The sequence below is a fragment of the Lithobates pipiens genome, unplaced genomic scaffold, assembly GCF_037356315.1.
Source record: "Lithobates pipiens isolate NorthernLeopardFrog02 unplaced genomic scaffold, aLitPip1_a1.2 Scaffold_23, whole genome shotgun sequence".
In the NCBI taxonomy this organism is placed as follows: domain Eukaryota; kingdom Metazoa; phylum Chordata; class Amphibia; order Anura; family Ranidae; genus Lithobates; species Lithobates pipiens.
The window spans coordinates 214496586-214748987 of record NW_027507785.1 but is presented as its reverse complement, the minus strand read 5'-3'; the positions used below and the strand labels follow the sequence as shown (position 1 = coordinate 214748987).

Genomic DNA, 252402 nt, shown 5'->3' with positions numbered 1-252402 from the left:
ACATCAAAGTCTCATGACAAAATTGCACCCGTTCAAATCGGTGTGACTTTGAAAGGTGCCTGCACTAATTTGGTATGACTTAGATCCATAGAATGTAAAGTAGGATTAAAATTGTACCAAAAGTCACACTGGAAATCAGCGCTATTGTGAATGAAACCTAATGGTTGTTCTGCCACTGGGCCTGGATAGAACCACACCTTGCTCAAGCATAAAGGCAACCCTATACCCTAATTCAACATTCCTTAATTAGCTGAGCAAAGGAACATTGGGTGGGAAACTTTAAGCTGAGACGAGGGAACAGCAGGAAAGAAATTGTGATGAGTATGAAACTTCCTTATCCCGATTCCTTCATAGTCAGTATACCAGTGAATAAATAAAAATGCAAAAAGGCATTTATTTCAGATAAGGCTGAAGTGCCAACAACTCTAGCATTTTCTGAAAAACATCAACTTTATAGTGGTGGAAAAATAGGATTTACTTACCTGTAAATCCTTTTCTTTACTTAAGGCATGTGTCTCATGATGTACGCAATTACTTAATTGGTTATGGGCCACCTTTTGGGTGTTGACACTGGCTTACCATATACAGGAAGTTCACTCCCCTACATAACCCCTCCTCCTTCCAGGAGTACCTCAGTTTTTGTAGCCAAGCAATATACCTAAACCCCAAAAGAGGGGTGGGACCGCTGTGTCCCATGATGTACTACAATAAAAGGATTTTTTACAGGTAAGCTTTTATAAAAATCCTATTTTCTTTATAGTACATCATGGGACACAGAGCCTTAACTAATTAATGGAATGTCCCCTAGCAATGCTACTTGAGGGGAGGGAGAAACAATCCATAGGGCACCCCCAGACCTGAGCACTTGTACTGCTGCCTGCAGCATACTGCGCCCGAAGGAGATATCCTCATACCTCCTTACACCACTTGATAAAATTTTCTGCACTGAAGACCAAGTTGCGGCCTTGCAGATCTGAGCCATGGAGGCCTGGTGACGCACTGCTTAAGAAGCACTAACAGACCTGGTAGAGTGTGCCTTAACTTAAAACGGGGGAATTTTACCCTTTAAATAATAAGCTTGAATTATCACTTGTCGAATCCACTGAGCAGTTGCCTTTTAAATAGATTTTCACTGCTCTCACCACATCAAGACAATGTTGTGACTTTTCTTCCCTGGGACACAGTTTTGGAAAAAACTATGGCAGAACAATATCTTGGTTCAGGTGAAAACCTGAAACCACTTTTGGCAAAAAGCCTGGGTGAGGGCGTAACACCATTCTGTCCTCATGAATTATCAAATATGGCTCTTTACAAGAGCAGCCAATTCCGAAACCCTCCTTGCTGAGGATATAGCAACCAAAAATGTCTGTTTTTGTAACACTGACAACTAAATACAAGTCCCAAGGGGTCAAGGGTGATTTAACTGGCAGATTAATCCGCATTACCCCTTGCATAAAATCCCAGACTAAAGAATGTCTAGCAAGTGGTCTTTGAAATAAAATCGATAAGGTTGAGACTTGACCCTTAATAGTACTCAGGGCTAACTTCATCTCTACGCCTAATTGTAGAAAGGCAAGAATTCTGCCTATGATATATCTCTGAGGGTTGGCTTCACACTAGAAAACATAAGCCTTTCAAACTCTATAATAGTTCTGGAAGCTGGTTTCCTTAAATTAATCAAAGTAGAGATAACTGACCCAGAAAGCCCACGTTCCTTCAGAATGTGGGTTTCAATAGACAGGCTGTTAAATTTAGCGTTCGTAAAGTAGGTTGGAATATATGCCCCTGTGAAAGCAGGTTTGGCCTTAGTGGGAGGGGCTATGGACCCCACTCCACTGACATCTTTATGATTTCTGCATACCATGACCTTCTGGTGCTACCAGAATTACCAGATTTCTTTCCAGCTTGATCCTGCAAAGTCGTCGTGGCAGCAACTGAATAGGGAGGAATGCATAGATCAGTGAGAACTGATCCCACGGGGTTACCAGTGAATCTGTTCGGCATGCGAGTGGATCCTTTATCCTGGACACAAAATTGACCAAGTTCATGTTGAATCTGGATGCTAGAAGATCCATGTCTGGAGTCCTCCATCTTTGGCAAACAGCCAGAAAAATGTTGTGAAGAGACCATTCCCCCGTGAATAATTGCTGGTGACTTAAGTAGTCCGCCTGCCAATTCTCTACTCTTGGAATGAAGACTGCTGATAGGTATGGGACATTCTTTTCTTCCTAAATTAGAATATATTGTTCACCTCTCTGAGCATTAGACTCTTGGTGCCTCCTTGGTGATTGATATAGCCCACAGCTGTTGCATTTTCAGATTAGAGCCTGACCGAATCTCTTAAGATGTTGATGGGCAGGGCTCTTTTGGACCTTGACCACTGTCCCTGTACAGTTTTCGCTAGTGCTGCTCCCCAGCCTGAGAGGCTGGTATCTGTCATTACTCCTTTCCAGGTAATTGGTCTGAAGGATTTTCCTTTCAGGGGATTCTGGGTTAATAACCACCAACTGAGGCTTTGGGAAAAGCTGCATTGGCAAGTCCAAAGCTCAGATCGTTTTGTTCCAAGCATACAGGATAGTTTTGCAACAGTCTTGATTGGAACTGGGCATAGGGGACTGCTTCGAACGATCGATCAGGGGTTCTTAGCAGTTTGAGGCTTACTGTCAAAACTGATAAAGATGTAATGTGCTTTCACTGTATACCAGCCCCTCAGCTTAACCGTGGGGGGGGGGGGGGGGCGTGGTGTTGGTGTATAGAGGGAAATAATGAACCCCCTCGCTGTTGTGGCTGGACATGGAGCTGCTTAAAGGAAGGCCATGTGTATTCTTACTCCCTCTAGAGGAGACTTAAAGGCATTACAGTGTTAATATGGAATAAAAGGCATAGGTGGGCTTTGCAGTTTTTAAGCTTTTCTTTGACCCTTTCCTCGCTGTAGTATACTGCTGAAAACTGACAGAACCAAACTTCACCTATCACGGCGGCCAGCGTTAGTTATGCCGTCAAAGACCGTGTCCCTTTTAAGAGGGGTTGCATCCCTCAGGACTTTAGGTAATGTAGCAAGACCAAAAAGAGTCCTAGTTCCTAAGGTCCACTTCTCAAAGAGAAGCATTACAGGCAAAACCTTGTTCTATACGAGGCCCAGGTACTATCCTGTGGCCAAAGTGGCATGGATGAAACCGGTTGTGGAGGGTTTTTAAAACCAGCATGAATCCCTACTGGAGCTCCTTAGCGAACATCTTCACTTGTGACCAACACCTTAGACACTGGTGTAAAAACTGAGGTACTCCTGGAAGGAGGAGTGAACTTTGTGTATTGGGTATACTGGTGTCAACACCAGAAGGTAACCCATTAAGTAAGGCTCTGTGTCCCATTATATACGATAAAGAAATGTACTTTGCATCTGACATCAGCCAGAACCTTGGCATAGGAAGCCCAGGATGTAAGTCATTAATTGCATCGAGTGAGTGCTTTCTTCTGAAGGGCCCATATCCAAAACTGACTGTTACACAAGGTTTGTCTGCTTGTCATTCTTTTTCTGAAGCTATCTGTAGGTGCCTTGACTAGACCTTCATTATAGGTTGATTTTGGAGAAAGTATAGCATTTATTACTGCAGCAGACAGGTCTACGCATTAAAGCCTCTCCCCTTCAAATTCTATGCTATTAACCTCTTCCCGCCAAGGGTACACGTATGCGCACACTTGGTTTTTGGGGTTTATACTGGGATGATGCCCACAGCTGCAGGCATCATCCTGGTACCATTGTTTACAGCAGGCGATTTGCTTTCTGGGTATAGCACCCCCTCCCCCCCCCCACTGCTCTTCCCGGAAGGCCCGAGTGAAGATCTGCCACTCCCGGCGGTTAGTGGCAGACTGGAATTAAGCCTCTGGGATGGAAGCGACATCACTTCCTGTTTACTTGGCTTCCAGTGGCGCTGGTTTTTAAAAAGTATTCAGAATCACTGTTTTCGTGATCTGAATACTTTGTGATTTCTTCTGGTAGTACTTCTGCTTTGTGCATTAGGCTATGGTCAGAAGGTGCAGAGGGAGGGGTGTGTGTGTGTGTGTGTTTAAATACCCCCCAAAAGGGCTCTCTCTCTCAAGCTCTGGAAAGACAAATGGGGCATTCTCCCCTGAGAGGGGGTGGCTGGTCAGACTGAGGATCTGGGCCATGAAATATCAGCAACTGTTTATTTAAAAAAAAAAAAAAATAATTTGACAGGTTCTCTTGCATTACCCAGGACCCTCAAAGTGAGGAACTAGGGGCAGGAGATGACTAATTCCCTCAGGGGACCATGGTGGGTGATAACGCCTCTTCTGAGGTGTCACATGCAGAAGAATCAGCTGTTCCAATCTTAAGATGGAGCTGGTAAAGCTTTTTTTTGTATGTGAGAGGATCACCCAGATAAGTTTTTTTTTTTTTTGGTTTTTTTCCCCTCCTAAAGTTTTCACACTTTATCCTATTCACTAAGTATACCAGCACTTAATTCTGACGTATCTGCTGTGAATAAGTTTGACTTGTCCAGCAGACAATGCTTAGGGATCCAACTGATGAAAAGGTGATTGCTATTGCAGAAAAAAAGGCTATTGACTTCAATAGCTCCTAGGTACAAACTGGACTTCCTGTCTCCTAGTTTTCTCAGAAACATTTGATCTAAGGATACGGGGGGGGGGGGGGGGGTAGGTAGAGAGAGAGAGAGAGAGGAAAGTCCCGCTTCGACCAGAGTATGGTTACCAAATTCTACGACCTGGAATATCGAGTTCTGCTTCTCAACCTAGGATAAATCTTTAAAACCATGAAGGTGGCTAAAATACTTGGGTCTGATCATAGGTACACCTAGAAAAGGCTATTCTTACCCCAGGCAAAGATCAGCACCATGAAGGAACTGATTTAGGTGGGTGACGCAAGATTAATTTCTTCTATTCAACATTGCATAAGGTTGTTGGCAAAGATGGTAGCTTCATTTGAGGCCATTCCTTATGCTTAGTTTCATTTGAGACTGTTCTAAGCTGCTAGGATACTGTTTTGCAGCAAAGGGTTCAAGCGCTACATTCCCAATGTGTCAGACTCCAAAGTCTACAGCCACATCACCCTGATAGCATCTGATCTTGGAGGCCAAGCAGTGTTAGGTCTGGTTAGTACCCAGCTGAGAGACCACCTGCAAATACCAGGTGCTGTAGGCTGGGAGCCTCAGTTCATGGTTAAAATCCAAAAATTTACGAAGGGGAAACTCCTTCCTTCAGTTACCTGGGAAGTGATAACACATGCAAACCTTTTTTGTTTAGGTTGGGGAACAGTCCTGGAAGAAGCAATTGTCTAAGAGAGATTGCCCAGATCAGAAATGGCCTTTGCCATTAACATTTTAGAAATTCAGGCAGACCTCTTGGTCCTGAGGGCCCTAAACATTCAGTTTACGGTATTGTCCTGCCAGGATTCAATCCAACAATGCCACAGCAATGGCCTATATTAATCACCAAGGGGACACGAGAAGTTGTGCAGCCCAGAAAAAGGTGAATCATATCCTATCTTAGCCAGAAAACAATGTCGACAGTCTTCATTCTAGGAATAGAAAATTGGAAGGCGGACTAATTGAGTCACCAGCAGTTCCCAGGAGAATGGTTCCTTCACCCCAATATCTTCCTGTTAATGACAAAAAAAAATGGCGGATCCCAGACATAGATTCATTTGCACTTAGGTTCAAGAAATCAACAACTTTGTGTCAAGAACAAGAGGATCCACTAGCATGCAGAACAGATGCCTTGCTATTCCTGTGGAATCTGTTCTCAATGATTTATGCATTCCCTCCTATTCTGCCTGCGTCCACAACTACTTTGCAGGATCAAGAAGGAAGGGAAGTTGTTGATTCTTGTCGCCCAGGAAAACTTGGTATGCAGAAATCATAAAGATGGCAGTAGGGGACCCACGGACCCTACCATCACAGCCTTCTCTCGCAAGGTCCGGTGTTCTATCCTACTTTACAAACGCTAACTTTAACGGTCTAGTTATAGAGACCCACTCTGAAGAAGCGTGGGCTGTCAGGTTCAGTAGTTTCTACCTCGGTTAATGCAAGGGAGCCAGCCTCCATAATTATATATTATGGAGTCTTGGAAACCTATGTGTCCTGGTGTGAAACCAGGAGTTACACCCCAGGAAATAGGTCAAAGGTAGAATCCTTGACTTTCTGAAGATGGTGTGAGAAATAAGGCTGGCCTTGAGTGCTTTCTAAGGACAGATCAGTATTATTTCAACGACCACTTGCTTTGCATTCTTTGGTTCGTAACTTTATTCAGGGGGTAACACATGGCTTAATCTCCAGTTAGGTAACCCCTGAACCCTTGGGACTTGAATTTAGTTATGTCAGCATTACCAAACAACTTTTTGGGCCGATGCAACATATTCCCTTAGTCCTTTTTTGATGAAGAAACTATTTTTCTCTGGTAACCATATATGCTGCAAGAAGGGTATCAGAACTGGCTGCTCTTTGTAAAGAGCCATATTTTTTTTTTTTATTATTCAAGGATAAAGGTAGTATTGCACCCTCTTAACTTTTTTTTTTAATCTAAACCAGGATATTGTTCTACCTTAATATTTCCTGAACCCTGTTCTATGGAAGAAAAAACACTACAGTCTCTTGATGTGTGTAAGTGATTTTCACAGTGCTTAAACAATTGTGCAAAAGAAAACCACTTTTAAATATATTATTTATTGAGATCAAGGTTAAAATTGATTCACACATAAAAACTGCAAAAGGTTTTACATAGAAACCTGTATTTGAGGTCAGAAGTGGATTTAACAGGAAAATTCATTGCACATTATCCCGACATGTTTCACTGATGCGCTTCCTCAGGGGATGTGCAAGCTATCATGAAAACACTAAAAATAATATCACAGAAAAACAGACACTAAAAACAAAATTAATATTCTGTTATGGTTTGAATATGAAAGCACATCAAATGACCAACATCACAAAAGTACATAGGCAGTGCTTACCCCTGACCAATACCAACTATTAAGAACCTCTGCCTGATATAGCACACCAAAACAAAATGTCTCAAATTTCTTTGAGATGCACAACGCATCCTCCGTCTTTCTGCTAGTTTTTATTTGAGCAGAACTCATGTCTCTATAATATATAGTTATATTATATTTCACTTGTGTCCTAACTTGGCTTTCCCTGCCCTCTATGACTGCTTTTGGGCGCACAAACTCTTTCGAGGTCTTGTTGGCAGGTGGGCTACATCAGGCAGAGGTTCTTAATAGTTAGTATTGGTCGGGGGGTAAGCACTGCCTATGTACTTTTGTGAGGTTGGTCATTTGATGTGCTTTCATATTCAAACCATAACAGAATATTCATTTTGTTTGTGTTTCTTTATTTTTCTATATAGTGTTTTCATGATAGCTAGCGCATCAGCAAAACATGTTGGGATAATGTGCAATTAATTTTCCTGTTAAATCCACTTCTGACCTCAAATACCAATTTCTATGTAAAACCTTTGCAGTTTTTTATGTGTGAATCGATTTTAACCTTGATCTCAATAAATATATTTAAAAGTGGTTATATTTTCTTTTCCGCAATTGTTTAAGCATTGTAAAAATCCTGTTTTCTTCTCCCTTACACACAGAATTGCTTTATTCTGGGATGTGGTGCTAATTTTGGATGGGTGTTCTTCTGGAGTCTGACCAACACACCATCTACATTCTCTTGATGTGGTGAGAGCAGTCAAACTCTACTTAAGGCGACTGCTCAGATTTGGAAAACGCATGTTTTGTTCGTATTGCCTGAAGGTTCTAAAAAAAAAAAAAAAAAAAAGCATAGGCAGCATCGAAATCTACCATTTCTAAATAGATTCTACAAGTAATCATTCAAGCTTATGGTTTAAAGAGGTAGTTTCTACCCTCTCAAATCAAAGCGCACTCCTCTAGTGCTGTTAGTGCTTCGTGGGCAGTGCATCACCAAGCCTCCACGGCTCAATTCTGCAAGGCCGCAACTTGGTATTCAATCCATACATTTATCAGATTCTATCTGGTGGATGTAAAAAGAAATGAGGATGTCACCTTTGGGAGCAGTGTACTGCAGGCAACCATATAAATCCTCTGATCTCATGGTGCCCTACTTTGGTTGCGTCTCCCTCCCCTCGGTTTGCATTGCTCTGGGACATCCCACATAGTAATCACTATGGCTGTGTGTCCCATGATGTACGATTAAAGAAAATAAGGACATTTATAACATCTTACCTGTAAAATCCTTTTCTTTTGAAGTACATCATGGGACACAAAGGTCCCACCTCTCTTTCTAGTATACACGTGCATTGCTTTGCTACAAAACAGGGAAACTCCCAGTAGTGGGAGGGGTTATACAGGGATGCATCTTCCGGTTTAGGGTGTGCCAGTGTCCAGAACCTGAAGGTGGACAATTACTATGGCTCTGTGTCCCATTATTTACTTCAAACGAAAAGTATTTTACAGGTAAGCGGTTATAAAAATCAAATTTTTTTTCTGCACTGGAAGAACATCGGGCACTTAGAAAATACATTTTCCATGGGCCCTGTTCACACTGCAACACAGGTTGGTGCTGCAGTGAGTTGTGATAATATGCAGACATGTTGCATTTTATCACAGCAGAACAGTGACATGAGAGAAGCGTCACTGTGATGCACTAAAAAATGCATCACTATGCTCCCTCACCACAACCGAATCTTAACAGCTGCTTGTATACTAAACCACCCCTAGTTTATTGTGCAGGCAGTGTGAATGAGCTCTAACTCAATCTGAAGAATGAAAAATCTAGGGGGGGGGGGGGGGGGATTATACAAAAACTTGCATAAAAACCCATTCCTAACTGTTTTATCCACATGAATGCCACAAACCCTGAAAAGATGTTTAAAAGCAGATAAGTATAATTAAAACAATCTCCAGTCTGAAATGGAAGACCTGCCAGATGGCATTTAATATGAGAATATTACATTCAGAATTAGGACGATCTCTGATTTAGATATTAACAGTTACACACTCCAGTAGCACACAAAATATTTGCAATAAAAAAAAAATCAGGAGGTAGAATGTTAATTTCTTTGGACAAAATGACAGTTAAATGCAATTGATCGCATAATGTGCAAAATACAGTATTAAATGTACTACTCCAGTCAGATCATATAGTGCATTTTAGGAGCTTGGAAGCGGGCCAACTGTTAACAAACAATACTCAGCTTTAATATTAATAAAAAGGAAAAACAAACGTATTTATCCATTTTTGTTAAAACTCTGAGCATTGATGCATATATTTTATGTTACTTTGGAAGCAGAAGGTAAGCGAGATACTATTGCACATTTGTGATATATGATCTCATAGGGCCATCAGTGTGATAAGTGCATTTACTTCACTTTATCAGCAAGAGTCATTCTGAAAACAAAACCACCGCATTTGAGTCTGATGTCAGTTCTCGTTTATCCACAAGCCTGATCTTTTAGCTCCAAAACCATAAGAAGGGATCACCATGTTTCAATCCATCATGAAGAGGATACTTGTCCAGGAAAGTAAGCAGACTGAATAGGAAGAGGAACGGTCTTTGCTTGTGTCAGTGTACGCAATGTTTTCTGTGGTTCTAATTAATAAAGAAAGATCACATCTGTTTATTTTATGTGTAAGTGGAACATTAAAGACTAGTATTTTGACTTCTCATAGCAAAAATTCAATTGTGAGAAACAAACAAGTTAATGCCAGTCTGTTAAAAGAAACATCTCTATGCAATGAAAAGATACAGAAATAAAGTGGTTCTAAAAGCAGAAAGTATTTTACCTTAATGCACTAAGGTTATAAAAAAAAAAAAGCTACACCTTCTTTATGCTTACCTGAGCCCAGTGTTTGTCCAGTGAGGAGGAAGAGAGCCACTGTTCTCAGGCACAAGATGCAGCAGGAGCCACTGGTTCCTGCTGTTGATCAAATCCTGTGAGCAGAGAGCAACCCTGAGTGTCATGCTGTGTATCAACAGATGCACACAGCCTGGTGCTGGAGCGAGCCCACAGATGTGCCCTTAGAGAGCAAACAGATTGTCAAGGGGGCAAAGTACAGGAGCCCAGAGCACCAGCAGGGAACTCCAGAAGAGGTTTGGAGCTGCTCTTTACAAAACCATTAAAACACAGCAGGTAGGACATATTTTGTTATTAAAAAAAAAAAAAAAAAAATCCTTTGTACACATCCTATAGAGGTAAAGTTGTTGCAAAGTTTTATTTACATCAGACTAGGTAAGGTAGAATGCAAGCCTGTTTTCTAGGTTTTGGTACAGTGCGGAAGGGTTACAACTTGTCAGATTTAATTCGATTTGCATCACTTGCGGGAGTTTACAAAATAACAGGGAAGGAAATATTATTGGGAGCACAAACTTAAGAGATTCCATCACATTTCCACTTTACTACAATGCTTCACTGTCCCCACTGTAAAGATTTCCTGCCTAGTGATTTAACCACTTCAGCCCAGGACCATTTGGCTGGCCAAAGACCAGAGCACTTTTTGCGATTCGGCACTGCGTCGCTTTAACTGACAATTGTGTGGCCGTGCGACGTGGCTCCCAAACAAAACTGATGTCTTTCCCCCCCCCCCCCCCCACAAATGGAGCTTTTTGGTGGTATTTGATCACCTCTGCGGTTATTTTTTGCGCTATAAACAAAAAAAGCGACAATTTTGAAAACAAAACGCATTTTTTTTTACTTTTTGCTATAATATCCCTAAAAATATTTTTTTCCTCCCTCAGTTTAGGCCGATACGTATTCTACATATTTTTGGCAAAAAAGAAAAAAATATTGCAATAAGCGTTTGGTTTTTGCGCAAAAGTTATAGCGTCTACAAAATAGTGTATAGTTTTATGCCATTTTTATTAAATTTTTTTTTACTAGTAATGGCAATCAGCGATTTTTATCATGACTGCGACATTATGGCGGACAGATATGACACTTTTGGGACCATTCACATTTATACAGTGATCAGTGCTATTAAAAATGCATGGATTACTGTGTAAATGTGACTGGCAGTGAAGGTGTTAAGTGTGTCCTAGGGAGCGATTCTAACTGTTGGGGGGAGGGGCTACGTGTGACACATCACTGATCACTGCTCCCAATTATCAGTGACAGTGTCACTAGGCAGTATGGGGAAATGCTTGTTTACAATAAAAAAACAAAAATACTCAAGCGCAAAAATGGATATTAGATGCAAATAAAATATCAAATTAAACCAAATGGGGAAAAGGAAAAGGTAAACAGCTGCAAACACTCCGAATAGGCCCGCCACCCAAAGAAATGGAAATACAATAGTGGTTTGATTACTGAAGATAGCGCAACACTAACAAAGTGCCTAACTATCACAGATTAATATTAGATTAACCAAATACTACAGTGCCTTGCGAAAGTATTCGGCCCCCTTGAACTTTTCAACCTTTTGCACATTTCAGGCTTCAAACAAAGATATAAAATTAAAAAATTTTGTGACCAACAAGTGGGACACAATTGTGAAGTGGAACGAAATCTATTGGATATTTTAAACTTTTTTAGCAAATAAAAAAAACTGAAAAGTGGTGCGTGCAAAATTATTCGGCACCTTTACTTTCAGTGTAGCAAACTCACTCCAGAAGTTCAGCGAGGATCTCTGAATGATCCAATGTTGTCCTAAATGACTGATGGTGATAAATAGAATCCACCTGTGTGTAATCAAGTCTCTGTATAAATGCACCTGCTCTGTGATAGTCTCAGGGTTCTGTTGAAAGCGCAGAGAGCATCATGAAGACCAAGGAACACACCAGGCAGGTCCGTATTACTGTTGTGGAGAAGTTTAAAGCTGGATTTGGATACAGAAAGATTTCCCAAGCTTTAAACATCCCAAGGAGCACTGTGCAAGCGATCATTTTGAAATGGAAGGAGTATCAGACCACTGCAAATCTACCAAGACCTGGCCGTCCCTCTAAACTTTCAGCTCAGACAAGGAGAAGACTGATCAGAGATGCAGCCAAGAGGCCCATGATCACTCTGGATGAACTGCAGAGAACTACAGCTGCGGTGGGAGAGTATGTCCATAGGACAACAATCAGTCGTACACTGCACAAATCTGGCCTTTATGGAAGAGTGGCAAGAAGAAAGCCATTTCTCAAAGATATCCATAAAAAGTCTCGTCTAAAGTTTGCCACAAGCCACCTGGGAGACACACCAAACATGTGGAAGAAGGTGCTCTGGTCAGATGAAACCAAAATCCAACTTTTTGCCCACAATGCAAAACGATATGTTTGGCGTAAAAGCAACACAGCTTATCACCCTCAACACACCATCCCCGCTGTCAAACATGGTGGTGGCAGCATCATGGTTTGGGCCTGCTTTTCATCAGCAGGGACAGGGAAGATGGTTAAAATTGAGGGGAAGATGGATGCAGCCAAATACAGGACCATTCTGGATGAAAACCTGTTGGAGACTGCAAAAGACCTGAAACTGGAATGGAGATTTATCTTCCAACAAGACAATGATCCCAAACATACAGCAAAATCTATAAAGGAATGGTTCACAAATAAAACGTATCCAGGTGTTAGAATGACCAAGTCAAAGTCCAGACCTGAATCCAATCGAGAATCTGTGGAAAGAGCTGAAAACTGCTGTTCACAAACGCTCTCCCATCCAACCTCACTGAGCTTGAGCTGTTTTGCAAGGAAGAATGGGCAAGAATTTCAGTCTCTCGATGTGCAAAACTGATAGAGACATACCCCAAGTGACTTATAACTGTAATCGCAGCAAAAGGTGGCTCTACAAAGTATTAACGCAAGGGGGCCGAATAATTTTGCACGCCCCACTTTTCATTTTTTAATTAGTTAAAAAAAGTTTCAAAAATACAATAGATTTCGTTCCACTTCACAATTGTGTCCCACTTGTTGGTGATTCTTCACAAAAAATAAAAATTTTATATCTTTGTTTGAAGCCTGAAATGTGGCAAAAGGTTGAAAAGTTCAAGGGGGCCGAATACTTTCGCAAGGCACTGTATATATAACAAATAATCGAATAAATGATATGATATATTGGGCTGTCTTAAATATAACCACTAAAATTAAAAATGTGCTAAGTGCTGAATATAAAGTGAAAGTGCCAAGTGCTAGAAAAACCCTAATATTATATTCTAAATATTAAGGGATGACAAGGAGGAAACACGTCTCCCTGAAATATTCCACTCTTCTGATAAATGTGATTAACTAATATTCATGAGAATTTTTTCTTCTTTTTTTTTTTTATATACCATGTGTTAATATATAAAAAACAGCACCCTACTAACAACGTAAATTCATAAATAATATTAACCAAAAATAAATAGGGGTGGTAGGAAAATACCAAGAAAATAAATGAAATAAAAGAAACACCAAATAGGTAATTAATCAGATGATATAAATAGGATAAATGAATTAATGGTGCAAACGCCACACAGCCAGTGTGCCAAATAAATAAATGCAGCTAAATTAATGTGCCAAATAAATAATCAATGTGGCTAAATTAAAATAATTATAATAGGTACTAATCATCCAGAAAAAGGCCCACATTAATAAAAAGGATAATATGTGTATGAATAAAGTATTGCATAGAATGTACTTATCCAAAGAGGTCCACACTAAAGGGGGGTGACTCTTCCTGGGCACATCAAAGGCTTCAAATTAATGAGAATACCCCAGGAAAGGTTGCCACACTTTTCTTCCTTCAGTAAGGTTGGACCAAACAAACAAAGGGGAGAATATTCCTGCTTTTTCCACTCCAGAAAAGATATTTCATATAAAAAGGAAGAAAGAAAACATTGTGCAGTATTGCTAGAACACAGCAGGATCAGCATAAACAGAGCCACTCACATGTAGAGTAATCTCAGAGCGCATTGAATGGTCAGATCACCGAACGAGTGTGCAGCCGCTGCGCTGCAAACCTCACTCGTGTGCTGTCAGTCTCATCTCCCTCACGTGTTGCGTTACAGTCACATGACTTTCTCAAAGGGAGAAAGTCTTTGAGAAAGTCACGTGACTGACAACACGTGAGGGAGATGAGACTGACATCACACGAGTGAGGTTTGCAGCGCAGCAGCTGCACACTCGTTCGGTGATCTGACCATTCAATGCGCTCTGAGATTACTCTACATGTGAGTGGCTCTGTTTATGCTGATCCTGCTGTGTTCTAGCAATACTGCACAATGTTTTCTTTCTTCCTTTTTATATGAAATATCTTTTCTGGAGTGGAAAAAGCAGGAATATTCTCCCCTTTGTTTGTTTGGTCCAACCTTACTGAAGGAAGAAAAGTGTGGCAACCTTTCCTGGGGTATTCTCATTAATTTGAAGCCTTTGATGTGCCCAGGAAGAGTCACCCCCCTTTAGTGTGGCCCTCTTTGGATAAGTACATTCTATGCAATACTTTATTCATACACATATCCTTTTTATTAATGTGGACCTTTTTCTGGATGATTAGTACCTATTATAATTATTTTAATTTAGCCACATTGATTTGGCACATTAATTTAGCTGCATTTATTTATCTGGCACACTGGCTGTGTGGCGTTTGCACCATTAATTCATTTATCCTATTTATATCATATGATTAATTACCCATTTGGTGTTTCTTTTATTTCATTTATTTTCTTGGTATTTTCCTACCACCCCTATTTATTTTTGGTTAATCTTATTTATGAATTTACGTTGTTAGTAGGGTGCTGTTTTTTTAATATAATTTTTATATATTAACACATGATATAAAAAAAAATTCTCATGAATATTAATCACATTTATCTGAGGAGTGGAATATTTCAGGGAGACGCGTTTCCTCCTTATCACCCCTTAATATTTAGAATATAATATTAGGGTTTGTCTAGCACTTTCACTTTATATTCAGCACTTTTTTCATTTTAGCGATTATATTTAAGGAAGCCCAATATATCATACTTTATAGTATTTGGTTAATCTAATCTCAATCTGTGATAATTAGGCACTTGATTAGTGGTTTGATTACTGAAGATAGCGAAACGCTATTTATTGTATTATTTCTTGTTTACAATACCCTTGTCTGTGAGACCTGCGATCCTACTCACAGAGCTTGCGGCAGGCAAATGCAATGGCACAGCAGCAAATTCAAAGGGACGTACAGGTACGCCCATTTGCGCAACTGTGCCATTCTGTCGACGTATATCTACATGCGGCAGTCCGCAAGCGATTAATGTAAATATTCCGCTTTTGCTCGACATGCTTTTCCCATGAACAATGAAAAGTTAGCACTGGGGAAGAAAGGCCCCCCCCGCCCCCCCCTTTTTTTTTTTTATAATAATCCTGATTATATATTATATTTATTAACCCAAGCATTTGTTCAATTACTGCTGAAGGAAGGCTGCAGCAGACTGGATCCTAACGTCCCCCCCTTAGGAAAAAGTACATAACTTGTTTATACAAAAGCAGGTTAGAGGCCAGTGGCATCCCTTGCAGCAGAAATCATTATCCATTGTGATAGCCAGAAGTGAAAAAATATAATTTTTGTACTCACCGTAAAAACAATTTCTCTGCTGTTCATTGACGGACAGCTCTTTAATGTTGACCTTAGGGTTATATCTCCACCTTTAGCAGAGTACTAGGCAGAACACAAACAGCACCGCCCAGGGGCGGTCCTACTGGCTATAACCCCTCCTCTGCTTTCAGCAGCTCAGGTCGTCAAAAAGCAGTACAAACAGGAGGGGTAGGTGCTGTGTCTGTCGAACATCAGATAAAAGGATTTTTGTACTCACCGTAAAATCCTATTTTCTCTTTCGTTCATTGACGGACAACACTTTAATCTTGACCTTAGGGACATCCCCAAGCGGTGTCAAAAACAAGGGGTGGAAACAGAAAGAAAATAAACTCCACCCATGGTGGAAGTATGGGCGGACGACCAGGTCGCCGCCTTACACACCTGGGAAACAGACACTTGACGTCATAAAGCCCAAGATGCACCAATTGCCCTGGTAGAATGTGCCGTGACAGGAAAGGGAGGTGCCCGCCCCCTTATGGCATAAGCCTGAACCATGATCTGTCTGATCTGAGAAATGGTGGCCGGCAAAACCCGCGGGGCCCTTCTTCGGACCCGCTACCAATACGAACAGAGTCCAACCTCTGAAAAGGAGCCGTAGCAGACAGATACACCCGCAGAGCCCGACCACATCCAAACAATGTAAAGCAACCTCCTTGGGATGCCATGGCCGAGGACATTAAGATGGGAGCACAGTGTCCTCATTTAGATGAAAGGCTGAAGAAAACCTTCGGAAGAAAACCTTCGGAAGAAAAGAAGGCTGCGGACGCAGCACCGCCTTATCCTTATGAAGTACCAAGTAGGGAGACTTGCCTGACAAGGCTGCCGATTCAGAAACCCGCCTTGCAGATGTAATCGCTACTAGAAAGAGTACTTTCTGAGAGTGTCACTAAGGGGATTTCCCTAATGTTTTCAAAACTGCGGTTTCTGAAGTACCAGATTCAAATGCCACGGGGCAGTGGTGGTCGTAACGGAAGGGCCACATGCTGAACCCCCTGAACAAACATACACACCAATTAGTGAATCGCCAACGGTTGCTGGAAAAAAAAAAAAAAAAAAAAAAAAAAAGACAGCCAAAGCCGATAACTGCCCCTTAATGGTGCTCTATGCAAGTTTCTGATCCACTCCTCGCTGCAAAAACAGCAGGATCCTGGAAACTGAATATGTACGCAGACGCTACCCCATCTCCTCACACATGGAGATGTAGGCCTTCCACGTGCGATGGTAAATCTTCCAGGAAGAAGAGTTCAGCGCCCTCAGCAAAGTGGTAGCAGACAGTCCTCGGTCCCCTCAGCAAAGTGGTAGCAGACAGTCCTCGGTCCCTTTAGCACCTGGCTTTCAACAGCCATGCTGTTAAAACCAGCGACGGTAAAGCAGGATGAAGTATCGGACCTTAGGACAGTAAGTCCTCACGCATCAGCAGTCGCCAAGGAACATCTACTACCATTCCTACTATGTCAGTGTACCAAGGGCATAGAGGCCAATCTGGGGCAATCACAATCACCGGAATCCCCTCGGCCTCCACTCTACGTAGAAGACTAGGGAGGAGCCCGAGCAGGGGAAGGCATAAATCTGCCGATAATGCCCCCATGGAGCCACTAACACGTCTGCCCATAGATCTTTTGACCTGGCCACAAACCTCTGTACCTTCCGATTTAGCCGAGAGGCTAAGAGACCCACATCCGGCATGCCCTACCATAGGCAAATGAGCCGAAACACTTTCAGATGCAGTGACCATTCCCCCTGGTCCAGCAACTGACAACTGAGGTAGTCCACCGGACAGTTTTCTACACCCGGAATGTATACGGTTGACAGAGCTGGCACGCGCTTCTCTGCCCACTGTAGGATGTGAGAGGGCTCAGCAGCTGAGCTCCTTGTCCCTCCTTGATTGACATATGCTACTGCCATGGCGTTGTCAGACTGGATCCTGACCGGACACCCCTGCAGCCTCTGCGACCATGTGAGAGGCACCGCCTGATCGCCCGAAGCTCCAACACATTGATTGGCAGGCAGGATTCTTCCTGCGTCCAGCGACCCTGGGCCAACTGGATGCCTCAAACTCCCCCCACCAGCCAATTAGGCTGGCGTCCGGCGTGATCACTGTCCAGTGAAGAGGAAGGCACGACTTCACAGGCCAAAGACCTCAGCCACCAGAGAAGCAAAGCCCTGACTAGCTGGCTCACCCGAATTTGACAATCAAGGGATGTCGGAGATTTGTCCCATTTGGACAGTATCTTTCTGCAAGACTCGAGTGTGGAATTAAGCATACGTTACTGCCACGAAAGTGGCTACCATGAGACCAAGAACTCTCATGGCAGCGAAACGCAGGGACAACCACATGCAGGACATCAATAACTGCACCGCCGATTGAAGAGTCTGCAGCTTGTCTGAAGGGAAAAAAAGACTCTTGCCTCTGAGGAGTCCAGAATCAACCCCAAGTACTCCAGGCGTTGCAGCACCAACACCGACTTCTGGAGGTTCAGCACCCAACCAAGCTCCCGGAGAGTTTGTATGGCAATCCCCAAATCCTCCCTTAATTCTGAGGCAGAAGCTGCTCTCAGGAGGAATTGGGGCCAGCACTTTGGTGAAGACCCTGGGCACCATCGCTAGGCCAAAGGGAAAAACTACAAATTGTTAGTGCTTGTGCCCGACCATGAATCGCAGAAACCTCTGGTGTCTGATGCATATGAGAACATGCAAGTATGCGTCCTTTATGTCCAAAGACTCCAAGAAATCCCCTTGATGAAGTGCAGCGACCACAGAACAAACAGATCCCATCCTGAACCTTTGCACCTTCACGAAGCAATTGAGGGCCTTGAGATCCAGGACCGAACGGACACCTTCCTTCTTCAGGACTACAAACAGATTGGAGTAGAATCCTGAAACCTTTGCTATGTCGGGACGGGTATCACACCCCCCCCCCGGCAGTAGGTCCTGTACTGCTCCAAACAGGGCCTCCCGATGAGCCGGAAGATGATGAAGGTTGGAGGGAAAAAAGAAAAAAAAAATCCGTTTAGCGGACAAGAAACAAACTAACTATCTTGTAGCCTGAAACCAGTTCACAGACCCACTGGTCGAAAAGGGAAGAGGTCCACTGGACTGCAAACTCTCAAAGGCAATCCCCCACCCGAGAGTCAGGTGGGGGCAAACCTTCATGCGGCAACAGATTTGCTCACAGGTTTGTTCGGCTTGCGAAACCAGGGGCGCTTTTTTCCCTCAGCGGGCTCCTTACCCTTTCTGGACTGTGGGAGCAAAGTACTGTTTCCCCCAGTAACATTCTTAATGTCATATAGCGAGGCTCCAAATAGCCTCTCACCTTGGAAGGGCAAATCCGCCAGCGCTTTCTTGGATGCCTGGTAAACGGACCAGCATTTAAGCCAAATCAAGCGACACAGCACCACTGCTGATACTGATGCTTTAGAAAGCAAAGGGGCCTTATCACAGACATACTTAAAGCGGTTCTTCACCCTAAAGGGGAAGTTCCGCTAGTATTATCCCTCCCCCCCTCCGGTGCCACAATCGGCACCTTTCGGGGGGGGAGGGGGGTGCAGTTACCTGGATAATCCAGGTATCTGCACCCACTTCCGGCCAGACCGCCGCATGGCTCCGCCCACCCCCGCATGGCTCCCCCCCCCCCCCGTTGTGTTCTGGGAAACACACAGTTCCCAGAGACACAGCGGGGGACCATAAGAGAAGCGCAGCGCAACTCGCGCATGCGCAGTAGGGAACCGGGCAGTGAAGCCCTCATGCTTCACTTCCCGATTCCCTGACAGAGGATGGCGGCGGTGGCTGCAGCGAGACGAGCGATCGCTCGTTATCTGCCGCCGACATCGCTGGAACAGGTAAGTGTGATATTATTAAAAGTCAGCAGCTGCAATATTAGTAGCTGCTGACTTTTAATATTTTTTTTTTAGGTGCAGCTCCTCTTTAAGGCCATGCACCAACTGGTCTGCCAGTTCCACACAGACTGGGGAAACCGATTACTTCCAACTTGTGGTGCAACAACTTCGCCCATTCAGTAAGCGTCTGACACCAGGGCCATGGCTAACACTGGCCGCAATGCTGACCCCACCACCATAAACATGGACCGGCAACCGCCTTGGCCCTTCTGTCGGCTGGGTCCTTGAAAGAGGGGGACCCTTCCACCAGAATTGTGGTCACCTTATTACGGGATAAGTGCTCCTACAAGCGCTTTTTCCTGCGCTGACAGACGCAGAGTCTTCCTCCTCACTGTCCGATGGTCCGGGTCCGCATCCTCTGAAACATCAGGACAGGGGCTGCCTGCCAGAGCAAGACCCGAGTCTGAATCGGAGCTCTTTCCCTGGCAACAAGGGATTCCAGGACCGCCGACATAGCGTCCATAGGCACTTCAGGTGTAGGGGAACCGGTTGCTATAACAGGGGTGTCTGGAAAAGAAGCGACAGCCTCTGATGCCATGCTGAACCCACGCTCGTCTGTCACCCTTAGGGACCTAAGGCAAGCAAACACAAATGTAAATACTAAGGTGGTAGCTATGGCGCTCTCCTGTGACAGTACATAAAATACATACTACATGTGAATTACAAATGGTGAAATTAATAAACAGGTGCTAGTGCTACGTAAACTCCTATGTGACTATTACAATGCAAATTGCAGGTGGTAAATAAAAAAATAAAAAAAGATAAAAAATACTGAAAAAAATATTGAAAAAATATACTCTATATTTCACAGCTATGTGCAATCGAAAGTGCTTATGGTGCAAAATACGTGCATATAAAGCTCATGAAACTTATATAATCTTCACACAATAAAGTCCATTACAAAAGAATAAAGTCCATTTAAAAATATAAATGAAAAAAAAAAAACAACTAAAAATGACTTCAAAAAATTCCACAAAAATTCAATAAAAGTGACTTCTGCTCAGTGCCAGGTGTATCCTGAATTACAACCGGTGCGTTTTCTGTGCATAGGACAAATTGCCGCACTCACCAACTCCCCTGCCCCTGCAGGGGTTAATTCGCATCCACAGTGTGAGCCCGTGTCGCTGTGTAAAGCTGGTCCGGTTAATATTCAGTTACTCCTCATTTCCTCGTGTTACATAAGAAAATAAACCATCCATAGTGTAGTACTGTTTAAGACCATTGCCTTTATTACAATTCAAAAGTGGCTACTCGCATAGATCAGAGGTAAAAAACGCTTGTAAAATACAATCACTGCCGCCGCCTTATGAGAGTGTGTGTACATGTTAGGCCACGCCCGAAGCGTTTTGTCATTGGACAACGCGTAGGGCGTGGCCTAACATGTACACACTCTCTCTCATAAGGCGGCGGCGATTGTATTTTACAAGCGTTTTTTACCTCTGATCTATGCGAGTAGCCACTTTTGAATTGTAATAAAGGCAATAGTCTTAAACAGTACTACACTATGGATGTTTTAATTTCTTATGTAACATGAGGAAATGAGGAGTAACTGAATATTAACCGGACCAGCTTTACACAGCGACACAGGGGCTCACACTGTGGAGGCGAGTTAACCCCTGCAAGGGCAGGGGAGCTTGTGTGTGCGGCAATTTGTCCTATGCACGGAAAACGCACCGGTTGTAATTCAGGATACACCTGGCACTGAGCACAAGTCACTTTGATTGAATTTTTGTGGAATTTTTTTAAGTCATTTTTTTTTTTCTTAATATTTCTAAATGGACTTTATTGTGTGAAGATGATATACGTTTCATAAGCTTTATATGCACTTATTTTGCACCAAAACCACATAAGCACTTTCGATTGCACATAGCTGTGAAATAGAGTATATTTTTTTCAATATTTTTTTTTCAGTACTTTTTCAGTATTTAACTTTTTTTTTGTTTTTATTTACCACCTGCAATTTGCATTGTAATAATTACATAGGAGTTTACGTAGCACTAGCACCTTAAGAAGGCTGTTTATTAATTTCAGCATTTGTAATTCAAATGTAGTATGTATTTTATGTGCTGTCACAGGAGAGCACCATAGCTACCACCTTAGTATTTCCATTTCTATCCAACCTATTAGGCTGGTATTATCTGGTAGTGGCAGCCTCCCTTCTTTACATACGTGATTTAATTTTTTTGGCTCTTCATTTTCTAAAAAGTTTTTTTTCTGTCCCCATAGCGCAAACCTTACCCCCCCTTTTTTAAGCAAACACAAATGTCCACCCTCCTAGCTGCCACAGACTGAGGGGGGCCCCCGCAAGACCCTGACCCAGGTGCTGTCGCTGTCTGCTCTCCTCTCTGCCTGCCACGAGGTGGCCTGTGTCCTTTTTCGCGCTGTACAAGTCTAAAGCAGCCGCCCAGACCTAAAGCACAACCAACCTGAGGCTACCAGAAAATGGCTGCCACAGCAAAAAAACATCTGAAAACACTGGGAAAATGGCCGCAGCGGTCAGTCCCCCCACATGGCAGCACACAGACAATGAACGGCACCAAAAAAATAAACAAGCAGCCCCCTGCCAGGTACGCGCTCCACACCCCCTATGCCCAGTCACACAGCGGCCCCTAGAATGGGGAGGAGGGGAAGATGCAGGGAGAGAAGAGGGGGAGAGAGAGAGAAAGAGAGAGACACCCCCTAGTCGACCTCCCAGGGAATGCCCAGCTGCTCCATCCTGCCGAGACAGGCGGAACCATACTTACCCCTCCTGCAGGGACTGGACACACTCCATAGGCAGACACATCACCCAAGCAGTATGGCTGTTGGCCTCGGCACACTGACTCAGACAGCAGTAGCCTGATAATATGCGTACCCCAGAGCATATAGCTCACCGGCCGCCCCTGGACCAGAACAGGGCATGCTGTGGCCGACCTAGCGTGTAGTCAAGGTCTGCACACGCTCGATGGCCAGGCTGGGGAGACAACCAGGATCTATATTATCCAGCCTGGCAGTCAATTGTAGATAACAGGAACCAAAAACAAAAAAATTCCAAGGACCATTGGTCCCCTCAGGGAGCCAGGTCCTTCTAGACTAGGCAGAAAAAAAACTGAGCTGCTGGAAGCAGAATGAGGGGTCATAGCCAGTAGGACTGCCCCTGGGCGGTGCTGTGTTTTTTTTTGTGTGTTCTGCCTAGTACTCTCCTAAAGGTGGCGATATAACCCTAAGGTCAAGATTAAAGTGCTATGTCCATCAATGAACGAAGGAGAAAAAGAAACTGTCCTCATTTGGGATTTAAGCCTATGGCTGGGGGAAGCACTTTAGAGGGACCCATGTGCAATTTCAATCCCTGAATAACTGCATCTTTAATCTGGACTTGAAATATACTCTTATGGGACAGGGACTATGCACACCAATAGGCAAAAGTCTGGAGATAATCTGCACTTGTATGAGCACCATAACCCTCCCGGGGTGCAAACGCTGTTAAAGTATAGTTAGTGAGCACAAGTTTAAAAGTGCCTACCGGAAGCAGTGTTCTGGTTAAGGCCATGCAAAGGGAGGCCCACTTCTTGCTTCTTTAAATATTTCAAATCCAGGCCTGCAGATTCTCCACTGAAACAGAAAACAGCTTTAACATACTGATCTAGGTTGGTCAAGCTTTGGCAGTCAGAATGGAAGCTCTGATGAAGTCAGGAGGGAAGCAGTGACATGAGAAGGTACTTACTTTTCTTTGTTTGGCCCAGAAAGGCTTTGCGGCCGATTTAATTTTGTAAGTGGATTATTGTGGTGAACCTTGGGGAGGGGGGGAGAAAAAAAAAAAAAAAAAAGACTGACTATAACACTTTTAGAAACATAAAACTGAGCACTTGTATGCAAGATGGCAAATATTTAGTCTCTCTCTGCCTTTCCAGTTTCCTCACCCTTTGGCCTGCACGGTTTATGTCCAGAGGTTGATGGGAAGATGCAGGGACTGGAAGAAAGGATGTAACTGGGTAGGAAGGTAGAGGGTAGTTTACTTGAGTGCTGTGACGAGGTATTCGGTTATCTGGCTGTGGGAAAAAAAAAAAAAAAGTTCAGTAAAATTACTGAGGTATTGGGATGCAGGCAGTATAAGTAGCAGATAAAAAAATGACTCACCATTTGGTTGGGTGACACTGTGGCACGGAAGGGAGCATTGCTCTGATTGGAGCCCACAAAATGAGTCTCGTTCAGTTGCTTATTTAACCATGAAATAACTGCATAAAGACAGCAAGACAAATTGTTTAACCTTCAGCAACTTAGAAATCAGCTCCCGAGTTTCATGCAGATTAGCTAACAAAGTGGGCAGTGATTGGTTGCTGGATCCAACCACACCTCAGTAAAAAGTAGCCGCAAGTGCAATGTAAATATTGGGGTTAGAGCAAGACAGACAACTCTGATTTAGGACCTTAATTAAATGCTGTATTTTAACCCATCTACCAAGGTACATTTATAAAAACAGCATGGTAAACATGAGGTTAAAAGCAAGCTTACGGCTGCTGCTGCAGTTGTGCGCATGGTAGCAAAAGCCGGCGTGGGACATGTAGATAAACATGATTCCAGCATCTCTTGAACCTGATCACTTCTATGAGGCTTTTTCAACTGTGCACCAGCCACCCATCCTTGGCAGCACCTGCAGTGGTTCCCAGAACCTCCAATTGGTTCTGCCTCCTGGGAGCCCAGTACATCAAAAAAAAAAAAAAAAAAAAAAATGTTAAAAGCAACCTCACACACTTCAAAATACGCAGAGTAGCACATACACCTGTATGTACACAAATTGCACCACACATTGGGTGTCGCCACAATCTGAGTGAGCAACCATTCTAGGGCCATAATCCATGGTTGACTCTAAGCAGATAATCTGTCACCCAACGAGAGTTGAGGTGAGAGGGTGTCTTGACATTTGCACCAACCTAGTTCAAAAGATATCATGGACCTCTGGATCCAATTTGCCATTTCCAGGTACTACAAATTATATAGTTTTTATCCCTGCCACCTCAATTTCTACCCTCCAAAGCTCCAGCCTCAACTAAAGGACAGTCTGATTTGTGGACCACCTTAAAGCGATTGTAAAGGCTCCTAAAAAAAAACCACAAAAACAAACATGTTATACTTAACTCCTTTGTGCAGTTGGTTTCGCACAGAGCAGCCCCAGAGCAGAGCAGCATACTCTTCTTCTCGGGTCCCTCTTTGCTGCTCCTAGTTCCTTCCCCCTCCTTTTGACTGCCCCTTAGCTAGCAGCTTGCTACAGGGGTCACTCAAGCTGAATCAAAGCTCCGTGTAGCAATTCAGACACGGAGCCCCAACACCTCACTCCCCTGATTGGCTGACAGACTTCTATTGACAGCCACGGGTGCCAATAAGCTCCACTGCTGTCTCAGGCAATCAGAGGAGTGTACTGGATGGCTGAGGGGATCGTGGACAACTCTGGAGAGAGAAGGAGCTAAACAGATATCTGTGTCCACAAATTCTGCACAGAATCTGCAAAATCTGTCATCACTTCTCTCAGATTAGGGGAATTTCTGACATCGGTGAACATCCAAGATGCCCATGTTCACACCAACTCTTTGTATGCTTTGCTGTGAGAGATCAACACTTTCAATTTGTCACTCCGCCATTCGGGGTCTCCCCTGCTCCAAGAATCTTCACAAGAGTGCTTGCTCCGCTTCTGGCCTGGCTTAGATAGTGGAGCAGGGTTACCAAAACGATCTTCTCCTAAAAGATTATTCAGTCATAGTCCTGTGTTCCAACATCCAAAAGACAATGCAGTTCCTTCAAATAGCTGATCAACATCAAGAAGTCTGCCCTCCAGCCTTACCCTCATCTGGAGTATTGGCAGCAGATTATGAATATGGCCCAGTAAAAGATTGTTTCTTTAAAGTCTACCTGTCAGACTCCAGGGTCAACCAGGCATTCCTCCAACTCACTTCTGTATTAAGGGCCCTGGGCCTCATGGTGGTCTACTTTGAGGCCTTTCACCTTGAGCAGTTCCATTCTAGGCCATTGCAGCTCAGCATGATGTGGGGACAAGCAAATCCCTTTTCTGGATCGCCCGCTACTGCTGTCCAGCCAATTGAAAATCTCCCCCATCATGGTGGATTTCCAACTCTGCCTTAGAATCCAGGAACTCATTCCTTCTCCACCTGGAAGGTGGTAATGAAGGACAAGCCTGTGGGGCTGGGGCAGGGTCTAAAATCCCCGGATTATTCAATGAACCTGGTCCCCACAGAAATTGATGCTCTTCAACATTCTGGAACAGAATGATAGGGAAGACTCTCCTATGTGGTCACCCAGCCAGGGTGCAGTTGGACAATATCTAGGCTGTGGCCTACCTAAAACTACCAAGAGGGTACCATAAAGTCAGGCAGCCCTGAAAGAAGCAATGCTTTTTTTTCTCTCCTGGACAGAGAACCACATTCCAACTCTCTCTACTATCTATCGATATACATACCAAAGAGTGCAAAACTGGCAAGCAGACTGCCTAAGTTGCTAACGCCCAGATCTCCTTAATGCACAGTCAGAAATGGGAAATATAAGATGTGGGATATAATGGCCTCCAGATTCACTAAGAAACTGGTCAGGTTTGTGGCCAGGTCCAGTGATCCCATGGCTTTTGCAGTGAATGCCCTGGTGGTTTCCTTGGATCCCATTTCCTGGTTTGTTTATTCCCTCCAGTGAAGCTTCCCGCTTGACCGCTTCGCAAGATAGAAGGGGAATGGAGTCTGGTCTCTCCAAAATTAGACATTGGAAAACTTGGTACATGGGCATGTATAGACTCCTGAAGCACAAGCTTTGTTCTCTTCCAAAACAGGCCAGACCTCCAATCACATACTGCTTGTTAGACACTGGCTTTAATGGCATGGCTGTTGAAACCAGGTCTTAACAAAATATGAGGCATTAACTGACACTGTCAATCCCTTCTTGCTCAAGGTTGGAAAATCTACTTCTCAAAGGATCTAATATTGCACCTGGAAGACCTACCTTGGTTGGTGTGACAGCAGACACCTCAACCCTCTGGAATATTCTATTCCTCACATCCTGGCCTTCCTCCAGTCTAGTGTGGACCAGCATTTGGCTCTAGGTACCCAAAAGGTCAGGTCTCTGCATTTTCTATTCCAAAAACCTCTGGCATTGCACTGTCATCAAGACCTTTATGGCTTTAGGTCTAATGGTAAATCCCCACTTTGACCTCCTGTGTCTACCATAGACTTGAATCTGGTTGTTTCAGTTCCTTAAAAAACACTTTGAATAGATTCAGCATATTCCATTGGGGATCACACCAGTAGGGTGGCCACTACCTGTCAGGCGTCTTGTGTTGGTGGCTATTTCTTGTAAGGAGCCTTTTCTCATTTCACACAGAAACAAGGAGGTCCTGAGACAGACCGTCTTTCCTCCCCAAGGTGGTCTCTTCATTTCACCTTGATATTGCCCTTCCTCCCCTGTCCTGCCCTGAAACACACCAAAGATATTTGGTAAGGATGTGGTTAAAGAAATTAGGGTCCACCTAGCTGCTACATCTTCCTTCAGAGTCCCTTTAGGTCATCCTTGTAGGTCCCAAGGCGGCTTCCCACTTCTTCCCCCATTGCTAGGTGGCCCAAGCAGCTAATGGCTAGGACTTTTAAGGAAGTGTGTCTGTATTTCTTTGGCCTTTCAGTCCCAAGAGAAGCCGATGATGAAACTTCCAGTGTCTCGTTAGCCCGGATGTGTAGTGAGGAGCGCTGCCCCAATGCCAAACTGATCGTTCAATGCAATTTTATTTCTGCTCAAATGTGAGTGCATATGATGTTATTAATTAAAAGAAAGTATTTTAAACAATCTTGCACAATGATTAGGTGTTTTATTTCCTTTGAGAAATTGAATTTAGAGAAAGAAATTGTTTATGGAGACATCCTGGTATTCCTGGAGCCATTAGCTGAAAACCTGTGTATGATTGATCTGATCCTTTTGTGGATTATCACTAAAAGTGAATAAACCAAGGGAAAACGGAATACCCCGCGCTTAGGACTAAAATTAAAAAATGTGATACTATTTAAACTGCTCCCCTCAAAGTGCAAAGCCTACCTTCGTGGAATATGGGTAAGTAATAAGGGGGCGCCATTATAATAAGCCTTAGTTGATAACAATAGTGCTCTAGTGCTTAATACCGCATGTATCTTACTAGTCAATACATGCTGCAATATACATTAAGTAAATCAATCAACTCAGGACGTGACCATATACATAAAAACTATCCATATAAAGAACATGACACTGAAGCGAAGTAAATTTTGTGTCCCGTCACCGCTTAGGAGAAATGCACAAACACGTCACCCGGTGAATTATGGCAAGTAGCCTACTCACCATGATCCCTTTATTTAAAAAGAAAGGTCAGGTGAAGCTTTGGCAGGTTTAAGGAACTGCCGACCTCGATGGAGAAACTCTGCTTAGATGTACCAGGAGTAAGGTTTCAATTCACGTTTGCTCAAGAAAGAAAATAGAGAGAGAACGGGACCATGGCATAATATCGTTTTATTTAAAAGAACATAAACCAAAATGGCCTCTTACTTTAAAAGTGCCTTGCCTCGGCACTAGAGGGAACGGACATATCAGACCGGGTGGGTTGGAACCTAGCCGTGCCACTTCCGCTGCTTGAATTGGCGTGCATTCCACCCCCTGCATTCTTGACAACGTCATTACGATGAAATGTACATCGAGGCTTGTTCCGGTCACATCCCTTGGGCCGAACTTTTGGTTCCCGAGATCCAGGGGGTGGAACGCACGGCAATTCAAGCAGCGGTAGCGGGACAGCTAGGTTCCAGCTCACCCGGTCTGATATGTCCGTTCCCTCTAGTGCCAAGGGAAGGCATTTTTAAAGTAAGAAGCCATTTGGCTATTTTTGTTTTTTATGTTATTTTAAATAAAACGATATTATGCCAAGGTCCCGTTCTCTCTCTATTTTTTTCTTGAGGAAACATGGATTGAAACGTTACTCCTGGTACACCTAAGCAGAGTTTCTCTATCAAGGTCGGCAGTTCCTTAAACCTGCCAAAGCTTCACCTAACCTTTCTTTTTAAATAAACGGGTCATGGTGAGTCGGTGAGTAGGCTACTTACCATAATTCACCGGGTGACGCGTTTGTGCATTTCTCCTAAGCGGTCACAGGACACAGGATTTACTTCACCTCAGTGTCACGTTCTTTATGTATAAGGACATTTATGTATATGGTCACTCTGAGTTGATTGATTTATTTAATGTACATTGCAGCATGTATTGACTAGTAAGATACCTGCGGTATTATAGAGCACTTTATTGTTATCGCCTAAGGTTTATTATATTAGCGCCCCCTTATTACTTACAACCCACATTATCACTAAAAGTGCCAATACACCCAAGGGGGGTCTTTGAGATGAGCAGGCATTGCACACGGAGGTGGTGTTGGATTACCTGTCAGCACTTATTTTTTGCAGAGACTGTCACAGAGCACGTATTGAATTTATCCACATCTTCAGAAATCAAGAGTTTTATTTATATTATATGCAAAAAGTCCACATGCACAATATTTAAGATCACATTTTGTCACTTACCAGAACACATTTTAAATAGCTGCAGCTGTTTTTCATTAATATAATTAGTCACATTATTTATAGTTTTTCGGTTGTTTGTTATATACTATCAGCACTTTAATAATATATTTAAAATTTTTGCCCACAGGGTAGTTAAAGCTGTCATCTGAGTGTTTGGCATTCGTTAACCCTTGTTTTTTTTGTGGGCCTGTTGCTGGTGTTTGCCATTTTGTTGCCCATTCCTTATTACCTGGGGATGTGCCATGGTCTATGACCACCTGTCCTGTACAATTAAAGTGGTTTTAAAGGCAAAAAGAGTTATCACACTTCTTGATCCAGCGCTGTGCTAGGCTGCTGCAGTTATTCTCTCCTCTTCCTGGTCTCACTGGAGGGTCTGACAGTAGTGGGGGGGCATTGGCTCCTGCTGCTGACCATTAAGAGCGGGTCAGCGAGGCCACACACAGCCTGGCTCTGGACTGCGCCCACACAAGTGCCCCATAGCAAACGGCTTGCTATGGGGGGAACTTGCAAAAGAGGAGCAACAGAGTGCCGTCAGGGGATCCCAGAAGATGAGGTTCAGGGACACTTGGTGCAATACCACAGCATAGAGCAGGCTAGTATAAACTTATTTTTTATTTTAGGAAAAAAAAAATAATAGGGTTTGCAACCACTTTAAGATGACAGCAATTTCGAGTTACCAGTAAATTCCACATAATGTAGTACAATAGAGGACCCTCCCCTCTGTCCTCCATTTCTTGCTACAAAACTGGAGTCCCACGGAGTGGGTGGAGTTATACAGGGATGCACTGGGGACATTCGCAGCACAGCTTTTACCAGTATCCAATCACTTAAAAAGGTAGTGGCATATAATCCATACTTTAGGGCTACATGTCTTTTAGGTTTTTCAAATCAGTTTAGTTACTGCGGGTGATACCGTAGATGCACCTTTTATGGAAAATATTGCTAAATGATCATTGTTCTAGTTACAGGAACCAAATAAAGATACACATGATGAAAAGGTGTCTATTAAGCTTTTCACTGCCAAGTCCGTACGCCGTACGGACCTACAGGAGTGCCCACAGGTGGCCAAGTCAGTATGGCGTACAGACCTCCTTTGTCCCTCTCCTGTTAACTTATGGTCACTTCAATGACCATAAGCTTATATCAGAATTGTTCACTCTGCTGAACAATCCTATAACGCTGATCAGCAGATTACAGCCTGCTGATTAGAGTTATTAACCCCTAATGTGACCACCCTCCACCCCTGCCACACCCATCTATTTGAAATTGACACCCCCCCCCCCCCCATTATTCACCACCTGCAAACCTGCTCCCTGCAGCCATCATCATTGGCCGGCATCCCTCGTCTTCCAGATGTGTCTTCCAGATGTGTCTCCCCCCCCCCGCCCACCAGTCAGATCACACGCGCCCCCCGATCCATGGGCGCTCCGAGTGGCATCTCTTCTTCCCCTCCTGCACAGATCTCTGATCTAAAAAATCAGTAGCACCTTTTTATTCTAGGTCATATGCTTTCAGAAAATATATGGTTTCGGGAGTCTTTCACAAATTCTGAAAGCTGTAAGGGAAAGGTGCAAATCTTCAGATATTTAGAGAAATGTGAATATTTACACTTTTGCGTCTGTTTAATTTTCACAAAAAGGCGCAATGTAAAAGTTAAATATTTGTTATTTATTAACTCAATACAGGTTAAGCTTTTATATTTAGTAGAAATGTTTTATCTGCTAATAATGGTTTTATTGTATTTTATGCAAATATACTGGTTTGATAACCATTTGCACAAATACCGCAGGGTCTTTAAAAATTTTTTTAAAAAATACGAATCAGTAGCACCTTTTTTATTCTACCGATCATGTGCTTTCAGAAAATATATGGTTTGGATGGGTCCTTCACAAATTCTGAAAGCTATACGTGAAAAATAAAAAATGAAAAACTGCAAAAATGGTCTGGCTACCTGAGTGTACAAAATGGAGGACAGGGCCTGGCAGCGAAAGTGTTAACAGCAGCCAAACATATACATATTAGATCATTTTTAACTCACCGTTCTCGTTTGTTTTAAGAAGTTCTTTGCTCTCTTCCAGCTTTTGCTCTGTTTCTTGAAGTCTTTCATGCAACTTTCCTACCTTAAGAAAAAAATATATATATATATATAAAAAAAACCTAGCTTGGTTTCACAAAATTATTGCCAACAACGTTAACTACTTTGAATTTCAGTTCCCCTATAAAGCAGTCTTATATACTTAAGGGGGAAAAAATTTTTTTTGATTTTGTACTTCCTTTTCACTGTGTTCATTGAAGGACACAGCTAACTTCATCATGGATGGGTTTAATTCTGCCACCTTTAGGAACAGAATGCTAGGTGCAAAATAAAAGCATCCCTAACGGCGGCCCTCTAGTGGTGGCCAGACCCCCCCCATCTGCAAGACAGGATTCAGTTGGTAGCCAGATGACCAAGCAGCTGCCTTGCAAATCTGCGAAGCAGAACGAAAAACTGTCCAGAATGCACAAGCACCCGGGCAGAGTGCATAGTAGCTGGGAAAGGAGCTTCTCGGCTGGATAGGGTATAGGTCTAGATCACAGAGCAACAAATTAAGCTAGAAATAGTGGAAGAGGAAGCAGCCTGTCCTGCCTAGGACCAACCAGAAAGATGGAGAGTCAGACAGCCGACCAAAGGCTGCAGCTGAAAGGTAAAACCTAATGGCCCTGACCACCATCCAGGGAAGAGCTTCCTCTAGCAGATGAGAGGGAAACAGGCACAGGAAACGTAAAATTATATAAAAGAGGGAGACCAATAGGCTCCGACGCTCTACAAGCAGAAGCAACAGCCACCAGAAGCCACTGTGTGCTAGGTCAAAAATGGAAGCTCTCTGATATTAACAATTAAAAAAAAAAAAAAAAAAAAAAAAAGGATTTTTTGTATTCACCGTAAAATCCCTTTCTCTGTAATTCACCGACCGGCACAGCTCCTCTAACAAATGGGTTGTTAGCCCTATCACTAGGATAATACTAAGCATAGTTGTAATACAACACTCAGAACTCTTAGTTCCGCCCAGGGGGGTGGTCCCTCAGGCTACAAACCCCCACCCTGCAAAGCAGCATTAGTACGCCAACGAGCAGTATAACGCAAAGATAAAAAGGAGGGGCGGGTGCTGTGTCGGTCGGTGAATTACAGAGAAATGGATTTTACGGTGAGTACAAAAAATTCTCCTATTTTCTCTTATATTCACCGACCGACACAGCTCCTCTCTGTAACAATTGAAACATCTCCAAGCAGTGCCAAAACGAGGGGTGGGAAAAACGGCATAAAAACTTCATCCACCATGGCAAGTGGGAACCAGTGAAACTAAACCCACAAAAAAAACAGCAGTGCGTGGAAAACCAAACACAAAAAAACAGGGTATCCTCAACAGGAGTGATTCCCAAGTAATGCAGCCGTGCATTAACATAACAGTACTGCTTTTTTATCGAAAAAACAGGAAAAAATATCTATTGGATATTCAATTGCAACTACACGGCCGTCTGCAAAACTTTGCGGCCAAAGGAGGCATCAGCCGATGCACTGATGTCTACCTTTTAGAACTTGGTAAACGCGTGGACAGACTACTAGGTCGCCGCCTTATACACCTGAGCAACCGACGCTTGGTGCCGGAAGGTCCAAGATGTTCCGATTGCCCTTGTGGAGTGGGCCATGACCAGAAAGGGGGCCACCTGCCCCTTCAAGGCATAGGCTTGTACTACAATCTGTCTGTTCCACCTGGAAATGGTGGCCGACGAGACCGCCATGCCTTTCTTTGGACCAGCCACCAAAACAGTCACTGAGTCTGACTTTCGAAGGGGAGCCGTGGCAGACAAATACACCTTCAGAGCCCTAACCACGTCAAGAGCGTGAAGGGCCACCTCCTTAGGGTGCTTCGGCTTAGGACACAGAGATGGTAATACAATGTCCTCATTGATATGAAAAGCCAAAACCACTTTCGGTAGAAAGGACGGTTGCGGACGCGCCACCTTATCCCTGTGGATAACCAGAGATAGTGCGACTTGCAGGACAAGGCTGCCAGTTCCGAAACCCTCCTGGCCAATGTGATGGCCACTAGATAGACCACTTTCTGGGAAAGAGTCAATAGGTGAATCTCCCTGATATTTTCAAACGGCGGTTTTTGAAGTGCCAACACCAGGTTCAAATCCCATGGGGGTATCGGTGGACGCACCGGAGGGACTACGTTTCATAACCCCTGAACGAAGGTACTCACTAAGGAGTGTGATGCCAGGGGTTGTTGAAAAAAAGACAGCTAATGCTGAGAATTGCCCTTTGATGGTGCTTAATGCCAATCTCTGCTCAACTGCTTGCTGGAGAAACAGCAGGATCCTGGATATGGAAAAGGAGCGCGGATGCCATCCTTTCTCCTCACACATGGAGATTTAGGCCTTCCAGGTACGATGGTATATCTTCAGAGAAGAAGATTTCCATGCTCTCAACATAGTTGGAATCACCGAGTCCGACAGACTCCAGTTACTCAACACCTAGCTCTCAATAGCCATGCCGTTAAAGCCAGCGATGGTAAAGCAGGATGGAGAATTGGACCTTGAGACAGGAGGTTCTCTCGCAATGGCAGTCGCCAGGGAGCGTCTGCCACCAGACGTACCGGGTCTGCGTACCAAGGACCCTGAGGCCAATCTGGGGCAACCAGTATTACTGGGATCCCTTTGGCTTCCACTCTGCGAATCAGACGTGGCAAGTTTCAGTGGAGGAAAGGCGTAGATCAGCTGGTACTGATCCCACGAAGCCACCAGCACATCTGACGCGTCAGCCCACAGATCTCTTGTCACCTTCTGATTGAGACGGGAGGCCAGTAGATCCACATCTGGTGTGACCCACTTCAGGCACAGCAACCTGAATATCTCTGGATGCAATGCCCAATCTCCTGGGTCCAGCATCTGTCGACTCAGATAGTCTGCCTGCCAGTTCTCCAATTGAGAGTCCTCAGGGACACACACACCACTCAGTACCAAATGAAGCAGCCCCCCCCACCCCCCCAAGGGAGGTGAGGGACCCCCAGGGAATGCCCAGTTGCTCAGTCGGCTCGGAGCAGTGAGAGGTGTACTTACCAGTCCTGAAGAGCTGGGAGACATTCCACTGTAGACCTACTCCCGATCAGTACAGGGTAGGCTACTGGCCTCGGCATACTGTGACGCAGACATCAGTAGCCTGGTCATATGTACGCCCCGGAGCATAAAAGCTCATCGACCACCTCTGGAGCTGAGGTATGTCGTGGCCTGCCGAGACGTAGCTGCGACCTGCACACGCTCGATGGCCGAACTGGGGAGACTACAAGGATAAGGGTATCCAGCCTGTCACCCAGCCGGCTGTTAATAGTAGATCACAGGATAAAATTATCTTGTGCAAAAACCCAAGCTTCTGTGTAAAAAACACGGACCGATTGGCCTGCAGGGTTCCTAGGTCATTCTCCTTCACTAGGCAAAATAAAACTGATGTTGCTTTGCAGAGTGGGGGTTTGTAGCCTGAGGGACCGCCCCCCTGGGCAGAACTAAGAGTTCTGAGTGTTTTATTACAACTATGCCTAGTATTCTCCTAGTGATAGGGCTAACAACTCATTTGTTACAGAGAGGAGCTGTGTCGGTCGGTGAATATAAGAGAAAAAAAAAAAAAAAACTTTCGTAAGGCCGACAGAACAAGATTCACAGCCCATGGTGGCAGAAGGCCTAGAAAAGAAGGAGAAACTCTCCAAAAGACACCCTCCCTGAAACAGTAAAAGTTTTGATTTGTATGCAATCAGGCAGTGCCTTGCACTACACGGTTTTGGTAAATCTGAAGACAATGTGCACAAAATCTAATAGTGTGTATGGGGCTTTATACTGGTTCCATCAGAGACACCAAACAAGGAGTCACCATGAAGACCGTAATGTTCCCTAGGGATCCTCAAGCTTTTGAAAGTGCGGAAGGGAGGACTAGCTCAAGGCATTTTGCCTTACTTATTTCCTCTGTGTGTCTTGTAAAGCACAGAAGCGCAATTACAAAATATTAACACAATGGTATTACTGCTCAAGTAAATGCTTTCATACTTTTTTTAAATACTTGCTGACCGTGCCATGGACACGAGGGCACCTACATCCATATTTGGTGGAGTTGTCTGCCCCCTAAACTATGGGACACAATTTTTAACTTGTATAACTCCTATCTTACAAATTATAGAAACACCCCACAAATAGCATTACTGTCCATAATCCCAGGTAAAATGAAAATCGGTGAAACGTTCTGCCCCAAGACTTTTTCTGATCATCACAAGGCAAATCATACCCCAAAACTTGAAGTCACAAGTTATCTCTACGTTGGCAGTGTGGTTTGAGGTCCTGAGTGAGTTTACAGTATTATGAATGTAACGTACGATTGCACAAGACAATGATAAGTCAGAACAATTTAGTACAGTGTGGATGTCTTGTTGGGGTTTTTTTTGTGTGACCCCGATTTTAAGAAAATACTAAACTTCCAAGCTGGACCTCACATACACCCCTTCCCCTCTTTTTTTCCCCTTTTTGCTTTCTCTAGTTTTTCTCCGTTCTTTCCATCCTATTTTTCTTTGTATCAATTAAGTATGGCTTGAAAATTGTGGCAGTACTCCAAGGCAGTGATCTGTTTTTTTCTTTTTCTTTTATACAACTGTTACTATCCTTTGCCATGCCATTTATAAAAAGCACCTCCGACCTTATGATGATCTGGGTGTCGTTAGGCGATATGCAGAGAAGTGACAGAAGAACCCAATCCAACTATTGTATACTTCCACTAAGCCTTTCAGCCACCCTGCAGACCAGAGTCTTTGCGGCTGATCCTCCTACAGTGAGGACGATAGGAGGTTGTTGGCGATGCTGCTGGACTACCCAGATCTACGATACCTGGCCTTCCATCCAGCACCGTGGCTGATTGAAGACAAAACGATCCTTGATCTGTCCACAGGAACAGAATCCATCAACTGAAAACAGCAAAGCATTGAGACTAGTCAACTGGCCGCCAGAATGACATGAACATACTGGAGAATTTATCCACTTCACGATTGTCTACCCTGGGGGTCACTGCCTTTGAAAGCCATCAGAAGAATTGTGGGAACACCTGACTTCCAAGCCAGAGGTCACTAACACTGATGCCTTCATCTTTTGGTGTACTTCACCACAAGCTTTGTTGACTCATCAGGCGTACGTCCTTCCGGTAAGTCTTCATCCAATTGGTGGTGGATATTCTACTCGCAACTTTCTTTACACCTCTCTCCATCTTTGATGCCAGGAGGATGCTATGAGAATTCAGTTTGTGTGTTTGGATTTATCACACGTTTGGTTTCCTTATCTGTGTACTTCACGTTAATTTAATGTACACATTATTATTGTGGACTTATTCAATCATGTTTTTTTCACATATTTACGAAATTCACATGATCACTATATGGTCTCAGTTTATCCAGAGACTGTTTCTTTAGCACTGCACTTCCATTTTGTTATTTTTGTTTGCAATTGTCTGTTTGCTGTGCTGGCTGCTGTTCATTGCCTAAAAGGACAGCGTGGTATTTTTTCACGTTTAACAAAAAAGCATCGACTGCAACAAAATCCATCAACAGGAACAACAAAAGGGAGTTTAAAAAGAAAAAAAGCTTTGCACACTAACTCCTAGGATGCTAGGCAGAAACTGAATCCTGTATTGCAGATAGGGGGTTTGGCCACCACCAGAGGGCTTGCCCTTAGGCATGATTCTAGTTTTGAAAAAATACTCAGATCTAACAGATCCCAGGCCGCGCTGCAGAGGCTATAATGAGATACAGGCGTAGATGGAAGGACACGCAACCAGTGTCGCCACCCCTAAAAATCTCAGCCCCTAAGGGTGCGATCAGTATCAAAAAGGTTTTTATTTTTATAAGGGGTCCGGCGCCACTGTTAATTGGCTCCAGTGGAGTGTGTACATAAAATGAGAGTACACGCACGCCACTGGCCTACACAAACGCACAGTGATTGTCAGGTAGATATCAAATCCTATTCAAAGGAGTGTATATATAAGTTACAGAGGAGAAGGAAAAAGAGGGGGGTGTATACAAACCAACCCCCAAGCTAACCTCTACTATTATAAGGAGATTAACTCTACCACCAATAATTTGCACCCGTCCCTATAGCCAGCCAGTAGAGTACCACAAATGCTAACTATGTGTACACTCTCTGGACACATGCATGAGCATCAGAAGTTACTACTAAAGTACATAACTTACAGTGATATGCATAACGTGCAAAAGTGATAAAAATTATATATAATAGACCACTAAATTAGTAAGTATGTTGTGAAGTTAACCTGGTAGAATGAATTAAACTTCAATTACAATAAACATATAGAGCACTAAGTCCTCAAATTAATTAATAAGTGAATAATTATATAATAAAAAGTGAAAATATGAAAAATTGTAAAAATATGTGACAGGCAAACGATTATATATGGATAATAAAGATAATAATGTATAATAAGCAGTGCACAGAAAAAAATTCATATAAACCCCAAAAATAGCAATAACCTATACAGTGCAGTCCAAAAAAATGAATAAAAATTATTATTAATAATTAATTGAAGTAATTGAAGTTTAATTCATTCTACCAGGTTAACTTCACAACATACTTACTAATTTAGTGGTCTATTATCATATATAATTTTTACCACTTTTGCACGTTATGCATATCACTGTAAGTTATGTACTTTAGTAGTAACTTCTGATGCTCATGCATGTGTCCAGAGAGTGTACACATAGCTAGCATTTGTGGTACTCTACTGGCTGGCTATAGGGACGGGTGCAAATTATTGGTGGTAGAGTTAATCTCCTTATAATAGTAGAGGTTAGCTTGAGGGTTGGTTTGTATACACCCCCCTCTTTTTCCTTCTCCTCTGTAACTTATATATACACTCCTTTGAATAGGATTTGATATCTACCTGACAATCACTGTGGGTTTGTGTAGGCCAGTGGCGTGCGTGTACTCATTTTATGTACACACTCCACTGGAGCCAATTAACAGTGGCGCCGGACCCCTTATAAAAATAAAAACCTTTATGATTCTAGTTTTAAATTGCACTTTGTATCCTGCTCCTGAAGGTGGTGGCATCAAACCCATCCATCGTGAAGTATCCAAGGAACGATACACCCCACATGTTTCAGTTACTTATTACTGTTGCTCAAAATGCAAGTTACAAAACCTGTGACTACCCTTTCACTGCTGATAGGGGACACCATCTCCTGCTTCGCCCTCCCTTTCCCACAGGACACTTGCAAGCTGAGCTGAACCAGATTTGACAATCTCGAGCAGGAGTCAGCAACCAGTAGATCGCAGACGGGTGACTAAGAGTTCGGTCTGGACTTGCTGACCTGCTATTCCACAGCATCAAAGAGTGCAATGCAGATGGACTACTTGTAAAGTTGGAGTTGCAGTAGGGAGCAAGAGCCACATAAGCTGATGCTTCCTCTGTAGTGCTGGCTCTGGTCCCATGTGAAGTGATACCAAATGCACCCCACCTCTTATCCCGGTTAGCTGTCTCCAGAGTGGTGCCAGCAGCAGGAAATAAGATCTTCAGGTCAGTGTGAAGCAATATACTGGGTACAATAGTATAGGGCTGCTTTCACACTGATGTGCTGCAAATTATGCACACTGTGGATGCAGTGCACGTGCAGCTTTCCTGCGTGTTTGCTGAGCTTAGCCATAGACTTCTAATATATCCTCTGGGTTTGGTGCACTTTTTGAATGTAGGGGTTATGGTGTGCTTTCAGAAAGTTCACCACACCAGCAGGATATAATAGAAGTCTATGGCAAAGCACAGCTAACCCAGGAAAGTCAGATACACTTCACTGCACTGTGGTACAGGTAAACCGTGGCACAATAGTGTGATAGCAGCCTTATAGGGGGTCAGAACAATAAAGGTTCATTTACAGTTTGGGGGGGAGGGGGTAAAACCCCAGAGTTGAGACGTTTCATCAGGCACGCTAGTTGCAGTGATCAGGGGTGTACACATGTCACAACCACAGCAGGAGTTATACGCCCGATCATGAATGGTGGTTGTAGCACCTGCCAAGCATACAAGTGAATGAGGCTACTCTGCAAGTGCCCTACAACCTGTTGCAGTAACGCAAACAAAGGGTTAAAGCAGGCAGAGTTGTGTTGCTTTTTCACCACCTGCTTTAACCCCTTGGACCCTGCAGAAGTATGCAGTTGCAGGGTACTTGTAGAGTGGCTCCCTTTACTTCAATGGGTTGCGATTGGCAGGCAGTAGTGCCCACCAAAAACAGGGTGTTTAATTCCTGCTGCGGCATGTGTATTATTACTATTATAGTACAGGACTTGTATAGTGTCAACAGTTTGCACAGCACTTTACACTGTGGGGGGGGGGGGGGGGGGACCAGCATAATTACAATACAGTTCAATACAGAAGAGACAGGAGGGCCTTGCTTGTGGAGCTTACATTCTAAAAAGGGAGAGGGGAGGGGATACGAAAGGTAGTAGCTGCGGGTGATTGTCTCACGGGTACAGTTCTTAGGTGGGTGTGGGATAGGCCTCCCTGAGAAAATTGGTCTTTGGGATCTCCTAAAGGTGGATAGGGTAGGGGCTGACTGGACAGACCGGGGCAGGGAGTTCCAGAGAATGGGAGAGGCTCTAGAGAAGTTCTGGAGTCGAGCCTGGGGAGGAGGTGACAAGGGAGCTAGAGAGCAGAAGGTCTTGGGGCGGAGAAGATTTGAAAGATATCTGCAGATGAGTTTGGCTATGTAGCTGGGGGCGATGTTGTGGATGATCTTGTATGTTATGGTTAGCATTTTGAATTTTATACGGTGGGGTAGTGAAAGCCAGTGAAAGGATTGGCAGAGAGGAGCAGCAGTCACATATCGGTTAGTAAGGTGTAGGAGTGTAGCCGCAGCATTCATAATAGACTAAAGGGGATAGCTTGTGTAAGGGTAAGTCATTGAGGAGAGAGTTGCAGTAGTTGAGGCAGGAAATAACCAAGGAGTGAATAAGTTGTTTTGTGGTGTCAGTAAGGAAGGGGCGAATTCTGGAGATGTTGCGGAGGTTAAGGCTGCAAGATTTAGCCAGTGATTGGATGTGGGAGCTGAAGGAGAAATCAGAGTCTAGGATTACTCAGCCCCCTGGCATGTGTGGAGGGACCAATGGTTGTGACATTGATCTTAATGGTAAAGTCATGTGGAGGGGATTGGGGAGAAGGAAATATTACAAGCTCAGTTTTAGAAAGATTGAGTTTAAGAAAGTGGTGTGACATCCATACTGATTGAGGGGGCGAGTTGAGGAGTGGAGAGATAGATCTGGGTGTCATCGGCATAGAAGTGGCATTGGAAGCCATGGGAGGTTATCAACTGGCCCAGGGAAGAGGTATAGAGAGAGACAGAGAGAGAGAATTGGAGGGGCCAAGGACAGAGCCTTGGGGTACCCCAACAGAAAGAGGAGTGGAGGAGATGGTTTTGCATGCGACACTGAAAGTGTGCTGAGATAGGTATGAGAAGCAGGATAGAGCAGAATCATGGAGGCCAAGGGATTGGTGTTTGTTAAAGAGGTTGTAAAGGTTTTTTATTTTCTAAATGGGTTCCTTTAAGCTAGTGCATTGTTGGTTCACTTACCTTTTCCTTCGATTTCCCTTCTAAATGTTTTTTTTCTTTGTTTACTTTGTCTGAATGTCTCACTTCCTGTTCCTCCTCAGTAAGCTGTTCTGGTTGACTGAATACCGCTCGGATGATGGTATGAAGTTTACCGAGAGGAAAAACAGGAAGCGAGACATTCAGACAAAAGAAAAAAAAAAAAAAACATTTAGAAGGGAAATCGAAGGAAAAGATAAGTGAACCAACAATGCACTAGCATAAAGGAACCCATTTAGAAAATAAAAAACAAAGCTTTACAACCCTTTAAAAGGAGCAGCAGGTGGTCAGCTGCATCGAAGGCAGCACAGAGATCCAAAAGTATGCGTTTGGAGTACTGAGGGTTTGTTTTAGGCGTTAATAGGCCGTTAGTGAGTTTTAGCAGGCTCGTTTCAGTGGAATGTTGTAGAGCGGAATCCGGACTGTAGGGGGATCGAGAAAATTGTCAGTGAGGTAGAAACTCGAGGAGCTTGGAGGCAAATGGGAGCAGGGAGGTGGGTCTTACTTTATTCAAACAGGTGGGGTCCAGTGAGTTTTTTTTATTATTTTTTTTTTTTTTTTTAAGTATTTGGGTAACCAGTGCATGTTTGAGTGGGGAGGGAAAGGTGCCAGAGGAGAGGGAGAGGTTGAAGATGTGGCTTAGAGAATTCAGGATAGAGCGGGAAGGTTGTCGAATTGTGAGGGGATATGGTCCAGGGGACAGGTGGTGGGTGGGACACAGAAAGGAGTTTGGCAACTTCCTCGGTGGTAACAGGGCTGAAGGAAGAATGTACTGAGTGCGGTGTTGGACCTGATGTGTTGAATTGGGGGGGGGGGGGGGTTGGAATTGTGTCGATTTTTCTTTTGAAATGGTTGGCAATCCCCTGTGCGGTAAGCAAGTTGGTGAGTGGAATTAAAAAGGTAGAAAAAAGTTAAACAAGGTTTGGATGAGTGGGTTTTTCTGAGTGTTGTAGTAGGTTTGTTTAGCAGTGTGGAGGCAGGAGTCATTTTTGATAAGGGCAGATTTGTTGAGGGTAAAGTCTTGCACGGATTTACGTCACGCTCGCTCAAGAGCATGGCTGCATCTCGAGACTTCATGTTCATCTGTTTGCCAGGGTTGTAGCCCACTAGGCCTGGTTCTGCATGTAAAAAGAGGAGCGAGTGCGTCCAGGGAGGAAGACAGTGTGTTGTTGTAGATGGAAGTGGTCAGATCTTGGCAGGACAGGGGTTCGATTTTATCGTAAAAGCCATCAGTAGCAGAATGAAGAAGGGAGGAGTTGAGGTGGCGAAGGTTCATGCTGGTAGCGGTTTGCAGGTTGGCAGCATGGGAGGAAGGAGATAGGGAGAGTGTGAAACAGATAAGGTTGTGATCAGAGAGGAAAGGGGGTGTTAAAGAGGAGTGCAGAGATGGGAGAATACAAGGTCAAGAGTGTTGACATTGGAGTGAGTGGTGGTTTGTGTCCATTGCATTAGGTTAAGAGGAGGTTAATATGAGTAGTTGTTGCTATGTGAACATTGCTTGGAATATTTAAGTCACCAAGGACGATGGCAGGTACTTCAGAGGAGAGAAAGTAGGGTAGCCATGGGGAGAAGTCGTCCAGAAAGCGTGACACTGGATCAGGCAAACTGGAGAGAAAAGACAAATGCAGTGTACTTCAAAAGAGCAGAGGGAAAGAGAGGGAGGTGTAGGAAGAACCTGTAAGGTGCATTGTGGGGAGGGGAGAAGTCTGACACTGCCTGCTTCTCATCCACTGGGTCTGGGGGAGTCCAGAGGAGGCCACTGTGGGAGAAGGCAACTGGAGAGGTAGTGTCTGATTCCTGAATCCAGGTTTCGGTAATAGCAAATAGATTAAGGGAGTTGGAGAGGAAAAAGGTAATTGAAAGAGGCAAGTTTGTTGAAGACTGAGTGGGCATTCCAGAGGGCACATGGGGGGGGGGGGGGGGGGGGGGGGAGACTCATGGAATCAGGGGAATTGAGATGAGTGGAAGTTACGGCTACTGTCAGAGGAGGTAGACTGACAATCTTGGGGGTGAGAATTGGCTGGAGGAGGCCCAGGGTTTGGTGCGATGTTCCCAGACATTAGTAGTAGAAGGGTCAGGGTAGTAAGGTGGGAGTGGGATTTATATGGAGGGCAGATGATGTAGCGGAGTGGAAGTGTAGGAAGTGATAAGCGCAGTAATATTGAGTGGGCAGAAGTGATAGAGATATGTACAGGCTGTGGGCTGGAGAGGAGGGGGTAAAGAAATGAGAGTTTGAGGAGAGAGGAAGTTATGGCAAAGATGATTAGTATAAGCATGTTGGAGGGTGGAGAAAGGGGGAAAGAAAGAAGGCTGAGGAAAGGGAGAAGATGAAAGGGAACTTCCCGACAACTTGGTGTGGACCACTAGTGCCTGTACTTGCTTTTTGTAGAAGTGCCTTAGTCACAGTGCTGTGTACAAGTGCCAACCACTTATCGCCGAAGTGGCACTTTGCACAAGGAGCAGCCAGCCCTCCCAAAAGTTGAACTAAATTTATACTGGAATGGTGTAGGGGAAGGTTGACAATTATCCAATTAGGAGCTGATAAAAACACACTCATGGGGAGGGTGGGGGTTTACAACTGGCTTGGACAGAGTGCAAAGCAAGAGGAGGAAACAGGATGAGGTTAAAAGTTTGATCTAGTCCAAGGCAGCATAATAGAAAGTGTCACTTTCAAAAAATAAACAAACAAGTATAGACAGCAGTTTCAAATTCTTAGCAAGGCAGGAGTTTTAGTTCAGTCAGGCAGTGCAGCCCAGTGTTTAAGAGAAGAGTGGAGTCTAAGCCGTGTACACCTTTGGCTACTGCCTCAGCGACTAAAGAGGGTAGTGATTGGGGGCAGTAAAACTACCATTCACTCGCAGGGTTTTACCCCCCCCCCACCCCAAATTTAAGTGTGAACAAGCATTAAGGGTGCTGCTGCGAAATGCAACTAAGGGTTCATTCACAAGTGCAGCAGGCACAGCTGCTCCCATGAAAAGCGATCTGAGAGTATTTGACAAGTGGTGAGGAAGTGATATGTTGCCTCCTCACCACCTGATTTAAATCCACAATTGCAATGCATGCAATTGCGAGATGGTAGTAAGGCAACTGGAGTTTTAAATCAGGTGTGAGGAGGGGACACTGTGCCTGGTGATCTTTGGCTTCTCTCATGTTGTTCAGGCAGATCTCCACCTCTTAAAGGTTACCTATCCCTGGTCTACAGTGTTTCAACATCTCAAATATAAAACACATCTTACCAGTTTGACTTTAATTATATCTATCACCCTTTAACTTACCTCCTCTTCTTTCACATGAAGACTATGCTGGACATCAGTCATTTTCTTCTCCCTTTCCTGAATCAGCTTCTCCTTTTCAGACAAAAGTTTTTCCTGCTGCACAGTCACAGAATTTTTTAGCTTTAGTTTGCCCATTAAAGTCTTCAGGTCTCCTTGAAGCTTCTTAATAATAGTATTGGCCTTTGGTAAACAAATTAGTAAGTAAAAGTAAAAAAGAAAACATGATTATTTGAACCCCACACCTTAATTCAGCTACATTCTAGAGCACATGACAAATTGCAATAAAATGACTTGCATTCTTATATACGTGGGAACCTGAACTCAAGCATTTAGAAAAGATCTTGCTGTGGGTAGATGCTAAAATGTCCTAAATTATCACACTAACAGAAAAGGTTAAAGGCAGCTTTAAAGTGATTGGAAAGCTTGATTTTTTTATTAATATAACAAACATGTTATACTTATTTGCTCTGTACTATGGTTTTGCACAGAGCAGCCCAGATCCTCTTCTGGGTTCCCCCACCGGACACTCCTGGCTCCTCCTCTTCCAATGGCTCCTGCTGCTATCAAGCTGCCCAGTGAGGAAGGAGAGAGCAGAGAGCCACTGTCGCTCACTCTGGAAGAAGCAGGATGAAATGGAGTGTCTTCAGGGGACAACACCATATGGGTAAGTGTTGCAGCAAAAATGCCATTTTGTTTAATTTTAAAACCGCTGGGCTATTTTTATATTTGAAGTTGGGGGCTTTAAGGCAAAGCAATCAGAGGATCAGCATGCACATTAATGTAAACAGTTTTGCTGAAATTCATCACCTATAAATTTAAACACACACACATATATATATATATATATATATATATATATATATATATACACACACACACACACAGTATCTCACAAAAGTGAGTACACCCATAACATTTTTGTAAATATTTTATTATATCTTTTCCTGTGACAACGCTGAAGAAATTACACTTTGCTACAATGTAAAGTAGTGAGTGTACAGCTTGTATAACAGCCCCCTCAAAATAACACAGCTCTTAATGTCTGAACCGCTGGCAACAAAAGTATACCCCTAACTGAAAATGTCCAAAATGGGCCCAATTATCCATTTTCCCTCCCCGGTGTTATGCGACTTGTTAGTGTTACAAGGTCTCAGGTGTGAAGATGCGTTCAATTTGGTGTCATCGCTCTCACTCGCTCATACTGGTCACTGGAAGTTCAACATGGCACCTCATGGCAAAGAACTGAGGATCTGAAAAGAATTGTTGCTCTACATAAAGATGGCCTAGGCTATAAGAAGATTGCCAAGACCCTGAAACTGAGCTTCAGCACGGTGGCCAAGACCATACAGCGGTTTGACAGGACAGGTTCCACTCAGGACAGGCCTCGCCATGGTCAACCAAAGAAGTTGAGTGCACATGCTCAGCGTCATATTCAGAGGTTGTCTTTGGGAAATAGATGTATGAGTGCTGCCAGCATTGCTAGAGGTTGAAGGGGTTACGGGGGTCAGCCTGTCAGTGCTCAGACTATACACCGCATCAAATTGGTCTGCATAGCTGTTACCCCAGAAGGAAGCCTCTAAAGATGATGCACAAGAAAACCCGCAAACAGTTTGCTGAAGACAAGCAGACTAAGGACATGGATTACTGGAACTATGTCCTGTGGTCTGATGAGACCAAAATAAACTTATTTGGTTCAGATGATGTCAAGCGTGTGGCGTCAACCAGGTGAGGAGTACAAAAAAGTGCATCTTGCCTACAGTCAAGCACGGTGGTGGGAGTGTCATGGTCTGGGGATGCATGAGTGCTGGGTCTTTAAAGAGGAAGTAAACCCTGATGGGTTTAGTTCCCCCGTTTCCCTGCAAATGTAAAGCATAATGGGCTACCATTATGTGTCACTTACCTGACACAGGAGCCAGTGATGTCACCGCTGTCCCCTCTTCCACGAAGTGCCCATCTTCTTTCTGGGTATTGCGTCTCAGATGCTGCGATTGGCCGGAGCGGCGATGACCTCACTCCCACACATGTGCACGGGAGCCGTCACTAATAGCATATGGCCGTTAGTGTGCCCGCACGCCTCTGTCTACGTCGCATGCACCGTAGACAGCAGTGCCAGTCATTTTTCAAATATCTCCTAAACCATGTAGGTTTAGCAGATATTTCTTGGACCTACAGGTAAGCCTTAAAGCGGTATTGTACCCAAATATTTCAGTCAATCTGAGCCCATTCATTTACTTTCATTGATGCTCAAATGCCCCTTTAAAAAATTAATCTCGCCGTAATTAACTATTTATTTATTTGGTGTACTTCCGGTCTCTCCTCCCGTGGGAGTAGGCGTGTTTTTCGCCTTTCCCCTGCTCCGCGAAGTACCCTGGGAGCTTCTTCTGAGTCTTCCCAAGATTCTGTGCGGATCATTGTCCGGCCGAAATCTCGTGAGAGCTCGTTTGTATATGTTTGGTTGCCATCACAACGTGGCGGGAACTTCCGACGACGCCAGCCATTGTGATGGCAACCCGGAATTTTACAGCACTGCTCCCTGTTATACAATGAGCATGCGCAGGATCGAGCAGGGAATCCTGGGAGCACAGCATTCACTCCTGGAAATAAATGATTGTGGGCTTCAAATGCCCACAAGCAAAATGAAAACCGCCAGGATACATTTATATAACATCATATTGCTGACGAAATCGGAAAGCAGGGGAAAGATTTAACACAGCAAGTGAGTACTCTCTGTGCATTACTAAAGTAGTTCAATGACCCAGGAAAAAAAAAAAAACGGATCGGTCAATGGAATCCTGCTTTAATCTAGGCTTACCTGTAGGTCAAATAGGTCTGTAAGGGTTTACAACCACTTTAAAGTGGTTGTGAACCCATGGGGAGAAGAAAAAAAAAACCTGAACGATAAAGGCATAACGAGCTAGTATGCATAGCATACTAGTTTATTATGATATACTTACCTTAGATTGAAGTCCCGCAGCGGTCCTGGCACACCGCTTTGGCCGGCGATATGTCTCCTGGAGTTACTTCCGGGTATCGCGGGCTTCGGCGCTGTAATTGGCCGGAGCCGCGATAAGGTTACTCCTGCGCATGCACGCGAGAGCCGCTGGTAATGGTACGTCACCTGAACCAACGTCAGTGTACATGCACACAATGACGTTGGCACATGCGGATACAGGGGATATTTCTTAAACCGTGCAGGTTTAAGAGATGTCCATGGTAACTACAGGTAAGCCTTACCTGTAGCAAAAAGGGTTTGTAAAGGGTTTACAACCACTTTAATATTCACCGTTCTTTTGCTAGTATTGAAAAACAAAAAGCAGTTAAAGTGGATGTAAACCCGATTTGTGAAATTTGAGCTGGGCACATATCGGCTATAAATAGATTAGCAGAAAAATGCTTTACTCACAGGACAGCTTGGAAAGTCTCTGCCTATATGGAGGGGAGTATGTGCCTATCTGGAGGGGAGTATGTGCCTATCCTTCAATCAGCTGTCTCCCAGTGTAATCCAAGATGTCTCTCAGTGCAGAATGAGGAAGTGAAAATTTCAACAAGATGTTCACTTTCTAAAAACAGTATTTAAAGCTGAAGACAGCCGATATACATGTAAAACGTGTAGGGAGATTTGTTTCATCTCTTTGTATCTGAGGCTGTTGACTTCACTGGGTATGAGGGTTTACATCCACTTTAATATAATAAATGTGGGAACAAACATGAATCTCATACACAGAAAACATGAACAAGCATGCCACAAATTGGCTCTTACCTTGAGGAGCTCTGCAGATAATGATTGTATTGTTGCTTCCAACTTTCCTATCTGTGCCTGCTTCTTCTCAGTGCTAACCTCTAATCCAGTCTGTAAAAAAAACACACTAATCATGAACCCTGTTTATAAGCAGTGTAATTTATACACATTTTGTAGCGTTTAGGTACACAAACCTTCTGCTGCTGGGTGGCCAAGAGAATCTCATTACTTCTCTGCACTATCTGATCCTTGTCTTTCAGCTCTTGCTCCAGAACAGCAAGGCGAGTCTGAAGACGATTTATCTCTTTTTCTTTATCATGACACTCCCCATCCAGTGCAGTATTCTCTCTGCCTAAGGAAGACACCTTTTGTTGTGTTCTTTGTAATTCCTGAAAAGCAAAAACGGATATAGCAGAAAATCTAGTTATTTAAAGTAATATTCAACTTTTTCTTCCCCCCATTTAAAATAACAAACATGTCATACTCACCTGCCCAATCCTCCTCTTCTGGGGTCCTGCACCGGCGCTCCAGGCTCCTCCTCTTCAGCAAGTGCCCCATGGATTGTTGCTTTCCATGGGAGCACCTGTGCAGGTTCGCTTTCAAGCCACCTTGTCTGTTAATTGAGACAGAGCAAGTGGCTTGGCCCTGCCCTTCCCCCTTCTGTTGCTGTCAATGAAATGCAATGAAGGCAATGGCTCCTGCTGCTATCAAACTGACTAGTGAGGAGGGAGACAGTGTAAAAGCCACTGCTTTCGAGCACATCACTGGATTGGGATCGGGCTAAGGTAAGAAAAGGGGAGGTGCATAGAAAGCATTAAGGTAAAAAAAAAACCTTAAGGCCCCTTTCACACTAACGTCCCGTTCAGGCCCGCCTGTCAGTTTTTCAGGCGGACCTGAACGGGTGCTCCATAGAGCTCTATGGAGCGTCGGATGTCAGCGGTGACATGTCCGCTGACATCCGACCCGCTCCGATCCGAAAAAGTGTGACGGAGGAAAAAGCTATTTTTCCATCCGTCTGCGGATCGGATCGGATGACGACGGGCACTGCGGTCCGTCGTCATCCGATCTCCCATAGGGGAGAGCGGCGCTGTGACAGGTCCGTCCCTGCACAGTGTGCGGAGACAGACCTGTCATCTCCCTGCTCAGCGGGGATCGGCGGAGTGATCCCCGCTGAGCAAACGGACATCCACGGGGCGGATCAGAACTGATCCGCCCCGTGTGAAAGGACCCTAAGGCTTTAGAACCACTAAGGTTTAAAGCAGACAGGTTGCCTACATGCATATCACAAAATCATGCATCAATGCATGTATAGTTTATGTCATATGCATTGCAACTTTTTCCATAAATACACTTTAGCTCAACATCAAGTTTCCACATTGTAGGCCATGACTAATTATGCAAAAAGGACCTGAAAGTATTAAACAAATGAGCGAGTTGAGAAAAAAAATAAAAATAAAATTTTTAATACAGCTTATCTGTAAAATCCTTTTCTTGGAGTACATCACAGGACACAGAGCAGCCATACTAATTACTATGTGGGTTACACGCCACCTATAGGTGAATGGACACTGGTACACCCAAAAGACAGGAAGTCCCCCTCTATATAACCCCTCCCATACAGGAAGTACCTCAGTTTTGTAGCAAAGCAATGTATATCCCAACAAGAGGGGAGGGACCTCTGTGTCCCGTGATGTACTCCAAAAAAAGCATTTTACAGGTAAGCTGTATTAAAAATCCTATTTTCTTTATCATACATCACAGGACACAGAGCAACCATGGTAATTACTATGTGGGATGTCCCAAAGCAATGCCCCTGAGGGGAGGGAGACACATCAAAGCAGGCCGCCATCAGACGTGAGGACCTATACACTGCTGTCTGCAGTACACTGTGCCTAAAAGCAGCATCTTCCAAATTTCAATCCATCCAAATTTAGTAAATGTATGTACTGACGACCAAGTTTCAGCCTTGCAAATCTGAGCCATAGAGGCCTGGTGACGCAATGCCCATGAAGTACTCACTCCTCTAGTAGAGTGCACTCTAATTTGAAAAGGTGGAACCCTTCTTTTCAATCCATAAGCCTGAATTATAACCTGACAAATCCACTGTGAAATAGTCGACTGACACCGCCTGCCCTTTTCTGGGCCCTCTGGCAGCACAAAGCATCAGTCTTCTGCATCTGAGCAGTCACCTTCAGATATATCCAGACAGCTCTCAACAACATTGAGGGAATGCAACAATTTTTCTTCCACAGAGCGAGGTTCTGGGAAAAAGGCAGGCAAGGAGAAATCTTGGTTCAAGTGAAAACTAGACACTACCTTAGACAGAAAGGTTGGGTGAGGACGCAACACCACCTTGTCTTTATGAATAATTACGTATGGCTCTTTACAGGCAAAAGCTGACAATTCTCTTTGCCGAGGTTATTGTAACCAAAAAAAAAAAAAAAAAAACACACAACTTCCTTGTCAAAAGGATCAAGGGAATATGGCGCATAGGCTCAAAGGGTTGTCCTTTGCAAGACCGATAACCCTTGTATAAAGGCCTGGATCAACGAATGCGAAGCAAGCGGTCTTTGAAAAAACACTGACAAGGCTGAGATCTGACCCTTGATGGTACTCAAGGCTAGCTTTATTTCCACCCCCAACTGTAGGAAGGCAAGAATTCTTCCTATGACTTACATTCGAGGATGCTAGCTTTTGGCTTCACACCAGGAGATATAGGACCTCCAGATCCTATAATAAATGGACCTAGAAGCTGGCTTCCTTGCATTAAATCAGGGCAGTCACCACTGAGCCTGAAAGCCGCCGATCCTTAAAAATTTCAGCTTCAATAGCCAAACCGTTAAAGCAATTGTAGGACAGGATGGGATACCAGTCCTTACGAAAGCAAGTCTGGACAGGATAGAAGACTCCACGGTTCCCCTACTGCCATCCTTATGATCTCTGCATACCAGGATCTTCTGGTCCACACCGGCTTCCCTTCCTCCTTGATCCTGCGTAGAAGCCACGGTAGCAAATGAAATGGGGGGGGATGCATAAATGTGTGAAAACTGATCGCAAGGGGTCACTAGCGCATCTGTCCCGAGTGCGAGCGGATCCCTTGTCCTTGACGCAAAGCTGTAGAACTTCTTGTTGAACCTGGACGCCAACAGATCTATGTCCGGGGGTATTCCCACTTCTGGCATATGGCTGAAAAAAAAAACAAAAAAAAAAAAAAAAACCTCGGGATGCAGGGACCATTCCCCCGGGACAATTGTTGGCGGCTCAAGAAGTCCGCCTGCCAATTCTCCACTCCCGGAATGAAGACTGCTGACAGAAAAGGCACATGCTTCTCTGCCCATGTCAGAATATGGTCCACCTCCTCCTGGGCCACCTGACTCCTGGTACCCCCTTGATTGTATCCTGACAGGACAACCCTGCAACCAGAAAGTCCAGGATATTAGAGCCAAACGCTCTGTCTGAATCTCTAGAATGTTGATCGCAAAGGCTTTTTCCGTCTCTGACCACTTCTCCTGGACAGTGGCCTCCTCCAGAACCGCCCCCCAGCCCAATAGGCTGGCATATGTTGTTCCTACCTTCCAGGCTACTGGCATGAAAGATTTCCCCTCCTGCAAATTTAGATTCTGGTGCACCTTTTGGGACAGATAGATTGAGTGGTTCAAGGCTTGGATCCTCTTGTTCCAAGCACAAGGAATACTGTGTTTTTCAACAGTCTCAAATGAATTGGGCATAGGGAATAGCTTCAAAACAAAGCCACCATTTTCCCTAGCAATCTCATGAAAAGGCAAATGGAGGGACACTTCTTTCCCTTGACCACACGGGCCAGATCTCTTATAGCCCTGACCTTTATCTGAGGTAAAAAGACCTTTTCTTGGACTGTCTCTATGACCAGACCCAAATATTCTAGCCTTCCTACTGTCTGTAAGGCCGACTTCTCTAAGTTGAGAATCCAACCCAGGTGTTCCAAATACTTGGAAAGTGACCATGCTGGACACACTCAGGTTTAGCCGTGCAACAGACTGATCTACAAGCAGCAGGTTGTCTAGGTATGCCATTACTGATATACGCTGGACCCTTAATCTTGCTAATACAGGGGCCAGAACTTTTGTGAACACCCGGGGGGTGGTGGCTAACCCGAAGGGCAAGGCCACGAACTGAAAATTGAGCTGTTCTCCTTTGAATCTCAGAAACTTCTGGTGAGCGGGGGCAAATCGGCACATGCAGATATGCATCTTTGATGGCTATTGATGCTAGAAATTCTCCTCCACTCAGAGTGGAAATGACTAACTGGATTGACTCCATGGGAAAGGAGCGGCTGGTTAGATTCAAATAAACCCTGCCCTGCTCCTCTGTTGGAATTTCTATAATTACACCCTGTGATGTCAACCGGTCCAGTGCTTAAAATAAAGACCTTTCTAAGGGGTCTCTGGGAACATTGGATCTTCGAAAACAAAATGGTGGAAACTCCCGAAACTCTAGCTTGCAGCCTGGAAATACTGTGGAGATGACCCATCTGTCCTGGATCTCTTCCTGCCAGGCTCCTGAAAACTGCAGAGGCCTTCCCCCCACTCAACTGAGTGGGGGCACCCCTTCATAAGGAGGCCTGAGGACTCTGTTTTGCATGCTTCTGCCCCCAGGCCTTTAGGTTAACCTCTTGACCCAGGCGGTGGAGGCCATCAAAACTGCCTGGAGGTTGTAGCACCTGGTGATGAGGAAGAAGAACGTTTAAATGAAGGATGCCTACTCCTCCTTTTAACCAGTAAAAAAGGCACTCTTACCCTCGAACAATCATTCCCCATGAAAAGGAAAACTTGCCAATAGCTTTTTGCACTGCAATTCAGCTGACCAATGCTTCAACCAGTGAGTATTCTGCGCATATGCACAGATAAGAGGGCACTGACACGTGTTGAATAGAATCTTTAAGAGCATCATCCGCAAAACATAAGGCCCTTGGCAGCTCCGCTAACTTACGGGCCACTTCTCCTTGAGTAGGGAAACCTTTAATAACCTGCTTGAGCTGGTCTTTTAAGGACTGACAAACCCCTATCACTGCTACTGCAGGCTGTGCTGCTGAACCAGCTATAGAAAAGGAGGCTTTAAGTAAAGATTCCAGCTTCTTTTTGGCTGGATCTTTGAAAACCTGGACATTGTCTACTGGACAAGTTATGCCGCGTACACACAACCGGACTTTCCGGCAGACTGGTCCGACAGACAATCCGATCTTGTGTGGGCTAATCTGATAGTTTTTCGTTTAAAAAAATAAAAATCAGACGGACCTAGAAATAGAACAGGTTTCAAATCTGTCCGACGGACTCAAATCCTAATCGGGAAAACCGTTTGTATGCTGGTCCGACTGACCAAATACGATGGAAGGGAAGCTATTGGCTACTGACTATTGAACTTCCTTTAGTCCCGTCTTACGTCATCACGTTCAAAAAGGAGTGGACTTAGTGCGTTTGTGTGGGGCCAAGTCCGTTCGGAAAGACCGTCGGAAAGACCGTCTTTCGGAAAGACCGTCGGACCTAGTCTGCTGGAGAGTCCGGTCGTGTGTACGTAGCATAAGACTCCTATTTGCTGGCAAACTCCAATTCTTAGTGAACTTTTCCTCCATGGGATAAAAGAGGAGAAAATCTTCCAGGAGGAACAAAAATACCTATATGGGTGATCCCAGTCTGCATATATTAGTTGCTACAGCAGTGTGTGTAAAGGCAAAGCATGTGGGCCCTGCGAAGGCATTAAAAGAACCCAAAGAAGAAAAGGGGGCCTCAGCCACCTCCGTTGGAGTGTAACTTGTATGCAGAACCGACTAATTCCGTAAGGGATTGGACTAGCAGTTTTTGTGACTGCGAGGCTGAGAAGGGCTCCTCTGAGGTTGACTCCTCAGAAGCAGACTCATCTGCCTGCCCTTTTTCCCAGTCACCCAATGGCCCCTCCATGTCACCTGCCCATTCCTGTTCCAATACTGAAAGGTCAGGAGGGGGAGAAGGGGACCCTTTGCATTTTGTCCCAATTATGTTGGCTATTTTTCCTTCCAAACCAGCTAATGCTGAAGCTAAATCATCCTTGGTGACTTATGCAGAGACTGAAATGTTGGATGTAGCCACTATGCCCAACCGCCTCAATGGCTCAAACTGGCTAGTTGCCTCTGGCCTTTCAGGGGAAGATAGTACTGTGAAAGCGTGACTAGGATCCTCAGCTCCTGATAACCTGGCACCTTTGCACTCCTCCCTGCTGTATTCCCCCAATCTTTGTGTCGGGAAGACATTCTAAGCACAAAATGCAGAGGTACTCAGAATATGCATCCACTGGGTGGGACCGAGGACACTCATGTAAGGGGGGGGGAAGAAATCGAGGACACTCATGTAAAGGGGGGGGAACCAAGGACACTGATGTAGGGGGAGGGGGGCTGTAATGTAAAGGGTGGCTGTAATGTAAAGGGGCATATACAATAAGAAAGGGGAATACCGCGATGATACTTTAAGTATTGAAAAAAGCAGGCAGCACAACCAAGGACAAAATTGTGTAGCAAAATTATAAAATGTGTGCAGCGCTAAAGAGAAAAAATATATATAATTTGTTTGGTCACACTTACCTGTAAAATCCTTTTGAGTACATCACGGAACACAGAGCGAGGTTAAGATTCATTACCTACTGGGTAATACTTCATCTCTAGGTGGACACTGGTAGACCGAAGGTCTTTAGACAGGAAGTGATCCCCTATATAACCCCTCCCATACAGGAAGTACTTCAGTTTTATAGCAAGCACTTAATCCTCAAAAAGAGGGGAAGGACCTCAGTGTCCCGAGATGTACTCAAAGAAAGGATTTTACATTTAAGTATGATGAGAAAATCCAATTTTCTTTATCGTACATCACGGGACAGAGTGAGGCCAATATTCATTACCTACTGGGACAATCCAGAGCAATAGCCTTGAGGGGAGGGAGACACCCTGCCAAACAGTAGCCATCAGACCTTATACAGCAGCCCGCAGTACACTGCGGCTGAAAGCAGACTCCTTGGCTGCTCGAATATCCACTTGACAAAATTTTGTGAACATATGCACTGAAGACCAGGTAACCGCCTTACAAATCTGAGCCACAAATACCCGCTGTCGAAATGCCCAGGAGCTTCCTACACCCCTGCTAGAATTAACTGTCACCCTTAAGGGAGGAGCTTTACGTTTCAGACCATAGGCCTGAATGACCAATTGACGGACCAAATGGGTAATGGAAGTCTTGGAAGCTGCCTGCCTCTTCTAGGGTCCTTCTGGTAAAACACAAAAGGAGTATGATCCTCGGATCTCCGCAGGTCTACACAAACTGACTGCTCACACTACATCTAAGGAGTGCAGTAGTTTCTATTCCGCCGAACAAGGTTGAGAGAAAAAAGGAAGGCAATACAATGTCCCGATTCAAATAAAAGGCAGACACTACCTCAAGCAAGAAGGATGGAGCAGGTCGTAACTCAACCCTGTCATGGTAAAAGATCAAGTATTGTTCCCTGCTTGAAAGGGCCAACTCAGACATCCTTCTAGCCAAAAAGTGATGGCCATCAGGTAGGCTAGCTTGCATGCCAGCAAGACTAATGGATTTTTTTTTTTTTGGTAGGCTTAAGCGGTTGTTTCTGTAATACAGACAGTACCAGGTTTAAGTCCCAAGGACACATAGGTGACCTAATGAGGGGATGCAAACGAGTTACCCCCTGCATAAAGGTTTGGATCAGTGAATGGGAGACTAAGGGCCTTTGTAAGAATACGGACAAGGCTGAAATCTGACCCCTGATTGTACTCAAAGCCAATCTTATTTCCACAGCCGACTGTAGAAATGAGAATTCTCGTAATCGTATATTTCCGAGGATGCTATTTTCCGGCTTCACACCAGGCAATATAAAAGTCTTCAAGATTTTATAATAGATCTTTCTAGTGACAGTTTTTCTTGCATTCACTAGGACAGACACCACTGGTTCAGAGATGCCACAATCCTTTAACACCCTAGCTTCAATCGCCATGCCATCAAATTTAGATTATTATATAAATTGGGATGGAATATAGGCCCTTGAGACAGTAGATTGGGGCGATGGGGAAGCGTCCATGGCCCGCCTACTGCCAATCTTACGATCTCTGGGAAACAGGTGCCACCAAGATGACTGGAACCCCCTCTCTTTGAAACCTGTGCAACAAGTGTGGAAGGAGAGGAATCGGGGGAAAGCATAAACCAGGGAGAACTGGTTCCATGGAACTACTAGAGCATCTGCTCCGGTTGCCAGGGGATCCCTTGTTCCGGATATAAACTGCTGTAGCTTATTGTTAAACCTGGATGCTAATAGATCGACCTCTGACCATCCCAAACGCTGGAAGATTTCCCGAAACATATTTAGGTGTAGGGACCATTCCCCGGGCAGATCTGTTGGCGGCTGAGATTATCTGCCTTTCAGTTCTCTACTCCCAAGATATGGACTGCCGATAGAACAGGCACATGTCCCTCTGCCCAGGTTAATATGTGGTTCACCTCCTTCTGAGTTGAACGGCTCCTGGTACCACCCTGGTGCTCAATATAGGTCACTGCAGTGGCATTGTCAGAATGAACCCTAATGGGGCAATCCTGAAGCTCCACCATCCAGTATCGTAGAGCCAGACCTCCCTCCCGCAACCCCAGGATGTTGATGGGCAGGCTCCGCCCTTGACCATCTCCCCTGACACAATATAGAAACAGGTGACATAGATCATTAAATTGCAATTGAATGATCTATATCACCTGTTGCTATATTGAATAGGTTTCTAGAAGGAGAACAATGCTGACTTATCTTTGTGATGAATAAGCGCACCTGTTAGTGTGTGAAACACGTCTACCATTTGAACACTTGGGATGTTCATTATTAAAGCGGGAGTCCGCAGTTTAAAAAAAAAAAAAAAAAAAAAAAAAAAAGCCAGCAGCTACAAATACTGCAGCTGCTGACTTTTAATGACACTTACCCGCACAGCGCGCCCGCGATGTCGGCACCCGAAGCCGATCTCTCAATCGTCTCTCGGGTGCTGCCACCGCCATCTTGGCTATGGGAATCAGGAAGTGGAGCCTTGCGGCTTCATTTCCCGGTTCCCTACTGCGCATGCGCGAGTCGCGCTGCGCAATAAGGATGGTCCGCTGGATGTCTGCTGGGAAACACACGGATCCCAGAGACAGCGGGGGACCTTCGGAAAGGGGCGTAGATATCTGCGGAAAGGGGCGTATATTCTGCAGATATCCATGCCGGAAGTGGGTGCAGATACCTGTACTGTACAGGTACCTGCACCCCCCTCCCCCCTGAAAGGTGCCAATTGTGGCGCCGGAGGGGGGGGGGGGTTCCAATGAGCGGAAGCTCCACTTTAGGGTGGACCTCCGCTTTAAATAAGAATTTTGATGGATCTTGGAGTGCAGCATTTCTTCAGTGTTGATCGTATGTGGAGGCAAGCCAAGGCGGGCACCATTAGGCTTCCTGTGTCACCTGGAGCAGCGAGTTCTTTTGTTTGGACACGCAGGGTCCAGCACCGGGAGATCGCATTACAAGCAAAACCTTGCAGGATCCTTGAGTCTTCTTTGCAAGGCTCGGGTACCATTTATCTTAGCATATAAGTTTGTTTCAAATGGATCCAATCGTTCAAACCCTTGATTCATTTTAGAACCATGCTCGGACTTCAAGACCTGGAGCACGAGAGAGCTCAAACAAAATGTACCCATCTACCTTACAGACACTGGTAAAAAACAAAACAAAAAAAAGAAGTACTTCCTGTATGGGAGGGATTATATAGGGGATCACTTCCTGTCTAAAAACCTTTGGTCTACCAGTGTCCATTCACCTGGAGATGAAGTATAACCCAGTAGGTAGAGGCAGAGCCTGCCTGGTGGATAAAGCACCCTCTCCGTCACTGAAGCAGAAAGTCAGCTGATGAGCCCGTAAAGTGCAGGGGTGGAACTCGAGAAGACCAGACATCAGGAGAGGCATCACTGGAGGCACCGGAAGGGAGAAGAGAGCCAGAGACACGGAGCATGGAGGAGGGGGAATCGACTGATACAGAACAGGCGAGTGCCAGTGTCACTGCTCACAATCCTCCCACCACCATGCCTCTGCCTGATCCCATCCATCCCGCCACCATGCCTCTGCCTGATCCCATCCATCCCGCCACCATGCCTCTGCCTGATCCCATCCATCCCGCCACCATGGCTCTGCCTGATCCCATCCATCCCGCCACCATGGCTCTGCCTGATCCCATCCATCCCGCCACCATGCCTCTGCCTGATCCCATCCATCCCACCACCATCCCTCTGCCCCCCCATCCCATCCATCCCTCTACCAATGATCCCATCCATCCCTCTACCACTGATCCCATGTGCATTTAGGACAGGAATGCATTTCAGTTCAAACAATCTACTGAGCAGCCCAAAATAAAGTGAGTCAGTCTATTCCACATTTTTACATCACTTATGGCAAAGAAGCCTTTGTTTTTACTATAGATAAAAAGAATGCCCCTCTTATCTGTAATGAACTGAAAGTGAATAACTTGTAGCCCTCTTTTGAGATTGTTATAAGAATTACCCTCCCCAAATATAGTGCACTAAGAGCAAATGGAAAAAAAAAATGGAGTTCTGACTGCTTGAATTTTTGGATAAAAACCTACGCGTAGTAATCGTGATGCATTGCGGAATCGAATCGTGGACAGGATAATCATAATTGAATCGCGAGACCAGTGAAGATGTGCACCCCTACTGTGCAGCTCAAAAAGGTTCCAGTAGGCAATGGAAGTTTGACATTTTCCAGATCCATTCCTATGACTAAAATGCTCAGATGAGTGGTACCCCGGCCCGATAGTGGTGGAAGAGGTGGTCAACCTGGGGGAATGCCTGCAACAGGGAAGAAAAGAAAAGAAAAAAAAAAAAAAAAAGACCAGCAGTCCTCCCCTACATAACCCTTCACATACAGGATGTACACCCCTAAAGAGGGGAGGGATCTCTGTTCCATGATGTACTCCAAGAAATGGATTTTACAGTTAAGTACAAAAATCCTATTTTATTTTTCATAAATCATGGGACACAGAGTAGGTTATAGATCATGATTACCAGAGGATGTCCCAAAGCAATGCATATGAGGGGAAGGGGACACAGTAGCCACTGTCAGGCCCACAAAATAAAAACACTCCTCAACCTGCAAAACACTGCAGGCAAAAGCCGTATTCTCGGCAAATGCGTTCACATGGTAAAAACCTTAAAAAAAAAAAAAAAAAAAGTTTACCAGAGCCCAGGTCACATTCTTGCAAACCTGCGCCACTGAAGCCTGATGACAGATAGCCACAGAGGTTCCAACGCTTTATCGTTCAAGCCATAGGCTTGTTAAATAAGCTGACAAATTCACTGTTAAATTGTCGACTTCGTAACCACTAGAGGTCGACCGATATATATTTAGGCGTTTCTTAATCGTCATTGGCCGATTGTGCTGTTAAAAAAAAGGCCAATTATATCTTCAGCGTGACTTGCAAATGACTTCTGTAATAGAAATCAATGAAAGTTGCCTGAAGACTTCAGTGGAAGGACTTGTCTCCTCTCTGGGCAGTTTGTCAAGAAAAGAGCAAAGAGATACAATGTTTATAATCATCAATGAACTAAACTGTGTAGGAGTTCTCAGTTTAACCATTTAAAGACAATCTTTTCTGACACTTGATGCTTACAAGTAAAAATCCTGAGAGATGCGAGGCCGAGAGAGCGAGAGATGCGAGAGAGCTATACACACACACACACACACATTATATACACTGTATATGTAAATCTTCAATAGGCACACAAACAAAATGAAAATAAATTGAAAATAGTGATGATGATGCTCAGTACAATACAATAAATCCTGTGTTTTGTGTACTAAATACTAGGACATAAAGAACAGCGCCAAATTAGGAGATCTAATGAGACCCGCAAAAACTAAAAATATCCACAATTGCTTGATAAATCTATGAGACGATTAGCCTGTCCAGAAAATGACTTGTAAATAGACAGTACAATGGTTCAGCGGCAGATTAATCCAAACAGCTCCAGTCAGTAGGAGCTGTTTAGTTTTAGATATCCTAATTTGGTGCTGTTCTATATGTCCTAGTATTTGTTACACAAAACACAGGATTTATTGTATTGCACTGAGCATCATCAGCACTAATTATTTTAATTTATTTTCATTTATAGTATATATATATATATATATATATATATATATATATATATATATATATATATATATATATATATATATATATATTCACTTTTGTTTGTGTGCATATAGAGTTGACTATAGCACGCTACTGTTGCACATAGATCCGATGCTGGCCTTGGATAGGATCAAGTGACAGATTTTGGCCTTGACTATTTTCAAAGCCAAACTTCTTCTCTTTTGGTGCATACTTCTGTTCAAGGCGTCACACACTCAGTGCCTCTAGTCAGGTCAACTTTGTCCCCATGAGACTTTCGTTTGGTGGTCTCAGTTTGTTAGAGATCCCTTTTTTGAGCCGTTTCAGGGCCTTCTGTTATTTAGTTCTTCTTAGAAATTTTTGTTCTTTGTACTGGTACTTTTGGGGGGGGGGGGGGGGGGGGGAAAGTGTCAGGCTGGGCATTCTTTCAAATAACAGTTTTTTTTTTTTTATTACTGTCTGTGGTGGTTGTTCGACCTCAGCCGTGATTTTTGCCTAAGGTTGTTTTTTAGGGCTGCAACTATTATTTTCATAATCGATTAGTTGGCCGATTAATCGGTTAATAACCTTTAAAAAAATAAAAAAATTAAAAAAAAAAGTGGGTCAAATTGACGTTCACTTTCAACCACAGTGCCGGGAAAATTTGGAACTAGAAAACTTCTTGGTCAAAGGAATTTTCAGACAGTGTATGTGGTTTTTGTTCAGAAATTAAGTGAAAATTTCAAACATTCTTTCTTTCAGCGAATGTACAAAGATTTTTCACCTGAATATTCTCACCTGAAAATTGATCCGTGTGGCCAGCGTAAGGCTTGGTACCTGTGCAGTTTTTGCTTTTGATCTGTTTCTGCAGTGCTTTTTGCTGTGCGTTTTGATTTTTGTGCACGTGATTTTACTGCAATTTGCGTTTTTTGCATTTTTAAAAATTTTTTGGGCAGATTAAAAAACACAAATTGCTGCAAAAACGCATTGCATTCTTTTCTGCAGCTTCTCCAATGGAGTATATGGAACCAAATAAGCACCGTTTTGCATTAAAAGTCCCTGACCCTTTCCAAATATTCAGCGGCTGAAAAGAGCACAGATATTAACGTATCCCATAGGAAACCATGTAAATGAACTGCAGTGCGTTTCTGCAAAAATCACCAATAAACATAGATGTGAACCAGGCCTAAGACGTTTAGTAACATAATGGGGTTAAAAATACTAAAATTAGCCCTTTATAGTACAAAAAAACAGATAATCACTACTAGAAGGGGTTAATTTTTTTTTACTGTAGAACAGTGAAAGTAATATTTACAGTAGTGATTATATTTTTGTACTATAAAGGGCTCATTTTAGTTTATTTTTAACCCCATTATGTTACTGGCCGATTAATCGATTATGAAAATAGTAATCGATTAATTTCATAATAGATTAGTTGTCGATTAATCGATTTGGTTGTTTCAGCCCTATTGTTTTTAGGTTTTCATGTTAAATCAGGACATTGTTTTGCCTCTTTCTCCCAGGCCTCAGTTGCCGGGAGAAAAAGCCCTTCACCCAATAGATGCGATTCGGGCAGTCAAAATGTATTTGAAAGTATCTGCTGCAGTCAGCTTGATTCATTGCTCCTCCTTCCTGAGGGTCCGTTCACACAGGGGCAACTCAGATCTGACTTCAGGTCGCCCCTAGTCGGACAACATTTAAAAATAAATGTAAGTGAATGAGAGCCGTCTTAATGCACACTACTGAAGTCGCTCCAACTTCAGAAAAGGTTCCTGTACTACTTGAATCCGACTTGTAGGCGACCGGTACCAATTGATTTCAATGGAGGTCGCCTCCAAGTCGGATCTCCGTCTATACGGAGGAGACTGACAGAATTATCAGCTCTCAAGAGGGAGCTGCACGCCAAATTTATGAAAAAGAATTGGCGTGGGTTCCCCCTCCGAGAGCATACCAGGCCCTTAGGTCTGGTATGGATATTAAGGGGAACCTCCTACACCGAAAAAACAGCGTGGGGGTCGCCCCCCAGATCCATACCAGACCCTTATCCGAGCACGCTACCCGGCCGGCCAGGAAAAGGGGTGGGGACGAGCGTGCGCCCCCCCACCCCAAAGCACCTTGTCCCCATGTTGATGAGGACAAGGGCCTCTTCCCGACAACCCTGACCGTTGGTTGTCGGGGTCTGCGGGCGGGGGGGCTTATCGGAATCCGGGAGCCCCCTTTAATAAGGGGGCCCCCGGATATCGCCCCCCCACCCTATGTGAATGAGTATGGGGTACAACGTACCCCTACCCATTCACCTGTGAAAAAAAAAATGTAAAAAAAAATAAATAAATAAAAACACAACACAGGGTTAAAATAGTTTATTGCACAGCTCCGGGGGGTCTTCCGTCTTCGGGGGTCTTCTCGCCGGACTCCTCCGCTATCTTCTGCTAGCTCTTTTGCTAGCGGAGGAGCCCGGCTTTCTTCTTCGTCGCCGTCCTCTTCTTCAGACTTCGGGGTCTTGTCCCCCTCTTCGGTTCTTCTTGCTGGGCCACTGCTTCTTCTTTCAGCTCTTTTACCAGCGGTGGCCCGGTCTTCTGACGCCGCCGCCCTCCGTTCTTCTTCTCCTGGAGATGTTGACTCGACGCTCTCTCCGGCTGCAATGCCAGGGACGCGGTGCGCGGCGACTTATATTAGGGACAAGGGGCGGAGTCGCCGGTTGATGTCACATGGAGTCACAGTTCTGGAGGATGCTGGGACTGTGACATCATAAGGGGGCGGGGTCACCATGTGACATCAACCGGCGACCCCAGCCCTTGTCCCTATACAAGTCGCCGTGCACCGCGTCCCTGGCATTGTGGCAGAAGAACGGAATGCGGCGGCGGCGTCAGAAGACCGGGCCACCGCTAGTAAGCGCTGAAAGAAGAAGCGGTGGCCCGGCAAGAAGAACCGAAGAGGGGGACAAGACCCCCGAAGTCGGAAGAAGAGGACGACGACGAAGAAGAAAGCCGGGCTCCTCCGCTAGCAAAAGAGCTAGCAGAAGAAAGGAGGAGTTCGGCGAGAAGACCCCCGAAGACGGAAGACCCCCGGAGCTGTGCAATAAACTATTTTAACCCAGTGTTGTGTTTTTTTTTTTTTTTACAGGTGAATGGGTAGGGGTACGTTGTACCCCATACTCATTCATATAGGTGGGGGGCCGGGATCTGGGGGCCCCCTTATTAAAGACCCCGACAACCAACGGCCAGGGTTGTTGGGAAGAGGCCCTTGTCCTCATCAACATGGGGACAAGGTGCTTTGGGGTGGGGCACCCCCCCCCCACGTTGAGGGCACGCTGCCTGGTACGGCTCAGGAGGGGGGGGCGCACGCTCGTTCCCACCCCCTTTCCTGGCCGGCCGGGTAGCGTGCTCAGATAAGGAGCTGGTATGGATCTGGGGGAGACCCCCCACACCGTTTTCTCGGCGTAGGGGGTTCCCCTTAATATCCATACCAGACCTAAGGGCCTGGTATGCTCTCGGAGGGGGAACCCACGCCAAATTTTTTGCAGAAATTTGGCGTAGAGTTCCCTCTTGAGAGCTTATTCTCTGATTGGCCGCGGCAAAAGTCGCCTGGCCTGGGGCGACTTAAAGTCGTGTTGTAAGTCGCCCCAAGTCGTGTTCAGGTCGTGTCCAAGTTGCCTCCAAAAGTCGTGTTGAACGGACCCTGAAGGTCCTAGAAAGAGTCAGGTGGTGACTAGAGGTCGACAAATATGGGTTTTTCTCTGGCCAATGCCGATATTTAGAAATTACGGTGGCCGATGTATAATGCAATCTTTTTGGGCCGATATGTTAGGCCGATTCCCCCCCCCCCTCATCTCTAAGACCCCTTTCACACCAGGGCGTTTTGTAGGCGCTATAGCGTTAGAAATAGCGCCTGCAATCCGCACTAAAAAAGCTGCACCATTGTTTGTAATGTGAAAGCCCGAAGGCTTTCACACTACAGCGGTGCGCTGGCAGGACGTCAGGGAAAAGTCCCGCCAGCAGCTTCTTTGGAGTGGTGAAAGAGCGGTGTGTTTACCGCTCCTCCATCGCTGCTCCCCATTGAAATCAATGGGGCATTGCTGTAATACCCCTGGCAAAACGCCGATATTGCGGCGTATTGCCTGGCCGTTTTAACCCTTTCTCGGCTGCTAGCGGAGGTAAAAGCGTCCCGCTAGCGGCCGAAATGCGCCGCAAATCTGGCGGTAAAACGCCGCTAAAAATAGCATGGGTGGTAAAACGCTGCTATGGGCGGTATGGTGTGAAAGGGGTCTAACAGACACCTTTCACACTGGGGAGTTTTTCAGGCACTTTTGGGCTAAAAATGGCACCTGTAAACTGCCTGCAAAATGGCTCCCCTGCAGTCTGTGGAAGCCTGAGTGCTTTCACACTAAAGCCCCATACACACCATCAGATTATATGCTGAGTTTTTCCTTCAGATTTACCAAAACCATATAATATGAGGACAAACCTTAGGAGTTTCAATGTGTATGCAATCAGGCAGGCCCTTCTACTACATGGTTTTGGTAAATCTGAAGGAAAAACTCAGCAGATAATCTGAGAGTGTGTGTGTGGGGCTTTAAGCCCCATACACACTATCAGATTTTCTGCTGATTTTTTCCTTCAGATTTACCAAAACCATGTAGTAGAAGGGCCTGCCTGATTGCATACACATTGAAACTCCTAAGGTTTGTCCTCATATTATATGGTTTTGGTAAATCTGAAGGAAAAAAAAATCAGCAGAAAATCTGATAGTGTGTATGGGGCTTTAAGAGATGCGCTGGCAGGACGTTAAAAAAAAAAAAAAAAGTCCTGCAAGCAGCATCTTTGGAGTGGTGTATACCGCTCCTCCACTACTCCTGCCCATTGAAATGAATGGGCACCACTGCCGAAGTGCCTGCAATGCGATTTGGCATTGGCGCTTCACAGGCACATTTAACTCCTTCCTCGGGCGCTAGCTGAATTATAAGTGCTCCGCTAGCAGCCGAATAGCGCTGCTAAAATGACGGTAAAGCGCCGCTAAAACTAACAGCGTTTTACCATCAACGCCTGCCAACTCCAGTGTGAAAGCAGCCTTAAGTAATACAGAAATTTTCTTACACTTAAACATTAAACAAAACAAACCTCCAATCAGTTCACATGTATAAATTTAGATTAAAAAACAAACGAATATACAAAAACGGGTAATCAAAACTTTTGGATGAAAAAAAAAAATGGGCTAACTACCGTTTTTTGTTTTTTAAAGTCATTTGTGTATTTTTTCCCAAAAAATTGCATTTGAAAGACCTCTGCGCAAATACCGTGTGACATAAAATACTGCAACAACCGCTATTTTATTTCCTAGGGTCTCTGCTAAAAATATATATATTATATATATATTATATATATATATATATATATATATATATATATATATATATATATATAATTTTTGGGGGTTCCAAATGATTTTCTAGCAGAATTTTTTTATATATATATATATATATATATATATATATATATATATATATATATATATATATATATATATATATATATATATATATATATAATTATCACAGTGTCAGGACACCATAGAATGGTTGCAGCTTAACCATTTGGTTATCCTTTATTTAAATATTCATATCAGCGCTTTAGTACTATTTTTCACCAGCATCAGATCTACTCCAGAGTAGAGGAAAGCCAAATACCAGCGCACAACATACTTGCATGAATGCAGGTTCCTAGCCTCACATCATGCTATGTAATATTTCCAGGCCCCAAGGTAAATCTTCCTTGAAGTAAATTTCATGGCCCTCAAGACTGTGGGAATGTCTGCTTCTGGACACTCCCCTATCCCTCAGGAATCTGGCCTCAATAGCCAAGCCTTTAAAGCAAGCAACTGTAAAAACAGGATTTTTGTACTCGCCGTAAAATCCTTTTCTCTGAAGTTCATTGACAGACACAGCTCCAGTAATCTTGACCGTAGGGTTATTACGCCACCTTCAGGAGAGTACTAGGCAGAACATGTAATACATGTGAAAACAACAGAACTTTACAGTTCCGCCCAGGGGGGCAATCCCTCTGGTAATAACCCATCAGCCTGCTTCCTGCAGCTCAGTACGTCAACAAGCAGTATAACGTAAACCAACAGGAGGGGAGGGTGCTGTGTCAGTCAATGAACTTCAGAGAAAAGGATTTTACGGTGAGTACAAAAATCCTATTTTCTCTGAAGTTCATTGACTGACACAGCTTCAGTAAACTTGACCGTAGGGATGTCCCCAAACAGTGTCATAACGAGGGGTGGGAACAACAATATAACTTCACCCACAACCAGAGGTGCTCCATAATAGCATCACCATCTGAACCAGCCGCATCACAACTTGCGGTCAATATATGCATTAGAGTGCATTAACATTCAAAAAGGTAACTTCTCTTAACAGAAGAAAGAGTAAAATTACACATCCGCCTGCAAAACTTTGCGGCCAAAGCACGCATCAGAAGATGCGCTTACATCAACTTTGCTAAAGTGTGAACGGACGACCAAGTCGCCGCCTTACAAACTTGAGTGAGGATTCTGGAAACAGAATAAGTGCGCGGACGCCACCCCATCTTCTCACACATGGAGATATAAGCCTTCCACGTACAATGGTATATCTTCCGAGAAGAAGATTTTCGTGCCCTCAGTTGAAATCACCGACTCAGACAGGCCTCGGTCCCTTAGCATTTGGCTTTCAACAGCCATGGCGTTAAAACCAGCGACGGTAAAGCAGGATGGAGAATCGGACCTTGAGACAGAGAGTCTTCTCGCATCAGTAACCACCAGGGAGCGTCTGCCACCAGGCATACTAGGTCGGCGTACCAAGGCCCCCGAGGCCATCCTAGGGCAATAAGTATCACTCGAATCCCCTCGGCCTCCACTCTGCAAAGCAGACGTGGTAACAGTTTTAGCTGAGAAAAGGCGTAGATCAGTCGGTACTGTTCCCACAAAGCCACCAACGAGTCTAACACGTCTGCCCAAGGATCTCTGGTCCTGGATACGAACCTCTGCACCTTTCGATTCAGCTGAGAGGCCAGGAGATCCACATCTGGTGTGCCCCACCGCAGGCAAAGAAACCTGAACACCTCTGGATGCAACGACCACTCTCCTGGGTCCAGCATCTGGTAGCTTAGATAGTCCGCCTGCCAGTTTTCTACTCCTGTGATGTAAATAGCCGACAGGGCCGGTACATGCCGCTCTGTCCATGGAAGGATGTGAGCGACCTCCCAAGCTGCAGCCGAGCTTCTTGTGCCTCCTTGATGGTTGACATATGCCACAGCCGTGGAGTTGTCTGACTGGATTCTGATCGGACGCCCTTGAAATCTCATCGACCATGTGCAACAGACAACATGGATTCATGAAAGACAGAAGTTGTCAGACAAATCGGATTTCTTTTTATGAGGAGGTAAGTAAAACCTTGGACAGAGGTGTGGCGGTGGACATGGTATAATTGGATTTTACAAAAGCGTTCGATACAGTTCCCCACACACGGCTCATGTGTAAGGTAAAGTCCACAGGTTTGGATATATCAGTTTGTAAATGGATAGAAAATTGGCTAAAAAAGACAGAATTCAGAGAGTAGTGATTAATGATTCTTACTCTGAATGGTCTAAGGTTATCAGTGGTGTACCCCAAGGTTCAGTGCTGGGACCCTTACTTTTTATCTTAATAAATGATATTGGGTCTGGGATCAAAAGTAACATTTCTGTCTTTGCAAATGACACCAAGATATGCAGTGGAATAACGTCCTTACAGGATGTCTCCAATTTACAAGCCGACCTCAATACACTGTCTAATTGGGCGACTATGTGGCAGATGAGGTTTAATGTTGATAAATGTAAAGTTATGTACTTGGGGGCTAAGAATATGCATGCATCATACATGCTAGGGGGAGTACAACTGGGGGAATCCATAGTGGAGAAGAATCAGGGGGTTTTGGTAGATCATAAGCTCAATAACACGCAATGCCAAGCTGCTGTTTCCAAAGCGAGCAAAGTCCTTTTTTGTATTAAGAGGTATGGACTCCAGCGAGATATAATTTTGCCCCTGTTCAAATCATTAGTAAGACCTCACCTGGAATATGCAGTTCAGTTTTGGGCACCAGTTCTCAAAAAGGATATCGGGGAACTGGAGAAAGTGCAGAGAAGGGCAACCAAACTGATAAGAGGCATGGAGGAGCTCAGCTATGAGGAGAGATTAGCGGAACCAAATTTATTCACTCTTGAGAAGAGGAGAATAAGGGGGGATATGATCAACATGTTCAAATATTTTAGGGGTCCATATAGTGAACTTGGTGTGGAGTTATTCTCTGTACCGTCAACCCAGAGGACACGGGGGCACGCTTTACCTCTAGAGAAAAAGAGATTTCATCTTCAAGTACGGAAAGTTTTCTTCACAGTTAGAGCTGTGAAAATGTGGAATAGACTCCCGCCAAAGGTGGTTCTGGCCAGCTCAGTAGATTGCTTTAAGAAAGGCCTAGATACTTTCCTGAATGTACATAATATAACTGGGTACTAACATAGGTAAAGTTGATACAGGGAAAATCCGTTTGCCTCATGGGGGATCAGGAAGGAATTTTTTTCCCCTGCTGCAGCAAATTGGAGCATGCTCTGCTGAGGGTTTTTTCGCCTTCCTCTGGATCAATTGTGGGCATAAAATTGGGTATTTGCATTGTACAATTATTTATTATTTTATTTATTTGTTTTTAAGGTTGAACTGGATGGACTTGTGTCTTTTTTCAACCTGACTAACTATGTAACTATGTGGAGAGGCATAGCCTGATTGTTCAAAGTTAAAGCACATTGATCGGCAACTTGGATTCCCCCCTCAACCAGAGGCCCTGGGTCAACTGTACTCCCAGTACTCCACCCCAGCCAGTCAGGCTGGCGTCCGTTGTGATCACTGTCCAATGCAGGGGTAGGAGCGACTTCCCGGACCGAAGGGCTGGAGATCTCAGCCACCAGAGAAGGGAATCCCTGACTAAGTGGCTCATCTGAATCTGTCGATCCAGGGATAACAGATTTGTCCCATTTTGTCAATATCTCCTTCTGCAAGATTCTGGTGTGAAATTGGCCATACGGTACCACCTCAAAAAAGGAGGCCACCACGAGGCCCAGGACTCACATGCAGAAGCGCAGCAACGACCACCTGTGGTTCATCAACAGCTTCACTGCGGCTCTGAGAGTCTGCAGTTTGTCTGACGGGAAAAAACACTCGCTTCCACCGAGTCCAGCAGTAAACCTAGGTACTCCAGGCGCTAAGTCAGCACAAAAAACGACTTTGAGGTTCACCCACCCAAATTCCTGCAGGGTCTGCATGGTGAGCACCACATCCTCTAATTCCGAGGCGGAAGCTGCTCCCAGCAGATGATCGTCTAGGTAACCCACGATTACGATCCCACGTTGTCGCAACAATGCCAAAATTGGAGCCAATACCTTGATAAAGACTCGGAGTTCTGAAGCCAAGCCAAAAGGGGAGAGCCACAAACTGGTAGTGGGCTTCCCCTACTGCAAATCGCAGAAACCTCTGATGCCTGAGGCATATGGGTATGTGCAAGTACCCGTCCTGGATGTCCAAAGACGCCAGGGAATCCCCCTGACGGAATGCAGTGACTGCGGAGCGAACTGATTCCATTCTGAACCTCTGTACTTTCACAAAGCAATTGAGGGCTTTCAGGTCCAAGATTGGACGTACCCCTTCCTTTTTGGGGACTACAAACAGATTAGAATAGAACTCCTGAAAACTTTCCATCACCCCATGGCTTAGCAGGTCCCTTACTGCCCCAAACAGGGCCTCCCGGCGAGCCGGTAGTAAGGGCATGCTGGAGGGGAAAAGTCTGTTTGGTGGCCAAGAGAAACTATCTTGTAGTCCGATGAAATCAGTTCGCAGACCCATTGGTCGGACAGCAGAGAGGCCCACCGGGCTGCTGTCCCTCAGTAGTCGCCCTGTCGAACTGGGAGCGTTTTGCTGAAGTCCTGGGTGGACGAAAAAGCCTCGAGCGGAAAATGAGGGCCCTTGCCTGCAGTGTGGCTCCTTACTCTTCCTGGACTGTGGGAGCAAGGTGCTCTTCCCAGCAAGGTGCTTTTTTTTTTATTATTTATTTTTTAGATGCCTGGTCCACAGACCAGCATTTCAGCAAAAAAAGCGCCACAGCACCACTGCTGACACTGATGCTCTGGAGAGCAAGGGAAGCGTATTCAGGGCCACGTCACAGGCGTACTTAAGGCCATGCACTAACTGGTCTGCCAGTTTCACGCAGACAGGAGAGCCCTACTGCTTCTCCAATTCACGGTGCAATAGTTTTGCCCACTCACGAAGTGTGTGCGACACTAATGCTGTGGCCAGTACTGGTCATATGGCGGACCCCACCACCATAAACAGGGAACGGGCCACTGCCTCGACCTTCCTGTCAGTAGGGTCCCTAAATGCAGGAGTCCCTTCTATCGGGATTGTGGTTACTTTGTTTAACTTGGATACCGGGGGGTCCAAGACCGGGGGAGCCGACCATTTCTTAAGAAGGTTCTCATAGAAGGGGTAACGCACGGCCATTCTTTTTGGGACCGAAAAGGTCCGGTGTGGTTTTCCTCATTCAGAAACGGAAACACCTTTAGGTGGCTTATGGGACCCAAAAGGGACTGCTACTTCAGCAGAGGATGCTGCTGTATTCTGAATTTTCAGGGTATCACGCACAGCTGTGATAAGTGCTCCAACTAGCGCTTTGTCTTGCACGGACCCGGACGGAGAATCATCCTCACTGTCCGATCGGTCCTGGTCAGCGTCCTCTGACACATCAGGGGCCGCCAGTCACTGCGGGGCCTGAGTCTGAGTCAGAACTCTCCCCGAAGGACGGGGGGGGGGGGGCAGGGGACATTTTTTTTACCACCTTTGCACCCGCATACCGCCTCTACAAACATTTCAAGGGCCACATACGAAGCGTCCAAAGGCACTGCACTGTTTGCAGAAGAGCCTCTTGCAATTGCAGGGAGATCTGGGGAAGAAACACCAGTTTCTGATGCCATGCTGACCCACCCTGTCTGCCACCCTTGGGGACTTAGGACAAGGTGCTCAATCCCACCCTCCTAGCTGTTGCAGACTGAGAGGCCCCCACCGCAGGACTCACCACCCTGACCGAGTGCTGCACCGTGCTGTTACAGGTGCCTGTGTCAGCTCCCAGGTGTCCTGAGCAAAAAAAAACAATAAAAAAAACGCACCCGTTCTGAGGTACAGGAACCAGCGCAGGGGAGAAAAACTGCGCTGAGACTACAAAAAAAATGTCCGCCGGGCGCCCTGTATAAAAGGGACAATCACAGGGAAAATGGCCGCCGACCAGGCTTTCCACAGACTCACAGAAAATGGCTGACAAGTAACTGTACACAGAGAATGAACAGGGATAATGGCGGCAGCACATACAGAGCCCACTTACACCAGCAGAGAGATGTCAGCCCAGGGACACAGACAGCCAGCACAGCCCCCAATCCAGGATCAGAGCCCCCTGGAGGACCCCTGGCTAAGGTACACACACCGCTCAGCAGCCCAGTCATGCAGCATCCCCCACGGGGGGAGGGGGGGAAAAATAGGGACAGTTAGAGAAGAGAGGGAGGAGAGGGCCCCCCTAAATCGACCTCCCAGGGATTACCCTGCTGCTCAATCCCGCCAGGAAGAGCTGTACTTACCCTCCGAATGAGCTGGGGACATCGCACCACAGACCCATACCCGAGCAGTACGGGGTGGCTACTGGCCACGGCACACTGTGACAAAGACATCGGTAGTCCGGTCATGTGTGCCCCGGAGCAATGCACTCACCGGCCTCCCCTGGAGCCTGAGGGGCATGTCGTGGTCAATCTGGGGAGACTAAAAGGATCTATATTATCCAGCCTGTCACCCAGAAGGCTGTTGATAGCAAATTACAGGATCTTAAAATCTTGCGCAAAAGGCAGAAAACCCCAGGACTGGTGGTCCCAGCAAGAAGCCTAGGTCCTTCAATAGGCAGAAAAAAAAACTGAGCTGCAGGAAGCAGGCTGAGGGGTTATTACCAGAGGGGCCGCCCCCTGGGCGGAACTGTAAAGTTCTCTTTCCACATGTATTATATGTTCTGCCTAGTCCTCTAATGAAGGCGGCGTATTAACCCTACAGTCAAGATTACTGGAGCTGTGTCAAAGAACGAAAGAGGAAAAAGGATGGAGCAATTGAACCCTGGCCTGATGGTCTGGTTAAGCAGAACCAGAAGAGGCCAGGGATCACCCTGACATGTTTACTATGTCTACAGACCATATTATCCTGTGCCAGAGTGTTGCTACTAGAATCACTGATATACCACCTTTTAACCAAATTCTGCTAACAGGTATGGCATAAGCTGTAAAGAAAAAGGCCTAAATCAGAGAGAACTGGCCCCCCAGTGTTACCGGGGCTTCTACTGCAATGCCTAAGGATCCCTGGTCCTGGAGACAAACTTATCCAGCTGTATACTCTCTGAATCACATCGGGTGTGCCCTTTGTCAACAAAATGCTTGAACACCTCCAGATGGAGGAACCATTCAACTAGAGACAATTGGAATGTGAGCTGTGGGTAGAGTGGAGTGAATATCACTCATTAGTAGATGGTACTCGGCTCGCACATGGAATAAGATTCCTCATGGTGTAGTGTTAATGAAAAATTATTAAAACAATGTTGAAACTTACAGTTTAAAATTCTGCTATACATCTAGCAGTTGTAACCATGGGGTCACACAGAACGCTAACGAATCCAAACTTCCGGTCTCGGACGCTACTGGAAGTGATGTCACCTGGCTCCTCCCAATGCATTGCATCACTGCCACGTGACTTTCTCAAAGGTTGGCGGCTGGGTGACTAGTGCCGGTGTTCTATCAGATAGCTGCTACCCGGCCTACTGCGCATGTGCAGCCGAAGTGATGTTGCGCCTTACAGCCATCTTGGTACACCTGCACTCGTCCAGAGTAAGCCTGGAGTTAGAAGTCGGCAAGCGGACATCCTTATACACCCACCGGGGGTCTTACTTTTCACAGGTATTTTTAACAGTAAACTCAGCTTATATAGTGGAATGCAGCATTTAGAAGTCCGTAATACTGTTCTGATGTTTCATTTTATAAGCAGTGGTGTTCAGTCACATCAGCAAACCTGTTAAATCAGCAGGCTTGCCGCTGCTCATAAGATTCAATATGAAAACAGTGTTACTATATAAGCTAAGTTTACTGTTAAAAATAACTATGAAAAGCAAGACTCCAGTGGGTGTATAAAGATGTCCCCTTGCCGACTTCTAACTTTGGGCTTACTGCGGATGAATGCATGTGTATCAAGATGGCCACGGGGCAACATCACTTCGGCTGCACATGTGCAGTAGGCCGGGTAGCGGCTATCTGATAGAACACTGGAATTTAAGTTAATCTGGTTACCATAGGAAGCGCATATTGACATAAACCACATTTCCTTTACTCAAAACAATTGCCAATACATCTGAATGCACTCTGAACATATCCTAGAAGGAAATAGGTCAGATGGCATACAGGAAGTCCCCGAGTTACGAACACAATAGGGACTGTATTGTTCGTAAGTCGAAGTTGTTCGTAAGTCGCAACACTGCATTTGTAAGTGTAACTTCCGGTCGGAACACTGCATCCGTAAGTGTAACTGCCCCCTGTGCATGGATGTGGGATGTTGCGGGCGCTTGTTAGGTTATCTGGGGCGTAGTACGGCAGTGTGAGATGTGTCCGGAGGTGCTCGAAAAGGTATCCAGGATCAGCGTGGAGCACAAGTGGCCGGCATTTGAGGCTGTTCGTAAGTAGGAGTCGTTCGTAACTCGGGGACTGCCTGTACTTTCAATGGTAAATATAAAATGGCAATCTGGAGTTCGTCCGGTTACCAAGGAAGTACTTTCTGTATGGGAGGGGTTAAGTAGGAGAGGACTTCCTGCCCGTTTCTGCCAGTGTACATTCACCCATGGGTAGCAAATAACCCAGGTAGTCATGATTTATAACCTGCCCTGTGTCCTGCGATGTACAAAAAATAAATAAAATATCTGCTTTTGGGTTTAACATTTTTTAAATTAAACATAAACGACTGCCCTATTTATTCTTCTACCTCTGGTGTCCATGTGCCATGCAAAAGGGTATTATGCCATGTACACGTGTCCTAAACATAGGTGTATTTAGTGGAGGTCTATTTTTTTTTTTCTTAGTTGATGTAACAGTACATAGGAAGTAACAAGTGCTCCTTACAAAGAACAGTGAGGTTTAGTAGTAGTTTACTGTATTCTGATCTCCTGGGAGGATTTCTCCACAGAAGAGTAAAAGGTAATCTTTCCAAAGAAGACAAAACACAATCAAATGCTTTTAGTAATAAAGAAAAGGTACAGTATATCACCTCATTTCTATACTTCAAATAAGGTTATATGCAGAGAACAAAAAGCAGTTTTCTTAAATAATAGAGTTTAAAGTCTGCACTTGTTACCTCTTCCAGTCCTTGGACCTTTGAACGAAGCTCTCGGACAGTGGATTCTGCTTTGTATCTCCTTTCAAGAAGTTCCTTGTTGGATAGTTCCAACTCACTCACTCGGCTCTGTATCTGCTGTGTGCTCTTCTGAAGCGAGCAATCAAACTCTCTCCTTTGTTGTTCATACTGTTGAAGTAGCTGAGTATATGCCTGAAAGAATGACACCCCCCCCCCCCCCCAAAATAAATAAAAAAAACTGTACCTATGGCTTACTTGCACACATCTAAATTTATACACACCAACAAAAAAGTGTGCCCATTTGTATACACCAATAGTTGGTGTGTAAACCTGACATGCACACACAAGGAATGTAACTGTAAAGTCCACACAGTTATTTATGTATTCATATTTTAGCATTTCATTTTAGATCTAGAACATGGCAAAAATACTACAATATACAAAAATAAGACAACATTCCAAGGTAACTTATACAGATGGCTGCTACTCCTAAATTGCTGGATGTCTGCCCATTAGTTTAGTTCAACAGATTCAATAGTTTGAGACACTTCCTAAAAACACAGATCAGGAGTTTTGCATACTAATTCAAGGTTAGTCATCTTAGAATTAAAGCAAGAGACAGCCAAGAAACTTGCACTTTGCAGAATAAATTCTACATATTGGGGTTTTTACTGGCAAAGCTGCAACTCTGATATATCCCAGTTGAACACGACATGCACGCCTCAATAAAAGGGTACAACAAAACGTAAGCAGACTTAAGTCCTCATGCACACGAGACACCGATGCAAACTCTGCTGGACACATGTTTTTAAAAGCGGAAACCGACGTTTAGAAACACAGTTTTGCCATGATTTTTACCGCGTTTGCGTCTAGAAGCGTTTAGTTAAGCTAACATCATAGACCCCCCCCCCCCCCCCCAGCTCGAAAAAACCGTATTATTAACAATTACAGCCATTTTGCGAGACCAGAGTGAGTAGCAGCAGCTGTGAGAGCAGCAGTGTACTTTTATTTAGCGTGTCACTTGCCACAAGTTGTGGATTGTCCACCTGCCACAAGTTGTGGATTGTCCACTTGCCACGTCACCTGCTACGTCGCCTGCCACAAGTTGTGGATTGTCCACTTGCCACGTCACCTGCTACGTCGCCTGCCACAAGTTGTGGATTGTCCACTTATCACTTCACCGGCCACAAGTTATGGATTGTCCACTTGCCACGTCACCTACCACAAGCTGTGGATTGTCCACTTGCCACTTCACCTACCATAAGTTATGGACTGTCACTTGCCATGTCACTTGCCACAAGTTGTGGATTGTCCACTTGCAATTGCAATTGTTTAAAATATTTTTTTAATGGTTTTTCATCATTTGCCATAATTTGAGATTTTTAATGTAAAAAAATAGGTCACCTTTAAAAACGCTTATAAACGAAAACGTGGCAAAGCGCAGTACCGGCGTTTTGCGTCTGAAACGTGGAAAACTTTTGCGTCTGAACCCATTTTTTTGCTTATGAAAAAATGAGATTAAAACGCATCTGCATAAAAACGGCAAAAAACGAGACTGTGTACATGGACACATAGGATAACGTTGAATAAGTTCAGGGGCAATTGAGGAAAAAAAAAAAAAAAAAAAGTGTCCAACTGCCTCTGAACATGTGTTTAACAGTGTCTCGTGTGCATGAGGCCCAACTCTGGTGCTTGTTAAAACTCCCAGCACTGGAGATAAAGGCTGAAGTTACAAGTTGTACAGAAATCCACAATGAACTAAAAGCTGAATTAGAAATTTTACTGTCCCTTTAACTAGTTTCTATTGTTTTACACTAGGTGTGCTGTATATAATGTATGCATCCTCAGCTGCATACAGTATACAGCCTGGTGTTTTAGCAGTGAAACTAGAACTTCTCAACTCACACCCAGAACAAAAGCAGCACTCAGCCATTCGTAGGCCACTTTGCATTCTACGAATTAATACAAAGCTTCCTCTGGTGGGCCGAGTCATATTGAGACATCTGCCCACCTTCGTCAAAGAAAGCTTGGTTTTCATTCAAAGAAAACGAAGCTGCCTATGAATGGCTGAACGAAGCTCAGCCTGACTCTATTTAGTTCCAGGTGCGAGACAAAGTTCTAGGCTCACTGCCGATACACCAGGCATGTAAACTGTATGTAGCTAAACAATACTTCCACTGGAATATTTTGTAACCAGAATGCATGAAGGTAAAAAAAAAAAAATTCTGTCTTTAGAACAACTTTAGGAACTGTACTCAAATGTTATTGCCTTCTCTTCAGCTGTTCAAAAAACTACAAGACTATAACCTCCAGCTTTTTTAAATAAGTCTGTGACCTTCTATTCTACTTTAAAAGTGTCAGTAGATTTTTATTTTTTTAAAGTAAAACTGCTCTTAAAGTTTTAATTTAGTACCAGTCTCAGAAGATTATTGAAAAATGCCAAAATTATAGTTTACCCTTACGGAACATAATCCTATTTCCAGTAGCATAGCATGGCTATGTGTTGTTGTATGCATCGGTCTTTGCTGTATATAAGTGCTTCCTGCGATTTAATAATGGGAGACCAGCACCGCGTTGAGTTTAATGAGCAACTCGTATCTTAGAAGCTTTTTCTGATCACAGCAGGAAGTAGTCTATGGCACTAGACTGCCTAATGGATAGCAGGGGACATGGAGGGCCTGGAAAATAGGTGTAATTACACTAGAAGCGGAGTTACACATTAAGTCCATTAAAACTTAGAGAAAAAAAAAAAAGGACGTATAGAAAACCAACCTGACCTGCTTTAAGAAGCAGTCAAGCCCAAAAGAGATTCTAACACTTCCAAATTCTATGGAAACAGAACACTGCTATGCTCAGGTCATTGATGACAATAGGGCTAGGGCTGCCCCTAGAGCAAACCCAAACAACCTAGCCCACTCCATTAGTTTTTTTTTCTTTTTAGCAAGCAACAAGTGATCAAGACAGAGGGGTCAAATTACTTTCCTGTACTGTAATCCAAGATCGGATTTTTGACTTTTGTTCTCATAGATTGCGAGACATACCCAGCATAGCAACATAGAACAGCAACAACTTAAGTGGATGTAAACCCTCATATATACCCAGTGAGGTGAACAGCCTCAGATGATACACATAGATGAAACAAATCTCCCTACATAAGTTTTACATGTATATCTCCCGTTTTCAGCTTTCTATGTTCTTTAGAAAGTGCACATTGTGTTAGAGATTTTTCTTCCTGTGTTAGTAGTGGGAGGGCAGTCTGGGCATACACTGTGTGAGCTGATTGGAGGAAAGGCATCCCCCCCCCCCCCCCCCGAAAAAGTATTCACACTCAACATTTTTCACATTACAACCAAAAACGTAAATGTATTTTATGTGATTGACCAACACAAAGTGGCACGTAATTGTGAAGTGGAAGGAAAATGATAAATGGTTTTCCAATTTTTTTTACAAATAAATGTGAAAAGTGTGGCGTGCATTTGTATTCAGTCAGTATTGAGTCAATACTTTGTAGAACCACTTTTCACTGCAATTACAGCTGCAATTTTTTGGGGATGTGTCTACCAGCTTTGCACATCTAGAGTGACATTTTTGCCCATTCTTTTTTCAAATTAGCTCAAGCTCTGTCAGAGCGTCTGAACAGCAATTTTCAAGTTTTGCCACAGATTCTCAATTGGATTTAGGTCTGGACTTTGACTAGGCCATTCTAACACATGAATATGCTTTGATCTAAACCATTCCATTGTAGCTGTGGCTGTATGTTTAGGGTCATTGTCCTGCTAGAAGGTGAACCTCCGCCCCAGTCTCAAGTCTTTTACAGACTAACAGGTTTTCTTCTAAGATTTGCCTGTATTTGGCTCAATCCATCTTCCCATCAACTCAAACCAGTTTCCCTGTCCCTGCTGAAGAAAAGGATCCCCACAACAGGATTCTGCCACCAGCAAGTTTCGTGGTGGGGGGAAGGCGTGTTCAGGGATGTACATTGTTAAGTTTGCTCCACACATAGTATTTTGCTTTTAGACCAAAGAGTTACATTTTGGGTTCCTCTGACTAAAGCACCTTCTTCCACATATTTGCCACGTCATCCACATGGCTTTTTGCAAACTGGACTTCTTATGGATTTTTTTCAAGGATGGACTTTCTTCTTGCCAGTCTTCCATAAAACGGTTAGATTTGTGGGGTGCGTGACGAATAGTTGTCCTCTGGACAGATTCTTCCACCGAGCTGTGGATCTCTGCAGCTCCTCCAGAATTACCATGGGCCTCTTGGCTGCTTCTCTGATTAACGTTCTCCTTTCCCGGCCTTTCAGTTTAGGTGGACGGTCATGTCTTGGCAGGTTTGCAGTTGTGCCATATACTTTCCATTTTCAGATGGATTGTACAGTACTCCGTGGGGTGTTCAAAGCTTGGGATTTTTTTTTTTTTTTAAATAACCTAACCCTGCTTTAAAACTTCACAACTTTATCCCTGACCTGTCTAGGGTGTACAAATTTACACGTGCCACTGATACTGAAACAGATCCTATAGTTCTGAAGTCCAAGTCGTCAGTGGGCTGCTATGCAGCCTAAAAATAGTCTATTGATTCAGGGCCAGCCAAGATACACAAGAAAAAACAAATGCAGGCACCTCAGAGTTAAACTGTAAAGTGTGTATTAATAAAAACACATAGTAACTTACATCTAGGTAAATGCTCTGTGGGGCATCCGTTACACTGGTCAGTAGAAAGTATGCTGTCTTAGCTGTTCTGTGGGCTCTCGCGGCCAGCAGGAAGATGGTATGATGGTGGAGAGCTGGAGAAAGGCTTGGAACACTTCCTGGATCGCAGAGTTAAAGAGGATGACCACACAGGCTTAATCCTGACATGTTTCTGGGCATGGGAGGAATGCACCTTTTTCAAGCTAGTTCAGATGAGCTGGATGTACTAGTATTTATATATACCTCGTGCTGCCATCTAGTGGAAAGTTCGTATTGCTACAGGCAGCATTTTTAGTACCGTATATACTCGAGTATAAGCCGAGATTTTCAGCCTCTTTTTTGAGGCTGAAAGTGCCCCTCTCGGCTTATACTCGAGTCATCGCTGTCTGCCTGCTCGATCAGCGTGTCGAGCAGACAGACAGCGGCCATTCTATAATTCAAAAGCCGCGCCTCCGGCTCCGCCTTCGCCTGTGATAGGCGGAACACTGAATTTCCCAGCAGCCTGTGTTCCGCCTATCACGGACATCGTCTCATCTTCGTACTACGGACGAGGATGAGACGATGTCCGTGATAGGCGGAACACAGGCTGCTGGGAAATTGTGTTCCGCCTATCACAGACAGGGAGGCGCAGCATTTGAACAGGGGAATGGGCGCCGACGAAGAGCGGTGATCCTGGGACGGGACCGGACGGAGGCTCGGCTCGGGACCGGACGGAGTCTCGGGACGGGACGGGACCGGACGGAGGCTCGGGACGGGACGGGACCGGACGGAGGCTCGGGACGGGACGGGACCGGACGGAGGCTCGGGACGGGACGGGACCGGACGGAGGCTCGGGACCGGACGGACGCTCGGGACACAGGTAGGCTGGACACACAAGGCCACACACACACACACACACACACACACACACACACACAGGGATGGATGGATGGATGGACACACACACACACAGGGATGGATGGATGGATGGATGGACGGACACACACACAGGGATGGATGGATGGATGGACACACACACAGGGATGGATGGATGGACACACACACACACAGGGATGGATGGATGGATGGACACACACACACACAGGGATGGATGGATGGATGGACACACACACAGGGATGGACAGGCATATCTCACCCTCGGCTTATACACGAGTCAATAGGTTTCCCAGTTTTTTGGGGGTAAATTGGGGGCCTCGGCTTATACTCGGGTCGGCCTATACTCGAGTATATACGGTAAACATTAATAAATGGATAGAGGCAAAATACAGTCTTTGGATAGAAAAAAAAATACACATGTATATTCCATATGTGCATTCAAAAAAGGCAATGGCAATATGCACTGGAAATTATATCGCACTAGCGATATGTAGTAAATATTAGGAAAATAAGGGGGGGGGGGGGGGCTTTTAGATTGTAATTAGGTATATCTGAAATACCATTATATACAGTATTGATATGACATTACTGGTTGTGTTTATGTAACCTTTATTATGTAAATGGGATATAACCAGATATTGCCTGATAAAATTAGAAAATTTTATATAAAAATTAATTAAAATTGTGGATAGTATTCCAAAGGATAGGAGTAGGGGTCTCATTAATAGTAGTAAAATGGCAGCATGTATGATATAAAAAGGGGGAAAAAAAACAATGATATGTTAGATTATACAAGATGTGTATATAGCATCTCATAGATGCAGAACACGGGATGGTGTTCCGCAGTGTATAATTAGATTATATACACCTATTATTGTGAGTGATTAGATAGGTCTTAAAACACATGCATCATGGTACGAATGTCAGATACATGAACTTACTGATCTGGGAGTCCCATCATCCCTGATATGTGTCATGCTCATGGATCGCATGACTGTCATGCGATCCATGAGCATGGGCATAATCGGGGGTGGTGGGATTAATGTTTACAAAAAATTCTGCCTGTAGCAATACATAATTTCCACTAGATGGCAGCACTATGTATATATAAATACTAGTACATCCAGCTCATCTGAACTAGCTTGAAAAAAAGGAGCACGCATTCCCCCCACCACCAGGGTGCGCTAGCCCAGAAACATGTCACGATCAAGCCTGTGAGGTCATCCCCTTTAGCAATGATCCAGGAAGTGTTCCAAGCTCTCCACCATCTTCCTGCCAGTGGTGAGAGTCCACAGAGGGGCTGAGACAGCATACTTCTACTGACCAGTGTGATGGATGCCCCATAGAGCGTTTACCCACAGATGTACCCTTCCTTGTTCACCTAGATGCAAGTTGCTATATGTGTTTTTATTAATACACACTTTACAGTCTAACTCAGAGGCACCTGCATTTGTTTTTTCTTGCATGTCTGGCGTGTTCCTTGGTCTTTAAGTTGTCATTAAGTTGTTTGTTCACGAAGGTTCAACTAAGCTCTTAGAAACTTCTGAGGGCTTCACAGAACAGCTGAATTTATACTTTGATTAAATTACACACAGGTGGACTCACAAATGCATGCCACACTTTTCAAATATTTGTAAAAAGATTGGACAACCATTTATCGTTTTCCTTCCACTTCACAATTATGTGCCACTTTGTGTTAGTCTATCACATTAAATCCCTATAATATACATTTACTTTTTTTGCTGCAACATGACTATATCTCATATTTCTGGAGTTTCACTCCTGGTTGATGCAGACAGGTGGCCTTTGGAATGTAACAAGCTGCACATCAAATCTTTGTAGAATCTCAGATTATTCATCTGAAAGAAGCAAGGCTGAACAAAAATTTGGCTTCTGTCTGATGTGATGTGATAACATGGGAATCCTTGATTAGCCCTCTGCAAGCAAGCTTGAAAAGGACCATAGCTGACAAGATGATTGATGAATGTCCTGCTACAAAAGATCATAGGAGCAAAAGGCATTGACGATACATAGACAATGCTGCCCCTTAGAGGCCAATACAGCAGGACGAACAGAAATATAATATATTGAGGAAGGCTGCCCCATAAATACTGTGATTCGTCAAAACTCTAGATGGGATGGCAATGGGGTTGGGTCTGGATGGTGTATGAGTCAGAGAGCTCCCCCTCTACCATTTTTGAGCCTCATGGCTTTCTATCATCTTGAACCCAGCCAAAGAGACTGTGCGAGAAGTATCTTTGATGTTCTTGTATTATATGTTCTGTTATATGCTTTGTAATATCCTTTAGTATTTTCATATCAAAATATGGCAAATAAATAAGACGTTGTTTTATTAAGCAGTGTGCTCGTTTCATAGCCAACCTTATATTACTGCGATAAACAGTAACGTGATCAGTGTTTTAATAGACTACCTCATTATAGGAATAGACAAATACATTCATGGAATAGAGGGAATCCATGACCACCCTCGGATAATATTTTGTTTAGAATTTATTCCAATTTCAGGATTTCAATGGGTATGAATACTTTTTCAAGGCACTGTAGGCAGAGGAACAAAGAAACTTGCAGAGCTGTGCTGTGAATAGACAATCTCTTTGCTAATTTATAGCACCCTACCCAACATAAATTTTCAGCTGCTTTTATCTCCTGTGTCGGAGAACTTGTCAGAAGTTTTAATGCTGATAAAGGAATGGAGCAGCAGAAAGACACAGGACTTAGGAGAGACATTAGTAACTACAGATATATGTGCCCAGGTCAGATTTCATGAATGGGGTTTACATCCACTTTAACATAGAACAGCCAACAGGCCCAAAAGAGAAACAATAGTTTAAGGCACCAAAAAAAAAAAAAAAAATACTCTCTGATAACAGCTTGAAGCCAAAGGGCATATCTGCTGAGGCCTGAAAATCCACCTGGTAGAACTTGTAAAAATAAAATAAAAAAATAAAACCACCATGGGAACGGTGGAGCAGGTGGCCACCTCGGAAAGCTGCAATACAGATGTTTAATGCTGAAAAGCCCAAGACACCAACAGTCCCTGGTTGAATGGACTTAGACTGAAAATAAACCTTTTCTTTAAGGCGTAGGCCCTGGAAAGGATTTATGTGATCTAAAGTGACAAGAAATGGCACCAACCAGTGACTAAAAAATAGATGAGAGAAGCTGCCCCTTTAAAAAGCGAGTGAACCACTTTGAAATAAGGGTGTATGCATAAAAGGTATGGCACTACCTCATATATGGGCAATTAGTGTGCACACCTACTATAATAAATTATACATTTGGATCTTAATGGTTCATATCTTTCAACCAATAATTCAAAAAAAGGTTACAATTATAATCAATCTTACACAAACCAAGAAATTCCAATCACTGTGATAAAGAAAATGCTACTAATCTATTGATCCACTGCCAAACCGTGCATGGGAAAGTTCAAACCTACCACTCATCGACTGGAACCCCTAAGTAGCAGCAATATAGGAGAAGTTGGTTTCTTATTCTCAGAAAACTTTTAGGCAATCATACTCAGCAAAATAGCAGAGATATAAGCTGGTAGATGTAACGGTGCCTGCTCACATTATAAAGTGCTAAATGCTAGCACCAACATAGTCAGCCTAGGTACCGCTGCATGCCGTCCTGATAACCATGGCGTGCGTTCCAAAGCCTGGGGATGTGGAAACCAATAGGACCGTAAATCACGCCAGCATGGGACGTAAAAGCAGCCTCTAAGCATTTTGTGTTGTACACGTCATCAGGAAGCTTCTTCCCCCCCCCCCCCCCCCCCCCGCCGAGTACGATTGCCTAATAGTTTTGACAATTGTCCTATATTACTGGCTATAGGGAAGCCAATTGCTCCTTAGGGGTTCCAGTTGATGAGTTTGAACTTACCACGCATAGTTTGGAGGTGGATTAATTTCTACCATTATCTCAATAGATTGGTAGTATTTTCTTTATCAGGGTGATTGCCCTTTTCTTGGTTTGTGTAAGATTTATTATCCCTGGAAAGGATTTGTCTGATTCACTTGGCAATGGAGGAGCAGGAAACAGTGTCCTCTACAAGTCCTCCGGGTAGCGCATAAAAGGGACTCATGAAAAACGTTGTCGCTGTCAAGCAGACTCAGAGTCCTACACACATCTCAACAATAGAAGGTAATTTCTTTGTCATGTTTTGCGACTGAACTTTGTCCTCGTTGAGGTGGAAAGAAGGTTTTGGTCTTCTGAAATCCAGGCATCTGGTAACAGGTGAGGGTTAGATCCCTGGAAAAGGGACCAAAGTCACTGTAGGCACAGTTCGAAGATTAAAATTTCATGAAGTTTAATGCAAGAATGAGCAGCAGTGGAAAGATTTTTTTTTCACTGTATGGTGGTAGTGTGCTCACGCAACACTCCACTGGATGGATAACATTAGCAGCTAGTCCCCCTTTTCTGCAAAAAGCTGAGAATGGAGAATAAAAAGGAGCAATAGGCAGCAGAAGCACCCAAAGGTTAAAGAATCAACCTCACCTACTGTAATTCCCCTGCCCTTCAGTACACGAGAAAAAAAAAAATGCTGTGGCATCTAAAGATGAGGAATCCATACTCAGAAAATGGGAGAAGGGGCTACTTCTGAGATGGTGACAGGATTGGATTTTAATGTAGTGACTTCCATAGCAGGGGTGCAGAGAGAAGCATTGAAGGGATGGGATTTCCAATGCAGTGCTTGCAGCTCTGTGCTATTGCATTATAGAAGTCAATTCTCAGGGCTTTAAGGACTAGCTGGTGTGCCTGGAGGCAATAAGGCTAGAATTACTTAGGGCACTCCTTCCCCACACAAGGGTTTAAGGCATGAAGGGCATAGGAATGGAAGGAGTTCTGGGTCCTGTTAGCTAGTAGAAATTGTAGGGAAGAGCTGTAGTTGGGGGGGGGGCGTCACCGGATGTGTAAGGTGGAGTGAGGGATGTAAGACGCCGTGTGTTACCTCCTCTTGGGCCCCATGGGGAGAGCGTGGCGTGCCTGATGTTGTGGCTGGATGCACTGTGAGGAGGGTCGGAGCCACTTGCTGAAGCCGGACGGGAGGAGAGGCGACGATACACGTCCGCATTACGGTGCCGAGCCCTCGGGGAACAGCGTCTACTTCCGGGTTCCGAGTCCCTGACGAAAACGGCCGAGGACACACGAGCACCCCCCAGCGCCGACTGTTTCAGAGCCACCGAACCTCGCTGAACCTCGCCAAACAACTCTACATACAGCTGGCAACAAGAGGCTCTCCCCGCCCGCCCGTAAGCCGCGACAAGAGGAGGGAGGTAAGCGGTGGCGTGCGGGGGGGAGATGAAGATAGAGGAGTGAGGTGTGGCTAAATAATACTGCGGACATAGTGGTGTCTGAAAACAGTCAAAAACAGTCAAAAAGTCAACAGGAGAGTGCTGGTTGGGGGTGAGGAGGTCTTTGAGCGTCTTTTATTTTTCTTTCCCCTCCCCTCTCTGGAGTGCATTGCTCTGTATCGCTTTGTATGGCTCACCAAGATGTATTGCCTATCAAGATGAATGAATGGTATCAAGCGGTGTATGCAATTAATTACCTGCTGTAAAGGCAGGAGTTTGTGGCTAGTGAAGCCAGGAAAACTGTGACGCTTGAGTTGAATATTGCAATGGCTATAAGGCAAGACCGCTGGTGCACTAAGTGATTTATCAAGGGATTGTGGCAGTCCTGAAAAAACTAATTGATTTTCTGAATTTGTGCATGTGAACAAGCATCGGCTGTGAAGTAAAAAAGTAGGGAGTTAAATGCGATTCATGAAGTGTATACTGGAGGGCTGGGCTAACACTGTATTAAACCTCTGAAGGAGCGGCGGTGGAGGACGGCTGTGTCACAATGTTAAGAAAGTGTTAAATATAATATCCAGGACTGATTTGAAGATCGGATGGGAATAAGATAGACAGAGAAGGAAATACCCAAAGAGAAGGGGGAGGAAAGTGGCGAGAAAAGGGAAAAAGAAAGAAAGATGCAGCATCTGCGCTCGGCCAAGGAGAGGGGGGGAAAAAAGCACGCAACAGTCTGCCACAGCAGCCAAACTAGAACAATTCGCTCACAATCCAGCACAAACATCTCAGACCCCTCCAAAAAAGGGGCAGACAAAGGGACAACAAGGGATACTGCCTGAAAGGAAAAGTACGGGACATTTAAATACTAATATTAATATGCAGGCTGGCGCAGTGGCAAAAGGTTTAGCTAATAAGAATCCGGGTGCAGGGGAATTGAACTTAGAGAATTTAGAGACTATAACAGGTGATCCTCTTCCGTTGGAAAAAGAGCCTACTATCAAGGATGTGCTAATAGCCGTAAATGCATGTAACATCTCATTGAAGGAACTGTGTACCCAAATGAAGGGAGTAAAGGAGGACCTGCTGGTGGTAAAGCAAGACTTACAGAAAGTGGTGGAGAGGACGGTAGAACTTGAGACAAGGACCAGTAGGTTAGAAGATGATACAACCTTCCTAACTAAAGAGCTAGAAGCTTTGAAGGAGCAGTTTACAGGATACACAATAAAAATGGACGAAATGGAAAATAGACTTCGGAGGGACAATGTGCGTGTAGTGGGTCTCCCTGAAAAAAGCGAGGGAGTAAATCCCGCTGAGTTCATGGAACATTAATTGATATGTTTGGAAGGGACTCATTTTCAACAATGTTTTCTATAGAAAGGGCGCATAGAGTGCCCTTTAGAGCTCCACCTGAGGGAAGTCGCCCTAGGCCATTATTGATGAAATTACTAAATTATAAAAGATAAAGTGGTGTTGTTACGGAAAGCAAGGGAAATGGGGAATATGTTGTATAAGGGGGTTAGAATCTCATTATATGCCGATTTTTCCCCAGAACTTCAGAGAAAAAAGGGCAGAGTTCTTTCAGGTGAAGCGCAGGCTGCAGAAACTTAGATTGACGTACGCTCTTCTTTATCCTGCAAAGTTACGGATTAATGCATTAGGGTATACTCAGGTTTTCAGCTCTCCAACGGAGGTGGAAAAGTGGATAGAAGAAAATAGAGAAAAATTTTAGTATCTACGGTTCCCGGTTAGGAGTGTGAGGCTGGTTGGAAGGCAGAAGGGGGGGGGTGAGTTTTGAATGGGGTTTTTTTTTTGGGGGGGGAAGTGTGGTAATACACGGCGGGAAGGAGTGGAGAAGGGATATGTGGTATATATGTTGTGAAAATAGTGGAATAAGGTCACTAAGAAGCCCCCTGAATATCACCTGGGTAGGTGGGGGGAGGGTTGGTGGGAGGGGGGGAGGGGAGGGAGGGGAAAATGGGGGGAAGGTTGGGGGGAAAAAAAAATGTGTGTATTATTGAATGGGGCTCAGGAGCTAACTCAAATAAAGAAAAAATATAAAACACTGAGAGGCAAAAAACAAGTAAAACTGATTGGTAATACGGGGAAAAACTGTGATAAACAAGTAGATCGCACAATTCACGTTAGGAGACACATAATAGATGAAATAGCGGTGTTGGTTAATAAATATGGCATCTTAGTGGGGATTAAGGTCTTGGAAGCCAGGTTTAATTTAATAAAGAAGATAGCGAAGAGTTGGAAGGTGTTGGGATATGGGAAGATCTCTCTCTCTCTGCATTCTCCAGAAATACACTCTGCCCTCTTATATCCTTTTTTCTCCTCGATTTCCTCTCTTTCTCCTTTTCTGTTTGTTTACTTTGCGGATGCAGGACGGGAAAATTAAGATAGGCTCCTGGAATGTGAGGGGCCTGGGGACACCGGTGAAACAAAAAGCGGTGCTTTCTATGATGGAGGGATACGGAGTTGGGCTGGTCTGTCTGCAGGAGACGCACCTGATTAAAGATACAGTGCATCGGCTGCAGAACAGAAAATATCAATATCAATACCACTCCGTATACTCGTCATACAGTAGAGGGGTGAGCGTTATGGTAAGAACAGGGGTGAACTTTGATAGATGAAAAGGGTAAATATATATTTTTACATTGTTTAATTGAAAATAGAGAATGTGTACTGGCAAATATCTATATTCCTCCACCATTTAGAATGGAAGTGTTGTTTGAATTATATGAATTTTTATTGGGGATAGATGGAATCCCTATCATAATAGTAGGGGATTTCAATACAGTTTTAGATACCAAACTGGATAGATTCCCAGAAAAGATACTGGTGGAATCTGCTGGGCATGGGAGGCTGGGTCAATACATGGAAGAAGTAGGACTACTGGATCTATGGAGAACGGGGAATCCGGGAGCCCGGCAGTATAGCTGCCGCTCGGCATCGCATTCCACGTTGTCCAGAATGGATATGACATTGGGGAATGACCTGGCCCTACAGCTGGTGGAAAAGATAGAATATCAGCCCAGGGGTATATCAGATCATTCCCCAATGATAGCAACCTTAAAAATGAGGGAACGGAGGGGACAGAAGGTATGGAAATTGAACCCTCTTTGGTTAGAACTAATAAAAAAAAAGAGTCAGGAGAAGGTCTAGAGAAAATCCAGATGGAACTAAAAGAATTTTTAAAAAACAACCAAGGTACAGTAGGTCCAGGGATATTATGGGATGCTTTGAAAGCATTTTTGAGGGGACTCCTGATTCAATCCATCGCAAAAATCAATAGAAAGTCAAGAGAGCAGGAGGCAAGTATAGGGAGAGAAGTGCTAGCGGCTGAAAGGAATTATATCAGTGATCCCACCCTGGAAAAAGAAAAATTGTGGCTAGATAAACAAGAAGAATTTAGGTTAATAGCTTTGAAAAAAGCAGAGATACAACGCATGTTCTATCGTCAAGTCTCCTTTGCAGAAGGGGAAAGTATGGGAAAAGTGTTAGCACAACTAGTGAAGAGCAATTCTGGTCCATCCTCAATTCCGGGGATTAGAACAACGGAGGGGGTGGTCACAACGGAAACTGGGAGTATAGGTCAAGCATTCAGAGAATATTATAAAAAATTATACACTGCACAGAAAATAGGGATGGATAAGCAGATGGAGTCATTTCTGGGTCATCTAGAGGTACCTTGTTTGAAACAAGAAGAAAGAAGAGTTGGAAGCCCCAATCACTTTGAAAGAACTTCAGGAAGCAGTTGCAAGCATGTCAAATCAAAAATCGCCTGGGCCAGACGGTCTCCCGATTGAAGTATATAAAAATTTTGGCGAGATACTGCTCCCTGAATTGTTGGAGACATTAAGAGGAGTAAGTGGGGAGGGCAAATTGCCTCTATCAATGATGGAGGCAATTATAATTTTGCTGTATAAGGAAGGTAAAGATCCATTAAATGTAGCAGCGTACAGACCAATTTCTCTTCTGTGCACTGATGCAAAGATACTGGCCAAAGTATTAGCAATTAGACTCAACCGAGTTATAGTAAGATTAGTGCACATGGATCAAACAGGATTTATAGCCAATAGGTCAACCAGCATGAATATTAGGAGAGCCTTCTTGAACTTACAGATTCCAACAGATAACGATTCCCCGGGAGCAGTAGTGGCACTAGATGTAACAAAAGCATTTGACAGTGTAGAATGGGGTTACATATGGAAAGTATTGGAGAAATTCGGTTTAGGCCCATCCTTTATTGGTTGGATTAGGATGCTATATGATAAACCCAGTGCAAGATTAAAAATCAATAATGAGCTTTCCGATAAAATAGAGCTAGGGAGAGGAACGAGGCAGGGGTGCCCATTGTCACCCCTACTCTTCGCCCTCGCTATAGAGCCCTTGGCCCGTGCAATTAGGGCAAACCGGGAGATAGTTGGTTTTCTAAGAAAATCTGGGGAGGAAAAAAATAGCGCTCTACGCAGATGATATTTTGCTATTTTTGGGAGATATGGGACATTCCTTGACAAAAGCAATAGGAATAGTGCAGGAGTTTGGTGGTTTTACTGGGTTGGAGATTAACTGGGAAAAGTCGGAATGTCTCCCTATGGACTGAGTTGACCAACAAACAGCCTTAGGAGTACCCCAAATGGTGATAGTGGACAAATTGAAATATCTCGGAATTACTCTGACTAAGGATCCCAAGCAATTTATAATTTAGAACCTTTATTAGCGAAGTTTAAACAAAAAACTGTTATATGGAGGCGACTCCCTCTGTCGGTAGCTGGCAGATGTAATTTGATAAAAATGATTTGGATGCCCCAACTTCTTTATATATTGCATAACACCCCGATATGGATTAACAGAAGCTGGTTTGGTAAGATCGAGATGTTGTTCAGGGAATTGATATGGAAGGGGGGACAGGCCAGATTGCGTCTGCGGGTACTCCAGCTACCGGTAGAGGAGGGGGGCTTCGCAGTCCCATATCCAGAGTGTTATTTTTGGTCAGCACAACTTCAACAGTTAGGGGGAATTGAGGTCGTGAATGGAGGAAGCCCAAATGGGAGACTGGTGTTAACAGGTTCGCCACATAGGACGCTGATCGAGACATTAGAAGCAGATTCATTTCAGTATAGATGTCCTACAGTAAAAATGATGTTAAAGATATGGCATATGGTTAAAAAAAAAAAAATGGGATACAGGGAAATAACTAAGTACACCCCTCTATGGAATAACAAGAAGCTATAAGAATTATGGCGAGTCGGTAAAATCTTAGAATGGGAAAAATGTGGTATTGTAAGGTTGAACCATTTATATAGAGGTATGGGTATTAAAACCTTTGAGGAATTACAAACAGAATTTAAGATCTCACAAAATTCACTATATGCATATATACAAGTGAGGCACGCTATAAAAGGCACAGGTTGGAAACCAGTTATTAGTGTGGGAAGAGCTGCCGTTGATACAACTGGTAGCGCAAGCAGGATCCACTAAAGGACTAATATCAAAACTCTATTCCCAATTAGATAAACAGATTAATGGTGAGAGGAAGAGTAGGGTCGAGAAGGAGAAATGGGAGCAAGATGTAGGCAATATAACTCAGGCACAATGGAAAACGATACTGGAGTTATGTCCAAAGGTTTCGGTCTCTCCCCCTCATAAGATATCACACCTGATGGTGATTAACAGAGCGTACTATACTCCCCAGAGGCTATTTAGATTCGGTAAAAGAGTAGATGACAGCTGTCCTAGGTGTGGGGGGTTGGGAAACTTAATACATATGCTCTGGAAGTGTCCTAAACTATTCCGATATTGGAAAGGAGTAGTGGAGACACTAAGTAGAATTTTCGAGACGGTAATAGAACTAAATGCGGTGGTGTGTATTCTAGGGTACAGAAATGAGAGAGCAGAGAAAAGGGGAGTTACCATTGTAATTTTAAGATGTTTATTTCATGCTAGGAGGATGATTACTAGAAGATGGCAATCAAACTTAGCCCCCACAGTAGAAGACTGGGTGAGAGCTGTAAATGAGTATTTATGTAAGGAGAGGGCAGTATACGCAAAACGAAATAATTTAAAGGAGTTTAATAAGAACTGGCAAGACTGGTTAGAGGAGATGCATACCCCAATATAAGGTATAAGAACTATAAGAAGTTGAGGTGGGAGGGTGTAGGGAAGAGAAGAACAGGGGAGTTGGTACCACTAAAAACAATTAGATTTAAAGAGAATGGTGAAAAGGAAAGAAGAGAGAAACATAGGAGGGTAGAAGTATAAATATAGCACTAGTGGGGAGGGGAAGGGGGGAGGGAGGAATAGAGGGGGAGAAAAGGAGGGAGGGTTAATTTAATAGGAAAAATGAAAGTAGTGGAAATATAGTTGAGGGGGGATGTGGGGGTGTTATGGTATTGTTTAAATGTAGTTCTTATGTTATTTAATTTTTTTTCTTTTGGAGTATGGAAACATAAACCCCCCCATCTTTCTAAAACCCCAGACTCTGGAATGGAAGGAACCTGTATTGGATTATTGGTAACATTGGGTTATTGTTAAAATGTTTTAAAAGGATGTCTGTATAATATATGAAAATTTTTTCTAAGATTAATATAAAAAAAAAAAAAAAAAAAAAATTGTAGGGAAAAAAGCCAAGGATCTCAATGAGTGAAGAGGAAATGTGAAGGGATCTGGCACATGTCTGGTGTATCCGGCTGAATCCCACACACATCCAAACATACGATGATCCCCAATAATACAAACAGAAATGGTCTTATGAAAAAAGCAGGAGGCCTAGCAGTGATCTTTAAAGGTCACCTGGATCTCACTAAACCATCATCTCAGAACCCAGTGCCTTTTATGGAAACCCTGACGCTACATCTTCAACCAACACCCCATGACACCACTCATATTCTACTGTGCTACAGACCATCGGGACCAAAGTCCAATCTTCTTTCACCCCTCACGGAATCCTTTGCAATGCACACCCTAAAATTCCCTGGCACTCGGAGATTTCAACCTTTGGGCAAACGAGCCCAAAGACCCCATAGCGACTGCCTGCATCAATCAACTAGAAGAACTGGGTCTACAGCAACTGATAAAGACTCCCACGCATGGGTCAGGACACACCCTGGACCTCATTTTCAAACAGAGTATTGACGTCAACATACTCGATAACATTGCCATGGACGGATCACCACGCCATCAAATTCAAAATCGCTACCAACATCACCAACAAAAAACAGAATCCTGTAACAACGCACTGGACCAGATCGCATAAAAAAAAAAAAAAAAACTGTACTCCGAATCCTTCAAATCCACTCTGTCCAACAAGATAACTACAATAACCTTAAACCACTCTACGGAGGAAACACTCAACTCCCTGAACAGGGCATTGCTGCAATCAACAGACTCGGTAGCACCAAAACGCAGGGCTCTCATCAGGAAGAAATTCTGGATGGTTTAATAGCTCCCTCACCGTACTAAAGCAAGAACGCAGAAGAGCGGAAAGAAAATGGAGAAGAAATACCACCGAGGAAAACCACTTAACTACAAAGGTCTCACAGAGAATTAAATCGGAAAGCAATCTTCAAAGCCAAAAAGGACCACTTCTCATATACAATCTCAACGGCCACAAACCAACCACGGGAACTGTTTAAACTGGTTAATCAATCAATGAATCCGGTGTGCCTAGAACCCCCAGAAAGTGAATCCCAGGATTACTGTGAAACTGTCAGATTTTTTCATCGATAAAGTCAAAATAATCAGGGAAACAATCTGTCAGAAGAAAACATCCGACCTCAGCCAGCAAATACATAAAGAGGATGTCTGCACCAACATACCGCAACCAACAAAATTTTCACTATCCCCAATTACCGTAGACACCGCAAAAAACATCATTAATAAACTGCGTGACAGTACCTCACCTATTGACATCATCCCCACAAAACTACTGAAAGAATGCTCAGACATCGTGGCTCAAACCATAACCCACCTCATAAACCGATCATTCCACGAAGGGATTGTTCCCAGCATCCTCAAACAAGGCATCGTCAAACCTCTACTCAAGAAACCAAACCTGGACCCTCAGGATCCAAACAACCGTAGGCCAATTACAAGCCTCAACACCATTTCTAAGATCATGGAGAAAGCTGTAGTACATCAGCTAAAACTCCACCTGGATACTCACAAACTCCTGGACCCGCTGCAATCAGGCTTCCGCCCGGGTCATGGAACAGAAACAGCTCTCCTCAAGATTTGGGACGACGCCCTTGAAGCAGCAGAGGACAGAGAGCCGTGTCTCCTCGTACTGCTAGACCTAAGTGCAGCGTTTGATACAGTAGATCACAATACTCTACTAGTCCGCCTCACAGAAGTAACCGGAGTCCAAGACATCGATCTCCAAAGGTTCGCGTCCTTCCTAGGAAAATTCTTCTCCGAAACTCAGGTAGTCACCTGCGGAGTCCCTCAAGGCTGTCCTTTGTCACCCGTTCTCTTCAACATTTACATTCGCCCACTCCTTCAAATCATCAGATGCTCTGGACTACGCAAATTCGCTATACATAGGATTACCACAATATCAACTTGCGCGATAACAACTGATCCAAAACACGGCGGCAAGGCTGATAACAGGAAAAAAACCTGGGAATCCATCTCTCCTTCTCTGAGGAGCTTACATTGGCTAACCGTAAAAAAATCGGATCACGTTCAAGACCCTTTGCCTCACCCACAAATGCGTGCATAGAGAAGCTCCGCAATACCTAATGGAGAAAATAAATCATTACACACCAAACCGCAGTCTTCGATCAGCCAACAAAAACCTCCTCCTCGTGCCCAAAGCCCGGTATAAATCCAAGGGGGATCGGAGATTCGCTGTCCAAGGGCCTCGGCTATGGAATGCTCTACCAATCAACATCCCCCTGGAAGAAAATCACCTGGCTTTTAGGAAAAAAACTCAAGACCTTCCTCTTTTAGCAGATGATCAAAGCTCGTCACAGTGCCTAGAGGCAATTCAGTTTGCATTGTGCGCTATACAAGTATTTCATTCATTCATTCATTATGGGACTTGATTTTTTTTTTACCTGATGAGCTTTTTCTTTCTCACTTGTAATCTCTGTTGTATGCTGGCTGTGTAGTTCAGAAATCTTGTGAGAAGAGTCACTTTTTAATTTTTCCAGTTCACTGATTTTATCAGACAAAGCCTGCATAAAATACAAAACAAAAGAAAAATTAATGCGCTTAGAGTAAATACACAAGAATATATGTTTCAACAGCAAAACTGTTACACAGTAGACCAGCAGCTTTCCAAACCAACCAAGTTCTAAGAGCTTCCAAAAACAATAAAAGGATTGTGCATGGTCTACCAAAGGTGTAGAAATTGTACATTACTACTGATTTATCTAATGTTTGTCATCATAGGGAGCAGAGCTTGGAAATAATTGGCTTCCATAACGGTGTTGGTGGCAATTTAGGTGTGCAGTCGACAGTGTGTAGAGACTGTATGAGTGTTATGTCTAGTTGGTGGAACAGTATGCCCATTCCCTGCCTAACTCCGCCCGCCCACAACAACCTGCCCAACACTGGGAAAGTCACATAACGCTGATAGGGCCAAGTCTGTTTTGCATATTACACACCCCAGCTGTCAATCAAGACTTTGTTATGCAAAAAGAGTCTGCCCGATCGGAGGTATTGGCCAGAGGAATCCTGTGAACTGCTATACTCCTCCAACCATAATAATCAGCATTAAGTGGCAGAGCCACAAAAATAGGGGAGGCGACAGATCAATTATGTGTGTTAATCAGGTAATAATTTAGTGATGCTTACAACGTATGTGTGAATAATTTTAAAAAACTGCCTTTGGTGGTTTATAGCCCAACCACAACAAATCTCACTGAGTCTATGAGAAAGGAAAATAAAGTAAAAATAGAAGCTTCCTGAACCTTTCCCATTCTACTCCAAACTAAAATACATGTTGACTGATGATTCACTTATAACTACATATTTACAGTGGAACCTAAATTGGGAAAAAAATAGCTAGCAGGAAGACTAAACTAAAATCATTAATACACATTGAACCAGAATGCTGCGGCCATTTTCCTTATACACATTAGGAAGTTACAGATCAGCTATAACATTAAGAAGCCCACTGATTACTTGACTGTTTTGTTTTATTCTAGCAGTATTGTATGAGCATAATTCCAGGGTTCTGCAACATTCACATACACTCATCGCAAATATTCTTTTTTTTATTTTTATACATGATGCCTTTAAGTAATATAACCACCTGCTGAGCACAGACTAGCTGTCGGTTCAGATCTTCCTCTGTTTTCTTCAATGCTTGCTGTAATACACATTTTTCTTCCTGCACAACAAGAAGAAAATTTTAGGAAAAAATACAAAGAATGGAATTTCAATGTCTCGCTATTATGAGGAGTTTAGAGAACTACCTTAATACATCTTAAGCATGTTGCCAAGTATGTCTTTACTTCTACATCATTTGCTGGCTGGAAGCGTAGCGAAAGGTGCGTCAGGTGCTTAAATGAATTTGTCTCAACCACGTCCAGCTGTGCAGGTGAACTTCCCAAAACCGCGCCTGTATAAGATAACTGTAGAAGGAATCTGCAAATATATATATATAAATACGTCATTTTTTCGATTTTACAAGTATCCCCAAGTCATGTAACAAAATTAGGTCTCTTAAGAGATCGGACAGCACAAGTACATGAAACATTCAGGTCTCATTGACCGATTGCTTGCTGGATGAGCACTTTCTATTTAACTAGGTGTATATTAGATGTATAATCAGAAAAAATAAATAAATCTGGCTTCCACAAACTTATGCTCGTTAAACATGTTTTTTTTTATAGATATGTTTATTAATTTTAAAAGACATACATGCATACAAAAACAAAAAAAAAAAGGAAAAGAAAAAATAAACCTATTGCCCAACGTAGTGCACAGAAAAAGTGCTATGCACTCAACAAGCTCATTAAACATCTTTAAGAATAATATCTAATATTATTTAGGGATCCATTGCCTCTAACCATTTCCAAGTATAAATTATGTGTGTAATTAGGGCCGAAACTACTAATCGATTAATTGACAACCAATCGATTATGAAATGAATCGATTACTATTTTCATAATCGATTAATCGGCCACTAACCATGGATTAAAAAAAAAAAAAAAAAAATTAGCCCTTTATAGTACAAAGAGCAAATCGCTACTGTAAATCTTACTTTCACTGTCCCATAGTAAAAAATGAACCCCTTACATTAGAGATTTGGTCTTTTTGTACTAATTTTAGTTTTTTTAAACCCATTATGTGTTACTAAACATCTCCGGCCTGGGTCAAACCGCTGTTTTTTGGTGCTTTTTGCAGAAACACACTACAGTTCATTTATATGGTTTCCTATGGGACACGTTCACATTCACGATTTCTTCAGCTGCTGCATATTTGGAAAAGACAAGGACTTTTTTTTTTTAAATGCAAAACGGTGCGATTTTGTTTTTTTTGGTTCAATATACTTCAATGGAGACGCTGCAGAAAAGCATGTAATAATGAGTTTTTGCGGCAATTTGTGTTTTTTAATCTGCCCAACAACAAATTGGCCAAAAAAAAATATAAAAATGCAAGTCACAGCAAAATTACCTTTTTTATTTTAAGGTTATTAACCGATTAATCAAAACAATAAATCGGCCAACGAATAGATTATGAAAATAATCGTTAGTTGCAGCCCTATGTGTAATACAACTTGTTTTCCCACTTCATTCAGCAGGGAAGTATATGACTAACAGCAATGGATGCAGCCGCTCCTGGAACCGAAGAAAAAAAACATTAAGCCATCACAACATTTTAGCTGCATTTAGAAAACAGCCCCCAGAATTTTTTAGCTTAAATGAAAGGCTGGTGAGACATCAGAAGTCTACAAGACCTATGTCTCATTAAAAAAGAACCACATATTATAAAACACATAGGGGACTTTAACGTTTTAATGATAAAAAAGTGACAAAAAATAAAGTTACACCCAAGCTGTAAGAATACCTCCCCCAAATAAATGTTGCGCCCCTGTCCTGCCCTGCATACGCACAGACAGGAATGTTAGCACATTCACGTAAGAAAAAGTTGCTTGCACAACACTTTACATATCGCCCCGCACGGAGTGAGAGGAAGAATTCTAGGGCTATTGACGGATAACTCTAGTGATGGCTTGTACAGTGCTTTAAAGTGGTTCTAAAGGCTTTTTAGATTCACACATTCTATGCATGAAGGTAAAAAAACCTTCAGAATGTTCCCCCCAGCTCCCCTTAATACTACCCGATCCAGTGATGTGCACAAGAGCAGAGGCTCTCACACAGCAGAAGAAGCCAGGAGCACAGATGGGGGACCCAAGAAGAGGAGGATCAGGGGTGGCTCTGTGCAAAACCACTGCACAGAGCAGGTAAGTATAACATGTTTATTATTTTAATAATAAAAAAAAAAAAGTTGGTAGTAAAAAAGGTTAAAGCGGGAAAATCTAAATGCACCAAAACAAAAAAAAAAAAAAACAAAAAAAAAAAGCTGGGGAGGCAAAGGCTGTTTACACTTCCCAGGTGGCTTCTCCTGCATTTAGAAAAGCCAAAAGGAGCGACAGTATGAATGAGGCACAACCCCTTTCTCTTTGTCCTGGTGACCACTGTCATGATAAAAAAAAAAAAAAAAAAAAAAAAAAAAAAAGGGGGGGGGGGGGGGGGGGAAATCCACATTTTTAGGTTGTTACCTAATTATGTCTTCCAACCACCCCCCTTTTCCTGCTGCACTATTTTTGTACACTTCTGACACCAGGTTCATTAGTTACAATTTTTATCAGGTGGTGTCCAACTATATTCAGTGCTGTATTTTGGCTTAGGCGACACAGGACCTCTCCTGTTAGGACCTTTTGGACTAAAAATAGCACCTGTAAAGCGCCTCCCCTGCAGTCCCAGCATGAGTCCGAGTGCTTTCACACTGGGGCGCTGCGCTTGCAAGACGTTAGAAAAAGTCCTGCAAGCAGCATCTTTGGGGCAGTGTGGGAGCGCTGTATACACCTCTCCTCTACTGCCCCTGCCCATTGAAATGAACGGGCACCGCTGCCGAAGCGCCTGCAAAGCGTTTCAGCAGTGGCGCTTTTCAGGTGCATATAACCCTTTCTTCGGCCGCTAGCGGTTACAAGTGCCCTGCTATCGGCTGAAAGGCGCCGCTAAAACTAGCGTCACTTTACCGCCAACATGGCCTGCTGGCAGCGTGAAACCTTTCATAGCTACCTGTATGGCTAATGCTGCCTTCTGACATATGAAGAAAAGTGTAATTTCTGATCATAGATCAGGCTGGATTTTATTACCCATCCTCCTGACTACATTGAGCCCAGGTTCACACTGATGCAGGATAGAAATCGTGTGAGCTCAGCTGAACTTGCACAATTTCAAACTGGCAATGCAGTCCAACTTTTGGGGCGATTTGACAGACATCTTTGCAGGAACGATGTCTAGACGAATCGCACCACAAAATCACCAAATGTAGTGCAGGAACTACTTTTGTGAATTGGTGCATTGCCGCAAAGTTGGTGCCATTGCCAGCAATAACCGATTTGACATGTCAAATCACATTCCAAATCAGCCCAATGTGAACAGGTGCTTAAAGAGGAACTGCAGTCTGCTCACATAATTTGGTGTGATTAGAATACAATTGGAGACCACTGATGGGGCCTGCCTTGATGGGCACTGATGGGGGCCTGCCCTTGGTACCCACTTTTAATGTGCAGAGAGGAAGAGGTGGGGCTCCAAGAAGAAAAAATAGAACCTAAAGAGGAAGGGGTGTAGTTTACAGATGACAGGGCAGGTCTTAAACAGGAAGGGGCATGAAATTGACAAAGGGGTGGGTCATATTTAAATTAGGGGGTGCACAAGTTTAGTCAGACCTAGGGCAGCACAAAACCTAAATACACCACTGGCTATATTACCATGTTTGGTACAAAACCTGTGGAATGTTATAGCTCTGTATAATCACAGCACCTCCACAATGTTTTCATTTTTTTTTGGGGGAAAAAAAAACAATCAAAAATTCATTGATTTAAAGTACTAAGAGACTTCAGCAATACCTCATGCAACTTGCAATAAACATGTTCCTTACCTAGGTGCATCTTTGTTCTCCTCATTAACACACTGATGCAGTAAATCGATAAACTTTTGAGGAAATGCTGTGTAGTCTACCAGCAGACTCTGCTGTAACTTCAGGCTTTGGAAATCATCTTCAGAAATGACAAGATTATACAAAAAGAAAAGATCTGTATCATCTGTCATCCGAACAACAAGATCCTGCAGAAAAGGAAACAATGCATTAGTTAGAGAAGGACTAAAACAGGAGGCATAACTTAAATCTTAGCAGGTAGTGAAACATAAGTGTCTTTGCAGAAAAAAAGAAAAAGAAAGCTTAAAGTGATTGTAAAGTCAAGTTAAAAAAAAAAAAGGGAATATACATGTTATACTTACCACCTTGTGCAGTTGGTTTTGCAGAGCAGCCTGAATCCTCCTCGTCTGTGGTCCCTCTTTGCTGCTCCTGGCCCCTCCCTCCTGTCGAGTGCCCCCACAGCAAGTAGCTTGCTATGAGGACACCCGAGCCAAGTCACAGCTCCTTGTGTCCATTCAGACACAGAGCCCTAACCTGGCCCCGCCCCTCTCTCCCCTGATTCACTGACTGCACAGGGAGCCAATGGTGCCGGTGCTGCGTCTCAGCCAATCAGGAGGAGAGGCCTGGATGGCTAAGACACTTGTGGACACTGTTGGAGGGATGGGGCTCAGGTAAGTAATTAGGGGGTGCTGGGGAGGCTGCTAAACACAGAAGATTTGTATATCTTACTGCATTAAGGTAAAAAAAAAAAAATATATATATATATAACTTCTGCCTTTACAACTCTAACCCTAGGCACCAGGAAAAAATACCCTCTCAGTGGGGCCTCTCCACTCTAAGAAAAATGCTCATTAAAAGGCATGGTTTACACCTAAGCAGTTTGCTTTTGATCTGTTTCTACAGTGCCTTTTACACATGCGTTTTTTGGGCATAACCACTTCTGGACCGGCTCATGCCGATATACATTGGCACTTTGAAGAGGGATATCGTCGTTATGGCAACAGCTAGCTACCATAACCCCAGTATCCCCTTCTTCAGTGAGTGGTCTGGTTTCAGATAAAAGTGATCTCTGCAGCGGCTTTGCCACAAGATCACTTTTATCAGCGGCAGAAGGCCCCCCCCCCCCATGCCACTCTCTGACGCTTACTGGAGCCATCGGTAGTGACAGAGGTGATCAGGTCCTCTCTCTGGCTTAGTATGGAGATGAGTGATGGCCCCCACCCATCTCCACACCATTGCAGGGTGGAAGCGACGTCAAAACGCAACTTCCACCCATAGCTTGTAAAGAAACTTTTTTTTTTATTGCATTTTAGTGTAAATAGGAGATCTGAGGTCTTTTTGACCCCAGATCTCATATTGAAGAGGTTCTGTCATGCTTTTTTTTTTTCTATTACAAGGGATGTTTACATTTGACATTTTGACAGTTTTTTTTTTTTTTTTTTTTAAAAGAACAGTGTAAAAATAAAGTAAAATAAATCCCACGAGCTGGCGTGCAGAAGCAGACGCAAACATGAGCAGCATCTGCATATGAAAACGCTGTTCAAACCACATGTGAGATATCGCTGCGATCATTAGAGCGAGAGCAATAATTCTATGGAGATTTTTAGGGGGAAAGTTTGTCGCCATTCCATGAGCGGGCGCAGTTTTGAAGCGTGACATGTTGGCCATCAATTTACTCGGCGTAACATTTTTCACAATATATATATAAAAAATAAAAATTTGGGCTAACTTTACTGTTTTTTATTTTTATTTATTTATTTTTTTTCCATTTTATTCTCTAGGGCGTTAGGAAAAAAATATATGTTTGGAGGTTCTAAGCAATTTTCTAGCAAAGAAAGTGTTTTTAACTTGTAAACACCAAATCTCAGGAAGAGGCTCGGTCCTTAACTACTTCCCACCCGGCCAATGTGTATATATACGGCCAGGTGGGAGCCGCCTCCTTCTGACTGGACATTCAGGAGCGTGCCGCGATCCCGATGCGCTCATGTCACCCGGACACGGCGCATCTCGGATCGGCAGGAGAGCTCTGTGATTGACCCTCCTGATCACATGATGGCCGTGTCCAATCACAGCCGTCATGTGATGTAAACAAACAGCCGGTTGCTAGGCAATCGGCTCTCCTCACACGGAAGTCGCTGCAGCCGGCTGGTGATCTGTGAGTATGAGCTGTTTTTACAGCTTTTTACTCACTGATCACCAGTCTAGTATAAAACACATGTCCCCAAATAATAAAAACACATGTCCCCCACATATGTCCCACTAAAAATCACATGTCCCAATGATTATCTGCACACGTCCGTGATCACCTGCGCACATCTGTACATGATCATTTGCGTACATATGTCAGTGATCACACAAACCAATTATTATACACTTGAGAGCCGGTTCACACAGGGGGCGACTCAGATCCGACTTCCGGTAGCCTCTAGTCACCTCAGGTCGGACAACATGTAAAAATCAAGTGAATGAGAGCCGTCTTAATGCACGCTACTGAAGTCGCTCCGACTTCAGAAAAGGTTCCTGTACTACTTCAATCCGACTTGTAGGCGACTGGTACCCGTTGATTTCAATGGAGGTCGCCTCCAAGTCGGATCTCCGTCTATACGGAGGCGACTCTCACGGAATTATCAGCTCTGAGGGGGGAACTCCCACGGCAAAATTTCTGAAAAAAATTTGGCGTGGGTTCCCCTCAGAGCGGCGCTCGTTCATCTCCACCCCCTTTCCTGGGCGGCCGGGTAGCGTGCTCAGAAAAGGGTCTGGTATGCATCTGGGGGGGACCCCCACGCCATTTTTTCGGCGTAGGTGGTTCCCCGTAGAATCCATACCAGACCTAAGGGCCTGGTATGCTCTCGGAGGGGGAACCCACGCCAAAAAACGTTTTCATAAATTTGGCGTGGAGTTCCCCCCTTCAGAGCTCATTCTCCGATTGGCCACGGCAAAAGTCGCCTGGCCTGGGGCGACAAAGTCGTGTTGTAAGTCGCCCCATGTCGTGTCTAAGTCACGTTCAAGTCGTCTCCAAGTTGCCTCACAAAGTCGTCCTGGAAGTCATGTCGCCCCTGTGTGAACCGGCTCTAACTGAATTTTTTTTTTTTTTACCAAAAACACGTAGCAGAATACATTTTGGCTTAAATTATGACAAAATTCGATTTTATTGCATTTCTTTTAAAATAGAAAGAAGAAAATATTGTTTTTTTCCCCAAATTCCCGCTCTTTTTGCGCTTATATCGCAAAAAATAAAAAACTGAGTCGTGAATAAATACCACCAAAATAAAGCTATTTGTGCGAACTAAATGATAAAAATTTAATTTGGGTACAGTGTAGCATGACCGTGTAATTGTCATTGAAAGTGCGAGAGCGATGAAAGCTGAAAATTGGGCTGGGAAGGAAGGGGGCGAAAGTGCCCTGTATTGTAGTGGTTAAAGTGGTTGAACACAAAACGCAGCAAAAAAAAAAAAAAAAAAAAACAGCAAAATACAAAAAAACGCAGCAAAAAACGCACTACATGCTTTTTCTGCAGCTTCTCCATTAAATTCTATTTACCGTTTTATGTTTAAAAAGTTCCTGACCCTTTCCAAAAAAAAAAAAAAAAAAAAAAAAAAAAAAAAAAAAGCATAATGTGAATGTGTCCCATATGTAAACCATGTTAACCACTTGCCGACCGCTGTCGGCAAATATGCTTCGGCTGAATGACCCGTACGTTACTTTGAATTTCCCGTCATGTGCACGCCTGCCACGAGCTCCATGACCGTGCCCGCGGCGGAGATACCCGCGATCGTGTCACGGAGGTGAACGAGGAGATGCCAATGTAAACAGCATCTCCCCGTTCCGTCTAATAACAGAACACTGATCGCCTGCCCCCTGTCATCGGGAGCAGCAATCAGTGTCACATCACACACAGCCCATCCCCCAGTTAGAAACACTCCCCTAGGACACACTTAACCCCTCCCCGCCCCCTATTGGTTAACCCCTTCACTGCCGGTGACATTTTCACAGTAATCAATGCAATTTTATAGCATTGATCGCTGTATTAATGCCAATGGTCCCATAAATGTGTCAAATTTGTCCGATGTGTCCGCCATAATGTCGGCGTCACAATAAAAATTGCTGATCGCCGACATTACTAGTAAAAACAGGATTTTTAAAATAGCTTACCTGTAAAATCATTTTCTTTGATGTACATCAGGGGACACAGAACCATAGTACTTACTATGTGGGTTATAGGGCCACTGATAGGTGATGGACACTGGCACGCCCTAAGGCAGGAAGTGTACTCCCTATATAACCCCTCCCACTACTGGGAGTCCTCAGTTTTGTAGCCAAGCAATACAAGTGTATACCAAGAAGGGAGGGACCTCTATTTCCCCTGATGTACATCAAAGAAAAGGATTTTACAGGTAATCAGTTCTAAAAATCCCGTTTTCTTTTCTTATATCAGGGGACACAGAGCCATAGTACTTAATATGTGGGATGTCCCATAGCAATGGCAACTGATGGGAGGGAGACAACAAAAAAACAGGAAGCCAGAGGACTCATACTGCAGCCTGCAGTATACTGCGCCCAAAGGCAATATCCTCATGACCTTTACAATCAATTTGATAAAATCTGATAAATGTATGAACAAAAGACCAAGTCGCGGCCTTACAGATCTGAGCCATAGAGGCCTGATGATGCACCACCCAAGAGGCATAAATCGCCCTGGATGAGTGTGCTCTAACATAATCACTTGACAAATCCATCTGGTAAAAATAGTGGATTTTGACGCTGCTTGTCCACATTTTGGACCCTCTGGCAGTACAAACAAAACATGTTTTGCGAACCTGAGCGGTCGCCTTTAAATAGACTCTGATCGCTCTTACTACATCAAGGGAATGTAGTGCCTTCTCTTCCCTAGATTGAGGCTCTGGGAGAAAGAAGAAATAATATCTTGGTTTAAATGAAAACCCGTTACCACTTTTGGTAGGCAAACCACCTCATCCTTATGCATGACCAAATATGGCTCTTTACAAGACAGAGCTGCTAGTTCTGATACTCTTCTAGCAGAAGAAACGGCAACCAAAAAGATTCTCTCTGGTCAAAAAGAACTAAGGGAATTTCTCGTAAAGGCTCAAACAGCCGATTCAGCAAAGCCGATAAGACCAATTTTAAATCCCATTTAGAGGTGCCTTGATAGGGGGATTCATTTGTGTTACCCCCTGAATAAGCTATGCACCAAGAGTGCAAAGCAAGATGACATTGAAATTACAATGACAAGGCCGGGATCTGGCTTTTGATAGAAGTCAAGGTCAGCTTCATTTCAGATCCCATAAGCAGGAAATCAGGGATCCTGCCTATGACATACTTCCTGGGGTGCCAACCCCTGGATCCACACCAAAAAACATATGCCTTCCAGATGCTATAGTAAGTGATTCTGGAAGCCGGCTTCCTGGCATTAATCAAAGTAGACACTACCGAAGAGATCACCCACAATCTTTTATAAAGTGGGATTCAACAGTCAAACCCGTTAAATTTTTTGTCCGTAAGGTAGGATGAAAATACCAGACCGAAGGACTCCTACTGCCATCTATATGGTCTCAGTAAATCAAGATCTTCTGGGACCCACTGGGGCCACCAGAATCCTCCTTTCGTTCCTGCTTAATCCTGCGGAAAAGGCACGGAAGTAGCAGAACTAGAGGAAATGCATAGATCAGTGAAAACGTATCCCATTGGAAGACTAATGCGTCTGTTCCGCCTGCTAGCGGATCTCTTGTTCTACACAAAGTTGTCAACTTTGGGAGGTGGAGCTACACACCAGCTGAAGGCCGTGGCCGGAGGCGTGCATCCCCAGAGGCGAGCTGAAAGCATGTCTGTAGCGTGCTAGTGACAAGGAGTTCCCGGAGCCCAAGTACCTGCCGTCAGATTCCAGTATAGAGCCAGATGCAAAGAAGTCTGCTAGACGAGCACAGCTGAAGCGGAGGAGGGAGGTGACGAAGGTCGGTGGAAGGAGGAGTGATCCGGGACCCCCGGTGTGAGGGACGTGGATCAGTGTGGAGATTGCCTGCCGAGCCTTTCCCATGAGAGAGAGCATCTGACTCCGAAACCCGAAAAGAGAGAAAGACGTCAGCGAGGCGGCATAGAGGTGGTAAGGGGGAGAGAGAAAGTGGGTTGCAGCCATAGCTATACAGTTGTATTGCGGTGGACTTAAGATTTGAGATTTGAAGCTTGGGGGAAAACAAGAAATCTCTGCTTACTCCGCTTACTTTCCACTGACTGCTGCGGGAGGCTGGATGAGGTTGAAATTTCTCCTGCCTATAGAACAATTAAAACCAGCATATGTTTCTATTGCCGCCACTGGTCTCCCTAAAAAAACGTTAATTGGATGAGGGATCTGCTGTCTTTCTCCCCTTCTTTTTTGTTGAGCTTTAGGGAAATGTGAATTGAGACGAACTGCACTGAAGTGCAGAGACCGCTGAAGATAGCTGAAGTAAGAAAGCATTGATCTATACAAAAAACCCCCTTCTTTTTTAGTGGAATATAGGATATACTGCTGCAGGAATTGGGGGAGTCTGAGCTGTGGAACCTACATGAATGTATAAATTATAAACATTTATTGTCTGAAGTAGCCATTTATGAATTAAATATAAATTGTGGGCGAAGGCTCCTGGTGAAACTATTGGATAATATCTTCTCTCTTTCCCTCCCAGATGATCAGACATTAGGACATATGAATATCTGATATATATATTTTTTTTTCTACAGCTGAAATCTCTGGACATTACTGGATATCACTTCCTTAAATTATCAACTGATTGGATATGTGGACATGTGATATAATTGTTTATTGTCATTTATATGGGGTTGTTTTTTTCTCCCCTGCATCATTTTGTCCCCCCCCTTAATTTTTTTGGTAGATAAAAAGGCGTATGATTTGGTTTAGGTACGCTCTAGGAAGTTAAGGGAAATAATAAATAACTACTTTAATCCTTATAAGTGTTCCCCCCCCCCATTCCGCTCCCCCCTCCTTTTCCCCTCCCCAGCCCTAGGTTTGATTTATCTCCCTTCCCCCCAAAAAGTGAATTTTTTTAAAAAAATTTAATATTTTGCACTTTCTGCATCTTTTGCATTTTTTTTTTATTGATTTTTTTGTGGATTTGCACATCTTTGCACTTTTGCATCTTGAGCACTACCTGCACTTTTTGCGGACTTTGACTGACAGTGCCTTGTTTTTTTTCTCTGACACATTTTTTTGCGATATTTTGCACTTTTTGCATGCGTTGCACTTTCGCAGTTATTATTTTTATTAATTTTTTTACACTTTAGCGGATCTGCACTAGCTGTGCCTGAGTTTCTTTTTCTTCTTAAAGGGTGTTTTCTATATCTATAAAAAAAACTTATAACTGTTGGGATATATACTATGATTTATAACTCGTGCTTTTGGAAAATTGTAAACCACCAAGAAAATATTCTGTACAATTGATCGTATATAGCACGTTAGCACTTTAGCACCAGGCGGGGAGGGAGAGAAGAATAAAAGGGAGTAGACAGGGAAAAGGTGCCTGTTACCTAGAGATTATAATAATTATAGCTTTTGGAGGAGATTAGGCAGGTGAACAAAGTAAGACAGCATTAACATTTATCAGCGTAAACTCGAAAGCTATATTGTGGAGAGAGGGGTAAGAGGGTACAATGGTAAGGAGCGGAGCTAAAGCGGGTCAAATAGAAAGTGGGAAAGGGAATTCTATAAAAACTTATATGGCCCAGGGCAGAGGAGATCAGAGGGGGGAACAGGACGTGGAAAGGGGGGGAGGGAATGCCCTATGCCCAGGAAAGACAGAAAAGCATAAATCCCCATATAGAAGGAATAACCCCACAGAAAGGTTCGAGAGAACGACATCAGCAAAAGGAGTTGGGAAAAATGTGGGAATTAGAAAAGGAAGGAGTTAATCCCCAATCACTCCCTACTAAACAGGACATGGCAGAAATGTTGTCACATCTAGAAGGTATGATTAAAGGTGAATTAAAAGCAACTCGTGCAGATATTCAGAATGTCTTAAAGAGGGTAGAAGAATCGGAAATACAATTAGAAGAACAAAAAAAAGCCATCTTGGAACTACAGAAAAGGGCGGACTTGGATTGGACAGAAATGAGAGACATTAGATATAAATTGGAGGATCAGGAAAACAGGAATAGACGAAATAACCTAAGAATCCGCGGCTTGCCAGAATCTGTAAGAAGTACTGAGTTGGAGACAGCGCTTCGTGAAGTGTTTAACAAAATAAATGAAAAGAGAAGTAATATCTCACATAGCTTTTGATAGACTACATAGAATACAAAGGTGAAGTTAAGATCTGAGATGGAGAGAGATGCAATAGTGAGATTTACCCAGTATGAAGTAAAACAACAAGTCCTGCAAGACGCGAGAAGTTCTGAAGCCATTAAATATGAGGGAGCTACGTTGCTTATTTTTTCTGATCTTTCACAAGAGACACTGAGCCGCAGAAGGGCCCTTAAACCTTTAATAAATCAAACTACAAGAGAAGAAGATTACTTACAGATGGGGTTTTCCAGCATGCCCGATAGCTAAAAATCAGGGAATATCAGCTACTTTACAATTCCCAGAGGATTTGAAAGAATTTTGTAATAAATTAGATATGCCAATCTAGAAAACTGGGAGAAGAAGCCCCCAGATTGGCTAAAATTGAGAGACCAACCTTGGACTAGAGCATAGCGCTCTTAAGAGGGGAGGAGAAGGGGTAGGAAGAGGAAAAATCTGCGCAAACGTACAAATATATAATAGGTTTTGGGGTACGAATAAGGCAGGAAAGGTAAGGAAAGAAGAAAGAAAAGGGAAGAGATAGAATTCTTAGGGCAGGGACGAATTTAAGTAGGCTCGCCTCGGGGGGAGGAGTGTGGCCGCATGCTTCCCCTGGGACCACCCCCGAAAGGGGGTGAGGCCCGGGGGCCCATTCGGACACTTATAATCCCTAAAGGAAGGTCCAACCAGGGCTGGGATCTTGTAATAGGTGCTAGTCTGGAGGACGATAACATTTATATTCAATGTACAGAGGGTAGGGAGGAGGGAGGGGAGATATGGTTGGGGTAGAATATGTTTTTTCACATTGGTTACTGTACGGTGTATTGACTGGATCGATCCTGGTAAAAAAAAAAAATTCTTTTTGATTTTGGCTTCGTGATGGAACATTTACGGATGAGGTTTAATTCCTGTGAAAAATGGCCCCCCTGAAGATTGTTACATATAATGTGAGAGGGCTAAACAGCCCCAACAAGAGGTACCAGATCTCACAGGAACTGAAAAAGTGGTCTTCAAATATTGTTTTTCTACAAGAGACTCACCTTAAAATGGTCACCTAGTAGTGGTTTGAATTCTAAAAATTACCCAACCTGGTTCCATGGATATTCCTCTAGTAAGAGGTCTACAGGAATTGTCATTGGATTTGATAGAAATACTCCCTTTACTCTAAAAGCCATGGAATCAGATTTTTAAGGGAGGTACTTACTTATTAAAGGCTCTATTTTTAATAAAATGTACACATTGGTTAATGTCTACTGCCCCAATTCTCTTCCCTGCCCTTTTTTTGGGAAAGTATTGAATAAATTAGAACGTTTTAAGGAGGGAGGGGTGATCATGGCAGGGGATCTTAACTTTGTATTTGACCCAGCCCTGGATGCCCAACCTCCATCTTTACGGTCAGAAGGCAAATATTTTAAGGTAATGAAACAAAAAATTGCATCAGCAGCAATTGGTTGAGGTATGGAGAATTGTGCATCCAAGGGGGAAGGATTTCACTTATTCTCAGGCGCATTGTTCCTACTCAAGAATTGACTATATTTTTCTAGATCATCAGCTCCTAAAGGGGTTGAGGGAAGTAGAAGTGAAGTCAATAACCCTATCGGATCATGCTCCCGTCATGGCCACACTGGACTTAGAAGATATACCGGATAGGCAAAGATTATGGTTGGATGAGTCTCTCTTACATGACCATAAAATATTCGAGGCTCTAGAAATGGATTTGAATTTATTTTTTAAAGAAAACAATGTAGAGAATATTACACCAACGGTCTTGTGGGAGACTCATAAGGTATATACGAGAGGAAGATTGATTGCGGAAGCAGCCAAAAAAAGGAAAATATGGATAGCGCGAAAACTACTGATTTTACAGGAAATCCAGGAGTTGGAACAGTTACATAAAGGGTTAAACGACCATAAAATAATGGTTGAATTAACAGGAAAACAGGAAGCATTGAGAGAGCTATTAGAGCAGGAAACTAGGCAGGTCTTTTTGAAGTCTGCCAAAAGGCAATATGAATTTGGTAACAAATCGGGCAGAGTTCTAGCAGGGGTAATTAAACCTAGAAGAAACTATAATTATATTGCAAAAATTAAAGACAAGAAGGGAGTAAATGAAATATTCAACAAGAGACATTAGTAACATCTTCTCAGAATACTATCAGCTATTATATAAGGTGAATGACAGCCAGGACCCCAAGGATAAACAAAATAGAAGGGGAAAAAAAAAATCGACAATATCTTCGGAAGGTAGAGCTACCGAGGATAAAAGAGGAGGATGCTGGTATACTCGATAGGGATATGGCGGAAATAGAGAGGGCAATCAAGGATAGCAAGAATGGGAAAAGTCCAGGGCCCGATGGGTATACGTCACTATACTTTAAAAAGTTTATGGGACCTTTGACACCTTATTTCCATCAGTATATGAATTCAATTGGGGGAGGAAGAGAGATACGCAAGGAAGCTCTGGGGGCCTTTATAACTATATTAGCAAAAGGAAGGGAAAGACCCAACATTATGTTCCAGCTTTAGACCCATCTCTCTGATTAAGGAGGATGTAAAAATGTATGCAATGATCCTGGCTGAGAGACTGAAACAATATATGCCAAACTGCATAGAAGGAGATCAGGCAGGCTTTGTACCAGGGAGGGAGGCGAGGGACAATATTTTGAGGACAACCCTTTTAATGCATGAAGCTAAAAAGAGGAAGCAGTCTTCCCCTTTTCTATCGGTAGACGCTGAAAAGGCCTTTGATAGGTTCGAGTGGGAATATATGCTGCAGACACTACATAAATTTGGCTTTGGCCCAAGAATGTTAAGGTGGATAGAGGCTTTATATTCCAACCCCACAGCTCAGATTCAGGTGAATGGAACTTTATCAAATTCTTTCATGGGACACGTCAGGGATGCCCACTTTCTCCTTTACTTTTTATATTCTCTTTGGAACCTCTTTTGGCATCCATAAGAGCGAATTATGAAATTGAAGGAATAAAGGTCTTAGGGAATGAGCATAAGATATCTGCATTCGCAGATGATATTATGCTTTATATAACGAATCCTAAGCAGTCTCTCCCTAGGATCCTGCAGGAGTTAGACGAATACGGGAGTGTCTCGAATTTTAAGATTAATAGGGAGAAAACTGAGATACTAAATGTCTATACTTCCCCAAAGGAGAGAAGAGAACTTAGAGCTCTTTTCCCCTTTGTGTGGAAAGAGAGGGGCCTAAAGTATTTGGGAGTATACTTGACATCACTAGCAGATTTATATCAGGATAACCATCTTCCTCTCCTAAATAGAATTAAACAAGATCTTAACCACTTTCAGACCGGACCATTTTGCTGGTCAAAGACCAGACCACTTTTTGCGATTCGGCACTGCGTCGCTTTAACTGACAATTGCGCGGTCGTGCAACGTGGCTCCCAAACAAAATTAACGTCCTTTTTTTCCCACAAATAGAGCTTTCTTTTGGTGGCATTTGATCACCCCTGCTTTTTTTTTTTTTGCTCTATAAACAAAAATAGAGCGACAATTTTGAAAAAAAAAAACAAATTTTTTACTTTTTGTTATAATAAATATCCCCCAAAAATATATAAAAAAACATTTTTTTCCCTCAGTTTAGGCCGATACGTATTCTTCTACATATTTTTGGTAAAAAAAATAAAAAATAAAAAAAAAATAAAAAAAAAAATCGCAATAAGCGAATATTGGTTTGCGCAAAAGTTATCGCGTTTACAAAATAGGGATCGTTTTATAGCATTTTTATTAATTTTTTATTTTATTTTTTTTTACTAGTAATGGCGGCAATCAGCGATTTTTATTGTGACTGCGACATTGTGGGGGACCCATCGGACATTTTTGACACATTTTTGGGACCATTGTCATTTATACAGTAATCACTGCTATATAAATGCAGTGATTCCTGTGTAAATGACACTGGCAGTGAAAGGGTTAACCAGTGGGTGGCAGTGTAGGGGTTAAGTGTTCCTAGGGGTGTGTTACTAACTGTGGGGGGGTTGGGCTTTCATTTAGTGAACACTGATCTCTGCTCCAATCACATGGAGCAGAGATCAGCGTCACTAGTTGCTAGGCAGAATGGAGAAATGCTGTTTACACGGCATTTCCTCCATTCAGCCGTCCCGTGAGACGATCGCGGGTATGCCCGTGGCGATCGAGTCCGCGGGTCCCGCGACCAGACTCACGGGGGTCCCAACCAGTGCGGGAGCGCGCCGTCGGCGGCGCGCTCCCAATGGCAGGGCGGCATTGAAGATTGGACGTACATGTACGCCAATATGCCTGCCCGTGCCATTCTGTCGACGTACATCGTCGTGCGCTGGTCGGGAAGTGGTTAAAGGATACCCAGCACATAGACTGTCATGGTTCGGTAGGACAAGTGTAATTAAAATGATGATCCTTCCAAAAGCTTTATATATCTTCCAAAGTCTCCTGATTAATGTCCCAAGGGCTTATTTTAAAATTATTAAATCCTTGAACCAGAAATTCATATGGAATAGAAGAGGAAGTCGTATTTCCTATAAGACAATGAGTAGACCTAAGGAAAAGGGAGGGATATCCCTTCCAGACTTTCAAAAATACCATATAGCAGCGGTAGTGAGGAGAATTTTGGATTGGGTTTACAATGCCTCATATAAAAAATGGGTATTACTAGAAGATAACATGAGTAAAGTTGCCCTGAGTCAGACCATCTGGATTCCAATGAAGTTCAGAGGTCTCCCTAGAGGAATATCCCCGATTACAATGGAAACATTAAGAGCATGGGATGGGGTACTTAAAGGTACAGTAGGACAAAATAATAGCCCCCTAATGCCCCTGTCAGGAAATAATTATTTTCCCCCGGGGAAAGAAAATAAAATGTTCTTAAAATGGACCCATAGGGACCAACTGAGATTAAGGGACGTGATAAAAGTAAATAGCTTGTGTTCCCTAGCGGAGTTACGAGAGAAATACGGTAGAACACCGTGGGACGGATGGAGGTATAGACAACTCCAACACTTTGTAGAGTCCCTCCCTAAACCTCTCCGCTCAGGTGATAGCTTAAATCCCTGGGAAAAATTGATTGACCGAGGGGGAATGGGTAGACAGGGGATCTCTAAAATATATAGGATCTTAAAGAGGAAGTAAACCCTTCCAAACAACTTGGACCTACAGGTAAGCCTAGATTAAGGCTTACCTGTAGGTCCAAGCAATATCTCCTAAACCTATATGGTTTAGGAGATATTTGCCCGAAAATGGGCACCGCTGTCTACGGTGCATGCGCCGTAGACAGCGGCGCGCAGGCGCACTAAATGCGGCAAATCCATGAATGGATTTGCCTAATTTGTCGACTCCCGTGCGCATGCGCGGGAGTGACGTCATCGCGGCTTCGCCGAGTGGCAGCGGCGGAGCTGCGAGACGCGACTCCCGTGCGCATGCGCGGGAGTGACGTCATCGCGGCTTCGCCGCTGTGATTCGTCGGAGCTGCGAGACGCCACCAGCAACATGGATGCGGCGGACTACAGGGATCAGCGGCGACTTCGCTGGCTCCTGTGTCAGGCAAGTGACACATAATGAGCTACTATGCGATGCATAGTCGTCCATTATGCTTTACCTTTGCAGGGAAAAAAAGAGGAAGTAAACCCATCAGGGTTTACTTCCTCTTTAATAACTTTGATGGAGGATGAGGCTATGTCACCTCTGGGGAGATGGGAAGGCGAACTGAATCAATCAATTTCGTAAAAATTGAAAGGGAAAGTCATGGACTATATCCATTCCAGTTCAATGGATACAAGGACAAAGGAAATGAATTATAAACTAATGGTTAAGTGGTATTATGTTCCATCTAAAATGCATAAAATGAATCATGACCCATCAACCTTATGCTGGAGAGAATGTGGGAAGGAGGGAACTCATGCCCATATATGGTGGCAATGTAGCTTAATTCAGTCATACAGGGAAGAAGTGCTGGGCCTAATTAAAGTGATTGATGGGACGGAAATAGAACTGGATCCCTGGAAATGCTTGTTCCATGCGACCGAGGGCCCTAGGGAAAAAATATAGGACAGCACTTACCCCATTTTTGCTGAATGCAGCGAAAGCATTGATTCCGAGATATTGGAAAGTAAAGGAAATACCAGGGGTAGGAGAGTGGTTGAGGGAAATAGATAGAATGAGGATTATGGAAGAACTAATATATCTTCAAAGGGGGGTAGGAACAAGATTCCAGGATACTTGGAGGAATTGGCTGGAATTTAGAAAGTCCTCAACTTATTTGGGAATTATGGGGGATGGGGAGAGCTTATAGGGGTCTGTCGTTGGATGTCTCCATAACCCATGCCTTTTTTTTTTCCTCTCTTGAACACTTTTTGCTCCCTGTTGGTGGTTTGCATGTGGATTTTGTGATCTCAAGTGGAATTTTGAACTAAAGTGGGGAGTTAATAACCAGGAGTTGTGCTTTTAACTGCTTCTGCTTGCAAGTGTTGTTTTTAGGGGTGTTTTTATCTATTTTTCCCCTCCTTTATTTGCTAGCAGTTTTTAAAAGACCTTTTTTCTGTCACTTTTTAAACAGCATTTTTTTTTTTTCTCTTTCTTCCTGCTAATTGAGGGGAGGGGTTAATTGTTCACAGGTGTATAAAGGTAGGTATACAAACTCCCCAAAGAGCTTGCTCCCTGTTGGTGGTTTGCATGTGGATTTTGTGATCTCAAGTGGAATTTTGAACTAAAGTGGGGAGTTAATAACCAGGAGTTGTGCTTTTGACTGCTTCTGCTTGCAAGTGTTGTTTTTAGGGGTGTTTTTATCTATTTTTCCCCTCCTTTATTTGCTAGCAGTTTTTAAAAGACCTTTTTTCTGTCACTTTTTAAACAGCATTTTTTTTTTTTTCTCTTTCTTCCTGCTAATTGAGGGGAGGGGTTAATTGTTCACAGGTGTATAAAGGTAGGTATACAAACTCCCCAAAGAGCTTGCTCCCTGTTGGTGGTTTGCATGTGGATTTTGTGATCTCAAGTGGAATTTTGAACTAAAGTGGGGAGTTAATAACCAGGAGTTGTGCTTTTGACTGCTTCTGCTTGCAAGTGTTGTTTTTAGGGGTGTTTTTATCTATTTTTCCCCTCCTTTATTTGCTAGCAGTTTTTAAAAGACCTTTTTTCTGTCACTTTTTAAACAGCATTTTTTTTTTTTTCTCTTTCTTCCTGCTAATTGAGGGGAGGGGTTAATTGTTCACAGGTGTATAAAGGTAGGTATACAAACTCCCCAAAGAGCTTGCTCCCTGTTGGTGGTTTGCATGTGGATTTTGTGATCTCAAGTGGAATTTTGAACTAAAGTGGGGAGTTAATAACCAGGAGTTGTGCTTTTGACTGCTTCTGCTTGCAAGTGTTGTTTTTAGGGGTGTTTTTATCTATTTTTCCCCTCCTTTATTTGCTAGCAGTTTTTAAAAGACCTTTTTTCTGTCACTTTTTAAACAGCATTTTTTTTTTTTCTCTTTCTTCCTGCTAATTGAGGGGAGGGGTTAATTGTTCACAGGTGTATAAAGGTAGGTATACAAACTCCCCAAAGAGCTTGCTCCCTGTTGGTGGTTTGCATGTGGATTTTGTGATCTCAAGTGGAATTTTGAACTAAAGTGGGGAGTTAATAACCAGGAGTTGTGCTTTTGACTGCTTCTGCTTGCAAGTGTTGTTTTTAGGGGTGTTTTTATCTATTTTTCCCCTCCTTTATTTGCTAGCAGTTTTTAAAAGACCTTTTTTCTGTCACTTTTTAAACAGCATTTTTTTTTTTTTTTCTCTTTCTTCCTGCTAATTGAGGGGAGGGGTTAATTGTTCACAGGTGTATAAAGGTAGGTATACAAACTCCCCAAAGAGCTTGCTCCCTGTTGGTGGTTTGCATGTGGATTTTGTGATCTCAAGTGGAATTTTGAACTAAAGTGGGGAGTTAATAACCAGGAGTTGTGCTTTTGACTGCTTCTGCTTGCAAGTGTTGTTTTTAGGGGTGTTTTTATCTATTTTTCCCCTCCTTTATTTGCTAGCAGTTTTTAAAAGACCTTTTTTCTGTCACTTTTTAAACAGCATTTTTTTTTTTTCTCTTTCTTCCTGCTAATTGAGGGGAGGGGTTAATTGTTCACAGGTGTATAAAGGTAGGTATACAAACTCCCCAAAGAGCTTGCTCCCTGTTGGTGGTTTGCATGTGGATTTTGTGATCTCAAGTGGAATTTTGAACTAAAGTGGGGAGTTAATAACCAGGAGTTGTGCTTTTGACTGCTTCTGCTTGCAAGTGTTGTTTTTAGGGGTGTTTTTATCTATTTTTCCCCTCCTTTATTTGCTAGCAGTTTTTAAAAGACCTTTTTTCTGTCACTTTTTAAACAGCATTTTTTTTTTTTCTCTTTCTTCCTGCTAATTGAGGGGAGGGGTTAATTGTTCACAGGTGTATAAAGGTAGGTATACAAACTCCCCAAAGAGCTTGCTCCCTGTTGGTGGTTTGCATGTGGATTTTGTGATCTCAAGTGGAATTTTGAACTAAAGTGGGGAGTTAATAACCAGGAGTTGTGCTTTTGACTGCTTCTGCTTGCAAGTGTTGTTTTTAGGGGTGTTTTTATCTATTTTTCCCCTCCTTTATTTGCTAGCAGTTTTTAAAAGACCTTTTTTCTGTCACTTTTTAAACAGCATTTTTTTTTTTTCTCTTTCTTCCTGCTAATTGAGGGGAGGGGTTAATTGTTCACAGGTGTATAAAGGTAGGTATACAAACTCCCCAAAGAGCTTGCTCCCTGTTGGTGGTTTGCATGTGGATTTTGTGATCTCAAGTGGAATTTTGAACTAAAGTGGGGAGTTAATAACCAGGAGTTGTGCTTTTGACTGCTTCTGCTTGCAAGTGTTGTTTTTAGGGGTGTTTTTATCTATTTTTCCCCTCCTTTATTTGCTAGCAGTTTTTAAAAGACCTTTTTTCTGTCACTTTTTAAACAGCATTTTTTTTTTTTTCTCTTTCTTCCTGCTAATTGAGGGGAGGGGTTAATTGTTCACAGGTGTATAAAGGTAGGTATACAAACTCCCCAAAGAGCTTGCTCCCTGTTGGTGGTTTGCATGTGGATTTTGTGATCTCAAGTGGAATTTTGAACTAAAGTGGGGAGTTAATAACCAGGAGTTGAAAACAGGAGTTAAGACAGGAGTCTCTAACCTGTAAGTAACATCTTAAACTTCATTTAAGTAATTGTATTGTAACTGGGAAATGAGTGATAGCAGGGTTGAAGGTTTTGCTCAGTGCACAGTGTGCCACATGTATGCAAAACTGGTGCAAGAGCTCCAGGATGCATACCGCTGTGACAGATGTGAGCAGGTTGCCCTTCTAGAAGCTCGCATTAGAGATCTGGAGGAGCAAGTTGCAACACTGGGTGGAAAGGACAACCTTGAAAGGGGTCCTCTGCTCGCTGAGCAGGTGGTCAGTAGGGTTGATGTGGAGGGGCAAGTCAGGATTATCACGTAGGAAGATGGGTTAATGTAGTTAGAGGGAGTGGAAGGGGCTCGCAGAAAAGGAAGGCCAGTCCTGTGTTTGTGCATCAAAACAAATTTGCCGAGTTGGGTGAAAATGTGGAGGTGACAAACACAGAGGTGGCAGCCCTAGATGTCACTGCTCCCCCTAACAGCCGGGAGAGCAGCCCATCTAGTAGAGGAGGTGAGGGGAGTGCAGAAAGGCCTAGACAGTTGGTGATTATAGGGGATTCTATAATCAGAAGGACTGATAGAATAATTTGTCGCCAGGATCGCCTCAACCGAATAGTTTGCTGTCTCCCTGGTGCTAGGGTTCGGCATGTGGTGGACCGGGTGGATAAATTACTGGGAGGGGCTGGGTATGACCCAGCAGTCTTGGTCCACGTTGGAACCAATGACCGTATACATGGAAGGTGGAGGCTCCTCAAGAATCAATTTAGAGAACTAGGCTGCAAGTTGAAGGGAAGGACCTCCAAGGTGATATTCTCTGAAATATTGCCTGTGCCATGCGCAACACAGGAAAGGCAGGGGGTGATTAGAGAGCTGAATGCATGGCTAAAGACCTGGTGTAGGGAGGAGGGATTTGGGTTTCTAGAGCACTGGGCTGACTTTTCATTGGGGTGCAACCTATATGCTAATGATGGTTTGCACTTGAATGGAAGGGGGTCTGCTGTGCTGGGGAAGAGGTTTATGGGAAGGCTGGAGGAGTATTTAAACTGGGTTTGAGGGGGGAGGGTGAACCAGAAGTACATTGGGCAGACAGGTCAGTTAGGGGTCAGACATTAATGGAGGGTGGAATGGGGATAGATGGGGGGTGGGATATGGCAGGTGTCAAGAAATTTCCCATGTTGCAAACAGCCATTGAAAACTATAGTGCAATTTGTACTACTAAAAATAATATGAAAAACACCAGAGCAAAATGTAATAATGCATTAAAGTGTTTATTCACCAATGCCAGAAGTCTGCCAAGCAAAATAGGTGAGTTGGAAGCTGTGGTGCATCAGGAGAGCTATGATGTAATCGGTATTGCTGAAACTTGGCTTCAATCCTCACATGACTGGGTTATTAATATTCCTGGCTATGCACTCTTTCGGAGAGACAGGGTAAAAAGGAAAGGTGGCGGGGTCTGTCTCTATGTGAGAAGTGATCTCAAAGCAAGTGTGAAAGAGGACCTGGTGGATGGAGAGTGTGATGAGTCCGAAGCATTATGGGTGGAACTGCATTTAGATGGGGGTAGTTCAAAGTTAATCGTTGGAGTTTGTTATAGACCACCCAATGTGAATGAGGAGGTGGAGACTCAGCTCCTTGCACAGATGGAAAGGGCTGCAAGGGCTGGGACAGTGATAATAATGGGGGATTTTAACTACCCAGAAATTGACTGGAGTAATGGCACTGCTGGGACAGTTAAAGGGCAAAAAATGATAAACCTAGTACAGGACAATTTTATGGTCCAGTTTATTGAGGCCCCAACTAGGAATGAAGCTCTGTTGGACCTGGTAATCTCAAACCATGCAGAGCTTATTACTAATGTCCAGATAAAGGAACACCTGGGTAGCAGTGATCATAACATGATTTCCTTTGATGTTAGCGCTAAACAAGAAATACATACGGGTAAGATAAAAACACTTAACTTCAAGAGAGCTAATTTTCCAAGGATGAGGGCTACTCTCCAGGACTTAGACTGGGAGAGAATATTCGCTTCAATGGGCACAGAACAGAAATGGGAATTCTTCAAAAAGACTGTTGGGGACCTCACTGCAAAGTATATTCCCATGGGCAATAAGTTTAAAAGGCTAAAAACAAAACCTATGTGGCTCACGGCCAAAGTTAAAAAAGCTATAAACTGTAAGAGAAGAGCTTTTAAAAAATATAAAAATGAAGGATCACTAGTGTCATTTAAATGTTACAAAGAAATTAACAGTATATGTAAAAAGGAAATCAAGGATGCAAAAATTCAAAACGAACGACAGATTGCAAAAGATAGTAGGACAAACCCCAAAAAATTCTTCAAATATATTAATAGTAAAAAGGTCAAGTCTGAGCATGTAGGCCCTTTACAAAACAATCTAGAGTTGGTGACTGGGGACAAAGAGAAGGCTAATTTATTAAACACTTTCTTCAGCTCTGTGTACACAAAAGAGCATGGGGGAGCTCATGTCCATAATGGGGGTGGTAGTGACACAGCCCCAAATGATCCACAATGGCTCAAAAGGGATATGGTCCAGAAATACTTAGACAGAATAAAGGTGGATAAAGCACCTGGACCTGATGGCATCCACCCACGGATCCTAAAAGAATTGAGCTCTGTAATTTCAGAGCCATTGTATCTAATTTTTAGGGACTCATTAATGACGGGAATAGTCCCACTGGATTGGCGCAGGGCGAACGTGGTGCCTATATTTAAAAAGGGATCAAAGTCTTTACCAAGTAACTATAGACCTGTTAGCTTAACTTCTATAGCTGGGAAGATACTGGAGCGTTTAATAAAAGACCACATCGACGAGTTCTTGCTGAACAATAACACTTTAAGCAACAGACAGCATGGATTCATGAAAGACAGAAGTTGTCAGACAAATCTGATTTCTTTTTATGAGGAGGTAAGTAAAACCTTGGACAGAGGGGTGGCGGTGGACGTGGTATACTTGGATTTTGCAAAAGCATTCGATACAGTTCCGCACACACGGCTCATGTGTAAGGTAAAGTCTACAGGTTTGGAAATATCAGTTTGTAAATGGATAGAAAATTGGCTAGAAGACAGAATTCAAAGAGTCGTGGTTAATGACTCTTACTCTGAATGGTCTAAGGTTATCAGTGGTGTACCCCAAGGTTCAGTGTTGGGACCCTTACTTTTTAACATCTTTATAAATGATATTGGGTCTGGCATCAAAAGTAATATTTCTGTCTTTGCAGATGACACCAAGATATGCAGTGGAATAACGTCTTTACAGGATGTCTCCAATTTACAAGCCGACCTCAATACACTGTCTAATTGGGCGACTATGTGGCAGATGAGGTTTAATGTTGATAAATGTAAAGTTATGCACTTGGGGCCTAAGAATATGCATGCATCATACATGCTAGGGGGAGTACAACTGGGGGAATCCATAGTGGAGAAGGATCTGGGGGTTTTGGTAGACCATAAGCTCAATAACAACATGCAATGCCAAGCTGCTGTTTGCAAAGCGAGCAAAGTCCTTTCTTGTATTAAGAGAGGTATGGACTCCAGAGAAAGAGATATAATTTTGCCCCTGTTCAAATCATTAGTAAGACCTCACCTGGAATATGCCGTTCAGTTTTGGGCACCAGTTCTCAAAAAGGATATCGGGGAACTGGAGAAAGTGCAGAGAAGGGCAACCAAACTGATAAGAGGCATGGAGGAACTCAGCTATGAGGAGAGATTAGAGGAACTAAATTTATTCACTCTTGAGAAGAGGAGATTAAGGGGGGATATGATTAACATGTTCAAATATATTAGGGGTCCATATAGTGAACTTGGTGTTGAGTTGTTCTCTGTACGGTCAACCCAGAGGACACGGGGGCACTCTTTACGTCTAGAGGAAAAGAGGATTTCAGCTTCAAGTACGGAAAGGTTTCTTCACAGATAGAGCAGTGAAAATGTGGAATAGACTCCCACCAGAGGTGGTTCTGGCCAGTTCAGTAGATTGCTTTAAGAAAGGCTTGGATACTTTCCTGATGGTACATAATATAACTAGGTACTAACATAGGTAAAGTTGATCCAGGGAAAATCCGATCGCCTATTGGGGGATCAGGAAGGAATTTTTTTCCCCTGCTGTAGTAAATTGGAGCATGCTCTGCTGGGTTTTTTTTTCGCCTTCCTCTGGATCAATTGTGGGCATAAAATTGGGTATCTGGATTGTACGATTATTTTTTATTTTATTTATTTGTTTTTAAGGTTGAACTGGATGGACTTGTGTCTTTTTTCAACCTGGCTAACTATGTAACTATGTAACTATGTAACTTACATAAATCTATGGAAGAAGGGAGTGGGGATAGAGGGAGAGGAATCTCCACCTTATATATATTACATAATAAAATTAAGAAAATGAGTCATGGGGGAGAGGAAATAGTAAGGGTAAGATAAGATCACAAGAGGATAACTTGGATCACTAGGGTGAAGAAAGCTTGTACCCCCCCACCCCCCTTTTTTTTTTTTCTTAGGAGGTATAATAAGGATTGATCCGGTCGGGTACCCATTGTGTACTTTTATTCCTTATTTTTTTTATGAATGTTGATAATATTGAAATATCATGAATGTTAACCACTTAACAACCGGCCCATATCCGAATGACGGCTACAGGGTGGTTGTTTAACTCATGACGTCCTCCAAGAATTCCACTCTTGCGCGCCCTCTGGGGGGCTCATCGCGGCCGTTTACCAGGTGATCGCTCCGTCAAATGACGGAGTGATCACTTGTAAACAAACCGGTGTCATGTTATGACGCCGGTTCCTCCCTCCCCCTCTCTGTACCGATCGGTACAGCGGAGGGGGAAGAGATCGGTGTCCGCAGCGCTGTGGGCTGCATCTGCAGTGCCCACATCGCTGCTCACCGAATTTAACCCCTCAATTCCCTACCATTACCCTTCAACGCTCTGCAACACCCGCCAATACCCTGCAACACCCGCCAATACCCTGCAATGCCATACTCTGAGATACCCGGCCATAGTCGGTGATACCCTGCAATACCCAGCCATAGACACCCCCCCCCCCCCTCCGGTGCTTCTACCGACTCGCCAATACGATCAAAGCCAGAATCTTTTTTTTTTTTTTTTCTCTCAGGCTTCCCAGCTTAGAGGTGAGATGTGGGGTCTTATTGACCCCATATCTCACTGTAAAGAGGACCTGTCATGCCATATTCCTATTACAAGGGATGTTTACATTCCTTGTAATAGGAATAAAAGTGATCAAAAAAATTATTTTTGGGGAAAAAAAAAAATGTCAAACTAAAATAAAGTAAAATGTCCCCATGTGCTCGCATGCAGAAGCGAACGCATACGTAAGTCCCGTCCACATATGAAAACGGTGTTCAAACCACACATGTGAGGTATCGCTGCGAACGTTAGAGCGAGAGCAATGGTTAAAAGTAAAAAAAAATTAAATAGTCGCCTTTGGGGATTTTTAAGTAGAGATGTTTGGCGCCATTCCAAGAGCGTGTGCAATTTTGAAGAGTGACATGTTTACTGTTTAACTTTACTGTTTTTTTGTTTTTTTTAAGCACAAAACTGTTTTTTTTTTTCCAAAAAAAAGCATTCGAAAAATTGCTGCGCAAATACCGTGCGAGATAAAAAGTTGCAACGACCACCATTGTATTCTCCAGGGTGTTTGCTAAAAAAACATATATAATGTTTTGGGATTCTTTGTAATTTTCTAGCAAATAAATGATGATTTTTACATGTAGGAGAGAAATGTCGGAATTATTCTGCGTGTTCCAGAACATCTGATGGCGCTGTGTACATGTTGGGCCTCTGTATGTGGCCACACTGTAAAAGTCTCACACATGTGGTATCGCCGTACTCGGGAGTAATAGCAGAATGTGTTTTGGGGTATAATTTGTGGTATGCATATGCTGTGTGTGAGAAATAAACGGATAATGACAATTTTGTGAAGTAAAAAAAATCTTGATTTTTCAAAGAATTGTGGGAAAAAAATGACAACTTCAAAAAAACTCATCATGCCTCTTACTAAATAAATGGCATGTTAGGGTCTCAAGAATTGAAATGGGCCGTCAGTACTTCAGGTGTGATCAATTTTCAGATATTGGCACCATAGCTTGTGGACTCTATAACTTTCACAAAGACCAAATAATATCCACCAATTTGTACTTATATTTGGTAAAAATATGTAGTAGTATAAATTTTGGCCAAAATTTATGAAGAAAAAAAATTACTAATCTGCTAAATTTTATAACAGAAAGAAAATATTTTTTTTTTTTTTTTTTTTTACAGAATTTTCTGTATTTTTTCTTTTATAGCACAAAAAATAAAAAACCGAGCAGTGATTAAATACCACCAAAAGAAAGCTCTATTTGTGTGAAAAAAAAGGACAAAAATTTCATATAGGTCCAGTGTTGCATGACTGAGTAATTGTCATTCAAAATGTGAGAGCACCGAAAGCTGAAAATTGGTCTGGTTAAGGGTGTTTAAGTGCCCAGTGGTCAAGTGGTTAAACAAAGTGATTTGTAATAGTATGTATAAGAAATATTTTTTACGGTCTTTTGTAAATGTGGAAAACAAAATAAAAATATTTAAACACAAAGTTGTCAACTTTGTTGTTGAATCTGAACGCAAATAGGTCCATGTCTGGAATACACCATCTCTGACATATCGCTAGGAAGAGACCATTCTCCCAGAAAGAAATTGTTGGTGACTCAAGTATTCCTCCTGCCAATTCTCTATTTCTGAAATGAAAATTGCGGATAGGCAAGGAATGTTGTGTTCTGCCCAAGCTAGAACATTATTCACCTCTTTGGGCTGCACGACTTCTCGTGCCCCCCTGGTGATTGACGTAAGCCACCGCCGTGGCCTTGTCACACTGAAACCTGACAGGACAGTCCCGTAGTCTGACCGTCCCAGATTCTAGGGCCAGACGTACTACCCGAATCTTCCAAAATGTTGATAGGCAAGGTCCTCTAACCTGGACCATCTCCCCTGGACAGAATCTTCCAGGGCTGCTCCCCAGCCTAGAACGCTGTCATCTGTTAACACTTTCCAGGATACAGGTAGAAAAGATTTTCCCTTTTGGTGGATATCAACCACCAATTTAGGCTCTGACTTACGTTGGGAGCCAAGCGTATTGGAAAAAACCAATGCCTGAATCTTTTTATTACAGACCGACAGGATGGTGCTTTGAAGCAGTTTTTGAGTAAGAAAACTGCACGCAAGGGACGGCCTCGAAGGAGGCCACCATTTCCCCTAACAATCTCATGCACAGCCAAATGGAAGGATTTTTCTTTGTTTTGATAAGTTGAATTAGTCCTACAATGGAACCGATTCTTGTCTGGGGTAAGAATACCTTCTGTACGGTATCTATAACCAGCCCCAAGTACTGTAATCTCCTTGATGGTTTTTAGGAGGATTTTCCTAGGTTGAGTATCCAACCCAGAGATTCCAGGTAGTTACAGCTGTGATCAGACTCTGGTTTAGACCTGAGACTGAATGATCTATTAAAGGTAGTTCGTCTAAATAGGCTAGGACCGTTATGCCTTGAGCCCTTAAACTGGCTAAAGAGGTGCCAGAATCTTTCAGAACACCCGTGGTGCTGTGGCTAAACCGAATGGCAGGGCCACAACTGAAATGATGATTTTATATTTCAAAGTGCAGAAATGTCTGGTGAGCGGGAAAATTTGGCACATGGAGATATGCATTATCGATAAAAGCCAAAAACTCCCCTCCTTGCAGGATGAACACAACCGATCGGATTGTGCGAAAGGATCGGATGTTTAAGTGGCGATTCAGATCTTTGAGATCTAGAATGGGTCTTACCTCACCCTTTGGTTATGGAACCGTAAAGGGTTTGAACCAAACCTTGTGTCCTGTTCCACTAAGGGAACCTCTGATATCACCAACTGGGATAATAGATGATCCAGAGCCAGAAAGAGACTTAATTTTTCTCTGGCTCCTTTGGAACATTTTCCCTTAGAAAAAAACAAGGAGACTGAAACTCTCGGAAATCTAGTCGTAACCTAGAGAAAAAAAAAACTGCAGAAGCCACCCATCTGTCTTAAAATTGTTCCTGCCAGATCTTGAGAATTGCAGGAGCCTTTCCCCCATGAGCGGGGCGCCCCTTAATGAGGAGGCTTTAGCATTCTACTTTGTGGGCTCTGTCCCAAGATCTCTTCTGATTCTGGTGCTGCCCTTGGGGACTTAGAGGCTGATGTCCCTGGCACAGGAGAGGCAGCACGATTAAAGGAGAAATATTTTAACTTCTTTACTGGTAAAAGAGAGCTTTTCCCATTAGAGCAGTGGTCATCAACCCTGTCCTCAGGGCCCACCAACACTCCAGGATTGCAAGATAACTGAAATAAATCACAGGTGATATCATTTGCTGCTCAGTGACTGCAGTATTCTAGTCTGCATCTCCCCAAGGTAATGCATAAAACCTGGCCTGTAGGTGGGCCCTGAGGACAGGGTTGATGACTGCTGCATTAGAGGTCCTTTGGATGCACTTATCCAGATTGTCTGTAAATAGCCATTCACCATGAAAGATAAAACTGTCTTTTTACACATTGCTTCGGCTGACCAATTTTTCAGCCACAGAACTCTGCGAGAATGCACTAGTCCAAGCATAAGCCATGAGGCTTAAACAATAGAGTCTTTCATAGGCGCACTATTTCACAGTAGATGCTGATACACCAGCCCATTGCTGGGCCTGCTGATCAGGCAGAATCTCCACAAACTGTTCCTTAATGGGCTGAGATACACCAATTGCAGTGCTACTGAACTTGCTAAAGACATTGTTTTTAGAAAGAAGTTCCAACCGGACATGTGAGACTCTTGCTCACTGAGGCGATTGCAGCATCAATTGCTGGAACCCCCCCATTTTCTTCATAGAAATACTCTTCCATAGGATGGAGAATTTCTTGGGAGGATAATATTGTTTATCCGGATGTTCCCATTCAGAATACATAAGCTTTTTTAGCCATGCATGAATAGGAAAAAACATCCCCAGATGGGGGAGGTTCTAATGAACCCAATTAGAGGTAGGTTCCTCAAGAGCCTGTGCTGCAGGCAGCAAAAAGGTTGAGTAAAGGAGTACACAAGAAACCTGTCTTGTGATGCTACTCCTTCCATATTAGGATCAATAAGTATCTTCCAAATATTTGGGAAGATCTACCTGATCCCCAGCATCCTGCACCTCAATAAGAGGGTCCTGAGTACAAGATGGGAATCTATGTTTAGCCCCACTATGGATAGACATAGCATCAATCTTCTTTCCAAATTACAAATGGTAGAAGAAAAAACCTCTTGTATGATATATACAGGCACTGAAGTGTTTATGCAACAACAGTTTCCCCCGACGGCTCAATCTGACCAAAATGGATTTTGTTTATAGTGAAAACCACTGACCCCTTTAGAGGAGTTTCTGGTCCCATTACCATTCATAGCCTGAAGCATAAAGCAAAAGGCACTACCAGCAAAAGAATGTACACTGCTAGGCTATAGTCCAGCGCCATTAGCTGCTATTAATCCTAGCCTGGTAAAGTATAATGTGTCAAAGGAAAATGCCTATGTCACTAACCAGAACCAGCCATCCTCCTCATGTGTCCCTCCACAGCCAGCAGCAGCTAAACATACACAACGCTTAAAACACTTCCTCTATGTGTGGCCGGCGTCTGACGCCATTAGCCACGTCCCCTTTCCTTTCAAAGTAAAGTGTTTTCCTGCACGAGCGGCGGCTCAGGTGCCCTGTAAAAACAGCAGACATGGCAGCGGGGGAGTGGGGTAAATCCTCCGCTGAGCGCGCTGTCTTTTTATTTTTTTTTTTTTTAAAGGAAACTGCTCTTATATCAATCCCCGAAGGGGAAAAGGATCAATATTGGAGCACAGGAGGAGACCCAGACTCCTTTCTTACCGGAGGATCTGTTGTGGCCAGAGGAGAGGGAGAAATGAAGGCTTCTGTGCCGTTTCCAGCATCAGGTCGGCGAGTGCTCAATACGGCCCCCCATAGGTGACACATAGGCATGACAGCATTATACATAGAAGGAGAAATTCCTGAGAAAATCTCCCTTACCTTTTTCCTCGCAGCAGGGTTATCTGAGATAAAAACCCGTCATCACCCTTCACAGTGAGCTCCGAGACCTTTAAGAAACCTTCAGGAACAGGAGTATCTCAGGTTACCCACAATCCTGGACCTGCGACAGCACTCTGCCAGTAAAAACTTTATGGCCTTACTACCAAAAAAGTACTGGATCCCAGGGTCCAGCTCTCTAAAGAGAAGAGTTTGCAAGCAAAACCTTGTTTCTTCGGACACGAGGCCCGGGTACCATCCATTTAGCCCATGAAAGGACATCAGAACGGATCTGGTCAGCATGGCTAGCCCCAGCAGGGAAGCTTCCAGTGGAGCTCAGCACAGTACATCTTTACTCGTGACCAACACCTTAGACACTGGCAAAAAAAAAAAAAAAAAAAAACTGAGAACTCCCAGTAGTGGGAGGGGTTATATAGGGAGTACACTTCTTGCCTTAGGGCGTGCCAGTGTCTATCACCTATCAGTGGCCCTATAACCCAAATAGTAAGTACTATGGTTCTGTGTCCCCTGAAAATAAAAATGCCATAAAAAACTATCCCCTATTTTGTAGACGCTATAACTTTTGAGCAAACCAGACACTTATTGCAATTTTTTTTAACCAAAAATATGTAGAATACATATCGGCCTAAACTGAGGAAAAACTTTTTTTTATATAGATTTTTGGGGGATATTATAGCAAAAAGTTGTTGCTTTTTTTGTTTTTAGTGCAAAAAATAAAAACCACAGAGGTGATCAAATACCACCAAAAGAACGCTCTATTTGTGGGGAAAAAATTAGTTCAATTTTGTTTGGGAGCCACGTCGCACAATTGTCAGTTAAAGCAACACAGTGTCGAATCGCAAAAATTGCTCTGGTCAGGAAGGGGGTAAATCCTTCCGGGGCTAAAGTGGTTAAATGGACTGGAGTGTGTTTCTGCAAAAAGCCCTAAAAAACACACAGGTGTGAACCAGGCCTAAATCTAGGGGTAGAAGAATATGCTTTAATACCCTCTTCCTCACTCCAGCAGCCTTACTTTAAGCTGTATGACTGATCCCCTGAAGCCTCTTTAACACAGTCTGCCTGGGGATTGCATTCTGATGTCAAATAGAATGCAGGGCCAAGGGTCCCACATTGTAAATGAGGACTGGAAGGGCTCCCACAACCCAGAGCAAACGGAGAGAAGAGAAAGCTGGGAGAGTGACGAATAAGGCAAGTATTACAGCCTTGTCCTCTACCCCTTAGACTGAACAAGCATTCAACCCTGGTAGTGTTGGGGGAATCCACTGCAAAGGCATTTTTTGTTTTAATCCCAGAGTTTAGCTTTATAGCTTAACAAATGATGTCTAAATACAAGAGGCATGTGTACTTCTAATAATGTTGTACTTTGATTATGGCATTCAGAGAAGTGCTGCAATTCAGCGGAACTCTGTTTCAACGCACAAGATTCCTTTTTTTAAAAAAATGGTCACTGCTTGTAAAGGATGGCTGGTCTTGTATCCCCCCCCCCCCCCCCCCCCACCCTCTATTTCAATTCCCCTTTCAGCATTGCAAGTTTTGCCTCTTCCCTAAGCTGCAGGTTAGTGCAGAGAATGCTGCTGCTCTACCTCACTCCCTCCACTGACAGCTCTGTGGGATCCCTCAACTAAACAGCTGTCAGGGGGCGTGGCTTGTAGTCCATGAGTGTGGCTGTTTAGATCTGGCTCTACACAGACATCCTGTGTCCGATCCTTTCACAAAAGGCATTGAATCCTTCCTAAAGATGGCAGGATCCCAAGGCAGGCATAATGGTGTATAAATATGGGCCACCCACGCCCCAGTCAGTGGCAGAACAAGTGGCAAAGTAGCGCAGGCAAGATGGTGCTGATCCCTCAGCCAAGCCTGAAGCCATTCTGCAGCCCTCTCCCATTCTCAGCACAGCTCCCCATATCAGGGGCGAGTGCCTGCTATGTTCCATACTCAGATTGACCTTCTAACTTCATTAGACTCCCCTACATGCTCAGGAGACTAATTCTCCAGGCCCTTCCTCAGAGGAGCCTACTCTGGCTGAAATCATGCTAGCGATAAAAGACTGCAAGGGCTTCTTTACAGTTCAGATGGAAAACATCCAGATTGATTTTTCTCTACTGAAGCAAGATGAGGGAGTGAACAGGGGGTGGAAGAATGTATCAGCTCCCTGGGAGGACATAGTACACCACTTAGCTGCCACTGTGTGTACGGCTGCTGATGAGCTGGTGTCCCTCAAGGCCACAATGGATGATTTAGAGAACCGCTCTCGCAGGAACAATCTCCGCTTTGTGTGGTCCTCTGAGCATTCAGAGGGGGCTTGCCCTAAAAGGTTCCTTCACTCCTGGCTGCGAGATGTTTTTGGGATGGAGGTGCTGTCCCATGCCTTCGTGATTGAGCGTGCACATCGTACTCTCCCATGTCCTCTTCCCTCAGGGGCCCCCCAAAAATCCCTTATTGCAAAAATTTCAAGACAAAATCACCACCCTGCGCCTTGCTAGACAAAAAGGGCCCACTTAAGTTTAACAGTAATAATATCTCCATATATACGTATTTCTTGGCTAAAGTTCAACGCCAGCACATATCCTTTGCTGCGGTGAAAGACCACATCCACGCTGAGGACTTGCCATATGCGATGCTCTTCCCTGCTAAGCTGCGGATCATCCATTAAGGTAAAGCTCACTTTTGCACTTGTCCAAAGGATACTTTGGCCTGGATAGACACTCGTTTTGGGAAACAACCTAGACAATGCAACCGATGCTGTACTCAGTTTTTCATCCTCTTTGCCTCACTACTCCTCTCTCCTGTAGCAATCTTGAGCACCCGTGGGTCTCGCCATCCTTCCTTTTGCCTCCTAAACTCCATGGCTACCGATGACCTAGGCATATAACCCCTGCCTTGCCTTATAGGACTACTACTGTTTGTACCTTCTTATACAGGTTACTGTTCTATCCTGCCGGATGGAACCTTCAACCTTAGAGAGCCTCTCTGGACCCACTACCTCCCCCACTCCATTAGGCGGCAAGGCCACAGGTTTTTGTTTTCTTGTTTAGGGAACCAAAGCTCACTATTTCTGGGATGGTTAAGCTGGGTGGGTTTCAGTTTTTTTTCCCCTTTTTGGCCCCCCTCACGTTTTAGATGTTGGGACTGGCTGGATTTCTAGTTTTTTTTTTCTGTTGCCGTTTTTTATGCTCCAATCGCAGATTCATTTCTGTTGCTACAGTGCATTTAAACCGGTATCTCTCGTACAATGTTTTACATGTTATATTGCATCTTCCCAGGATCATCCCTTTGTTATGCTGTATATCGGGGCTCGACAAACCCCGGGTGCCAGGTCGCATTTGCGACTAGAATTAGCGACCTGGGGCGGCACAGCTGGGGCATCCCGTCTCCGCGCGCAATCGCATTGGCCTGCGCCAGCCTGTAATTGAGGCCGTGGCTTTTGCGGCCTTCTGTGGTCCTATGCTTCCTTCTGGAATCTTTGTGGCGGTCCTTGGTATGACAAGACAAGCAATGCTAATGGAGCTTCCCCTGCCTGCCCATCTCCTTCCCAAAGTGGAGAAGAGAAGGAAGTGATTGCAGGCGTCTTTTGCCTAATATTGAGTGTGGGGTGGCTGGTTTATTTAAGTAAAAACTGTTTATTTTTTTCTTAATTAAAAATGTATTAATTGTCATCTCCCTGCTTGGCCCTGTATTAGTGTCACTTGATATGTCAATAGCAGTTAGTTCTGATCCAGTGTGAGATTGTAGCCGCACTATCGTAGTCCCGCTCTAAGTTGCTGATCGCCACCATTACGAGTATTAAAAAATGAAGGAAAACTCCAATATATAATATATTCATAATCTGTAAACTAACTTTCACACAAACAATAATAATAATAATAATAATAATAATAAAAACTTATTGTGTTTTTTTTTTATACCAAAAAGACATAGCAGAATGCGTTTGGCCAACATTTATTGGATATGTTTTAGTGCAAAAAGTAAAATAGCTTTGTCGGTCGTTAAAAACAAAACAAAAAAAAATAAATAAATAAAAGCTGGCTCCTAACTTTTTTAGCTGGCTCTTAGATTCCAAGCAAATTTGTCAAGCCCTGCTGTATATGACTGAATATGGCTAATGTGCTAAAACTGATCTCTTGGAACGTCAGGGGTTTGAACTCACCTCTTAACCACTTTTGGACCAGTCGCTGCAGTTATACTGCAGCAAGTTGGCTCCCCTTTTGCGAGCCATTGTAGCTGTACGTTGGCTCTTTAAGAAGCCGCTGGAGGCGCGCATGCCTGAAGCGTGTCCTCGGAGCTGCTGCGAGAGCAATGACCGCCGGGCACCCGCGATCATTGATGACCGAACGAGAACGGGATGTGTGTGTGTGTTAGAGCTGCACAATTAATCGTCAAGAATTGTTATCTTGACTAAAGTGTTTCACAATTCTTTCTATGCAAAGAATGCTCTCTGCTCTTCTGAAGCCACAGCCCTCAAAAGAAAGGAAGAGAAAAACAGGGCAGTCTGCCAAGAATCAAAACATCTGTAACAGTTGAACAAGTATAAACATTGTAACAATTTGTCAACGAAATAATGATGACTTTAAAGAGGAGCTGCACCTAAAAAAGAAAAAATTTTTTTTTTAAAAAGTCAGCAGCTACACATACTGCAGCTGCTGACTTCATAAATGGACAGTTACCTGTTCCAGGGTCCAGCGATGTCGGCAGCAGATGACGAGCAATCGCTCATCTCTCGGCTGCCCCCGCCTCCATCCTGTCAGGAAAATCGGGAAGTGAAGCATTGCGGCTTCACTGCCCGGATCCCTACTGCGCTTGCGCGTCTTCACTGGCCCCCGTTGTGTCCTGGGAACTGTATGTTTCCCAGAACACAACGGGGGAGGGGGCATCTGCGGCTAGCTTGTCCCGGAAGTGGGTGCAGATACATGGATTATACAGGCATCTGCTCCCTCCTCCCCCCTGAAAGGTGCCAATTGTGGCACAGGAGGGGGGGTTCAGATCAGCAGACCTTCCACTTTAGGGTGGAGGTCAACTTTAATGAAAAAAAAGAAAAACAGTAAAGTTAGTAAAATCTTTTTTATAATGTGACAGATTTTACATCATGAGAATCGTGATCTTTTTAATTCTTTTTTGTTCAATTATTAAAGAATCAAAAGTACACTTTACACAACTAAAAACAAAGTTTTAAAAAAAAATTACGTTGCGAGATTCGTGATCTTTTTATTCTAAGTAAAAAAAAAATTGAGTCTCATTTTGGAGAAAATCGTGCAACTCTACTCTGAAGAGACTACTACTATTAGACCCAGGACTCTCATGCAAAAGACAGCTGGGTGACTCATGGACTGAAGAGCACAAGCCTGGAAGTGAAGAGTTTACCATTTATTCTGGGGGAGAAAAGCTCAGGCTTGAGCTGTGTCTGGGACTATCGGCAGATGCTCAAAGCGATGAGTTCTGATAATTCAGGATCCATCCAAACTGGTGGCAGAAACATGGTGACATGTGCATCCTTGAAGTCCACAGAAGCCAGGAAGGCAGGGTACCCAGGCTGAATTCTCAGATTCCATACGGAATTTCTGAACTTTATGATCAGGGGGATCATCCTCCTAAGATGCAGCAAAAACTGAGGCATCGAGATCTTAGTTGGCCTACTTTTGTTTTTTTTACCTGTGTCCAATCCTCTTGTAGGCGGCAGGACATTATACAGGATTTTTTTTTTTTATAGTGCCAACAGTTTCCACAGAGCTTTACAACGTGAGGGTAGACAGTACAGTTACAATACAGGAGGAATCAGAGGGCCCTGCTTGTTAGAGCTTACAATCCAAAAAGGGAGGGTCAAGTGATAAAAAAAAAAAAAGTTATCTACTGTTGAGGAAGAGCTGAAAAAAAACAAACAAAAAAAAAACGTATATTTGTTAGGTGAAGTCAGGATAGCCTTCTCTATAACAGATGGCTTTTCAAGGATAACCTAAAAGGTGGATAAAGTAGGAGATAGAAAAACAAAACCCACACACACACAAGTGTGAACCCAGGCAAATTCAAACACCTTTTTATTTTTTTTGCCATCTTTCTTCCATTTGGGAGAGTTCCCTTCCCTTCCTGTCCCATAGCCAAACCTGGAGGGAAGAGGAAATACTTCCAAAGTGATGGAATCCTTAGTCGAAACAAAATTGGATTTTTTTTTCCGCTCTGTTATAACAGCAAACAGGACAACCAGAGGCAGTAAATGTCTCAAATGGGGCAGGGATGGGACAGCAATAAAAACATGACGGGTGTTAAACTCAATGAAATGAGTCACAATAGGCTTTTTTTTTATTATTATTTCATAGGCCTTTCATTTTGCCTCACTTTTACATACAGCCCATAGTGTCCAGCAATAGTAACAGTTACAGGGATTGGGACAAACTACTAGTGACACTAATGGCATTTACAACGGGCAGCTTGAGTTTATGTGATCTAAATTTTTTCCATAAGAAAAAAAAAATAAAAAATACTTTATTCGATTAAGGCCTCTTGCACACAGGAGTAAATGAAACAACGCGCACAGATACATAAAGATAGATCAGTAATACAGCAATTAGTACCAGGGATCAATCGATTATTGGCGAGACCGATATTCATCTTTTTTGAATTAGCGGTCACAAACATACCCGAAATTACTTCAAGGGGTGAGGCATGCCTGCATCATCCCCGATTCCTCCATAAAGAGTACCTGTCACTGCCAGTGCCCATTACAGTCACAAGGGATGTTTACAACAGTGCTAAAAGGAAAAAAAAAAAAAGTACATTTTTTTTTTTTTTTTAAATGTACAGAATATCGGCCATCGGCATGAGAAATATATATAAAAAATGTAAATGTCCTTTTCGGTCTCGGTCAAGTGCATCCTGAATTTTCGGTTTCGACACCAAAATTTCAGAATTTTCACCTCCTAATGCATATACACTTGTAAAGCTCTTCTTCATTGCCAATGTTGCAATATATGAGTGAATACGCATGTATAAATCCATGTATGCACATTAATTACTGCACTCAAGCCAATTAAAAAAATGTTTTTAAAAATTAAAATATATATTCTATTTGATTTTTTAATTAATATCATGAAGTTAAATTAATATGAATTTATTGTCAGCAACTTTTGTGCAAAAAAAAAAAAAAAAAAAAAGCTCAAGGAAAATGCATCCTTTTAAATTCTAAGAGACCCCTTTCACACTGGGGACGTGGACACGTTCATGCTAAAGCGCTGCTCATTTTAGCGGCGCTTTTCACCCCAAAGAAGGGGTCAATAGCGTCCATGTTGTTGCGCTTTCGAAGCACTTTTCAGTGGGCAGGGAGTTTCGGGAGTACTAAATACAGCGCTCCCAAACCGCCCCAATATGCTGCTTGCAGGACTTTTCCTAACATCATGCAAGCGGACCGTGCCAGTGAGAAAAAAGACACACCAAAATGAATGGGAGGCAGTTTTCAGGTGCTATTTAGAGGCGATTTCTAGCATTAAAACACCTGAAAACTGCCTCAGTGTGAAAGGAGTCTGAATTTCTTCACACCGGTCCATTGCGCTTCCATTGTCGTGTTAAAAATCCTGCTTGCTGCATTTTTTGGTCAAAAAAATAAATAAAAATAAATCGCACCTTCCCGTTGAAATGCATTAAAAACACAGGAATAATGCATGAACAATGCACCCATGTTATGTTTTTCCATAAGGTTTGGCACCTTTTTCCTCTATCAGCATAATACCGAAAACACCATTTACGCCCATTTTTTTGGTTGTGAAATTTCGGTACATCTCTAATATGCATACACAATGTCTTTTTATACCTTTATATTCATACTTTTTTTTCCCCTTTACCTACTGTAGTGGGTCTCAAGCCTGTCACCATGAGCAGCAAGGGCTGGAGCCTTAAAGGGGTTCTAAAGTCAGAAGTTTTTTTTATCTTAACGCATCAAGATAAAAGCCTTCTGTGTGTAGCAGCCCCCCTCAGCCCGCTAATACTTATCTGAGCTCCATCTCTGTCCAGTGATGTCCACAAGTGTCTTGGCCGTCCAAGACTCTTCCTCTGGATTGGCTGAGACAGCAGCGGCACCATTGGCTGCCACTGCTGTTAAAGTCAGCTAGCCAGTCAGAAGAGAGGGGCTGGTCTGCCGGGCAAGCTGCTTACTGTGGGGAACTCAACAGGAGGGAGGGGCCAGGAGTACAGAAGAGGGACCTGAGAAGAGGAGGATCCGTGCTGCTCTGTTCAAATCCACTGCAACAGAGCAGGCAAGTATAATAGGTTTGTTATTTTTAGAGAAAAAAAAAAAAACCCACACAAGACTTTACAAATCACTTTAACCCACCACTACAGCCACTGCCTACGCAAGATTAAAAAAACATTTTACTCAGGATCTGTTAACACAATCCTGAGTATTAACATCATTAAAGGGATTGTAAAGTAATTTTTTTTTTTTATTATTATACTTACCTCCACTGTGCAGCTCGTTTTGCAGAGTGGCCCCGAACCTGCTCCTCTGGGGTCCCTCGGCGGCTGTCTCTGCTTCCTCCCGTAGGTACTTCTCACGTTCATGGGAGCTCCCTCGCATGGTGGGAAGCACCTGCAGGCGCACTCCTGTGATACAGCCAGCGGCTATAGCTATAGCCGCTGGCTGCATCACACAGCCCCGGCCCTGGTGCGTTGCATCATTGGATGTAATTGACAGCAGCCCAAGCCAATGGCTGCACTGCTTTCAATCCATCCACTCCAGCCAATCAGCGGCCAGGCTGAGCGGCGAAGAGGACGTCGGGGGCGAACGCGCAGGACTATCGAGGGGTCAGGTAAGCAAAAACGGAGGGGACTGGGCGCGTCGGAACTGTCAGATGTTTTTTCACCTTAATGCATAGAATGCATTAAGGTCAAAAAATATTTACCTTTACAACCCCTTTAAATTATGTCCATGTGGAAATGGCCTAAACATTGTCTAAAGTTTGTCTATTTGAAGACACGACCATGTCTGGCAGGCTTCTTCTACCCATCCCCTGAAGTTTTTTCAGCTGACAGTTGCAGAATGACACCATCATATAAAATGAACTCATACCTACCTACATTAGAGCAATTGCATGAGGACTGTTGAGAAGTTATACTAATGAGACGGTTGTACCAAACATAAAAGCTCAATGCTATAAAAAAAATAAATCAATGGTTAAATTCACTTTTCCCCCTAGTAGAGCAAATATCATCAGCCTTCTTCAAGGAAACATCAGATCGCAGATAAAAGAATACACACCTTTTTATGGACAGGTGTGGTAGCTATGTGCAGCTCTATGCAGATCCGGATCCTTTGTCGCCTGGAAGACATCAAGCAGCATCACGTTAAGAAAACTCACATCACTCTGAAGCAATGCTGTTCATTTAGTGAAACAAAGCATCAGCAGGGGCTAAACATACTTAAAGCGATATTAAACCCAAAAGCAAAAATGTACTAATACTGCATAGGGCTGGCGAGTATAAAAAACTCAATTCACGATTTGAATAGTTTTTTTTATTATTATTATATTAAAGTGCATCAACAAACAAAAATGCAAAAGGCAAACTCTTTCTCTAACTGAAAAGTCATTGAGCAAGTAAAGTGGCACATTAATACAATACTACAGGAGATTAGCAGAGACGGCGGACATACTGCACGAGATTAGCAGAGACGGCGGACATACTGCACGAGATTACCTGTGAGTTGGGACCCCAAAGACAGCTTTGCAGAGTGCACTGCACAGAGGACACAGGAGGCTGTATTCGGGCGCTATCAGAGAGGGGGCGGGGGCTCCACTTGGAACAGAGCGGCTGTAGTTAGAGCGATCGGAGTGGGCGTGGCAGAGCTTCTGGCCCTGCCCACGGACCTCTGTATTCCCCAGCCAGTATAGAGGGGGCGGGGCCGGGAGCTCCACTGCTTTAACTGCAGCCATTCTTTTCTGAGCATACAGGCTACACGGGGCGGAGTCAGCACACCAGTGGAGCTCCTGGCACCGCCCTCTCACTGCTGGCTAGAGCAGGAATACAGCCTCCCGTGTCCTCTGTGCGCTCTGCAAAGCCGCTAGTTTTGCCTGTAATGTTGCGACGGGCCTGCGGACACGCCCCCTGCTACGGAAACTCTGAAGGGAAAAAAAAATATATAAAAATCTGAATCGATTTGAACTCAACTCGATTCAAGATTAAAATAGATTTTTTTCCCCCAGCCCTAATACTGCATACCAATAATTTCATCTGGTGGCTTTTTCCACCACCCCCGCCCTTTTTTTTTTTTTTTTTTTTTTTAGGATTTTTCCCTGTTAATCTACCAAATAACTTCCTGTCTTACAGTATCTCCACAATGGATGGATGAGCAACGGGCACCTTTGGACCGCAGCATTATCAATCTGGGATAGGGGTAGTGTTAGACACACAAGATTTGGATGGATTTAAAAATTGTGCCAACCCCAAAAATAAAAATGTGATATAATTACAGTTTACCAATCCTTAGCTGTTGTGGCCACAGTGGATTCAGCCAGTAACACATTTTCTGTTTTAGGATGTCTGCATTCTGGATGAAGTTTTATTATTATTCACGATTTATATAGCGCCAACAGTTTACGGAGCACTATACAATGTATAGAGGGGGGGGGGGGGGGACAACAAAATTACAGTACAATACAAAAAGGTACAGGAGGGCCCTGCTCGTAGAGCTTACATTCTAAAGGGAGGGGGTGGTGGTACAAAAGGCAATAGCTGCAGAGAATGATTTGATGGGGGTGGCTCGGGGACAGTTAGATGGGTGTGGGATAGGCTTCCCTGGATAAATGAGTTTAGGGAACTCCTAATGGTGTACAGGGTAGGGGCTGATCGGACAGACCAGGGCAGGGAGTTCCAGAGGATGGGAGAGGCTCTGGAGAAGTCTTGAAGGCGAGCATGACAGGAGGTAACAAGGGAGCTAGAAAGCAGGAGGTCCTCTGAGGAGCGAACGATTTGGGTGATATCTGCGGATGAGGTTGGTGATGTAGATGGGGGATGAAGTTGTCATGCAGACACCTTTGGACAGCAGCATTGTCAGTCAGGGAAGAGGAGGGTGTTATATTACCAGATTTGTTTGGACTTGACCTGCAGCCAACAACTTTATAAACAGTTAAAGCAAGATTTTTTTTGGTGTCGCTTGGGTCCACAGCGCTCTTGCCCACCGCCATAAGGACCAGGCTGTCAATACTACACACACAGCCAGTACTGCAGCTGTTCTCCCTGTCCGTGAAAGAGCTAGAGAGAGAAATCAAGATGTTTTTCAGGGCTGTGTTGAAGTTAGAGAACCCTGCACACCATCTGGGACAGCAGAGGACAGTGTATAAATTGGCTGCTGTGCAGGCAAAGACTGCTGGGAACCGCCTGTATTTATTGGGAATAAAGTCCCCAGAGACAGTTCTCCATCTTGCTGTGGACTGGATGGGAGTACAAGTCCCAGCAGTGCAGGATGATGGGAGGAAGGGAAAAAAAAACAGAAAAAAAAAAAAAAAAAGACAATCCCTAGGCTTGGGGGGGGGGGGGGGAGTCACGTGGAGGACAGTACAAGGTGACCTTGAGTGGGCTGCTGTGTCAGAGAGAGCAACTCTGCTGTTTTATCTGAATGGAGGTCACAGCTGTGAAAGATGGCCACCACCAGGTCCTGAGCCATCACTGACATCAGTTCCATAATAGATTGTCACTTCCTGGTCCCAAGCCACCACCAACGTAAAAGCGTTTTTTTTTTTTTGGGGTAAAAAAGGGTCCTGTTCCCTTAAGGCATGTTATACAGCACAGCATTTCTGCTATCATTTGGCCCATTGTCTCACCTGTAATACCGGTCTGATCCTGCCTGGCTATGCCCTTCCCCCTGTACACTGACCACGATATATCAAGGCTGCTCAGCCCTGACATGTCAGCGTACGTGCCTCCATCAGTCGCCATGATTGACTCTTTACCCCAATCTGTTATCAGCAATCTCTGAAAACCGCCCTACCAGCAATGTGAGCCTGTGCTGTAGCAGTCTTTCAGCCATAGCATGGGCGGGAGGTGGTTAATAGTTCACTGTGTGCATGTATAGTACGATTTAAGCCAGCCATAGACGGAGCAATGATTAATTTCCCCAACACAATCATCACATCTAGAATCCAACAGGCTGGTTGTACCAAAGTTGATTAACGTGTCTGCCCATTCATTTTCAATTCAATCTGCCCATACATGGTTCAAATCTCAGGTGGTCCCTGCTGAACCAGCCGAGATTCAAACCATCAATGGCCGGCCTGAATTAGACCGTAATGTGTGCGAGATCCGAAATTACTTATGGCCTCATTCGCATGGACAGAAAACATGCAATGCACTAAAAAAAATAGCCATGACATTGTTTATATGAAAAAAAAAAAAAAAAGGGAGGGAATTTACGCAGGAACTTTTGTTAATTTGTCCAATGATCAGTAAAGTATTTATGGCTGTGTTACAGTCATGTGACCATAGCATTCAGAGAGGAGAATTTTGCATAATTTATGCCCGTAATGTGTATAAAATTCTAGTGACAAAAAAAAAAAAAACGAATACTCCAGCCAATAGAATTAGATTACACTCATGTGCTTCTAAATACACCTTTACATACGCCCATAAATGCACATACATATGCAACATTAGAGTTATTTTTCTGGCAGCACATCTGGAGCATAAATTCATACACGTGTGCATGTAGCCTACATATACACACATATACACACACACACACACTCTATACATATTTTTTTTATTTTTTATTACCTCTCTTTGCAGTCCTGGTCTCTCATCAGAACCTTCAGCTCTCGGCTGAGCAACTCCTGGACTCGAGACATGATGCACACAGGCCTATGTATGTGCTATTCACTTTATAACAGGGTTCCAATATTTGCAGGATAATGTCCTGCTCCTGTTGGCTGACCCCGGCCCCTCAGAGCTCCATTAATCCCACACGAGTCCTGCTGTCACCCCTATAATACCCACCGGCTACCCTCCCCCTAAACTGTTTACTGTGTCTGTCTCCCCACAGGACACCCTCTCAGTACCCGGCCTCTCTATCCCCTCACAGGACACCCCTTCTTCCTATACCAGGCCTCTATCTCCTCACAGGACACCCTCTCAGTGTACCCGGCCTCTCTATCCCCTCACAGGACACCCTCTCAGTATACACCGGGCCTCTCTATCCCCTCACAGAATACTCTCTCAGTATATCCCGGCCTCTCTAACCCCTCACACGGTTCCCCTCTACGTATACCCCAGTCTCTCTATCGGGCCTCCAGGAGTCGCGGTACTATTTCCAAATCAACCGCCCGCTACGTCTTTCCGGTACGCGCTGACGTCTTGGCGTCCAGGTCTCTACGTCGCCATGTTGCATTCGGGTGCTGCAAGTTTCTTTTGCGAAGGGCGGACATCTTTATTATGGGCAAAGAGGTGCCTATGCTGTTGTAGAGTAAAAGGGGTGATAGAAGATATAGGAAGGTTATTGAAAATTCCATACAGCCACGTAGGAGCTAATGGAGGTCACTGAGTACCAAGCAGAACGTGTCCCAGAGGAGGGGGCTGGAGGGCCCATGCCGGGGAGATGCAGTCACTTTGTACAGAGGAAGAGGAGATATTGTAAGATGATCGTATCAGAAGGGAAGAAGTTCTGTGGTGAGCATGCAGACAATGGGGAGGTAATTATTATTATCAGAGAGGGGATTGACACTACAGTAGTACATGGAGGGAATGTTCATACTGGAATATGTGCAGCATTATCTCTTCCAGCCCATTGGGATGATATAACAAGGAGGGTGGCTTAGAGTGAGTGATAACAGGAAACCTGAAAATAACCAGAACTGCCATTTATTAAATATATTGCATGTAAATTAAAGTGGAACTAAACCCTCCTATACTTTACAGCCAGGGAAGCTGCCATCTTAGCCTCTGTTTGATCTGTAGTTGCCATGGTGCGGCACACATGTGATCAGTTATGTCACCAGACAGTTGATGGCTTGACCATTCAGCTGAGAGCACAAGCAGATGTGACAGTTAAATTGTCAGGCTTCATTCCACCTTTAACCGCTTGCCGACCGCCTCACGCCAATATACATCAGCAGAAGGGCTCGTACAGGCAAATTAACGTACCTGTATGTGGCACTTTAAGAGGCGGCTAGCGGGCATGCGGCAAGCTCCGCGAGTCGGGTCGTGGGTCCTGCGGAGAGGAAGAATGGGGAGTAGTGATGGGAAGTTCGGATTGTTAGGTGTGACCTCAACAAGTCACCTATTTGTCAGGTTATGTTACCGTTTCCCAATTGTTAGTTAGAGTTCTTATCCAAGCAAAGAGACACGGAGGTATTATTCAGTATTTCTGCTCAGAAGTCCGTCGTTAACTCTGACTGTCTCTGACTGACTCTGGCTCTGAGGCTTCTTTATTACATCTTTTATAGACAGAAAAGGGCAAACATCAGCAAATGTAAAAAAAACAACATTTTCAAAGAAAAGACAATTCTCCGGGTGTTATCAGCTGATAAGACAATCTTCTGGGCGTAGACTGCTTTTTAGGGCTGATGCGGCCTCTTCTTGATGAGTACGTGACTAAAGATGACTAGTCCTTATTTTAAAGAGAAGGATAGAAAAATACATGTATTTAGTAAGACATACGGTCAACCATTTTGTTTCAACATATACCTTAATCCTTACATTTCCCCCTTTGACATCACCCCTCCCTCTTGCCCTGGGTCCACCTGAACAAGTTCTAGTCGGCCTATATCCAGAGTACTCTCCCTGACCGCGAGTTGTCAGAGGGGTATACACCCATCCCCCTGGACAGTACCAACATCTAAAATTCAGGAAGAGTGGCTTTTCTGACAGATGGGTGATGTCAAGAAACTAAATCTACCTATCTTCACAAAAGTTCCATCTTTTCCGCATCATTTACCTTGGCTTTCTTGCAAAAGCACATAAACAGCTTAAAGCATACATAAAAGAAAAATACGAATAAGAGCACCACTATAATCGTCATTGCTGCCTTCTTAACCCAAGAGAATAACCCTGAGAAACTAAAAGTTCCACCAAACGGATCCCAGTCGCGACCAATATTTCGGGCCTTCTCTTGTAAATTCTTTACTTCCGTACGGTGTTGTGCAATGATGTCATAATAGTCAGGTACCTCAATGCTGGTGTTATGTATCCAAGTACAGCACTCATACTTTCAATTGCTAATTCATGTAATTCTAATTGTTGTCTGATGGCTCTGGTCTCCAGATTTAACTTAGTAATGTCATCAGAGTTTTTCTCCAAAACATCATTAATAATTCCTGTATAGTTATTTAGTCTTTTCATTAAGTCTATACCCCATCCTGTCCAGGACGGGAACCAAGCCCATGCCATGTCCTTCTTCAGGAATATTTCTCTTTTACTACGATACCTGAGGGGATATCTAGGGTGCATGCTAGCTTCTAATAGGTGATCACCTCGTTCATCACCTACTACTCCCATTACTGGTACTAAACTTGCGAGGTAGCACCATCCCTGAGCTCTTCTAGGTATCCAAGTATAACATTTATCCTCACAACAGATATATATATTATTTCCCAGTGCTACTGATCTTGAACTGATATCATTTCTATAACGAGAGGTGTATCCATAGAGGGATAAGTTGGATACTAACCACCTAACATTATTATCCACAATGTTAGTGAGGAAGTCAGATAATGTCTGGTGTGTGCTGGAATTACTGGGATAGAAGCTTCCATTTAATACGACAATGGACAAATTAAACTTGCTGTCTTGGCATTCTCCATTTCCTCCCGTTGTGTTCCCTAAGCTGAAACACCAATCAGGGGAAAAGGCGAGACCATTTGACTTAAACATTACTGTCTCGCTGGTATTTGTTCTAATTATGTTAATGCTACTGTTAGCAAGATCAGTATAGTTTATAGGAACTGCCATCAGTGGTATACTTGCTGTGCTGGGGTGTAATTTGCTACAAATCCAACATTTCTCATATCCTGACTTCTGGGCATAAGCATATTTAAACTTCAGTAATAACATTTTTTTAGAAAATCCTTCATCCTTGTGTATTTTATTCTGTGAGGTAACCAAACTATTAGCCAGAATTACTGAAACAATAAAAAGATACATGTTGTCTTTTGCCAACTGGCTCCTTTTTACAGTGAGAAGCGTGGATCCAGGTAGGTTTCCCTTCCAATTTCACTGAGGTTGCTGTAATCAATAGCACCTGGAAAGGACCTTCAAACCTTGGTTCCAGTGTCTTTCTGGTATGTTTCTTTACATACACATAGTCTCCTGGTTGTAGATCATGAGTACCTGTGACAGAATTAGGGTCTGGAAGAGAAGAATACACACTCTTGTGGATTTTAGTCAGACGCTGTTGCAACTGTATTACATACGTAGTTAAACTATCACATTGTAATTGCATACTTTGAGGAAAATATAAACCTAATCTAGGTGCACTTCCAAACAGTATTTCATATGGGGATAACCCTGTTTTTCCTGTTGGGGTGTACCTAATAGAGAACAAAGCTAAGGGTAGGCACTCAGGCCATGGTTTATTTAACTCTTGCATAGCTTTTTGTATTTTCAGCTTGATTGTACCATTTACTCTTTCTACTGATCCTGAACTCTGTGGGTGGTAAGGAGTATGAAAACTTTGTTGAACCCCTAACATTGCCATCACATTTTGCATTATTTCTCCCGTGAAATGTGTCCCCCTATCTGATTCTATTGTTTCTGGGAGACCAAACCTAGGTATCAGCTCAGTAATCAGTTTCTTGGCGGTGGCTTTTGCCGTAGCTGATTTCACAGATAACTTTCGGGCCAGCCTGAAAAATAGGCAGATGCACACGAGAACAAATTCAAAGGGGCCGCTCTTAGGCATTTGTATGTAGTCAATCTGCAGTCTCTGAAAGGGATATTGGGCCCGGACCTGATGTTTACGTGGGGTTTTCACTCTCTGTCCTGGGTTATTAATCAGACAGATTTGGCATGCAGCACAGTAGTTCCTTGCAGTACTACTGAATCCAGGGGCTAGCCATCCTTGGCTTACAATCCTATACATAGAATTGGAGCTGACATGAGTGGGTAAGTGAACAGCCGCTGCCATTGCGGGGTATAGAGAAGCGGGTAGACATATTTTGTCTCCTTCTCTCCATACATTGTCAAGGCCTGGTGCAGCTCCCTCCTTAACCCAACGGTCCTTCTCAATAGCCCCTGCTTGTTCCTGTAGTTCCATTAGCTGCTGCCATGTGGTTTCGGGCATACTCACCTGTACCGTGGCTAAGGTCTCAGGGCTTACTTCCCCTAGAGCTGCCTTCTTTGCAGTTAAATCTGCAAATGCGTTTCCTTTTGCCTCAATTGTTTTTGCGCTCGTGTGTGCCGCTATCTTCATGATGGCTACTCTTATAACCTTTTGAAGATTGTTCAGGACTCTTTTGATTCCTTCACCATGTTTAACAGGTGTGCCTGCTGCTGTAAGGTAACCTCTAGCTTTCCATATGTGGCCATAATCATGTGCCACACCGTAGGCGTATGCGGAATCAGTGTAAATGTTCCCTTCTTGTCCCTCCAAGTGTTCTAGGGCTTTCTCTAGAGCGGTTAGTTCCGCTTCTTGTGCCGACATGTGTGCTGGTAGTGACTTTGCCTCAATTACCTGTGTGTCCGTTACCACAGCATAACCTGTGTGATATTTACCTTTGTCATCGGCAAATCTACTACCATCTATGTACAGTGTGTGTTCTGCATTTGCAATGGGTATGTCTGTGACATGTGGGAACCCCGTGGTTTCTTGTTCCATAAGTTGAAAACAATCGTGTTCATCAGATGTTATGTCATGAAATGAAAGTGTGTCAGAATCCTGAGTATCTTGTGCTGTATCTACACCATTATCATCATTACTCCCCCCTGTCAAATCTGTCTGTAATGGTAAAAGCTGTGCTAAGTTAAAAGAAGTGCATCGCTGAAAGGTAACATTGGGGGGTAGGAGCAAAGTGCATTGTAGACGCAGCTGCCTTGCCATTGATATGTGTTTTGGTTGGACCTGTGACAAGATGGCGTGTATGTCATGTGTGGTATGTACCACTACAGGATTGTCTAAGACAATTTCTGAGGATTTGTCAATGATAATTGACACTGCTGCAACTGCTCGTACACAGGACGGTGATCCTCTAGAGACAGGATCGAGAGCCGCCGAGAAGTATGCTACCGGCCTTTGTTTGATGTGTTGTTGTGTCAACACCCCTGTTGCGTGTCCCGTGATTTCAGCAATGTACAAATGAAATGTTTTGGTATAATCAGGGATCCCGATCGCAGGTGCCGAAATCAGTAACCTTTTTAAGGTGCTAAAAGATTCATGACCTGCTTCTGTGAGTACATAGGGTACTATTTTCAAGCAATCATATAATGGCTGCATCAGAGAACTGGCATGTGGTATCCATTGTCTACAATATGATACCATTCCCAGAAACATACGAAGTTGCTTAAAATTGCGTGGGATATTCATTTGTCTTATGGCCTGGACTCGGTCTTCAGTGAGATGTCGAGTACCCTGGGATATACAGTGGCCCAAAAAGACAACCTTTTTCTGGCATACCTGTAACTTAGTCCTATTCACCTTGCACCCTTTTTCAGCCAGGAATTGTAACAATGAGAGAGTGGCTTTTAAACAAGTATCGTTATCCGGACAACATAACAATAGGTCATCTACATATTGCAACAATACACAAGTGTCAGGCGGTAGCCATTCCCCCTATTTTTACTTTTTAAGGTTTAGTCAGTGGGGCATCGGACAAAAGACCGTCATAACCACTTATGGGTATGGTGTCACGGGACGTCATGTGTGGAGGGACTACTGAATCAGACAACAGACTGCGTGACGCTCCTGTGTCAACCAAACAGGGAATATGTTTACCTTCCACCTTCATCAACATGTGGAGCATTTTGTTCTCTGATTCAGCTAGGACTGGGGCAAGTCATGCGGTCGGATCGTCCCTATCATTGGTACGCCCCTGTCTGTAGTCCCTCGTGTCTCTGTCCGTGTTTCCTTCCTGTTCGTCTTTTATCCTTTTCCTACAGTCTCTTTTTATATGTCCCACCTTGTTGCAGTAATAACAGGTAAGAGGTTTACGGGAGGAATTCCCTCCTTCATTGACCCGGGCAACAGTGTTAACTCCCGGTGTCCTTCTGGGTTTAGTTTCTGCTAAATCAGCCTCTATGCCTTGTGCTTTCTGCAACAATGTTCCTCTGTCCCGTATGGCTCTCCATTCGGGAGTACATGCCTTCAGTTTGTCACCTATTTGGGGTACTAGTCCTTCCATAAACTGTCGATTGAAAGCCCTAATGGTGACGGGTAAGGCTAAATCTAGACCTTCGTCAGCCATCATGCTTTCCATGTTGAGGTAAAATTCTGTAACAGTCTGACCTGGGGCCTGTTTTATGGGCGCTGTCGAACCCCTTTCCTGCTGTTTCCCTTGGCAAAATTCTCGTAACTGAGCAATAAACAGGGGTCTAGAGTCTATATGACGAGGATGTATTCCTGGTGGATCTGCCGCTGGATCCCCTTGTGGTCTATGTGGAGCAATTTCATTCATAAATTGATTAAACATCGTTAGTGTCATTTTATGTCTACACAAATCTTCCCCATCTTGCCAAGTCGCTTCATGTGTGTCTAGTAATTGTGTCACGAATCTACAGAATGCGGCAGGTTTTGCTACGGGATCAGGAGCATTCTGTATTAATGCCATAAGAGTGTCAGCCGACCAAGGTGTCCATGTCCTCAGAACGACTTGTCGGGTCACTGTAGGTGGCTGTCCTGCTTGACCCGCATTTGGATTATTTACTTGTATTACCCTAGTCCGACTATGGACTGGAGCTACGGGCTCTGGTCTTTGAGCGCCGCAATGCACACATTCCTGTGCCCAGTCTGGGTTCTGGATACCGCATACTCGGCATACCCATCCTCTTCCTCTTAAGGAAGGATAAAGTTTTGGTCTTTCATTACCTGGTGTGGTGGTGTTATAAGGAGGTGGAGTATCTCCCGTATTTACCCTATCGCCGGGAGCAGAAGGAAGACTTTTGTGTCGGACCTTCATATCCCATCCACCCTTTTCCTGACAATACTCCCATCCCTCCTCTTCAGCCCTGTTGGAAACCTTAATTAAACATTGTATTTGTGATACCCATCTGTTCTGCAATATCTCTCCCTGTCTGTCTTTCTTTATTTCTTCCCAACCTTCTACACTTAATCCATTTTCTCCATCCATCCCCAATTTCTTGAGAATCCTATTCGTGCCCTGTGCCTTATCCTTCCCATACAACATTGTAATTATGTCTTTAACAGCATAACATTTCTGAGATTCCTCCTGGGGTTTACCATGTGTCTGGCCCATTTTGACAGTCCTGCCTAGGTGGCGTTTGGATCACTTACTAAGTGTCTCGTTGCCTTCTCCTCCTAGGGTGCCAAAATATTAAAAACCTCTCCTGGATGAGATTTCTGAAATCGAATTACCTTATATGCTAGCCAACTGGCAAATATTATGACCAGACTGACGGCTACAACATATACAAGCATTCCCTTTTGGTGGCCAAACACATATGACTAGGTCTCCGGGACTTTGTGGAGACCTTATTTCCGTCCCATTACCATGGAATCTCTCAGCAATCGTTTCTTATTCCTGCTTTATCGAGGCAGTCAGGACTTATACTTTCAACCCGTTTTTAGGCTCATGAATCAAAAAGCGTATATCAAACTTAAGTGTCGGACCCCCAAAGTACTCTTACGAGTTAAGGGCGCATTCCGTTACCCATTGGGATGATATATGTTTCAATTCACACCATACAAACAGGGCTTATCTCATTCACAACAGACAGATGACAAGTAGACAGACAAGAAACAACGGTAACATAAGCCAAAATATTAAGTTCAAGACCCGCTTACTACAGAGGTTGGTTTTTACCTGAAGAACAATTCAGACAGATCAGGTGGGCACAAATCTAAGAAGCACAGAGTTTATAAGAAAATAAAGCTTTTCTTACCTGCGCAGGATTTGTCTGTGGTTCTTGATGTGCCCGACCATTTCGTTCCGTCCTTATGTTCGTTCGCCTCTTGTAGTTTCTTCAGCGAGTCCCTATTCGCGGCGCCAGAAATGTTAGGTGTGACCTCAACAAGTCACCTATTTGTCAGGTTATGTTACCGTTTCCCAATTGTTAGTTAGAGTTCTTATCCAAGCAAAGAGACACGGAGGTATTATTCAGTATTTCTGCTCAGAAGTCCGTCGTTAACTCTGACTGTCTCTGACTGACTCTGGCTCTGAGGCTTCTTTATTACATCTTTTATAGACAGAAAAGGGCAAACATCAGCAAATGTAAAAAAAACAACATTTTCAAAGAAAAGACAATTCTCCGGGTGTTATCAGCTGATAAGACAATCTTCTGGGCGTAGACTGCTTTTTAGGGCTGATGCGGCCTCTTCTTGATGAGTACGTGACTAAAGATGACTAGTCCTTATTTTAAAGAGAAGGATAGAAAAATACATGTATTTAGTAAGACATACGGTCAACCATTTTGTTTCAACATATACCTTAATCCTTACAGGATCTTTAAAATGAATCTGTTCATTTCGAACTGCTCACTGAAATGAACCGATTCAATGAATCGATTCTTCGGTTCTTCGGTTCACTTGCTGAGTCTACTGACAAGCAAGTGAACCGAAGCTCTGATTCAACCTTCTTAAATGAGTAGAATCAGAAGACTGATTCACACGGAAGGTTGGCAGGTCCTGGTAATGTTTACTTTGATTTAGTTCATCGGCGCAGAGCACAATTGTTGTCAATTGACAATTATTCCATTGTTGTCAGATTAGCGCAGTGTCATGCATTTTGGTGATACACAAACAGCTGTGTTAGGCTGGGTTCACACTTGTGCGATGCGGGAACCCTGCGATTCCACGACGGGTTCCTGCATCGCACCCAACTCGCACGACAGTTCACAACGACATATGCGAACTGCTGGGGAGTGTCATACAATATTAATGGCACCCCCATTTCAGTTCGCATGTCGCACTGCGAAGTGTCAGTTTGGACATGAATCGGATCGCATGAGTGCTATGCGATCCGATTCTGGTGCGGACCAAAAAAAGGGTCCTGTGCGAGTTTAGTCCGAATGCGATATGATTTCAACCATACTATCTGTATTGCTGAAATCGCATTGCACGGACATCGCCTGTGATTTGCACTGCAGTGCAAATCGCATGCGATTTTGCACTATGCTGCAGTGTGAACCGGCCCTGAGCCTAGGTTTCCGCAAATTTGATGGATAGCAATGTTACCTGTGAAGTTGCCCCAGAATGCAGTTCACATGCACACAAACCCCGCTTTTCATTTAGGCTCTGTTTCCACTTGTGCAACTTTTTTGCCATGACTTGAAGCAATGTTTGTGTAATCTTGAGGTCTCTGCCACAAGTCGCATCAAAGTCAGACAAAAGTAGTACAAAAACTACTTTGAAGTCGCACAGATATGAACTGAACTCGTTGGAAATCATGGGGTGTGACTTGTCATGTGACTTTGCAGTCTCAAGTCGCAGGACAAGTCGCATGAGTGTGAAAGGTCCTTAGGCTGTCCGTACCACCTGATCACTGCTGCTACCTCATTGGTTTAGTGTATTGTTTTACTGGTGGTGACTCGTGGTTCTTTCAGTGTACTGGGTTCTAAAAACTGATACGATTCTTTAACTCGGTAACTTGTACGATTCTTTAACTCGGTGTACTGTTCGATTCTTTAACTCGGTGTACTGTGTACTCCTGGCTCTTGTTTTAAGTTTGTATCCAGTTCCTGAGTGTCATTGTGCTTTGAGTCAGCTGATTGGTTGCAGGGAGGGGCCGAGCTCTCTCACTCTAGGATCATATTACCACTGCCAGCTCTGCTGCTCTGCTATGTACTGAGTGCAGAGTGAACTGTTTCAAACGAATCAGTTCACTGAAAAGAATCGATTCATCCAGTTCATTAAAGAGGAAGTAAACCCTGATGGGTTTACTTCCTCTTTTTTTCCCTGCAAAGGTAAAGCATAATGGACTACTATGCATCGCATAGTAGCTCATTATGTGTCACTTACCTGACACAGGAGCCAGCGAAGTCGCCGCTGATACCTGTAGTCCGCCGCGTCCATCTTGCTGGTGGCGTCTCGCAGCTCCGACCAATGACAGCGGCGCAACCGCGATGACGTCACTCCCGCGCATGCGCACGGGAGTCGCGCCTCGCAGCTCCGTTGCTGTCATACGGCGAAGCCGCGATGACGTCACTCCCGCGCATGCGCACGGGAGTCGACAAATTTGGCAAATCCATTCTTGGATTTGCCGCATTTAGTGCGCCTGCGCGCCGCTGTCTACGGCGCATGCGCCGTAGACAGCGGTGCCCATTTTCGGGCAAATATCTCCTAAACCATATAGGTTTAGGAGATATTGCTTGGACCTACAGGTAAGCCTTAATCTAGGCTTACCTATAGGTCCAAGTTGTTTGGAAGGGTTTACTTCCTCTTTAAAAAGAACCGGTTCAAAAGAACGATTCGTTCATGAACTGGACATCACTAATGGGGAGATGCCAATGTAAACAAGCATCTCCCTGTTCTGCCTAGTGACAGTGTCACTGATCTCTGCTCCCTGTGATCGGGAACAGAGATTAGTGATGTGTCAGATGTAGCCACGCACCCTCCACAGTTAGAAACACTCCCCAGGTCACACTTAACCCATACACTGCCCCTAGTGGTTAACCCCTTCACTGCCAGTGTAATTTCCACAGGAATCAGTGCATTTGTATAGCACTGATTGCTGTATAAATGACAATGGTCCCAAAAATGTCCGATGTGTCAGCCATAATGTCGCAGTCATGATAAAAATCGCTGATCGCCGCCACTACTAGTAAAAAAAAATCATGAATTAATAAAATGTATAAAAATGCCATAAAATTATCCCCTATTTAGTAAACGCTATAACTTTTGCGCAAACCAATCAATATATGCTTATTGCGATTTTTTTTTTTTAGATTTTTTTTTATCACAAATATGTAGAAGAATACGTATGGGCCTAAACTGAGGAACGATTTTTTTTTTTTTTTTATATTATATTTTTTTATTATAGCAAAATGTAAAAAATAATGTGTTTTTCTCAAAAATGTCGCTCCTTTATTTGTTTATAGCACAAAAAATAAAAATAAAAACCGCAGGGGTAATCAAATACTACCAAAAGATTTTTGTGGGAAAAAAAAAGGACGTCAATTTGTTTGAGAGCCACCTCGCACGACGCGCAATTGTCCATTAAAGTGACGCAGTGCATTTCGGGCATGCCATGTGAATGATAACTGTCACATTTGTTTGTGCGCTCAATTGAACTGTCAAGCCATCAAGTGGCTGGTGTCTTAACCACTTTGCACCAGCAGTATCTCATATGACGTCATGGACTTTCAGTAGTGATATTTGAATGATGCCGGCAACTACAGGCATCAGTCAGATATAACTTTTTTCCGCCAGCGATTCTGTGCACCGTAAGAGGGATCATAGTGGCAGTTCAGCCACCTGATCGTTCTTACAGGCGGTGGGAGGGGACGGCCCCGCTGTGCTCCGGTCTCCCTGTGCGTTTGGCGAGCCAGAGAATGAATCGGTCTCCGGAAGTAAGCCATAGAGATTTCTATTGACCAGATGGTCCCCAGTCATCTCTATGGCCCTCGAAAGGCCCGGGCGCAACGTTATGATGTCACGTCTGGGTTATCGGATGTGAACCAGGCCGGGGACTCGGCTGAAAAAGGCCGAAACAGGTTTTTTTGTTTTTGTTTATCTTGGTCTTTCTAGCCTGAAGGAGAGATCAGGGGTCTTATAGACCCCAGATCTCTCCATAAAGAGGACCTGTCACGCACTATTCCTATTACAAAGGATGTTTACATCCCTTGTGCACAGAAGAGAAAGAGTATGTAAATCGTGCCCACATATGTAAACCGCGTTTAAATTACACATGTGAGGTATCGTCACGTGCGTTAGTGTGAGAGCAACAATTCTATCCCAAGTCTATACAGGTAACCTATAAATATAAAGCGTCACTCATAGAGATTTTGGGGCACCAAAGTTTGGCGCCATTCCACGGGTTTGTGCAATTTTAAAAAGTGACAAGTTAGGTATCTATTTACTCGGCGTAAGATCATCTTTCACATTATATTAAAAAATTGGGTTTACATTACTGTTTTGTTTAAAAAAAAAAAAATGTTTGAAAAATCACTGGACAAATATTGTGTGACATAAAAATTTGCAACAACCACCATTTTATGAACTAGGGTCTCTGCTAAAAAAAACATAATGTTTGGGGGTTCGGAGTAATTTTCAGAAAAAAAAAAAGATTTTTACTTGTAGGAGCGAAGTGCCAGAATTGGTCCGGATGGGAATTGGTAACTGATCATATGTGCAACACCATGGCAACTGCAAATCCAACAAAGGCTAAAGTAGCAGTTTCCTTAGCTGTAAAGGATTAGGGCAGGGATCCTCAAACTACGGCCCTCCAGCTGTTGCGAAACTACACATCCCATGAGGCATTGTAAAACTCTGACATTCACAGACATGGCTAGGCATGATGGGAATTGTAGTTCCCGAACAACTGGAGGGCCGTAGTTTGAAGACCCATGGATTAGAGGGTTTAATTTTGCTTTAATGTGGACCTTCACCCTCCCAACTAGCTTCACAGGATTGATCAGATGGGTTCAAACTAGGATCCCAACAGGCAGCCCAATCACTTTTTGTCAATTTGCTCCTACCTTTCCCCTCTCTCACAATCAGACTGCTTTTTTTTTATTTCCCTATTGGGGAACTCTCCACACATTTCTTGGATTCTATCCCAGGTGAAAATAGCGTTTTCCGTTACCTGCAGAGTCCTGGGATACTCACGGTGACATATCCCGAGTTACCTTGAAGTACCCTACAGCATTGGTTCTTATTGAGACCAGCACCCAGTAAAATCTTTTAAAACTTTCCATGTTCCAAGAGTAAAAAAAAAAGTTTATACTCGCATAAAAAAGTATGGGAAATACAAAAATTTGTATTGATATTCTGGAAAGCTCTGGATTAGGCTGGGTGTCATGTGGGGGTGAAGGTTCAGGAGGGGTTTAGGAGATTTTGCAGCAGACTTGGTAGCCCTGTAGTGGATATTTCTGGAGGGAGCTGGGACGACTCTGGGGGACTCTCCAGGAGTCTGGGGTGACTGGAGGCGGGACTGAAGGCTCTGCTGAAAGGTAGGCACTTTGGGGACTAATGCTGCATACACACGACTGGACTTTTTGGCAGAAAAGGTCAGACGGAATCATGTCATCGGATATTCTGATCGTGTGTGGGCTTCAGCTGACTTTTTTTTTTTTTTTTTAAAGTCTGACGGACCTAGAAATAGAACACGTTTTAAAGTGGTTGTAAACCCTTACAAACCACTTTGACTTACAGGTAAGCCTAGATTAAGGCTTACCTGTAAGTTCAAGAAATATCTGGGGCTTCGTTCTCAGGTAAGTTATTCATAATGAGCTAGTATGCTATGCATATGCATATGCTATGCATATGCATATGCTTGCAGGTTGCATTTAAAAAAATATATATATAAAGTGCCTTTACTTCCTCTTTAAATTTTCAGACGGAATCAATTCCTATCGGGAAAACCGTTCGTCTGTATTCTAGTCCGAAAGACCAAATACGACGCAAGGGCAGCTATTGGCTACTGTCTATTGAACTTCCTTTTCTAGTCCCATTGTACATCATCGCATTTGAAACAAATGGACTTTGGTGTGATCATGTGTAGGCAAGTCCATTCGGTCGGAACTCCGTCGGAAAGACTATCAGAGTTTATTCTGTCAGAAAGTCCGGTCGTGTGTACGCGGCATAAGAGCTCTTAGAGGACCTGGAGGCACTGCAGGCCACTATGGGAGCTGGAAGAAACTGTGGGAGGTTGGGATCTGCAGGTAGCTAAAGGTCCAGGAAGAGAGAGGCCATGGTTAAGAACCACTGCTGATGGCTTGTAGTTTTCAATGAACTACCAGAGCACTGGTGAGTGCTCTAGGTAGTTTATTGATGGTTCATGTCATTGTGTAACTGCCTGCCTGTGCGAGGTGCAAGCAGACAGCTTATGCCGCGTACACACGTAGCCGACTATCCGGCGGACTTAGTCTGGCGGACTTCCCGCCGGACTGCCCGTCCGACTTTTCGAACGGGCTACTTGCCCACACACGGCACTTTTTCAGCGGACTAATACGGCGTACTAAGTCCACCGTACTATCCGCCATACTTTTGAAATGAACGGACTCGCCCAACCACGCGGAGGAAAGTCCACTCATTTCGAGCGCGTCTCCAGGTAGGCGGGGCCAGCGAAGGAGACGTCGCTGGCCCCGCCACCTGGTATGGACTTAAAGGGGAACCCCAACGCCAAAAAAAATCAGCGTGGGGTTCCCCCCAGGTCCACATCAGACCCTTGTCCGAGCACACTACCCGGCCGGCCAGGAAAGGGGGGACGAGCGAGCGCCCCCTCCTGAGCTGTACCAGGCCGTCGCGGCCCCCCCACCCCAAAGCACCTTGTCCCCATGTTGATGAGGACAAGGGCCTCTTCCCGACAACCCTGGCCGTTGGTTGTCGGGGTCTGCGGGCGGGGGGCTTATCGGAATCCGGGAGCCCCCTTTAATAAGGGGGCCCCCGGATACCGGCCCCCCACCCTATGTGAATGAATATGAGGTACAATGCACCCCTACCCATTCACCTGTGAAAAAAAGTACCAAAAAAACACAACACAGGGTAAAAATTGTTTATTGCACAGCTCCGGGGTCTTCTCGCCGGACTCCTCTGCTATCTTCTGCTAGCTCTTTTACTAGCGGAGGAGCCCGGCTTTCTTCCTCTCCGCCGGCCTCTTCTTCCGACTTCGGGGGTCTTGTCCCCCTCTTCGGTTCTTCTGCCGGGCCACCGCCTGTAAAAGAGCTATAAGAAGGCGCGGTGGCCCGGCAGAAGAACCGAAGAGGGGGACAAGACACCCGAAGTCGGAAGAAGATGTCGTCGCCGCCTTCTGTTCTTCTCTTCTCTTCAGATGTTGACTCGTCGCTCCCTCCGCTCACAATGATGAGGACCGTGCACGCAGCGACTTATATGGGGACATCATCCGGTGATGTCCCCATATAAGTCGCCGCACGTCGCGTCGGAGCCATTGTGAGCGGAGGGAGCGACGAGTCAACATCTGAAGAGAAGAACAGAAGGCGGCGACAACAGCGGCGACAGAAGACTGGGCCACCTCCTGTAAAAGAGCTATAAGAAGGCGCGGTGGCCCGGCAGAAGAACCGAAGAGGGGGACAAGACCCCCGAAGTCGGAAGAAGAGGCCTGCAGCGAGGAAGAAAGCTAGTAAAAGAGCTAGCAGAAGATAGCGGAGTCCGGCGAGAAGACCCCCGAAGACGGAAGACCCCCGGAGCTGTGCAATAAACTATTTTTACCCTGTGTTGTGTTTTTTTGTACTTTTTTTCACAGGTGAATGGGTAGGGGTACATTGTACCCCATACTCATTCACATAGGGTGGGGGGACGGTATCCAGGGGCCCCCTTATTAAAGGGGGCTCCCGGATTCCGATAAGCCCCCCGCCCGCAGACCCCGACAACCAACGGTCAGGGTTGTCGGGAAGAGGCCCTTGTCCTCATCAACATGGGGACAAGATGCTTTGGGGTGGGGGGGCCGTGCGGCCCCCCCTTCCCCAAGGCGCCCCCCATGTTGAGGGCACGTGGCCTGGTACGGCTCAGGAGGGGGGGCTCGCTCGTCCCCCCCCTTTCCTGGCCAGCCGGGTAGCGTGCTCAGACAAGGGTCTGATGTGGACCTAGGGGGACCCCCACGCCGATTTTTTTCGGCGTTGGGGTTCCCCTTTAAGTCCATACCAGGTGGCAGGGTCAGCGACGTCTCCTTCGCTGGCCCCGCCTACCTGGAGACCCGCTCAAAATTAGCAGACTTTTCTCCGGGCGGGAAAAGTCCGTTCATTTCAAAAGTACAGCGGACTGGCATACGCACGGTCGGATTGTCCGCCGAAATGCAAGTCCGGCGGGAAGATTGGAGTGCAAAACTACTTTCTAAGTCCGCCGTACTTTCGGGTAAAAAAAGTCTGCCGGAGGCTACACACGGGGGGATTGTCCGGCGGACTTGAGTTTGCTGGACTTTTCCACCCGATTGTTTGATCGTGTGTACGCGGCATTACACTGACAGTCTGCAGGAGCCCTGCGTTACACCTAGTTCTGCTGATCAATCCTTTACAGTCTTCTAATAAAAAAATAAACGCACACAAGATGTGCATTTATTTTTTATTTTTTTTAAAGGTGACCTTATCCTTTAAATCCATTAAAGTATATTATAGATGAACAAATTGGAATCCTAAATAAATATCCACGGCAGGAAGGATGTGTTTTGTTTTCTTTTTCCTCCTCTAGCGTGATTATTCAATTATTTTATGTTGAATGTTTACTTTTGAAAATTAGACAATAAAGTGTAGGTAAACCCTAACGATGCACTTATTTTATATTCTCTGTTTTGTTAAATATTAAAGGTGTATATATGTTGAAGGCATTTTTTTATACCTGTTCTACATGTTCAAAAAAATACTTGTTGGCTCTACTAGAAATCCAGCGAGCCCTTAAAGTTTAATCAGAAAATTAAAGAGGAAGTAAACCCTGATGGGTTTTACTTCCTCTTTATTCCCCTGAGAAGTAAAAGCATACTAGCCCATTATGTGCCATTTACCTGCAAACCAAGCCCGCGCTGTCCCCGCTGGAGGAAGCATCTATCTTCACTTCCTTCTGGGGCTGCTGACTCCGGCTTCGTGGCTGGCTGGAGTCACGTGCTGCACTTCCGCCCATGCGATCGTGTCCTTTCTATAGTACGTATGCGCTGTTGACGTCGACACAAGCAAATATGGTCAATATCCCCTAAACCGCGCAGGTTTAGGAGATATTTAGAGTACCTACAGGTAAGCCTTATAGTAATTTGGTAGACATCTGCCCATCTATGGCATGTCTAATTTAGTGCGGCAGTCCTCCCCATATTTGAACAATCAATACCTGGGAGGATCTGAAAACAATGATCTGTAAATCATTTTGGTTTTATTGCAGGAAACAAACAGGAGAAGGATTCCTTGTCCTCTGGACCCCAAACAGTGAGTCTTCTTTTATTATCTGTATAATGCTGGTCTAAACAGCAAAAGTAGCTGAGGGTTATAAAGTTACAACTAAAGCCCAGTCACCTATAAACTACCCAAATTAGTACAGCTGCAGTGTCTTGAAAAAGTATTAATATGTCTTGAAATTTTCCACATTTTGCCATGTTACAACCAAAAACATAAATGTATTTTATTGGGATTTTTATGTGATACACCAGTGGTGTCCAAACTGCGGCCAGACTGCGGCCAAACTGCGGCCAGGGGCCAGCAGGTGCGGTCCTTTGCTTGCCTTTATCTGGCTCTTAAGGCAGTGTTCCCCTCACTGATACAAGACACTATTCCTCCCACTGATACCAATGATGGGGCATTATTCTTCCTACAAGCACCAATGATGGGACACTATTCCTCCCACTGACCCCAACAATGGGGTACTATTCCTCCTACTGACCCTGATTGGGGATTTTTCCTTCCACTGACACCAGCCCCTCCTAAAGTCAGAAGGACCATAAACTGGCCCTTTTTTTGAAAGTTTGGAGACCCCTGTGATAGACCAATACAAAGTGACACATAATTGTAAAGTGGAAGGAAAATTATAAATGTTTTTACAAATAAATATCTGAAAAGTGTGGCGTGCATTTGCTTTCAGCCCCTTTACTCTGATACCCCTAACTAAAATCTAGTGGAACCAATTGCCTTCAGAAGTCACCTATGTTGTTCTGTGAAGCCCTCAGAGGTTTGTTAGAGAACTTTAGTGAGCAAACAGCACCATGAAGGCCAAGGAACACACTAGAAGGTCAGGGTTAACATTTTGGGGAAGTTTAAAGCTTTTTAGGTTATAAGTTATAAAAAAATATCCTAAGCACTGAACATCTCACGGAGCACTGATCAATCCATCATCCGAAAAATGGAATGAGTATGGCACAAGTGCAAAGCTACCAAGACATGGTCATTCACCTAAACTGACAGTTATCCGTACACTCCACAGATCTGGCCTTTATGGACCGAACTCATGATATTTCCTCCCCCAGGTGCCACTTCCCCTGATTTCTCTGTCAATATCAATGGCTCAATTATCAACTTGCCCCCCACACCAAGGTCCTAGGTGTAATCCTGGACATCCTATGGCTATCCAAAATGTGCAGCCTCCAAGATGCGCCCCTTCCTAACTAATGTCACCACAAAGCTTGTAATCCACTACCTGATCATCTTTCACCTCAACTACTGCAACTCCCTCCTCATTGGCTTACCTCTAAATAGGCTATCCCCAATTCACTCCATCATGAACGCTGCTGCCAGGCTCATCCACCTCACAAACTGCTCAGCGTCTGCTATACCCCTCCGCCAACCTCTCCATTGGCTGCCACTCACCAACAAATTAAATTCAAGATACTAACACTAACTTACAAACCCATCCACAACCTGGTCCCCAGCTACATAACTAACCTAGTCTCAAAATACCAACCTAATTGTTTTCTTTGCTCCTCCTGCTCTCTAACTCTGTCAGGAAAGGTTCCATCCACTGGTAATATCTATCATTTGGCGTGCAGTACTGAGGTCCACCAGCAGGTGTCTCCTGGCAGTTTGGAACTGTCAGAAGAGCTTTTCCTTGCTGGGTGTTATGTCATCTTTGGGCCGCAGTACTGGTGTCCACCAGCGGATGGATCCTGGCAGTGTGGAGCAGACAGCACCTCCTGCGATCAGGTGTCACCTGAGGCTAAATGCAGGCGTGCATATAAATACCCGGCAAGTATTCACATGTTTGCTCTGTCCTTCCTGTTACCTTGCAGTCCTGCCCTGCAGCCTGGTCCGTTTGCACCTTCCTCCATCTGCTGATTCCCTGTGTATGACCCTGGCCTGCCTTACATTTGTGATTCTGGTATTGCCCTTGTTTATATACTGATCCCCTGTGATTGACCCTGGCCTGGCTACATTTAAGATTGCGGTAAAAATTCCAATAAAACACAGTTTTTGGTTGTAACATGACAAAATGTGGAAAATTTCAATGAGGGGAGGAATACTTTTCCAAGGCAGTGTATGTTTGTATGAATACATCAGTAAATGTATTTCATTACCTGCAAGCGATTGATATCAGCCTATTGCAGACCTCAGACTGGAAAAGGAGGAAACAACATAAGGAGCCAGTCAGCTATACTACAGTGCCATGAGCATGTTGATAGAAGTAGGGCTCATTAGTCTGTTCCTTCTGCTTAAAGGCTGGGGTAGAGACATGACCTGTAAAGCACCGTACACACGAGCGGACTTTTCAACATCCAAAGTCCGTCAGACTGAGTCCGTCAGACTATCCGATCGTGTGTGGGCTGCAACGGACTTTAGCTTCGCAAAAGTCTGACGGACTTTAGAAATGAAGCATGCTTCAAATTTTCCCGACGGAACTCCGCCGGACCCGGTCCCCTTCGAAAAATCCGCTCGTGTGTATGCTACTCCGACGGACTAAAACCGACGCTAGGGCAGCTATTGGCTACTGGCTATGAACTTCCTTATTCGAATCCAGTCGTACGTCATCACGTTCGACTCCGTCGGAGTTTGGTGTGATGGTGTGTGTCCAAGTCCGTTCGGTCGAAAAGTCCGCCAGAACTCCGCCAGAACTCCGTCGGAACTCCGGCGGAACTCCTTTGGAGGTCTGTCGGACATAAGTCCTCTCGTGTGTACGGGGCTTTAGTGTTTCAAGGGAAAATCTAGTCTTCTGGTCTGCCAAACAGGGCTGTGCTATGTGACAGAGCTGTGTAAACACAGGACTGGATTGCCAGAAATACAAATGTATTATTTGTGTTTTCATATGTGTATTTATCTATTTGCATGGAGTTTGGCTTAATAGGTGACTGCAGCTGCCTATTCACCTAGCTATGAGTTCTACTGCATTAAAGCTATTACCCTCAGTTACTTTTTTGTTTTTATAAATTCTATTCTGAGCATATTGCAGGGCTTACTCTTCAACTGGAGCAGTAGGGCTTATTCATGACTTCTATGGATGAACAGAGCTGTAACACTGACCCAGTGAATGTGACTGCAAGAATAGACGCTTGCATGCACAAGGGCTCAATACCATTAATTTTGTGCTTTTGTCTGCCCTCATCCACCAGTAGATCATAATGAGATCCAGGTAGATCAGTGGTTCTCAACTCCTGTCCTCAGGACCAACTAACAGGCCAGATTTTAAGTATTGCCTTGGGGAGATACAGACTAGAAAACTGCAATCACTGAGCAGAAAATGATATCACCTGTGATGTATTTCAGTTATCTTGCAAACACTGAGATAGATAAATAGAGACTGTCCTTTATGTGTGACTGTCTATTTAGTTTCTGATGAAATGCAGAACAATGCTCAGGTCTGCATCATTTAAAAAAGTCATTGGCTGGGTTCTGTCCTGACAAATTCACAATCTGGATGCCTATGTGGCATCAGCAACACCCTTGGTAGATCTTTTTTTTCTAGTCATCTTCCAGGACAGCACACCTGAGATAAGAGAGGCTCCTCCCCACAGGAAACACAATCAATTGACAGCTGTTTTAAGTCTCCACCCTTTCCCCCTGATCCCCAGTTTTTGATTGTTTCTCCCTACACAGCGAAACGTTTTTTGTTTTTTGCTTTTTCTAACCAGATGACCGAGGGTCGGATGGTAACCCTATGAGGCAGGTATAGGCAGGCTTGGGGCTGAAATATATCATGCAGGCTCAGTCCTTCTCACAGGTGGCCCAGAAACTGTATCAGCGATCTGGTCACAGTGGGTTGAACCGCTGCTGTTACACCGCTCAACCATCTCTGTCTCTCAGGCTCCTTCTGTCTTCCTCTTTAAGCTGAGGATGATGGCGCGACCCTGGGAAGGGGAAGTGCTGGAGGAGATGCCGCTGGCTGAAGAGAGAGCCCAAAGAGGCACCGGTTCACTACGGTGGGACAAGTGGTACAGAGGAGCGAGTGTCTGCCTAAACCACCTCAGATAGCAAAGAGGAGGGTAAGGCATTGTCCCGTCCTCCGTGTATATACTGAATGGTGCAGTGCAGGACAACCTAACGTTACAGCTTCTTATGAGGGACAGCGGTGGGGGCTGTGGCAAAGGGGGAGGATGACAACGGTGAGTACTTCCCTTTGTCCTGGGAATTTAGGCAGGGACATCGATGGAACAGACCTGCAGGTCAGCCACATGATCCAGCTGAGATACCTTCATCAAGCATTATGAAGTGGAGGTAAAGGTCACTGCAGAACCGAGTGTTTGCCAAGAAGGTCTTTCAGGCAGTGGTCCCACCCTTAGATAGGCCTGAGATTCTTGCTTATCCTCTCAGGTGTGCCGTCCTGGAAGATTTCTAGAGAAAATTACCAGTAACATTTACTGGTAACTGCTTTTCTAGGACATCTTCCAGGACGGCAGGCCTACTTCCTGCCCATTGGAGGAGAGGAAAAATGTAGAATGCTAGAAGGTGAGTGCCTATGAGGAATGATTTCCCTTATGAACCAGGTTCAGGAGTTACTTCTCTAAAAACTGAGGGGTCAATCAAGGGGAAGAGTGGGGACTTAAAACGGCTGTCAATTGATTGTGTTTCCTGAGGGGAGGAGCCTCTCATCTCTCAGGTGTGCCATCCTGGAAGATTTCCTAGAAAAGCAGTTACCAGTAAGTGTAACTGGTCCTTTTATTTTTTCATTTTTTTTGCTGAGAAAAGAACTATCAACTAAAAGTAACACGGAGGGTGTTGACAGCAACAAACAGTACTGTTCCTGTAATGCCTAAAAAGTATCTTATTTGTTTTTCTTTATTTCTTTCTCATAGCACAGTGTATGAGGACCAGCTGAAAAAACATATTAAGAAATGTAATTCCCGGGAGAAGCCCCAACCGGTAAGATATTACTACTTAAAATATGAAGTTATTATTTTCTATAAAGCCCAGCTGCAGCCAATATTTCCCTTTAGCATTAAATAGAGTAGGGAAGGGTTAGAACTTCTGTTAGGTCCGGCTTTAGGTGCTGTCAGTGTTCCTGTTGAGGATGTTTTTCTGGGGTTCTTTACTGTTTTACAAATGTCACCTAGTTAGGAAGTGAGGGTAAATCTCCCATGATCACAGAGCATTGAAAAATTCTGGCAGTTGATCTAATGGCACATACACATGACCCAAAAATCGTACAAATTAAAGAGATGGTACAATAATCAGATCATTAGTACAAGGCTTGCGAGAGCCAATCATGACAGTTCATCTGATATTATCCCATGGTACAAGCATTTTTTTCATACGATACCAGAGTGTATGATTTTCGTTTAATCAGTACAGTTGTCGTTACAAAATATAATACAATACAAATACAATACATTACATCACATCCAAATTTTTATTCTGTCGTACAAGAATTTTTGTAACTTTAGTAAACTCTTCATTTTCGATATGAGACTAGCATGCAAAAAAAAAAAAAAAAAGGATACTCATTTGTCCGATAATCTCATCGTGTGTACCAGGCATAAGCCTTCCTGACTACTAGGAAATGCGTTTATTGCAGTAGTGTTTCCATTGAGGGATTTCCCTTCACTTCCTTTTTAGCTTTAACTCTGTCAAATAGGAAGTGGCAACATTATCTGACAAGAAGTGAAAAGAAGTCTCCCAACTGGGGACACAGAGAACTGTAAAATAGGATTTTTTAAAACAGCTTACCTGTAAAATCCTTTTCTTTGAAGTACATCAGGGGCCACAGAAGTCCCTCCCTTCTTGGTGTACACGTATATTGCTTTGCTACAAAACTCAGGTGCTCCCAGTAGTGGGAGGGGTTATATAGGGAGTGGACTTTTTAATTTAGGGCGTGCCAGTGTCCATCACCTGAAGGTGGCCTATAACCCACATAGTAACTACTATGGCTCTGTGTCCCCTGATGTACTTAAAAAAGAAAGAAATTTTACAGGTAAGCTGTTTTAAAAAATCCTATTTCTTTGCTAGAAATTTCCTTAGAACCCCCAAACATTATATATATTTTTGTAGCAGAGACTCTGGAGAATACAGTGGCTGCAATATTTTATGTCACACAGTATTTGCGCAGCAGTCTTTCAAGAGTATTTTTTTATGAAAAAATACACTTCACTGAATAAAAAAAAAAATCTAAACACTAAAGTTAGCCCAATTTTTATATATTTTTTTATATGTTAAGAAAGATCATGTTATGTCGAATAAATAGATGCCTAACATGTTATGCTTTAAAATTACATGCACTCGTTGAATGGCAACAAACTACGGTACTTAAGAATCTCCATACTGCTCATCTGTGTGGGTAATCAGCATTTGTATTGCTGTCAGACAAACCTTCCTTCACTCCCAATCACGCTATTACTTAGACATGAAACAACAAACACAAGTGCCATAGTGTACTCTGTTTACATGTTTATTAAAAGCCTCCAAAACAAATCCACTTACAAGATAAAAACTTTAAAACTGCATGTCTCAAATCATCCCATTGGCCTTCATCAGTAGATCTTATGAGAAAGTGAAAGAAGGTTTGTCTGACGGTAATACAAACGCTGATTACTCACACAGAGGAGCAGTCTGGAGACTGTAGGATTACCATTGGAGAGTGAAAGTTGATCCATTGTGATGGACACGGGAAGTGATTTGTCTATGCTTTTACATTCATCTTTGGCACTTTAGCTGGTGGAGGTGTGCACTGGATATTGGTCCTTTTGAGGACAAACACACAAGCATTGACACAGATGAACTGTTTTGTTTTTTTTTCTCTAATTTTTTTAAATTTTTAAATTAAAATATTTTTTTGATTATGAAATGTTTGATATAAATTTTGTACGCACATTATTTAATGAGACACAGCGCTGCACTATTTAGAAAAAAATATTGAATTTACCACTGTGTATACACCCACATGTGTGACTCTGTAGTCACATGGGCTGCTCAGATTTGATAGGGAGGAATTGCTCAGCATAGAAACTCACTGAAAACGAAATATGTGCAGAGTTGCCACCACAGCTGCAAAATCCCTAGCTGAATTGGAGACATGAACGGAAGCTAGAGATAGATGCCTGTATGGGCAAAGCACAGGTGAACTTTAATGCCTAACTTCAGCATATGTTTTTATTAAATAAATAGTCCACCCTGTGTGCCCTTCCCTCATTTAAAAAAATTAAATAAAAATCTCCAAGCAGTACCCACTCTTTCTCACAAGAGGGTGCTGCAGATAGCGGTTCCATGTCATTTTTGCTATGTCATCCTCTGCAGCATTAAGGCCCAACCCACCCCTGATATTAAGGAAAGACCCATGACTTAACATGCTGCCCAGAATGAAAATTACAGTATACTTACCTATTTCTTTATTTTTAATAGGAGAATGAAGGGATACTCCAAGGAAGGTGGGATCTAGAAGAAAGGGGGTGGGGGGAGCTGGAGTTGCGTTTTTTAACACAAGAGCATATGTTCAGGCACATTCATACCACTTCCAGCCATATGTACTTTTCTCTTTGGGAAAGCTCTGAGAACAATTTAAGCTTTCAATCCTGTTGCCATGTTATGCATATGCAAGGTTCTTTGCAGTTCCACAGGGTGTATTCATTGTTCTATATATGGTGATTTTTACCTACTAGTAACAGGCCAGACTTGCACCAGAACCATGCTTAGCTGTGTACAAACAGACCTGAAGCAGTGATGATTGCTGTTCATCTATTCCTGTGGCCTGATAGCTAATCATAAATGGTCTCTTCAAGCAGCTTTTGATATTTAGCCTTTGCAATGGACCCGTGGAAGAAATGCTGCAGGTACCCATGGTGTTAGCTTATCAGAGGAGAAAGCAGTAGCAATCAGACAAGGTTTTCTAACCTGTCCAATGGCTGTTACCCCAAATTGGCCTAAGCTGAGGGTGTGGTTTGCCCTTAAAAATTAAACCATCACTTGATCCAACTGAACTGAGAACTGATCTAGCTATGGCGTTTATTCTTTTTATGTTATAACATCTACATTTATTGCGGCAAGTACTGTTTTTGCTAATAATAATTTCATTTTTGTTTTGTTTTTTCTCAGGTCTTTTATGTGCAAAATATCAATTCAGGTTCTTTGGATATAGACACTTGCGAGGAACAGGTACTTCAAGCATATAACATACAAGCTTTAGAGATGTTTAGTATGTTATTATAATGCCAGGATGTGCACTTTGCTTTCAGCTTTTCTCCTGTTGGACAATAAATTAGCATCATAACACTGATTTATAGTCCATTGGACAAGCAGGGGATACAGGAGCTTCCATAAGTGAAATAGGAAATAATGGTGTGACATTCAAGGCTACAGTGTGGCAGAGTAGTAAGAATCACAAAGCTAAAACATTATTTCAGCAGGTAAAACAATTTACATTAGTGTCCATCAACTGTGTGTTTTGTTATTTGTCTGAAATTGTACTCTAATTGTAGCTGCAATAGCATTTTAGAACTACTGAGGTTGCATGGATGGTCATGAAGTTTTCTCAGTCTGCAGAATTGGAGCTACAATGTTTTTAGCAATACTCCCTCCCTCCCTCCTACTCCAGACTAGATGTAGATACATTTTTAGAGTAAACACGTACTGAAAGAAACATGGAGGCTTTCATGCTAACTCTGGTTTAAAAACCAGGGAGATTTACTAATACTGGAGTTCATGGAATCTGGTTATTATGCACAGCTGAACCAATCAGCTTCTAGGTTTCATTGTCCAAGCTTAATTGAGGTTAAAAGCTGATTAAATATTATTCTCAAGCCGCGTACACACGGGGCGGACTGTCTGGCCAACTTAGTTTCATAGTTTCATAGTTTCATAGTTTGTTAGGTTGAATAAAGACACCAGTCCATCCAGTTCAACCTGAGTGAGTGTCTACAATTGTCCCTATCCCTGGACATTGCACACTCACATCGGTCCCTACCCTCAAGGAGCCCACAATCCAAAGTCCCCATTCATATACTAGGGCCAATTTTGGACAGAAGCCAATTAACCTACCTGCATGTCTTTGGATTGTGGGAGGAAACCGGAGTACCCGGAGGAAACCCACGCAGGCACAGGGAGAACATGCAAACTCCAGGCAGGTAGTGTCATGGTTGGGATTTGAACCAGTGACCTTCTTGCTGCTAGGTGAGAGTGCTAACCACTACACCACTGTGCCGCCCAACAATCCGACGCACAGTCCGTCATACTTTCGAATGAACGGACTTGCCCACAAACGGCACTTTTTGAGCGGACTAATACGGCGTACTAAGTCCGCCATACTATCCGCCCTACTTTTAAAATGAACGGACTCGCCCACACACGCGGAGGAAAGTCCGCTCATTTCGAGCGCGTCTCCAGGTAGGCGGGGCCCGCCAAGGAGACGTCGCTGACCCCGCCGCCTGGAATGGAGTTAAAGGGGAACCCCAACGCCGAAAAAAATCGGCGTGGGGGTCCCCCCCAAGTCCACAACAGACCCTTGTCCGAGCACGCTACCCGGCCGGCCAGGAAAGGGGGGCGAGCGAGCACCCCCCCTCCTGAGCCGTACCAGGCCGCGTGTCCTCAACATGGGGGGGGTGCCTTGGGGAAGGGGGGGCCGCGCGGCCCCCCCACCCCAAAGCACCTTGTCCCCATGTTGATGAGGACAAGGGCCTCTTCCCGACAACCCTGGCCGTTGGTTGTCGGGGTCTGCGAGCGGGGGGCTTATCGGAATCCGGGAGCCCCCTTTAATAAGGGGGCCCCCGGATACCGGCCCCCCACCCTATGTGAATGAGTATGGGGTACAATGTACCCCTACCCATTCACCTGTAAAATAAAAAGTACCAAAAAAAACACAACACACGAGATAAAATACTTTATTGCACAGCTCCAGGGGTCTTCCGTCTTCGGGGGTCTTCTCGCCGGACTCCTCCGCTATCTTCTTGTAGCTCTTTTGCTAGCGGAGGAGTCCGGCTTTCTTCCTCGCCGCCGGCCTCTTCTCCCGACTTCGGGGGTCTTGTCCCCCTCTTCGGTTCTTCTGCCGGGCCACCGCGCCTTCTTATAGCTCTTTTACAGGCGGTGGCCCGGTCTTCTGTCGCCGCCGTCGCCGCCGCCTTCCGTTCTTCTTCTTCTTCTTCTTCTCCAGGAGACGTTGCCTCGACGATCTCTCTGGCCGGAATGCCAGGGACGCACTGCGCGGCCACTTATATAGGGACAATGGGGCGGTGTCACATGGCTTTATGTCACATGGGTTGGTGTCACATGGTGACCCCGCCCCTTACGATGTCATAGTCCCCATGTGACATCAACCCATGTGACCAACCCATGTGACATAAAGCCATGTGACACCGCCCCATTGTCCCTATATAAGTGGCCGCGCAGTGCGTCCCTGGCATTCCGGCCGGAGAGATCGTCGAGGCAACATCTCCTGGAGAAGAAGAAGAAGAACGGAAGGCGGCGGCGTCGGCGGCGACAGAAGACTGAAGAACCGAAGAGGGGGACAAGACCCCCGAAGTCGGGAGAAGAGGCCGGCGGCGAGGAAGAAAGCCGGACTCCTCCGCTAGCAAAAGAGCTACAAGAAGATAGCGGAGGAGTCCGGCGAGAAGACCCCCGAAGACGGAAGACCCCCGGAGCTGTGCAATAAAGTATTTTATCTCGTGTGTTGTGTTTTTTTTGGTACTTTTATTTTACAGGTGAATGGGTAGGGGTACATTATACCCCATACTCATTCACATAGGGTGGGGGGCCGGTATCCGGGGGCCCCCTTATTAAAGGGTGCTCCCGGATTCCGATAAGCCCCCCGCCCGCAGACCCCGACAACCAACGGCCAGGGTTGTCGGGAAGAGGCCCTTGTCCTCATCAACATGGGGACAAGGTGCTTTGGGGTGGGGGGGCCGCGCGGCCCCCCGCCTCCCCAAGACACCCCCCCATGTTGAGGGCACACGGCCTGGTACGGCTCAGGAGGGGGGCGCTCGCTCGCCCCCCTTTCCTGGCCGGCCGGGTAGCGTGCTCGGACAAGGGTCTGTTGTGGACTTGGGGGGGACCCCCACGCCGATTTTTTTTTGGCGTTGGGGTTCCCCTTTAAGTCCATACCAGGCGGCGGGGCCAGCGACGTCTCCTTCGCGAGCCCCGCCTACCTGGATACCCGCTCGAAATGAGCGGACTTTTCTCCGGGCGGGAAAAGTCCACTCATTTCAAAAGTACGGCGGACTGGCACACACACGGGCGGATTGTCCGCCCAAATGCGAGACCGACGGACAGTATTACGGAAATTCCGAAATACTTAGTCCGCCAGACTGCACGCTGAAAAAGTCCGCTGAAGCCCACACACGAGCGGACTGTCCGCTGAAATGTGTTTCGGCGGACTAAGTAGGCCAGACAGTCCGCCCGTGTGTACGCGGCTTCAGTTGCACCAAGTTCTGTGTGCTCCAATTTTATTATAGCCCCATCTTTGTGTCAATAAACTGAAACATGTATGTAGACAAGAACTTCTTTCCTGATCCTCAAGCTTATTCACAGTTAGTGACTCAATGGGGTTGATTTACTAAAACTGGAGAGTGCAAAATCTGTTGCAGCTGTGACTGGTGGCCAGGCAGCTTCTAACTTCAGCTTGTTCAATTGAAATTTGGCAAAAAGAAAAACTGGAAGCCGATTGGTTTCTATGAAGAGCTGCGCCATATTTTGCACTCTCCAGTTTTAGTAATCAACCACAATGCATTGAATGAGTCAGTGTAAAAAGCTAGGCAATTAGCCAATTCAGTATGAGATCAGTAGTAGAAGCCCCTGTATTTTTTCCATGACAGGTTAAAGTATATGTAAACCCTCATCTCATAAAACAAGCCATTCCGTTTACAATAGAAATTAAAGGCAAACCATTTGTGTAAATAACGTTATTAATACTTTTTTCCCTTTATTTTTTTTGTTTATAAGTGGTCACAAACCCTCTGTTCTCAGCTGTGTAAGTAGCTCAGAGAGCTGGGGTAAGTGAAACAGCAGCCCCAGGATCTTCTCAGTGAATGGTTGAAGCGGGGTGGAGCATTTCAGGACAAGTCTGATAATTGTAGGAGAGCAGGCTGAGTTTCCAGCTTAGCTAGAGAACTGAGCATGCTGTGCTCTCATGCCCAGTGTGGTCACTTTTTCATAAAAATGCATGGTGCAGCAGGCACATATCAAGAATATGAAATGTTGGGTTTACATATTAGTATTGTAATGTATACATTTTGTAATATGACAACAAATCTGCTTTGGGAATGTAATACATGATTATTTTTGCATTCACTATTACAATCACAAGCAATAAGTGCCTCCTTCACATTACTGAATAAAGGATAGTAAAGACAAAACTGCACAGCTTTGGATTTACATGCATTTATTTACACATGCTTAACACTCCTAAACACATGGATAGGTATGGGCTCAGACATATTCAGATCGTAGTCCCAACCCACCAAAGCAATCCGCCGGGTAGTCTTCACTGCACACCGCCAATCATAGGCAGTGAGGCATTTCCAGGACTGCAGCTGCACATACACACACTGCCTGTGATTGGCAGTGTGTAGTGATGGCTTCCTGTTGGGACTGGGATCCGAACTTGCCTGGGGCCATCCCTACACACGGACTTGGTGGTGGTATGCAGTGTAATTCAGTTTAAATTCTTTCAGACATGCTATATATGACCAAAAAACGTAACTGAAGTACACGGTTAACCATATCACACCTTGTCCCTCTACCCTGTCCCCCCTCCGGCCACTCCTCCTACCTGGACCACTGGACCTGCTGGGTAATATAGCAATGGCTGCAGTTTCTTCTGTGGAATTTGGAGCTTCTAAACTGTGCTTTGTAAACATGGTTTGGAAGCATGATTCAGTAATGTAGAGTAACATTCATAAAAAGCTCAAAAGTGTGATTTATTTTATTTTTATTTTTTTAATCTCCATATGATGTCAGTTAAAGCAAGATGAAAATAATTTTTTCCCCGTTTCTTTACAGTAAAACTTTTTTTTTTTAACTTAAAATGATCAAAGTAGAAAATAAAATAGAAAATAAAACTATAAAGGTTATACAGGTGCGAGAGGGGAAATGGTAAAAGTAAACCTGTCATAGAAAAATATGGAGGCTGCCATTACTGTTTTTCTTTTGATAAATGCTACTTGACCATTGTTTAGGCTGATCCCCCACTAGTTTTAAAACTTCTTAAGATTCCGACCTAGAATCAGGATGTAGATCAGGGAAGTCAGAGAAATGTCAGATATTGTCTTCATGCTTGTTCTGGGTAGATGATTCAATGTATTGAAGTGAAATGATCAGCATGACCGATAGGAAACTGGCCTTTGTAGCATGAGATTTCAGAAAATGGAGCCCCTACGTTTCTCTTGTGAAAAGTTGACATAAATAAAGCAGCTCTAAATTCAGCGTGCGGGTAAAATAAATCATAGAAGCCAGGTTCTTTGATAGATACTTTGGGGTGTATCTTGCTGCATCTCTCTGCTGGCTGGTAACAAAGACTGTATACAGTGCATATGGTAAATCAGAGATTTGTCAGCAGTGATTAAAATACATTTTAATCAAGCTCTCAAAAGGTGGTAATTATGCTGACACTGCATTGTTTTTTGCTATTTATATATATATATATATAAATATTCTGGATTTGTGCATGTTACTGAATCTCACAGACAAGCTGTTACTTGTTACTGTGCAACTACTCATAAACTAATAAAAAAAAAATATATATATATATATATATATATATATATATATATATATTTTTTTTTTTATTAGTTTATGAGTAGTTGCACAGTAACAAGTAACAGCTTGTCTGTGAGATTCAGTAACATGCACAAATCCAGAATATTGCTGCGCTCCTTGGTATGTTTATAGAAGCATTAAAATGACATCACAGGTATGACAGGAACATTAAAAGGTAATGTGTTTCTTGCTAAATTCAGTGCTTATTCAGATCTCATATACACATACATCACACAAAATATATTTATTGGAGGAGATTTGTGTGGCTTGTTCTGTTCGTAATTTAAGAGATTTTTTGGCGTTTTTTGATTCTTGTGTTAAAGCAAAGAGTGTAGGCTCCCAATTGTGTAATGGGAGTGCTTTTCTAATTGATTTATTAGATAATTGTTTAAAGTGATTGTAAACCTTCCGCTTTTTGTAATAAAAATAACAAACATGCCTATAATTACCTGCTCTGTGCAATGGTTTTGCACAGAGCAGCCCTGATCCTATTCTTCTGGGGTCCCCTGCCTGCACTCCAAGCCTCTTTTTCATAGGATACCCCCACGGAAAGCTGCTTTCCATGGTTGCACCTGTGCGTGCTAGCTCCCGAGTCCCGCTGCTGCGTCCATTCATACAGACAGTGGGACTCGGCCCCGCCCCCTGCTTCTGTGTCACAGCTTTTAAATTGACAGCAGCAGGAGCCAATGGCTCCCGCTGCTATCAATCTATCCAATGAGGAAAGTGACAGTGGCTGGAACTGCTGCACTCATGCACATCACTGGATTGGATCGGGTCGGCTAAGAAAAAGAGGGGGAGCACAGAAGGTATTGCACCTTAATGCATATAATGCATTAGGGTGAAAAACTTTGAGACTCTTCGACCACTTTAATTGCCAAACCATGCTTATGAGTGTATGTGTATGTGATGTATTTGTATATGAGGTTTGAGTAAGCGCAAAATGCATTCTCTTTTAATGTTCCTCTCATAAGTGTGATGAAATTTTAATGCTTCAATTAAGATACCAAGGAGTGCACGTTACTGAATCTCACAGTGACTGCACAGCTCGTCTGTGAGATTCAGTAACATGCACTCTAGGTTCCAGTTCAAGACATGTGAGAGTCTGTCACTCTTCAACCCACATATAATGCGTTTATATTATTTCTATGGTCCTTTTAGGTAAGCCTCAGTTCCTTGTCGAAAGAAGAACTGCAAAAACTTACAGAAATATTACTAAGGGTCACCAGTGGTAAGTGAGCAGTCACAGTTTGAATTACTAAAAGTGGACCTCCAGTCAAAGTGAAGGGAATTTGCACCTTTGTTTGTTGTTATAATAGGTGCCTACTCCTGTTCTGGTGACAGCCGTAAATGTTTGAATTTCCTCCTATTCTCTGTAGCATTCTGAGTGGTCACCGGGATAGATAGGGTGGATCTCTTTGTTTTGAGTCACAGACAGTGACAAGTTTTTTTTCACCACGCTATCCAGAGCTCCAAATTTTTTTTTTTTTTTATCCAGAGTTCTCCTTTAATTGACCTTGCTAATATTTCTCTGTGAGTTGATTACTTTTACAGCTGCTTCTTCCTACAGCATTTAGGGCCAGTTCACACCATAGAAACACAGTCTGGATACTTTTCTGCATGCATGTTTTTGATGCGTTCCAGTGCTTTTTTTGGTGCATTTTTTCCTAAAATTAAATAGGGACATGTGTGTTCCAGTGTGTTTGATGCGTTTTACAGCGTTCCAGTACAGTCCAGTGCAGGAAAAATGCAGCATGTTCTACTTTTTTTCTGGAGCTGGAACGTACTGGAACTGCAAGCACTGGTGTGAACTATTCCATTGACAACCGTATAACCTACTGCGTTTTTGATGCAGAAAAAAAGCACTGAACTTCATGTGGTGTGAACTGGCCCTTAGGATTGTCATTCATGCTTCAGGCACTGTAACATAAAAAAATTGTAGCATTTAGGAGGTGATGTAAAATGGGCAATAATACCCAGGCTTACATGATCATTCTGTTTACTAACCTTATGTATTAAGGTTAATGATTCATAGGTCTCATGTGGCCCTATGTGAGGGATTTCTATCTATCGTGCATCACGGGACACAAAGCAGCTATAGTAATTGCTATCTGGGTTATACGCCGCCTATAGGACACTGACACACCCAAAAGACAGGATGTCCCCCCTCTATATAACCCTTCCTATACAGGAAGTACCTCCGTTTTTTTTTCGCCAGTGTCTGTCTGTAAGGTTGAACCCAGTCTCTGAAGGTCTATTATAACAAAGCTTGCCGTGATGGATAAAGATTGGACTCCTGTTATATTCAGAGTCCTGTAACAGGAATGGTAAGTCTGCATTTGTTTGCAGTTTATCTTTAAAAAGAGAGTTCTGAATGTCTGTTCTCCCATTAGCCACTGAGAGCAGTGTGCTGTTTAATCATGCTATGTACTCTTACTCATGTGGGCTGCTGTTTCTCCTCCAGCCACTAGAGGGCTCAGTATGGCCTATTATTATATAGGCAGGAAGGGCGGCCATGCCATGTGGCAACAGGTTCAGTAGGCCTTTGGAGACATAACAGCAGCCCATGGATACTAACAAAGTGTGTACTTACTATGGGAGAATTGTGTGACAGACAGGCCATGATTATATGCTGCATATTTACTGCTTATCCTGGGGTACTGTACAGCTGTAAGTTGATACATCCCTTGATGGTTAGCAGTTCACTTTAAAGTGTTGTTGACTGATCTTTAGGCAGGTGCAGCGTAGTATACATGCTTGCAAACTTGTTGCTTAAATGCATTTTTAAATATACACGTTTGGAAAAACATGAGCATGGGTGCATTTTAAGGAGTTGCTGAAACACACGGTTGCTGAAGATACACATTTTTACATATTCGCATAAATATACATGTATGTATAAAGATACATGATCATGGTTGCACAAAGATGCATATTATACATGTTTGCATAAATATACATGATTGTGGTTGCACAGAATGCATGGTTGCACAAGGATGCATGGTTATTCATGATTGCATAAAGACACATGGTTGCATAAAGATGCATGTTTGGATATGTTTGTATAAATAGGCATGGTTATTCATGATCGCATAAAGATATATGTTTTTACATGTTTGCTTGGATTTTTTTGTGAATCTTCCCTTTGGGTTGGCCACAGCTCCGGAGGGTTCACAAAGTGTCTAGCCCCAGTGCTGGGCTTGCTGAAGACACCTCAATACTCTCTACCTCAATCTTTGCTCAGGAAGCAGTAAATTCCAGGGGTTCCTTTGATATATTTCTAGAGGAGGAAGCTGTGTTTAGGTCAAAGCATGTTCTCTACATACAGCCCTACTCCAGGTCTTGGTAGAGGTTCATTCTCTGTCTGGAACTTGAATATCTGTGTTTCCAGGGTGTTGCAAAGCAAAGATTGCTGTTTGATACTCTTCCTTTTCAGGAATTTGGAAAATAATAACCTCTGATGGCAGTCTCTCTAAGTTGACTTGAGACTGGCTACAGTTCAGTTTGCTTGGTCTCCACAGGGGAGAATACTGTCCAATAGCTTTGAATTTTTGACCAGTATGCCTTGCTCTGGATTATAGGCAAACCTGTTGTAGGTTCAATCTGTGTGTATATGTGTGTGTGTGTATATATATATATATATATATATATATTATATATATATATATATATATATATATATATTATAATGTATGTATGTGATCAACCACCAGGGGGCACCAGAGGTCATGCAACTCAGGGAGGTGTACCGCATTCTGTCAGAGACAGCACTTGTACTGTCCCAAACACCAATACATATTCCAGGTATAGGATAGTGGCAAGGGGAATTCTGCAGGGGAATCTACTAGATTCCAAGTTCTACAACAGTTTGGGACAGGTGTGTCTGGGACAATAGTTCCACTGCCAATAAGGGTACATGTACTGGTATCGCCTTAAGGTCTATTTCTCCCTTATTTGACTTTTTTTTCCCCCTGTTTTGGATTCTGCCACATCTTTTGCAAAGAATCCGTGAGGTGGTAACACTGATATTAGTGTTGGCTGAATTAGCCCAGGGGGGCTTGGTACACAGACATAGCGAGTCCTGCAGAGGTTGCTCCTTGGACACTCCCAGTCCAGTGGGACCTGATGGTCTTGAGTCCTGTATCAGCATTTTTGAGCCCTATGGAAGCCAACTTCAGGGAACTGCAATTACAGCACTTGAAAATATTTTTTTTGCCTGGAGTGAAGCCAAGAAATGGCACCCACAGAAATATGTGAGTGGGAGATTTTCTTTTTCTTTGTCCAATCGGTAGATGAAAGGAGTTTGGCCTTAAGTACCGTTAAGGGTCAGAGTTTGCCCCTATCCATTTTTTTCCAGGGGCTGTTGTTTCTCACTCCTTGTTTCATACCTCATACAGCATATAACTTGGACAGTCTCGCCTGTCAGGCCATCCTTGTGTCCTTGGGACTTGAATTGATCTTGACTGTCCTTGCAGAGGCCACTTTTTGGACCAATCGGGGGATTCTGTTGGTCCTTTTATCTCAGAAGGTGGTTTCTTTGGTTGCTATCACTTCACGAAGTGGAGTGTCAGAGTCAGTGGCTCTTTCATACAAGGAGCCATTCTAGGTCTCTTATCACAAGGTGATGTTGCGTTCTCATCCATTTTTATTGCCTAAAGTGGTTTCTAGTTTTCACTTGAATCAGGGCAGTGTCTTGCCTTTTATTTTTCTCCTAATTCACAGTTGGCAGGAGAAAGATCACTACATACTCTAGAGGTGAAGCTACGCTAATAGCCAGCGAAGCGTGTTGGCGTCACACCAGGACGCTGGACGAACCGTGTATTGGTTGGAGATAGGAGACACAGCTTGGCTAGCAGAGTGCTTTTCCTCTTAAAAAAAAAAACGGCTACAAAACTCTTCGTTTCAGGTGATAAGGACTGATGTTTTTTGTAAACCCTTACGAGTTACACAAGGCGGATCCCCAATTAAACAGGACCATACGTGCTGATAAAAGCAAGTAACTTCGGAAAACTTACGACCGACGTACGGTCGGTTTGTGTATGCGGCACATTGAGTGAACTCGACTATATGTTGGATCATAGTACCTAAGATACACCTGCAAAGTGAACGGTGAAGGGCTGGACATTTGGTCTTCGTGTTAACGGAGAACCCGGCAACGGTGCTCAGGAGAGCCGTGGTAACGTACATCCACCTGTATACTTGTGAATTAGCCGAACGAATATTGGGACTAGCCAAAAGAATATTGTGATACTGCGGGGCTTATAAATATAATTGCATTGAATAACTTTGCTGGGCAGTAATATATTTACCCTGAATGATTCCGGTCTTAGTTCATCTAGAAGAGTTGACACCTGTATGGACAAACATTTTTCTGAAACAAAATAACTTGGTTTAAGAGGAAATAAGAAAAATGTATTCATAACAAATTTGTTCACAATAATATTGGTGCACAGATTAGCACCTTATATTTAATTTTCAATGAACACTCTGCTATAAAACTAGGTAGAAACCAGGCTGTTGGTTATAACCATGGATTAATAGCCTTCTCCCCAAAACTTGCTGTTGACTGCTAATAAAATAGTTAAAGAAACTGGAGAATTTCTCCTTGATTAATTACGGCAGCCAACAGCAATTGGTCCGGACCAGCGTCTGTCTCTATGTTTGTCTGTATGTGTTATTTTTGTATGTCCTGTTGGTAGTTAGTCTTTCTCTATATACGTACTGTCTATTTAAATATGGGTATTCCTTATGAATTGCCCTTTGTTTTTTTTAAACAATTTAATCATGGTGAATATTGTAATTTAATACATAAAAATAAAAATATAATTATTTTTGCATGATTTAACTTTATCCAGAGATTTTTTTTTTTTGGAGCCCAAAAGTAAAGAGTCTTTTTCAAACTGTGTTTTTCTTTTTTCTATACTCTAGAGGTAGTTCAGACGCTCAGGGTCTACTTGAGTTGTTGGCACAAGTCAGGAATCCTGGTTTGTGCTGCCAGAAGAGCTCAGGAAGGGCATGCGGCAATCCAAGTCAGATATTTAGCAGTGGATCTGCCAGTTTATCAATGATGCTTATGGTTTGAATGGGGATAGATTCTCTACCAGGTGTGGGAGTATCTTGGGCCATCCATAATCGGGTGTCAGTGGCCCAGGTGTAGAAGACCACTATTTGGACTTTTGTTTATACATCTACAGGGTTTTTACCAGGTCGATGTCAATCACGTCGAAGATACTGCCTTTGGCCTCAGAGTATTACAAATAGCAGAGTAGGTCCTTTTTTTGGTGGCAGTTTGTATGATAGTGTTTCCCTCCCCTCAGGGGCATTGCTTTGGGACATCCCAGATAGTAATTACTATAGCTGCTCTGTGTCCCGTGATGTACGATAAAGAAAATAGAATTTTTTCCTACCTGTAAAATCCTTTTCTTGGAGTACATCACGGGATACAGATGCCCCTCCCCTCTTTTGGGTTTTGGGAATTGCTTACCACAAAACAGCTACTTCCCGTAGGAGGGGTTATATAGAGGGGGGGACTTCTTGTCTTTTGGGCGTGCCAGTGTCCGTTCACCTATAGATGGCGTATAACCCAGATTGTAATTACTATAGCTGCTTTGTGTCCCATGAAGCACTCCAAGAAAAGGGTTTTTACAGGTAAGCTGTAGGGAAGATTCTATTTATTCTATTATTACCAACACAATTTTAGACAATGTAACTTAAATAAGCAACGGTGGGTGGGGGCAGGGGGGGGGGGGGGGGTTAATACATTGCCAAAAGAGCCACCACCACACTTTCTGGTTTGTTCAGCAGTTTGTCTTGTTACTATTATCTGACAGGTCTGGATCCACCACTGCCAGACAGAAAATTATGTCACTCTGCATTACAAGAAGCATTGAATGACCCAACAAATGGAGACACTGCCTCCAAGCATCTCAAACAACAGGTATTGCAAATCTAACTGACCTGGAATCTGTATGTGGTTTACATATCTCTCAACCCTTCCAAAATAGGTAGGACCGTCCTGAGAATTCATTGAAATTCCGGTGACTCGTGTGGTGACCCTCCCCCACGCAGCGCTGGCGGTTTTCCTCCTGTTTGTCCTCTTCCTACTGCTGGCTGCAGCTGCTGAATGACACAGGAGAATCATGTTCAGGGTCCCTTCCATGAATAAACACCGCGCGTGATCGGTACCAATTGCTCCTGTGTTTATTCATAACTAAAGCATGGTTTTACTATGCTTCAGTTTGTGAATGCATAGAAAGATGCTCTGTAAAGCGCACTTCCCATTTGTTTACTGTCTAGTGCAGCTAAGGCTGCAAATAAAGGGATTGAGGAATTTCCTCAGTTCCTTTCCCTGTCTCAAAAGTAAGGCATCATAAAAAAAAGTGTGGTATCAGAGGCTATTTAGTTCCCCAATAGTGCTGTTAAAAATCTAAAATTGTAAAGACTGTAAAAAAAAAAAAAATGTAAAACAGTAATTACAAATCTCTGAAGAGTGATCGACATTCGGATTCGCATTTGACAAGCGATGAGGAGGCGTTGTATTGCCTCCTCGCTGCCTGCTTCAAACCTTCAACCCCTGCACTAGCATACTGCTGCAGCATATGTACATCTGTAGGCGCTGCCTCAGCAGTTCAAAGGGGTAGCGGTTGAGGCAGATTCTCTCCCCCCCCCCCCCCCCCCCCCAGAGCTGCCAACCTAACAGACTGAAATTTACTGAACACGACACCCAAAATAATTTACTGGCATACCCATGTTTTTACGGGCACAAAATTACAGTTTTAAGTGCAAATTTTTGTATTTAGGCTAAAACAAGTACAATATGCAATTGGCAATGTGATGTAATGGTATATCGTAAGGCAAAAACATTTTTCTTATTTTATAGTAGGCAAGTAGCTCAGGGACAGGACTCAGGAGGACAAGAAATTAGAATGAGCGGGCACAAACACATGAAATTGATTCTCCCAGTGACACTGACAGCAGTGTGCAGCAGTACAGATGACAATACATCAATGGCATGTCCCCCCCGAGTCTCAATCTCTCTCAATGCCAAGTGGTCCCTTCAGTCCACTACAGTCCAAACAGCACTGACAGTCCTAATCCCGGCTTGCCTTGCTCCCGTCCTGTAGATGAGGCTCCACCTGCTCGGCTCCCTGGCATCACACAACACACGCTCAGGCACCCCCTCCACCAGACCTGCCCCCCCGTTGGCACCTCCCATAGACATTGTAGCAGGCACTCGGATTATCTTGGGCAGCTCCGGACCAAAAGTGCACATGCGCAGTTCTGAGCAGAGTGGCGCAGCCATATATATATATTTTTTTTTTTTACTGGAAACCTATTGCTGTCACTGGCATTCCAAAAATGGGAGGGTAATAGAGAAGTTTTAGGGTAGTAGTGCAAACATTTTCGAACAACATATCCATAAAGTTAGTGACCCAATGTATCAGAAATCAAATAGAATTCAAATCCTAATGGTTGGTAGCACTTCTCTTCTTGTACTGTAGCTTATTACCAATTATACAGTTTGTGTAGTCACATGTCTATTCTCTATATTTCAGGCTTCTATTTTGGGTCATTTGGATAGGTTGGGTCTGTTGGGCACATCCCAGTGCTTTGTGGAGTTTGGGGCAGGTCGAGGGAAGTTATCCCACTGGGTAAACATTGCCGTAGAAAATGCTGAAAATGTCCACTTCCTATTGGTAGAGAGAGCCACCACAAGGTTTAAGGTAATTTTTACACCATCTTTCTAATGAAACCAATTCTTATCTTTAGTACCAATTTCTATTATAGCACTTTATGATAAATGTGTATGCTATTAGTATATTATTAAATCATGTATCCAGTATATTAGATTAGAGTGAAATTTAAAAGGCATGTTAACCAGCTGTAACCTGCGTTTGTTTGGCCTAAGGTGGATGGGAAGCAGAAAAATACCACTTTTGAGAGACTACATATTGACATCCAGCACCTTTCTTTAGGTTAGTAGATTAACAAGGTATAAAGGGATGTGATGGGAAGGAGGAAAGATGAGATATAAAAATATATTGAATTGCTTCCTTTCAGATCGAGTCCCCAGCCTTGTTCAGAAACAGCTGCCAGTCATTGGAATTGGAAAACATCTCTGTGGAGCTGGCACAGGTCAGTGGCTCTAAGGACGGGTTGTTAAAGTGGATCTTCATTCATTTTTTCATTTTTTCATCTTTCCATCTTTTAAATCTTCTGCACATTTTGTTTTAACTTTGGATAGTAAAACATTTTTTTTCTGCCAGTAAATACCTTATACAGCTCACTTCCTGTTTCTTGTCTGGTAAAAATCCTAGGCTTATGGCATCATGTACAGCTTTCTCTAACTCTGGTGAGAGTTTTCCAGGAAGACGGGGGGGGGGGGGGAGTCATAAGAGGGCCAATGAGAGCTGCAGAGCTGGAGATGTGCCTCTGTGTGTGTGTAAATCCAGAAAAGTGAACAGGCAGCAGCTTCAGCTACCCACAATTAAAATGGCTGCAGCCAGACTTGGTGGAGGAAGATTTCTGCAGCATCACAGTATATATATAAAAGAATATGCAAAGTGGTTGGAGGGAAGCTTCAGAATGGCAAAGATGTTTTATTACAAAATAAATGAGCAGACTGCAGTTTCTCTTTAAGTTGCAGCATGATTTTACATACACTTAGTGTATTTTAGCAATATGTAGGTTATTAGACAAACAAGTATAGCAAAGCGACCCTTAGGCCTTTTTCCCACAAGACGGATCCGCTTCCACGGAGTCCGCCTCTTTCCGCCAGCTCAGTGGAGATCTCTCCGTTGATATCTGTTGACCCAGCGGATGACAGGTCCCTCTCTGCTCACTGAGCAGGGAGGGGCTTGTCGAGCACCGCTGGTTTCTATGGAGAGATCGGATGAAAACTGACAGCATGTCCGTTTTCATCACATCTCACCCGATCCAATCCGCCAGCGACGGATCCGGACATAGGGCTATCCATCTGCTTTTAGCGGATCGGACCAGGTCACCGGACTTGTCAAAATGTTTTTTTCTTTGTTTTCTTTGTCTGAATTTCTCACTTCTTGTTCCTCCTCAGTAAGCTGTTCTGGCTGACTAAACATCGCTTGGATGATGTTGGGAAGTTTACTGAGGAGAAACAGGAAGTGAGAAATTCAGGCAAAGAAAAAAAAACATTTAGAAGGGAAATCGAAAAGTCAAATCTGCTTTAAAGTCTAGAGCTAGATACTTGGCAAACCTCCCTAAGGCAATTTTTGTATTTTATACAAAATGATGTGAAATTATATGATGTGTGTCAGCTCCAAAAAAAAAGCCCACACAAAGTTTAAGTGACTTATTGAAATGGAAATTTCAATATAAAATGAAAAAGACATAACAAGAAGCATGCAGCTGCACATATGACATTACTTCCCTCAGAAAATTAAGAAATAATAAATTAATTAAAAGAAAAAATCCACTGCACTAGAAAAACAAATGACATAAACCCAATTTATTCAGAGGGTAAATTATATCAATAACAGCATGACAAAAAAAAATATAAAGTGCACACAAATCTGCAATTTAAAATTTTAAAAGGAAACGTTTAAAAAGAAATACCAAGATTCTTTAAAAATATGCAATAGCTATTAAATGTACTTAAAGTGCACCTTGCATTTTCTGGGAGCACCCCAAATTTGAAATAATTATATAAAAGAAAAATGGTAACCTCAAAACCTGGCTTCTGGCTGCTTCCTGAAAGCACCATGGATATCACTGTGCCTCACCACTGCATTCTTGGAAAAGCGGAGCACTTCAAATCTTGCAAGAATGCACTCCCATACAGTGATTTGAGGGCCTGTACTTAATATGTTAGCAGCTTTTTGCCTTCTTAAAATGACAGCATGTCCTTAAAGTGTATCTGTAGCAGAATGTATTGTGGTCTGGCCCTTTGGTACTATTTATTTATATATAGTGTGTGTGTGTGTGTGTGTGCGTGCGTGGGTGCGTGCGTGCGTGCGCGCATCTGCTTCTAAACGTCTACCCATTTGTTCATTTGTAGATTTGGGTCTTCGCTGCCTTGTGCAAAATTACTCTGATCTAGTGAAGGAACCACCGTATAAGTGCCTCAAGATGGAAACTAGGGAACTTAAAGACAACGCAGAAGACAAAGCAATAAACACTTGTCCAGTCAAAGGGATTGTTATTGCCCTTTGTTGTCACCACCGTTGTGACTGGCACCACTATGTGGGCAGAGATTTCTTCCAGAAGCTAGGACTAGGACAGAGGGAATTTGGAGTTTTTCAGCGCATGTCAAGCTGGGCGACCTGTGGTTCCAGGACAGCAGGGCAGATTTTAATCAAGAATGAGAAAAGAGAGACAGAAGAGACAGAAGAGCATGAACTAGACCTGAAAAACACAGACTGCAGTTTAGAGGGAGTACAAGGGTATGTTAACCCTTATGTGTGATTATCTTTTTATTAAGTTTTTATTTATTTTTAAATGCAATATGACTGTACAAAAGTCCTGTTTTTTTTCTGTTTTTCAGGCTGGCTTTGACTGTTGAGGAGAGAGAAAATTTAGGACGTCTTTGCAAACTGCTCATAGATCACGGACGTTTAGATTACTTGAACAGTATGGGCTACACTGCTCGTCTTGAATATTATACAGAGCCTGAAGTGTCCTTAGAGAATGTCCTGTTGATAGCAGTACCTTCATTGTAAAGCAAAAACTCTTAAATAACTGTAGACTGTTCACAAATGTTTTACCTTATTATTGCCAGCACATCATCCAGGATGTAGAAAAAAAGTCAAATTGTATCTCTTCCCTTAGCAATGAAAATTTTCTTTCTGCTGAAGTGGATGAAAGTCATTTGAGGAATTCCAGGATCCTGAGCATATACACAATCAAAGTTCCTGCTACTAATCCAGCTTTGAAATCTTCATTGAAAATCCATTGTAGTGTCTGAAATACATAACACTGTTAACCTAAGCTTCTCTAAAGCAAATATTACTTAGAGGTCCTGTCAACACATTTCTTGTCCCCATTTTGGCTCTTTATTGTAAAAGGCCTGCATTGTATTCTAAACTTTTTAGGCAATTTATGATGTAGTCACAGATTTATAGGTGGTATTGTAATGACTGGAATGCAAGACATCTAGATGCCATTGTCTGGAGAGCCAAACACAGCCTTGTGAGATGTTCACTGACAGCACAGAGGCCGTGCCTGGGAGCGCACTTCTAAATGGGATTGGCAGTAAGCATTCTGCATCAGCCAATACACCAAAACCATAGTTGCTGCCTATGTTGAAGCACACTCCTGAACACAGCCTCTGTGCTGTCAGGTGACATCTCCCAAGGGTCTGATAGGAGCTGGCACAGTAGCCAGGGATGGGGGAGCATCGGCAGGCACATATACATCCAACCAACCCAGGAGTGTCAGATTCTTGTTAACTCTGGAAATACCAAATACTTTTTGAAGAGAGAGGAAGCAATATTAAAAAATAATGCAAATATTTTACAATGAAGTGATCAAATTGCAATATGAAGTCAGGTGACAGAGCCTATTTGAAAGCAGAACTCTGAAAAGTTACCTAAAAAAAAACAAGGGTCACTATTTGCATTTTTGTGCCAGAGCAGTCACCTGCATGTCAAAGTAATATACCGCAAAAAACAGGCAACTAGCATTTTCAGAAAGAAAGTAAAATGACCAGTTCTCTTTATAGGTTAACTCCAAATTTGAAAGACACAAATTGATGCAGCTCTGCATTCATTAATAAGTCACTCCATTTATTTATTTTAATACAGTTAGGGGTGTATTTATAAGGCCACCTTTACACAGGGTTGGCTCTGTTGGAGTCTACTTACTCAGCTGGGAATCTGTCCACTCTGAGCAAGATGTAAAGAGAACACTTGTCCGTTTACACCCGCCTGCCATCCGATCCTCCAGACAGATGGGAAATGATCCCCATTCATCTGTTTTTAGTGCATCAAATGTCGGCGGGTGTCAACCTTCACATGAACATTGACACCCGTTGCTTTATAAAGGAGACTGGAGGGTCCAATCAGGACTGCCTGAAAAACTGACAGGTGACCCAATTGGTCTGCTAGTGTGAAAGGGGCCTAAAGCAGTGTATGTGACACCCAACAAACTTTCACTGTAGGTGAATCTTCCCGAGGCATGTGTTTAAATGTCAATGATTGATTCATTACCAGTAAATGTTTGTTGACAGTCACATTTGCTGCCTTTTAAACATGCCCTTCAGTGTAAGTACCTGAGGTAATGTGCAGCACTCAGACAGGGTGAAGATTGCTGCATGCACATGTGCTGACATGCACAAGCTTACAGGAGGAGAAAGCAGAATGAGCAGAGTGGTGGAATCGGCCAATTACTGCTGTTATTTTAATATCCAATGAGCAGGCTGTGGGCAAGTTGGTGATACTACTATATTCCCTAAAGTGGCTTAGTTGCTAGGCTTAAAAGTGTTAAAAGCTTCCTGCAAAAAAAAAAAAAAAAAAAAAGAAGGGGGTTAATGCTTACCCTTGCACCACCAGTCTTTCCTGGTGCCTCTATGGCAGCATACATGTGATCATTATGTTGCCATGGATAGGCACCAGGAAAAAAAATTACAATAAGTGTGATACAATTTTAAGTGCTCATTCACACTGTGGAGTGTACAATGTGAATAAGTGCCGTGTTTATGCAGGCAGCCTATATTACTCTATAGGGACGTAGTGGCTCTATGAACATTCATCCTAATGTGTCAGATGTGCAGAGATGGGTAAGTGGTCCCTAATGCAGACAGTGTGTGTTCAGGACAATTTGCCCTTCCCTGCATGCCCATCACATGGGACATGTGGCTGTGTCTCCATGTGGTAATATAAGCTGGCTGAATGAGGCCTAAACCTTATTCTTTGCAGGTAAGCCTTTTTAAAACTTTAGTGAAACAGTTGCTTTAAATCTTAGGACTGAATGGACATAAATGCAAATGCTTTGGCAAGGAAAACAGCTTCTTGTATGAATTATATTTGTGTATTTAAACATTTGCCTGAAGTTCAGCTGTAAATAGAAATTTTCTAACGGTAAATAGCATTGTCTCTATGAGGCTGCAAATACAAAAGGGAGATTTTAAATGATAGACTGAAGGCCATTGTGGGACAAATACCTGTGGTGTTGCATTTTAAGACCTCCTGGATATAGGCATGCATGAACTGTAGGCCAAACAGTTCTCTCTCATCATCTTCTTCTTCATCACTGGGTGGTAGACCGATCTGAAGCTCTAATGGGTTATCCCTGAAATTTACAAACCTGAGAACATAATGGTATATTAAGTTATTTAGTTTTACATTATTCTTCAATATTTTGGGATATGTTTAGGTTATAACTATACAGTATATTTGTAAAATCAGACATTGGCTAGTATTACCAGAATTCTGGCTGAACACCTACAAGGAATAATGTATTTTGTATAATGTTCCTTCTAAAGTGATCAGGAGTGTTTTGTTACAGTTTAACTAAGTTGTTCTGTTCCCTTTTTTATAATAAAGCATTCAGATTTTGCTACCCGGGCATACATTCTAAAAATTATTATTTTTTTCTTAAAATTTGCTTGCAATTGTTTGTGGACTCCACTACTGTTCATAATAGCATAATGGAGCTTGGCCAGTGCTACAATTACTTATATTGTTACCTGAAAATTGGTGGGTTTGTTCACCTGCCATAGTGGGAAACATACAGTGAGTGGTAGTTATGTGGTCAAAAACACTAGCATAAAGTGTTGTTGCATCTAAAATGCCTAAAACTCCTCATAAAAAAACACTTTTCCTAATAGTAAACCGCAAAAGGGCACTGTCCAATGCACAGTACTTCAAACCTTGAACTGGGTGGGTTATAGCAGCAGAAGGCCATATCCTGGGCATCACCAAATGGTGGACCGTGAGCCAAATGTGGACCGCAATGCATTCCCATTCTGGCTGCCTCGGTACTGCTATTTAGCAGCCCCCCCCCCCCCCCCCCCCCCCCGGCCATCACTCTGTAATCCTCCCAGAGCTGAGAGCGGGAGATGAGACAGTTTTGGATGGACGGTGGAGCTGCCTGATGTTAACAAGCAGGTGATTGGTTGCTAGCATCCTAGCAGCCAATCACCATCTTGCAACACCCGCCCTCCATCCAAACATGCTGTGCCTCCCTCCAATCTGTGTCAGGGTGAAGTTGCAGGGAGTGAGGATACTAGTATGAAAAGCTGAATAGGAGCTGAGGAGTGTGTGTGCTGGGGACAGTGATATGGGGAGGGGGGGCTGAAGACATTGAAGGGGAGTTGCGGAGGGCTGAGGACTGTGATGTGGTGGGGGAGCTGTGGATATTAAAGAGGGGGGGGGGCTGAGGATTGTAATGTGGAGGGACTTATGATTGTAATGTGGAGGAAGCTGAGGACATTACAGTGGGGGACTGAGGACTGTAATGTGTGTGGGGGGGGGGGGGGGGGCTGAGGACATTAAAGTGGGGTACTGGGGACTGTATTGTGGGGGGACTGATGATTGTAACATGGAGGGAGCTGAGTACAATAAAGTGGGGGACTGAGGACTGTAATATGTGTGTGTGTGGGGGGGGGGGGGGGGGCTGAGGACATTAAATTGGGCAAGGCTGAGGACTGATGTGGGAGGGCTGAGAAATGTAATGTGAGGACAGTAATGTGAAGGGGGCTGAGTATAGTAATGTGGGGTGGCTGAGGAGGACTGTAATGGGTTGGGGTTAGAATGTGGTACAGTAATGTTGAGGGATAATGTAAATAGGGGTAGAGGGCAGTACTGTTGTAGGGTGATGTCAAGGAAGTGTGAGAACATTACTGTGGAAGGGGGTGATGTAAAGGGGTACCTGAGCACACTCATCAAGAGGGCGGGGACTGATGTGTAGTGGGAACTGTGAACGCTGATATAAGAATGGGTTCATATCTGTGCATGTGCAATAGGTACACACGTCGTGAATAGGTCAGCCCATTTTAATGGGTTACACTACCCGCAAAAAACAGAGGGAAAAGAAGTCCTTGACCCTTTTTTTTCCCAAAAAATAGCACCACACCAAGCCACATGGTGCTGCAGCAACGTGCGCTTTGGCAGATGCGAAAAAGCGCCACGGGTACTGACATGATATTCGGAGCTCCGCTGGAAGAAAATTTTGATTTAAACTGCTAATTGCCGTACTACCATGTCACATTTGCGTGCATTGCACAGCAATCATGGGTTTAATTCAGGTGGTGAGGAGGCAACATATTGCTTCCTCACACCTGTCTAACACTTGGATTGCTTTTTAGAGGAGCAGCAGTGCCTGCTGCACTTGTGACTGAGCCCTTCGTAGCATTCGGCAGCCCATCATTGTAAAAGAAGCCCTATATTATTATGCCCAGTGCTTTGCTTCACACTGACCTGAAGATTTTTTCTTTCCTGCTGCTGACACCCCTCTGGAGACCGCTAGCTGGGATAAGAGATGGAGTGCAGTTGGTATCACGCCACATGGGACAGGAGCCAGCACTACAGAGGAGGCATCTGCTTGTACGGCTCTTGCTCCCTACTACACTGCCAACTTTACAAGCAGTCCCTCTGCATTACAAAAAAAAGAACCGCTGCTCCAGGTATATAAAGATAAGGCTGATAGGAGTATCTTGCAGAGTGCTAGCCCCAGCCCACCTCGGTGGGAAACTTGAAAAGAAAAAAGAAATGGCTAATTTACCTAATGATTAAACACAAAATGTATGTATGAAACATGTCTACGTGACCACAGTTTGGTGTCTTTGCCTTATATTTTGCTTCACAAAGATAACACCAATCAGAAGTTATGCATGTGCAGCCATTTCTTTCTTCTTTCCAAGTCTCTCAGCATTGCACTCTGTTTGATGCTCTGGAAAAATGGGTGAGCAAGTCCAGACCACAATCTACCAGTCATTTGTCCATGATCTACTGGTAGATCGCAATCTACAGGTTGCTGACCTCCGTGCTAAACAGTGCTGTAAAAAGTATTTGCCCCCTTCCAGATTTTTTTTTTTTGTTTGCATATTTGTCACACTTAAATGATTTCAGATCCTCTAACAAATTTTAATATTACACGAAGATAACCAGAGTAAATACAAAATGCAATTTTTAAATGATTTCATTTTTAAGGGAGAAAAGATGTCCAAGCCTGTCTGGACCTATGTGAAAAACTACACACAGGCCTGATTACTGCCAGAGCTGTTGATTCGAGAAATTACTTCAATAGAAGACAACAAAGTAAAGCATGCTAAAAGATCTCAAGAAGCAACTCATCATGCCATGATCTAAAGAAATTCAAGAACAGATGAGAAACAAAGTAATTGACATTTATTAGTCTTGAAAAGGGTTACAAAGCCATTTCTAATGCTTTGGGACTCCAGCGAATCACGGTGAGAGCCATTATCCACAAATGGAGAAAACTTTGAACAGTTGTAATGGAACAGTTGTAAACCTTCCCAGGAGTGGCCAGCCTACCAAAATTACTCCAAGAGCATGATTTCGAATCAACCAGGAGATCATAAAAGAACCCAAAACAACATCTGAAGAACTGCAGGCCTCAGTTAAGGTCAGTGTTCATGATATCAACAATAAGAAAGAGACTGGGCAAAAATGGCATCCATGGGAGAGTTCCAAGGTGAAAAACACTGCTGACCAAAAAGAACACAAAGGTCCGTTTGCAAAGAAACATCTTGATTATCCCCAAGTCTTTTGGACAAATATTCTGTGGACTGATGAGACAAAACTTTAACTTTTTGGAAGGTGCGCGTCCTGTTACACCTGGCATAAAACTTGCACAGCATTTTATGAAGCAAACATCATGCCAATAGTCAAACATGGTGGTGGTAGTGTGATGGTCTGGGCTGCTTTTGAAGCTTTAAGACCTAGGCGACTTGCCATAATTGGTGGAACCGTGAATTCTGTACTCTACCCGAAAATCCTGAAGGAGAATGTCCATCCATCAGTTTGTGACCTCAAGCTCAAGCGCATGTGGGTTATGCAGCAGGACAATGATCCGAAACACACCAGCAAGTCCACCTCTGAATGGCTCAAAAAAATAAAATTAAGGTTTTTCTGGTTATCGCAAGCGCTTGATTTGCAGTTGTTGCCGCCAAGGGTGGCACAACTAGTTATTTGGTTTAGGGGGCAATTAAATTTTCACATAGGGCCAGGCAGGTTTGGACAGATTTTTTCCCTTAATAAATGAAATCATCATTTAAAAACTGCATTTTGTGTTTACTCTGATTATCTTTGTGCAAAATTTGTTTGATGATCTGAATCATTTAAGTGTGACAAATATGCAAAAAATAAATAAAAAATCAGGAAGGGGGCAAATACCTTTTTCACAGCACTGTATATCATTATTTATACATACAGACAAAATTATATTATAAATAATACAAAGTTTACAATATTTTAAAAAAATCCTACCGAAGGTTGTGCAAGCTCTGCAGACAAAGTGGGATCTGCTTCATAAGGTTATTGGTCAGGACCAAAGTACTGAGGTTTTTCAGGCAGCTGATGGAATCTGGAAGCTCAGAGATTTCATTGCGTTGAAGCCATAAAGTGTGTAATGTCTGCATCCTATGTAACAAAAACCACAGTGAGAGGAATTCCGGGCAATAAAAAAAATGGTGAACTACCATTGCAATCTAGTAGACACAACTGTGCATAATTTAGAAAGTTCACTACATTTCCTGTAATCCAGTTTAGTGTGATCCCTTGAAGCAGAATGCAGACAGTTTTACAGATATTCTGTGGGGATTCACTTATTGAAGTATGCACGGTTCAACTTCTGCATCCCTCCTTCTTCCAAAGACAAGTTTGAATCTGATTTGTAGCAGTAAGAAATTTCAAGTGGATGTAAACCCGGAAAAAAAAAATATTTTATGTCATAATGTAGAATATAAGATTTCCTATCATTTGAGTCCAGTCTTGCCACAAAAAGTTAATCCAGCTTTGAGCAATCCTTTTTTTTTTTTTTTTTTCAAATATATATTTTTATTTATCTCCGGTAGAGAAGTACCCCACAATACAGGCAAAAATAAAAACAATTAGAGCCATGAATACAGGAAGCAATGTGGTACAGAGAAAGAGTAACAATCCAAGCAGTGTAATGAACAAGACATGGTAAAACAAATGGGTACATAGGAGATCCTTGCTTTCAACTAAAGTAAAAACAGTGGGCATGAAAGCTCATTGAAGTGGTACAGAAACGGGGTACAGTATCTGAGCTTCCTCCTACTAACCACGGGGAGGAAACTCAGAGTTGCCGGAGGAGTATAAGGGGAAGAATTAAGGAGGGACAGGGACAGAGGTGGAAAAAAGGGAAGGAGGAGGAAAGAGGTAGGGGACAGACAGGAGAAGGATTGACCGATAGACATGGCGGTGGTTCAAGTCATCAGTCCCACAAAGGGGGCCGGGGGAGAATCAGGGCTTTAGCAAGGATTGTCCTTCAGCGGAGAATATGAACAAACACCAGATGTCCCAAGTTTTTTGTATATTTCTTGTTTGTGCTGTGCAGTGAGAATTAGGTCCTCCAATTTCCGTACATCTTCTACTTTCCGCAGCCAATGCGCCACTGTCGGGGGGGAACTTTGTTTCCAGTGAAGGGGGATACACGCCTTAGCTGCATTGAGGAGGTGGCATATAAGTGATTTTCTATATTTTTTAAGGGGTGTCACTTAGAGATGAAGCAAAAAGAAAGCGGCATCCTCCGGGATGGGGTAGGCCGCGAACTTCTGGGAGATGCGACGAACCTCCTCCCAAAATGACCGCAGCCTGGAGCAGGACCAGAACACATGAAGCAGTGTACCCTTTTCCTCATTACAGCGCCAGCACCGATCTGAGGACGAGGGGTAGCATTTGCTCAACCTGGAGGGTGTCAGGTACCAACGGGTAAGGATCTTGAAGTTGGTTTCCTGAATTTTGGTACAAAGAGAAGATTTGAGGGCCAGAGTGACAATGCGTTTCGTTTGTAGTGGTGAGAATTTATGGTCAAGGTCCTGCTCCCATTTACGTAGACAGGGTAAATCCGGCTGGTCTACAGGTGAGGATAACAGGGCATAAGTCTGGGAAAGTACATGAGCCAATGGGTCAGTCGTCAAGCACAAGTGCTCAAATGGCGTCAGGTGTTGCGCGAAGTCCCGGGGACGCGGTAGTGATTGTAGAAAATGGTGCAATTGTAAGGCTGTCCAGAATGGGAGACGGTATGTTCCTGATGATACAGTGAGTTCTGTCAGAGAGGGCCATCTCCCCTCCGTCAAAAATTTGGCAGCATGGTCGTGGTCGGAGTCGACTAAAGATGCATAGGTAGTATATTGTAGACCTGGTTCAAAACTCGGATGACCCAAGACGGGAAGCAGGGGAGAGATTTTAGAGATAAGGGAAGTTCTGATGGTGGCACCATGACTATGTTTTAGCGTTGTGCCAATAAGGGGGTGCAGTTTCAGAGGTGTCGGGAGCTCTTTATAGCACCACAGCGCTCCTTTCAAGGATATATTGGTCTGGGCCTGTTCGATCTGCACCCAGAGTTTGGATGCCCTGTTACGCCTCCAGTCAATGATCCTTCCCAAATGGGACGCCAAATAATAGTTACGTATGTCGGGAAACGCTAGGCCCCCCCAATGTTTGGGGAGTGTTAGCTGCGCGTGGCATAGCCGAGGCTTCTTACGCGCCCAGACAAATTTGGTGAAGAGGGACTGCACCTGTCTAAAAAAAAGGGGTGGTATATGTATGGGCAGGGCTTGGATGAGGTAGATAAATTTGGGTAGGATATTCATTTTCAGGAGGTTGCATCTCCCAAACCAGGAGTGCAGTCCTCCCTGCCACTGTTCCAGCAGCAATCGAGACTTAGTCAGTAGGGATGGAAAGTTAAGATCAAATGTCTGGGCAATAGTAGCCGGGATTTTCATACCCAAGTACGTCAAAGCTTTGTCGGTCCATTTAAAGCTGAAATTGGCCTGTAAGTCAGAAAGGGTTCGGGGCGGTACTGCTATGCCCATTGCTTCGGAGTTAGTAAAGTTTATTTTCAGGTGGTAGATCGCACCATAAAGCTGGAATTCTCTGAGGAGGTTCGGTAATGAGATTCTGGGGTTAGTCAGTGAGAATAAAAGATCATCTGCATAAGCTGATATTTTGTAGTGAGAGACACCAGACCGTAGCCCTGATATATCAGGGTTACCTCTAATAGTACACAGAAATGGTTCCAGGGATAGGGCAAAAAGCAGGGGTGACAGGGGGCAGCCCTGTCTCGTCCCGTTCCCGATAGGGAAGGGGCTTGAGAGGACTCCGTTAGCCTTGACTTGAGCAGTAGGGGTAGAGTAAATATTAGTGATCCACCGCAACATTTTGTCCCCCAAACCTATGTGGCGGAGGACAGAGAACATATAGCGCCAGTTGACTCTGTCGAAAGCTTTTTTGGCATCTGTATTAACCAATACACAGGGGATTTTTTGGGCTTCTGCAATGTGAAGTAGGTTCAACACCTTAATGGTGTTGTCTCTTGCTTCTCTAGTAGGTATAAACCCCACCTGATCTAAATGGACAAGGGACTGGATGTGTTGTGCTAGTCTGGTGGCCACAATTTTGGAGAATAGTTTGAGATCTAGGTTTAAGAGGGATATCGGTCTATAGCTACCACAGTGGCTCGGGTCCTTCCCGTCTTTAGGGATCAGGGAAATATGTGCCCTCAGAGTGTCTCTCTGGAAGGAGGTGTACCTAGTGCATTAAAAAAGGTCACCAGTCGTGGGCCCAGTATTGGAAAAAGGGTTTTATAGTACTGGGCAGTAAAGCCATCCGGCCCTGGTGCCTTATCTGCCTTTAATGCGGTGACTGCTATTTGTAGCTCCGCCAGAGTGATGGGCTCCTCCAAAAGAACTCATTTATTTGGGACTGGCTATGGGTGGAGTCCGGCAGGTTATAGAGACCCATATAGAAGTCCCTAAAGGCGCTAGAAATCTGCGATGGAGTAGAGACTCTCTGGCCTTGCGAGTTAACTACCTGCGGAATGTATAATGCCGATTTGGTAGCCCTAACCGATTTGGCCAACGTTTTCCCGCATTTATCACCACTTTCATAAGATATGCGTCTGGAGAATTGTACCGCCGCTTTTGCTTTATAGCGGAGAGTCTCGGTTATTTGCATGCGGAGGGTCAACAGTTCCGTCTCCAAGGGTTGCATAGGGGCATGTTTGTGTTGGGCTTCCACTGTAGCCAATTTGGTAAGCAAGTGTGTGAGGTGCTCATTCCTTTTTCTTTTAATAAGGGCCCCATGCTTGATAAATATTCCCCGAATGACCATTTTATGAGCCTCCCAGAGAATCCCAGGGTCGCAGCCCAGAGTGTCATTTTCCCTGGAGTACAGGCCAAGCTCATTAGTAACATCTGTAAGAATCTCGGGTATTTGTAAAAGGCTCTCGTTGAGCCGCCAGAAAAGAGATCTAGGTGAGGGGTGGTCACTGAGGGAGTACGTCATATAGATAGGGGCATGGTCCGACCAAGTAATCTGCCCTAGAGAGGTAGAGGACACTAAGTGTAGCTGGTCATGTGGTACCAAAAAAAGTCTATTCTGGAATAGATTTTGTGTGGGGTAGAGTAAAAAGTGTAGTCTTTCTCACTGGGGTGATGAAGCCGCCACACATCCCACAGTTGGGTGTCGGGTAGTGTTTGGGCAATTCGCTTCCGACAGGCGGGCGATATCGAGGAGTGTCCTGAGGACGTATCAGAGGAGGGAGACAGCGGGACATTAAAGTCGCCGCCTAGGATCAGTTGGCCCGACTTAATATCCATTAAGCGTGTTAAGGTGCGTTTGAGAAATATGTCCTGGAGGACATTAGGTGCATAGAGAGAGGCTAGTGCAAATTGCATATCTCCAATCAGGCCTTGCAGAAAGAGAAAACGTCCTTCAGGATCTGCTGTAACCGCCTGGCATTGCCAAGGCAGTTTGCCCGAGATCAGAATGGACACCCCTCTAGATTTAGAGGAGGGGGTTAGTGGAATGGTATACCCTGGGGAAGTGTCCATTCCGGAGTAGGGGAAGCTTGTCATCCCGAAAGTGAGTTTCTTGGATAAAGACGATATCCGCATGAGCCTTTTTAAGGTCATGTAACAACATCCGTCTTTTCTCGGGGGTATTTAGGCCCTTGGTATTCAGAGATACTATTTTGATGGAATCCACCGCCATGTCTAAGGAAGGGAACGGGTAGGGACAGGAGGGGTTTAAAGAATAGAGAGGGGGTGCGGGAGAGAGTTGGGAGGAGGCAGGAGGGGAAAGGTTGGGTGGTAGAGAGGTGGGGGGCTGAGCCCACGTAGCCCCTCAGTACCCCGTGTGGGGGACGGGGTAATAAACTAAATTAAAGACACCGTCTTTGTATGTGTACAACCCCGGAGTGTCGGGTGTACACTACGGCCTATGTGGGGTGAAGGTAGACAAAGGATCGGTGTGAGGTCCCGGTCTCCCCGTCCACCCCGGCATGGAGTAGTATAACAGCCAGTATAAGTCAGTAAAACAAGACAAAACATCTGGTAACCTGTAAACCTGCGAGCAATATAATGTAAAGAGCAGACATCATGGAACAAACATTATAATAGCCCTATAGGGCGGAACATATAGCATCATAATCATGTAAAGAATAGGGGTGCTCTGTTACCTACAACACCAACGATATTGGTGTCTCTCGACAAAAACAAAAAAACAAAAAGGTATATAGGTCGGCAAGCACATCCCTCCCTCCCCCTACCACTGCAGCAGTGGACCTCCAGAGGAACAGTTTCAGGAGAAGTCTCTGTTGGTTTAACAGAAGAGCTTACATGGCGGGATCACTTTTACCCATCTCCAGAAATCTCCTTCCGGCGGGTCATCCCAATGACCACGCCGACGAGTAGAGTAGGGTAGGACCCCCCAGTCTTATAAACGGGTAGCAGCTGAAACATCTGTAACAGGTCCCAGTTCTACAGGTGGGCTAGTGTCTCCTGTCGTATGCGCGTGGTATATCCCGTGTAGAAAGCATTCAGCAGGGAAGTGTGGCACCCTCGGCAGTTCCCCCACTGCCTCGACGCCCTCCCTCTACAAACCCCCCCCAAGGCATCTGTCCCCCCCATATATAATATATAAGGCACTTCAAGGTCTGGGTAGGGGAACAACAAAGGGATCACATCAGAGGCATGTAAACACAACCTAATCAACTTGGCGAAGTACAGCAGGAACCCAGTCTCCCTATAACCCCCCCTCCAACGCCCTACGGCGCGGCGGCGGTGTCGTCCCCAACAAACTACATCCCTTCATCGGGGAGGAATAACCGGCTCAGTGCCGTAAGGTAAAAATACTTGCGGGGGTGCCGGGTAGTCATTAATCGACAAGGGAGATTGTCGGTAGGCAGTTCCAGGGCTGCGCGGTCCCCCGCGTGCAGCCGATCATCGCAGGTGTCCCAGCCAAGGAAGGGTCTTCCATAGAGATGGCACAGGAGGGGCCCCGGAGCAGCTCCGCTGGGACCGAGGGGCCCTGAAAGGGGAGCACTGCTCCTCGATTCAGTAGGGGGTCAGGGCTGGTATAGCTGACGAGTTGAAAGATGCGCTGGTCCACGTTCCCGGCACCGAGGTCTACTTGTAGGGGGCGATGGAGGCAGAGTCCACTGCAGTGAGTCCTGAGGTACACACATTGGGAGGGACGGAGCGCCACAGGATCGGGAGAGGTAAGACAGGCAGATCGTATGGTGTCATAGGAGTAACAGGCAAAGTCAGCTTACACCTCTCGGTCGCTTTTTTGTGAGAGGGCTCGGGGACGTCTGCTCCCCCTCTGTGTTCTCCGCGGCAGCGGGGCAGAGGACCCCAAGACAGTCGGGTGTCCCTGCGGTCGAGGCAAGTAGGCCAGCCAATTAGGGACATCAATAGGGTCAGCGTTGAGAAAAGTGAAAAGTTCTGGTAGGGCCTCCGGTGACCGTAACATAAAGGAGCGCTGGTTTTTAATGAAGGTCACTGAAATAGGGAACCCCCAGCGGTAGGTGGCATTGCAGCACCTGGCCAAGTTCAAAAGGGGTTTCAATAAGGCTCGCCGGTATAAGGTCGGTCTGGAGATATCTGGTAGGATCTTGATTCGGGCCCCATCGAAGTCAATGTCGCCCGTCTCCCAGGATCTGCGTGCAATAATTTCCTTTTGCGTGTAGTGGTGCAGGCGGCACAATACATCTCTGGGTCGGCTCGGGTCTAACGATTTAGGGCCCAAGGCCCTGTGGACCCTGTCCACCTCCACTCTGTCCGGTAGGTGGTCACCCGCTATTTGTCGGAATATCGCCGTGACCGTGGCTAGGAGATTCCCTGGTCCAGTGGCCTCCGGAAGGCCGCGGAGCCGCACATTATTCCGGCGGCCCCGGTATTCCATTTCTTCCATACGTAGCTGCATCTCCACCGATGCGAGGAAATGATCCCTCTGTTGCGATTCGAGAGATGCCACTCGTTGCTCCAGGGAGGTCGCTGACTGTTCCCCCGCTGTAACGCGAGTGTCTAGGTTCTGCACCTCCTGTTGGATGGCCGCAATCTCCGTCCTGTGTGCCGCTTCTACTCTCCCAATAATCGCTTCTATGTCCGCTTTAGTTGGGAGCGCCTGTAAAATGGTCTTCAATTCTGGGTCCGTCCGGTAGACCGGTAAGGCTATGGAGTCACGCAGGTCTGTGGACGGTGCGGCCGGAAAGCCCGAGTGCAGTATCGGGCTCCGCGATCCCTCGGACCCGGAGGGTTCCTCCACTCTCTCTGAGGCTGGGGAGTCCGGGCCACGCGGCTCCACCATCTTGGGTCCCGAGGGTCCCGCACACGAGTGGTGAAACAGTCTCTGTAGCTCGCCGGAGGCTTGGGAGGTGTTAGCTCGGTTGCTCTTCTGTTTAGTGCGCTGGGTGGCCCGCTTCTTAGATGACATTATACAGGGCGCAACGATAGTAAAAAGGCAGGGTGAACACAAGGAGGCCGGGAGCTCAGTAGAAACACGTCTTCACTCGGCCATGTCCAGACCACGCCCCCCCTGAGCAATCCTTTTATTGTTCAGTGAGTTAAATCTTGACAAACAGAGAAAAACTTTGTCAAATCCTCCCCCTGTGAGTGACAGGTGATTTACATATCTTGTGCACTGGCCCAAGAGACATGCATTATTTTTTAATTCCCTCCCACTCCTTTCTTCTGCTGCTCTGCAAGGATTGGCTGTTCCACACCTCAGCATGATTTGGCATTCTGAAGTCATGTGGGGACTTTTCTGGGTTTTGACTGGATGTTAGTGATCATAGCCGAAGTTCAGTGTAAGAAATACACAGGAGAAAATGCATGTTGATAAGGGTAGTGTAGAGTGTACTCACATCACCCACCCACCGAGCCCTGGAAAACAGACCCACCCACAAAATTTGCAGTTTTTCGTGTCTCATAGCAGACAGAGGGGAGACATTTCACAGATAAGTATACATGCAGGATATAGGTATAGCCTTCTAGATAACCAATATTGCAGTAGTTTAGAAAGGATGAGAGTGGGTTTACATCCACTTTAAGCTGACCATACACCAGTGGAATTTAGTTTGACCGTTCATACAGAAATCAAGAAAAAAAACATTAAGCAGAGCATTTGATCCTGTCATCATTGAGTCAACTCATTTTAATCTAAATGTTTGTCCAGACCTGCTACTTGGATAGTATAAAGATATTTAAACAACTACTAAAAGTTACTCACTTGTCTATCTCTTTGGGCAGTTCACTTATTCTGTTGCTGCCCATGTCTAACCATTCCAGTGCTGGGAGATCCAAAACAGCCCTTGGGATTGTTGAGAACTGATTCATGTTTAGGTCCAGATTGGTAAGATGTTTCAGTTTACACAGCTAGAGAAGTGATAAAGCCAAACAAATTTCAAAATAATTATGTTGAAGGTAAATCATTTTTGGATACTGATCTTAATGTACCAATTGTTTTTAAAAATGTCCCCAAGATTTAATGTGTACAATGCTGGTTGATTTTCATTGTGCCAGAAAAGAGAACTTGTCATCTACATGGAGTGAGCTGAGCAGAGATCGGGATATGGGTGCTGTGAATGGCCCTCCCGATCACCTGACGGCTGTGTCCAATCACAGCCGTCACAATGTAAACAGAGACGCGTTTCTCTGTGACAGGTCTCCCCGCCTAGCTTAGTGAGAGTTCAGTGCGTGGAGGGAGGGGGGAGAGAGGGGGAATCTGCAGATCTGTGACAGCTCTCTGTGTGAGGATGATTTTACACAGAGAGCTGTTACATATCACCCCACAAAGTACACTAAGCACCACTGATATACCCCGTCCCTATACACATTTCAGTGTCCCATTAAAAAAAATCTGTCTGTCCCCATCACTGCCAACACCAAATAAACACTGATTTGGGTTATTTTTACCAAAGAAATGTAGCAGCATAATTTTTGGTCAAAATGTATCAAGAGGAATTACTTATTTGCAAAATTTTATAACAGAAACTAAGAAAAATTCATTTGTGGCGTAAAAAATAAAAACCCCAGCGGTGTCTAAATACCACCCAAAAAAAGCTCTATTTGTGTGAAAAAAAATTATAAAAACTGTAATCTGAGTGTTACATGACCGCGCAATTGTCATTCAAAGTGTGACCGCGCTGAAAGCTGAAAATTGGTCTGGGAAGGAAGGGGTGAAAGTGCCCAGTATTGAAGTGGTTAAACCTGATGAGAATTAAACCTGACGAGAGTTCTAATACCATTCTATCCCAAACGAATAAAAAAGTTTTGCCTTTAGTTATAATTTAACCTATACAGTGGACCCTACAGTATAGGTACATTTAAAAGCAGCCTGGAGTTGAGTTTTAACACATTAGGTTTTCCTGTTACCTGGTCTGGCAGATGAGAAATGTCTTTATTCACAGCAAGTTCCAGCCTTTCTAAACTCTCGCAGTCACCCAGTTCTGCAGGGACCTCAGAAATGCGGTTGTAGCTGAGCAGAAGTTCTCGGAGCTTAGTTAGTCTGCCTGGTAATGGATATAAATTAAGACCAGTTCATAATAAGCTCAGTAGTATATCCTCTGTGCCTTCAAATAAATACTGAATTCAGTGTCATGTCTTCCTTCCCTGCATGCCACATCCATCCTATGATCCCTCCATCCTGTATGCCCTCTTCCCTCCAGTCCCATATGTCTACAATCCATATCAGCTAATTTAAAGCGGAGTTCCACCCAAAAGTGTAAAGTCCACTTATTTGCCTCCTCCCCCCTTCCAATGTCGCCGTGAGATTCCTCGGAAATTCAGCCCACCTCCTCCTTCCCCCCGACGCCAGGCCATTCAGAAAGCACAGCGTGCTTCACATATGCACAGTAGGGAACCGGCTGTGAAGCCGAAGGGCTTCACAGCCGGTTTCCCTAACCATAAATGGCAGCGGCAGCACCCGAGAGCCGATGGATATATTGGCTAGGTTGCCAACATCACTGGAACCCTGGACAGGTAAGTGTCCTAATATTAAAAGTCAACAGCTACAGTATGTGTAGTTGCTGACTTTTCATTTTTTGCTGGGAGGGGTGGATATATAAATGCACTTTTTATCTATCAAAAAGTGTTTGCCAGTGCTAAACCTTCCATCCAAATTCAAAATTGCTGCAGTTGTAAATTTTTAAAGCCAATATAAAGGAATAGTATTGTAAAGAAAAGCTCTTGTGGATTTAATTAACCTTATTTTTTTGGTTAATTCTCCTATAAGGGGGTGTGGCAGGGGGCGCGTCCTATGCCTAGATACATTTGCTAGTAAATGTCCCTCATTCCCATCTCAGAATGTTGGGAGATATGCTAGTCATAAGTTAATTTCAAGAATGTTAAGCCAGCCCATAGACAATTTTAAGCTGGTTCAGCAGGAACTGGCCAAGATTAGAACCATGTATGGGCAGGCTCGATCAGTCGAGAAACTATTGTATTCTTGTATCCAGAATACAATAGCACAGTGGGAGACATTCCCCCATCAGCAGTGACAGTGGGAAATTGATCGATTTTCTTTCCTTCCACCCATGGACGAAGGTGGCGAACGGAAAGAAAATCATATCATCTATGGCCAGCCTTAGTTCCCTATTTGTCATAATGGTGCTTTGCCTCACCAGTTTGAGGCACTGACCTGGAGCAGATATAGAGATAAGGAATTCTGACACTGTATTTATGGTCTGTAAAACTCCCAGACATTTTAAGAAGGCCAGCAATGCATGTATTTTCCACATCACAGGTGTATTTTAAACATTTATATCTTTTTTTATAAAGTACCATCATCTAAATAGCACATGAAAAAACAGTAACATGCATGATGACTTACCAATCTCTCTAGGAATTGTAGTAATAGCATTTCGAGATAAGTCCAAGACCAAAAGGTTGGTAAAGTTTGCTATGAATGTGGGTATGGCGGTCAGTCCTGTGCGGTGGAGCTGCCACTCCTGAAGCTGTGACAATTTTACCAGGCAAGCCGGCAGTGTCTGCATGTAGAATTAAATCATTCACATTTGTATATTTTAAAAAAGAATACCACATGCTACTTAATGCTTAATTAAATATCCCACCAGGCTACTGCTGCAAACAAGTTGCCATGGCAGCTGGTACATAACGCTCAACTTTTTTTCTATTAGAGAAAAGTGTTCTGAAATGTTTTCCAAGAAAGTTGGTATCTATGTACCCATCTTTCACTTTGCACACTAATTACTGTGGTACCAAGGTACACTTTCCAATTTATACCTTTTTTAGCCCAGATAAATGTATGTCCCCACCACGAAAGGGCCAGTTGGCTTTATTTGTCCCCTGCCAAAAGTTGTCTGTCCTCCCTTGTTTCCTATCCTAGCTTTTATATCTGGCATTTACAAAGTTATAGAGCCCATTCACACAGGGGCAACACGACTTGTAGGCGACTTGAGTCAGGCAACTTGGACACGACTTGAGTTAAGATCACAGCGCGACCTGGGACGACTTCAAAATGACTTGTGATCACTTCAAGCCCGACTTGGGACGACTTACAAGTCGCCTCAGGCCAGGCGACTTTTGCCGTGGCCAATCAGAGAATGAGCTCAAGGGGGAACTCCACGGCAAATTTCGGAAAAACATTTGGCGTGGGTTCCCCCTCCGAGAGCATACCAGGCCCTTAGGTCTGGTATGGATTCCAAGGGGAACCCCCTACGCCGAAAAAACGGCATGGGGGTCCCCCCCAGATCCACACCAGACCCTTATCCGAGCACGCTACCCGGCCGGCCAGGAAAGGGGGTGGGGACGAGCGGGCGCCCCCCCCCCTCCTGAGCCGTACCAGGCTGCGTGCCCTCAACATGGGGGGGGTGCCTTGGGGGAGGGGGGGGCGTGCTGCCACTTATATAGGGACAATGGGGCGGTGTCACATGGGTTGGTCACATGGGTTGATGTCACATGGTGACCCCGCCCCCTTACCATGTGACATCAACCCATGTGACCAACCCATGTGACATCAACCCATGTGACACCGCCCCATTGTCCCTATATAAGTGGCAGCACAGCGCGTCCCTGGCATTCCGGCCAGGGAGATCGTCGAGGCAACATCTCCTGGAGAAGAAGGAGAAGAAGAAGAAGAAGAAGAAGAACGGGCGGCGGCGGCGGCGACAGAAGACCGGGCCACCGCCTGTAAAAGAGCTATAAGAAGGCGCGGTGGCCCGGCAGAAGAACCGAAGAGGGGGACAAGACCCCCGAAGTCGGGAGAAGAGGCCGGCGGCGGGGAGGAAGAAAGCCGGACTCCTCCGCTAGCAAAAGAGCTACAAGAAGATAGCGGAGGAGTCCGGCGAGAAGACCCCCGAAGACGGAAGACCCCCGGAGCTGTGCAATAAAATATTTTTTCCCTGTGTTGTGTTTTTTTTTTGTACTTTTTTTCCACAGGTGAATGGGTAGGGGTACATTGTACCCCATACTCATTCACATAGGGTGGGGGGCCGGTATCCGGGGGCCCCCTTATTAAAGGGGGCTCCCGGATTCCGATAAGCCCCCCGCCCGCAGACCCCGACAACCAACGGCCAGGGTTGTCGGGAAGAGGCCCTTGTCCTCATCGACATGGGGACAAGGTGCTTTGGGGTGGGGGGGGCCGCACGCCTCCCCTCCCCCAAGGCACCCCCCCCATGTTGAGGGCACGCAGCCTGGTACGGCTCAGGAGGGGGGGGGCCGCCCGCTCGTCCCCACCCCCTTTCCTGGCCGGCCGGGTAGCGTGCTCGGATAAGGGTCTGGTGTGGATCTGGGGGGGACCCCCACGCCGTTTTTTCGGCGTAGGGGGTTCCCCTTGGAATCCATACCAGACCTAAGGGCCTGGTATGCTCTCGGAGGGGGAACCCACGCCAAATTTTTTTCAGAAATTTGCCGTGGAGTTCCCCCTTCAGAGCTAATAATTCTGTCAAAGTCGCCTCCGTATAGACGGAGATCCGACTTGGAGGCGACCTCCATTGAAATCAATGGGTACCAGTCGCCTACAAGTCGGATAGAAGTAGTACAGGAACCTTTTCTGAAGTCGGAGCGACTTCAGTAGTGTGCATTAAGACGGCTCTCATTCACTTACATTGCTTTTTAAATGTTGTCCGACCTGAGGCGACCTGAGGCGACTAGGGGCGACCTGAAGTCGGATCAGGAGTTGCCCCTGTGTGAATGGGCTCTAAAAGATGAAGATATTGTACCTGTTTGCAGTGGCGGCTGGTGTTTTTTTTGGGGGGGGGGGCAAACACAAAACAAAAACACTCCAGGTCGGATGGTCGGCAGTCAGGTCACCTGACCTAACGTTTTACCAATAAAAAATATCACAGAAGAGACTAAATTGCACATATAGAAAATAGTATACAGTAAGAAGCATTGCCATTTTGGTGGTAGATGAATGGGTGCAGCAGAGCCTGATAAGAGGCATTGCCATCCTTGGTGGTAGAGGAGTGCAGGTAGGTGGGGTCTGAAGGAAGCACCAGTACACTGGGATTGGGGGAGTCAGGGCAGATGAATCTTGGGGGGAAGCTCCACAGCCCACATTCACCCCATACCCAAGGGTGGTAGCACCCCCTCTTGGTGGTAGCTGAGGCAGGTAGTGTAGCCTTGGAAAAGACATTGCCATCCTTGGGGATGAATGAGTGGGTGTAGCAGAGCCTGATAAGAGGCATTGCCACCCTTGGTCGTAGAGTGAAGTTTGGTGTGGCCTGAGGTAAGCACCAGTATGCTGGGTATTGGGGAGTGAGGCCAGATGAAACCTGGGGAGAAGCTCCACTGCTCAAACTTACCTCATACCCAGGGTGGTAGCACCCCCTGTTGGTGGAAGTAAAGTAGCAGAGCCTGAAAAAGGCATTGCCACTCTTGTTGGTAGATAAGTGGGTGTAGCGGAGCCTGATAAGAGGCATTGCCACCCTTAGGGTTAGATGAATGCATGCATCAGGGCCTAAGAGGCATTGCCATACTTGGTGGTAGATGACTGCATGTATTGGGTTCTGGGGAGAGGCAGTTGATCCAGAGGAAGGCAAAAAACCCCAGCATAGCATAATACAATGTGCTACAGCTAGGGAAAATATTTCTTCCTGATCCCCCGAGAGGCAATTGGATTTTTCCTGGATCAACTTTACCTATAAATGTCAGTACTCAGTCAGGTAGGTGGGGCCTGGGGTAAGCACCACCACCCTGGGTGTGGGGGAGGGCAGGCAATTGGAGCCCCACCCTCAGTGGTAGGTGAGTGGGGGTAGCGTGAGCCTGATGAGAGGCATTGCCACCCTTGGTGGTAGATGAGTGGGTGTTGCAGAGTGTCAGGGCTGGGCTCAGCCCTTCCTTCTCTAAGCTGGCTGCTCAGCTGTCGGATAATTGCCAGCTCCTATCTCTCCACAGTGACTCGCCTGTTCATGATATACTGCTCATAAGTCCTGCCTACTTAAGCCGTCCAGCCCAGATGATTTCTCCCTTCACCTTGGCCACATCTCTAGAAACGCTCTCTTGTGTTCCTGTTAAAGGCTTGCTTGGCTGACATTCCTTCTGGCTCCAGATCCTGCTTGCTGTTCTACAATGCTCATCTCTGGCTCCCTGACGTTTTGGCTTGTCTGAATATCAGTTCCGGTTTACCTTTTTTATTATTATTACAAGTGTGATTTAACTGTACTTCTGTCTCAGTCTGATTCATGCTTTCTGACACAAAGCTTGATAAAAGGCATTGCCACCCTTGGTGGTAGAGGAGTGCAGTTTGGTGGAGCCTGAGGGAAGTATAAGTACGCTGAGCATGGGGGAGTGTGGACAGCTCAAACTTGGAGGGAAGCTCCACTGCCAACACTTATCCCATACACAGGGTGGTAGCACCCCTTGTTAATGGTAGGTGAGGAAGCAGAGCCTGAAAAAGACATTGCCACTCTTGGTGGTAGATGAGTGCATGAAGCAGAGCCTAAGAGGCATTGCCGCCCTTGATGGTGGATGAGTGGGTGTATCAGAGCCCAAGAGGCATTTTCATACTTAGTGGTAGATGAGTGCATATATTACATTCTGGGGAGAGGCAGTTGACCCACAGGAAGGTGAAAAACCTCATCATAGCATAATCCAATGTGATACAACTGGGGAAAAAAATTCCATTCCTGATCCCTTTATAGGCAATTGGATTTTCCCTGAGATAACTTTACCTATAAAAGTCACTACCCAGTCAGGTAAGTGGGGCCTGAGGTAAGCACCACTACCCTGGGTGTGGGGGAGGGCGGATAATTGGAGCCCCACCCTTGCTGGTAGATGAGTGGGTGTAGCAGAGCCTGAGAAGAGGCATGGCACCCTTGGTGGTAGGTAGAGGAGTGCAGATTGGTGGGGCCTCAGGGAAGCACCAGTATGCTGGGCGTAGGGGAGCAAGGGCAGATGAAACTTGGGGGGTGCTCCACTGCCCACACTTACCCCATACTCAGGGGGTACTCAGCACCCCCTCTTGGTGGTAGGTGAGGTAGCAAAGCCTGGAAAAGGTGTTGCCATTCTTGGTGGTAGATGAGTGGGTGTAGCAGAGCCTGATAAGAGGCCTTTGCCACCCTTAGTGGTAGATGAGTATGTGTAGCAGAGCCTAAGAGGCAATGCCACCCTTGGTGGTAGATGAGCGGGGGTAGCAGAGACTGATAAAAGGCATTGCCGCCCTTGGTGGTAGAAGAGTGCAGTTTGGTGGGGCCCAAGGGAAGCATCAGTATGCTGGGCTTGGGGGAGTGAGGGCAGATGAAACTTGGGGGGGGGGGAAGTTCCACTGCCCACACTTACCCCATACCCAGGATGGTAGCACCCTCTCTTGGTGGTAGGTAAGGCAGGTAGCAGAGCCTGATAAGAGGCATTGCCACCCTTGGTGGTAGATGAGTGGGTGTAGCAGAGCCTGATAAGAGGCATTGCCACCCTTGGTGGTAGAGGAGTGCAGTTTGGTGGGGTCTGGTGGAAAAACCAGTACGCTAGGCGTGGGGGCAGAGGGCAGACTAAACATGGGGGGAAGCTCCACTGCCCACACTTACCCCATACCCAGGGTGGTAGCACCCCCTCTTGGTGGTAGGTGAGGCAGGTAGCAGAGCCTGATAAGAGGCATTGCCACCCTTAGTGGTAGATGAGTGCGTGTAGCAGAGCATGGTAAGAGGCATTGCCACCCTTGGTGGTAGAGGAGTGCAGTTTGGTGGGGCCTAAGGAAAGCACCAGAACACTGGGCGTGGTGAGTAAGGACAGATTAAACTTGGGGGGAAGATCTACTGCCCACATTCACCCCATACCCAGGGTGGTAGCACCCCCTCTGGGTGGCAGGTGAGGCATGTAGCAGAGACTAGTAGGAGGCATTGGGGAAGCACCAGAACGCTGGGCGTGGCGAGGGAGGACAGATGAAACTTGGGGGAAGTTCCACTGCCCACACTTACCCCATACCCTGGGTGGTAGCACCCCCTCTTTGTGGTAGGTGAGGTAGCAGAGCCTGGAAAAGGCATTGCCACTCTTGGTGGTAGATGGGTCTGTTTAGCAGAGCCTGATAAGAGGCATTGCCACCCTTGGTGGTAGATGAGTACATATAGCAGAGCCTAAGAGGCATTAACACCCTTGGTGGTGGGTGTTGCAGAGCCTGATCAAAAGCACTGCCACCCTTGGTGTTTGAAGAGTGCAGCTTGGTGGGGCATGAGGGAAGCACCAGTACGCTGGCCGTGAGGGAGTGAGGGCAGATGGAACTTGAGGGGAAGCTCCACTGCCCACACTTACCCCATACCCAGGGTGGTAGCACCCCCTCTTGGTGGTAGGTGACCCTTGGTGGTAGATGAGTGCATGTAGCAGAGCCTGATAAGAGGCATTGCCACCCTTCGTGGTAGAGAAGTGCAGTTTGGTGGGGCCTAAGGGAAGCACTAGTATGCTGGGCATGGGGGAATGAGGGCAGATGAAACTTGGGGGGAAGCTCCACTGCCCACACTTACCTCATACCCAGGGTGGTATCACCCCCTATTCATGGTAGTTGAAGTAGCAGAGCCTGGAAAAGGTGTTGCCACTCTTGGTGGTAGATGAGCCTGAGTGTAGCAGAGCCTGATAAGAGGCATTGCAACTCTTGGTGGTAGATGAATACGTGTAGCAGAGCCTAAGATGCATTGCCACCCTTGGTGGTGGATGTAGCAGAGCCTAACAGGCATTGCCACTCTTGATGGTAGATTAGTGGGTGTAGCAGAGCCTGATAAAAGTCATTGCCACCCTTGGTGGTAGAAGAGTTGAACCTGGTGGGACCGGAGGGAAGCACCGGAACGCTGGGTGTGAGGGAGTGAGGGCAGGGGAAACTTGAGGGGAAGCTCCAGTACCCACACTTACCCCATACCCAGGGTGGTAGCACCCTCTCTTGGTGGTAGATGAGTGCGTGTAGCAGAGCCTGATAAGAGGCATTGCCGCCCTTGGTGGCAGAGGAGTGAAGTTTGGTGGGGCCTGAGGGAAGCACCAGTGCACTGGGTGTGGGGGACTGAGGGCAGATGAAACTTGGGGGAAGCTCCACGGCTCACACTTACCCCATATTCAGGGTGGTAGCACCCCCTCTTGGTGGTAGTTGAGCTTGCAGAGCCTGGAAAAAGCATTACCACTTTTGGTGATAGATGAATGTGTGTATCAGAGCCTGATAAGGAGGCATTGCCCACCAATCTCATGTGCCCTTTGGCACGCCTGCTCCGTCTGTAACAAGCTAACATCTGTACATGACCTCTTCATCTCTCATGGCTTTAACATACTCGCCGTAACCAAAACCTGGCTTCAAAATTTGGACTCAGCTTCTCCTGCTGCCTTCTCCCATGGTGCAAGAATTAGATAAGGGTATCTCTGCGTCAGCCAATTAGATAGGTGAGGGGGAATATTGCTGCATGCACTGAGAGGGGTTATTCAAACCCAAACAAAAATAAATATTCGAATGGAGTAGTGCTGGGCTATATAAGAGAGGGGAAGGAAGGCAGGGAAAGGGAAGGTGGTGGTGAGATTGAAAAGGGGGGGGGGGGGGGGGGTTGGTGTGTCAAGGTAGGAAATTTAAGCTATTTCATATCAAGTAGACACAAAGGAGTGTGAAAAAATCCAGTGAATGTGATATTACAGCATTCAAATCAAAATCTATCTGTATACATAGACTCCTTTTGGTGCAAAAATGCTTAACCACTTCAGCCCCGGGCCATATTGCTGGTCAAAGACCAGACCACTTTTTGCGATTCGGCACTGCGACGCTTTAACTGACAATTGCGCAGTCATGCAACGTGGCTCCCAAACAAAATTGACGTCCTTTTTTTCCCACAAATAGAGCTCTCTTTTGGTGGTATTTGATCACCCCTGCGTTTTTTTTTTTTTGCGCTATAAACAAAAATAGAGCGACAATTTTGAAAAAAATGCATTATTTTTAACTTTTTGTTATAATAAATATCCCCCAAAAATATATAAAAAAAATTTTTTCCCTCATTTTAGGCCGATACGTATTCTTCTACATATTTTTGGTAAAAACAAAATTGCAATAAGCGACTTATTGATTGGTTTTCGCAAAAGTTATAGCGTTTACAAAATAGGGGATAGTTTTATGGCATTTTTATTAATATTTTTTTTTTTACTAGTAATGGCGGCGATCAGTGATTTTTATTGTGACTGCGACATTATGGCGGACACATCGGACATTTTCTGACACATTTTTGAGACCATTGTCATTTATACAGCAGTCACTGCTATATAAATGCAGTGATTCCTGTGTAAATGACACTGGCAGTGAAGGGGTTAACCAGTGGGTGGCAGTGTAGGGGTTAAGTGTTCCTAGTGGTGTGTTACTAACTGTGGGGGGCTGAGCTTTAATTTTTTGAACACTGATCTCTGCTCCAATCACATGCAGCAGAGATCAGTGTCACTAGTTGCTAGGCAGAATGGGGAAATGCTGTTTACAACGGCATTTCCTCATTCAGCCGCCCCGTGAGACGATCGTGGGTATGCCCGCGGCGATCAAGTCCGCGGGACCCGTGACCAGACTCACGGGGGTCCCGACCAGCCTGCGAGCGCGCGGCCGCTCATGCGCTCACGATGGCAGGGCGGCATTAAAGATTGGACGTACCTGTATGCCAATATGCCTGCCCGTGTCATTCTGCCGACGTACATCGGCGTGCACTGGTCGGGAACCGGTTAAATAAATTAGATGCAAAATATATCAATAAATATTTATGCAAAAATGTCTAATCAAGATAAAAAAGACATAAAATAGAAAGAATTCATTAACAACTCAAAAAATTGTCCATGTAGGCTACTGCCATATAAAGTGCAACAGTGTGGTGATCAAAAAAAACATATAAAGTGCAAGTGCCAGTATTGATAATGTCAGTGCAAGCACTGCAAACTATGTGAAAACTTTTTGAATTTTTTTTTCAATGAGTTTTAGCTATATTGCTGAGACCCAATTCATTACAGCCGCGATCAGTTTTAAATGACATTTTAAATTAAGTTTTCCTTTAGAAATGTCATTTTGCTGTGGTACTGTTCTACACATGGGAAAAATGCGTCACTACTGGCATACTATAGACACCCCCACAGGCACAATATTTAAAGGAATATTTCATTTTTATTGTTTCACTTTAAGCATTAAAAAAAAAATCACTGCTCCCGAAAAAACGCCAGTTTAAAAAAAGAAAAAAGAAAATGAATTTATACATGTCCTCTGGGGCAGGACCAGGGTCCCCAAAGACTTTTTATGACAATAACTTGCATATAAGCCTTTAAAATGAACACTTTTGATTTTTCATGTTAGTGTCCCATAGACTTTAAGGGTGTTCAGGCGGCTTTCGAATTTGCACTGAACACCGCATATTGTTCGATGTTCGCCCCAAACTTATGCTCGAGCCGAACCATTCGCCTATCCCTACTCCATACACCTACTACTTGACCTCTCTTTGGCCATTGATACTGTTGACCACCGACTCCTCAATAAATTATATTTCCTTGGCCTCCAAGATTCTGTTCTATCCTGGTTATCTGCCTATCTATGACAGCGCTCCTTCAGTGTTACCTACAACACTGTCTCCTCTTCTCCATTGCCCCTTTCTGTGGGGGTCCACCAAGGCTTTGTTCTTGGACCCCTTCTCTTCTCTATCTACACCTCCTCCCTTGGTCACTTGATAACCACCCACAGCTTTCAATACCACGTATACGCTGATGACACCCAAATCTATCTGTCTACTCCTCACCTCACTCCTTCCGTCGCCTCACGCATTACAAACCTACTAACTGACATATCAGAATGGATGAAGCAACACTACTTCCTTAAACCAAATCTCTCTAAAACTGATCTATTAATATTCCCCCCGCCCATGCCCCCTCCATGACTTTTCCATCAAAATCAACAATACAACCATCAGTCCTTCCCCTTACGCCAGGGTACTAGGTGTAATCCTAGACTCTGACCTGTCATTTCAGCCTCAAGTTCAATTCTTGTCAAAGGTTTGTAGAATTATCCTCCATAACATCTCTAAAATGTGCTACTTTTTAACAAATGAAACCAACAAGCTCCTCATTCACTCCCTCATTATCTCTCGTCTTGACTATTGCAACTCCCTTCTCATTGGCCTGCCTCTCCATACACTATCTCTTCAGTTTATCATGAATGCTGCTGCCAGACTTATGCACTTTACCAACCGCACAACCCTCTCCTACAATCCTTACACTGGCTCCCAATCACCCAGAAAAATAAATTCAAAATACTAACCACAACATACAAAGCCATTCACAACTCTAAAAGACACAAAAAATACTGCACTAGAAAGCATTACATAAATATAAAAAATCTATGTGAACACCAGCAGCTAAAAATTGTGAGATATGCACAATTCAAACAAATGGAAACAAAGGAAAAAGCTGCGCTAAAGGCAAATAAAAAATAAGTCAGTGATAAAGCCCATATAAATGAAATGAGCATATTTGTCCAGTGAATAAACAGCAAATGTGACTATAAATTAGTCCATAAACAGTGATCCAGTATGAAATCAATCAGTGCGAAATCCCTTAATCACACAGAAGCACCCTGTGAAGTAATCCACCGCCGCATAAACTGAACGCTTACCAGAGGGCAAGCTAAAATGAGCTTGCAGATATTATGGTCAGCATTGCAGCCACAACTCGTCTCCACAATATGCACCAGAGGCATCAGCAGGCAAAACCCAAAAGAAGAGAATGCTCTCCATAGAGTGAATCAGTAAACAAATGTAATAAAAATAGAAAATTGCACTTATTATAGATAGCAGCTAAATAAACATCAACCATAACAACAATGCCGGCTGGCTTGCAGACTTCCGTTCGATTGCAGGTACACAGCGATGACGTCAGCACATCAACCACCCGACGTACGTTTCATCTCAAAAGACATAGTCTACAACTAGAATCACATGTAGGGTGCCTAAATGATTTTTTCTGTGTGTTGTACTGTAATGCCTAATGTTACTACATATTAGTTCACTTGTACAATGATGTATGTGTATATAGCTGGTGCCTCTGGGGTGGAAATGGTTAATTGTGCTGCCAGTTTCCTGTGTATTCATGGTGCTGCCCCTATTGGTGGTAGATAAATACAAGGGAAGAGCAACCATGTAGACAGGCGATTGCTCCATTCTCCCCTTGGCGGGAACCCTGTCGGGGTCCCAAGGACATGGACATTATAGAATTTCTGCACTGGAAAGTTGGAGCTATTATAGGGCAAGGATAACAGGAGGCACCAGGAGTTAGCGGGATTACTGAAAGTGGAATGAAGCTGTAAGAACTCTTCAGGCCCTGCCAACCCTCCAGTGAGGACGTAATGAATAAAGTGCCATCAGTTTACAAGATCTGCCTGGTTTGAAGTTATTTGAGGTCACCTATAAAGAGTTGCATGAATGGCATACCACATAACATGGGCATGTCTGCGGCCAAGACAGTGTGAAGAGAAGATGCAGTATTAGTGTCTTAATAGGCAGTTAAGTTAACCCTCAAGGGGTTGTGGTGCTGTTGCAAGTGACTACAGTACAGGTGTCAATGTAAAATATAGCAGCCAGCCAGCTGGGAAGTTGAGGGACATGGGTTCTGGAGGTAACACATGGCACAGAGCTTCCTGGGATACAAGCCAAACAGATGGAGCAATAGCTAAACACGCATATCAGTGTCACTGGGATAAGTTGACGATTGCTAAGTTGATGGAGTCTGGTGCACACTACATGGCACCGGCTGAGAAATGCTTCATGGAGGGGGGGAGAGAATACTAATGAACTGTTATCTGGGATGTTCAGTGAGGAATGAAGTGAGATAGGTAACAGAATCCATGAGTTACTAAATGTCTGCGTGGAGAAGTGTCCCTCAATACAGAGTGCTGCCTTAACGCCACACCCCGTGTTTAGGCATATGCCTCCTGCAGCCTGCAAGGGCATGGTCACCTCACATCTACAGGTTCCCACGTAAACCCTGCCCGCACACACAAACACTTTGGTCTTTTCTGCGAAGGTACCTAGAGAGCATTAAAATATGAAATCTATGTGATAGCTCTGCTTATGAAACGTATTAATATATGTGACTATACAAACATGAAATACGTAATAAAGTGTTCCATGCCAATAAATAAAGTGCCAAACAATCAATATGTGCAGACAGTTCATAAAGAGTCCATACGAGATAAAATATATATATTTTTTTATAGAATGTGCACATAAAACTTCTCAGTGAAAACCGTGCTTCACAACAAACTCCACCCCGTGACTTGTGCTCCCTTCACGTGAATTTAATTAATTATAAGTTTAACTTGTTATAAGTTTAATTAATTCATGTGTTTCATAAGCAGCGCTATCACATAGATTTCATATTTTATTGCTGTTGACGTGGGAACACATAGGTGATAGCAGCAGCTTTTTTTTAGATACATTTTTCAGTTACCATTAGGTGGCAGCACGTAACTATTTCATTACTTTTTTGATTTACATAGAAAGCATTCTGCATGGAGACAAAAATATTTACCATGCACACTTACCAGTTGCTGACCATTTACAAGGTATCAAGCAACCAGTTAGTGATAATCTACCTTTTTAAACTCACGTACCATTTGCTTACTATACTATAAAGAAGTTTCTCCTGTGTCTCTACCTTCTCTATTTTTCAGAGGTACAGTATGTTACAGACGCTTACAAATGATCTTCACAGAAGTAATTGCACTTTTGAAGCTGACGTACCTTCCACTCCTCCTTTTCAATCCTGAGAATCAGCCTTCCATCTTCATTGCAGATCTTCTCCTTCAGCCTTGATAATTGGATACGACTCTCCCATACATTAGAGATTCTGGTGGAGCAGAGTAGTAAACACATAAGAGCATGCTCTTTTCTCCTCTTTAACTCTGTGCTGAACTTTGTCATAAAACATCAGATTAGAAGAAAGGTGTAAGAGATGCCTTGACCAGCAAGCGTAGTATTAAACAGTGACAACACTTAAGATATAGTACTGTCTGTGAGGGAATGGCCAGTCTACAGCACTATATATCACTGGTCAATGCCATACATTCTATGAATGAATGAAGGAGGGTTGGATAAATAACAGATTCTCCTTGCCCATTCATAGAATGCATTGCATTGTGGGACAATAATAATATGAGTTCTGTGAATAGTGAAGGGGACAGGAAGAGGCGAGCAAGCAGTGAAAGTACTTCGTACTGGAAGAATACTGCTTTGGGTGGTAACTGACAGCATAAATTAAGGATTTTTACAGGAAGCAACACCTTTATTTAGGTGTCAGGAACATAACATTAATCCTCTGGGAATAAATATTAAATTATTACGATCATGCAGGACTAAACACAAAACCGTATTTTCCATTGTGGATGTGTCTGTGTGTTATAGAAGGGAACAAAAACTATCTCATGCTATCTGCTTACTTTGAAGATGTATGGCCAGTAGGAGCCGCAAGTAGAGTTGCCACCTCATCCCTTTAAACCCAAACACATATTCATTTACACAGGTTCTGAGGCTAATTGAATGCAGGTACGACACTAAGTGAGTTTAGCTTCCACCTTAATCAGCCACAGAACCTGTGGAATTAATATGTGTTCGGGTTTAAAGGGATGAGGTGGCAACCCTAGATGCAAGTGAATTGGGATTCCCCACCCTGCACTGCCAGACATGCCGAATCTTCACAGTCTCCAAGAATCAAGAAACAGTTCAGTGCTTGTTTTTGTATTTTTATTGAGGGGATAAAACTTGGATAGGGAGTAGGAGTATTATGGGATGCCCATTTGACTTTGAAACATCTCTAGAGACAACTCCTAGTATATACAATCCTATAAACATCTCCTGGCTTCCTCCAGTACTTCCCTTGCTTGAAAAATTACCATTGTCGTGTGACTATGTAGAAATCTGTAGCATTACAGGCATGGACTCGCTGCCCCTATACTTGAAGGTTGTAGAGTGACAACATTAACTCATTCACTGCACTTCCTCTTGTGGTCACTGGTCCCTGTACCACCTCTTCAGGCCCTGCCAGCCCTCCAGGCTGCAGCAGCCTCTTTCAGTAGCCCTCCTGGCTACTTCACCCCAGTCCTCCTGATTGACTTTTCCTGTCCTCCAAACTGACATTCCCCAACCCTACAAACTGACACTCACCAGTCCAGACTGACTGACTCTCAGGAGATCTCCCGGACGTGCTGACTCTCTCTCCTGCTGTCCTCTCCTTGCTACTGTGCATTCAGGTAAGCATTCCTCTATATGTTGTAGAAGCACCAGCACCCGAGCTCCAGGCCCGAGGCCACCCCCACCCCCAGTCTAGGGGCCACCGAAAGCCTCCTCAGCACTCCATCTCCCACTTCAGCCCTGGAAGGTTTTAACTCATTAAAGCAGAGTTCTGCCAATTTTTTTTTTAAGTCAGCAGCTACAAATACTGCAGCTGCTGACTTTTAAATTAAGTACACTTACCTGTCCAGGGCGCCCGCGATGTCGGCACCAGAAGCCGATCTGTCCCTCGGCTCTCAGGTGCTGCCGCTACCGTCTTCGGTAAGGGAATCAGGGAGTGAAGCCTGAGCCTACTGCTTAGGTGCGCATCACACTGCATGTTCACACTCGTCCCTGCTGTCTCCTGGGACCCGTGTGTCTCCCAGAAAACAGCGGGGGGACGGCAAGGGGCATAGATACCCGCGGGTGGTGCAAGTATCTATGCCCAGAAATTGGAGCAAAATACCTGTATTAGACAGGTATTTGCTCCCCCCTGAAAGGTGCCAAATGTGACACCAGAGGGGGGGAGGATTCCAAAATGCGAAAGTTCCATTTTTGTGTGGAACTCCACTTTAATGACCAGGCCATTTTTTGCGATACGGTACTGCGTTAATTTAACTGACAATTGCGCGGGTGTGTGAGGCTGTACCCAAACAATATTGATGTTCTTTTTTTCCCACAAATAGAGCTTTCTTTTGGTGGTATTTGATCATCTCTGCATTTTTTGTTTTTTTTTGCGCTATTAACAAAACAAGAGCAACAATTTTGAAAAAAACACAATATTTTTTACTTTCTGCTATAAAACATATCCAATAAAAAAAAAGCAAAAAAGCTAATTTCTTCATCAATTTAGACTAATGTGTGTTCTGCTACATATTTTTGGTAAAATAAATTGCACTTAGCGTATATTGATTGGTTTTCACAACAGTTATCGCGTCTACAAACTATGGGGTAGATTTAGGGACTTTTTTTTTGGGCTAGTAATGGCGGCTATAAGCGATTTTTAGCGGGACTGTGACATTGCGACATTGCAGCGCACTGAGTGACACTTTTTGGGCACCAGTGACACCAATACAGTGATGAGTGCTAAAAAAAAAAATTAACTGACATTTTACAAAATGACACTTGCAGGGAAGGGGTTAACATCAGGGGCGATCAAGGGGTTAAATGCACTTTCTTAGTGTGCTTACTAACTTTGTGGGGGATGGACTCACTGCAAGAACCGAGAGATCAGTGTTCTTGATTAGCAGGGAGCAGTTCCTGACAGAAGGTTTGCTTGTTTGCTTTGCCTTGCTGATGTAAACAAAGATCTGCTTTGTTTACATCAGCAGATCGCCATTCTTTCATTTCCCAGAAAAATCGGGGCAATGTCCAATCACGATGTGTGTGCGTGCCGCAGACTAGGTTACGTGGACAACGTACAGGTACGTTTTTCACGCAGCTAGGCTGCCCTGCCACAGTATATGTGCAGTGAGCTGTCCGGAACTGGTTAAGAGGTGCCCACCCCCTGCCAGTCCTCTTGCTGGGGATTGGCTGGGGCCCTCCTCAATACTCCAAACAGCCCCTCCTAGACTCCACCCTCTACTTCTGGAAGCTTCTCCAAGGTTCTAGAGAGCAGGGGAAGTTGCTAGAGATGCTGCTTGATAAGTCATCCAGCCTCCCTGGGTCACTCATCCCTGACCCAGATTCAACTCAGTGGAAAATAGATAAAAACACTTGCCTAGTGCAGTATCCATCAACAAATTTATTGAAGATAAAATATAAAATATAACTCTTCACAAATGTAGGTAGTGAAAGCGCTCATCAAATGGTTGCAATCTCCCAGCACATTGGCTCTAATGAAGAAGGACATTCCTTCAAAATGTGTTGGCCAGAAGGGACCCTGGTGAGGTCCTTCTTGAGCTAGGGGCTTTGGCAAAGCTGGGAGATTGCAGCCACTTGTAGTCGCTTGATGAGTGCTTTCACTACCTTTGTTTGTGAGTAGTTATATCTTATATTTTAACTTCAATAAATGTATTGTTGTATAATGCACTAGGCCAGTGTGCCCTCCATTTTTCACAGTCTTCTGAGGACAACCCCAGTCCTAGAGAGCAGCAAGGCTCTAAAGTAATATCCACTTCTGACTACAGAGTTATTTTCTGACTTGGACTATAACATCTATGTGCAGGAGAACATTGTTGCTGTTGTTCAGATTCAGCCCAGGCCTGGCTGCCAGCCAAGCCAAATTTACCTACTGTACAGCTCACAAAAAAAAACTCTTCATCTAGCACACTAAGCTAGAGGGTGCTATACATATACTCTATGCAGTGCCATGTCTTGTCAGCCTAGGCCTAGGGTGGCACTTTGAGGGGGTGGGGCGGCAAAAAAGCCACCCCTGCACAAAAAAAACGCTGACCTGTCCTCCTGAGTCCTGGGTCCCGCGTCCGCCTCCTGCACAAATATAACCCATGGTGCAGCGGCCTGCTTGCTGTAGCATGGGCCGTGGCACTGTTGCTAATATTACTAGCAGTATATGGGGCGTACTTGGCAAGGGGGAGGAAGCGACTGACACGCCATAAAATGGTCTCTGACTGGCCAGACCGGATGCATGTCATTTCAGTGGTGAGCGGTGGTCCGCATACCCTCCTCCACGCGACATCCATACAATGCATTTTGTCCACAGCCCAGGAAGGAGTCTCTCTGTGACTATAGGAGAGAGAGGAGGATGACAGGAACTCCCTCAGGTGGTGGCCAGGACAGCAGGTACAGCTAATTACGATTATTTGCATATAGTCATGTGCATATAAAGTCATGTCCATATAAAGTGCTCAACATGGATTAAATGCATATTTTCAGATCATCAGCAAAGTGCTCCATGCATGTTACAAACTCATTAAACAGTCCACATTCAGTAAAAGTTCATCTACTGCAAACTTTCAGTACATTAACTTTCACTGAATGTGGACTGTTTAATACATTTGCATTGATTCCAACATGCATGGAGCACTTTGCACTATATGACCTTTCACCTGAATGTGCACTGTTTAATTAGTTTGCATTAATTCTAGCATGTGCAATGTGCTCCATGCTATAATCAAAACAAAATTAATATACACTAGTAAGCTGTGATATTTTGAAATGGCTGCACTGATTGCTACTGATGAGGTGGCACTCTTATGCTCCTTTTACACTGGGGCCGCCCATGCGTTAGAGGTAAAGCGCCGCTCATTTTTAGTGTCGATTTACCGCTGTTTAAGAAGGGTTTTTCGGCTACTATCGTGGAGTTTTTAACCCCAAAGAAGGCCACAATAGGCTGTACTGGTGGCTCCTAATGAGGCTGCACTCATAAGCTGCTCTTAAGCTGCACAGATGGCCACTGATAGGCTGCACTGATGGGCACTGATAAGGCTGCACTGTTGGGCACAGATGAGGCGGCGCTCTTAAGCTGCACTGATAGGGCTGCACTGATATGCTACACTGATGACTACTGATAGGCTGCACTGTTGGGCACAGATTAGGCAGCACTCTTAAGCTGCACTGATAAGGCAGCAATGATACGCTGCACTGGTGGCCCCTGATGAGGCTGCATTGATGGCCAATGATAGGCTGCACTGATGGGCACTGAAACTGATTCTGCATAAAACATTTAACAGTGTAATTTCATGAGATAATTTATGAGGGCGTGTTTAGGGGTGGGGCAGGGTAGAGAAAGGGATGTGGTTACAGAGGACAGGGCGGGTCTTAAACAGTAAGGGGTGTGGCTTTGACAGGAAGGGGTGGGTCATATTTCAATTAGGGGGTGCATGAGTTTAGTCAGGCTTAGGTCAGCACAAAACCTAAATACACCACTGACCGTATGTTATGTATATTAAACACAGGCACACATACATATAGTATGTAAACAGCAGGCCGCTGGCCATACAGAAAAAATAATTTTTGTCACTCACTCTCCCACGTCCTTCTTTCTTCTGCGATCTTTCTGGGCTTTCAGGTCTTCTTGGTGTTGTTGGATTCGGCCTTCCCATAAAGCTCGGATACTAGAAATGGACCCTACATACACCACAGCAGCCATGTTGCTTTCTCATACCCAAGCTGTGATTAGAAATGCCTCTGTTGACATAATATATATGTTAGAATGTTATGTCTTTCACATTTCTACAGTGAGGTAAAAAGTTACACAGAGCAGATTGTGCTTGGAACCACCATCATAATACCAATACTGCATATGAAATATTTTCCATTTTAAACTTTTTTATTATTATTTTGTTTAACTTTGCTATTAATATAGGATATATTTATTCTTATGAATATTTTTCATGAATATTTGGTTCTACAGGCTTCAAAATACCTGTTTCACCCAGTAATATATATTTTTAAGCTCAATGCCTTATAAAATCAGACGTTACCTTTGCAGTAGGGCAGCCCCACACTGGAATGGTTAGGTATTACCCAGTGCGCCTGCACGCCGCTGTCTACGGCACATGCGCCGTAGACAGCGATGGCTGTCTTCAGGTAAATATCTCCTAAACCGTATATCTAGGCTTACCTGTAGGTCAAAGTGGTTTGTAAGGGTTTACAACCACTTTAAATAGTGGGACAGGAGTAGTAGTTTTTTTTAGTATTAGTATTTCTGCACTATTCATTAAATTATTTAGGTGGATTCATTGCTTTTTCTATTCTGAACAAATTACTGTTTGTTTTACCATATGATTTCTAAAACTGATTTTTAAATCAAAAATTCTAACTTCATTATGCTTTTAGGAGCAAAAGCATCCTTCTATTAGGAAAAGCAGCAGTGTCTGAATCCCTTTAGAAGTGGAAGACACTTAGGCCCAGTTCACACCTGAAAGATTTTCTGCTTGAAAATGCTCAACAAGCCAAATCCCATTCATTTCAATGGCTTATGTACACATATGATCATTCTGTCACCTGAAGCAAAACACTTAAAGATCAAAAAAGTACATGAGCTTCTTTTTGGCAGATTATAGGTGTTTTTGGCCCCATAGACTTCAATAGAAACGCCTGACTTGAGCTTTTTACAAGCATTTTGTTGCACATTTTTTCTTCAGACAGCAGCTCTCCACCTCTAATTTATTTTCCCTTTCTTCCCTCTATGGCTTCCATATTGGCTAAAAAAAAAAACACCTGAAGCTGTAAAATGCATGTAATATGCTTCCAAATTGCTTGTAATACACTGCAAAAAAAAATGCTCAAAAACTCTCAAATAAAAACGGCAGTAAATCGCTATGCTCTGGTGTGAATTTAGCTTTACAGCAACTCACCAAGAATGAAACCCCTATTTCCAAAGATGGTAGAAATTTCACTTGTAGTGACTTGTAGTGTAGACGTCTGGAAAAAAAGCAGTGAGCTAATCATCAAAGGTATTATATATTATATATATATACATGTACATAGTCATTGTGCAAAAATACAAAGGAAAGCCAGGCGCAAAAAATTAAAACCAAGGAAGTCTTATGGTGGTGTCACACTACACTAGTGTGGTGTTGGTGTCACACTAGGCTGCTGCACCCAAACGAACGGACCCAAATTCGTACGAACGTTAGAACCCCATTGAAGTCTATGGGACTCGAACGTTCGAAATGAAAAGTTCTAATTTTAACTGCTAATATGCAAGATACTGTCCTAAAAAGGGTTTGGGGACCTGGCTCCTGCCCCAGGGGATATGGGTCAATGCCTAAAATGTTTTAAAAAATTGCAGTTTTGGCGGGAGCACTGATTTTAATGACGATTAAAGTGAAAAAAAAAAGTGAAATATTCCTTTAAATATCATGCCTGAGGGGTATCTATAGTATGCCTGTGAAGTGCCACGTGTTTCCCGTGTTTAGAACAGTCCCTGCACAAAATGACATTTAAGGGAAATAACGTCATTTAAAACTGCTTGCGGTTTTAATGTTATATCTGGTTCCTGCAATATGGTTGAAAATCATTGAGAAAAATGGCATGGGTAGCCCTCCCTGCCCATTACCAGCCCCTTTGGGTCTTGTACGGATATTAAGGGGAACCCCGTACCCATATTAAAAAAAGGAAATACGTGTGGCCCCCAGGCCCTATATACTCAGAACAGCAGTATACAGGCGGTGCAAACAAGACAGGGACTGTGTAGATTTGTTGCGTTAAGTTGAATCTGTTTGTAATTTTCAACTGGTACATTTTTAAAGTGTAGCTCCAGTCAAAAAATCTATTTTTAAGCTTTTTGGAAAACATAGGGAAGGATTACAACCCCTGTATAATTTGTTTTGCCGTCTGTCTTTTTTCATCTCACTTGCTGTTGTCTCCTTCCGTTTTCAAGTAGGAGATGTTTGTAAGTTGGATGTTTGAAAGTAGGGGCCTGCCCTATATGCTCTGCAGAAATGGCAGAACAAGGTGTAGGTTTTGCCACAACATTGTAAGCCCTCAGAGTGACTCTTGGTGGGCGCTGGAGCGCCCTGCTGTGAACGATTATATCAAGAATTGTAATTACATGCCATTGTTGAACAGTGATAGAAAAATTGACCTTTGGTGGTTGTGGTGCTGGTGCCACAACACTATAAGTCCTCACAGTTACTATGGGTGGGCACAGGAACAGGCCCTCCTGTGAAATATTATATCAAGAATTGTAATTACATGCCCCTGTTGAACAGGGGCTGAAAAATTGGGCTACTGGCACTGGTGCTGGTGCCACGACACTGCAACCTCTCCCATATACTCTAGTTGTAGTGCAGGAATGAGCCCTGCTGCAAAGCATTGCATCAAAAATTGTAATTAAACGCCCCTGTTAAACAGGGGCAGAAAAATTGGGCCTTAGGCACTGGTGCTGATGCCACGACACTGCAACCTCTCCCATATACTCTAGTTGTAGTGCAGGAATGAGCCCTGCTGCAAAGCATTGCATCAAAAATTGTAATTAAACGCCCCTGTTAAACAGGGGCAGAAAAATTGGGCCTTAGGCACTGGTGCTGGTGCCACGACACTGCAACCTCTCCCATATACTCTAGTTGTAGTGCAGGAATGAGCCCTGCTGCAAAGCATTGCATCAAAAATTGTAATTAAACGCCCCTGTTAAACAGGGGCAGAAAAATTGGGCCTTAGGCACTGGTGCTGATGCCACGACACTGCAACCTCTCCCATATACTCTAGTTGTAGTGCAGGAATGAGCCCTGCTGCAAAGCATTGCATCAAAAATTGTAATTAAACGCCCCTGTTAAACAGGGGCAGAAAAATTGGGCCTTAGGCACTGGTGCTGGTGCCACGACACTGCAACCTCTCCCATATACTCTAGTTGTAGTGCAGGAATGAGCCCTGCTGCAAAGCATTGCATCAAAAATTGTAATTAAACGCCCCTGTTAAACAGGGGCAGAAAAATTGGGCCTTAGGCACTGGTGCTGGTGCCACGACACTGCAACCTCTCCCATATACTCTAGTTGTAGTGCAGGAATGAGCCCTGCTGCAAAGCATTGCATCAAAAATTGTAATTAAACGCCCCTGTTAAACAGGGGCAGAAAAATTGGGCTGGTGGCATCACCCAGAACCAAAAATGTTCTTCCAACATATCAGCGGAGGAGGAAGAGGATAGACAATCAACATAACAGGACAGTCACTCAGCATCAGCATAGGCAGTCTTGAAGGGATGTGATATTTCTAAAAAAATTATTCGGTTACATCAGCTTCAGGTGCTTGGTAGCTGTGGGTGATCCAAGACTGATTCATCTTGATGAAGGTCAGTCGATCAACTGAGTCGGTGGACAGGCGCACCCTGTGATCGGTAACAAAGCCACCAGCAGCACTGAAGGTGTGTTCCGAAAGAACGCTGGATGCAGGACAGGCCAGTAGCTCAATTGCATACTGTGCAAACTCTGGCCAGTGATCCATCCTCAAGACCCAGGAAGCCAGAGGATTTTCGGTGGGAAAGGTGTCCAAGTCTGACCTTGTCCCTAGGTATTCCTGCACCATGTAAATCAGACGCTGGCGATGGTTGCTGGAACTGATCATACCTTGGGGCTGCGGACTAAAAAATTGTCTGAAAGCATCGGTCAGACGGCCACCTTCTCCACCGCTCCTTCTGACCGATGTCTCAGCAACACGTTGTCCAGGACCAGGAGTTTGTAACCTCCCAGTCTCTGGGAACGCGTTGCACAGACCTTTCTGCAAGGCCTCCCGGAAATGTCTCATCCTCTGCTCCCTCTGCAACAGCAAGATAAGGTCGGCAACCTTACCCTTGTACCGTGGATCAAGGAGAGTGGCCAGCCAGTAATGGTCCCACTCCTTGATCCGAAGAATACGAGGATCCTTCTGCAGGCTTTGCAGGATCAGGGAGGCCATGTAGCGTAGGTTAGCTGAGGCATTCGGCCCGGAGTCCTCTGGGTCACTAAGGACAACATGATCCGCAGTTACCTCCTCCCAGCCACGTACAAGTCCACGGATTTCTTGGGACTGTAAATCATCCCTACAAGACTGCTGCTGCTGCTGATGCTGAGTGCCAGCCTCCACCTCCATGCTGACACAATCATCCTCCTCCTCCTCCTCATCCTCTTCCTGTGTGATGGGTGGCACAGCAGGAACACTGTCTGGATAAAGGGGGCCTTGAGAGGCAAGGAAGTCCTCCTCTTCCTGCCTCTGTTCTGCCTCATGTCCCCTGTCCATTATTCCACGCAGCGTATGCTCCAAGAGGTGGACAAGAGGTACAGTGTCACTGATGCATGCACTGTAACTGCTCACCATCCTTGTGGCCTCCTCAAACGGTGACAGGACAGTGCAAGCATCCCTGATCATGCCCCACTGGCGTGGTGAGAAAAAACCAAGCTCCCCTGACCCTGTCCTGGTGCCTTAGTCGCACAGGTACTCATTGATGGCCCTCTGCTGCGTATGCAGCCGCTGCAGCATGGCCAACGTTGAGTTCCACCTGGTGGGCATGTAACATATAAGGCGGTTCTTGGGCAGGTTCAACTCCTTTTGGAGCTCAGCCAGCCGAGCACAGGCATTAAATGATCGGCGGAAATGCACACAGACTTTCCTGGTCTGCTTCAGGACATCGTGTAAGCCCGGGTACGTGCCCAAGAACCGCTGCACCACCAGGTTAAGGACGTGAGCTACACAGGGCACAGTTGTCCCTGTCGGAGGGCGGAGAGGAGGTTGGTGCCATTGTCGCAAACCACCATTCCTGGCTTAAGCTGGCGTGGCGTCAACCACCTCTCGGCCTTCCCCTGCAGAGCTGACAAAACATCCGCCCCAGTGTGGCTCCTGTCCCCCAAACAAACCAGCACAAGCACGGCATGGCATGGTTTTGCCTGCGTACTTGCGTAGCCCCTGGAACGCCTACGGAGCACCACTGGTTCTGAGGACAGAGCACTGGAAAAGGCCATGGAGGAAGAAGAAGAGGAGGGGGTGGAGGAGAGAGGTGTGTCACAACCAATAGTAGCATTTTGGAGGCGTGGTGGCGGAACAACCTCCAACACTACTGCACCTTGTCCTGCATCCTTCCCAGCTGCCAGAAGAGTGACCCAATGGGCCGTGAAAGACAGGTAACGTCCCTGTCCATGCCTGCTGGACCATGAGTCAGCAGTAATATGCACCTTACCGCTGACTGACCTGTCCAGCGAGGCAAGGACATTGCCTTCCACATGCCGGTAGAGAGCCGGAATCGCCTTCCGTGAGAGAAAGTGGCGTTTGGGGACCTGTCACTGAGGAACCACACATTGTACAAACTCACGGAAGGGGGCCGGGTCTACCAACTGAAAAGGCAGCAGTTGAAGTGTTAGCAATTTTGCCAAGCTAGCATTCAACCGCTGGGCATGTGGATGGCTGGAAGTGAACTTCTTTCGCCGGTCCAGCAGCTGGGGCAGGGACATTTGCCTGCTATAATCGGACGTGGGTGTACTGCTAGCAGAGCACTTGGCTGTGACACACCTAATTTTACACCTTAATTCCTCTCAGAGCAGGTTTCAGAGAGGACTGAAGGTCTAGTGGGGTTGGAGATCCCAGCTGATGAGGAGCAAGGAGAGGTCCGCTTTGTTCTTTGGTGTGGGTCTTTGAGGTACGCTTGCCAACGAGCTGCATGGCAGGTCAACATATGTCTGGTCAAGCATGTGGTGCCCAAGCAGCTGATGTTTTGGCCACGCGAGACACGCTTGAGACATATGTTGCAAATAGCAGCGGTGCGATCTGATGCACTCGTCTCAAAAAAGGCCCACACTAAAGAACTTTTAGAATAACGTGCAGAGGCAGCGCCCTGCACAGGCGGAGCTCTGCGGTGTGATTCAGTCGGTGTGCTGCCCCTAAGCTGGCCCCCGGAGGGCATATTGCCTCGTTGGACATGTGCCTCCTCCTCCTCCTCTCTCCTACCAGGCACCCACGTGGAGTCAGTGCCCTCTTCATCCTCTCCCTCTTCATCGCTGGAGCAAACCTGGCAGTATGCTGCAGCTTGTGGAACATGACTGCCAGATTGCTGTCCTTCTTGAGCATCCACTCTCTCTGCATTCACGCTACTGCCTTCCTCTAGCTGAGTATCATCATCAGAGCCTACAAAACACTGGGCATCCTCCTGGAGCATGTACCCAACACTGTGCTCAAAGAGTTCAGGAGACTCCTCAGGAGGACATGGTGAGTCTAGGGAAGGAGTCACTGATGATGACATTGAGAGGAGGGAAATCGATGCGTTGGCAGCTGCTTTGCTAGTACCCAGAGCCTGGGTGAGAGAGGATGAGGAGGATGAAGAGGGCTTGGTCATCCACTCTACCAAGTCGTTGGCATGTTGCGGCTCAACATGTCCAGCTGCCAAAAAGAAGGACAAGCGTGTCCCATGGCCACGTGCTGATGATGACGATGCACCGCGTCCACGACCAGCACTGTTGTCTCTAGACACAGAGCCTGCTTGCTCTCTTTTATCGGCTCCCTCCTGTCTGCCTCTCCTTGCTGGCCTTCCAGACATGGTAATGGCCTGAAGGGAGTTGGGAAAACCAGCAATTGGGTAGTGTATATTGTGCTGGAGGCACACACAACATCCACTAACTCCTGCAGATGGCAGATGGCTCAATTAGAGAAGAGCTATGTAGGTGGAAAGAGCAAGATAGCTAGCTATATAGATGGATATAGTGGTGTATACTGGGTTCAGAGCACGCAGACAGCACGCACAATCTCCTACAACTGACTGCAAGCTCTATTTAAAACGAGCAAGATAGCTAGCTATATAGATGGATATAGCGGTGTATACTGGGTTCAGAGCACGCAGACAGCACGCACAATCTCCTACAACTGACTGCAAGCTCTATTTAAAAAGAGCAAGATAGTTAGCTATATAGGTGGATATAGCGGTGTATACTGGGTTCAGAGCACGCAGACAGCACGCACAATCTCCTACAACTGACTGCAAGCTCTATTTAAAAAGAGCAAGATAGTTAGCTATATAGGTGGATATAGTGGTGTATACTGGGTTCAGAGCACGCAGACAGCACGCACAATCTCCTACAACTGACTGCAAGCTCTATTTAAAAAGAGCAAGATAGTTTGCTATATAGGTGGATATAGCGGGGTATACTGGTTTCATAGCATGCAGACAGCACGCACAATCTCCTACAACTGACTGCAATCTCTATTTAAAAAGAGCAAGATAGTTAGCTATATAGGTGGATATAGCGGTGTATACTGGGTTCAGAGCACGCAGACAGCATGCACAATCTCCTACAACTGACTGCAAGCTCTATTTAAAAAGAGCAAGATAGTTAGCTATATAGGTGGATATAGCGGTGGATACTAGGTTCAGAGCACACAGACAGCACGCACAATCTCCTACAACTGACTGCAAGCTCTATTTAAAAAGAGCAAGATAGTTAGCTATATAGGTGGATATAGCGGTGTATACTGGGTTCAGAGCACGCAGACAGCACGCACAATCTTCTACAACTGACTGCAAGCTCTATTTAAAACGAGCAAGATAGCTAGCTATATAGGTGGATATAGCGGTGTTTACTGGGTTCAGGGCACGCAGACAGCACGCACAATCTCCTACAACTGACTGCAAGCTCTATTTAATAAGAGCAAGATAGTTAGCTATATAGGTGGCTATAGCGGTGTATACTGGGTTCAGGGCATGCAGACAGCACGCACAATCTCCTACAACTGAATGCAAGCTCTATTAAAAAAGAGCAAGATAGTTAGCTATATAGGTGGATATAGCTGTGTATAATGGGTTCAGGGCACACAGACAGCACGCACAATCTCCTACAACTGACTGCAAGCTCTATATAGGTGGATATAGCGGTGTATACTGGGTTCAGGGCATGCAGACAGCACGCACAATCTCCTACAACTGAATGCAAGCTCTATTAAAAAAGAGCAAGATAGTTAGCTATATAGGTGGATATAGCTGTGTATAATGGGTTCAGGGCACACAGACAGCACGCACAATCTCCTACAACTGACTGCAAGCTCTATTAAAAAAGAAAAATATAGCTAGCTATATAGGTGGATATAGCGGTATATACTGCGGTCAGGGCACGCAGACAACAACCACTACAGAAGAGCACGAACGCAAAATCATCCGATAACGATCAGTGTATACTGTGTTGAAGGTACACAGAACACCCACTAACTCCTACAGATGCCAACACGTTACACAAGGCCGCCGCGCTGGCGGCCTTATATAGTGTGGGGCGTGTACTACACAGTGTACCTGTGGCCAATCATGGCTCTCCTCGCTGCCGGCGCTGTGATTGGCCAAGCATGCGGGGTCACAGTTCATGCTTGGCCAATCATGAGCCAGCAATGCACTGCGATGGCGCAGTGCATTGTGGGGCGTGAGCGCCACACGAATTTGGCGCGAACGGCCCATAACGTTCGGAATTCGCCGAACGGGCGAACAGCCGAAGTTCGACTCGAACACGAAGCTCATCCCTTCTGCCTAATATATCCAACTGACTTTCAGATGCTATTGTAGCGAGATAATCAATGTTATTCATTTAGCCTGTCAGTGGTCAGAAATTTATGGCTGATCGATGTATAATTTCATTTTTTATAAATAATATCATTTGTTGTTCATTATCTTAAAACCAGAGAAAAGCATTCAAACCTAAAAATCATCATCATAACATTTGCGTATACAGTATGTGACATCTAAGGTGAGATGCTAGACAATGGCTATGTATAGCATAACTTACTGGGTGTCTGAGTATTTACATATTGATGCTGGATAGGTTGGAAAATAATATTTTAGGATGTTGTTACTAATTTTTTTTAAAGGATTAAGTGAATTTATGGGATCTAATTAAAGCTACACTGTAAGCCCTTGTACACACGGTCGGAGATTTCGACAACCAAATCCGTCGGAGTAATTCCAACGGATTAATTAAGGAAGAGGTCCGGAAGTGATGTTGCATACACACGGTTGGACTAAGTTGTCGGAAAATACTATTGTACATAACGTGATGACGTTATTTCGTTATGACGGGACTACGTTCAGGCTAGTAGCCAATAGCTTTGGTCTAGGAATTTAATCTGAGCATGCGTGGCACTTTGTCCGTCGGAGTAGGCTACATATGATCGGAGTATGTCCGCTAGGAGCATTTTGTCGGAAAATTTTACCTGCAAGTTGGAAAACTTGGTCGGAATATCCGTCAAAACAGTCCGATAGGACACATTCTGTCGGAATCTCCGACCGTGTGTACGAGGGCTAAGAAATGAGGTTGCCTGTTGATTAGAAGATTGTAAATGTTGCTTGTGCAAAATGTTGAAAAAGTGAGAATGCAGAATAAACTTTTATGCATGCAAGTAATGGCTCGTACCTGATTGGTAGGATGCTGCAGCACTTTTTTATTTTACATCATATGTTTGGCCGGGTGCATGTGCGTTGCTTACCTGGGGAAGAGATGGCACCAGGATGTACTATGGGAAGAAGGCAAGCCGGCAGAGAAAGTATGAAGCTTTGGGCAATATTCTGCTGGGTAACCTTGGGTCTTGCCATTCATTTTGATGTACTTTGACACGTACCACCCACCTAAACATTGCTATATACCAGGTACACTCCTTCATGGAAACAGTATTCCCTGATGGCAGTGGCCTCTTTCAATATGGCTATTTACTAATGCAGAATATGGATACTTGTTAGCATTAGCTTTTTAATGTATATTGATATAGTAAATAAAATTATCTTACAATGAACCCATTGTAACCTGTTCTAAAACGACCTAAAAAAAACACATCAAATAAAAAAATTGAAATAGAAAAACAAAATATGTACATCCTAAATGTGCAGCTATAAGGCTGTTGCATGCTGTAAACATTTCACAATAGCTTACGGATAACTGTTAAAATGGGCATAATAATAAAATAAACAAATACAAATACATTCATTTTCACATTGTATCTTACCCTGATTGATATCATCACTGCATCTTCCTTATTGCAACACATGTATGAATGTAGTACTCATGTACTTATGAAGATTTAAAGCACACAGCAGTATTCCTGAAAGAATTCCCATTCAGTGTAGTACAATAGAATGTATACATTTTGCATAAAAAAATAAATCCTTGAGTAGTATCACAGGGTCCTGAGTTCTATGGGAGACTGCTACAGACCTTGCACTCAGTCTGTGGATGAAGGAATGTCACCCATCATCTGAATGTAACACGTGACCAGCTGAAAATAGCCGTCATAGCATGAAGCTAGATAGTGTGACAGGTGGGACGTCACTAGCTTCTAGTTAATCAAACCCACTGTGACTTCATATATCATCATATGCCAGTATTATTTGAGAATAAAGATTTATATATACTGTAGTATGTCCAGTAGCTGGATTTGTACTACTATGAGACATGGGATGTAGGTCTCAAATGTGTTTCATTACAGAAAATTATGTATATCATTTACAAATGGCAGGCGTTACAGACTGTGTGGTCCTTCTGTTCAGCTGAATTCCAACCTTGCTTTTGGTTTTGCTGTTTCCTCCCCAGCTGGCCTGTTCCCAGTCCACTCATCCAAAATAGTTGGCACTATTTTGGATGATTGAACATTTACTGGCTAACAGAGGCCTAAGTCAGAAAAAATGTTCACAAGCCCAAATGGGATATTGGGTAGAGTGCGGTGAGTTGTTTATTTTTCCCTGGTATATTCCTCTCATTCACAGTTTTTCCATTAATGAAGGCTCAGTATCACATGTGGGAGATACATAGGGCAGTCTGCCTAGTAATGCCTACTGCTCCAGATTGACATTTACCTATTTATAAAGTTTGATATTTCATTACCAGGTTCATGGGGGGGGGGGGGGAGACCAGGGAATATAAAATATACAGTTGTGTTCAAAATAATAGCAGTCCAACATCAATAACCAGACCAGCCACTGTTTTTTATATAAATTATATTTCTACGTGGCAAATAATCTACTAGTAGGTGTAGTAGAGTAATAGAAAACCAACAGACCCAACAGTCATGACATGCATGCTGCTGATTCTGTGTACAGTAAAACCTTGGCTTGCGAGCATAATTCATTCCAGAAACATGCTTGAAATCCAAAGCACTTGTATATCAAAACGAATTTCCCCATAAGAAATAATGGAAACTCAGATGAATCGTTCCACAACCATTTATTCATAGGTCTTTCAGTTTATAGTCCATATAAAAAGATTATAGCAATGTGATAGGTTGTGTAACCATAAAATGTCCATCCACAAATGTCATCTTCCACAAAGGGATTAGAAGCAAAATCCATCAGGAGCTACAGAGTATAAAAGAGAAGACAGGCACCTCTAAGTTTAGCAATATGGTTACATTAAATGAAGGTACAGCATTTAGCAACTCACATGGTTGATGATTAAAACAGGCACATCTAAGTATGCAGGCATCTGGGGTAAAGTGGTCCTCATAGACCATCCCCGCACCACCGGCTCTCACCGATGTCAATCTGCAATTGTGACCGGGAAGACTACCTTGCTGTAGAAAGATCTGAAAGCGAGGCTTGAAGAGCTTGAGGAGCACAGCATGGAAGGGATGACGTTAATGGTGGTGCAGAGGATGATGGGTTGGGGGGATGTGAGTTGCTAAATGTTGTACCTTCATTAAATGTAACCATATTGCCACACTAAGGCCCCTTTCACACTGGGGTGGTTTTCAGGCGCTACAGCGCTAAAAATAGCGCCCGTGTAGCGCCTGAAAAAACCGGCCCCTTTCACTCCAGCGTGAAAGCAAGCGGGCTTTCACAATGGAGCGGTGCGCTAGCAGGACGTTGTAAAACATCCTGCTAGCCTCATCTTTGGAGCGGTGAAAGGAGCTGTGAAACCCATTGAAATCAGTGGGGCAGCGCGGCTATACCGCCGCTGCAGCGGTGCTTTGCCGGCAGTTTTAACCCTTTTTTGCCTGCTAGTGGCCACAGACCACCGCTAAAACGACGGTAAAGCGCCGCTAAAAATAGCGGCGCTTTACCACCGACGCCCGCGCCGCCCCAGTGTGAAAGGGGCCTTAGAGGCACCTCTTTTCTTTTATACTCACTTTTTTTACTTAAAAAAAAACAAAGTAAAGTTAGCCCAATTTTTTTTTAAATATTGTGAAAGATAATGTTACACCAAGTAAATTGATACCCTACATGTCGTGCTTCAAAATTGCGCCCTCTCATGGAATGGCGACAAACTTTGACTCTTAAAAACCTCCATAAGCAACATTTAAAAATGTCTACAGGTTACCAGTTTTGAGTTACAGAGGAAATCTAGTGCTGATTGCTCTCGCTCTAATGATCGCAGCCATACATCACATGTGTGGTTTGAACACCGTTTTCATATGCGGGTGCGACTTACGTATGCATTCGCTTTTTCTCTCCAGACAGCTGATATCCTTATTGCAACCCAAGACTACTTTCTGATTGGAGCTACCTGGAACCCTTACAGAAGCAACTGTCTCATGTTCTCAAACAGATGCATGCAGGCTGCATCCTTCTTGTAAAGATGGATGCAGGCACAACCGACAGATACACATTGAATTGCCATAAGGAACATATGAATCACATCTCTCTATGACATATAGAGCGCTGGGATGTGGACAAACTTAAAGCGTAGGAGAACTCATCACTTACCATGTGACATTCCTCCCAACTAGCCACTCCGCTGTATGTCAATCCACAATACTATACAGACCTCTCTTGTCGTTCTACAAGGCTCTGATGAAGAGGGTTTTCCTCAAAATGCGTCAGTAAAATTCTAGCACTTTCCCTTACATGGGCATGTCTATTTTCTTATTTTAATGTGTATACATGTAACCTGGTTTTATGAACACGTAGATACTTTTTGTATGGATTCACCCCCCTTTTTTATGAATAAACTGTAACATCTTGATCAATGCATCAGATCACACACCTTCCACCTCTCTCTTACACTTGGCTTACTTCGGACCACCCCTGGTCAGTTTAGACAGAGGGACTCGCATGATCATCTTTTAATTTATCTTTTCCTTTTGAAAGTACTACCATTTTATATCAACAACACCTTCATGAGCGCAGGAGAAAATTCTTTCTTTGTTTATATTGGCGAATCCGCTGCAGAGACTACTTTTATCACAAAGCGGACCACCTGCTGTTTCTGAAAATATCGGGGTTATGGCAGCTAACAATGGTATTTTGCTTCAAAATATCAATGGACAGCTATGGCGATTTGCAGCAAGTGATTAAAGGACGAAAGCAGCAAATGTTGTACATGCTGGGTATAGTGCATTTCTCTCTGAAAATCTGAGTTAAATGGGTTGTTCAAGACATTGTTCACAAGAACAGTATACTTTGATTAAAAAGTTGATTGGAGAGGTGAAACATTTAAAGAAGTGCAGAAACTGATAGGATTCTCAGCTAAAATTATCTCAAATGCTTTAAAATTTTAACCACAACCAGAAAGATGTGGAAGAAAACGGAAAACTACCATTCAAATGGAACGAAGAATAGCCAAAATGAAGATTCAGCCAATGATCAGCTCCAGGGTGATCAAAGAAGGTCTAAAGTTACATATGAGTACTTTAACTATTAGAAGATGCCTATGTGAAGCCAAGCTATTGGCAAGAAGTCCCTGCAAAGTCCCATTGTTGAAAAACTTTACAATTTGCCAAAGAACAGATTGACTAGCCTAAAGAGAAATGGCGAAACATTTTTGTTGACTGATGAAAGCAAGATTGTTCTTTTTGGGTTCTTTTTGGGTCTAGGGGTCACAGACAGTTCGCCGAATGACCTCCAAACACTGAATTCAAGCCACAGTATACTGTGAAGGCAGTGAAGCATGGTGATGCAAGCATCACAATTTGGGAATGTTTTTCATACTACAGTGTTGGGCCTATTTATCGCATACCAGGGATCATGGATCAATTTGAATACATCAAAATACTTGAAGAGGTCATGTTGCCATATGCTGAAGTGGAAATGCCCTTGAAAGGGGTATTTCAACAAGACACCAGTAAGTGGGCAGCATCCTGGTTCCAGACCAACAAGAGTAACGTTATGGACTGGCCAGCCCAATCCCCAGACCTTAATCCAATAGAAAACTTGTGGAGTGACATCAAAAATGCTGTTTCTGAGGTAGAACCAAGAAATGCAGAGGAACTGTGGACGGTAGAGCAATCTTCCTGGGCAGGAATAAATGTTCACAGGTGCCAGAAGTTGGTCGACTCCATGCAACACAGATGTGAATCAGTTCTCAGTAACAGTGGTTATACAACTAAATACTAGTTCAGTGATTCACAGGAAAGCTAAATCGTCTAGCATTTTTCAGTTTAAACAGTGAAGCCCCATACACACTATCAGATTTTCTGCTGATTTTTTCCTTCAGATTTACCAAAACCATATAATATGAGGTCAAACCTCTGGAGTTTCAATTTGTATGCAATCGGGCAGGCCCTTGCACTACATGGTTTTGGTAAATCTGAAGACAAAAATCAGCAGAAAATCTGATAGTGTGTATGGGGCTTAAATGTTTGAGTTTGTAATGAAAAATGCAGACACTGCTATTTTTTGGAAAAGCCTAATATTCATTTGTCTTCACTTTCTGTAAAGTAATAACAAATTTTAAACATTTTTCTTCATGTTTTGATTTGGAATAGACTGTGCAGTGTTCCCAATGCATCTGTGTGCGTATGGAAATAAAAAAAGCTATTATAAGGATTTTGAGCTTTACTCACTTTTTAACCAGTTCTGGACCAGCCAGCGCAGTTTTACTGCGGCAGGTTGGCTCGGCTGGGCAAATCGACATTACCTTACTATGGCCACGCCGATCGGATTCACTTCAGAACCGATCAGTCTCCAGGCCCAGGCCAATGATTTCTGGCCTGGACCTGCTAATGGGTCCTTGTGGAAGTCTTTTTATTCCAGACAGAGGATAGAAGACATCCAAACGTGAGTTGCACCAACACTATACTGACACAGTACACATAGGCACATATTTCGCCCCCCCAGTTAACCCCTTTCACCCCCTGTCACTGTGTCACCCAGTACAGTGTTCATATTTTTTTTCGATCACTGTACGGGCGTCATTAGTGACATTAATCAATGTTAGAGTACTTAGTGGTAATCCCAGATAGGTCTAGGGATCCCCCTAACCACCCTATTAAGGGTTTAACCCCTTGATCAACCCCTGTCCCCAGTGATCACCGCCACAGATGGTTAAATTCCAGGAAGAGATCATCACAGCCCCTTTGTGAGCGGGCTGCATGAGAGGAATTTCCATATGTCCTCCCTGGTACCCCTACCCAAAGAGACCCCCAAAGAAGATGTGGTGTCTGCAGAAAATGCGGATATAGATGTGACACCCGCTTTTATTATCCCTCCTGTCCTCACCAACCTCTGCATTGGTGACTGTTTCAAACGCTACCACACACTAGTGGAGTATTAGCATAGGGTACAGCATTGCACAGTCCTAGGGCACACGTACACAGGGTCTCGAAAGATGAGATAGCCATCACATTTTGAGACCCTAATCTGGAATGTTTACAGTTAGAGTTTACAGTTTATAAAAAAAACATAAAAAATCACACAAAAACAAGCCCAACAAGGACCAGCAACGTACTGGTATGTTTCTGGACTTTGAATGGTTATACCAGAATGATGCCTGCAGGTTTAGGTATCATCTTGGAATCATTCTTTTCAGTGGTCGGCTTTCATGTAAAAGCATTCCTAGTGGCTAATTAGCCTCTAGACTGCTTTACAAGCAGTGGGAGGGAACGTTTCCCCACCTCCACCGTCTTCTATGGTTTTCTTTGGCTCTCCTGTCCCACCAGGGAACCAGAGAATTCAACTGCTGGTTCTGCCAGCTGACCATAGAGCTGATTGGAAACTGGAATGGCTCCAATCATCTCTATCGCCTGAGAAACCGGAAGCTACGAGCATTTCGCCGGATATAAACAGCGCCATTGGGAAAGTATTTTATCACACAATCTTGGTGTGGTCAGATGCTTTGAGGCCAGAGGAGAGATCTAGGGTCCCCAATTTTTTTTTAAAAAGAGTACCCGTCACTACCTAGTACTATAATTGTGAATATTTATATTCTCTGAGATAACAATAAAAATGATAAAAAAAAATTAAAGGAAAAGTTTAAAAATAAAATAAAAAAGCAAAATAAATAATAATAATAAAAAGAAAGCACCCCTGTCCCCCTGTGCTCACATGCAAAGGCGAACGCAAGCGTCGGTCTTGTGTCGTATGTAAACAGCAATTTCACCATGCATGTGAGATATCACCATGAATGTCAGATCGAGGGCAGTAATTTTAGCAGTAGAACTCCTCTGTAAATCTAAAGTGGTAACCTGTAAAAGCTTTTAAAGGATTTAAAAATGTATGTAGTTTGTTACCGCTGCATGTTTGTGCGCAATTTTAAAGCATGTCGTGTTTGGTATCCATGTACTTGGCATAAGATCATCTTTTTTATTTCATCAAATATTTTGGCAATATAGTGTGTTTAATGCATTAAAATTGAAAAAAATGTATTTTTTTCCAATACAGTTGCATTTGAAAAATCGCTTTGCAATTACTGTGTGGAAAAAAAATTGCAACAGCCACCATTTTAATCTGTAGGGTCTTTGTTTTAAGAAAATATATAATGTTTGGGGGGTTCAAAGTACCGTATTTATCGGCGTATAACACACACTTTTTTCCCCTTTAAATTCAGGAAAATCGTGGGTGCATGTTATACGCCAATCCCCGCTGATCTCCCGCTGGTTGTAAGGAAACGAGCGAGCGGAGTCGAGATACACAAAGCGGAAGTACACTCAGCTTTACACAGCTCCTCTCGCAGTCCCGCCCACCTCCACTGATTGCGAGAGGAGTGAGCGCCGCTGACATACAGAAAGCCGAATGTACTTCGGCTAGTCTCGGCTCCTCTTGCAATCCCGTCCCTGACTGTGAGCAGAGCCGAGTCTGGCCGAAGTACACTCGGCTTTCTGTATGTCAGCGGCGCTCGCTCCTCTCGCAATCAGTGGAGGTGGACGGGACTGCGAGAGGAGCCGAGTAAAGCCGAAGTACACTCTGCTTTTTTTGTATCCTGGCTTCGCTCGCTCCTCTCCACTGTCTGCTCACAGTCGGCAGAAATCGTCACCAAATTTAAAACAGGGAAATGCTGCAAAGAGACTGGCAAGGCTGCAAAGCCACTGGGCAAGGGTGCAAAGGTACTGGGCAAGGCTGCAGATGGACACTGGGCAAGGCTACAATGATGGACAAGGCTGCAGATGGACACTGGGCAAGGCTGCAGATGGACACTGACAAGGCTGCATTGATGGGCATTTTAATGTAAGTTTTTTTCCTTAAACTTCCCTCCTAAAAAAAATTTCCTTAAAATTTCCTCCTAAACTTGGGGTTCATGTTATATGCCAATAAATACGGTAATTTTCTAGGAAAAAAAAGAAAATATTTTTTCATGTAAAAAAAAAGTGTCAGAAAGGGCTTTGTCTTCTAATGTTGTGCATAAAATACCAGGACAGTCCAAACCCCCCCCCAAATGAACCCTTTTTGGAAAGTAGACACCCCAAGCTATTTTCTGATAGGCATGTTGAGTCCATGGAATATTTTATATTTTGCACGACTTCCGGGAAAATTACAAACGTACTTTTTTTTTTTGCAGTTGTCACTAAATGATAAATTGCTAAAACATGCCATAGACATATGTGGTATTTTCACCCCAAAATGCACTCTGCTGCTTTTCCTGAGTACGGGGATAACACAAGTGTGAAACTTTTTGGGAGCCTATCCATGTACAGAACCCCGAAAAAACAATCACCGCCTTCTGGCTTTCTAAAGGCCTAAAATGGTGATTTTACATCCTTGCTAACTATTACAGTTTCGGAGGCCATAAAATGCCCAGATAGCATTATGGAAAGTAGACACCCCAAGGTATTTGCTAAGAGGCATGGTGAGTTTTTTGCAGCTCTCATTTGTTTTTGAAAATTAAGAAAGATAAGAATTATTATTTTTTTTTTTTTTTCAATTTTCAAAACTTTTTGACAAAAATCGAGATCTGCAAAATACTCAACAGCGGTGGTTGGTTTTTGGGGTCCTGTACGCAGTTAGACTGCAAAAAAGTCTCACACATGTGGTATCCCCATACTCAGAAAAAGCAACAAAATGTATTTTGGGGTGTAATTCTACATATAATGTTTGAACAATATATCATTTAGTGACAACTTTGTGTAAAAAAAATAAAAAATTAATTTTCCCGACACTTGTGGCAAAATATAAAATATTCCATGGACTCAACATGCCTCTCCGCAAATATCTTGAAGTGTCTTCTTTCCAAAATGGGGTCATTTGAGGGAAGGGGTTTTGTGCTCTCTTGACATTTCATGGCCTCTGAAACTGTGATAGGTATTGAGTAAGGGAAATCACCATTTTACGCCCTTAGAAATCCTGAAGGCAGTGATTGGTTATCGGGGTCCTGTACACAGCTAGGCTCCCAAAAAGTCTCACACATGTGGTATCCTTGTACTCAGGAGAAGCAGCAGAATGTATTATGGGGTGTAATTTCACATATGTCCATGACATGTTTGAGCAAGATATAATTTAGTGACAACTTTGTGCAAAAAATGCAAATTTTGTTTGGGTACAGCATTGCATGGCCGTGCAATTACCAATTAAAGCAGCGCAATGCCAAATTGTAAAAAGTGTTCTGGTCAGGAAGGGGGTAAATCCTTCCGGGGGTGATTTGGTTAAACACACTATTACTTTTTAATACAACTGTAAGCAGCTTAAAATTCTGCTGTAAGCCATTAATGCTAACAGCAATGTAGTGCACTGAAAGCCAAACTCCAAGCAATCTACAAAGATTACATGAAGGATGTGTACACAGCACATGAGAACAGTGGTACAGCTGACTGATTGCAGTAACTCTGTCTTCCAGTGTGAGCTTTCTGTATAGGGACTGCAGGAGGCTGATAACAGATCACATCCAGTCACTTACACTGCTTTCATTCATACAGTACATTTGATAATATATTAATGCATACAAAGCTGAAATATTTTTCCTTTATATATGCCTGCAGAGTCATGCAATCATGTGATCTGCCTCCACCTTAAAGTAATGGTAAAGGTTCCCCCCCCTCAAAATAACAGTTGGTTGGTCCTCCAAATGCAATCTTGGCTCCTCCTCTTCTTCGAGTTTTCCCTCATCACATGACATGATTGACAGCAGCAGAAACCAATGGCTCCCACTGCTGTCTAGTCTCCTGTGAGAACCCTGGACACCCACTCAGGATCGGCCCTGAGTGTCCGTGTGTGCCCACCTTGCTCCCCCATGTGGACGCTCATGGCCGGTAACACTAATTATTGTATTCGGAGAAGGCTCCTCACTGTCAGAATACAATATCCCAGTGGGAAGGATTCCCCCATCCACATTGAGTGTGTGAATAGGGAAATTTACTTTTTTTGTTCAACATGAAAAAATGGCCAGCCTTAGAGTAATCATCCTAAGTGTTATACAACAAAAGTAGCACACAAGATAAAAGGTTCATTCAAAGTCTTTATTTAGTTCATCAACAATCAAGAATATAATTTTCACATATTTACAACAAAAGAAAATTTTATTTTAACATTAAAAGTGTTGTGTGGACAAAATCTGAGATTGGTAATTTTCTAGAGGTTTATAAGTAAGATTGAGTGTTTGTGTAGTCTGATCTATACTATATCTCTAAAATTACTCTTTAATTAATGCTCCACCCCTGCTAATGTTAGCTCTAATATTGTGCTACATGCAATTTGTTCATTCTCTGTTTGGCTTCACTCTAAGTTTCATAAATAATTTGCCAATTAGCCAAGTCTCTTTTACCCTCCCTGTTCACCCCTGGTGCTGTACTGATATAAAGTAACATCTGATGTGTATGAAAGTTTAAAGCAGGGTTTCTCATCAAAGGTTCCTTGGAACCCTAGGGTTCCTCTAGAGGTTGTTAGGGGGTCCATGAGCAATGAGCATTTTCTGCTTCCCACTGACACCATTGATCTTTTAGCTATCTGTAAGGGGGTAATTCTTCTTAATGACTACAAGCATAAGGAGCATTCTTCCCACTGACCATCACACTAATGTATCATAGATGTAGATATAGTATTTTTTAGCAGGGGTTCCCTGAGACCGCAAAGTTATTTCAAGTGTTCCTCTTGGGCTAAGGTGGAACAAATGTTTTTGTGAAATAAAAGTGTGTTTTTCAGTGGCGGCCTCCGCCCTCCCATCCATGTGCCTGGCCCCTTTTAGGACGCCAGACGCATGGATTCCCATGGTGGGGACAGGAGGGGGTGGTACTTTTTGAAGCACCTGATTAGAACCAGAGGCTCTAATAGGCTTCAAAATAGGGTGAGCTCCGGGTGCAGAGAGTACACCCTGATCCCACCCAATTGTATGACGATAGCAAATTAATTTTCGCTATTTCCACACTAACCTTCCTCCCCGCCAATCAGGAGGCAGGGTGTCAGACCTGATTCCTGATTGGCCAAAGCAATAGGCAACCGCATTTGATGCCTGGCGCTTAGGTAGAGGAGCAGAGCGGAAGTCGCTGCTGCTCTAAGAGGAGCTGCCACAGTGCTACTGTAAGTCCCTCGGCTCTGACACTGTTGCGCAAGGAGGGGTGGGGATGCTGCCAGAGCCACAAACACAGCGAGTGGGGGGGGGTTGATGGGCACAGTGGCTGCATCTGATGGGCTCAGTGGTTGCATATACTGGGCAAAATTGGCTGCATATGATGGGCACAGGTGGCTACATATGATATGCATAGTGGCTGCATATACTGAGAACAAGTGGCTTAATTTGATGGGCACAATTGGCTGCATATGATGGGCATAAGTGGCTGCATATGATGGACACAAGTGGCTTCATATGATGGGCACAGTGGCTGCATATGATGGGCACAAGTGGCTGCATATGATGGGCACAAGTGGCTTAATTTGATGGGCACAAGTGGCTGCATTTGATGGGCACAATGGCTGCCTATGATGGGCACAAGTGGCTGCATTTGATGGGCACAGTGGCTGCATAAGATGGTCACAAATGGCTGCATATGATGGGCAAAAGTGACTGCATATTATGTGCACAGTGGCTGCATTTGATGGGTACAAGTGGCTGCGTTTGATGGGCACAATGGCTGCATATGATGGGCACAAGTGGTTGCATATGATGGGCACAGTGGCTGCATAAGATGGGTACACATGGCTGCATATGATAGACACAAGTGGCTGCATGTGATGCACACAGTGGCGGCATATGATGGGCACAAGTGGCTGCATATGATGGACACAAGTGGCTTCATATGATGGGCACAGTGGCTGCATATGATGGGCACAGTGGCTGCATATGATGGGCACAAGTGGCTGCATATGATGGGCACAAGTGGCTTAATTTGATGGGCACAAGTGGCTGCATTTGATGGGCACAATGGCTGCCTATGATGGGCACCAGTGGCTGCATATGATGGGCAAAAGTGGCTGCATTTGATGGGCACAGTGGCTGCATAAGATGGTCACAAATGGCTGCATATGATGGGCACAAGTGATTGCATATGATGTGCACAGTGGCTGCATATGATGGGCACCTGTGGCTCCATATGATGGACCCATGTGGCTGCATATGATGGGCACAAGTGACTGCATTTGATGGGCACAGTGTCTGCGTTTGATGGGCACAGTGGCTGAATTTGATGGGCACAGTGGCTGCATAAGATGGTCACAAATGACTGCATATGATGGGCACAAGTGACTGCATATGATGTGCACAGTGGCTGCATTTGATGGGTACAAGTGGCTGTGTTTGATGGGCACAATGGCTTAATTTGATGGGCACAATTGGCTGCATATGATGGGCATAAGTGGCTGCATATGATGGACACAAGTGGCTTCATATGATGGGCACAGTGGCTGCATATGATGGGCACAAGTGGCTGCATATGATGGGCACAAGTGGCTTAATTTGATGGGCACAAGTGGCTGCATTTGATGGGCACAATGGCTGCCTATGATGGGCACAAGTGGCTGCATTTGATGGGCACACTGGCTGCATTAGATGGTCACAAATGGCTGCATATGATGGGCAAAAGTGACTGCATATTATGTGCACAGTGGCTGCATTTGATGGGTACAAGTGGCTGCGTTTGATGGGCACAATGGCTGCATATGATGGGCACAAGTGGCTGCATATGATGGCCACAGTGGCTGCATAAGATGGGTACACATGGCTGCATATGATAGACACAAGTGGCTGCATGTGATAGACACAGTGGCGGCATATGATGGGCACAAGTGGCTGCATATGATGGACACAAGTGGCTTCATATGATGGGCACAGTGGCTGCATATGATGGGCACAAGTGGCTGCATATGATGGGCACAAGTGGCTGCATTTGATGGGCACAATGGCTGCCTATGATGGGCACCAGTGGCTGCATATGATGGGCAAAAGTGGCTGCATTTGATGGGCACAGTGGCTGCATAAGATGGTCACAAGTGACTGCATATGATGTGCACAGTGGCTGCATATGATGGGCACCTGTGGCTCCATATGATGGACCCATGTGGCTGCATATGATGGGCACAAGTGACTGCATTTGATGGGCACAGTGTCTGTGTTTGATGGGCACAGTGGCTGCATTTGATGGGCACAGTGGCTGCATAAGATGGTCACAAATGGCTGCATATGATGGGCACAAGTGACTGCATATGATGTGCACAGTGGCTGCATTTGATGGGTACAAGTGGCTGTGTTTGATGGGCACAATGGCTGCATATGATGGGCACAAGTGGCTGCATATCATGGGCACAGTGGCTGCATAAGATGGGCACACATGGCTGCATATGATGGACACAAGTGGCTGCATATGATGGACACAGTGGCTGCATATGATGGGCACAAGTGGCTGCATATGATGGACACAAGTGGCTTCATATGATGGGCACAGTGGCTGCATATGATGGGCACAAGTGGCTGCATATGATGGGCACAAGTGCCTGCATTTGATGGGCACAGTGGCTGCATAAGATGGTCACAAATGGCTGCATAAGATGGGCACAAGTGACTGCATATGATGTGCACAGTGGCTGCATATGATGGGCACCTGTGGCTCCATATGATGGGCCCATGTGGCTGCATATGATGGGCACAAGTGGCTGCGTTTGATGGGCACAGTGGCTGCATTTGATGGGCACATTGGCTGCGTATGATGGGCACAATGGCTCCATATGATGGGCACAAGTGGCTCCATATGATGGGCACAAGTGGCTGCATTTAATGGGCACAATGGCTGCATTTGATGGGCACAGTGAGGCTGCAATTGATGGGGAGGGTTCTGTATTTTTCAATTTGTTTGTACACCCCCCCCCCCCAAAAAAAAATTTGGGCACCAGCCACCACTGGTGTTTTTTCTTTATTATCCCTTAGCATGTATTTCTGCATATTGTTTGCTTTTAAAATAACATGCTCTATTGTAATGGTATAAGCCCTCCTGTTCCCTTTAATAAAATCCATGTCCCATAATCTAGTTCTGTAGACAGTGTCATTCATAGTATCCCGCATACACAACACATAGTGCAAAGAGAGAATTATTCTCAAACAGATATTCTGCATATGTATCTGAATTTGGACTCCATACACTTCTGCTGCAGCAATATATAGTGCCTTGTGATACTGGGCCCATTGCAACAAAGCAGACAAGTTTGTACCGTTCATACCCAAGATCTCTTACTGCTGCCTTTACTAACTCTGCAAGCTGCATTGCTCTATGTTGGCTTGTGGTGGCATCATAAACACAGTCCTTCAGCTCTTCATCCAAGACAGACTTGATGACACGTACTGCTTCTTCTGCCGAAAAACATCGACTAGGCTGTGGGTGTAGATCAAGATCTGGATCATTAGGTCTGCTTTCCATGGCACTAGGTCGAGAATGGCTTCTTGCTTTTATGTTATCCTGAGAAATAGCTTTACGTCTCAGGCCTTGATCTTGAAACCGCTGGGAACAAAGAAGCATGGGTGTCTCTGAAAGAGATCTCATCCCATCACCTTCACACTTCTTCTGGCGCGGCTTTGGCTTTGGACAAATACATCGTCTTATCTCAGTTTCATGGGTTGCCTCCATTTGTCACCTAAACATTAGAATTGCACATTACCAAGCTAAATTGGAAAAACATAGCCATCAGTCACTATAAAGTATATCTATAGCCATTTTTTTTTATTTTAGATAGAATAGGGAATTTTTAAAACCTCTGCCATGTATGTTTAGCTTTCTGTGTCTCCTCCCGAAAACACAACAGAAAGCAAATGTCCTCTCTTAGATGGAACAGGTGACTCTATTTAAAAATTCTCCTCATTCTTGTTCCAAAGTGGAAAAAATAGTTCCAGTAAACAGAATAATGAAAAGCAAATACAAATCCAACTTCAACCAAAATATTGTTTAGGTTTTAAAAAGAGTAGGGTGGGGTTAGTGCCTCTCAGATTTTAAGATTCTATCTGTGCTTATATTCAAGATTTTTTTCTTTCATTCCTGTACTATATGACACCTGTCCCTTAGACGGGCTTTGAGAAAAATCCCCCCCCCCCCTCGGGAATGAAAACCTTATTATCTAAGCCTTCCTCATGTTGCTAGAAAATAGCTTTATATTTTATTCTTGTAGAGGACATATCACCTCCCTTTTTGTTCTGTCTGACACCATCATATAAGCAGGAAATCGGGGGAAATGTTAGCATGCTGTTTATACAAATATAGGCACAACAACCATTTTAATATATTATACTATGAAGGTAGTTTTGCCACTAGGTAGTAATGTTATGTGTTTAATGCAATATTCTTCCTATTGGACCTACATGGTTTTGATTTAATTTCCTTTTTCTGTGTTTCATTTGTTTTCACATATAAAGAGAAGCGCTCAGCCATGTGTCAATCACTATCTTGAATGGTGGCAGTCATATCCTCAGCAACTTTCCAATAGGTCTCCCAGACTGGGACATAAAATCTTTTTTGCAGCTTCCTCTTGCCTACTACCAGCTTCTAAAATACCTTTTATCCTGCAGAATGCCCAGTTTAAGTAGACTTGGACAGTGTTTTCTGGTAATGGCGTTAGTACACTTGTTCCAACCTTGTGCTTATGTGCAGTGCATATATAAAGTCAATGAAAAAAATACTGTAAATGAATTTATTAGGAAGCTTTTAGGTCTGCTGTATTTGTCTCCTAAAATAAGGCAAAATACAATACAGCTGTGAAAAATGTCAGATTTAAAACCTTATCAGAAGTGAAGTGTCATTAGTGTAGTGTCATTTTTGAAACTGAATGACAGCCTCGGTAATCCATTACAGAGGGTAGGGAGGATACCTTTTTTTGCTCACAGTGGTGCTTATTGGAAAGCTTCCCAAAAACATAACCAAGTAGCAAGCGCAACCTGGATAGAATTAACAGATGACAGATAGAATATACTTATAGAGTTCAGTGCAAAGCTTAAGATAAATGGTCAAAGAGGCCCAGTATAAAACATTAAATATTGACAAGCTGTTTGGACCACAGAGAATACAGGAATAAAAGGAATACATTATTTTCTGAATTATCACCAGTGACTGTTTTCAGGGACAATTCTGCAGTAGGTTAAAATGGAAATTCATCCCAGGTGACCACCCTGGCTAAATCCAACTGATCCAAAAACCCTTAGCCCTTGTACACACGGTCGGAGAATCTGTCGGAATGAGTCTTACCGGACCGTGTCGTCAGATAATCCGACTGTGTGTGGTATGCATCGGACTGATTCCGTCCGAATCTCCATCCGACCCAATTTTCCAACATGTTGGAAATATTTCCCAACCAACTGGGCCGGACGGACCTAATCCGATCATGTGTAGAGCATTTTCATCGGACCAAGTGCCACGCATGCTCAGATCAAATTCCTACATCAAAGCTATTGGCTACTAGCCTGAATGTAGTCCCATCGTAACGAAATTACGTCATCACGTTCTGAAAGATCGGATTTTTCGCCAACTTGGCCCAATCGTGTGTATGCAACAGTTTCGGACACAATCCGTCCGACTAAATCCGACGGGCAAAATCCGACGGATTTGGTTGGCAAAATCTCCGACCGTGTGTACGTGGGCTTACAGTTCTTTTTTTCCCCATTAGTAAAATGCTGTTCTTTCTGGTGAAAGAACTGCTGTCTCAGTGAAATGAAGAAAAGTCAGAACAGGATATTTTTCCTAGTCCAATATGGCTTAACAGAGAACTGTTGGGCTCTAATTACAGGTATCAGGGGAGCCTAGCATTGCCATTTAACTCTGCGTTTTACATTAGCCTTTTGGACAGCATTAGGAATTCTGGTGGATCTAACACAACATTGGAAAAATCTGAAAAAGCATAAAAAATTCTAGCAAACAACTTGAGTACCGTATACATTCTGAGCCATGCTAAAGGTTAACAAATACATGTCTTGCAGAGATATAATTGTAGGCATAGTGTATTTTGATCTGTACACCTTGTAAGCTTCAGCTGTGTATATGGATGCACCTCACAGTTAAAAAAAAAAAAAAGAAAAAAGAGTGCTCATGACCTGAAAACTTTCCAAACTCTATTCAAAGAAGCAAAAGCAAAGATTTCATAGTGGAAAACTAATAAAGGAACCTTAGCTATATTTTCAATGGTGTTGTTATTTTGAAAGACTAACCTATGGGTTTCTTTAGTTTGCATCCTCATTCCTTCCCTAGCAGTGCCTTTGTGAATTTTATAGAACTATAGAAGACCTCTATACATGTCTGAAAGCCTTACTACAGAAATCTGTACATTGCTAACTACATTCCCATTGTATCCATTTATTAAGCCCATTAAAGCTATTCATGCCATGCCCTATAAAACATATCGCAAAGCCATGGGAGAACTCCTGGTGAAGAAAATCAGTGAAGACTCTTTTACACCCAGTAGATGCTATTTTCATAAACTGTTATAAACTTGCAAGATAAATATACTATATTCTGTAATACCTGTTTGGATCATTACAACAATTTGTACAACAATTTTCCGTTGCTCAGAAATGCTCAATATTGTTCTTTCTTTAGCCAAAGAGAACTTACTTATTGTGTGTTGAGAATTTTTTTTTAATAATCTAAGCATTCTCAAATTTAAAATAATTGGTTATGACTATGAGTCCCTTCTGGCCTCTTGTAGCCAATAGATCTAGAGAGGGAGGGGAGTATAGTGCCTAGGGTGAGTCTACCGTGTGATACCCATGCCCCCGACTAAAGATGGCATCAAGCCTACTGCACATGCATGGACATGTCTGCTTGTGCCATTCATGTACAACATGTACAGTTGATGTAAACTAGATCATGACTGGACTGATATATCCCCCCCAAAAAAGTGTAGGTAGATATCTGCCTATTCTGAAGGGACTTGTTCCTGTTTGGGACCTGCTAAGATCCTTGCTTGACAATGACATTGGTACATGTCTGCTACTTCTACTCCTTCACTCTTCCACACAGAATAGTGATGAATTGTAAACCACTTGATGGGAGAATTTACAACAAATTGGAAAATTTGCCTGAATGATAACAAATATCTCAGACTACATCATCAGCCTCTGGGATATGAGAAACATATTGATAATTGAAAGAGATGTTCAATGTCAGAAGTGGCAGATTTAAAAAGCTATTTTCAGTCGGCCTCAAACTCAGCTGCTATGTGATGTCTATGGCAGTTGTCTTTCTGGCTTATTTAATTAGACATCACAAAGAACAATTGTATCAAAAGTGCAAGATCTCATTACATTTCACCTTATAATAGCTTTAGGGAAGCTCCAAATATGACTCTTGATTGGTTGCCATGGGTTGCTGCTTTTTGCCCTGTGACTTTGAACTCATATTCTATTATCAGCATCCACTTACTTGTTGGTCCTTGCGACTCAGCTCCCCTCAGCTTCTGTAGATCTGTCTGCTCTTATTCCAGGCTTCAGCTAAGAAGTAAATAAACTGCTCACTGCCAGAGTTGCATGTTATTGCAGCACTATGATGTTGCCATGAGACCCTGAGTCCTTGCTCCCCTGCTGTCACCCCTAATGCTCTTTAATGTGCTTTTTACTGCTATTGCTATTCCTCACCCAAACTGACACTATCATCCTAGCATGCATTGAACATTCAACAATGATGTTCCTTATCACACAGATCCAGGTCTGTGGATTAGATGCAATATCACATTTCCTATGCCTTTTTCTCTTTTTTCTAAAGCCACCCCTCCCCTTTGCAATACAATGAAATACTACCAATTGGTGGCTAGGAAGCAAACAAGGTTTTACAACACACATTCCTAAAGTATAATTCATCATCACTAGAAAAAAACTGTCACTTGAGGGTGTTTAGGGTGTTTTGTTTTATTTTTTAAAGATAATGGCACTTTGGTAATTATTGGTATCAATTACAACATTTTGTCCAAGAGAAAGATTTTTAGGAAATGTACTTTCCATCAGCTGGAGAAAATCTAGGTCCCCTTTGATTTGAATTACTAACGGATGACTTCAAGAAAGCCCCCCTATCCCCCTTCCTGCATACAGCCAGTTTTGGCTTATGCCTTTTCCCCCTAAAGGTGAGGTTGTCCTTTACACTAGCCAAGGACCACAAAAAAGCAAGAGGCATATGCCATGCAAATATATATATATATATATATATATATATATATTTTTTTTTTATATATATATATATATATATATATATATATATTTTTTATATATATATATATATATATATATATATATATATATATATATATATAATTTTCTAGCTCTAAATACAGCTAAAATGTACCCATTAGATCAAAAAGAGAATGTAAAAGAAACGTAATAGGCAATATTTCATATGTACCTGAATTTAAAGAAAAAAAATGTTTAAAAATTTTAATATTTCCAGACTTGACAATAATAAATAAATAAAATTATTAATGAAACCACTTTTTATAAAAAAAAATAAAAATTTATCTTTACACTTTTTTAGTTTTAGTTAAAGTTTTAGCTTAGTGGTGGACTCTTATGCAGGAAGAGACCTAGTGCTGACAGAAGAGAAGTGTACATCAACAATCTCACCCTCTTTTGAGAACATCTTAAATTTTTGGATTTGAAAAGAATGGTAAATTTTAAAGCCTATGGAACAGTTTTATTTTTAACAGTAAATAGTTCCTCATTATGCAATCCCTCAACCCACTTATTTTTAGGATAAAAAGAAAGAGGAAAATTACTTACTGAAATAGGGGTTTATCTGAATCCCATGGCAGTGTGGAGTTTGATCCCATCCAGTATATTTATTTACTTTTTGATTACTACATAAGGAGGCTTGATAATGTGTCCTACAGTGGTCCGTCTCTGGGAAACTGTTTAACTAAAGTGGAACTAAAGCTGCAGCAAGTCCCCGATTTCACTTGCCAAAATGTTTTATACTAAGCAGACTTACCACCTAGTTTGGCCATCTCCAGTGATTCAAGGTCCCCATGTTTTTCTGTCCACTGCCATTTAATTTTTCCTTTGGTTTCCTTCTGGCCCACTGTCTTCTATTTTTGATAGATGGCCACTCTTAATGTAACTGCCGAGCACGCACACTGTAGTTCCTCCACTAGACTTCATTGTCAGCTTCTTACAGATGTCAGGTGTGACTGTTACAATGTCAGATACCTTTGTTGCCACCGCAATGTTAAGAATATGCTCTCTGCCTCATCCTGTGTGGAGATTTTCAAGCTCACCGGACAGAAGTTAATAAAAGCATGCACGGTAGTCTGCACCATGTATTTTTGCAAAGTTGCATCTGCTGTTGCAATTCCAACCGCTAAAGAAAATGTCTAAACCCTTGTACACACGGTCGGAGATTCCGACAACCAAATCCGTCGGAGTAATTCCGACGGATTAATTCCAGAAGAGGTCCGGAAGTGATGTTGCATACACACGGTTGGACTAAGTTGTCGGAAAATCCGATTGTACATAACGTGATGACGTTATTTCGTTACGACGGGACTACGTTCAGGCTAGTAGCCAATAGCTTTGGTCTAGGAATTTGATCTGAGCATGCATGGCACTTTGTCCGTCGGAGTAGGCTACACATGTTCGGAGTGTGTCCGATAGGAGCATTTTGTCTGAAAATTTTACCGGCAAGTTGGAAAAATTGGTCCGTCGGATATTCCGACAGAAACAGTCCGATGCAGACCACACACAGTCGGAATATCCGACAAACGGTCCGATAGGAAACATTCCGACGGAATCTCAGATCTTGTGTACAAGGGCTTACACTTGCTGCCATGCACAGACAGAAATGTAACAGAGCTTCTTCAAAGGACAAAAGTTCATTTATTTCTAATTACAGCATTTAGAAATAATTATTTACAGGAAAGATTCTACAAAACAGACTTAAAAGGATTTAATCGTGAAAAATACTTCATGAAAGTTCGCCTGGTGTTTGGTTCCATGCAGAGTATGTCAAATCTGAAAAGGCCCTCAGAAATGACTCATAGCACTCCTTCATAGTTTCGGTGGCAATACAGATCTCAGAGCTGCTGGAGCAGCCATCTTTTCTTGCCCCCTAATTGGTATTGCAGAACAGCCCTGCTAATCAAAAGGTCTGAGAAAGTGTTATAAATGTACTGGAGTGATTTATTATGTTCCAGCAGACACATCCCTAATGCCAACTATCCTAAGTACATCTATAATTCCATCTGACAAGATTTTACAATTTGACAACAAACCTATTATTTAGCACAGGGGTGTACAACCTTTTGACCTTCCTGGGCCACATTGGAAGAAGAATTGTCTCATGCCATACATAAAATACAGAAAATGACAAGCAGATTACAAGTTAATGATCACTAATGTAGATGATGTACCCATCTGAGTAATAAAACTTCATATTTTTGTAATATTTTTTATTATAAAAGTAAAAGAGGGCAACATAAAACGAGTGCAATATTTGACAATGTTTTTGATAAAAGCATCAATATCTGGTTCAATGAACATAATAGCAATTTTCAATAAATTCTCATGGTGCTCATCAGATGTTTTGGTTCTCATGTTGACCTTCATCTAATTATAAAAGTCCAGTAAAGAGACACCGTCAAATTTCAACTTAAATGTAAACACATTTTTACAAAAAATTCCCCAAAAATAAATTTTTTACATAAGTTTATGATTTTGTGTTGGGCCGCATTCATAACCATCTTGGGGCTCATGTGGCCCCTGGTCCGCAGGTTGGAAACCCCTGATTTCGTATAAGGAAAGCATAACTTGTCAGACATTAAACATGATATATTTCTGATGCATGTTTTTGCAGAAATCTAAAGTGTCTTATTAGCATATTAGACTTTGTAATAGATGTGCATTACCAAAAAAATTGGTTTAGTCTTGTTTTATTCTTTTTTTTTTTGTTGTTTATCGGATCATTTGTTATGAACGGCATTCATTACTATGGATAATTCGAAACTTCAGATGCATGCGTATTCTTTCTGTTCCATCCGTTTAGATGCGGCATTCGTAACTTCAGATGAATTTGTATTCCTTACGTTCCCTTCGTTTAGATGCGGCATTCGATACTTCGGATAATTCGGAACTTTGGATGCATTCGTATTCATTATATTCACTAACAGTTACTTTAGCCACATGTGAAAGGAAATTCCAATAAAAATTTAAATCTAATCTATCTCAAATTAGCTGCAATGGAGCAGAGACCTGAATAAATGAATTGCTGACTTCAGCTTTTTTACCTATAATTTAATTGTTTATAATAATAAATAATAATAAAAACTATAATAATTGTTAATAATTCAATTATAATAGAAAATTTGAAATCCTATTGCCCCTCCACTTGTCTGCCTTTGCTCCATTTTTCTCCCCTTTACCTTTCCCGCCCCACTCCCCCCCCCCCTTTTTTTTTTCTCTCTTGAGAAAACCGTATATATTTGTTAGTGGCCTGATTTATACTCACATTGGTTACGTGCAGGGAGAGTTGTGTTAGTATATTCAATTTTGAATCCTTGATAAGACAGAGGGTTCGAGAACTGTAGATTTATGAACTACAGGGTGGGCATATGAGCGGTTCGCTATTAGGAAGTATATTGGGTGGTTATTTTGAGGAGAGAAGGGATAGAAAGAGGAAAAGGAAAGGGAAGAAAAAGAACCTGAAGTAAATTGTATAACCTTAAAATTGCTTTTTTATGCAATACTAATTTAAATAGGTTGTACGAGGTTGGATATGTGATCACAACTCCTGTGTCGCACGAAGAGGTAACTACAATGTGAGTCATGTATGTTAATATGTTTAATTTGTTTATAATTTAATTAAGATTGAACTCCCTCTTTGTTTTGTTTTTTTTTGGGGGGGGGGGGAATAGGTATAGATGTATTAGTTAGATTTTTATTTTCTTATTTTTCTATTTTTCTGCACCTTTTATTATTATTTTGCGTAGAGATATCCTCAGTGCTCTCCAACTGTCACCCCTTGTAGGAACACTGTCCCTCGGGTAGGGCTTAGTTTGTTTTTTGGATAAATTCCATATTGGGTGTGGGGTTTTTTTTTTTTTTCTTTTGGGTAATTAGTCAACGTTTTCCAGGGTAACTCGGGGATCGGGGAGAGGGAGCCTCTTCAATTTTAGTGAGCCCTACCCTCAGATTTTTTTTTTCTTCCTTTTCCTTTCTCCTCTTTATAATTTTATATGGCAGCAATTTTTTCCTCTCCATCGTCACTGAAACGTTGTACTTACAATGTTAAAGGCCTCAATAATAAATCAAAAAGAGGTCAGATTTTATATAATTTACACAAAGCTAAGGTAGATATTATACTCCTCCAAGAGACCCACTTTCGAAGTGGTAATATCCCAGTGTGTTCACGTAAACATTACTCGCAATGGTTTCATAGCACTATGCCTAGTTCAAAAGCGAGAGGGGTTTCTATTGCTTTTCATAAACACTTACCAATACAGAACTTGAAATATAAAGCTGACTTAAATGGAAGGTATCTGTTTCTTAAAATCAGATTGTGGGACAAAATCTTTACAATTGCAAACTTTTATATTCCGAATCATGATCAAACTATGACAATTGTGAGTTATCTTAAGCCCCGTACACACGAGCGGACTTAACTCCGAAGGAGTTTCCGCCGGAGTTCCGCCGGAGTTCCACCGGAGTTCCGACAGAGTTCCGTGGAAACGGACTTGCCTACACACGATCCCACTAAAGTCCGCCCGTCTGGTACGCGGTGACGTACACCAGGTCTGACGAGACTATAAAACGGAAGTTCAATACCAAGTGTGCCACCCTTTGGGCTCCTTCTGCTAATTTCGTGTTTACCTCGTGTTAGTAGAAGTTTGGTGAGAGACGATTCGCGCTTTTCAGACTCTTATTTTTCAGATCGTTTTTCACTGCTTTTCAGTTTGTGCTTGTGAGGTTTGTATCTGTTTTTTAGTGCGTGTAGTCAGTTTGTCTCTGTATTTTGCAGTGCGATCTACTGCGCTCGCTGACTTTCAGGTCGCTCTTCACAGGCCTTGCTGTTCTTCAGTGACTTCTGTTAAGTTTGTTCTGACAAGCCGACTGTTTTGAAGCCATGTTGCGTTTACGTACTCGTCGTCGAGTTCGTGCTTTGCTTGTGCTTGGTGTTGTAGTTCATTCTTCAACCCAAGAACAGTCCGTGAACGGGGTGTTGAGGAGTTCATGGACGAAGAATTGGTTGCTCCAGCGTGACCAGTTCTCGCACATGCCTTTGCTTCGTGAGATCCGGGAGAATAATCCTGATGATTTCAGGAATTATCTCCAGATGACGGACCCCATTTTTCACCGTCTGCTGGCTTTGCTGACCCCTTATATCAGCAGGCAGGATACCTGCATGCGGCAAGCCATCACTCCGGAGCAGAGGCTCATCGCCACGTTGCGCTACTTGGCGACAGGGAGAAGCCTTCAGGACCTCAAGTTCTCGACAGGCATCTCCCCCCAGGCTCTGGGGATCATTATTCCAGAGACCTGTTCTGCCATCATACAGGTCCTGCAGGAGGACTATATTAAGGTATGATTTATCATTTAACATCACATTTTATTGTCTTTAATGTTTGCTAATGTCTTGTATTTCTTTCCTCAATCTCTAATTACCATGATTGCAATATGCTGTGAATGTCCCCTTTGTCCTCATGCATGCTGTAATCTTTTAATGTTCCTTATTTGTCTTTCATGCATATT

The 252402-nt window shown here is 43.9% G+C and overlaps 4 protein-coding genes across 6 annotated transcripts; 1 reads left to right on the top strand and 3 right to left on the bottom strand.

Moving 5' to 3' along the window:
• Positions 1-8916: 8916 nt before the first annotated feature.
• On the bottom strand, positions 8917-140177 carry SASS6 (SAS-6 centriolar assembly protein). 2 transcript variants are annotated; one of them, XM_077452833.1, is made up of 17 exons: positions 140045-140177; positions 139592-139983; positions 136083-136143; positions 99334-99518; positions 95634-95805; positions 95471-95548; positions 94269-94388; positions 74322-74513; positions 47866-48060; positions 47693-47782; positions 43933-44112; positions 31036-31117; positions 23554-23651; positions 23337-23465; positions 23141-23208; positions 22940-23028; positions 8917-9600 (listed from the first exon to the last, which is right to left on the bottom strand). In XM_077452833.1, the coding sequence occupies exons 2-17, from the start codon at positions 139660-139662 to the stop codon at positions 9506-9508; spliced, it is 1905 nt and encodes a 634-aa protein (XP_077308959.1). In that variant the 5' UTR covers positions 139663-139983; positions 140045-140177; the 3' UTR covers positions 8917-9505. The 2 variants fall into 2 exon arrangements, with proteins under 2 accessions (XP_077308959.1, XP_077308958.1); XM_077452832.1 differs by having other exon boundaries at positions 139592-140150.
• A 59-nt stretch (positions 140178-140236) lies between these two features.
• On the top strand, positions 140237-185191 carry TRMT13 (tRNA methyltransferase 13). The gene is made up of 11 exons (XM_077452834.1): positions 140237-140502; positions 156957-157000; positions 161785-161851; positions 165014-165073; positions 171821-171890; positions 177490-177596; positions 179215-179382; positions 179568-179634; positions 179720-179794; positions 181692-182076; positions 182178-185191. Exons 1-11 carry the CDS (start codon positions 140341-140343, stop codon positions 182350-182352), a joined length of 1380 nt encoding a protein of 459 aa, XP_077308960.1. The 5' UTR covers positions 140237-140340; the 3' UTR covers positions 182353-185191.
• LRRC39 (leucine rich repeat containing 39) lies at positions 181128-228397 on the bottom strand. Of its 2 annotated transcripts, XM_077452836.1 has the most exons (10): positions 228149-228395; positions 219073-219139; positions 217738-217900; positions 212288-212393; positions 199954-200110; positions 198498-198634; positions 197353-197498; positions 189082-189234; positions 184794-184936; positions 181128-182593 (listed from the first exon to the last, which is right to left on the bottom strand). In XM_077452836.1, exons 3-10 carry the CDS (start codon positions 217860-217862, stop codon positions 182571-182573), a joined length of 990 nt encoding a protein of 329 aa, XP_077308962.1. In that variant the 5' UTR covers positions 217863-217900; positions 219073-219139; positions 228149-228395; the 3' UTR covers positions 181128-182570. The 2 variants fall into 2 exon arrangements, with proteins under 2 accessions (XP_077308962.1, XP_077308961.1); XM_077452835.1 differs by having other exon boundaries at positions 181128-184936; positions 228149-228397.
• A 9323-nt stretch (positions 228398-237720) lies between these two features.
• Positions 237721-246452, bottom strand: LOC143928146 (dynein light chain Tctex-type 5-A-like). Its single transcript, XM_077452831.1, has 2 exons — positions 246101-246452; positions 237721-242333 (listed from the first exon to the last, which is right to left on the bottom strand). The coding sequence occupies exon 2, from the start codon at positions 242324-242326 to the stop codon at positions 241748-241750; it is 579 nt and encodes a 192-aa protein (XP_077308957.1). The 5' UTR covers positions 242327-242333; positions 246101-246452; the 3' UTR covers positions 237721-241747.
• Between the last annotated feature and the right edge of the window lie 5950 nt (positions 246453-252402).

Bases quoted from the DNA above. Each gene is read 5' to 3' on its own strand.
- SASS6 (XM_077452833.1), bottom strand. From the start codon at position 139,662: ATGTCTCGAGTCCAGGAGTTGCTCAGCCGAGAGCTGAAGGTTCTGATG. The intron at 44,113-47,692 runs GTAAGAGCCAAT...TGTTTACCAAAG, and splicing joins TATCTGCAGAGCTCCTCAAG to GCCAATACTATTATTAAGAA. The intron at 31,118-43,932 runs GTAAGTTAAAGG...TTTTTTCTTAAG, and splicing joins TTCATGTGAAAGAAGAGGAG to GTAGGAAAGTTGCATGAAAG.
- TRMT13 (XM_077452834.1), top strand. From the start codon at position 140,341: ATGGAGGTCACTGAGTACCAAGCAGAACGTGTCCCAGAGGAGGGGGCT. The intron at 140,503-156,956 runs GTAATTATTATT...GTTTTATTGCAG, and splicing joins AGCATGCAGACAATGGGGAG to GAAACAAACAGGAGAAGGAT. The intron at 179,635-179,719 runs GTTAGTAGATTA...GCTTCCTTTCAG, and splicing joins CATCCAGCACCTTTCTTTAG to ATCGAGTCCCCAGCCTTGTT.
- LRRC39 (XM_077452835.1), bottom strand. From the start codon at position 217,862: ATGGCTGCTGTGGTGTATGTAGGGTCCATTTCTAGTATCCGAGCTTTA. The intron at 212,394-217,737 runs GTGAGTGACAAA...CTGCTCCACCAG, and splicing joins AGAAAGAAGGACGTGGGAGA to AATCTCTAATGTATGGGAGA. The intron at 197,499-198,497 runs GTAACAGGAAAA...TCACTTCTCTAG, and splicing joins TTTCTCATCTGCCAGACCAG to CTGTGTAAACTGAAACATCT.
- LOC143928146 (XM_077452831.1), bottom strand. From the start codon at position 242,326: ATGGAGGCAACCCATGAAACTGAGATAAGACGATGTATTTGTCCAAAG.